Here is a 288,358-nt window from a genome sequence, read left to right as displayed (position 1 = left end):
AGAAACAAAACCACGTAGTACCGTAATACGTTCCCCGTCATTTTTAACGGGGGAATCTTGACATTGAAGGTCAGTTCCATCCAGTTCCGTTGATGGTCTGTGTGAATGTCAGCATTTGTAGAAGGTTTTGCTTATCAGTTTACTGACCCCCAACATGAATTTGCTGTTAGTCGGAATTGTGATAGAGACAAAATCGCGACTATCAAAATTGTTACTAGTATCTTGGATATTTCTACAAGTTAGATAGACCAATATATCCTATGTGTGGAACCGACCCAACGCCATCCAGTAATACTCTTACCGATTTTAAATTTGCTGACAAACGTTTTCTCTTTCCAAACTTCTATCTAGTGCCTCTTTTAGGATTTTATAGTTCGTTTCAAGTGTTTCTGGAATCTATTTACTATCTCATTTCCTTCAATTCGTTCAAGAGACTATTCAAAGCCGCGTTTTTTTGTTGTGAATGGTAAACAATCCTTTTGTGTTGCTGCCCCTGATCTTCATTTATTCAGTGCTGAAATAATCCGCTGAGTGCACCGAAGAGACGTCGGAACAATTGTCTGTAGCTTCTCTCTACAAAATGCATTTATTTAATCTTCCAGTGTCTTAGGAAGAACAATCGGGCAGCTCACTCCGTGACCTGGGAGGTAGCAGAGGTCTGATTAAGACGGTTATCGAAAGACACTGGGTTCTTACTTGTGGTATACTAAACATATTGAGTGCCTTTCAAGTTATAATGAATTACCAAAGTATACCCCCCCCCCCCTCCCCAATGAACCATCGACCTTGCCGTTGGTGAGGAGGCTTGTGTGCCTCAGCGATACGGAGGGGTATCTGTTGAGAGGCCAGAGAAACATGTGGTTCCTGAAGAGGGGCAGCAGCCTTTTCAGTAGTTGCAAGGGCAACAGTGTGGATGATTGACTGATCCGGCCTTGTAACAATAACCAAAATGGCCTTGCTGTGCTGGTACTGCGAACGGCTGAAAGGAAGGGGAAACTACGGCCGTAATTTTTCCCGAGGGCATGCAGCTTCACTGTATGATTAAATGATGATGGCGTCCTCTTGGGTAAAATACTCCGGAGGTAAAATAGTCCCCCATTCGTATCTCCGGGCGGGGACTACTCAAGAGGACGTCGTTATCAGGAGAAAGAAAACTGGCATTCTACGGATCGCAGTGTGGAATGTCAGATCCCTTAATCGGGCAGGTAGGTTAGAAAATTTAAAAAGGGAAATGGATAGGTTAAAGTTAGATAAAGTAGGAATTAGTGAAGTTCGGTGGCAGGAGGAACAAGACTTCTGGTCAGGTGACTACGGGGTTATAAATACAAAATCAAATAGGGCTAACGCAGGACTGGGTTTAATAATGAATGGGAAAATAGGAGTGCGGGTAAGCTACTACAAACAGCATAGTGAACGCACTGTTGTGGCCAAGATAGATACGAAGCCCACACCTGCTACAGTAGTACAAGTTTATATGCCAAATAGCTCTGCAGATGACGAAGAAATTGAAGAAATGTATGATGAAATAAAAGAAATTATTCAGATAGTGAAGGGAGACGAAAATCTAATAGTCATGGGTGACTGGAATTCGAGTGTAGGAATAGGGAGAGAAGGAAACGTAGTAGGTGAATATGGAGTGGGGGCAAGAAATGAAAGAGGGAGCCGCCTGGTAGAATATTGCACACAACAAAACCTAATCATATCTAACACTTGGTTCAAGAATCATACAAGAAGGTTGTATACATGGAAGAACCCTGGAGGTACTAAAAGGTATCAGATAGATTATATAATGGTGAGACAGAGATTTAGGAATCAGGTTTAAAACTGTAAGACATTTCCAGGGGCAGATGTGGCCCCTGACCACAATCTATTGTTCTGACCTGTAGATTAAAACTGAAGAAACTGCACAAAGGTGGGAATTAAAGGAGATGGGACCTGGATAAACTGACTAAACCAGAGGTTGTACAGAGTTTCAGGTAGAGCATAAGGGAGCAATTGACAGGAATGGGGGAAAGAAATACAGTAGAAGAAGAATGGGTAGTATTAAGGGATGAAGTAGTGAAGGCAGCAGAGGATCAAGTAGGTAAATAGAAACCCTTGGGTAACAGAAGAAATATTGAATTTAATTGATGAAAGGAGAAAGTATAAAAATGCAGTGAATGAAGCAGGCAAAAAGGAATAAAAAACGTGTTAAAATGATATCGACAGGAAGTACAAAATGGCTAAGCAGGGATGGCTAGAGGATAAATGTAAGGATGTAGAGGCTTATCTCACTAGGGGGTAAGATAGATACTGCCTACAGGAAAATTAAAGAGACCTTTGGAGATAAGAGAACCACTTGTATGAACATCAAGTGCTCAGATGGAAACCCAGTTCTAAGCAAAAATGAGAAAGCAGAAAGGTGAAAGGAGTATACAGAGGGCGATGTACTTGAGGACAATATTGTGGAAATTGAAGAGGATGTAGATGAAGGTGAGATGAGATGAGAGATACGATACTGCGTGAAGAGTTTGACAGAGCACTGAGAGACCCGAGTCGAAACAAAGCCCCCCGAGTAGACAACGTTCCATTGGAACTACTGACGGCCTTCGGAGAGCCAGTCCTGACGAAACTCTACCATCTGGTGAGCAAGATGTATGAAACAGGGGAAATACTCTCATACTTCAAGAAGAATATAATAATTCCAATCGCAAGCAAAGCAGGTGTTGACAGATGTGAAAATTACCGAACTATCAGTTTAATAAGACACAGCTGCAAAATACTAACACGAATTCTTTATAGAGGAGTAGAGAAAACTAGTAGAAGCCGACCTCGGGGAAGATCAGTTTGGATTCCGTAGAAGTACTGGAGCACGTGAGGCAATATTGACCTTACGACTTATCTTAGAAGAAAGATTGAGGAAAGGCAAACCTACGTTTCTAGCATTTGTAGGCTAAGAGAAAGCTTTGGACAATGTTGACTGGAATACTCTCTTTCAAATTCTGAAGGTGGCAGGGGTAAAACACAGGGAGCGTAAGGCTATTTACAATTTGTACAGAAACCAGATGGCAGTCATAAGAGTCGAGGGGCATGAAAGGGAAGCAGTGGTTGGGAAAGGATTGAGACAGGGCTGTAGCCTATCCCCGATGTTATTCAATCTGTATATTGAGCAAGCAGTAAAGGAAACAAAAGAAAAATTCGGAGTAGGTATTAAAATCCATGGAGAAGAAATAAAAACGTTGAGGTTCGCCGATGACATTGTAATTCTGTCAGAGACAGCAAAGGACGTGGAAGAGCAGTTGAATGGACTGGACAGTGTCTTGAAAGGAGGATATATGATGAAGATCAACAAAAGCAAAACGAGGATAATGGAATGTAGTCTAATTAATTCGGGTGATGCTGAGGGAATTATATTAGAAAATGAGCAACCCAACTCATGATCAATCTAGGCCTTTGTTTGGATGCTAATACAAATAGACTTGTCGTGCTATCATTTATATTTGGTAATTTCAACTTGACTGTGGTTTTACTGAAAGTAAAATCGTGAAATGGCAAAATTTCACAGGGTATGGAAATCTTGCATTTTTCAGTTCTTTGTAATAATGTAACGGTAAAGATTGGCCTCATGAAATTAAATAATGTGCGGAATACTGACGAAGCGACTTTCCTCTACCGAACTAAGTTAGGCGTGTTTTATAAACAGTCATATCTGCAGATAGAAAAAAAAATCAATTTTACACCTCTATTCTCAGAAACAGTAGCGCAAGCACGAACAGGACGAACAATTATTAACTGTGATTGTGATATTAATTGAATACGAATCCGTCATTCGCAAATCAGTTCACCTTCAGAAATCAGTCCACCACCTTAGCTGTGTGATCAGCGCATCTGACTGCCATGCAGTGTGCCTGGGTTCGATTCCCGCATCGTCAGAGACTGGGGGACTGGGTGCTATCCTCATCATCATTTCATTATCATAGACTGTAAGATGTCAGGCAAATCCAACACCTTCCATGAAAACCCTGACATGATAAGCAAATCCAGTAGTATGTCACATAGCTCCGAATAAATCGTGACATTAAATTAACCAAAGTAATATGAGTAACGAGTGAGCAAGTGGAATACCACAGACTAACACAAGAATGGCTAAATGCATGTCATACCTTCCCACCGTGAGGCAGGCGTAGTTCCGAGGGGAGAAACGAGAACAGAAGCAGAGAGCAGAACCGTGTTAAGCTAGAAGGCCCTACGATAAGGGACGGACTGGACACCCACGTCGCCAGCTAACCACTAGGACAACGGCAGCTGCAAGTTTTAGCGTGAGACTTTTTCGCGTCTCTGTTACGTTGCAAAATTTAAAAACATTGCCCCACCACGAAAGTATAACGTTTCTCATTGGATAGACAGAATTTTTGTAGGCGGAGCTTATGGTTAACATTGAGACCCTGATTGGTCAGATGAAAACACAGCCAGACAGATTTTTTTTTAAACCAACTTCGGTAAATGGTAGCAAGGAGAAGTTAGGAGAGATTAGTTAGTTCCGAGACGGCGAGCTGGATGGCTGCTGCGCCGGGCGCCGCCCCCTGACGAACACCAACATGGTAATGAACGCACGCGATGCCGCATTTTGAGCGCATAAGGCTTCACTCAGAACTGCAGAAGTCTCATATGTTACACCCCCTTTTGCGTAATACTAGTGTCGATCGTAAATTAAAGCTCATGGTGTTCACATTTGCCACTTGAAGTAAAACTCAGAAACCGGATGATTTCTCTGTTATATAGTTATTGAGAAACCACATCAGCCACTGTATTTTACGACAAGTTAGATAAGTTATTAAAGATAATTGAGGGTCACTGTAGACCATTTTGATAGTTTTCTATTTAGTGAAACTTAATTTAAACCTAGATTATAGGTGTGATATGGGATAGGTCATCCTTCGATCCATTGTAGAACTTGGAAACCCATTCATGGAATATTCGTTCACATTTTTGTTGAACGCAGTTGGTTTTTACCATCCTGTATTAAAAAACTTCCTTTTATTAATAGTGAAATTTATAAACAAAGTTTTGTGAGTAGAATAACATTTCCAATGGTAAATTTAACTGCTTTTTCGACGTTATTTTACCAGCTAACTTAAAAATAGGAAAGCCTTGAACCCCTTCCACTAAACTTAGTATTAAGATTCTTTTACAGGGAGTGCAGTGGAGCTGACGCTGAAATCATTAAGTATTTGGTTATATCATCACTAGTGTCACTGAACTCTTCTGAATTCTGCATGTCATGTGTGGTCTGGCGTCTCCTTACCAGCAACAGGTCCCAGGTTCAAACTAGTCAATTCCCTAAAAAACACGCTCAGAGCGTCGTTGCGCGAAAGTGGTAGGGAGACACGATATAAAACGAACAAACACCACCAAGAAAGTTAGAAGACACGCATGTCGCCCAATGTGATGTCAACTAAAAGACCTGCAGGTCGGCAGTCGAACTTCCGCAGGTGAGGACTCATGGGTATCAATGCCATCCGATCATTTCATTTCATTCGGAAATTAAGAATCTCTGACGACGAAAGGATCAGTAGAGGTAATAATTGAACACCATCGTTCGTCAGCTGGATAAAATACTTCAACATGCACTGTGGACTTACCTCACATTCCATGTCAGTACCATAGCTGCTTTGTAATGTCGAAAGAACTAAAGGCGGCGCACCTTTAATATACAGGGTGTTCATAAATGAATATCGGGGTTTTAACGCTTTATAACATTTATTACATTAAACTTACAGTTATAAATGATATGTCAAATGAGAGAGTAACAAACAGTTTTACCAAGAACCTTATGAATGTTCAATGTGAGCATCATTTGACACACGGCACACATCAAGTCTATAGCCGAGTTCTTTCCAAACGTTGATAAGTGTGTCTTCAGTGATTGTAGCAACAACTGCTTCCGTCCGGTTTCTTAATTCAGGGAGGTCTGCTGGTAGAAAACGCATGTACACACGATCCTTGATGAAGCCACAAAGGAAAAAGTCGCATGGCCTTAGGTCGAGTGTACGTGGAGGGCATGGAAAGGACGCCCTGTCATTGGGCCCCTTGCGGCCTATCCAGCGCTTGGGTAGAGTGAAATTCAACCAGTCGCGTACTTCGCTATCCCAGTGAGGTTCATAAGGCTCTTGGTAAAACTGTTTAAGTTGCTCTTTCAGTCTACAAATCACTTATAACTTTAAGTTTAATATAGTAAATATTATAAAGCATTAAAACCCCGATATTCATTTATAAACACCCTGTACTTTTACATTTTTCTTCAATGAAATGCAAATCGTCTGATACAGTATGTATTATCTTAAACGGGAGAGCTATTTTTCTTAATAGTCCGGTCGGCCGCGAATTAGAAACCACAGAGAAAATCAAAAAGGTTTTATTATCACCATTTAGCTGCTCCTTCCAGGTACTTCTCTACATTGTTGCCGCTCTGACATATACATTTGTCATAGTGTCGTACCTAATTTCCAACCCCTCCTCATAGAAGACATCCGCCCGTGTTTCCCGTCAATTCTCTACGCCGGACTGCAGCTCTTTGTCTTTGCCAGAATGCTGCCCTCCTAGCCAGCGGTTCATGTGAGCAAACAGATCAAAATCAGAGCCAAATCCGGGCTTTATAGTGTGTGATCAAACACTTCTTATCGGAAACGCTGTAGCAGCCTCTTTATTGCAACTGTTGTGAGTGGCAGAGCACTGTCATGAGGAAGTATGACGACACTCCTCTTCGCTAGTTTTGAATTGCCTCATTCACTCACTGAACAAGATCATTGGCTGATACTGACTTCCTCCCCTGACTGACTGCATCATGGATCTCTGTATGTCCAGCTTCAAAGTTCCTACACCATTGTCGCACTTTACTGTCACGCATGACAGTTGCGTCAGATGAGGAGCATGAAAACAGGCAGAACTCTGAACAAGAACAAATGGAATGACATCACGCATTTTACACCTGGCAGGAGACACTATTGTTGTTCTAGACATCTTTATACGCTCCCTTTGAGGTCAGAACAGAATTTTGTTATGTGTTTTTGACGTAATTGACAGTTATAATAGAGACATAACGTCACACATTTGTGCAAAACGTCATCAGATTTTCACTGTGGTTTTAATTTCGCGACCGAAGAAAAAAACGGCTCGTACTACTCGGACGAGATTTCATCTAATGCGATACTGCATCGTGCTTTGAAACAACACAGGCACTGCATTTATCAGTAGATACCGCGCAAGTGACTTCCACTTAAAACGTTTGCGCTGTACAGGAATACACATAATGGATCTACGAGTACAGTTTCTGGACACGTTGTTGACTACATATGAAAGTTTGTATCTCACTGTGAGTCATGCTCGGATAGCTCATTTGCAAGGCTAGCGCTTGAGATAAGCGGGAAATCCGAATTCGAGTCTGTCCGGCAAAAATTTCCATTGTTCCCATTCATTTACACAGCTACGAATACATTTCATGCACTTCATCTTGTTTCGGACGAATATGCAGAAAGTCAAAATTTCTTGAAAATTTTCGGCTTCTAACGACCAGCTTTGAAGGAGAACGAACGCCCTCCCTCAGTCGATCACTTTTACAATAGCTATTTCTTTTAAACTCTTTCTAGTTTTGTGACCATGCCAGCAATTATTCCAACGTTACGGTAATTATTCTAGGTGACCTTTGTCACTATAATACTGTATGTGATGCAGTGTTTTACACTGACGTAGTCGAACAACCTAAATAATTTGTGTTGAATCAGACCCTTGCTGCTGTTGCGAAAGCCTGTGTCAAAGAAAAGACTGTAACGGGACAGATTTTTCCAAAACGGTTCCATAACCTAAGTAATAAACTGCTAGTCATGTCAGACTGCCAAATCAATTCAAATTACTAACGACAACGTGAAAGACGGATAAAACTGCAACGATAACAAATATTCCTGAATCTAGTAAGTACTTCTTCTTTTAATTCCTGTGTGGTGAAAATATGTGTCACGTTATTCTGAGAGCTGGTTTCTCTTTCTGACTGTGGAAGAGTGAGAACTGAAGGGATACAATTGCAAGCTAGTCGTAGAACTCGTAGCCGGCCGCGGTGGTCTCGCGGTTCTAGGCGCGCAGTCCGGAACCGTGCAACTGCTTCGGTCGCAGGTTCGAATCCTGCCTCGCGCATGGATGTGTGTGCTGTCCCTAGGTTAGGTTAGGTTTAAGTAGTTCTAAGTTCTAACGGACTCATGACCACAGCTGTTAAGTCCCATAGTGCTCAGAGCCATTTGAACCGCAGAACTCGTCCTCGCTGTAAGGTACACACTGGACGGACGGGCGCAGTCAGAGACGGTGCTGAAAGTTAAGATGAGGGCTTTGTAGAGGGCAGGATGCGGCATTCGGCAGGCTGTAAGCACCCATTGCGAGAAGCAATGTAAAGGAATGGGGATGGGAAAACACGAGGCTCTAAGAGAAAGAAGAATCTGTCGGACAAAAGGATAGCAGCAATAACTGAGATTTACATTTTGTAAGGGAGCCCTAGATTGAATCATCAAAATTATTTTTGCAGTAGGGATGAAGACTCGCGGTGCACACATGCAGGCAGTGTCATTGGCCGAAAAGTGAAACCAACGTCGTAGTGCGAGGGAATTTCTGATTACTGCCCCACTCTAAGAGAGAACTGTGTATTACTGTTTAATCAAAGAAATTCATTAGGAGAAGCGAGAGTGCTATTTTCACTGTAAGTTTTTCATTGGTCAGAACTGAGAAGGCCTACAGTGACTAGCTAGCGATAATCTGGTATCGGCAGAACTAGCAAGTTTTTGAGAAGAAGAGCAGATACATACTTGGTCTTGCTTCACCACTGCCTTAAAACTCCAAAGAAGGAGGACTTCGTCCTAGGGCTGACCGTAGACGCCGGGGCTGAACATACAAGTGTCAGCTACCGCTGCAGCCATTCCCTGCACACGAGATTTTTGAACGATGGTAAGCTTGAGCAGCATTTGCGTGCATCGTGACGAGAAGACTTGCGAGATCGTTTGTTTCGGGTTAGAGATTTGCTTTTCTGAATTACCGAGCGAGGTGGCGCAGTGGTTAGCACACTGGACTCGCATTCGGGAGGACGAAGGTTCAATCCCGTCTCCGGCCATCCTGATTTAGGTTTCCGTGAATTCCCTAAATCGCTTCTGGCAAATGCCGGGAAGGATCCTTTGAAAGGGCACGGTCGATTTCCTTCCCAATCCTTCCCTAACCCGAGCTTGCGCTCCGTCTCTAATGACCTCGTTGTCGACGGGACGTTAAACACTAAACCTCCTCCTTTTCTGAATTAATTCACGCAGTCATTTAGTTGAACTTAACACGAGCTTAGCAAGGTGAACTGATCCTTATATTTACTTTCCAACGTTTTTCTTTCATCTTTTGACTAATTCAGCTGTCATTGGAGGTTTACGCGGACATAGCTAATTTTATTATTACATTTCCAATTCTCCCCACTTGCGCTAATTTAGTGTACTGCATGATTATCTGCATTGCCTATTCGTTGAGTAGAATCAGGATTATGTAGCTTTGTAATAAACTAGATTTTATGTGACTTTTATCGTTTTCTTCCATAGTTTGATGAAACGTTTTCTCGTTATATGTATGTGAACTATGGTATCCATGCATCAAGAATAATATGGCCACTCCTGTTGAAACTCAGGTGTTCTATAGTTTCCGTTGCCAGACATTGTCTTTATATTTCACATGATCTAATTGGGAGAGTTCTATTCACTGTGTACGTCACCAGCTTCAGATATTGTTAGCATTTGAGGATATGCTAAATGCTCAACTCTATTCCTACAACTGTTCCATTAATTTTCGGGAAGTTCATTACTGCTTTTGAATTCCTACCTGGTACAGGCATAGGTCTTATGTTCAAGGAAGTGCCTTTTGTCACTTCTCACTGATACTAAATACTCTGAAAATGGTTTTATAAATATGTATAGAAATAAATATGTAAGTAAATTAGTACATCACGATCAGATTAGTACTTGAGATGGTACGTTTAGGGACTGTTTCGTTCTTTAGATTTTATGTATATCAGTCACTGCCAAAAAATGCTCCGTTAATAGCCAATTGTTAACAGCCAACCCGCACGCTAATGTGCGCAACAACGACGTTTATGGGGACGCAGTGTTAGATTAGAGCAGGCGTGACACTTGTCGAACATAAACATAGTGTCCATCATGGTGATTTGTGTAGTGCAGCACGAACTATGTTATACACAATGTTGAGTTAGAAATGTTGGTTCACTGTCTGTGCTGGCTATACGACAATACCGAAATTACATTGTGAATAATAACATATAGAGATCGTTAGAGAAGTCGTTTGAATTTAATGTACCCCACAATGCACAATGAGAAATTCATACACACGACGGGGCACCTTCTTCCACAAAGCAAGTTTTCAGAGCCCCATGGAAAATGTAAATATTTAAGACTTTTCTTCAACCGCGTCTGTTGCTGAAACTCAGCAAGCATAGCTTTCTTACCGAGCATACATCTTATTTCCTTTAAAATACCCTTTCCCAAGTTGTTGTAAGGAACCGTTATTGATTTCATAGATCGAAAAAGAACAGCATGAAATGTCGAAACGAGAGTCACTACAAACAATTAAAATAACACGAGCAACTAACTTTAACAAAGTCTTAAAAGTGATGGCTAGCCAGAAAGAGCTAAGAGAGTGATTTAGAATGGCAAAATTCCTGGTATAGTATCGACACTGGAAGAAGAGTGCACTATTGTCATAGAAAACTCGGCAACATCCGAAAAGGAAACATCAAATTTCTTTCAAAGGGATGATTCGCAAACAAATAGGACACTGACGCATACACGATTTACAACAAATAATGTAATGGGGAAATCTAACACCTGAACACTCAGTGACAAAGCGCCTCGATTAAAATGCCGTAGACGATGACTACACATTCTGTTTAGAAGACCTGATTTTTTACGAAATTATGCATGTCGAGGAGGCATATACTGTCCAGGACAATTTAATATATATATATCTCATAGGTGTTTAAACACTCCGTGTGAAATAAATTCCGTCTCTACACAGAAGACACGAAAGAGCCTTTCAAAATCCGCCCATAATGAAGGTATCTGTGCCACGTCGATTCGAAATTGTTTTTCAAGTTCAAGGTGACTGCAGTGCGAAGTGTAGTAAGGTTTATACCTTAAAAAAATCCAACTGCAGTTCATCGTGAACTAAAAGACGTTCAGAGAGCAAGTGTAATGTAACGGAAACAGACAACGTTTTGATGCCACGAATTTGATTAAGCGGAAACGGACATGTGATATCAACGAAAGTCACGGGGCAAAGCAAGTCTGTGTTAGAGAACAGCATGTGGTGTCGAAGGGCAGATTCAAACCAATAGTTTCATTCCGGTGAATCAGAGTGCACACGAACTAATAATCGCTGTTGGCGGTGTAGTGCATATCATGCACAACTAATTGTGCTAACGGAAGGCCTGTTCTCGTTGGTTGCGGCGTTTACTTGTGACAGCACATAGTTACCGCTAATGAAATAAAATTTCTTCACTTACTTTCACTTATGGAACTATGTTTCTTATTCATTATGACTTAATATTGAATAATCTATTAAGGCTGTAAAATACATGCAAGTTAAATTATTGTTTGTAACTGCAATATTTTGTGATATAAGAGCACCATTTCGAAAAATCATGTTTTAGACAAATGGTAATGTCGAAGCCTTAGTTTTATATAAATCATGAACCAGTTTGAGTAATACCGTGAAATGAGCGGAAGTTGACCACTGGGGTGAAGTAGACCGCAAAGTTCCAAAAATATTTTGAACAAGGGTGAGCCAAATGAAAACCTTACAATTTTTTTTAAACATTATTTATTGTGCAGAAGTGGTACAAAGCTGTGTAACTTTTCAACATAATCTCTCCCACGCTTAATCCAAGTCCTCCAGCGATTACAAAGTGCATAAATTCCTTTAGAAAAATATTGTTTTGGTAGTCCGCGCAACCGCTCATGCATCATTCATCAGAATGGAACTTCTTTTCTCCCATTGCGTCTTTGAGTGGTCCAAACGTATGGAAATCGCATGGGTCAAGGTTTGGTGAGTATGGTGGATGAGGAAGACACTCAAAATGCAGGTCTGTGATTGTTGCAACAGTTGAACGGGCAGTGTGGGGCCTTGCACGGTCATGTTGAAAAACGACACCTGCTGACAGCAATTCATGTCGCTTTGATTTGATTGCAGGCCGCAGATGATTTTTTAGAAGATCTGTGTATGATGCACCGGTGACAGTGGTCCCTCTAGGCATGTAATGCTCCAAAATTACGCCTTTTTCGTCTCAAAAGAGAGTCAGCATAACCTTTCCAGCTGATGGTTGTGTTCGAAACTTCTTTGGTTTTGGTGATGAGGAATGGCGCCATTCCTTGCTCGCTCTCTCCGTTTCCGGTTGGTGGAAGTGAACCCAGGTTTCGTCCGCAGTAAAGATTCTTGCAAGCAAGCAATCACTTTTTTTTAAAAAGCGCCGAAGAAGTTCTTCACAAGCATCAACACGTCGTTCTCTCACTTCAATAGTCAGCTGCCGTGGCACACATCTTGTAGTCTCTTTGTGAAACTGGAACGTATCATACATAATGTGGTGTGCTGACTCATGACTAATCTGTAAACATGCTTCAATGTCATTCAGTGTCAATCGGTGGTTTTCCTTCACTATGGCTTCAACTACTGCAATGTTCTGTGGAGTCACAACTCGTTGAGCCTGACCTGGACGAGGAGCATCTTCCACTGAAGTCACACCATTTGCGAATTTCCTACTCCATTCGTAGACTTGCTGCTGTGACAAACATGCATCACCATACTGAAACTTCATTCGTCGATGAATTTCAATAGGTTTCACGCCTTCACTACGTAAAAGCCGAATAACAGAACGCTGTTCTTCCCTGGTGCAAGTAGCAAGTGTGGCGCCCATCTTTATACTGATACTGCGACGGTATGTGTGCATCTGCACTATGCTGCCATCTGCAGGACATTCTGCACGCTGTTTGTAGCACGCTTACCAACTTACAGGACAACGGCGCGAAATTTCGATTTGTTATTACAAATTTAAGGTTTTCATTTGACTCACCCTCATATTAAAAAACTACACATTGGAGATGAAAGTTCTTTTATTTTACTTATTGTTAGAAAGTCCTAAATTCGTGACAACGGCTAAATGTACATTATTCCGAAACTATCTGAATATTAATTTTTTTCAGAAGAACTGAATTTTTCAATGTGAATTCGTGTGAATGGCATAAAGGAACTCACATGTCTCGGTTTTATATCTGTCACGGATTGACACTTCATAATGACAACTACAGTTATAACACAATTTATTGTATTATATTTACCTATTTACAGACACATAAAAGTTGCAAAGTTTTGGTGGAATCTGATTGAAGTTCACCGTCTTTTCTCGAGCGGTTCCATTATGAACAAACATTATTGAAAACGGCAAGAATGTGACCTAATTAATGCAGCAACAACGGGAAACAGAAGATGCGGCAACGATTGTCTGTAACAATGTAATGGCGGTGTGAGAGAGTCATTGTTGCAACTATCTGTATGCTAACTTATGAATTTGGCAGGCAGGTCGCAGTTCTGTTTGTTGCATTATACAGTTGCGATCGTAACATCAGGCAGTGTGAAAACGCCGCATGTGTACAAAAGTAGGTTGCGTTAACTGAAGAAATATAGCCTGAATGTTTTAGAACTGTATCAGAAAGAAATTTTTAACAGCAAAATAAATAATAATCAGGCTATCTGGGTGTATAAAATTGCCAAAGGAACCCTGATAAACAAGATTCATAATTGTCAGGGTAAAACCCATGGTCATCAGAGAGCTTTTAGTGCTAAATAAGAAGAGTGTATGTTTCTTCGGAATTTCATACAGAAAATTTGTGATAACATTTTTTGTTCTTAGCCTTTCATTGTATGTTACTCTGAAATTAGTATTAAAAGTTTAATTACTAGGAATATTTATTTTTCAATTACTCTTAATGTTTCAAAACAATTTAAGTAATCCCAGCGTCATACATAACGCACAATTATCGCACGAGGTGAAGTTGACTGAATTTTTTTTTCCCTTACGCTCCCCGCTCTGAGTGAGAGGCGCTAAAGATCAAAGATATTGCTACGAAGCACGAAGCACTATACCAATGCTCTGAAGGAGAAACCTGTATATTGATTTTATTGGTTTCGTAAATATTTAAGTCTAAAGTCCAAAATCGGTCAAGTTCATCCCAGTTGACGGTAGCGCAAGCAGAAATATCATTGGAGTAGAAGTCGAATGGTTGCCGCCGAGGAAGATAGTTATAGGATTGCAAGAGAGAGAGAGAGAGAGAGATAGAGAGAGGGCGCAAAAGTTCGTAACTGCTGAGCGGCGGAGACGAGAGCAGCAAGTTCTTGCGGTTGAGAATTACCTGCGGGAGACGAGGGCCGCCATATATTGGCTGCTACTAAAGAGACGCAAGGATGTCTGGGAGCAAGAGTACTCGCGAGTAGCAGCCGCCACTTGGCCACTGGAAGTACAAGTAACCTTAGTACAGGCAAGCGAGCATCATATGGCAGAAGGATGGAATATCGTAGTCGAAGAGCTACTGCCTCAAGTTACTGCAATATAACTTGATCAAGAAATCACTAGCATTTAGCTACGTAAAAGGCTTGTCAATATTTTGATGACCTGTATCGAAAAATGTAATTTTTGTACGAAATGTAAATGTAGACATAGCGATCATTTTCCCACGTCATTATTACCTGGAAAACGACATATACAAACTGTCCTGGATTCTGAGTGTCAAGCTATGAATTACTGTTAAAATAATTGATGAAATTCATTTATGATGCCAGAAAATAAAACTAAATTCTTCGTCAGTTAGAAAGGATTTGCTCAAGAAACAAATTTGAATGACAGTGATAGTAACTGGCGTTTTAAATTAATGTTACAAGCACACCTGAAAAAAAAGTACAAGCAGTGAAATTCGAACAGTTTCTTTTTTTATTTAATGAAACTGATTAATTTTTGTGGTTATTGTAATTATACACTGATTGGCCTAAAAATTATAGCCACCTGGCTAAAAGCATTATGATCCACCTCTGGAACGCAATGTAGCAGCGATTCCGGATGGCATGGATTCGACAAGTCGTTCATAGGTTTTCAGAGGCATATGGCGGCTGATGTCTACACACAGGTAACGCATTCATCATACATTACTGGTCAGTGATTTATGGACACAGAACTGACACCCGACAGTATTCCAGATGTCAAAATCTTAAACATGGCTGCAATTCAGCAGCTGTATAAATTTGAAGAGGGTGTAAAACAAAAAACAAAAAACTAAAAACTAAAAACTAAAAATCTGCGAACCAGTAGCAACCATAGATTTAAATAGCCCGTGACCTAGGTTTCGATTTTTATAAGAATATCGTCTCATTCTTTCTGAAGAAGATTTTTTATAAATATCGAAACCTAGGTCAAGGGCTAAATAAACATCTGGTAGCAGGTGGTTGGCTGATTTTTTTGAACCTGTTCATCCGAGATGTGTTACACTGGGTTCAAACCAGGCGAATTTGGTGCTACGGCATCAACGTGAATACACTATAATGCACCTCAGAACATTTATCTTGTGACGCGGACAGTTATCTTGCTGGAAGATGATAGTGCTGTCAAGGAATAAATATTATAGGAACCATCCTCTCCTGTGTCTGAAACTACTACTAGAGGATGATACCTAAGAACCTATGGGGCTTCATTAGACGGTAATGAAACAGTATCACTTTTTCTCAATTAAGTGTTCAATACACATCTTGTAGCTATGGCCTAAGCGACGGCTGTAGTGGAATATACTGTGATCAGAGGCACCTTCAAGGCTGCCGGAGGTTCCTTTGTCCAGCCTGTATCAAAGGCAGGTGACTCATGATCTAGCCGGTTGCCTGCACACTGATCCGTGGGCGTTTCCCATGTGACAGCTCTACTATGAAGGAGGCATGACCGTGTTGCCAGTGTCACTGATTCACACGCCACCTTAAGAGTCATTTGGCCCTCTTTGGTCTCTGCCGGCATTGCCCATCAAATAGACGATGATATTGGGTGCTATGACGTCTGATGTCTTGACATCTGCTAATCCTGACTCACCAATTAGGTATGTACGATGTGGAAGTACCAGAGAAGCACAGGGTCTGATTTGGAACGATACTGGTGCATCCAAGGACTACCCATCATTTCATCATGGACTACGGCGTCACTATGGTTATTGAACTGCCATCATTACGCCAGCGTGACGATGCTGGAACAACCTTACACAAGATGTTACACTACAGTATAATAATCAGGGAACTGGAGTGCAAACGACATGGATGCCATCGATCCTAGAGATCGTCTGGCTCTAAGCTACGTGTTTGGGATATTTATATACTTATTCTGAACTAAGGGGAAGCTTTGCTGTGAGACGTCATTACTAATGAGTGAATCGGTCCACTTTATTATGAGTGGTCAGCAGTCTAGTCCTGCTACATTTGCTTAACATGTTTGTTTTAGTACCGTAGGCGAAGGCAGTTCAGTGTGTGCTTGTCTCACGCTTTTGCGCTGAGCTCGCTAGCACTCCCACACAGAAGTGTCGATGTCGCACTCTTCGTGTTCGACTATCATGTCGAAATATTTACGGCTTGCGGCCGGCTTGTGTAGACTCAGTTCTAAGCTGAAGTAATGCTGAGCTGTGGATACTTAGAATATGTTTTGCTCTCCTGTTCCCATACTATCTCGGTGAGTAATAGTTTGAAGCCATGTAGGTGGACCACAATACGGTTCATAATCTCCTCAGCTACGATGCTGCTTTCGATTATTACCAGAGATCCAGAGAAGCCCAGTTGAATATCCCTTACAGTGTACTACTGCCCTCACGAACGGCGTGATGCACGTTTCGATCAGCTACTCGTCTGTGTTACGGCGCACTTGAGCAGAATCAGCCTGTTGTAATAAGAAACGTGGTTCCTCCACTAATCGACACGTACCCTCTGATCTACAGTCCCGTGTGTACGAACCTGTGAGCAGTGTAATCGTACTGTCAACCTGGGAACTCTTAGGGATCGTCTGCTGCTGAAACCTACGTTCAGTTATATGCTCTAAACAGTGTGCTCCGAAGCAGTTGAGTCTACCCAATAACTTCACGCTGTTGTAGAATCTGCCACAGATCGCCGCCTTTCGTGCTTTACAAAGCGGGTCAATCTACTTGTTCTGTAATGAGGAGTGGGCTTTCAACACCTTGTAGCCTAGCCTTGGACTCACCGTCTTAACCACTTTCCACGCGCGCACACGAAAGAAACACGCCGACAGCGGACCAGTTTCACCATTTTCGGAACGGTCGTTCCTAGGTGCCGGGCCATAATAATCTGTCCTTTGCGGAAGTCTCCTTTATCCAAGGATTGCCCCATTTTCGGCCCATATCGTCGCTAGAACGGTTCCCCATCCACCTCTGCTGCGCTCTTAACGCGTCACGTACCCGCACTATCATCAGGCCGTATTCAATCACGCGATTGGCAGCAATGTTTCTGTACTAAGCTAAAATTTATAAATAAATAATAAATAAAATAATATTTTGCTGTCTAGTGCATGTATCGATGTCTTGATTGTCGTATTCCGGCACTGTAGCAGCATTTTATTGCTTTTTGAAGGTATTAATAATTAATGATTTTGAAGATAGTTGTCTATTATTATAAATGACAGCAATAGTCACAGTGAGATCGCGCAGTATTGCGATTATCGTGTCACTTTCAACCGTTGTTCATTTACATATTATACTTTCAATCATTATATTAAGCGATCCTAAATTTATGTTTCAGAAATCTAACTAAAATCGATTTCACTATCCTCTAAGTGCACGATTTGCATCCGCTCGAGTAGTAACTGACGTCATCGGCGTGAGTACAAATAATTATAGCGTGACTACGAGACGCTACGCTACGCTACGCTACGCTACGCTACGCTAATTGGTCCCAATTCAAAGTTTCGCTTGCGAACTTATCACCGTATTATTTTATAATTTTATCTATATTTCATTGGAATAGGAAATTAATCAACCATATTTCTAGCTAACCAATCTTTATTTAGCTTTAATACCGAATTTTTCAATTAATTTCTTGCTAAGACAACGTGATAAATTACGGTACAAGAGATCAGTTGTACCCTTTTCCCAAAAAATTTCGATTAAAGTGCTTTGAAACTGATGCGCAATCGTTATATTACGAACACGTAATCATTTTCAAATTAAGGATTACAAATTATTCTTAGAGTATGACTGACGGTACTCCATTCGTATCGTTACACGGACCTTCAGTACATCATATGAGACCTGAGACCAGGAATGTGTCAAGATCATGGAGTCGTGCATCGTGTTCCTCATCTCTCGTCTCTAGCCCCTCCCCCCCCCCCCCCCACCTCCCCTTTTCCCGCTAAGAAGATAAAAACCACAATATTTTCGAAGAATGCTATGCTTATAGCCATTTGAGCCAAGCAAGTGGTCGACTTTCCTACCCTTGACCGTGAATGCTGCCATTTATCGAGCAGATCTCGAACCGTGGCAAGAGGCGACCGGGATGAAACCACCGGGTTACCTTCCAAATGGTATATGTCTTCGGCTGTGCGCGATTTGGTCGAAGGTTTCTGATGTACCGTACTTAAACGCCCGCCATACAGTTGGGATCTCTCATTAATCAATTTTCATCTCTGGGCCGTTTGAGAGGCCAATGGTCGACTGAAGCAGAGGAGACCGTTGTTAAGTGGCTCCCGGAGCGGATCCTGATTTCGCTTATGCCTCTTCCGACGGTTTGGTTTACGCATCGAACAAATAGACAATCATCGTAACTACGTTTTTATAAGACGTTATCTATGTGAGTCGACTTTCACCCGTAATTGATACAACAAATGATTAGTGGATGGTGACTCAGAATACATAAACTGTTTAATTTTCAAGTCACTAACATTGGCAATCGTGTGTAGTGCACATGTAACTAAACAAAGTTTCTTCACTGAGCCCAGAGTAAGATTTATTTAGATAATGTTATGATCTATCTGTAGTCCAAAAACTGAACACTAACAGAAAAATGTACTAGGTTATTCGAACCGTGTATAGTTACAGGTTCTCTCGTTGTACGAGAAGTACTACATTTCATATAGCAAAACTTGTAAAACTTTAACGATAAATGATTTTCTTGTACCATCTGTCGATGTTTTGAAATACTATATTAGCTGCTGTTTAAGAAAGGACATGCCATTTTTATTCTTGGGTAACAATAGAAAAATCTTTAAAGTTGATATGGAAGATCGTTAATGTAGTTTAGAAATAACGGAGAGCACAAAATAGAGTATGCGTGAAAGACTAAGTTTCAAAGACCATGTCGATGGACACGGAACTGATACACATTTGCCGCGCGTGGTAGCAGCATTGTCTTAGGCGTCTTGCCAGGGTTCTTGCGGCTCCCTCGGGCGTGTGTGTGTGTGTGTGTGTGTGTGTGTGTGTGTGTGTGTGTGTGTGTGTGTGTGTTGTCCTTAGCGCAAGTTAGTTTAAGTTAGAGTAAGTAGTGTGTAAGGCTAGGAACCGATGACCTCAGCAGTTTGGTTCTGTAGAACTTACCACAAATTTCCAAATGATACACATTTCTTCCCATCACCCATTCAAGACGAAAATGATGTACTTGCTAACTATTACTTACCGTTTTTGTTGTTGACGACTTGAAAATAAAAAAATAGAACTCAGCGCGAATGCATTAAAATTTTTTGATATACTCCGGTTTCTTAAAAAATCGCAAATACTACTTTTTTTATTACAGGAGACCGATAAAAGAAAACGGTAGCAAAAGTGCGTCTTCTCTAAGCGGCTGCTGCGTTGGCAACGATTTCCGCAACCGTTCTGGGGAGACGTGCCACAGGACCATTGAGAAGAGAAAGGGAGCAGCCGTGCCCATTTACCTGAGTGTCTCGTTCCTTCCGGCTTTCGACAGAGTCGTCGACAATTCCGCGAAAGGAAGGATAATGGACTTCGCTCAACCATTCAACCAAAGATGAAACAGCCAGTGAGTGCATGAAAAATGTAATGACGTAAAGCAGCACCACATTTTGTGGACAAAAAGTTTTCGGGAAGCCTGAAAGAGAGTTTCGTGACGTCTGGCTGAACATTTCAAAGAAGCTAACAGCATTGACTGTGGGTCAACTTCAAACTCGTGCGTAAATTGTGACACCTTCAAGGCTGGAGTCAGTTTCACACTTTCATTTTCTTGGTTTCCTTGCCTATTGTTTCACAACATTATGAATGGGCGTTCCATTGTGCAAAATGAATTCAGAAACGTGTGTTTTGTTAGAATTGGTTAATAGAGGAGACTAATGACTGAGCTAACTCGTACGCGACTTGATTGAACAGACCACTATTTTCACACAGAACGCTACAGAGCTTTCACAGATGCTGCTTCGTCCTAGGTCAATTATTAGCAGAGATACTGTAAAGTAGAACCATCAGAGAAGCAATGAAACTGATCATCGCTTTAGTAGGCCTAAGAGATTAACTGGCAAAGAATCCTAAAGCATACTTTCTGACCTAATCTCCGGACACCATTGTTAGTTACGAGAAAAGAGGTTACTTTAAAACTTATGCACATGGTTTGAAAAAGGAGAGAGATGTCTACATTTACCCATTGTTGGTTTCCATGACAGTTCTCTTACAAGTTTATGAACGTTTATGAGCGTTTTTTGTTCTAAACTACGAATCAGTCGGCTCTCCTCTTGTGCGGTAACCCGTGTCCTGAGAATAAATGATGCGTCAGACACGCTGTGGCGGTCCCGTGCTTGTCGCCAGATAACGCGTGACAGATCACTTTGTTCACCGGACAGTTTTCCTTGTGTGCAGCACAATCCATTTTGCTACAGAGTGTCACAAATTCTCACGGGTATCTCTCGCAGCGTAGACCGAACATGAGGGACTCGACAATGAGAAACGAGCACCGTTCACTCTAAGAGAAGGTAAGGCGCTGTGTCTGACGGGGATGCTGTTTCAGTGGAATGTGTATGACTTTGTCTTGTTTCCGGTCCCTACCAACCGCAGGGCGAATACTATCGTCATCGAACATATTATCAACAACTGTAATTCAGATTCAATTACAAATATCATTTACGTGATTTGCAAATGCGTTTGCTACTTCAGCTTTTCTTTAATAGTACCTAGAGGCGACGAACACATTGTCGTCTGCTAACTATATGAACTTCTGGCCATTAAAATTGCTACACCACGAAGATGACGTGCTACAGACGCAAAATTTAACCGACAGGAAGAAGATGGTGTGATATGCAAATGCTTAGCTTTTCAGAGCATTCACACAGGGCTGGAGCCGGTGGCGACGCCTACAACGTGCTGACATGAGGAAAGTTTCCTACCGATTTCTCATACACACATACACAAACAGCAGTTGACCGTGTTGCCTGGTGAAACTTTGTATTGTATCGTGTAAGGAGGAGAAATGCGTACCATCAGGTTTCCGACTTTAATAAAGGTCGGATTGTAGCCTATTGCGATTGTGGATCTAACATTCTGGGTGATGTCTGTTCCATATCGTGTCTACCTACCACTTTCGCGCAACGACGCTCTGAGCGTGTTTTTTAGGGAATTGACTAGTTTGAACCTGGGACCTGTTGCTGGTGAGGAGACGCCAGACCACACATGACGCAGAATTCAGAAGAGTTCAGTGAGACTAGTGATGATATAACCAAATACTAAATGATCTCAGCGTCAGCTCCACTGCACTCCCTGTAAAAGAATCTTAATAATAACTAAGTTTAGTGGAAGAGGTTCAAGGCTTTCCTATTTTTAGTTAGCTGGTAAAATAACGTCGAAAAAGCAGTTAAGTTTACCATTGGAAATTTTACTCTGCTCACAAAACATTGTTTATAAATTTCACTATTGATAAAAGGAAATGTTTTAATACAGGATGGTAAAAACCAACTGCGTTCAACAAAAATGTGAACGAATATTCCCTGAATGGGTTTCCACGTTCTACAATGGATCGAAGGATGACCTATGCCATATCACATCTATAATCTAGGTTTAATTTAAGTTTCACTAAATAGAAAACTATCAAAATGGTCTACAGTGACCCTCAATTATCTTTAATAACTCATCTAACTTGTAAAATACCGTGGCTGATGTGGTTTCTCAATAACTATATAACAGAGAAATCATCCCGTTTCAGAGTTTTACTTCAAGTGGCAAATGTGAACATCATGAGCTTTAATTTACGATCGACACTAGTATTACGCAAAAAGGAGGTGTAACAGATGAGACTTCTGCAGTTCTGAGTGAAGCCTTATGCGCTCAAAAATGCGGCATCGCGAGCGTTCATTACCTTGTCGGTGTTTAGGCAGCGTCAGGGCGGCGTCGGGCAGCACAGCTCCGCTCACCTCGCCATCTCGGAAGCAACTCATTTCCTAATTTCTCCTTACTACCATTTACCGAAGTTGGTTTAAAAAAAAACTATCTGGCTGTGTTTTCATCTGACCAATCAGCGTCTCAATTTTAACCTTAAGCTCCGCCTGCAAAAATTCTATCTATCCAATAAAAAAAGTTATACTTTTCGTGGTGGGGCAATGTTTTTAAATTTTGCAACGTAACAGAGACGCGAAAAAGTCTCACGCTAAAAATTGCAGCTGGCGTTGTCCTAGTGGTTAGCTGGCGACGTGGGTGTCCAGTCCGTCCCTTATCGTAGGGCCATCTAGCTTAACACGGTTCTGCTCTCGAGTTCTGTTCTCGTTTCTCCCCTCGGAACTGTGCCTGCCACACTGTGGGAAGGTATGACATGCATTTAGGCATTCTTGTGTTAGTCTGTGGTATTCCATTTGCTCACTCGTTACTCATACTACTTTGGTTAATTTAATGTCACGATTTATTCGGAGCTATGTAACATACTACTGGATTTGCTTATCATGTCAGGGTTTTCATGGAAGGTGTTGGATTTGCCTGACACCTCACATGGTTTATCGTATCGCGACATTGCTGCTCGCATTGGTCGAGATCCAATGACTGTTTGCAGAATATGGAATCGGTGGGTTCAGGTGGGTAACACGGAACGCAGTGCTGGATCCCAACGGCCTCGTATCACTTTCAGTCGAGATGACAGGCATCTTATCAGTATGGCTGTAATGGATTGTGCAGCCACGTCTCGATCCCTGAGTCAACAGATGGGGACGTTTGCAAGATAACGTCCATCTGCACAGTTCGACGACGTTTGCAGCAGCATGGACTATCAGCTCGGAGACCATGGCTGCGGTTACCCTTGACGCTGCATCACAGAGAGGGGCGCCAGCGATGGTGTACTCAACGACGAACCTGTGTGCACGAATGGCAAAACGTCATTTTTGCGGATGAATCCAGGTTCTGTTTACAGCATCATGATGGTCGCATCCGTGTTTGGCGACATCGCAGTGACCGCACATTGGAAGCGTGTATTTGTCATCGCCATACTGGTGTATCACCCGGCGTGATGGTATGGGGTGCCATTGGTTACACGTCTCAGTCACCTCTTGTTCGCATTGACGGTACTTTGAACAGTGGACGTTACATTTCACATGTGTTACGACCCGTAGCTCTACCCTTCATTGGATCCCAGCGAAACCCTACATTTAAGCAGGATAATGCACTGCCGAATGTTGCAGGTTCTGTACGGGCCTTTCTGGACACAGAAAATGTTCGACCGCTGCCCTGGCCAGCACTTTCTCCAGATCTCTCACCAACTGAAAACGTCTGGTGAATGGTGACCGAGCTACTGGCTCGTGACAGTACGCCAGTCACTACTCTTGATGAATTGTGGTATCGTGTTGTAGCTGCATGGGTCGCTGTACATGTACACGCCATCCAAGCTCTGTTTGACTCAATGCCCAGGCGTATCAAGGCCGTTTTATGGCCAGAGGTGGCTGTTCTGGGTACTGATTTCTCAGGGTGTATGCACCTAAATTGCGGGAAAATGTAGTCACATGTCAGTTCTAGTATAATATATTTGTCCAATGAATACCCGTTTATCATCTGCATCTTTTCTTGGTGTCGCAATTTTTTTATGACTAGTAGTTGTGATGTCTGGAATTTAAAAAAAAAGGAGGGTGGTAATTTTTTGTTTTTTTGTTTTGTTGAAAGGAAAGAAAGAAAAAAGGGTGAATAAAGGTGAAGGGAAGTGGTTCTATTTTTACTGGAATGAACTTATTGATGGACATCACAAAAATTTATTTTACCTATATTTTTTTTGGCATCGAAGAAGACAACACAACACATATAAAAGAAATCATCACACTAATATTATCCACAGAATGATCGTTTCACAAGACACTTTCTAGCTCGACTGACTCTTAAGACTGAACTAGACTCGACTGACTCTACTCTCTCTCTGGACCACAGCCTCTTCACGTCCCTCTGGACCAGAGATTTCAACTGTGATTAGCACGCCGATTATTTAATTAATCGAACAGCCGCTGGGCGCGGTTAAACGCACACCGCGAGAGGCGTGGGCTAGCGGTGTCTTACAGGTATCGCCACACGGCCCCCTCTACTGGTGCGTAAGTTTTTCAAACTTCGCGGAAGTACCAGATTTGAGTTGACGAACAAGGTTGTGCAGTGTTTGCACCAGCATTATACAACATTTTTAAACGAATGACAAGTACATACATATATAAAGAATTATAGCCTAAAGTACAAAGTTTAAGTAAATATACATAAATTGTTGCACATTACAAAATAGCCACTTTGAAATTGATCAATGGATGATTCATTTTTTTTAGAGAGATGCCTGCGCCGTTGGCAGTCCTGTTATTAAAACAATAGCTGCTACCCTGTATTCACAGTTCTTATTGTGTCGACCAGTGAGCACTATGCTTTGCCTCAGTTCAGTGTGGTGCGTCGTGCGAAGCACAGTAAAAGTCACAGCACCACAACTTTGTTTACTTTACAGTTTGCACATCAGGACAATAGGTAATGAATCTGCTTACGACAAAAGAACACAAAAGGTCGTACAATTTGGTTTTAAGTTGTCGATGACAACAAAGTTCATGTCAGTATTGTTGGTGTTTAAGAGTGGCTGTGCGTGCACGAGTGCAGTAATTTTGATAAAGTGGTCCATCCACCACGCACCGCGGCACTGCGTACAGCCTCGCGCTCGGGTCCGCTGTTGAGGTATAATAGGCGGTGACACGTCTGGCGGCGCCACCCCTTACGACGGACGCGACAGTACTGGTAGCCGCATCCGAAGACCGTACAACGCAGACTTCCAAGCACTTTCCAAGGTAGGGATCACTGTGATACGCATCATTGCACTTTATCGTAGAATTTGAGATTAAACTTATCACTTTGTACGGAAAACACTTTTCTATCATATTTTTACTCTTGACTGGTTGATTTCTCTTTATCAACACTATTTGATTTTTTTTACACTGTTCAGAAGGGAGGTTCGACGTCCTGTTCCTTCTGAGAACACATTTTCACAGACACTTCACTTTTGAGCAAAATTACACTTTGCATCTTTTCTCCTTTTATATTAGGTGCACATAGTAAGACTGTTTTGTGTGTAGCCTTCACAAGAGGACATTTAAGTTTTGAATAGGCAAGTTCAAAATTACATAGAAAAAATGGACATGTACATATACATAAAATGATTACCTACTATAGACATGAAATTCAATATACATAATACAAATGAACTTCTTCGTAGCTAAGTTGCTACATAGCCATTGAAATACTTTGCTAGTCGTGACCTGTGAAACTCTCCCAAAATTCATATTTATATAGAGAATACTAGTTGTTTACATCTTCAAAAACTTACAGTTAGACATGTTTTGCTAGTCGTGTCCTATGAAACTTTACAAAATTCAGATTTATATTGAGATTGCTAGTTGTTTACATTTACAAAATTTTACAATTAGACATGACATGACATATTTATGTACACGAAATTCAGGTTGTGCCATCTATTTCTTGCTGTGCATGTGCACTAACGGAGTACTATCTCCTTCTTTACAGAATATTGAAATCTATGGCATCTGCCATCAAGAATTCTGCAAAACTCGACGAGAGACCCTAAGTGCTGCAAATTATGAATGGATAAAATATACAAAAGAATAGTGCAAAAACCTCACTACCCCACTATCCATCGTCCAGCAGTGGGCAAGGAGGTGGGAGTAGGATCAAGATAGAAGGATTGAGTTATATTCATATTTACAAAATCTTCATCAATACAGTAGTGTTTTCACACATGTGTGCGACGAATAGTGTATCTGTTTGCGTAACGTATGCATCATAAACTTTGCCATAGCGCAAGTGTCACTGACTTTAAGCCAATTCATGTTGTATTCAGTTTCATCCTTTAAAGTTGATCCGAATTGCTGTTTAAGCAAAAAGAAATTCAATGATCATTGTCCATCACTTCCTGTAAATCAGTCAAAGATTTTTGCAAGAATCAATGTGAGTACCGTATATGGTTTAATTCACTCGTTGAATCAGTCATGTTTAGGTAAATACGCGCTTAAAGACACGGTAGTTTATATTCCTGAAAAAAATTCGGTCAGTAAACGTACTAATAAATGACTATAGGATCCTTCCATAAGAGGTGTACTTCAGTGAGTATCACGTAGTAAAATAAATATATGAATTTCCTGTAGGTAAAGGAAAATGAATGCGCTTTAGTTTCCATAAAGACAAGAAAATCGCTGTGTCCACGAAGACAGCTGCGTCGTACTGCTTCACACACAAATCTTCAAAAACTTATCCACTTTGCTGAAAGAGAAAGAAAAATCTCATACACTAAAGTATGTTTTCTTGTAATCGTGAATTATACGTCGTACCGGTAGTCGTGTAGTTTTTGTTTCCTGGTCGAGAACATGAGCAGAGAGCGGGAGACTTCGTATCCTAGCAATTGTTTTATGAGAGTCGCATTTTCTTAACTCTGGTCCAGACAGAACGACATAAAATTGCATAACTTATATACTATCCCACTTACACAAATACATATGTCCATGTCCTCACAGTATCAAGTAATGAGTGCTAGATTTCACCTAAATTACTTCACAGGAACAAACATTTTTTTAAATAGTGTTAATGTTAGTGAGTTCATAAGTTCGTAACCATTAAACACGACCTTCGTAAATGTAGAATACGAATCTTACGAAGACAGCCTGCATGCATGGTACTACACAATTAGCCTGTGTAAAGAATGAGATTCTATAACGACAGCAATTTTTATTCGCTACGTAAGCAGATTATTTATTTCGCTGTGGCTGATAAACATTTTTCCTCCACAATGACCGATGTACAAAATTTACGTTTGTTACGATGGAGAGCACACAAACTCTTTATGCCAAGCGTGAGATAATGGTTTTTTAAATAGGGCACATACCAAATAAGTTTTTCTTTCTCCTTTTTTATTGCCTACACGGCGAATCATTTCTCATTAACATCTATCAGTATTCATACACACGTATCGTTTTCATTCATACAGCTTCATATAATTAATATTCACCTTTCTTCTCATAGAACAGCTTCAATATAAATCGCAAATCATCAAATAATACTACGTGGTGGCGTCATTGGCTCACACACAACGAAATCCTCATCATCATAAAAACTACCTTATAAACTAAAATTCACATTCATTCTTTCACACTCATTTCAGCACAATCATTCACTCATGCTGGCGTATAGTATAGCATTCTGGTGGCTCTCAAATTCATCACAGTTATTAACATAATAAAATCTTTTTTCTTGTACATAGTTTCCTGTTCTAGAAAATACCTGTTTAAGGAGTAAGTTTGGTCGCTAACTTCGTTGTCCTTGGCTAGTAGTCAAATTATTCGTAGCATAGTAAATATAACGTAGATTAAATAGTTCTTGGATTGCATGTAATGTTTAACGTAGATTTGCTATAGTTTAATGCGTTATGATTCTTTGCATTGACTAACAATTAACACTAACATTTTAGCTGAAACTAGCACATCCTTTCTCTTTCTCTTACTTTACATACTGCTTTAAGTGGTGGTGGGCGTAAAGTCCTTTAACTTTCTGTGTTGTAGGGTATGCTAATAAATAACATCCAGGGTGAGGAATATCGACGATCCGGTATGGACCTGAGTAAACTAATTGCCATTTCTTAAGCAAACGTTTTAGCCTCGTAGATTTGGGATGGGTTGTGAGCAATACCAAATCATCACTTTCGAACACACGTGTCGGTCTGACCCGTTTATCAAATTTTTTCTTCCGGAGCTCCGCAGTGTGTGCCAGGGTAATGGCAGCTTGCCTTACCTTTTCCTGCAAAGAAATATCGTTCGAAGACAACTTAGGCAGGGGACTTGACCATGAGTTTTTTTCTGGTTCGTCTGATAATAACTCGGCAGGTGAGAATCCGGTTGAACTATGTGGCAAATTGTTCACAATGTACTCGAACGGAGCGAGGTATTCTATCCATTTGGAATGTTTTGTAGAAGAATGGATGCGCATAAATTGATTAAATTCTTTAAAAATTCGCTCAACGGGGTTACCCTGTGGGTGAAATCGGGAAGTAAGAACATGTTTAATATCGGAATCTTGCAGAAATGATTTCCACTTTGCACTCGTAAAGTACGATGCATTGTCCGTTAGGACAGCGACAGGTTTTCCGACGCGGGCTAGGTAGTCGGCCGAAAAGCGTCGAATGATAGCCGCAACAGTGGCTGTGCGCAAGGCGTACAATTTCACATACTTAGTAAAAACGTCCAATATAGCCAAAATGTATTTAGCACCACCGCGGGATTGTGGATAGAGTCCGCCAATGTCTACGGAAATCAAATCAAGCGGTTGCTTTGGAAGAATGGGATGCAATTCAATTGATGCATGTTTGTTCAAATATTTTGCCTTCTGGCAAATGATACATTTGCGAATGACCTGCAGGACTCTACGTCGCATGTTAGGAAAATAGCAGAAGCGTAGGATCTCGGCGGCACATTTATTAATGCCATAATGTCCCCAGGTTTTGTGGGTGAACAAAATGAAGTCGTCAACATAAGCTTCCGGTAAACATACCAACCAACGCTCTGACACGAGATGGGAACGATGAAACAGTACACCATTGTTGATCTTGTAGTAATTTTGAAGATTAGAATTTGAATTCTGACATAATTTTGTTTTTACTGTAGACCACCTAGGATCGGCATCTTGTAACTGTGCAAAATCCCTGCAGATTCGGTGATAGTAGCGGTTGTAGGATTCGTCATACATTAACATGACCTGAAAGTCGGAAGTTTGCTCATGCAAATCTGAAAGATTTTTCGCATCGTGCGGAAGACGAGAAAGAGCGTCCGCAACAATATTGGTTTCGCCGGAGATGTAAATAATTTCGAAATCGTATTCTTGTAACGACAAACACCAACGAGTGAGCCGGGAATGAAGTAATTTACAAGACAGTAAAAATGATAGAGCTTGGTGGTCTGTATAGATGCGTGTATGTTTTCCCCAGAGAAAATATTGAAGTTTTCGCATAAACCAAAGAATTGCAAGGGTCTCGCGTTCCGTAACTGAATACGATCTCTCGCATTCAGTTAAGGTGCGACTGGCAAAACTGATAGGTTTTACTATTGTTCGATCATGTTCAACAGACAGTTGAAACAAAAAGGCCCCAAGTCCATAAGATGACGCATCGGTCGATAGGCAGAAGTCTTTTGACATGTCCGGATGACAGAGGAGTGGTGCGTGGATTAATGATTGTTTAATTTTTTCAAAATCGGCTTGACATTCTGTAGTCCATCGCCAAAGGGAATTTTTCTTTAGAAGATTTAGAAGATGTGGGCTGTTAAGAGCTTGCTGTGTCACGAACTTTCTGAAAAATGACGAAAGACCCAAAAATGCTTTAAGTTGTTTTTTGGTTCGGTGTGCAGGAAAGTTGCGAATTGCTTCAGTCTTTTTAGAGTCCGGCCTGATGCCTTCCGGCGTGATGATGTGGCCAAGGAACTTTATCTGTTGTCGGGCGAACCTTGATTTTTCCAAATTGATTGTCACGCCTGCATCGGCGAATTTAATCAAAATTTGTCTTAGAAGATCGACATGTTCTTCCCAGGTGGCAGTCGCCACAACTAAATCATCCACATAGGGAGTGATTTGTGAAAGTAAATCTGGCCCGAGGACGTCGTCAAGCGTCTCGATAAAGATTCCTGCACTTATTCGTAACCCGAATGGCAAAACACGGAATTGGTATGATCGTCCTTCGCACAAAAATGCGGTATATTTACGTGATTCAGGATGTAGAAGAACCTGGTAGTAGGACGATCGTAGGTCGATATTAGTCAGAAATTTGGCGTTGTGAAATTTCAGGAGTTGTTCGTCCGGATTTACAGGGCGAGTATTTACCAGTATAATAATTTTGTTGATTTCGCGTGCATCGAGAACAAGACGCACGCTTCCATCGGGTTTCGAAACTGACAACAAAGGGTTGCAATACGGCGAGTGCGAATTTTCTATGATTTTCCAACGTAGCATTCTGTTAATTTCCTGCATAACAGCTGGTTTTTTAGACCACGGTATATTGTAGTGTGTACGACAAAATGTTAGGTGGGGTTTGACATCCATCTTGTACACATACCCACGTATGATACCAAGTTTATCTTGAAAGACTACTGAAAATTGTTGAAGAAGGTGAAACAGATTCTGTTTTTGCAAATCAGTTAGATGGTAGGCTTCGGCACACTTTTCCCACAGAGTTTTACTATCAGCATTGTAAGAAGAATTGCAATTGTTTGTCATAGAAAAATTAGTGATGGGCACAGATTGTACTTTCAAGTGACGTACGTCCCGATAAGAATTGTTGTTATTAATTGTTTTAGATAAAGGTATCAAAATTCTTTGCTTTTCAACCGTCAATTGACAGATACCATTCCCTAAGTCAATCACTGCTCGATACTGATTTAAGAAATCGATGCCGAAAAGACATGGAACTGTTAAATTATCCACAACAAGGAAATGATAACGAACATGCACGTTGGAAACAACAAAAGTTAAAAGAGCTTGTAATTTGACATTTTTTGATTTGTTTCCAGTGGCACCGATGATTCGGCAGTTCTGCACTGGAAACGTCGGAAGTTTAGAATCTTTATCTAGATCCAAGTACAGGGAACTAGAAATCACGCTTGCTGACGCTCCAGTGTCGAATAACAGTTCTACAATGGATTTCTCTAACGATAAAACAGCAGTTGCCTGAACCGTTACCTTTACTTTGTCGTTATTACTAGACTTATTATTCTCGGCAAGAAGGTCATGTTCCATAGTGTGTCCGTCTTGGAATCTCAAAAAACAATTTGCAAGATTATTTGCGCCCGTGCTCACGTTCTCGACCGGGGGTTGGGCGCTTACGCCGGTCTGCTCATGTTTTCCGCCGCGTTATTAGGCGACGCATTTTGGTCATCACTTACCTCAATAATATTTATCCTTTGTTCATGGACATGTTTGGTATTCGGTGGAGTTTGATTACCGCAGTCCTGATTATTAGCATTGTTTGTTGGTACAAAGTGTCGTGCATTCGGAAACATATAATTGTAGTTGTGTGGTGTATAGTTCGGGTTTCCCCACTGCGGGGGTGGATAACTGACTCTAGAATTTTGACAATTTGAATTATTCTGCTGATATGGCGAATTTCTCTCAAAATAACCAGGGTTGTATCTTCCATCCTGACGTCTGTTTTGATTGTTGTTGTTTCGGTTACGGTTGTTGTTGCCTCTGGAGTACTGATTGTTGTTGAAACTACCATTGCGTCTGTTGCCATTACTATTACTTTTTCGGTAAAATTGACCATTACCAAAACTGTTGTAATTGTTGGAATTTTGGAATCGGGGATCGCAAGATTGCTGCGAATATTGTGTGAAGTTGGGCTGTTGTGATTTTTGCCCCTGATTTTGAGGAAGCGGGTTTGCATTCCACATGTTACCGCTGTTGTTATTTTGATTGAAATTATGGCAATTGTTTTGGCGAGAGTTGGAATTAGCATTATAAATATGTGGAGTGTTCCCTGAATCTCCTCTAAACACAAGGTCTACTTCATTCAAATAATCTAGAAATTTCTTGATGTTAGTTTCCGGAACACCAATTAATTGTGTGCGGTAATGCAGGGGTAAATGACTTTTTAAGGTGTTAATCACATCGGCAAGATCAGCCGGTTTTGACCAATAAAGTGTTTTGTCCAGGTATCTTTCAAAATATTGACGAAAGTTTCTTTACGAGGGTTGTATGGTTCGGGATTGTGAACTTCACGTCGAAGTTGTTTTTGCTCATGTTCTGACCAGAATTCCTGCAGAAAAGCCTCTTCAAATTGCTTGAAAGTTAAATTTTGCCTTTTTATTTCAGCTCCCCATCTGGATGCTCGCCCCCTCAACAGATTACTTACAAAAAAAATCTTTTCCGCATCTGACCAGTTGTGCGGAAACATTCCGTCAAAAGACCTAATAAAAACAATCGGGTGCACCGCTTGGGTATCATCGGAACTGAACGTTGGAAAATAGGCATGTTTAATCATGTTACCGTCAACAATACCGGCAGGCACTATAGGGCCTGAACTATTGTTCCCTGGTGAAACTTCATGGCACAAGGGTGGTTGAGAATTACTGTTTTGTGTGATCACTGAGAGCGGCTCTGTTTGATGTTTTTCGCTCGCAAGTGATTCGCTGTTAGACTGTGGAACAAACTGCACAGTGAAATTAGGCGGTGAACTCGTTGTGAGTGGGGTTGTAGGCGGAACAGTAACTACGTTAGAATCGGGAGTTAATAACTGAGAAATTTGGTTTTTTAAAGTGTTGGTCTCGGTTTGCACCTGCGACATGGCCTGGTGTAAAATCTCTTTTGTAGCGGTTTCTACCCTTTGCTCAATGAGCTTGTTGCAAATACCACATTCGTGCACTAATTTTTCTGCAATGTTTGCGTTACACTCTAAAGAAAGCGATTCTGTTTTTTCCTCCAAATGGGAAATTTTTTCTTTCATTTCTAATTGTTGTAAGCATACTACGCTAACTTGTTGAGTAATACCTTCGATATCCATCGAAATTTTATTTTGTGAGGTGGTTTGATTTTGCACGAAATTCTGAACTAAATCATTGACCTGAGCCTGAGCGTTCGTGACCTGATCCAACTTGGTTTTACATGACTGCATTTCGGAATTTGTCACTGTTTGATATTTAACAAAGGAATTTTCGTGAGTGTTTACACGACATGACAATTCGTTGAAACTTTCGGTCAATTGTGTCGTTTTTGAATTAAGTTCTGAGATTTGGTTAGCCTGTTTTTCCAGAGTAGATGTTACCTCAGAAGACAATTGATCGATTTTGCTGTTTAATTCTTTTGTACTGTGCTCCTGTTTATCAAATCTAGTGTCTAGTTTATCAAACCTTTCATTAAGGATGCTATCCATACTTCGCGTAAGAAGTTGTATTAAAATTCCGTACTGATTCGGATCAATGTTCCTTTCACTAGAGTTGTGCAAATTAGGATCGGAGTGGGAAATCCCTAGTTGGACACGTCTACTATCGTTTTCCATAGGGTCAGGATTATTGTGTGTGTCACCTGATGAATTACTTTCGTTACTTAGTATTATTTGATGTGATACACCTGCAATAAATTCCATAGATTCTGGGCTGGAAAAGCCTAGGAAAGGGGATGCTGATGATACAGTAGCATCACCGTTATCAGTTTGCTGTTGCTGTTGTTCCATTTTTGCCAATAATTAACAAACGTGAAATATACAAATAGTACACCCAGAATGGCGATGGCTTGCAAAGTACAAAAGATAAATAAAATTTAAATAGTTAGACGGTAATAACTATTACTTGATAGAATTTCCAAAAATGTCTGAATTATTATTGTGGTTGTAACCGTATTCGCGTAGCTAATCTGCAAGTGGTGACATGACGTAACAAACAGGATTGACTCATAACAATGACTTCTGCATATCTTACTGTTGAATTTCAATGTTACAATAATAGAAACTCCATTGACAAAGGGTATGATTCTTGTTTAGGGAAAGGCATGGGAAATGGGAATAAAAGTTAGCATAGGCGGGAGGCGCACGCTGGACAATGGCATAGCAGAACAAATGCTTTTGCACTACTCACCGCGCTGTGTTGATGCTTGCAGAAATCTTGTTAATCTTGAAACAAAGTTAGCTCTCGTTTTCATATTGGGCATGAAAGAGAAAATTACAGTTTTTTAGCCAATGTACAAGACAATAAATATTACTACACGTATGATTTTACTATAATTTGCCCTTGTTAAGTTCATTCCAGTAAAATCCGAAGATTGGCGTCCTGTAAACGGTCGCCAGTGTGATGTCCGGAATTAAAAAAAAGGGGAGGGTGGTGATTTTTGGTTTTCTTTTTGTTGAAAGGAAAGAAAGAAAAAAGGGTGAATAAAGGTGAAGGGAAGTGGTTCTATTTTTACTGGAATGAACTTATTGATGGACATCACAAAAATTTTATTTTACCTATATTTTTTTTTACTCATCGAAGAAGACAACACAACACATACAAAAGAAATCATCACACTAATATTATCCACAGAATGATCGTTTCACAAGACACTTTCTAGCTCGACTGACTCTTTAAGACTGAACTAGACTCGACTGACTCTACTCTCTCTCTGGACCACAGCCTCTTCACGTCCCTCTGGACCAGAGATTTCAACTGTGATTAGCACGCCGATTATTTAATTAATTGTACAGCCGCTGGTCGCGCGCTTGGCGCGTCATTTAAATGGGGTTAAACGCACACCGCGAGAGGCGTGGGCTAGCGGTGTCTTACAGGTATCGCCACAAGAATCCTGGCGCCCCCCAAATACCTATCAGCTTCGTCCTAAACTGTTCTAAGCTGTTGCTCAGTCAACTACTGTGGCGTGAGTCTTCCTAGAGTGAACAATTAGTTCAGAGAAGAGTATACAACATGGCTGCCATAAAGGAATGATTGTTGTTTTACATCTCAAGTGCATACGTCCCCGGAGGCTGATAAGAAAGCCTCCCCGGTGCGTCTGACAAACCGGTTTCAGGCACTGTCTCTGGCTGAGCCAGATGCAGCCGCCTGCCCTGTTTCAGAGGATCATTCTCAGCCTTCAAGGTCCGGGCAAGCGCAGAGGGTGGGCTTACTGGTAGTTGGGAGCTCCAATGTTAGGCGCGTAATGGGGCCCCTTAGGGATACGGCGGCTAAGGAGGGGAAGAAATCCAGTGTGCACTCCGTGTGCATTCCGGGAGGAGTCATTCCTGATGTGGAAAGGGTCCTTCCGGATGCCATGAAGAGCACAGGGTGCAACCAGCTGCAGGTGGTGGCACATGTCGGCACTAATGACGTGTGTCGCTTTGGATCTGAGGAAATTCTCTCTGGATTCCAGCGGCTATCTGATTTGGTGAAGGCTGCCGGTCTTGCTTACGAGACGAAGGCAGAGCTCACCATCTGCAGCATCGTTGACAGAACCGACTGCGGACCTTTGGTGCAGAGCCGGGTGGAGGGTCTGAATCAGAGGCTCAGACGGTTTTGCGACCGTATTGGCTGCAGATTCCTAGACTTGCGCCATAGGGTGGTGGGGTTTCGGGTTCCGATGAATAGGTCAGGAGTTCACTACACTCAGCTGGCGGCTACACGGGTAGCGGAGGCTGTGTGGCGTGGACTGGGCGGTTTTTTAGGTTAGAAGGCCTCGGGAAAGTGCGGGATGGGCTGCAATGTCAAAGGGTGCTTGGCGATTACAGGTCGTGCTTGGATCAAGGAACAGTCGGAATTTTAGTTGTAAATTGTTGTAGTTGCGCTGGAAAAGTCCCTGAGCTTCAAGCGCTAATAGAAAGCACAGAAGCTGATATCGTTATAGGTACAGAAAGCTGGCTAAAGCCTGAAATAAGTTCTGCAGAAATTTTTACGAAGTCTCAGACGGTGTTCAGGAAAGATAGATTAGGCAGAATTGGTGGTGGAGTGCTTGTGTCTGTCATTAGTGGTTTATGTTGTAGTGAAGTCGAAGTAGATACTCCGTGCGAATTGGTGTGGGTGGAGGTTATACTTAACAGCCGAATTAAGTTAATAATTGGCTCCTTCTACCGACCCCCAGACTCCGATGATACAGTTGCGGAACAGTTCAGAGAAAGTTTGAGTCTCGTAACAAATAAATACCCCACTCATAGGGTTATAGTTGGTGGGGACTTCAACCTACCCTCGGTATGTTGGCAAAAATACTTGTTCAAAACCGGTGGTAGGCAGAAAATATCTTCCGAGATTGTCCTAAATGCTTTCTCCGAAAATTATTTCGAGCAGTTAGTCCACGAACCCACGCGAATTGTAAATGGTTGCGAAAACACACTTGACCTCTTGGCCACAAACAATCCAGAGCTGATAGAGACCATCATGACTGATACAGGGATTAGTGATCACAAGGTCATTGTAGCTAGGCTCAATACCATTTCTTCCAAATCCATCAGAAACAAACGCAAAATAATTTTATTTAAAAAAGCGGATAAAGTGCCACTAGAAGCCTTCCTAAAAGACAATTTCCATTCCTTCCGAACTGACTATGCGAATGTAGACGAGATGTGGCTCAAATTCAAAGATATAGTAGCAACAGCAATTGAGATATTCATACCTCATAAATTGGTAAGAGATGGAACGGATCCCCCGTGGTACACAAAAAAGGTCCGAACGCTGTTGCAGAGGCAACGGAAAAAGCATGCGAAGTTCAGAAGAACGCGAAATCCCGAAGATGGGCTAAAATTTGCAGACGCGCGAAATTTGGCACGTACTTCGATGCGAGATGCCTTTAATAGGTTCCACAACGAAACATTGTCTCGAAATTTGGTAGAAAATCCGAAGAAATTCTGGTCGTATATAAAGTACACAAGCGGCAAGACGCAGTCAATACCTTCGCTGCGCAGTGCCGATGGTACTGTTATCGACGACTGTGCCGCTAAAGCGGAGTTATTGAACGCAGTTTTCCGAAATTCCTTCACCAGGGAAGACGAATGGAATATTCCAGAATTTGAAACACGAACATCTGCTAGCATGAGTTTCTTAGAAGTAGATACCTTAGGGGTTGCGAAGCAACTCAAATCACTTGATACGGGCAAGTCTTCAGGTCCAGATTGTATACCGACTAGGTTCCTTTCAGATTACGCTGATACTATAGCTCCCTACTTAGCACTCATATACAACCGCTCGCTCACCGATAGATCTGTACCTACAGATTGGAAAATTGCGCAGGTCGCACCAGTGTTCAAGAAGGGTAGTAGGAGTAATCCATTTAACTACAGACCTATATCATTGACGTCGGTTTTCAGTAGGGTTTTGGAGCATATACTGTATTCAAACATTATGAATCACCTCGAAGGGAACGATCTATTGACACGTAATCAGCATGGCTTCAGAAAACATCGCTCTTGTGCAACGCAGCTAGCTCTATATTCGCACGAAGTAATGGCCGCTATCGACAGGGGATCTCAAGTTGATTCCGTATTTCTAGATTTCCGGAAAGCTTTTGACACCGTTCCTCACAAGAGACTTCTAATCAAGCTGCGGAGCTATGGGGTATCGTCTCAGTTGTGCGACTGGATTCGTGATTTCCTGTCAGGAAGGTCGCAGTTCGTAGTAATAGACGGCAAATCATCGAGTAAAACTGAAGTGATATCAGGTGTTCCCCAGGGAAGCGTCCTGGGACCTCTACTGTTCCTGATCTATATAAATGACCTGGGTAACAATCTGAGCAGTTCCCTTAGACTGTTCGCAGATGATGCTGTAATTTACCGTCTAGTAAGGTCATCCGAAGACCAGTATCAGCTGCAAAGCGATTTAGAAAAGATTGCTGTATGGTGTGTCAGGTGGCAGTTGACGCTAAATAACGAAAAGTGTGAGATGATCCACATGAGTTCCAAAAGAAATCCGTTGGAATTCGATTACTCGATAAATAGTACAATTCTCAAGGCTGTCAATTCAACTAAGTACCTGGGTGTTAAAATTACAAACAACTTCAGTTGGAAGGACCACATAGATAATATTGTCGGGAAGGCGAGCCAAAGGTTGCGTTTCATTGGCAGGACACTTAGAAGATGCAACAAGTCCACTAAAGAGACAGCTTACACTACACTCGTTCGTCCTCTGTTAGAATATTGCTGCGCGGTGTGGGATCCTTACCAGGTGGGATTGACGGAGGACATCGAGAGGGTGCAAAGAAGGGCAGCTCGTTTTGTATTATCGCGTTATAGGGGAGAGAGTGTGGCAGATATGATACACGAGTTGGGATGGAAGTCATTACAGCATAGACGTTTTTCGTCGCGGCGAGACCTTTTTACGAAATTTCAGTCACCAACTTTCTCTTCCGAATGCGAAAATATTTTGTTGAGCCCAACCTACATAGGTAGGAATGATCATCAAAATAAAATAAGAGAAATCAGAGCTCGAACAGAAAGGTTTAGGTGTTCGTTTTTCCCGCTCGCTGTTCGGGAGTGGAATAGTAGAGAGATAGTATGATTGTGGTTCGATGAACCCTCTGCCAAGCACTTAAATGTGAATTGCAGAGTAGTCATGTAGATGTACGATACATCTGTGTGTTGACGCATGTACGTAGTTTTGAGTACAATGTAACTCATTGTGCATGACAGTGTTCCGAGTTCAGTTGATGATCAAATTGGAAACTTACAGTTTCCCTTTCTTTTTGTTATGCCATGTGTCCATTTAGCTATTCTGTGATGTATTAATTAATAATTCAATTTTTGTAAGATTTCTTTCATTGGGTGCGATGTTATTAATATTTCTTGTAGAGTCAAAGTCTGAGCATCGCCAAATACTGCAGTAAGTGATAGTTCCGATAATTTAAAGTGAACACTTCTTTTTTCGTTCAATATTACGAAGTTTCCTGCTGAAACATACACGATGGAGACGAAGTTAGATGATCGGAATTTCACTGTCAGTTACATGACGGCCGTTCATTCACGGAACTAAAGACGTGTGACCAAGGTTAACGAACCGCATGATATTCCTGACGCATCGTTCAGCTGTCGCTAAATTTGTCTCGTGAAGGTGTTGGTCCTGTGAACATGAAGTTCTAGCCTGATCTGAAACGAGGATGTTGGTCCTAGGAACATGAAGCTCTATCTCTATCTGCAACAACCGTGCCAGCCGTCATAAGGACTTATTACTGTAACATTTAGTACAACTTTTTGCTTCTTTAGAATTATCAGTCCTGCACATTGTAACATGATAATTACAAAGTGAATCTCAGTTTTGAGACCGGACGGTAAGAGTTACGGCATGTCCATAAACTCCTTCTGAGGTCCCTACAGGTGGACTGAATCACAATTTTTTAATACCTCTTCTTGTTCTTCACTTCATGTATTAGACAAATTGCCTGTTACGGTACCCATCTCTTCTGTAGTTTTCCCACATTTCTTCTTCCAGTGCATTCGTAATTTAGAGCCTTTGCTGACAATCTTTCTTCACCCATAGGATTTACATATTCCTTCCATTTACTCCTATTTCCCTATATTGTTGAGTTAAGGTCATATATTTCTGAAATCCTTCTTATATCTTCATTTCTTTTTAGATCTTGCCTTGTACATCCATCTGTTCTTGTTAGGGATCTCATTTCTTTAGCCTGCATTCTACTCTCTTGGTGTCTTGTTGTAGCCGAAGCTTCACTTCCATACGTAAGTTTTATAAGACTTCAGTTGAGTCTCTTCCCTGGCCTTATTTTGAAACTTTTGCGTTTGTTCCACGTATGGGAGTAAAGTTATTTAATTTTTGGTCCATGTCACTGTTATATTCGTAAGTGATGTCACATCCTAGATATTTTATAGATGTTCCTTAAGCTTATTCTTTAGAGTTGCTGTAAATTAAGCCAGTAACCATCAGCTCCCATGAAGAAACAGCTCGTTAATCTGTAGCCAGCCGCATAAAATAATCCTTGTGATACTGGGAACAAAACTGGGGTTCTTTCCACATCATGTTCAGTTTAATCATTCTCGTAGTGCTTGCAGTATTCCTGAACTTCTAGAGTGCAGCAATTCACTGACTGTTTTTCCATATCTTAATTTTCTAAATCAAAGAGTAGCTTGAATTTTTTGGAAATATGAGAATAATTAGAACAATAAACATCACACGATTGTCCGTACTTACTTACTACAAATAAAGGCTATCGTTTCCGCTAGTGAATCTGAGTACCAACGACAAGGGATTTTAGATTGATTGCGTGTATTTAGATTTTCAGAAACATTTTGACACCGGACTTCACAAGCAGTTTGTAATCAAATTGCGTGCTTATGGAATATTGCCAAAGTTATGCGACTGGATTCATGATTTCCTGTCAGACAGGTCACATTTCTTAGCAACTGATGGAAAAGTCATGCAGTAAAACAGAAATGATTTCGAAAGTTGCCCAAGATAGTGTTATAGACTCTCTGCTGTTTCTTATCTAAGTAAACGATTCATGAGAGAATCGGCTTAGCCAGCTCAGGTTGTCTGCAAGTGATAACGTCGTTTATCGTCTAGTTAAGTCACCAGAAGATCAAAACAAATTGGAAAACAGTTTAGATATATGTATGGTTCGAAAATTGTCAACTGCCTCTTCATAATGAAAGCTGTGAGGGCATCCACATTTACTAAAAGAAATCCGTTAAACTTCGGTTACACGATAAATCAATGAAATCTAAAGGCCGTAAATTCAACTAGGAATTGCTGTTACGAAAAACTTAAATTAGAAGGAACGCATGGAAAATGTTGTGGGGAATGAGAATCAAAGACTGCGCTTTTTAATGGCAGAATACCTAGTAGATGCAGCAGACCTGCTATAGAGACTGTCCACACTGTGCATGAGCGTCCTCTTTTGGCGCACTGCCGCACAGGGTGGGATCCTTCCAAGGTACGATTAAAGGAGTACATCGAGGAAGTTCAACGAAGGGTAGCACGTTTTGCATGTTTTGTATTATCGAGATGTAGGGATGGGCATCATTAAAAAAGGCATCTGTAGTTGCGACGATATCTTTTCATAAAATGCCCGCCGAGGTGGCCGAGCGGTTCTAGGCGCTACAGTCTGGAACCGCGCGATCGCTACGGTCGCAGGCTCGAATCCTGCCTCGGGCATTCATGTGTGTTATGTTCTTAGGTTACTTAGGTTTAAATAGTTCTTAGTTCTAGGGAACTGATGACCTCGGAGGTTAAGTCCCATAGTGCTCAGCGCTATTTGAACTATGTTCATGAAATTTAAATCTAGGTATCCTCCGAATCCGAAAATAATTCGTTTACGCCGACCTAAATAGAGAGCAACGAACAACATTCTAAAAAAGGGAAACCAGAGCTCGCACGGAAAGATATAGGTTTTCATTTTTTCCTCGCGCTCTTATAGACTCGAGTAATAGCGAATTATTCTGAAGGTGGTTCAATAAACTCTTTGCCAGGTGTTTGAATGTGATCTGGAGGTCCTTATTGGACAAAATGAATTGAACACATCTACTCATCGTGATCGACCAATTTGTCAAGAACTACACAGAAACGGAGTTGAACACAAGGACCTATGATGCACCATCGCAAATATTGAGTAGCGTCTTCCTACCCATTTATCTCCGAACAAAGCTTTTCGGCATATCGTTCAGATTGCAGCAGTTTAACTGATTGCATCAGAAGGAAGTTTCTTTGTGAATCCGAAATTAAATTTTCTTGAAATAATTTTTGGTCCTCACGAAGTATAATACGTCCGACTACAACATAAAACTACTTGAAATTATCCGTCGCTTTTCACATCGAACAGTTCAGTTATGTTTCATCATGTCACTAAAGTTTCCGCTTTGGGTTTTCGCTTTAAGAAATATTTCTAACATTACTAATCACCGAAAGACCCAATCTCTTATTCGCAGCGAGGTAACAGATTTTGTGACGGGAGCTTCCATGCTCTTATCTCACCAAGCCCACTACGAAACACTGCTCAGCTTATTGTTTGACACGCCCTCTAAAAATATATTCAAGCAATCAATGTACGAGGTCAAAATACAGAAAACTTGTTTTTGAAATGTTAGTAGTGCATGGAGCAACAAACGATCGGGGTAGGCCATAAAAGGTATAATTCTTTCAAAATTTTATTTGGTTCCCAGAACGATTAAAGAAAGAAATTTGACACTATTTAAAATGCGATCTTGAAAATGAACATAAAGATACAACAAAATCATTGAAACTTCCTGGCAGATTAAAACTATGTGCCCGACCGAGACTCGAACTCGAGACCTTTGCCTTTCGCGGGCAAATGCAGTACCTTTTTTTTAAAAAAAAATCTCATTTTGTTCGTTTAATCTGCTCGGGGCGGACGTCGTTAGACATCCGTTTAAGTTCGTTGTTTTTATTACAGAGGGCTGCTAACCCTCAGACCGCACACGCTGAGCTACCGTGCCGTCAACGCCCGGTACTCACAGCTTTACTTCTACCAGTATCTCGTCTCCTACCTTCCAAACTTTACAGAAGCTCTTCTGTGAACCTTGCAGAACTAGCCATGGCTCCGCAGTATCCTTTCTTTCAGGAGTGCTACTTCTGGAAGGTTCGCAGAAGAGCTTCTGTAAAGTTTGGAAGGTAGGAGAAGAGATACTGGCAGAAGTAACGCTGTGAGTACCGGGCCTGAGTCGTGCTTCGGTAGCTTTGATGGTAGAGCACTTGCCCGCGAAAGGCAAAGGCGCCGAGTTTGAGACTCTGTCGGGCACACAGTTTTAATCTGCCAGGAAGTTTCATAGGAGCTCACACTCCGCTGCAGAGTGAAAATCTCATTCTCGAAACAAAATCATTATTTTGCAGAATACGATGTTATAGTTTCTTTTAATTACCGAATACAAGAGATATTTCAATTATTACACTCAATTTCCTTCTCTGTAGTAGGAGTGTCGATCAAATAGCTTGATACATCATTTGCAGCTGACCGTATCGTTCACACCTGATCGTACGATAATTAATCCAGTTACGAAAAGCCACTATCTGTCCAATTTACTACAGTTTAAGAGAGCAGCGTTATAATAGGCAATATAACTCGTTACGTGAAGGGAATTAGCCATCCCTGATTAACACGCCTCCGCGGCTGCGGTCGCTAACCCATGTTTGTGCGGTGGCGTTCGATATGCGGGTAAGCCGGTTCGAATCCGAGGGATGGAAAAAATTTTCACTGTCAGCAATTGACCGGCAGAGGGAGGTGACAGGTGTGGTGTAATGTTCCTGATCATCAGACTTCGCGCCAATGTTATGATTTAAGTGCCAAACCTCTTCGCAGTGTCACTTGAACTGAGGGCATGTGACACTGTTGGTGATCCATCCGTCGGATGGGGCAGCGTTGATGCTATTCGCGAGGAGTAGATTATTTGTTGCAACCGGTTTCGCCCTCTCCCTTATATCATCATCATAGAACACAAACATTACTCCATACACACACACGTAGTAATACAAACGTTGTAATGGAGAATGCTGTAAACAAATAAACGTAAGTGATTAACAGAAAAAAAGTTTAAATGGTTACGTTAAGGGGGATATACAGAGTGTATCAAAAAGAATCATCCGATTAGAGAAAGTCATAACTATTATGTTATTTGAGATACGAGCGTGTTTTTTTGTTTTTTTGTTTTTTTTTTTTTAAATAATAATGTGACGACGGCTTCCGTCGGGTAGACCGCTCGCCTGGTGCACGTCTTACGATTTGACGCCACTTCGGCGACTAGCGCGTCGATGAAGATGAAATAATGGTGATTAGGACAACACAACACCCAGTCCCCGAGCGGAGAAAATCTCCCAGCCAGCCGGGAATCGAACACCGGCCCTTAGGATTGACAGTCTGTCGCTCTTTTTTTTCGCATTCTGTTCTTTATTCATCGTTGTGTTTGGTCGTTGCGGACGTCGCAAGAGATCCTGTTCAACTTTGGTGGTTGATCCTTCCACTGAGTTTTTTTATTACAGAGGCCAACCGGCTCTCTGATCAAACACGCTGAGCTACCGTGCCGGCAGCTCTGACCACTCAGCTACCGGGGGCGGACGGATTTGTGCGTGAAGCGTTTTCTGTTGTACGATTTCCTTAGTGCGGATCAGTAATAACCGTTAAGCGGGACTTCAGTACTGGTTGTGGTGTGGATCCTCCTACAGCCCAGAGCATTAGACGATGGTTTGAATAAGAAATGGTTCAAATGGCTGCTAGCACTATGGGACTTAACTGCTGTGGTCTTCAGTCCCCTATAACTTAGAACTACTTAACTACTTAACCTAACTAATCTAAGGACATCACACACATCCATGCCTGAGGCAGGATTCGAACCTGACACCGTAGCAGTCACGCGGTTCCGGACTGCGCGCCTAGAACCGCGAGACCACCGGGGCCGGCATGGTTTGAACAATTTCGCGGAACAGGTCCCCGAGTGTCTGACACAGACGTTGAACGCATCGGCCATAGTTTCACAAGGAGTCTGCAGAAATCCGTTTGCTGTGCAGTTCGACAATTCAACATGCCCATCGATGTCCGTCTGGCTCGTGTTCCATCAACGTTTGCACATGAAACCATACAAAATCCAGCTACTGGAAGCTCTTAGTGAAGGTGACAAACAACAGGGGGTGTGGAGTTCTATTATTTCGTTCTTGGCAAGATGGAGAATGACAGTTTTCTTCCATTCTTAGTATGAAGAGGCAGCATACTATTTAAATGGAAAGATGAACCATAATAAGAAGTTGTACAAGATGAGAGGGACTCTCCAGAATTTAATGTGTTATGTACAGTTTCACGGGAAAAGGTGTTTGGTCCATTTTTCTTTGGCGAGAAAACTGTTATAGGAAGCGAATATCTCGATATGCTTGAGAACTTACTTTTCCCACAGTTGGAGACCGATTCGAACGAATTCACTTACCAACAAGTTGGGGCACCGCCACAATGGCATCTGGAAGTGCGGGAACTTTTAAATCAAAGAATAACTGAACGATGGATCCGTCCCACTGGACCAAATGACTCACTCTTACATTACTGGGCTTCAAGGTCACACGACCTGACTCTGTGTGATTATTTCCTGTGGAGGTTTATAAAAGACTACATCTACATTTATACTCCGCAAGCCACCCAACGGTGTGTGGCGGAGGGCATTTTAATTCCCACTCTCATTACCTCCCTTTTACGTTCCAGTCGCGTATGGTTCGCGGGAAGAACGACTGCCGGAAAACCTCCGTACACGCTCGAATCTTTCTAATTTTACATTCGTGATCTCCTCGGGAGGTATAAGTAGGGGGAAGCAATATATTCGATACCTCATCTAGAAACACACCCTCTCGAAACCTGGACAGCAAGGTTGGTTGGTTTGGGGAAGGAGACCAGACAGCGTGGTCATCAATCTCATCGGATTAGGGAAGGATGGGGAAGGAAGTCGGCCGTGCCCTTTCAGAGGAACCATCCCGGCATTTGCCTGGAGTGATTTAGGGAAATCACGGAAAACCTAAATGAGGATGGCCGGACCCGGGATTGAACCGTCGTCCTCCCGAATGCGAGTCCAATGTGCTAGCCACTGCGCCACCTCGCACGGTCTGGACAGCAAGCTACACCGCGACGCAGAGCGCCTCTCTTGCAGAGTCTGCCACTTGAGTTTGCTAAACATCTCCGTAACGCTATCACGCTCACCAAATAACCCTGTGACGAAACGCGCAGCTCTTCTTTGGATCTTCTTTGTCGCCTCTGTCAACCTGAGCTGGTACGGATCCCACACTGATGAGCAATACTCAAGTATAGGTCGAACGAGTGTTTTGTAAGCCACCTCCTTTGTTGATGGACTACATTTTCTAAGGACTCTCCCAATGAATCTCAAGCTGGTACCCGCCTTACTCCGTTTATGAGCCTCCGATACCAACAAAGACATTGGATAACAGCAGCTGTGGAAGCTGCAACTCAAGACATATTAGCTGCACTGTGGAAAAAATTTGAATACCGCATCGACGTATGTCGTGCATCTCGAGAGGAGCATATTGAACACCTATGAAATGGTATGAAAATTTTTTTTTTGCGTTTCCTGTTCATCTAAAAACAAAATTCATTGTATATGTTTATTAGTTTCAGAAATATAGGCGTGCCAAATCGGATGATTCTTGTTGATACTTGCTGTTAGCAACGAAAATAAGAATTCATGACAAAAATAGTTAAAGCCTAAACAATATTCCACACACAAACAATTGACCAGGTACATCATAACGTCTATTAGAAGGTAAATATTTACAAAAGGATTCATGTCATAGCAAGACTTGGCCTGCAGCCTTTAAAAAACACTTATGAACTTCATCAGAAGAACACTTTAGAATGCTTTCCTAAAATAAGGTATTTCTCACCATATAAAAATATCTGTATAAAAATTTGTTGATGCCCTCTGTCACTATTACTTTTACGTTACTTCCCAATAGCTCGGCCGGGAGCATTACAACACTGTGTTCCACTATTCTCATGTCGTGGACCGTCTGCAATGCACCTAACGGTACACACCCTATTGGCATTTGTTCAGGTAAGTCAGGTGTTAACCGATAGTACCGTAGAAAGCCTGGTTTAATAACGCTACAAAGTACTCACGAGTCCTAGTCAAAATGAGTTAATGTAGCAGGAGTAAAATGTTCGTAATTGCAGCGACTGTGTGTATCTTCTGCCATACGGAATGTAGTGATTACTAATGCTTGGGATGTTTAAATCGTTTCTATAAGACACCAAACGTTAACTGTCAGAAAACCTGCCTTCTCCTTCAGGATGCGAAAAATTCCTTCAGGTCCCAACAAACAAGCTTTCAGTTATTGGGCTTCGTTTTAGTTACGGTTTGCAATCAGATTCAGTATTACAACATGTACATGGTCAAGGTAAAAGTTATTGACAATAGAAAAGCGCATTCTCTGTAGACAGCTGGCTCTCTCTGGTTCCCCTAAGCTGGCGTCATAAAAGCTGCACAAAATAATTTCTGCCCCTGGCAATAGGCTCGGCCGCAGCTGTCTACACTTTCACTCTATTGAGCCTCCCTATTTCTTCTTCATATTTGGCCATATCAGATGAAACTGACACGTCGCAGAGTAAAATTTGCAACATTCCGCAGTAAAGTGAGATCTGAACACAATGCTTTGGCCAATAATGCTGAAAGGCGACCTTCGACTTCTTGGCAGAAGTCAAATCTACATACAGGATGACCAGAAACAGTCTAAAAAGCTCGTAAATGAGTTGCAGGGAAGACTGCTGAGGAATAATTGTTAAGAAAAAAGTTCGATACGTTACTCCGTTTCCAAGCACTTACACGCGCTAAAATGAGGCACTTCAGACATCTGTGGTTCCGTGGTGTACTACTTGTTCAAATGCTTATTACCAGGTAAAATGTGCGTATTTCGGAAGTGATAGATTTAAGCAAGATGAGTAAAAGCTACGTTTGTTCGGTTTGAAGAAACGAAACGAAGAATACGTTTGACCACACTGTCTTTGGCAGTGTGTTCTGAAAAAAGTTCCAATATTTACAGAGGATGTACAACGCAACTAGGGAAGAAAAGTGTTCCTGTAAACATTAGTCGTAAACCTCGTCTCTTCGGAGTTATGAGCTAGTAGCGCTACTGTCATTGATCATCATGACTTTGCCCCAGTCTTCATGACAGGCTCGATGTAAACAGGGCAATAACTATCTTTGCAGATGGTGTACGGCGCCGTGGATACTTGGCAACATACAAGTTACTTGCCTGTATGCTGCTTCCATCTGCTTGCGCTTAGCAGAAGATCGTGTGTACAAACTTCCGTGTTGAATAGTAGGTCTCCATTCGGAGCTGTACGTCCAGTGGCGGACACGGAAAAAATTACACTAATGTGCTGCTGTTTTACAACAGACAATGCGCCTTATAAACACTACGTATACATAAGATGAAAGTAACATGCCCGACCAACATACTGCGTGCTGTAATACGCTGTGGAATACTTCTTGTGGGGTGCGTGCTTGATATCAATGGAGAGACATTGCACTGCACGTATAGTGTGTACGTTGTTTTTTATCTGTCTAGTGTCAAAGTGCTGGGTGTGCAACCCAAACAGAACAGGGTTTTATGTAATAACAATGGTTTTTGTTTGAATTTGTATCTCAGCTTTACTGTCAACGATAATCTTCTTGTGTGACCTAATTGACGCTTGCCCCACCATGTCTTTTTTGGCTGCGGCAGAGACTCGAAGGCCTTCAACAGTATTTCATTAAATAGGATAACTCTGGTGAAAAAAAAGTTTATACATATAGCAGAATCGTAACAAGTGGAGTATATGGCCTGCTCTCTCTATCTCTCTATCTCCTCGATTTCAGATTCATGAAGAACGACAGGTCCGTGAATAGCACAATAGCTGAATGTTATTGTCTTTGAAAAGCGATGCAATGGTTACCTTGTTGTGATTTTAAAGCTTTCCCAGTGTACTGATTGTTCCATAAAAACAGGGAAGAACTGCCGGATGTCAGTAACGTCCTGCCACGATATTTCGGCGCAGAGTCTTCTGGCCATCTTCAGGTGAGTACCACTCTAGCAGTAATGGCGACTACGCGCTGAGCTCCTCTATTTATAGCCTTCTGAGGTGACATTGCGCATGCGCTCCTCAGTGTGCGCGTTCATAACAGCTCCGTGCGCTGCGCCTAGTTTCTCTATTACAGGATTCCAAGCAGAGTTCAGCTGATAACCGCTATCTCCATTGATGAGAGTCTCATTGTAAGTCTCTTATTTGCAAAGATTCCTTGATAATCGAGCTCCAAAAGTTTGAGGTATGGGCCAAAATTTTTGTGTCGTTGTAATTCATGGAGTGTAAATCCAATGTTCGGCTATTGCGGACTTGGTGGGCTGGAGAAGGCGAGTATGCCGTTGGTGTTCCACACTGCGTTCCTGCACAGTTCGTATTGTTTGCCCTATATATGATTTGCCACATTCACACGGAATCTTGTAAACACCTGATTTACGCAGGCCCAGGTCGTCTTTAACGGATCCCACCAGTGATGAAATTTTGAAAGGAGGGCGCAAGATGACTCTCACTTACCTTACTTTCCTTTTCCATCATGAATCCTGTACTGGGCATTGCTGTATTTATATCACTGCAGCCTGCTGGATGTTCTTTTTTAACTGTGTCCCAATATACGGTACTTTTTGTCACTTACAACATATACGCCATTCAATCGAAGTGGCTACAGTGCCTAGAAAAACCAAATCGGTACGTCTGATATTACATCTTCTTCGTAAGGTGAGAGTATGCTGGAATTGTATGAGGATCCAGTTGCAGGAAAGATCAGCAACTGAATTTTTGCATTCTGCGCAGTAGGTTTGAGTTTTGTATTTACGCTTTGCATGGTCACTCATTTCACTCTGAACTCTTTACGTTTTATATCAGTCTCGGGCAACGTCCTCGATCATTTGTTGTTCGTATTCCAATCTCTGTCTTCTTCTGTAGTTTTCGCCCTTTACGGGTTCTAATAGTATCATGGAAGCTATTGTCTGATGTCTTAACACATGTCTCATTATCCTGTCTCCTCTTCTTATCAGCGTTTTTGAAAAAAATGTTCCTATCTTCGCCAATCTCCTCATTCCCTACCTTCATCAATCCGCAATCTTCTGTAGCACCAAATCCGAAACACTTCGATTCCCTCCTTCTCCAGTTTTACCATAGCTCACTATTCACTACCATACAATGCTGTGCCCAAACGTTCATTCCCAGAATTTTTTTTCCGATACTAAAGCTTATACTCGATATAAGTAATCTCCTTTCTCCAGGAACACCCCCTCTGCCTTTGCTAGTGTGCTTTTTATGTCCTCCTTACTTAGTCCGTCATGGGTTATTTTGCTTCCAAGATACCTTGCACAACTCCTTAAACACATCTACTACGTCGACGCCAATTTTGAGTTCATCTTCTCATTATTTTCATTTCTGCTACTTCACATTACTCTCCTCTTCCTCTGGTTTACTCTCAATCCACAGTCTGTACTCATTACATAATTCATTACGTAAAGCAGATCTTGTAGTTCTTCCTCGCCTTCAATGAGAAAAGGAATGTGATCAACCAATCGTATCATTTATATCCTTCCACCCTGAATTTTAATCACATTCTTGAATTTTTCTTTTATTTCCATCATTGTTTCTTCTACGTATAGCCTGAACAGCAGGAGTAGAGCACTGCATCCATCCCTGACGTCTTTTTAATTTCATCACTGCGTTTTTGATCTTCGTTCGTCTATTTTCTCTATCGTACCCGTCGTCCCCTATAGCTTACTCTTATTTTTCTCAGAATTTCGAACAATCGTAAGTGAAATGAAAATTAGAGATTCATCACAGGGAACTGACGAGCACTCGAGAACCGAACAGGTTCCAGCAAGATATGAAAGGACACATATTTGCACAATTAAAGGTAAACAAAACTAGAAGTACATTACAATTAAAATTTTATTTTCGAAAGAAATCAAGTTTACTCACCACCGTCATCTACGAAATATTGTCTAAAAGAAACTCAAGAAGTTTGCGTTTGCTACAACAGCAAATCAAGCTGCAGACCGAACGGCGTTGACGTGAATCCTCCGAGGACAAGTTAAAAGTATCATCTCATTGGCAGACGTAGTAGTGACATAGCTAGGCTCCACTTGGAATTTTGCACCCTCAGGCCCTATATTGGTCCGAACCCCTCCCACGCAATACATCAAAATTTTACTCATGAGCATGGTTCTTGTCTGAGTGATTGATGCCAGTGGTGATGAATGGTTAGAAGAAATTCTTGAACAAAAATAATTCATGAAGAGTCTGTGAGCTGAACTGGAAGTGTCAACTGTAACTCAATTCTCCTTATTCTGTCGAAATTGTCACCTGTCCCTCTTTAAAGACAGCCGCGGTAATAGATAAACAATCCATATACATTTATGACGTGAAATATATATAGGAAGAATATAATAACATGTCCCACGCACGCATACTGCATGTCACCTGTGAACTACGTCAATGGTACGAGGACTCTAGTACAACAGACGATGGTCGCAGTATCCCGTTGCCAGACAGACAAACACGAGTTATTTTTGGGAGACAAAAAAAGGAGATAAAGAAATAAATGTATAGTTAGTCCTACTGATTTACACCTGTCACTCTGCTTCAAGAACAAATTAATTTTGAGACATTGAAAACGCGTAAAAGTATGTGATAGTTCCCGTGGAAAACTCTGCATTTAATTTATGAAACAGAGAAATAGATAGGCAAACAGGTAGGCAAGCAGGGCAACAGTGATGACAAAATCTTCGTTCACTTTGTAGTTAAAAAAAATGTAAGTTTCAACAGAGTCAACTTATTGAAAGGTGAAGGGGTTGTCTCCTGAGAATATACTGTGCAGTGTTGCAGAACAACATTGCGTAAAGTTATTTCATTCGTTGTATAAAACACCGACCAGAATTTCTCCGCGAAACGCTTTATTAATGTATCTTATATGGCTTAAACAACGCACCATTGTATGGTTGTTGGAACTATGAAGCCGTACACAATGTTTCATTAGCCCCACCGTTGCTTTCATTCCAGTCTTTTATTAAGAACTTTAATACACAGACGCTGCATAAATAAAACAGGCAGACCAGTTTCATTTTACATGAAAACCCACTTCTCCGACTAAACAGCGTGCATTGTGCTCATGATATTAGCAGAAGTATCGCAGATTCGAATAACAATTTATTCGTGGTGCACTTAGCTAATTATCTGAATAATATCTCTGTGCAAATACGAATATGTTTATTTATTTCCGTTAAAAAATAGCTTCGTTCACAGTGTCGTCGTGTAGGACATGAGATTCCTTTGACAATTTCATTTGTTATAAATACTTTGTGCGTCAAGACAGAAATATTTTCAGAACTGTGGGGTTCAAGACACCGCGTTGATATTGTGCTTGCTGCCATACAATTAACTGTTACAGTAACATATAGCCAATCAGTGACTGATTACTCACTGCCTCTTCATATTATTTACGAAGAAGCGATATGTATTTTCAAGAGTAGAGCACTATCTTTCCATCTGCACCGAGTTTCCAAATTTCTTAGCAACAATTTGTTGTCCAGCTTATCTGTCGGACGAGGAGACATCAAAATATATTTGGACGTACATTCAACAACTAGCTCTTGCCTAGAGCATTAGAAAATGTTTAAATATATCTTTTCTTAAAACTTTCAAGTCCTGATTCTGCATGTCGGTAACTTCTCATACCTCTAGTTTGATTTTTCCTGTCTTCGTTTCCCTTAACGTCTGTTAATGTCCGTATATTACATACTTCCTATCGAATGATGAATGTTGACTGGTACTCATGAACGTATGAATTGCCTTCTGAACACCGTAAATTATCTGTAACTTATTACGTACTTCAGTTTCTTTTTCATACCCTTGAAAGCTTCTGTCAATAGCTCCGTCATTTTCAAGCGGTTATTGTGATCTACATTTTAAAGCAATCGATTCATATTCGGATACGAATATTCCTTTGGTGTGGATAGTTCATTTACCACGTACTATTAGTTTTATTATAGAATTTTTCGCCTCATTATGTTTGTTTCTCGGCAATCTAAAAGTCATGACAAAGTTCAGCGTTTGGAAGCACTCACTACAGTAATAATTATGTTGAAATGTTCCAGCGTTTCTCGTTTAGGTGATTACAGAAATCACAATGAAGATTCTAACTGACACTGCTCTTCACCACAGTTCATCGCTTTCGTAGTTCGTCATATTACATAAAGTCTTCTGGTCTGGTCTCTTCTTCTGCAGACAGCCTAAGAGGAAAGTAATTTCATTGTTCCCAGTTATGTATAATTGTCTTCCAGTAAAGTGATAAGGGAAGCGCCTTCGATAGTATCGGACACCACCCTCGCCTCATAGCGCTTAAACAGTATCCGATAACGTGCTTAGTCCACGATAGTATCGGTCGCACCGAAACACTTGCCGCCCTAAACCTGATTACCGCGATGGGTATCGACCTATGGGTTTCCGACACATCCTTGTCCGCCAGGGCGTCGGTAATATTCAGCACTGCTGACATCAGCCCGATCCGCACATATTACGGCCTTGTGCTGTGACAGTCATACATTAATATTAATATCCGTCCATAAGTTACTCAGTGAGGTATGCAGCATGGGATTTTTGAAGCACTGATAAGAAATGAGATCGGGAAACTTTAGATTAAAGCTGTAGCCATGAGAAGAGAATGAACAGAAGAGCTTCCGCTGACAATTTTTAGAGAAATAAAAACAAAGAGAAAAGGAGAATGAACAAATAAGCAGAAACAAACAGAGCAACCAGCTAATGTTAATTGATACACAGCGAGCAGGTCCTAATGAATATAGTACACGCCAAAACACCTGTCGGTAAAAGGAGAGATATTCCTTCCAAAAATCGTAAATGAAGTTGTCCTCAATAAAATGGAATGAAACAAAGACGATCGAATGCAATACACTGCAAGATGTACATAAGCTATTTGTAGAAATACGGATGACATGAAACTAACACAGGCTTGGAAAACCCACTGCTCTCAAAGAATGGTCTAGAATTAAGGAGATGTTTATTGAAATTGTGTACGGAGAAGATAACTGCAAACGAAATTTTTTTTAGTCATCAATATTCTGACTGGTTTGATGTCGCCAGCCATGAATTCCACCCACGAATTCCACTCCGGTGTCAACGTCTTCATCTCAGAGTAGCACTTGCAACCTACGTCCTCAATTACCTGATGTGTGTATTCCACTCTCTGTCTTCTCCTACAGTTTTTACCCACTGCTGTTCCCTCTGTTACCAAAGAAGTTATTCCCTGACGTCTTAATAAAGGAACTGTTCCTTCTCCTTGTTAGTGATTTCAATATATTCCTTTCCTTGCCGAATTTGCGGAGAGCCTCCTCATTGCTTATCTTATCAGTCCGTCTAATTTTCAACATTCCTCTGTAGCACCACATCTCAAATGCTTCAATTCTCTATTGTTCCGGTTTCGGCACTGTCCATGTTTCCCTACCACACAATACAGCCACGATTTCCACCCACGAATTCCACTCCGGTGTCAACGTCTTCATCTCAGAGTAGCACTTCAACAAACGTCCTCAATTACCTGATGTGTGTATTCCACTCTCTGTCTTCCCCTACAGTTTTTACTCGCTATTTGTTCATAGGTAGATTCTCAGAAATTTGTTCCTGAATTTAAGACCTGTGTTTGACACTAGTTGACTTCACTTGCCCAAGAATGCCTTTTCTTTGCCTATGCTAGTCGGATTTTTATGTCCTCCTTGCTCCATACGGCATGGTTTGTTTTTCTGCCTAGGTAACAGAATTCCTTAACATCTACTTAGTGATCACCAATTCTAATGTTAAGCTCTTCGCTGTTCTCGTTTTTGCTACTTCTCATAATTTCCGTCTTTCATCGATTTACTCTGGATCCATTTTCTGTATTCAATGGACATTCCCATTCAGCAGATCCTGTAATTCCTCCTCACTTTTACTTAGGATAGCAATGTCATCAACGAATCTTATCATTGATACTCTTTCACCTTGAATTTTTAATTCTGTCATTTATTCTTCGAAGCGTAGAATGAACGGCAGGGGCGAAAGTCTACATTCCTGTCTTACACCCTTTTTAATCCGAGCACTTCGTTCTGAGTCTTCCACTCTTATTGTTTCCTCTTGGTTCTTGTACATATTGAATATTACCCGTCTTTCCCTATAGTTTACCCCTGTTTTTCTCAGAATTTCGAACATCTTGCACCATCTGACGTCGTCGAACGCTTTTTCCAGGTCGACTCATCCTATGAACGTCTCTTGATTTTACTTTAGTCTTGCTTCCATTATCAGCCGGAACGTCAGAGTTGCATCTCTGGTGCCTTCACTGATCGTCATCTAACACATCCTCAGCTTTCTTTTCCATTCTTCTATGTATTATTCTTGACAGCAGCTTGGATCTGAGAGCTTTTATGAGATAAAATCGTAGTAAATCGAAAAAAATGATACGAAAATTCCGTATAGGAAGTAGAAACATATCGTGGGACGTATGCTAAGTCAAACACCACGACCTGGGTAATGGAAGAATCTACACAGCTGGCCTTTAAAATTACTACACCACAAAGATGACGTGGTACAGACGCGAAATTTAACCGACAGGAAGAAGATGTCGTGATATGCAATTGATTAGCTTTTCAGAGTATTCATACAAAGTTGGCGCCGGTGGCGACACCAACAACGTGCCGACATGAGGAAAGTTTCCAAACGGTTTCTCATACACAAACAGCAGTTGATCGGCGTTGCCTGGTGAAACGTTGTTGTGATGCGTCGTGTAAGGAGGAGAAATGCGTACCATCACGTTTCCGACTTTGATAAAGGTCGGATTGTAGCCTATCGCGATGGCGGTTTATCGTAACGCGACATTGCTGCTCGCGTTGGGCGAGATCCAATGACTGTTAGCAGAATATGGAATCGGTGGGTTCAGGAGGATAATACGGAACGCTGTGCTTTATCCCAATGGCCTCGTATCACTAGCAGTCGAGATGACAGGCATCTTATCCGCATGGCTAAAGCAGATCGTGCAACCACGTCTCGAACCCTGTGTCAACAGATGAGGACATTTGCAAGAGAGCAACCATCTGCACGAACAGTTCGACGACGTTTGCAGCAGCATGGACTATCAGCTCGGAGACCATGGCTGCGGTTACCCTTGATGCTGCATCACAGATAGGAGCGCCAACGATGGTGTACTCAACGACGAACCTAGGTGCACGAATGGCAAAACGTCATTTTTTCGGATTAATCCAGGTTCTGTTTACAGCGTCATGATGGTCGCATCCCTGTTTGGCGACATCGCGGTGAACGCACATTGGAGGCGTGTATTCGTCATCGCCATACTGGCGTATCACCCGGCGTGATGGTATGGGGTGCCATTGGTTACACGTCTCGGTCACCTCTTGTTCTCATTGACAGCACTTTGAACAGTGGACGCTACATTTCAGATGTATTCACTACTGGCCATTAAAATTGCTACGCCAAGAAGAAATGCAGATGATAAACGGGCATTCATTGAACAAATATATTATACTAGAACTGACATGTGATTACATTTTCACGCAATTTGGGTGCATAGATCTTGAGAAATCAGTTCCCAGAACAACCACCTCTGGCCTAAATAACGGCCTTGATACGCATGGGCATTGGATAGCTTGGATAGCGTGTACAGGTACAGCGACCCATGCAGCTTCAACACGATACCACAGTTTATCAAGAGTAGTGACTGGCGTACTGTGACGAGCCAGTAGCTCGGTCACCATTCACCAGACGTTTTCAATTGGTGAGAGATCTGGAGAATGGGCTGGCCAGGCCAGGAGTCGAACATTTTCTGTATCTAGAAAGGCCCGTAGAGGACCTGCAACATGCGGTTTTGGATTATCCTTCTGAAATGTAGGGTTTCGCAGGGATCGAATGAGGGGTAGAGCGACGGGTCGTAACACGTCTGAAATGTAGTGTGTGTGCAGAAGGTTGTTGTCTTGCAAACGTCCCCATCTGTTGACTCAGGGATCGAGGCGTGGCTGCACGAGCCGTTACAGCCATGCGAGTACGATGCCTGTTATCTCGACTGCTAGTGATACGAGGCCATTGGGATCCAGCACGGCGTTCCGTATTACCCTCGTGAACCCACCGACTCCATATTCTTGTAACAGTCATTGGATCTCGAACAACGCGAGCAGCAATGTCGCGATACGATAAACCGCAATCGCGACAGGCTGCAATCCTACCTTTATCAAAGTCGGAAACGTGATATTACGCATTTCTCCTCCTTACACGACGCATCACAACAACGTTTCATCTTCGTGGTGTAGCAATTTTAATGGCCAGAAGTGTAGTTCCACTAACACCTCACTGTTGAAGCAGCGCGCACTGTACAAGTCACAGTGTCACGGAACGACAGATCCGCCGCCCAGATGCCAATCATTCTGTCCCATTCTAATGCACTAACATGCCAATATTGCACTCTGTGATATCGACTAGGCATTAGTGGCAAATGTTTACACGTTTCCACTTCGTATGACGGCTCCGCACCGACTGAGCGTTGCGTAACACTGACTTGTCGAGTCACACAAATGAGGGTACTGTTGGGCCTATGTGTGCATCGCGTCTCTGCCATTTAAATCACTTATTATGATTCCGCTGTTCTTCACATCCTTATATATGTGGCGTGCTGCAAATCATTGGTTGCGAGTGATTCACATCTTACAAATACACTCCTGGAAATTGAAATAAGAACACCGTGAATTCATTGTCCCAGGAATGGGAAACTTTATTGACACATTCCTGGGGTCAGATACATCACATGATCACACTGACAGAACCACAGGCACATAGACACAGGCAACAGAGCATGCACAATGTCGGCACTAGTACAGTGTATATCCACCTTTCGCAGCAATGCAGGCTGCTATTCTCCCATGGAGACGATCGTACAGATGCTGGATGTAGTCCTGTGGAACGGCTTGCCATGCCATTTCCACCTGGCGCCTCAGTTGGACCAGCGTTCGTGCTGGACGTGCAGACCGCGTGAGACGACGCTTCATCCAGTCCGAAACATTCTCAATGGGTGACAGATCCGGAGATCTTGCTGGCCAGGGTAGTTGACTTACACCTTCTAGAGCACGTTGGCTGGCACGGGATACATGCGGACGTGCATTGTCCTGTTGGAACAGCAAGTTCCCTTGCCGGTCTAGGAATGGTAGAACGATGGGTTCGATGACGGTTTGGATGTACCGTGCACTATTCAGTGTCCCCTCGACGATCACCAAAGGTGTACGGCCAGTGTAGGAGATCGCTCCCCACACCACGATGCCGGCTGTTGGCCCTATGTGCCTCGGTCGTATGCAGTCCTGATTGTGGCGCTTACCTGCACGGCGCCAAACACGCAGCCGACCATCAATGGCACCAAGGCAGAACCGACTCTCATGGCTGAAGACGACACGTCTCCATTCGTCCCTCCATTCACGCCTGTCGCGACACCACTGGAGGCGGGCTGCACGATGTTGGGGCGTGAGCGGAAGACGGCCTAACGGTGTGCGGGACCGTAGCCCAGCTTCATGGAGACGGTTGCGAATGGTCCTCGCCGATACCCCAGGAGCAACAGTGTCTCTAATTTGCTGGGAAGTGGCGGTGCGGTCCCCTACGGCACTGCGTGGGATCCTACGGGCTTGGCGTGCATCCGTGCGTCGCTGGGGTCCGGTCCCAAGTCGACTGGCATGTGCATCTTCCGCCGACCACTGGCGACAACATCGATGTACTGTGGAGACCTCACGCCCCACGTGTTGAGCAATTCGGCGGTACGTCCACCCGGCCTCCCGCATGCCCATTATACGCCCTCACTCAAAGTCCGTCAACTGCACATACGGTTCACGTCCACGCTGTCGCGGCATGCTACCAGTGTTAAAGACTGCGATGGAGCTCCGTATGCCACGGCAAACTGGCTGACACTGATGGCGGCGGTGCACAAATGCTGCGCAGCTAGCGCCATTCGACGGCCAACACCGCGGTTCCTGGTGTGTCCGCTGTGCCGTGCGTGTGATCATTGCTTGTACAGCCCTCTCGCAGTGTCCGGAGCAAGTATGGTGGGTCTGACACACCGGTGTCAATGAGTTCTTTTTTCCATTTCCAGCAGTGTAATAATGTTTTGACTGTGTAATCTGTAAGAATTGTATGCTGAAATTACATAGAAGTTTCTAAACCTTCCGAAAAGCTGCTAACTGACGTCGCTGTAATCTCAATACGTACTGATTTTAAATGGTGCGCCGCAGACCTGAGCGATTAGTTCCACCGCTGAAACGGGAAAGGAGGTTGAAATAGTGTGTCACATTGAACAACGTGTTTTTATAGTACTGGAGGGGTTAGAATACAGTCCTATGGCAACATATCAGTCCTTCATACTCCCAGCTAGGTTGGATACGCCCACATAAGGCACGCGAGCTCCACACGATGGCCTTACTTCATCGATTTCTTAGCCACTGGTGCCCACGATACTTATCTTCTCACATTAAAGACTTATCATCATTCCACAATCGCAATACCAGATCGGATGCGTCTAGCATCTTGGCTGTACCTTTACATAACACAAAATCTTTCTCCATGTCATTCTCCATCTCAGCCACACGACTATGGAACGCGCTCCCCTGTGATCTGCGTCTTATCCAGAACTACTCAGCATTCAAGAGGGAACTCAAAACTTACATATTAGGGACGGTATAGCCACCATTGTTGTGCCCCTCTCATCTCTTTCTTTCTCCCTTCCATCACAGCTTCGAATTTTGCCATTCTATTTCTCTTCCTCTAAGCTATCCACCTCTTATATATCTCTTTTACCCCATTCTATCGTCTTATGTCTCTGCTCGATAAGAATAACTCACAAGCTGCAAGAACATAACATGAAAATTCTCAACTAACAATAGGACTGCCATTCACAAAAGAAAAGTATGTTTACTTTCATGTACATAGTCATTACTATTATTATTATTATTATCATTATTATTCTTGATTGTTATAATTATTTTTTATTGTTATAGTTATCATTGTACTACTGCTATAATCTCTATTTTTTTCTTCAACATCAATACTGCATAATACGTTATATGTCCTTAATGTTCTGTAGAAACTGTAACTTCTTCAATCTGAGTATGCCTGGTTAGGTGTAAGAGAGGGCCTGAAGGCCCTAACCTTGCCAGGTAAAATAAATGCATAAATAAATAAAATAAATAAACGGGATTTAGTATTCCAAAAGTACCAGACGCGAAAAATATTCGCGAGCTCATCCCCAAATTCCAAAGGACAGTCAGCATGGCCGCTGACCTAGCTAGGAATTTTGGCTCCAGGCAAACCGTAGTTACTCCTGAAAATGTCGCCACGGTAAATGCTTCTGAAGACTTGCAGCAAAGACTGTTTTGAAGCATTCCAGCACTCAGAGAATTCTGAGGCAGAGCCTGTTACGTACTTGCCGCAAGTTTTCTTTGTACTTGACCGTGTGTTTACCTAATGGATACAGGGTATCGAACATGAATTTCGTGACTAGGGCGACTAATAGAAAACTGAAAGATTTTAATTTAGAAATAGTGAAAGTAGTGAAAGTTTTCGAGAATGAAATAATAAACGGTCGCCAGCCTAATTAGGCATTATAATGTGGAATTATTAAGTTCAAAGAATTTAACTGTAATTTTGCAGCAGGGACTTTCATTCTTTCTCTCTTTGTGAAGTGCAATGAATACCCACAACCACCAGACGAACTGAACAGTGGCTAGCAGTAGTTATCATTCGCATAAATTAGTAGTCACAGAAGGATAAATGGTACTTTACTCCTGTTAACAGCAATCATCATCTCAATCATTATCCAATTCAGCACCAAAAAGTTATCGAAGACATCACGAGACTAAGTGAAGCATGACAAGAGTCCTGGTTTCCTGGTTTAACTAACACACAAACACCAAAAATGCAATAATAACTGTAGAAACACTTTTTAATATTCTGTCTTTTATGGAAAAACTCCAGTTTCCATTAGCAAAAATAACGTTAACTTTAACTTTCTCATTATAGAAAAGAATAAAGTGAGGCTCATAAACTGTCATTTACTCTACAGGCAAATTCTGCAATTATTTCAGAGACAAATTGCATTACACTAGTATTGATATCTAATCCACTAGAATTTGTTTATATTTCAGTACTATATAGCAGTTTATTTAACTGTTATTCTCAAATAAAACTTCAGAAAGTAGTTCATGGTAAATCAAATTTCCTGTAAGTCAAATTATGTGCCTTTTTCATTACCTGTGAAGCACGTGGTTTAAACTAGCAACATTTATACACTTCAGCACTGAAACTTTGGCATATTCAGAGTACAAACAATTCAATGATTATCAAGAAACAGGATACTAAGTCTTTTTCACATTTAGGATAGGATCCTAAAACGGTTTTACGATCAGGAAAATTTCAAAGTTCACACACATATTTTATCACTTGAATTAATATTGAAAAAGCAGACACACAAGCGTACTGGTCCATACTAAGATACATCTCTGATTTCCTGAAGTTGGCGGAGCAGTGGCGCAATAGTGGTGGCAAGCACGTGACGGCTATCTGGTCTCACCTCTTGCTATTTAATGCTCTTTTCAGATTTCTTCTTGGCGACATATTAATCATATTAGAGCCATTCCATAATACAAGATCCCCATATTAAAGCCAAAACCACATCCGAAGCAATTTCAACATAAATCAGCTTCCGAATGTCTCACTTGGCACCCACGGTATTGACTGTACATCTGCTGGCCACTGACTGCGTATTGTGCTCTCTCTCTTGTCGCCCAGATTGATCGCCAAATCCACCTTTTATCGCGCGCCAAGTGCCTTCCGTAGCGGAGGGGGTTCCCTACATCTTTTCCGTTATATAATCCAACTTCCCTTAGTATGGACCAGTATTCAAAGTACAATTTCTCTCTTACAAGCATACATATTTTATACAGTTTCATTATTTTAAAACATTATTAAATCTTTAGAATATATACCTCACAAAATTCCACTTCTCTCTGACAATTCAAAGATTTTAATTGGCAAAGAACAACCACTTCACAGTTACATACACAAAATTACACTGGAATTACTTAAATCGATAATGGTGTTACAAGGTTACACATGTTTCCATTCAAATTCCGAAACACCACCACAGCTATTAGAAAAGGGGCGGTATGTAATGTTAAAGAAGGAGATGTGTGGATCGTTTAACTATTATCTACAAAGTAAATTCTCCAAGTTCGTCACTGCAAGACATGGTGTCAAGGCGAAACTGCATTTATCCCCTACATGGGAACGACAGTGTAACATCCAGAGGAGTATTGGAAAAAACTTGTACACCATTTGATAAATGTCCGTCGACCCGTTTTCAGTGAAACATGCTAGAAAACTGCGCAAAGCTACGATGGAATGGTCTACAGAGGTCAAAATATGTGTGTTCATGTCTATAGCAACTTCACGCTGAATTCACGGTCCGCTGAGCCTGAAGTAAATCAGGTGAAGAGCGACAGAATGAAATACGCCGGCCTGCAATGGGAATGTAGGACCAAAGAATTTGAAGTACTCTCCTGGGAGTCAGAATACGGGAAAAATTGGTGTTTGAGCAGACGCTAACCTTGATGGGTGGCCTGGGAGGAGCTAAATAGCAGAAGTTGAAAGGAAGGGAAATTTTGTGTGAATTTGTTCACTTCCCAGAGCAGGCATTGGTCGGCGCTGGGAAGCGACGCATAATTAACACGACTTGCTCTGCAATTGGCGTAAGTGATTTTGCTGGAGGGGAAACCGAGGCGAAGAGCGGACAGTGAGAAATCTCCATAGGGGTCTTCCATTCCTAGCTGGCCTAGAGTTGCGGATGTGGCGTTCTTTACTCAGCTTGCCTGAGAAAGAGTGAGCATCTCTGCAGTTTAGGACTTAGCAAATGGAACGATTGAGCTTGGAGATAGGAAGTTTAGGTTCAGCTATGTACTGAGCAAGAGACCTTGGAGTGAATAGACGAGTGCAGCCTTGCAGCACCACAAGGTTGGCTGATGTCCACACAACGACGCCACTCCGCCATGCTGTATTCGGTGATATTGCGCCCTCTCTGGCCACTGATTAATATGTTGGATCATGTTGGGAAAGTTTCCACAAGGGTTTCATAGGCCGTGTATTGTAGAATTCTTCTCGCACTTCACATTACGCCTGGGTCAGTCGATAGGAATTACTTTTGCATTATCGCGCTTTACTCCACGCAAACGCAATTTATTACCACTGCCTGATAGGAGAGTCTTGTAATGTGATGATTGAAGGGAGTTAAAATAAATTTGTGTTAATTGATTGCATCTGTTTTCAATCAAGTAGTTGAAATCCCAAGTCACTTTCTTAATTAAATGTTCAACATTTGTATCTGGTGTTCAATAGCTGAATATCATACCAATGTGCACCCCTTTTTAATTAAAAGTGATCAATTCCAAATCAATTAATGTCAACACTGCCACCGCAGGTCAATCAGGAGTCACAGGGCCTTATTACTTTTTTTTTGCATTATCCGATATTGTGGCAGTTTTGCACTCTGTGTTGATCTGTTTGTCAATTAGCTAGGGCGAACACACGCCAAAACCAGATAATTGACATGTGGGGTGTTACAGAAGATCTACCGGGAATATTGCACCAGTTTAATGTAGACGACTGTTACCCTTTAGATTTGGACATAATTCATAATTTTGCTGGAATTTTTGACAATATGGAGATGTGAGGCTACCTAATATCAAACCACAACTTTTGCCAGGCAAACTCCAGTGTGATAGTGGACAACGATACGACACTTGGGCTTCAGTGTTTAACGTGGATGAGTTCCAGTTGTAGAACAAAGACATATAACAAATTTATACGTCAAATCACAAGTCCAGGAGTAAACAAAGTTATTGACAGCCACATTATAGACTTTATAAAGTGTCCAGACACGGACTACGAGACACTTTTACGTCTTCATTGGTTGCCCAGGGAGCATGGAGGCTACAATATACAACCACAGAATGGTTCATGTGTTCCACCCTGTGCAAGACTGTTTAAATGTATTAGACTCTAACAAATAGTATTTACAATGTGCTTCACTGTAATCTGCGCCCATCGCATTCATGTGGTGTCAGCTAACTAATAAGTTACTATGTGGTGTTTAACAATGTTCTACACTTTGTCTACTGGCGTAATAGGATTACCCGTAAACTTAGTGGTGTACAAGTACGTCTGCTAGACTCTCAAGACCGAGAAAAGCTTATAAGTCATGCTCTACCTGCATACAGTTTTAATGACTTACTTGTAAGTTATATGGAGATTCTTAACACTGACTCTAACAAACACGATATAAGTGTCATACAGAAGTCTTATATTAAAGCGGGAGAAACATATTTTTCACAGTCTAGGACATTGTTCTCCACAATGTTATCAAATATCGGTATTGCCGATTTGGGTCTGGTTCCCATAGACCATGTTATTCCACAAGTGTTACGGAAAAGAAACAATGTGCTGAACATTCTTAAACCATTCCCTGTTAAGGAAATCGCTCACGAAAGTGCAGTTAATGCATTACGTGCACGAAAAAGGAAACTGGAAATGGAGGACATTGAAGTCAAGAGACGAAAACTAGAGTATATGGTAGAGACAACCGCCATAAAGGAAGAATATAAACAAGAGGTAGCTATTGCAGATATGTAAGCAAGGTTTACATGTGGCTCTAACCACAGTGTATGGAGAAATGTGGACTGGGGAACACAAAATATCTGCATTTACACTAAACGGCACTGGAAATTAGTCACGTATTGGAGTGCTGGACAATTTAAATGGATTTGTGAATGTTAACTGCATTAAAGAATGTACAGGAAGAAAATGTTTATTAATCTCATTTCCCATTTCGGCATACTTAAAACAATGGCTATATTACGTCTAAATGTAGCGAACTGGATGTTGTGCACCTAGGAAAGGAACCCATTTTCGAAGTTCAAAACCGATGTAGTACCCACCTTTAATGGAAGCTCGTTTGCTAAAGTTGTAAGCTTTAAATTATAGCCGGCGCGGAGTGGCCGCGCAGTTAGAGGCGCCTTGTCACGGTTTGCGCGTCCCCTCCCACCGCAACCGCAGGTTCGAATCCTCCCTAGGGCATGGTTGTGTGTGTTGTTCTTAGTATAAGTTCGATTAAGTAGTGTGTAAGTCTAGGGACTGATGACCTTAGCAGTTTGGTACCTTAGGAATTCACACACATTTCTTTAAGTTCTATACAGAAATGCCGTAAGAATGGGTAGGAGAAGAGTTGATACTACACACAGAAAGATGTGAAGTGCTTTAACAATAGTGTCATGGAGGAAATAAGAGACACAATTAAAATCCCCGAATTTTGTCGTCTAGAGCTGCTAGTATAAACAAAGCTATTTGTAGAAGCCATGAAGTCTATAGTTTACGGGAACAAAAGAAGATACGTATTATAATTGAAGAACATACCTTCTTTGTACCTGCATATAGGGATAAACTTTGCCATCACTCTCAGAAGAAAATCGAAGTTAGTTAGTCAAAAAAAGCTATAGTGCGAACCATCATGATGCTGTCTGGGTCACTATGGTACAGAATCATAAAGTTAGTAGGGAATCTATTGCAATATGAATTAGTCATGTGGCCTACTTTTCGAATCTAACGAATTATTTATTACAAATGCTAGAGTATGGTACTGTACCCGCTGAGCCAAAGTGACCAACGTGTCTGTATGAACTACTGCAGTATATTTTCCTGTATACCCTCCAGTACATCCTGATAATGCAATGCTCCTTGGACAAACAATAAAGACTTAAAAATGTCTCGTAGTCACGTGTCTGGACACTTTATAAAGTCTATAAGGTGGCTGTCAGTAACTTTGTTTACTCCTGGACTTGTGATCTGGCATATAAATTTGTTGAACATACACACAAAACTGCTTTCACATCAACAGCTCAGGACAGAGCGAGCTTTTCCCACCTATTTCCAGGTGGGAGGGGGGAGCCATGACAGATGAGGAGTGGGATGGGATGGGGGTGGAAGTTGAGAAGGACTGGGATTTTCTCAGTTCTGGAGGCCAGTGACAAATTTGGCGGGAATCAATTGGCACACTTACACGTGGGGAAATCCAGGCTTACATTTGGTGGAAACCTACAGGAATGTTTCTACAGAGCAAGAACACACGTCTGCAGGCTCAGACACATTAGGCAGGTAATGTTCACATCCTCCAGCTCCGCTCACACACAGAAAGCAGTAGAGGAACAGGAAACATATTGTAAAGCAGCCGGTCTTTAACCCACCTTCTACAAATCGGATGTCCCACATCAAAACAAGCATTTCCCCTCAGCGTCCATGTGCTCAAGGACTGTTTTGGAACGACTTTGAAGCAACCACTATAGAAGAGGTATTTCCCCCTTCCCTACCCAGATCAGGCATTCAGTAACACTTAAGTTTACAGGTGTTCACCCATCCTTCTGAGAAAGACAGCTTGTACAAGTCTGAGGAATGTCTCTGAAGCACCTACTTGCATGTGTATGTATGTGTGTGTGTGTGTGTGTGTGTGTGTGTGTGTGTGTGCATGGGAACAGGGAACATACCATTCTTTTGTCAGTGTTTCAGAAGTTGGCAACTTGAAGTCCCAGCTGTTCACCAGTCCTTCCTGGAAGGATGAAATGCCTTTGTCCCACCTGCTATTGGTTTACCTACAAGCCAGAGGCTGCCCATTTGGTCCTGGGAAATCCACTTGCTGAACTTTGTGAGAAAGACTGGAAGCACGAGAATGGAAGCACTGTATTCTTTGTTAATGCTTCAAGTGGTCACCAGCCCTTATGTGTGCATGTGTCCCAGAGCTGCCAAACAACAACAACAAAGTAAGTTTCCCATAGCGTGAGTACACTGGGCATTACAAGCAGCCACCAGCAGTCAGCAAAGTCTGTGGAACAATAGAAAGCTGCAGGACACATGAACAAAGCACCAGTCCATCGCTAACCACCTGACTACATAAGGCCTTAGATGTCAATGCAGAGGAGCATGAATGTGTCCTCACTGCTGCTTCGTGTTTTACACTCCATATGCATTTCAGTTTCTCCAGTACATGATCATTTTACCTGATCTTTTTTTTAACGGTATATCTCTTCTCAGCTAAAAGGCTGGTTTGAACACCATTATTCTTTCTTGGTCATAGTTATTTTCATATGTGAAGAACTTGGTTCTAAACAGCTGTAAGGGACAAGTTGATTTTTTAAGAAGATGCTTGCTGAAGTTGTAAATAAGATTTTTCAAGTGCATCCCATTATGCTGTTTTTATTAAGGTAAGTCATAATTTCTAAATATTTCTAGAGTAACAGCATATTTTTAAAATCATAAATTCTACGGAAAATTTTATTCTTAAAAATATGTCACTGAATAATTAACATTTAATACTTGCAAACTGAGAGCACTTAACACGAGTTAACATTCACTTACAACTGTTTACTTGCTGGACGAATTAACGAGACATTACTGTGTAGCCTCTCAGAGATATAAACTTGAAATGTCCGAAATGTTTCACCTTATGATGCTAAGATTTGCATTATCTATTTTTGAAATAATTGTGAGGTGAGTACTCTTCTTATTCCCTTGAAATAATCTTGTGACACATTTCTAATTACTAGTTTTATGTTGGTGAATGGTCAGTTCATTCACTGGTACTATTTTCTATGTATCTAGGAACCTCTCCCCTAGGTAGGAGAAGTGGACAGTGAATGCTATATAGGTCTACCCAGTCATGCGATTCCATCAAAATACTGAATTTTGTGGAGGAAAACATCGGCCATATCTGAATATACAATCCCAAAGGGTATCACTTAGCTATGCAATGGATAACGCTAACAAGGAAAACAAATGAAGAAATGATAGTAATGCTCGGTGAGCCACTCAATAAACATAGCTTACAGGTCCACATCCCACTTATATATTCAAAAATCTTACATAGGCCAACTGGGAGACTGTCAGCAATGTCAGACTGGATAGACAAGATGGTGAGAAAGTAACAGGGGACAGACAGTATGAACGCCAATCTTATTTTCTTCTAAAGAACGGAGCGACTTATTCAGTTTGGAACCTGCTTCCATTCTGTGTAAAAAGAATGTGTAATATGCGTGTGTGCATGTGTGTGTGTGTATCGTAATAGCACAAGGAAATACTGGTCAGGACGTGTCCTCATTCTTCATTCTTAGATGACTGGGACTGTTGACTCTCTCTTACACCTTCACACATATTCTCACATACTCGTACTGAATCATTCACTAAAATTTCTTCTACCTCATAAGCGTTAATGAAACATAGTAACTCCTACTCTGTATATAACTAAAGAGCACACAAGCCATGAGTTGCCATAGAACAATTATTTCAAGTGATCAGTTTTAGAGATTCAACAAAAATTCTTTCCCCCAATTACACAAATACTTCCGCACAGTGAAGGGTGGCAGTCTATCGATCTATCGTCAAAACTCTTTAAAAATAGATTTGAATGATAGAAAAGAGGGATGATACTTCTCAGCACATATTATGCAGTCGCATGAGCGATGAGTACTACGAATTTGCAATGAAACGATATTAGAATTTCATGCAGAAAGAATTTAAAAATTTTGTTGACGATGAAGTAGCAAATATTTAGAATGACTGACACACCAGATTCACTGCTCTGTAGCTTAGGAAACGCTGTGTAGTACATTTGCAGGAATGCAGATGTTAAAAAATTGGTGGTCCTATTGACTCGCCTCTGGAATTGATAGGTGGCTAGTCCTATGGACTCGCCTCTCTTTCAACTGATTAATCTTATTCATGGACTGTAATCAGATTAGGGTATATTAGGCTCAGTGTTGGTTGTAATGTAGTCTTGTTTTGCTCTAGTAGGAGGTGAAGGGATTGTCATCATGATGTTGGATATGTGTCTTCCTAATGGCCATTTAAGGCTGCTATTGAGCACAACAGCCACAGCCTATGTAGACAGTAAAACAGTCAGAATGAGATGTTCACTCTTCAGCAGAGTGTGTACTGATAAGAAACTTCCTAGCAGATTAAAACTGTTTGCTGGACCGAGACTCGAACTCGGGACCTTTTCCTATCACGGGCAAGTGCTCTACACTCTGAGCGACCCAAGAATGACTCACGACCCGTCCTCACAGCTTCAATTGTGCCAGTATCTTGTCTCCTACCTTCCAGACTTCACAGGAGCTCTTCTGCAAACCTTGCAGCTTCAATTCTGCCAGTACCTTGTCTCCTACCTTCCAGACGTAACAGAAGCTCTTCTGGAAACCTTGCAGAGGAGCTCCTGTGAAGTTTGGATGGTAGGAGACGAGGTACTGGCAGAATTGAAGCTGTGAGGATCGGTCGTGAGTAGTGATCGAGTAGCTCAGATGGTAGAGCACTTGCCCTCGAGAGGCAAACGTCCCGAGATCGAGTCTCGGCCCAGCACACAGTTTTAATCTGCCAGTAAGTTTCGGTAAAACAGTCACTTTATGCCAGGCAGTTTCGAAAATTCGAAAGACTCAGCTGGAGTATGCTGGGTGACAGGTGAAAAGTCTGAGTCACTGCTTCCCCCTGCAGGTGGTTTGGGGGTGGAGGAGCCCTAGCAGCAGGGGGTAGACTGGTGTCCCACAGGGACATTCACTTAGGGGGACATGAGGCAGTTTTTGCAGAAGCCGGTGCCAGGGATTTTATGGCTCCTTCGTTGTATCACATTGACACAGGGCGCTAGTAATTGTGCAGAAGAGAGAGCATTCTTCAGCTTTCACAGGTAGGCCTGACACTGTTATTTTCAACGAGCTCTCCGTCGATTTGGTTCCAGCCTGTTGAAGAAAACTTTTTGCATTGGTCGCCATAATTGGTCAGCACGACTATACATCAACCGCACAACTTTTCCAAGAATTCTTGCGATTTTTTATGGATGGAGTGGTTCACACCGCAGTTGTATCACATTGACACAGGGCGCTAGTAATTGTGCAGAAGAGAGAGCATTCTTCAGCTTTCACAGGTAGGCCTGACACTGTTATTTTCAACGAGCTTTCCGTCGATTTGGTTCCAGCCTGTTGAAGAAAACTTTTTGCATTGGTCGCCATAATTGGTCAGCACGACTATACATCAACCGCGCAAGTTTTCCAAGAATTCTTGCGATTTTTTATGGATGGAGTGGTTCCCACCGCAGTGTTCCCGCATGAAAAGAGAAGCTATGTCTTGACTGGCAAGCTGACTGTGACCTCGAGGAATGTACCAGAGGGTGCATATAGGATCTCGTAATAGAGGAAGGCTTGGTCGGCAAGGATCTGCCTCTCTGGAGGAATAAGCCACTACCAGCCATTAAAATATATGCTACTGTCAAAAAATACCGTCCACAGCCCACCCTTGCTTTTTGACGCAGTTCCACACGGAGAATGTGGTTCCGGAAGGCTCTCAAGACTTTGGAGAATGGACTTGCGATTTGGATGTTGTGAGGAGAACACTTGGGTCGCTATTAGATTGCCAGAGAGAATTCGAGATCAGACTGCCGGAATTGCAACTGTCGTGTGGCAGCCGCAAGGACCACCGTACACTTGCAGTTAAGTGCAACGCAACTCTGATCGATTTTCGCTTTGTTGCCAAGGGCAAATCTGAGTGAATTTTCTGACCAACAGCCTTGATTCACAATGCATTACAATTTCATGTGTGGTTTGGAGACACAGTTCTGGATCCTGTATATAGCAATAGATGTGGTGGTATGTCAGTCGAGTCCCCACGGTGGCGTGCAGCTAACTGCAATGCAGACCCCCAATGGTGCATGGTAAGTATTACTGTCTTCCAGTCTCATAGGAGTATCAGAGGTGATTTGCTGACTGTGTGTGGCGTTGACCCCTGCTAACAGCAGCAGTCGTAGCTCGACATATACATAGTGCACTAGCACGTAATTTTCTGTTCACAGTATCTGTTAACCTGTTAGAATGAGTCATCCACATTCCAAGCAGGAACCATTGTGTAAGACTACAGCCATTCCGAACTTTTTCAATTGCACTGCACCATGTTCCATCGTCTTCCTAATTAAGAGTAACTATGTTGCCTCAGCATATTTCGCTCTTGTGTTTTTTTATAATAAATCTGTGTAATCAACTGCAACATCTTTAACTTCAGTGGAAGCCTGCAACCATTTTTAAAGTAACTTATGTGCGAGATAGTTGAAGTAGTGGAGAAGCTATTACATTATGTCCACTTCACTATCACCATGTGAGGCCAAAATATTAGTTAGTAGTGGAGAAGCTATTTATTATGTCCACTTCAATATCACTATTTGGGGCCAAAAAAATTAATTACATAAACCAGATCTGCATTGCGTCTAATTTTATGGTTGTGTCGTTGAAGGGTAACTCTGTCAGAGTACTGCCTGACAGATTGAAGTAAGGAGTGGTATCCCACATTATCAAAGCAAACTCACACCACAGACATTTCTGATGTCACACGCATTATTCCACTGTCAGTTACAAGAGTTTGATGGAACTTAACAGAGAGTATGGAGACTTTACTGAAAAGTTTGTTGTTTAAGTGAAGTGGCTTGCCTGGAGCGATTTTTCGATTTAAATCTTGCTATTCTTGAATTTCTGAAAGAAAAATAAATACAGGAACAAAAATTAGGTCATCTACAATGAATTACAGATCTCGGATTTTATGTGGACTTCACTGCACACAGTCCACAGTAAGACACTTCAAGATGAGAAACAACTTCTTTCTGGCTTGATGAGGGTGCATTTAAACAGAAAATTGTGTTGTAGAAGGCGCACATTCTGACAAACACAGTCTACTTCCCTAAGCTCACAACCATTGAAGAAAACGTGATATTTTAAGAATTAATTGTGGCCGTGAAAGAACTCAAACTATAGTATCCGAAGCATTTTGAGGTCAGTGCCAATCTTACTACAGTTTTCGAGCTGTTTTCGAGACCATTTGCCATCTATGTTGAAAGCACCCCTCTGCTTGAACAGATAAACCTGATTGAACTGCAAGATAATTCCCGTTTTAATCCTTTTATGTAAAAACTGGCCACGACGTCTACATTGCTTTCCTCAGGTAGAGCTTCAACATCTCCGTTATGAGCTTACAAAAGTGTTACGATATTTTGATCAACATATGTTTGTGGAAGACCTTATTTCGATTATGAAACTACATGACTCATGATTACGTGGGAACCTGAGTACAAAAATCTGTGAAAGTGTCTGAGTCCGTCCGTATAGCAACAGCTTGTACCAGATAATAATTATGTATGTGTCTTCAGCGCGCCAAAAGTAATTACACAACACCGAAATTTTTGTTTGTTTTTGATCTATGTTGTTGCGAAATGTGTAATATAAAATCAAATGCAATACCGTTTGGATGCGGCACGTTCGCAGTTCCCTCCTCTCCCCCCCCCCCCCCTCCCCTTGCACTCAAACAACATAGTATGGCGGTGGGGAACGAGAGCAACTGAGCTGAGCGCTATGGCTCCCATTCCAGGGCTTGGCTCACGAGCCAAGTTCCTGGCCCACCCTGCACTAGGGCTCCCGAAATGGGACTGCAAATAATGAGACCGACTCAAACAAGCAGCAGGGAGCATACTGTGTGCGCCATGAGGTCGGAGACTTTACCAGTGATGTACATCATTTTTTACATGACACTCACCGATTCATATTGTACATTCTTTTCAGTATTAAGCGTGAATATCGTAAAACGAAAACGAACAACAGCGGTCGTGAACCAACTACAGAATATACCGATATGCTACATGTTTATGGGGGAACCCCCTAGGAATGCAACAGAGGCTTGACGGATGTATGAAAAATGTTACCCCATAGGTGTAACCCAGTTCACACCACTTTTGCAAGACCTGTAGAGGAGTTTACGTGTAACACACAGCTGACATCTTAACGATCACAAAACTGGATTTCCACAGACACATCGACACATCGTACCCCAAGAGTTTGAGGAAGCTATACATCTGCTGTTAGCAGAGGAGCTTTCTACGAGCACCTGGGCTGTTACACACACCATGAGTGTGAACCACGTGGCAGCATGGCAGCGTGGCATGTTCTGTGTGATGAGCACCTTCATCCCCACAAACTCCAGAAGATTCATGCAGTGACTCAGGATCTCCATTTCCTATTATGTGTCCTGTGTTCAGGAGAGTGCACCTATACCTGGGACATGTTCAGCGCCAGGAACAGATTTGGATGGACCGACACAAACATCACATTGCTGTCATCGTGTGCGAGTTCTCATTGATAAGCACGTCGTAGATCTGTACGTCGTACCTGCGCATGTTGATGGTCCTAATTAACTTGTATTTCTGTGAGAAGTCTTACCATGTTGCTGGACAAGACGCCTATAGTTATCTCTCAAGGCATGTGGTTCCAGCAGGATGGCGCTCCAGCTCTCTTTGACAGTGTGACACGTGGCCCCTTCAATGGTATCTATGGCAACTGCTGGATTAGACATGGAGGCTCAATGGCCTATCCCTCTCACTCACCTGGCCATGGCACTATTGAATTTTCATTTTTGAAGGTACACGAAAACCCTGGTGTACGAGACACAAGTGGAATCAACACAATATATTGTGGCACAAATACATGTAGCAACTTTCAAAGGGTCTGGCAAGACATCCTAAGGCGTTAGACACAAAATGTATTGAAGTTAGTGGGCGCTCATGTTTAGCACCCTCTCTAAGTGAATTTAGCTGGTGTTTTACGACAGTGATGTACATCGCTACCACGCAACCGAAAAATTTTCGAACATAGGTCCATTAAGACAATGTGCTCACGTTGCATACATCGATCAGCCACCAAGAATTGCAACATACATTTTAATACATCCTGTGTAATTGCACGAAAGGCCTACGGGTTTGAGTTTTTGATAGCAAGACTCCATGTGTCAAATCTTGAAGAGTCGGTTACAACAAATTTTTCCTGTACTTACCACTTTTAACAACTATGGAAATTATTTTTAAGTGAGGATAGCTGTTCTCCGTCAAATGTTGCTGTGGTTCAGTCTGATTAAATGGAAAGGAAAAAAACACAAAACACAAAGCACACCTTCTAGCATATATGGGAACAGGGTATAGGTCCTACTCTCCTTCTCCCCTCCTGTCTCTGTACATTTCTTCCCCCACTTCTCCTTGTCCCTCTCTCTGTCCATCACTTCCTCGCTCCTCTCTATGCCCATCTTCTTCGCCCCCTCTCTTTCTCTCTCCTCCTGTCCCCTCTCTCTGTCCATCTCCTCTTTTCCGCTTTCTATCTCCATTTCCTCCCACACCTCTGTCTATCACCTCTTCCTCCCTTTCTCTGACCTTGACCGTTGTCCATTGTTATTCCATATTTAGATTCTGTGGTAGTATTCTAATGATAGGCTGACACACCGTAAATACAACTTCTCTATTTGCTAACATTGTTCCATTATTATATATTTTATTTATGTTTTTATCTATTACCTATTTAAAAATACAGGGTGGTTATAATTAAAGTTGAAATTCCAAAACGCTGTAGAAATAACACCACTAGTCAGAAAGACGTCAAATTTCAACGAAATAGTATCGGACACGGGGGAAAACGTGTGACAGAAGAAAAAAAGTTGTGTGATAATTGATCAATAGACGGTGCTGTATGTGTCAGAATACATAAAAGAAAAAAACATGTCATGCGCGTGAACCCATTGAAATTGGTATAAACACGCCAGGTACACGGCTTTTCCTCCTTTCCCGTCTGCGACGTTCGCCATGACTGTCCCAATGAAGAATCGGGCACTGCTTGTAAAGCTCTATTACAAGAATGATGACTGTGCACACGTCGCTCTGCATAAGCTCCGGACACTGAAGGGTTGGTCCGATGTGTGCCGTGGATCTGCAGAAAATGATTCGGAAATTAGAATAGACGGGTTCTTTTGGTTTGCAACCTGGTAGAAGGAGGGAACGAATTGTTTCGACGTCAGTGGAAGCAGCGGCCACAGCAGTACATGAGAAGACGAATGGTGGTGTGCACACGTGTAGTACACGGAGAATCGCTCCTACATTGGACATAACCGTGAACATGGTGCGTAAAATCCTACGAAACTTCCTTCATTGCTATTCATTCAAAATTACCCATGTGCACGAGTTACTTCCTTTGACCTGCCAGCGAGAGAGGCCTTTGCTTCAGAATTTCTTGCTCGCATGGAAGTGGACAATAACTGGCCATCTAACAGGATAATTCAATACACAGAATTGTCGAATGTGGGCAACGGAAAACCTACGCAAATCAGACAGTACCATTTCATCCTGAAAAGGTCCCTGTGTATCGCGGATTTACGGCATTGTTTATCAAAGGGACATATTGTTTCTAAGAGACCAGGTGCTTCCGCTCCTGTTACCTGTACCGTCACTGGTAAGTCCTACGTCTTTTGCGCATCCACGTCATTCCAGCTCTCCAGCAGCGTGTATGTGCGGATAGGATCATTTTTATGCAAGATGGCGCACCTCCGCACATTGAAAATCCAGTTAAGCAGCTGCTGAAGCGCCATTTCGGAAATAGTAGAATTCTCAGCCGCCATTTCCCTACACCCTGTCCTTCCCGATCACCTGATCTTAATCCGTATGACATCTGGCTGTGGGGCTACCTGAGAGATGTTGTGTTCAGTGTTCCGATATCGAACACTTCGATCAGTCGTGAAACATGCTGTTTCTCGCTTTCAACTTGTTGCAGAAAACGGTCGACACCATATATTGAACATGTTTTACATCAGTAGAACGGAAATTAATAATCCTATTTGATTTTGATTGATGCTTTTTATGCGGTTTTTGGCCTCGGGACAACTAAAAACCAATGTGATTGCTGCTTTTTATGTGGTTTTTGGCCTCAGGACAATTAAAAACTGAATCGAGTAATGCTTCGTATAAGGTTTTTGGCCTCAGGACAATTAAAATTCGATTTTTCCCATCAGATGTGATATGACCTGGCCCTGGTGGATGGACTTACGTCACTGACAGTGTCACACCTGCACGTCCATGCACACAGAGTAGTACAGTTTGTTTAATGTCAAACGTACACCTTATGCGTTGTCGTATGATTCATTTGTCATTTATAGTGGACTACTACACTCCTGGATATTGAAATAAGAACACCGTGAATTCATTGTTCCAGGAAGGGGAAACTTTATTGACACATTCCTGGCGTCAGATACATCACATGATCACACTGACAGAAACACAGGCACATAGACACAGACACAGGCAACAGAGCATGCACAATGTTGGCACTAGTACAGTGTATATCCACCTTTCGCAGCAATGCAGGCTGCTATTCTCCCATGGAGACGATCGTACAGATGCTGGATGTAGTCCTGTGGAACGGCTTGCCATGCCATTTCCACCTGGCGCCTCAGTTGGACCAGCGTTCGTGCTGGACGTGCAGACCGCGTGAGACGACGCTTCATCCAGTCCCAAACATGCTCAATGGGGGACAGATCCGGAGATCTTGCTGGCCAGGGTAGTTGACTTACACCTTCTAGAGCACGTTGGGTGGCACGGGATACATGCGGACGTGCATTGTCCTGTTGGAACAGCAAGTTCCCTTGCCGGTCTAGGAATGGTAGAACGATGGGTTCGATGACGGTTTGGATGTACCGTGCACTATTCAGTGTCCTCTCGACGATCACCAGAAGTGTACGGCCAGTGTAGGAGATCGCTCCCCACACCATGATGCCGGGTGCTGGCCCTGTGTGCCTCAGTTGTATGCAGTCGGCGCTCACCTGCACGGCGGCAAACACGCATACGACCATCATTGGCACCAAGGCAGAAGCGACTCTCATCGCTGAAGACGACACTTCTCTATTCGTCCCTCCATTCACACCTGTCGCGACACCACTGCAGGCGGGCTGCACGATGTTGGGGCGTGAGCGGAAGACGGCCTAACGGTGTGCGGGACCGTAGCCCAGCTTCATGGAGAAAGTTGCGAATGGTCCTCGCCGATACCCCAGGAGCAACAGTGTCCCTAATTTGCTGGGAAGTGGCGGTTCGGTCCCCTACGGCACTGCGTGGGATCCTACGGTTTTGGCGTGCATCCGTGCGTCGCTGCGGTCCGGTCCCAGGTCGACGGGCACGTGCACCTTCCGCCGACCACTGGCGACAACATCGATGTACTGTGGAGACCTCACGCCCCACGTGTTGAGCAATTCGGCGGTACGTCCACCCGGCCTCCCGCATGCCCACTATACGCCCTCGCTCAAAGTCCGTCAACTGCACATACGGTTCACGTCCACGCTGTCGCGGCATGCTACCAGTGTTAAAGACTGCGATGGAGCTCCGTATGCCACGGCAAACTGGCTGACACTGACGGCGGCGGTGCACAAATGCTGCGCAGCTAGCGCCATTCGACGGCCAACACCTCGGTTCCTGGTGTATCCGCTGTGTCGTGCGTGTGATCATTGCTTGTACAGCCCTCTCGCAGTGTCCGGAGCAAGTATGGTGGGTCTGACACACCGGTGTCAATGTGTTCTTTTTTCCATTTCCAGTAGTGTATTAAATTATGATGCATACAGCGCCATCTATTGCTACAATTTGTAACTATTTATTTTTCTTCTGCCATACGTTTTCGCCCTTCTCCGTTAATATTCCGTTGCAATTTGACGTCATTCTGACTAGTGGTGTTGTTTCTACAGCTGTTTGGAAGTTTAACTTCAGTTATGATCACCCTGTATATATCATATGTCCACTCGAACGTCCATTACAGTTTTGTGTAAAAATTTAAAATATCGATCAAGTATTATTCGTGATTTTTTGTGATAGTGCCGGCCGCGGCGGTCTCGCGGTTCTAGGCGCGCAGTCTGGAACAGCGCAACGGCTCCGGTCGCAGATTCGAATCCTCCCTCGGGCATGGATGTGTGTGATGTCCTTAGGTTAGTTAGGTTTAAGTAGTTCTAGGGGCCTAATGACCACAGCAGTTGAGTCCCATAGTGCTCAGAGCCATTTGAACCATTTTTTGTTGTGACAGTGTTCCCCCTTTATATACAACATATCTATTTATATCTAAGATGTATTTAAAATATGTATTTTAAGATTTGAACACAAGAACAGTTACATTTTTGTCTATGCAGACACTGATTTACTATTTTATACAAACGAAAATTTACATTTTTGTCTATGTAGACAAATAAGGAACTACACTGCATTCGAATGTGCACGTGTTTTTCGATGCCACATGTTAGATGAATAAGCGTATTATACAGTTTGTTCATTTTAACTGAAATCTCTATGAAAATACACATCGGATCAAAAAACGTATAATTCTATTTTTTTTTTTTTTTTTTGTCCCGGAGGGCGACATCCAACGATATCACATTCGACCTGTCACCCCACCCCGTGTGTGGGTGGCGGTGAGAGTGGGGGCACTTTGAAATCTTCAAAGAGAACGCCTGGTTTTTATTTCATATTACGACCGTACGGCAAAATCTACGTATGTAGAAGCATTTTCTTCGTTTCACCACAGATGGCGCTGTAATCAGAGCAACAGGAATGGGTTGTTGTTGTTGTCTTCAGTCCTGAGACTGGTCTGATGCAGCTCTCCATGCTACTCTATCCTGTGCAAGCTTCTTCATCTCCCAGTACTTACTGTAACCTACATCCTTCTGAATCTGCTTAGTGTATTCATCTCTTGGTCTCCCTCTACGATTTCTACCCTCCACACTGCCCTCCAATACTAAATTGGTGATCCCTTGATGCCTCAGAATATGTCCTACCAACCGGTCCCTTCTTCTTGTCAAGTTGTGCCACAAACTCCTCTTCTCCCCAATTCTATTCAATACCTCCTCATTAGTTACGTGATCTACCCATCTAATCTTCAGCATTCTTCTGTAGCACCACATTTTGAAAGCTCCTATTCTCTTCTTGTTCAAACTAGTTATCGTCCATATTTCACTTCCATACATGGCTACGCTCCATACAAATACTTTGAGAAGCGACTTCCTGACACTTAAATCAATACTCGATGTTAACAAATTTCTCTTCTTCAGAAACACTTTCCTTGCCATTGCCAGTCTACATTTTATATCCTCTCTACTTTGACCATCGTCAGTTATGTTACTCCCCAAATAGCAAAACTTCTTTACTGCTTTAAGTGTTTCATTTCCTAATCTAATTCCCTCAGCATCACCCGACTCAATTCGACTACATTCCATTATCCTCGTTTTACTTTTGTTGATGTTCATCTTATATCCTCCTTTCAAGACATTGTCCATTCCGTTCAACTGCTCTTCCAGGTCCTTTGCTGTTTCTGACAGAATTACAATGTCATTGGCGTACCTCAACGTTTTTATTTCTTCTCCATGGACTTTAATACCTACTCCCAATTTTTCTTTTGTTTCCTTTATTGCTTGCTCAATAACAGGAATGTGTACACAATTGTAATTTACGACATGCAATGCAATGATCCTTCACTATCCAATGAACCAACGAACAATCACATTTTTATTTATATATGTTTCTAATTACATACCATAGGTGTTAAAAATATGTAGCCTATGTCCTTCTGGATTGGAGGACGAGAAAGGAATTATCCTGTTATATTCCATAAGAAATTTAGGGAAACCACGGGAAACCTAAATCTGGATGACCAGACTGGGATTTGAATCACCGTCCTTCCGAATGTCAGTCACCATCCCGTAACCTCGTTCGCTATCCGTTATAAAAATAAGATACGTACGTGTGTTTCGTCTATTTGAGTGTGATTAGTGTGGAGTGTAGTGTTTATCTGATAATGGATGAAGTTAAGGTGATGACGAAACCAATAACCTCCACGAAGCCGATATTCTGGTCGAAGAGCACAAAGGGGACCGCAGAATTCTACGTCCCCATCAGACAGATGACGAATTACCATTAACAGTGACACTCTGTGAGTCACTATGGAAAGATCGTGGCCAATTATTGGCTATGAAAGTTGCTTCCACACTGCAGGTAGCGATACTTCGCGAGCGTGAGTCATTGACCCAGTCAACAGAGCTCGGTAATAAATAATGACAGGGAATAAAATAAGAAAAGTATCGACGAACGCAATTAAATATGTCCATATACGTCACCAGCTGAGAACGCCCCTGCCCTAGCACAAAAAGGCGAATTTGCTCCTCTACAAAAACACACGGACAAGTGCAGAAACAGCTGCGTCAATACTCATCCTATTTTTCTCGCCAAAAGTTTTGGCATTCGAACAGATCCGCACACTTTTAGCACGCAAAATTCGAAATCAGTTTAGGTAGTCTGTCTTTGTAGAACCTTTCATAATCAGATCCTCCCTCTCATTGCCTCTATCTATTTATGTCTCTCTCTTTTCCTCCCACTCACATTTTCTCCTTCCTTACTGTTCCACTGTTACTGTCTTCATTCCTTTCTCACGCTCTTCCTTACCACTATTTCCTTCTCTGCCACTTTCATTGTCTCTCTGTCCCACTGCTATTGTGCCTGTCTCATTCGTCTTCTCTCCTATTGCTGGTGTCTCTTTCCTTCTTGTTTACAGCTTCCTGTCATTCTTTTCAACCGCCACTGTCCCCAATCCACACATGTCCATGAGGATGGTTTGCAGGGAAATGTTGAGATATGGCTGTATGGAGTGGAGGGCTGCTTCTGTGTTGGCATCGCGCTGTAGCACTTTGGATTGGGTAGGCGCTTTCTATTTAAGAGACTGTCTGACTGGTTGGACTCGTTGTTGGAAGTTAGTCGCCAGCAGTGATGGAAGTACTGTTGGGCAGTTGGAGGTGAACAGCGAGCAGTGATGGATGTTAGATGTGAGAAGTTAGCATTGATGGAGGGTAGAGGTCTGAAGTGTTAGCGAAGGCTAAAGATCTGGAAGTATCTGACTTAGAGACTGAAAATTATTCATGATTATGTACCTTTATACTAGATGTCAATGACGGTTTATATTCGTGTCTAAACTGGATGTCACATTTTAAAGGCAAAAAAATACATTGTTTGGTTTGCAACAAAATCTTTCCTTTGCAAACCACATGCCTATTAGTAATTAGAATCTTTTATTTAGCTGGCAGTATTGATGCTCGCTGTATTTCAGTAGTACCTGTAATAAAGATTTTTGTGAGGTTAGTGCTTAATGAAACGTGTAGGTTATTGGTAGGATTTCTTTTTAGTCGTGGTCATTCTTTTGAATTAATTATTTGAAGTCAGGTTACCTTTTTTTGAGCAGACAGATTGCGTTGCGCTAGGATGCTGTAGGTCTCAGTCATTCAGTAATTTAAGTACAGACACACACATTTAAATAAAGAAGTTTCACACTGTCTCTTCCTTACTTTTGCTCCCAGTACTACCTCCTACTGCTACAGTACTGCTTACATCCATCTACCCTTCCTTTTCACTGTTACTTTCTGTCTCTAGTATCATGTCTCCTCTCTTTCTCTTGCACTGGCACTGTCTGCTCTGTTTCCAGTGTTACTGTTTATCTGTCACTTTTTTTCAGCACAAAAGAACGTGGATACATGCCAAAGTTTTAGGTGAGGACGGCGGAATGAGGGTTGATGCAGCAGGTTCCTCACTTTCCTGTCAGTCATTTACAGAGAAGCATGTCTGTCTTTTTCGTGCTCACAACAGCAGCACTTTTTAGCTGGTTCCATTCCCTACAGCAGAGTGTGCTGCATATATAAAACGATTTATGTAGCTATACGCTGATGAGCCAAGAAATTATGACTACCTGCTTAACAGCTTGTTTGTTTGTCTATTGAAGGAAATACGATTCAGCGTATCTGGCGTCCAACAGTTGTTGGTAGGTTTGTGCAAGTATGTGATATTAGATGTCTACGCACAGCCGCGCGGAGGGGTCGCGCGGTTTGAGGCGCCACAACGCGTTCTTCGCCGCCGCTTCCGCCGAAGGTTCGAGTCCTCCCTCGGGCATGGGTGTGTGTGTGTGTGTGTTGTTCTTAGATTAAGTTAGTTTTAGTAGTGTGTAAGTATAGGGACCGATGACCTTAGCTGATTGGCCCCTTAGGAATTCACACACATTTGAACATTCCTTCTACGCACAGGTCATGTAATTCGCGTAAATAATGGGCCGCTAATTTGCTTACGTGGGTTCCAAATGATTTACGTCAGGCAGACTTGGTGGCCGAGGCATTAACGTCAGTTCAGTACAATGCTCCTCAAATCACTGAAGTACGGTTCTGGCTCCGTGACATGGTCCATTATCCTGCTGAAAGATGACATCGCCAGAGCATGAAGGGACGCAGGTGGTTCGCAGTTGTCACAGCTGCCACAGATCGCATGCAAGCGCAAGAGAATGTCTCCCATAGCGTAATACTGCTCCCACCAGCCTACATCGCTTGTGCGCTGCACAGTTTGAGCTGCAGTTCACCTCGACTGCTGTTTGTGGAGACTACCATAACTGTCGATCTAGCGCAGCAAAAATGTGATTCAGCCAAAAAGCCGATACGTTTCCATTGACCAGCGGTCGAATCCCCATGGTCACGTCCCTACTGCAACCGTAACTGACGATGTCGTTGGGTCAACATTTAGGGAAGTCTGCTGCAGAGCTTCATGTTCAACAATGTACGACGAACGGCATGTTCCGAAACAACTGGGCGTGCACTAGCATTGTCATCTTTCGGTAGAGATGCCACAGATCACCATCTATCCAGCTTTACATAGCACACAAGCCTCCGAACCCCAGTCCTGTGAAGAGACGAGGACGTCCAACCATTTGGCGCGCAGTGGTGGTTTCGCTGTCCTACCTCCTACCGTAGATGCTCACGACGGTAGCACTTGAATATTCGACCCGTTTTGATGTTTACGGTATACTCGGTCACAGGCTTGCGTATTAATCATCTGCCTTTTGTCAAAATCGCTTATTTCAACGGAGTTCCCCATTTAAAGCCATATTTTCGCTAGAGTGATCCCCTATCAGTGTCTGCTCCGCTTACATACTTTTGTTAGATCGTCACGTGCCCGCAACGATGCCCGAGGCAGGATTCGAACCTGCGACAGGAGCAGCAGCGCGGTTCGGGACTGAAACGCCTAGAACCGCTCGGTCACAGCGGCCGGCTACTTGATTTGCAGCAACAAAGAATTTCGCATGGCAAAATAATTTTTTGTAGGGTGCTTAGGCCGCCAGGTGGAACCATCGAATAATTTCGAGGGCAAGACAGCCAGCATAAGTATGAAGTGCCCATTATACAGAGATATTATACGTTATAAAGTTTTTTGGTGAGAAAAATGGTGACTAAAACAATGTTTAGTGATCTCAGAACCCTTTCATGACAGCAGAACACTTTCCTTGTGTTCATTACGTCAGTCAAAGCTACATTTACGCCTCAAACTGGATATTACGTGCATATTTTACTCGCATAAGTACAGCACTTTAGAACCTCTGGAGTTCTGTAGAGGTTAATGATACCGAAAAAAGTTGCGAAGCCCGAGAACATCATCTTGAGAACATGTGGTAACATTTTCGATGATTTGTCAGGACTGTAAACTGTAGAAGTGACCCTCCACACAACTGGTACTTTTGGTACACAAGAATCAAAGTTTATAAGGTGCATCTAGATAACGGATAAAGATTCGAAAATGGGACAATTGTGTGCCGAGAATACCAAATTCCAGGCATTAGCTGTCGCCACGGACAACGCAGTGGCCGACGGCCATCACTTAATGAGAAAGAGCAGCGCCGTTTGCCTAGAGATGAGTTCCGATTTCAGTTCGTATAGTAAGAGGTGATGGTTGGGTTCGAATGTGCCACAGGCCCCACGAAGCCATGGACCCAAGTTGTTGGTCGGTTGTTGCGGACGTGGGAAGTTCTCTTAGTGGTGCAGTCGGCTGGGGGCGCTGTCAGTCCCTGCGTAGTGTCAGACCGTATGTGGAGCTGTCCGATCGCTACGAGCTTCGTGGTTCGCCGACTCTGGACGTCAAAGTTGAGTAGTGGTTTCAACTAAAGGTGAGAAGCACCGAGTGGTTCTACTGCTGGGATTTGGCCTCGTGCGGTGCAATTAACTATTTTGGTCGACTACGATTTGTGTGCCCCAGTGGAATTTTCTGTCTTGTGACCGTTAGTGTTCTAGTTACCTGCCCTGGGCACTGACGTAGATTCAGGCAGTGTTCTATTGAGTGAGTTAACTATTACCGTGTTTGAAATTGAAGTGTACCAGTGGAATTTTTCTGCCTAGTGGCCGTCAGTGTTCCGGTTACGTGCCCTGGGCACTAATGTAATTTCAGGCAGCGTCCTTTCCTCACCTGTTGTCGCTGTCTAATATGTTGTGTAATTTTGTCCGCTAATACGCACTCCATGATGGATTATCATGTTTGTAACATTGCCGGCTGGGGTTCTCATGTACTGATTGACGGGAAGCAATTTGTTGTGTCGGTCGGTCCGTGGCTGCCCCCCCCCCCCCCCCCCCCCACTCCCGTGGTTGGGTTCCGACGGATCAAGTATAGTTGGGCTCACCACCTGTCTCACCTAATTGAACAAGGGCAGACCGACATCCCTGGAGGCCTTCTGAGTGCCACCGGTGTCCAGTTATCTGTTGTCAGCTATTTTAAGTTTTAGGCTTATGGTTATTGTTTGTTTCTTACAATTTTGCAAATTAATTTTTAAATTTATCTTTCAAGCTTAAAAACTGCAGCCTTCTACCTTTAAAGATTATGTTGATATATTTTGAAATTTTGAAGTTTGATTGTAGCCCTCAGCCACTGGTATTATCCTTTCATATGTTGTTACTTTAAATTATTTTATTGTTATCTTAATTGGATTGTTATCTTGTTGATTTTTAAGATTTCTTGTTGTTAAACATGCTGGACTTCTGCCTATGGTAACATATTCTGAAGTTTTGAAAGTTAATTGTGACCCTCAGCCATTTTTGTTGCACCGTGCATATGTTGTCTTTTGAGTTTTAAATTATTATATTGCTGTCTTAATTGAATTTCTGATTTTTTTTTTAAGATTTCTTGTTGGACTTCTGCCTTTAAAGATCTATGGTTATATATTCTAAAATTTTGAGAATTAATTGCGGCCCTCAGCCATTTGTATTGCACTTTGCGTATGTTGTTTTCTGAATTATTTTGTTACTATCTTAACTGGATTTCTATTTTCTTAAGACTTCTTGTTGAAGGCCTTCAGCCGTGAAAGAGTTGCTAAATTGCAATAAATGACAATTAGAAGCAGAAACTGACCTCAACCCTTGGCCCTTTCCACAATCCTATTACCTGTTCTGCACAGCAGGCTTAGCGGGCTTTTCACTGGTGCATGCCGGTTGTGGCTCCGTAAAGGTGTCTGCCGTACTTACATGGAACAGACTGGGTCCTCTGGTCCAACTGAACTGGACTGGAAATGGTTTTGCTCTACTACTTGGGGACCATTTGTAGCTTTCCTTGACTTCATTTTATGGATGAAAATGCGCCATATCACTGGGCCAGTATTGTTCGCTATTGGTTTGAAGAACATTCTAGACAATTTGAGCGAATGGTTTGGCCACCCATATCGCCCGACATTAATCCCATGGAACATTTATGGTACGTAATCGAGAGGTCAGTTCGTGCACAATATCTTGTACCGGCAACACTTTCGCAATTATCGACGGCTATAGAAGCAGCATGGCTCAGTATTTCTGTATTCGACCTCCAACAATTTGTTGAGTCCATGTAACGTCACGTTGCTGCTCTAGGCCGGGCAAAAGGAGGCTGGACACGACATTAGAACGTATCTCATGACTTCTCACGTCAGTGTACAGTGGCGTTCAGCCTTACCAGTTTGTGGGAACGCTGAACTTGAATTAAACGGTAGGATGAAGGAGAGGAGGAGGGTAGGGTGGGATGAGGGAAAGGAGGGTCGAAACGACAGTCACTTCAGGGAACACGGCTTTCTCATACGTCACCCAGATACAAGGTTCAAATGCTTCAAATGGCTGTCAGCACTATGGGACTTAACTTCTGAGGTCATCAGTCCCCTAGAACTTAGAACTACATAAACCTTACTAACTAAAGGACATCGCACACATCTATGCCCGAGGCGGGATTTGAACCTGCGACCGTAGAGGGCGCGCGGTTCCAGATTGTGGTGCCTAGAACCGCTCGGCCACTCCGGCTGGCCCCAGATACAAGGAAATGATTTCTCTATAGCTAATGGTCTTTAGACGTTAAATTCTGGTCTTTCGTTTTGCTTTGTCCTTTCTGACGACGTTACTTCTATTTCCGATTCCCTTAGAGCAACTCTCTCGTAATATTGACTAAAGAAAGTGGAGAATATGTGATAGCTACGGTTACGCTATTTCTTTTCACCTCATTATTTTGGAATCAAAGGCATTTCGATACAGCACTGGCGGAAAGACATCAATGTTTAGACGAGAGTGAATACCACCGCCTGGTATTTGTGGACGCCATCCGTTCCCCATTAATGCAAACGACGCCCCTGCGTAACGCGCCGACTCGTGAGCTGGGTGGCTGGACCGCCCACTGCCCGCTCCCTCTGCCGCTCTGCGCTCTTGTCAAGTATTCATGAAACCCGAGGCGAAAACAGCGCTGGCCCGGGCATAAAAAAGAGATTTCATTCTCATTAAGGCTCGCGAAATGTACTTTTATGGCAAAAGACGCCACAATGGCAGAAGTTTCCTTGCTGCCCGTCAGTAAACAGCGGCTACGTTCCCTTAAAAATGAAGCAAAAAAAAAAATTAACGGCACACCCCTTTGTGGGCACACTGTAGTGCAAGTACATCGTTATGTATGCGAGGTTGCCACTGCACATCCCGACACTTCTCTCTAGAAGAAACCGTTTTCCAGAGATTTAATGAAGGATAAAGACAGCCAGCCGGTTGCAGTAATTTTATCGCATGAACTGGTTCCGACACCAACTCAGAGTATCTTCATCAGAATAAATTAAAGTTACCAATAAAAAAATTAATCATCGTAGGAAAATAACAACCGAATCAAAAATATTTAGTAGCACTAGAAGCATCAAAAACAGAGAAAGGATTGCTTCTAAAGATTTACATTGGATGGAGACATAATAAAAAGATTGCAGGTGAAGTGCTGAATTCCAGTAAATAATATTAATCTTGTAAGGACAAAATTAAAACCACTGACATCAGACTGAAAGGTTTGTCAACTAATTTCACCCCTACGCAGAAACAGAGTTGTGCTTGCCACGTATCTGGGGCGTATACCATAGAGTGATAGAAATTAATAAAACAATTACATTATTAATGAAAGTAGTTATAACAAGAGGCCAAGCCTAATAACGGAAGTATGAAGACAGATAATAAGCCAGCCGGAGTGGCCGAGCGGTTCTAGGCACTACTGTCTGGAACCGCGCGACCGCTACGGACGCAGGTTCGATTCCTGCCTCGGACATGGATGTGTGTGATGTCCTTAGGTTAGTTAGGTTTAAGAAGTTCTAAGTTCTAGGGGAATGATGACCTCAGAAGTTAAGTTCCATATTGCTCAGAGCCATTTGAACAGGTAATAAATAAAATGTAAAGGAAATGCTGTAATATGAAACTGCAAATTTAAGCGCCCTTTCTCCAGTGCAGATAGCATTAAATTACATAAAATGGGCTGAATTAGCGTAGCTGGAATAACAAGTATTCAATGGAAATGAGTGTTTGGCGTCATTGGCCTGGAGGCCCCTTGTGGGGCAAATCCGCCCGCCTTGGTGGAGGTCTTATTACATTCGACACCACATTGAGCGACCTGCGCTCCGGATGGGGATGAAAAAATGATGATGAAGACGGAGAAAATCCCCGATCTAGCCGGGAATCGCACCTGGGCCCGTAAGACGGAAATGCGTCACGATGACCACTCAGCTTCCGAGGCACAAGTATTAAATGAAATACAGCAATTAAAAACAGTAGGAAAAACGATATTTGAGAACTGTGTGTAAAGACCTTCAGCCGAAGACCGACAGCATGTCAAATACTTGCTAATAACGGTTTAAAGCCTTTAAAGAAATTTTTATTTAGCAATTATAGCTGTTCATTGAGAATGAGAGCACTATTAAGAGATATATGCTTAAAAATTTCCATTTCTTCAAGAATGTCAAGCCCGTAAACTTTCTTTTCTTTGTTGTGGATAGCAACTTCATCAACTCCCTTCGGTTAGGAGCCTGTAATAACAAATGATCCGCCAGGGACGAATTATCCACAGCAGTACCCATTTTTTCCTGATAAATGTTTTTTATATCTGATATCGACGTCTCTTCCGGTCTGTTCCAAGCAATAAACTGGACAAAGGTCACCATTGATACTATACTGTACTGAGCAATAGAGAACACTTACGGTACGTTAGTTCTCAAGACAAGAATTCACTTTTCTCGTAACATTCATTTAAACTATTATTAATTCAGATGTTATTAAAACACATTTTATTAACTATAATGATCGATTTCTGCCCATTTGGTCATCTTCGTATGTAATACTAAGACGTAGCACTGTTGCTGCCATCCATGACAACTCAATAATACTGTTTTTGTCATCAAACTACCAGATTAATTTTTCGTTATTAATTTTCTGACTCGTTTGATGCGGTCCACCATAACTTCACCTCCTTTCCCAAATTGCCGAGAGGAGTGGCCGCGCGGTTTGAGGCGCCATGTCAATGACTGCGCTGCCCCTCCCGCCGGAGGTTCGAGCCCTGCCGCGGGCATGGGTGTGTGTGTTGTCCTTAGCGTAAGTTAATTTAAGTTAGTGTAAGTAATGTGTAAGTCTAGGGATCGATAACCTCAGCAGTTTGGTCCCTTAAAAATTCACACAAATTTGACCACATTTGCCAAACTCCTTGTATCAGAGTAATTTGTTGGATATATTTCCATCTCTGTCGTCCTCTACAGATCTTAAAAGGCGATCGAAGTTATTCTGAGATGTTTTCACACATATTCTATCACCTTGTCCCTACATTTTGTCTGTGTTCTCCATACTGACGTTTCCTCGTCATTTCTGCGAAGAACCTCGTTTCTTATCAGTCCACCTAATTTTTCAAATATTCTATAGCACCACATCGGAACACTTCAATTCTCTTCTTTTCTGATTTTCCCACAGTTCGTAATTCACTAAACACTTGCATCACAACAAAATTTTCCAAGTAAATTTTTGTTTTCTTTGAGATAAAGTGGCTTTCGATTATTCAGTCGCCTTGCTGTCTCAATTAATTCTGCAAGACGCGTCCACTATGAGCACACATTCTGTAAATTAACGCAAGGAGAACAACTTGGATGAGTGAACGATACGAGCCAGACTGGACCTACATTGAGGTATATAAAGTGATTCATGTAGAAGACTAACGGGTAAAAAGTGTGTTGAATCAAAATAAGTTGACTAGAGAGATTTTTAATTTCGTCACACAGACCAAGCCCACGTCCGTGTATTAGATGTTTCTTTACGTACAGTCATTAGCAAACAAATTAGAGGTAGAAGTATTGGAGAGACGGTGCTCGTCTCATGGGACTCCGATATTTAGCCGACGCTAGACTATTCAAATGTCGCTGTGCCAATGATGTACCGTGCACATGTTGACGAAACGGTTCACCGACGACTACTGGGAATGTGACCGTGGTCCAACAGGCTATAGTCCACCAAGCTGCTCAGTGATTCAAAGCTGGACAACAATAACTGATGAGCAACAGTACCATCCAGGAGCACTTCCTCACTACGGCGATTTTAGCCTCCACCTCACACGCCGGTGATGCAAAAACAGTATGACCACTGGCCACCGCGATTGTTAAAGGTGTTTGGCGGCGTTGCGGGAACATGATGCAGGAAGGAAGGTGCACAAGTGACGAATAGACGAATGGGGACACTAGGGGGCGAAAATGAGAAAATGCATTGACATAAGTGACTCTTACAGATGTCAGATTGTTACGGTCCGTGTTCTGCGAACGAGCGTATGCGAAGCAGGTGGACAGCTCTCGTACTACTTTTATGGTATTATATGGAAACTGGTAGATGGACAGTGCAACTACGAGCAGGCTACAAGGTGTTGGACATCGATGGCTCGTCACGGAATGTGGACGTGGGAGTCTTGCCATCTCTTTAGATCATCATAGGGGGACATCTGTAGGAGAGTATAATGCAGGTGCAGGCTTCGGAACACATCGTTTACAGTATATTGTAGAACACTGGGCTACGCACTAGCCGACCCAACTGTATCGTCAATTACTATTGTTGTGACACGAGGTCGTCGATACTGGACCGTGCATCAGTGGAAATATGTCTACTGGATGAATCACGTTTCCTGTAACACGTCGATGGACGATGTCGTCATCCTAGCTAACTGCTGCTAGAAAGGTACATCGGGCGCGCTCCAGAAGGAGCATTCACATGAGCTTCCATGGTGCCTAATCATAAAGATTATTGGCGACTACCTACAACCCTTCATGCTTGATGTCTCAAGTCCAGAATCGTGCTACAGGGGTTTGAGGAACATTACAGTGAATTCGCATTGTTTCTTTGTACACAGAATCAACCTGGCCAGACTATGGAACACATTGGGATGCCATCCGCCACCAGTTCCGCGCTCAGGAAACACTGGCCTGTAATTTACGAGTTTTATGTGACCTGCGTGTAGGTATCTGGTGACTCATACTTCTAGACACCTCTGAAAGACATGTCTAATACCTTATATGCGTAATCTCTGCTGTATTCCTTCCTAGAAGTGGACCATAACACTATTAAGCAGAGCAGAGGGTCATAATGTTTTGACTCCGTGTACGCTAACCGAACGTCACTGGATTTGTAACACCTATTTTCGACCTATTTTATATCTGTATCGATATTACTATTACAATTTGTAGTGTGTTATATCTGTCATGGAAGAATTTAGACTATGTATACATATTTCAGTTATGTGAACTTTTTGGACAGTGTTGTTTAAACTATGCTTGTGGATTTAAATAACTACTGCAGTGATTGTTATATATTGTACTGTAAATAACTTGGTCCATAGTTATGGAACGTAGTGTTGAATGTAAAAGTTGTGGGAAAGCCCCGCAACTATGGAAGTAGCCTGGCGGAATGGGAAAGGTGTGGTTGGAGCGCAAGTGGCAACTCGTCCTTTGTGACGAGTAAGGAGTCTGTGCTGAGCAGAACTGTGGTTAACATCTCGCTAGCAGTAGCGAATCACTGTGGCTTGTATTGAGGCCAGAGGAGCTTAAGAGCAGTATTTAAGGGCCTCGGATGCTGCATTTTGTGATAATGTTATCATAACATTGGTTTTGGTCCTGTAAAAATATAATTCCGACGCCAAGAAGATCTGTAAGAGGGCAACGCCAGCAGTACTGCCATGACTGCATAGCCGCCATGTTAACAGCCACGCAAATTACGCCATCAATGCCATCAGCCTTCCACTAAATGCTTTATTTTTGGCACTCTGTAGATAGACCAGTTATTTTCTGAAATTTGGTTGATTTTAATAATAATCGTGGTGTTATTAAAAACTCTGTCTTACATCCGTGATTATCCCAAAACACACAATTGGACAGGAATCCTATCCTAGTGAAGTTACTTCAGAGTATTCTAATTTACTACGGACTTATACATCAACGGTAAAAATATTTGAGATTTCTTTCTAATGTGTGGTGTTTAAAGTTCAGTTTTACAGTTTGAGAAATATTCCAAACGAGTTCAGTTTTCCTACAAACACAGAATACCTCTCTAATTCACGACTAGGCCCTTAAGACGAATTACAGAGATTTAATGTTGTATATAAACGACATTCTAAGATTTCCTTAAGACAGGAATGATATTTTTATCTCTCCTCCTTTAATCATCCCGTTTACCCATTGTGACGGAGCTCTAAACTTTTTCTGCACTCGTCACACTCTCACCTGCTTTCACTGATTGTTCAGTCAAATCACACACATAAATTTGCGTTCATAGTAGGGCTTTTGCCTAATCATTTATGACTGTCCTATCAAAAAAAAAAAAAAGTACGAATATACCTGAGACTAACTCTTTAAGAGTAAGTTAACTTGGTAAACAGAAAACCCATTCCATCGTCTACCGAGAATTACTCTGAACTTTCTTTTCGTATGCCAATGTCGCCTTGATATCCGCTCCGTCCAGTTTCTGTTATATATTTGGAAGCCATGCGCTCTGTCTTTCTTAACACATCCTCTTACCCTGTGCTATTCGAATCCTTTATGTGTTCTTCAAATTACCCTCTCACTTCCGAAACGAGTATCTCTGCTTAACGTAAGCAATCCATAAATTTAGCTCCGGTAAGTACATACCCGGCTCCACAGTTACCAATATTGACATGCTATGGAATCAATGCAAAGACACTCCACTGATGGTACAGTGACCTCTCCATTGTAGAACTTGCATGTTTTAATTACTTCATTTCATTCCGTTCATTTTAGTACACTAGAATATCTGCTTAGAAGCATGAGTTCAGTGTTCATTAACGAGAGGTTAGTTAGTGGCAGGCAGCCAAGGGAAACTCAGATACTGCCGACTGACAAATAAATGTTGAACTACCGATTTAGGCGGCAAACTACCAATACTTACTTCTAGTTATTAACTGAAGCTAGTAACTATTAAATACATAACTCTAGCATTAACTCTGTGTACTGACTATTGCATAGTATTATACATATATTATTATTTGAGTATTAACAGAAGCAGATGCCACTTTTAATTTGAAATGACGGCTCCTGAAAAAGGCGAATAAGTGCGGGCTGTTTTCGAAGTGTGGAGTAGCTACACGATTAACTAAGCGAATAGTCGTCCCTCAGACGTAAGAACAAAGGCATTTAGACATGAAGTTAGGTGTTAGATTTGTCATTTTCCCTCCAAATAGTGTTGGTGTTAGTTGTCTGTACATGCTTCAAAACTATGTTTACAGTAATATTTTATGTTTCTGTGGTGTACTTCAGCTTGGTATTTATTCTATCCATTTCTTGCTAGAGTAACAAGACATTATGTAGCCTGTGATGTTGCATGTCTTTAGCTATAGGAATAAATCGTGGAGTTTCCAAATTAAGTGAGGTTATGTGGAAGACAAAAGATGTTTCACCTCGGAAAGTTTCGGCTGTAGTAGCACTTCCTGCTGACAATCGTTATACACGACAAGAATTGCTAACAAAATGAAAATATCAAAGAAAACTGTCAGCAGAATCAAACTTTCAGTACAGAAAGTTGGTGAATGCAAGACAAACAGGAAAGGAAAATGTGGACATAAAAGAAAACTCTGTCCTAGAACAATGAGAAGACTTACAAACATGGCAACAATGAACTGTTAACTTACTTCTAAAGACATGAGTCATCAGCTGAAACGTTTGTGAGTTGGAAGTTTCACCTGCGACAGTAAGGACGAGGCTGTTTGAATGCGGTTTAAAGACATGCTGACAGAGGAAAAGGCAGATAATGACACCTGACACAAAAACCAAACGACTGCAGTATACTAAACAACTTCAGTAGTGGACAACTGAGAACTGGGCTAAGGTATGTGCAATGATATGGTAAATTAAGTGGGCCTGATCTCTAATGTTGTAAGTTTTTGGTTGAAATTGTGATATTTTATTGATACTGAAGAAATGCACATTTGAATTCTGGGACTGTTGAGCTCTCCTATGCTACTATTTCCAACTTTTCTAATTTGCGATTTTGTACACGTGCTTCAGGTATGCTTCAGTGAAGAATCTGTTTTCACTGTGATGGAAGAAAGCAGCCGGTATGTTCGTCGCAGACCTAGAGTTCAACGTTGAGTGTGTGCAGCAACGTGTGAAGCATCCTACTTCCGTTATGGGCTGGAGTGTGACGTCCGCGAAAGGTCCTGGCAGATTATACAGTGTTGAAGGGACAATGAGGTAAAAACAATATAAATAAATACTTGAAAATGAACTTTTCCTTCAAATAAATGAGCGGTTTCCTAATAAATATGCCATTTTTATGCCACAAAGCCAAAATTGTTTCCAAGTACTTGGTAGAAAAGCAACTGAAAGTGTTGCCCTGGCCAGGGAATAACACTGCTGTGAACCCAATAGAAAACTTTTAGGCTATTGTAAAATAGAGACTAAGGAAATTTACAATAAACACCAAACAAGATGTCATGGAGAAACTAGAGGAAATCTGTTACCATGACAATTATATTAAAATGCTTTGTGAAAAGTTGATCAAAACTATGACAGACAGGATAAAAATCTTGATTAACAATGTATTGACTGTAAATATACAATTTGTATGTGGATGTAAATGTGTAATAAATGTAAGGTTTTGGAAACAATTTCTTTAGTCTAATAATTTGAACACGTCTGTATAATAAAGTGCAGTGATGTACTTAATTTTCACAGCAAAAAGTTTCTTCCGTGTTTGCCTTAAAAAAACAACAAAAGAATTTACCATCATCGACATAAAATAGTTTTTTAAATGGTTTTAAGAAAAACATGTAACAAAATTTTAAACATGGCTGAAGCAGCAACTGTTGAAAATCTTCACCGTAAATGATAACAGCCAAACAGTTGCAGGACAAAGATTTATTGAAATCCTTGACCACGGTTTCGGTATATCTAAATATACCTTCACGAGAAGCATAAATACACTAAAATCACACCGTGCAGTGGATGGTCGATGGTTTTCATGGCAGGGGTGATTATCTGCTTTTTCCTTGGCTAGCATGTCTTTAAACACATGCAAACAGTCTCCTCCTTACTGACACAGGTGAAACTTTCAAGACGCAGCTAATGGCTCATGGCGGTAGAAGTAAGTTTACAGTTCATTGGTGCTATGTTTGTAAGTCTTCTCATTGTTCTAGGACTGATTTTTCTTTTATGTCCACATTTTCCTTTCCTGTTTGGCTCGTATTCACCAACTTTCTGCACTGAAAGTTTGATTCTTCTGACAACTTTCTGTGATATTCTCATTCTGTTAGCAATTTCTTGTTGTGTATAACGATTTTCAGCAGGAAATGCTACCACAGCCGAAACTTTCCGAGATGAAACATCTTTTATCTTGCCCATTACCTCACTTTCTTTGGAGCTCCACATTTTATTCCTATAGTTAAAAACATGCAAGATCACAGGCTACAATCATGTCTTGTTAATGTAGCAAGAAATTCATTGAATAAATAACAAGCTGAAGTACACCACAGAAACATAAAACATTACTGTAAACATAGTTTCAAAGCATGTACACAGAAAACTAACACCAACGCGATTTGGTGGGTAAATGACAGATCTAACACGTAACATCCCATCTAAATGCCTTTGTTCTTACGTCCGCACGACGACTATTCGCTTTGTTAACCTTGTACCTACTCCACACTTCCAAAACAGCCCGCACATATTCGTGTAGTTCAGGAGCCTTCATTTCAAGTTAAAAGTGTCACCTGAATTTGTTAATACTCAAATAATAATATATGTATATTACTAAGCAATCGTGCCAAAGGGGCCTTTGGCAAGATTGTTTAATGTATCTCCACTGCATGATGTGATTTTAGTGTATTTTTGCTTCTGATGAAGGTACATTTAGATATACCGAAACCGTGGCCCAGGATTGCAATAAATCATTATCCTGCAACTGTTGGGCTGTTATCATTTACCGTGAAAAAGTATGAGTGTTTAAATATTTTAAATTGTCTTTGCATTTTAAATGACTTTTGGTTGAAGAGAGCACATTGACATATTATCCTCGCACGTCACGAATGAAACTCCGTTAAAGATAGAATTTTACTCAGCACATCCGCAGGAATTGTGGCGCTACATACCTAGAATATTCACTGAAGCATCGACCACTGCTGACTAGCGGCGCCACATTGGAAGTGGTGGAGGGTGGAGAAGACTTCGTCGCATCGCCAGGGACTGGACTGATGTGGCAGCTGATGTGTCCGTACGACGGACAGGGCTTGAAGGTGTTGGGAGTCAGTCGCTGCATGAAGACGAATAGAGCGGAGACAGAGGGCTCTGAGAAACTCGTGTGTTCTGGTACTGTCAGCCAGACGTCACCGTAGTCGCGCGGGGCGTGGCCAATGTGTGGGCAGAGTGGACACAGACAGCGATCACATTGGAGATGGAGAAGGTTCAAGAGGACCATTATCTGACTGCTTTTGGCAGCTGGTGATTTTAAACTACGCTGTGAGAGTAACAGCCGAGGATTCATCTTGTTACTTGCTCTATGTTAATAATCAATTGCGTGTGTTACCATATAAGAATTAATTAAGATATACGAGATATTGTTTGAGCATGGATCTGACGTCGTACTACTGTTAGGTAGGATATTTTTAATAATTGTATCTGGTTTTTCAGTATGTAAATGTTAATCTTTAATACTTTGCAATTTCTTGATTGTATGATGACTTAAGTTACAACTGTTGTTTTACTTCAGACGGTGTGGCCGTGCGGTTCTAGGCGCTACAGTCTGGAACAGCGCAACGGCTCCGGTCGCAGGTTCGAATCCTGCCTCGAGCATGAATGTGTGTGATGTCCTTAGGTTAGTTAGGTTTAAGTAGTTCTAAGTTCTAGGGGACTGATGATCACTGACGTTAAGTCCCATAGTCCTCATAGCCATTTGAACCATTTTTACTTCAGATTTCAGATACACATGATGATGGGACTATGATCCGGAAACTGTGGTAGTGTATGCACTTTGGTCAATAAAAGTATTTTACAACTGTGGTGGATTTGTTTACCGTGAACATGTTTCAGATTTTTGCTTGTGAGGCTGACCTAGTGTTAGTGAACGAGAGTCAACATCATTTTGGGGAGATGATGCTGTAGTATATCGAGAGGTTTTAACAATGGAAAAGTGTACTGAAACGCAAGAGGGTCTGTAACGAACTGACGCATGGTGCAGGCAATGGCAATTGAATCTCAGTGTAGACAAGTGTAATGTGCTGCGAATACGTAGAAAGAAAGATCCTGTATCATTTAGCTACAATATAGCAGGTCAGTAACTGGAAGCAGTTAATTCCATAAATTATCTGGGAGTAGGCATTAGGAATGAATTAAAATGGAATGACCATATAAAATTAATCGTCGGTGAAGCAGATGACAGACAGATTCATTCGAAGAATCCTAAGAAAATGCAGTCCGAAAACAAAGGAAGCAGGTTACAGTACACTTGTTCGTCCACTGCTTGAATACTGCTCAGCAGTGTGGGATCCGTACCAGATAGGTTTGATAGAAGAGATAGAGAAGATCCAACGGAGAGCAGCGCGCTTCGTTACAGGATCATTTAGTAATCGCGAAAGCGTTACGGAGATGATAGATAAACTCCAGTGGAAGACTCTGCAAGACAGACGCTCAGTAGCTCGGTACGGGCTTTTGTTGAAATTTCGAGAATATGGCTTCACCGAGGAGTCAAGCAGTATATTGCTCCCACCTACGTATATCTCGCGAAGAGACCATGAGGACAAAATCAGAGAGATTAGAGCCCACGCAGAGGCATACCGACGATCTTTCTTTCCACGAACAATAAGAGACTGGAATAGAAGGAAGAACCGATAGAGGTACTCAAGGTACACTCCGCCACACACTGTCAGCTGGCTGGCGGAGTATGGATGTAGATGTAGATAGCAGAAAGTAAAGCAGCACTACTCATCAATAAAAAACAGAACATATCCTAGTAGGCAGAATTATATATGCACAAGAGCACTTCACAGTTGACAGTGACATGTTCAAATCTGTTGTTTAGTCCAGATACCTGGAAAATTGTTACAATTTTTGTAATCAAATGCCCTTAGATTTAAACGAAAGAATTTCTGCTCGCTCTAAATGTCTGCAGGCCCTCAGAGATATGTGCAAGACTAAAGCCGTATCACCTTCTGCGAAACAGAAGTTCTACAAAGCCATTAAACGTCCTATTGTTCTCTGTGGCTGACAAAGCTGGACACTAACTAAAAGGGAGGTGGAAAAGCTTCTAACATCTGAAAGAAAGGGAATGACAGGAATCCGGGGCCAGGTGAGAGACGGAGATACTGAGTAACACTAAAATATAATGACATTTATTACATCACGAACCAGTCCAACGTTTCAACGTTTCACAATATCAGAATGGTAGGCAACTCCCATGGGCCGGCCACGTAATACATATGCCTACGACCCGACTTCCTAGGCACGCTTTCATTGCCCACATTACAACAGAAAAGATCACTGGGTGGGCCAAGAAACAGATGGAACACAAAGAAATAAGGATGCGAAAGCTTCGTATATTGTCGCTATGCAGGACAGCAACAGACAAATTTCAGTTGGGACTGATTGTTGATGCACAGCAAGGTCCACACCAGTGTTCGACTTGGCGAAATTTGGTGTTAATGAGCTATAGCAGCAGACGACCGACGCGAGAGCCTTTGCTAAAAGCACATCGCCTGCTGTGGCTCTCCTGGGCTCAGGACCATGTCAGTTGGATCCTAGACGACTGCAAAACTCTGGTTTCGTCAGATGAGTACTGATTTCAGTTGGTAAGAGCTGGTTTTAGGGTTCGAGTTTGCCGCATGTCCCACGAAGCCATGTACCGAAGTTGTCAACAAGGCACTGTGCAGGTTTTTGATGGCTCCACAATGGTTTAGGCTGTGTTTGCATGGAATGAATTGGGTCCTCTGGTCCATGTCAACCGAACATTGAATGGAAACGGTTATGTTCGGCTATTTGGAGACTATTTGCAGTCATTCGTGAAGTTCATGTTCGCAGACAATACAGAATTTTTATGAATGACAGCACGCCATATCTATGGGCCACAATTGGTCGCCATTGGTTCCAAGAATTTTCTGGACAATTAAAGCGAATGATTTTGCCCCATCTAACACTTGATGGAAATTATCGTGTACAAAGTACTGCACCGACAACACCTTCGCAATTATGGTCGGATATAAAGGCAGCATAGAGCAATATACACTCCTGGAAATTGAAATAAGAACACCGTGAATTCATTGTCCCAGGAAGCGGAAACCTTTATTGACACAGTCCTGAGGTCAGATACATCACATGATCACACTGACAGAACCACAGGCACATAGACACAGGCAACAGAGCATGCACAATGTCGGCACTAGTACAGTGTATATCCACCTTTCGCAGCAATGCAGGCTGCTATTCTCCCATGGAGACGATCGTAGAGATGCTGGATGTAGTCTTGTGGAACGGCTTGCCATGCCATTTCCACCTGGCGCCTCAGTTGGACCAGCGTTCGTGCTGGACGTGCAGATCGCGTGAGACGACGCTTCATCCAGTCCCAAACATGCTCAATGGGGGACAGATCCGGAGATCTTGCTGGCCAGGGTAGTTGACTTACACCTTCTAGAGCACGTTGGGTGACACGGGATACATGCGGACGTGCATTGTTCTGTTGGAACAGCAAGTTCCCTTGCCGGTCTAGGAATGGTAGAACGATGGGTTCGATGACGGTTTGGATGTACCGTGCACTATTCAGTGTCCCCTCGACGATCACCAGAGGTGTACGGCGAGTGTAGGAGATCGCTCCCCACACCACGATGCCGGGTGTTGGCCCTGTGTGCCTCGGTCGTATGCAGTCCTGATTGTGGCGCTCACCTGCACGGCGCCAAACACGCATACGACACTCATTGGCACCAAGGCAGAAGCGACTCTCATCGCTGAAGACGACACGTCTCCATTCGTCCCTCCATTCACGCCTGTCGCGACACCACTGGAGGCGGGCTGCCTGATGTTGGGGCGTGAGCGGAAGACAGCCTAACGGTGTGCGGGACCGTAGCCCAGCTTCATGGAGACGGTTGCGAATGGTCCTCGCCGATACCCCAGGAGCAACAGTGTCCCTAATTTGCTGGGAAGTGTCGGTGCGGTCCCCTACCGGACTGCGTAGGATCCTACGGTCTTGGCGTGCATCCGTGCGTCGCTGCGGTCCGGTCCCAGGTCGACGGGCACTTGCACCTTCCGCCGACCACTGGCGCCAACATCGATGTACTGTGGAGACCTCACGCCCCACGTGTTGAGCAATTCGGCGGTACGTCCACCCGGCCTCCCGTATGCCCACTATACGTCCTCGCTCAAAGTCCGTCAACTGCACATACGGTTCACGTCCTCGCTGTCGCGGCATGCTACCAGTGTTAAAGACTGCGATGGAGCTCCGTATGCCACGGCAAACTGGCTGACACTGACGGCGGTGGTGCACAAATGCTGCGCAGCTAGCGCCATTCGACGGCCAACACCGTGGTTCCTGGTGTGTCCGCTGTGCCGTGCGTGTGATCATTGCTTGTACAGCCCTCTCGCAGTGTCCAGAGCAAGTATGGTGGGTCTGACACACCGGTGTCAATGTGTTCTTTTTTCCATTTCCAGGAGTGTATCTGCAGGGGACATCAAGACTTGCTGAATCCATACCATGTCAGTTTTTGCACTACGCCGGGAAAGACGAGGTCCAGTACCATGGTAGGAGACGTCACATGACGTCTGTCATCTCAGTGTATTACGGTGCTAATTTTATGTCACTCTAGATATTTGTTATACTGTTGTAGTTTTAAAGAAATTAATTGTTAATTTCATTCTGTGTACTGGAAAACAAAGCCAGCGTTTTATTTGCCTTTGTTCGTACTTATTTGTTGATGTAATTCTCTGAAAAGAAAAGTGAAGCTTCTTGCATATGAGTAAAAAGTTTGTGTCTAGTTCCAGTAAAAGCATTTGAAAGATGTTCTTCCCATGAAATGGTATATGAAACATGTAAATAAACTGAGGCTATCTATTATTTTTTTTTTAAATGAACAAAGCACAAAAAATTTAAGAAAGGGTGAAGTATCTTCGTAATCGCTGGATCTACAGATCGTGTTTCACCCGCTTTCGGGAAACGAAAAGGTTCCGGGTTCGAGTCCCTGTCGGGCACATACTTTTAATTTGGCACGAAGTTTTACATCAATACTGCTGAGTTTGAATGAAAATAAAGTGAAAATATTGTCTGTGTGTCTTGGGCCTAAGTGATTATTGTACTAAATTTTAAAGAAAGAAATTTAAGTTGTGGAGAAGATGGGAGCATCAGAGTTAGCGCCGTCTGTGTAAGAACGTGACCGCCTGGGACGCCTGCACTCGGCTTGGCTGCGCCATGCGCCATGGTTTATGCATGGTGGCGCCCCTCCTGCCCGCAGCAGCCAGCGCTGGGTTGCCCCCCCCCCCCCTCTCCTCGACGGGTTGGGCGCCTGCCCACTTGTGTCAGCGAGTTGCCGCCTCACACGTGCCCAGCGAGATGAATGAGAGAGAGAGAGTCCGCAGAGAGCCTCTCAATCGAGCATTCGCCTCGCCGGTGTCTATTGACTAAAATCTCCACTCAAGACCATAAAGCTTAAGAGAATTTCAAAGACACTTCCCTTCGTTTACGAGCTGACTACGCTGATAGTTTCACGCTACTAGTTGCCACTCTAGTTGACATAACCTGACGTAAAATCACGAAACTCACTGAAGCACCAAACAATGGACGAATTTACTTTCTTGATATCACAAAGCACTTTAATAAATTACCATGTGCAAACCAAATGCACCAAAAGACGATAGTGTATCGACAGGAGCGAGGAGAACGTGCTAAGGTGCAGGGCACAAATTACATTACCCATTTTACCGAAAACAATTTATTAGACGGAGATTGGTTATTAACATTATAGCTCAAAACTCTGTTTTCCTTCATAATTAAACGCCACATCCCCTAATTTGTATTCCATTTTCTGATGACACCATGCTACAAAAATGGCAGCATAATACTTCGATGGCAACCCACATGAAGTCAAAAATTTTACACATTGACTGTATCTCAGGAAAAGGTGGTATCTGAACTGACATTACTTTCATACAGTTCAGATTACAACAGTATATGTTAAAGTCTGGGCCGCATCTCCGTGAATTTTGCCGTAATTCAATTTCACAAGAATGACCTTGCAATTCTCATATAAATTAGTAGAACTTATAAGAGCCGTTACAGCAAAGTTCAGTTCAGTGAACACATTTTCGAAAGAGCGACAATAATTGCATAACTTCATCTACTGTAAACTTTAAAATTTAAAAATTCACGTTAACACAAATACCAAAGAACGTAAATGTCTGGCGCAGGTTTTTCAAACACTATTTACACATATGAGTATATGCATGTCATTAGAAACCCTAGTAGTTCCAAGAATACAGTAACGAAAGCTTCCAATTAAATAGTGATTTCCGTAAGTAACACCAAGCAATAACTACCATTGACTAGTTTATGAGATGACGCATTTAAACACTGTCTAGCTTACAATAAATTAAGGCCCAGTTTAATATAGTAAGAGCCTCCAAGATAGAGCCTGGCTCCAAATAATAACATACAAGTACAAGCCCCACTGTCAAATGGTTGCTTCCTGGATTTTAAACATAACGCCAGTCATCAAGGTGGCATCTACACTCAAGTAACAATGAACAACATTTGGGTAGAAATGCCTGGAACATAGACATGTTGCCACAAGCAACCAGCCTAACTAAAACATAAAGATTGGCAGTTATACGATTGTCAGGTGCAATAACTATTGATTTGAATGTTAACAAAACACGACCATCTTGAGGTCATAGCATTGTTCAAACTAGAGAATAAAGATATCTCGGCTTTCAGATTTAACCAGGGAACGGGAACAGTGTGAGCAGTACAAAAATTCTCGCTGCTTTCAGGAAAACTCATTAGAAGAAACCGGCATATAGCTTAGCTCTCTAGACCAGCTAGGATTAACCCGGTGGCGACAGGATACCAGAGTAAGCATAACTGGTAAGTTTCTCACAATGTCACCATCCATTGCATACTCCACAAGAGTCCGCTTCACAGTATTCCAAAGTCTGCTCTTCGGGATGGTAACAGAATCCTTCGAGCCACAGATGCCTCTAGCAATGGCAAGCAGACCCACACTGCTACTCAAGTAAGCCATATTGGACTCACTGTAGCCGACTGCCCGGCCCCTGTTGTCGCTGTCGGTGTCACTCGCGGCATATCGCGGGTAGCCACCACAACTGAGGGCGCTATTCTCCAAAAGAACCCACTGCAGCGCGCAAGGGCCAAAACACCCTCGAACTCTCTGCACGACAAACCGTCTGACGGGAAAACTTCGAGAGAACAGTCGAATTATCCTTGAAGTTAGATAGCGCAGCTGAACCATCGCAAAAGAATTTGATAAAAGCAAGCCGAATGGCTCAGATAGCACAATATTAAGACAATGAACTAGTATGTTCAAGAAACGAGTTTCGTATTCTGTTTCTGGATCGACTTCTGTTTTCTGTTTATCTGAATCACTTGCAGTCGTTGCTCTGCTAGTTGTTTAAAACGGTAGTGGACGTTTCTTCCCGTTCTTGTCTAGTAAAATTTTGGTCTCCTTTTCTACTAGGGTCGCTACAAAATAAACGCAATTTTTATCAAAAATTCTCTCTGCTTGTATCGAAATTTATTTCTGGAGGGTATGTATGTGAACCTCTTCGTGAAATTTCATTTAAAGTAACCTCATCTCAGTATCATCCGCAGCTCTTGGTCTAGTGGCTAGCGTTGCTGTCTCTGGATCCCGGGATCCCGGGTTTGATTACCGGCCGGATTAGGGATTTCCTCCACCCGGGGACAAGGTGTTTGTGTTGTCCTCATCATCATCATCATTCGTGACAGTGGCTGGATTGGATTGTGTAAAGAATGGACTGTCTAAAAATTGGTACGGGCGCTGATGACCGAGCGGTTGAGCGCCCTGCAAACCAAACATCATCGTCTCAGTATCTCTGGCACATCAATTTATGGAGCAGTTAGTAAACTTGCCCCGGTACAAAAAGAATGAGCAGCTGAGTGTGTTCAGATCAGCCACAGTTGACATATTTTTCACGCAGATATAGAGTAAAAATTTTCGTATTTAAATGTTTCCGCATAATAACTTACTAAAGTATACCTTCCCAAGACATTGGTACACTGAAGATCCACCAAAAACGCATTGTTTCTTGGTATTATTTCTTATAATTAAGTGCCATTTAATAGCATATCGACAAATGAAGTGTTTAGGATATGTTAACATACAAGACATGGTCGCAATTTAGAGAAGTTCAGCGCAGTGTAGTGAAAAGAAACGTGGAGTTACGAAACGGTGTGTGTGGTGTTAGATACACTACTGGCCATTAAAACTGCCACACCACGAAGATTACATGCTACAGACGCGAAATTTAACCGACAGAAAGAAGATGCTGTGATATGCAAATGATTAGCTTTTCAGAGCGTTCACACAAGGTTGTCGCCGGTGGCGACACCTACAACGTGCTGACATGAAGAAAGTTTCAAACCGATTTCTCATACACAAACAGCAGTTGACCGCCGTTGCCTGGTGAAACGTTGTTCTAATGCCGCGTGTAAGGAGGAGAAATGCGTACCATCACGTTTCCGACTATGATAAAGGTCGGATTGTAGCCTATCGCTGTTGCGGTTTTTCGTATTGCGAAATTGCTGCTCGCGTTGGTCAAGATCCAATGACTGTTAGCAGAATATGGAATCGGTGGATTCAGAAGGGTAATACGGAACGCCGTACTGGATCCCAACGGCCTCGTATCACTAGCAGTCGAGATGACAGGCATCTTATCCGCATGGCCGTAATGCATCGTGCAGCCACTTCTCGATCCCTGAGTCAACAGATGGGGACATTTGCAAGACAACAACCATCTCCACGAACAGTTTGATGACATTTGCAGCAATATTGACTGTCAGCTCAGAGACCATGGCTGCATTACAGACAGGAGCGCGTGCGATGGTGTACTCAACGACGAACCTTGGTGCAAGAATGGCAAAACGTCATTTTCCGGATGAATCCAGGTTCTGTACACAGTATCATGATGGTCGCATCCGTGTTTGTCGACATCGCGATGAACGCACATTGGAAGCGTGTACTCGTCATCGCCATACTGGCGTATCACACCGCGTGATGGTATGGGGTGCCATTGGTTACATGTCTCCCATTGACGGCACTTTGAACAGTGGACGTTACATTTCAAATGTGTTACGACCCGTGGCTCTAACCTTGATTCGATCCCAGCGAAACCCTACATTTCTGCAGGATAATGCACGACCGAATGTTGCAGGTCCTGTACGGGCCTTTCTGGATACAGAAAATGTTCGACTGCTGCCCTGGCCAGCACCTTCTCCAGATCTCTCACCAATTGAAAACGTCTGGTCAATGGTGGCCGAGCAACTGGCTCGTCGCGATACGCCAGTCACTACTCTTAATGAACTGTGGTATCGTGTTGAAACTGCATGGGCAGCTGTACCTGTACACACCATCCAAGCTCTCTTTGACTCAATGCCCAGGCCTATCAAGGCCGTTATTCCGGCCAGAGGTGGCTGTTCTCGGTACTGATTTCTCAGGATCTATGCACTCAAATTGTGTGAAAATGTAATCACATCTCAGTTCTAGTATAATAGATTTGTCCAATGAATACCCGTTTATCATTTGCATTTCTTCTTGGTGTAGCAATTTTAATGGCCAGTAGTGTATTTTGTGTCCCACTAAATCGAGGCTTTTAATTCACCTTCGCGTTTTCTGAAAGGTTCTGGGACTTTGTTATTAACTGAACAGAAGCACGTTTTGTAATACTGGACGTTACGTAAACAGAAGTCCCAAGGGAGCTTGCACTACTTAAAGTACGATATTTTGCACTTTCTTGTTTCAAGTTTTGTATTTAACAAGTTATAAAGTTCCTGCTCCTGAATAGGAACAGTGATAAAGAAAGAATGATCTTGAGATTTTACCAAAAAGTGACAATTATGAAATAATTTTTTTCTTATGTGGAAAACTATTCTAAATTTGTATCAGACTTTTGTAATTAAATTCTGTAAGCTAATGTCCTTACTGACTGGACAAAGAAAGCCTTTTTTGCCTTGTAACATGTTCGTGTGTGTTGAAGTTTGTATTTATGTAAACTGCAGAGAGAACTACATGATATGTATAAAGGATAAAATTTGTGTTTAAATAGAGATAACGCAGGAGTGGCAACAGGAAGGGCATCTGACCAAACCGTACAGTAACCATGCCAAATTCGCCTGTAAATGTGGCGATCACGTGGCGCGTGGGACAAAGGCACAATTAAAACAAGATCCCTTCTGGAAGAAGTCGTATTTTGAGCTACAACAACAACAGGGCAAATATATGAGTAAAAAATGGCTCTGAGCACTATGGGACTTAACTTCTGAGGTCATCAGTCCCCTAGAACTTAGAACTACTTAAACCTAACTAACCTAAGGACACCACACACATCCATGCCAGAGGCAGGATTCGAACCTGCGACCGCAGCTATCGCGCGGTTCCAGACTTAAGCGCCTACAACCGCTCGGCCACTCCGGCCGGCAAATATATGAGTATGTAACCAGCTCTGACGACGAGGACACGAACTGTTGTAATTTAGAATCTCACCTTAGGACACTATGTCTTCTGAGTGTCCTCATTAGTAAGAGTCGACCAAGTCAATACGGAAGGATTTTTTCAAGTGGATAGAAATACTGTCATTTCATGAAGCAACCACATTCTTTTAAAACAGCCACATAACACACAAGATACTGGTTTATACTGAGTATTGAGACAATGGTTATGAAAAGAATTTAGTGGTTCTGGGATCAAAAACTGGTTTGATGGAGCTTGTAACCTACTTGATCTTCCCTCTAGCATTTTACGTGAATTTGACTGGTTACCTTCTTCACGTGATAGAAAATAAAACAAAACGTATTGATAGGCTTCGAGAGCAAATGACGACTGTCCAAACTCTTACTAACGACGTATAACACGTAAACTGACTGTACCAGCAAGCTGTACTCTGTCAGGGGTACGTGGATCTTGCGCTTAACAGACATACCTTTTCGGGTTCTCCATCTTTGAAGTCCAACCGCTCCATCCTGACGTGTCAAACTCACCTGACTTACCTGCAGGACAGCGGAAAGCACCTGTGTAAGAACTCTGAGAACGAGTGTGCCACGGACAAAATCCTTCGTGAAAGTTGGTACACTTGGTAAAAGCTTTATGTACTGTCGAGGCCCAGTTTCCATCATTTTCGTAGGTGTGCAATCGTTACTGCAGTTGCACAAAGTTCCAGCTGCTTCGATCAGAATTCACAGCATGACCGCGAACATAAGTTTTCCTCCCCACTCGACACAACCGGTAAGGAAGGTTATTAAGACCTGAAGGAAGAATAATGATCTCCCACCATTATACTCTGAAAATTGTACCTGTCACGTGGGTCTTGCTAACACCTACCAGTTCTTTCTTTCTTTCTTTCTTTTGCTACTGCCTTGATCCCGCATTGTGAGCACTGTCAGCAGGGTTAAGTTCTGAGGCGGCATGGTTAATTTTAAGGGCTGGCCGGATGCCTTTCCTACCGCCACCCCATACCCCCCGGAACGGAATTGGTGTACCACAGCTGTCTGCGTCTAGTGTAAATCGTGAAATAGTGTGAATGTGTTTCAAACGTCTGCGAGTCGTATAACTGAGGAGAGACGTGGGGACCAGCCCGGTATTCACCTAGAAGGATGTGGAAAACCGCCTAAAAATCACATCCACGCTGGCCGGCACACCAGCCGTCATCGTTAATCCGCCAAGCGGATTCGATACGGAGCCGGCGCGCCTACCCCAGTCCAGGATGCAGCGCGTTAGCGCTCTGGGCTATCCTGGCGGGTTGCTAACACCTACCAGTATGGTTTAGGAAATACTTACACTTTCGCAACACAAAATAACGGGATTCTCCTCCTGGCGCAACTAAATGGTTATCAGCGACGATAAATTCATAACACCGAGGCAGTACACATTGGAACAGTTAAAACGACAAACTTACTACATTCATTGTAGTAATGGCATTGCGTCTAGCATAAGCCTTGCGCGCTGTCTGACATCGTTTATGTCTGAGAATTGGTCAGCAATCAAACACATCTATAAGCACCAAACAAATGCACTTCCTGTACGACTTTCAAATACATTATTTATGTCGTCAAAAGCTCCAAGTGAGACCCTTGCCGAATGATACCTGCCAGAATTTTATCTCTGTCCTATTACACCGAGCAATGTGGCACAGTTGCTGCCACATTCGACACTCATTAGGGAGGGTGATGGTTCAAACCCGCTTCCGCCCATCCTGATTTAGGTTTCCGTGATTTCCCTAAATCGGTTCAGACGAATGCCGGGATGGTTCTTCTGATAGGACACGGCCGACTTCCTTCCCGATCCTTCTCTACTCAGATGAGATCGATGACCTCGCTGTTTCGTCCCCTCCCCCAAAAACAACCAACCAACCAATCCTAAATGTTACAATAGTTAACTTGATCAGGCCCTATTTTCTCAATGGCTTCTTATGTCACTCTGGACTCGTACATTCGTTTGGAAAGAAGGGATATCCGCTTCTGGAAACTATGCAATACTTTTGTTAATCACATAGACCGTATCTATCTGTCAGCCTTAAGCTCTCCAGTCGCCGTTGATTCGCCCACACCTCTCTGACTCATGCTGTCTCACCCAATACCATACCACTCTCTTCTGCTGCTGTTGTTGAACGTCAGTCAGGTGAATTAAAACTTGACTGTCTCATGAAACGCAACTCATAACATGCTGCGGTTCGCATCATAATTATTTTAATAAAATTCTCTGTAACCTAGATATACTTATTGTGGTTCTGTCCAGCTACAAAGGTGCCTTATCAAAGTCGGCAACGCGTACTGATAACACAGACATTAGTGAGGACTGGCTGCAATCTGCAACAACCAATGTCAGGCAATTCGTAAGACTACAGTTCCATCTCAGCATAGTAGCGCCCTCATGCTATGTACACTGCTGGCCATTAAAATTGCTACACCACGAAGATGACGTGCTACAGACGCGAAATTTAACCGACAGGAAGAAGATGCTGTGATACGCAAATGATTAGCTTTTCAGAGCATTCACACAAGGCTGGCGCCGGTGGCGACACCTACAACGCGCTGACATGAGGAAAATTTACAACATATTTCTCATACACAAACAATAGTTGACCGGCGTTGCCTACTGAAACGTTGTTGTGATGCCTCGTGTAAGGAGGAGAAATGCGTACCATCAAGTTTCCGACTTTGATAATGGTCGATTTGTAGCCTCTCACGATTTCGGTTTATCGTATGGCGACATTGTTGCTCGCGTTGGTCGATCCAATGAGTGTTAGCAAAATATGGAATCGGTGGGTTCAGGAAGGTAATATGGAACGCCTTGCTGGATCCCAACGGCCTCGTATCACTAGCAGTAGAGATAACAGGCATCTTATCCGCATGGCTGTAACGGATCGTGCAGCCACGTCTCGATCCCTGAGTCAACAGATGGAGACATTTGCAAGACAACAACCGCCTGCACGAACAGTTCGACGACGTTTGCAGCAGCATGAGCTATCAGCTCGGAGACCATGGCTGCGGTTACCCTTGACGCTGCATCATAGACCAGAGCGCCTGCGATGGTGTACTCAACGACTAACCTGGGTGCACGAATGGCAAAACATCATTTTTTCGGATGAATCCACGCTCTGTTTACCGAATCATGTTGGTCTCATCCGTGTTTGGCGATATCGAGGTGAACGCACATTGGAAGCGTGTATTCGTTATCGCCATACTGGCGTATCACCCGGCGTGATGGCATGGGGTGCCATTGGTTACTCGTCTCGATCACCTCTTGTTCGCATTGACGGCACTTTGAACAGTGGACGTTACATTCCAGATGTGTTAGACCCGTGGCTCTACCCTTCATTCGATCCCTGCGAAACCCTACATTTCAGCAGGTTAATGCACGACCGCATTCTGCAGGTCCTGTACAGGCCTTTCTGGATACAGAAAATGTTCGACTGCTGCCCTGGCCAGCACATTCTCCAGTCACTACTCTTGATGAACTGTGTATCGTGTTGAAGCTGCATGGAGCGCTGTAGCTGTACATTCCATCCAAGCTCTGTTTGACTCAATGCCCAGACGTATCAAGGCCGTTATCACGGCCAGAGGTAGTTGTTCTGGGTACTGATTTCTCAGGATCTATGCACCCAAATTGCGTGAAAAAGTAATCACATATCAGTTGTACTATAATATATTTGTCCAATGAATACCCGTTTATCATCTGCATTTCTTCTTGGTGTAGCAATTGTAATGGCCAGTAGTGTAGTATCAAGCATGCAAGGTCTTAGTCCGGGTAGTGACTCCACGTGCAGCATTCAACATCATCATGTGGGACACTGACTGTTGTTAAAGTTTCTGATGAAACGTACTTTCGTACCAATAGCGGAAGCACGCATAGTAGTTTTAGAAAAGGTAGATCGCGTTCTGATTGTCTTTTCACTTTGGTACAAATAACCGAGAAAAAAAGGAAATTTAAATTTCCAACTTACTTCGTTTTAATCGATCATGAAGAAGCGTTTGACAAAGTAAAGGAGAAAATGTCGTAGGAATCACTTAAGGAATTTGGAGTTCTAGCGCATCTGAATATGGCAATGCAGTCATTGTACGAAAATGATAAAATAAGGATCCCTATTGTGAGGAACGATACAGAATCAGCCGATATCAATCAAGGGGTCAGGTAAGGCTGCCCATTCTCACCCCCTCCCCCGACCCTTTTCATTATTTACGTCGACGGTATGATTCGTAAATGATTGACTTCATTAAGTGACATATTAAGAAGTGATAATTCCAGTTTTAAGAGGATACTATTCGGTGATGATCATATTGTAACAAGAGAATCTGAAGAAGATTAAATTTCTGTACAAAAACTGAGTCAAACTGTCACTAAATACGAAATGAGAATATCAAAAGATAAAACAAAAGTGATGGCATTTCAAGGACTGGAACCCGTAAGAGCCAAAATTGTTATAAATGGACAAGTAATTGAAGAGAGTTTAAATATTTATGGCGCAATTTTAAGTTTTACGAGTCAGATGCTGTAGAGCTAAAATTGGCCAGGTTCAGACATCTCTGTGGAAATATACAAAGTACATTACAGCATAACGTACGGAAATATACGTTTATAAAACTCTAAAAAGTAATAGCGTTACCTTTGCTGCTGTATGGTAGCGAATGTTCCGTCCTTAACATCTGATCCATTATGACGAATCGAATCCTCTTTGCAGTGAGAAATTCCTTGTTGGACCATAAAATAACTACCGATATTAGACAGGAATTAAATATTGAACCTCTTATAAATATAACTGAAAAATACCCACTGATCTGGAAAGACCGTGTCCAACGTATGCCTAATGATGGAATAACTGAAGGAGCAGTGCAGTACATCCCAACAGGCGGAAGAACATTGGGCGTATCTTAACGATATGGCGTGTACGATTCAGACTAATCTTTGAAGATAATGGTGAGGATAATGAAGTATTTTCGCAAGTGTTGCATTTTGTACTGCAAGAGAACAGTTGTTATCAAGTGCGTCAATTTATGCTTTGCTAGTCAGTGACAGTGTAAATTATAGAACAATTCTGTGACAAAGATACACACGGAGTGGCCGTGCGGTTTGAGGCCCCATGCATGAATTGTGCGACCTCTCCCGCTGGAGGTTCCAGTCCTCCCTCGGGCATGAGTCTATGTGTTGTTCTTAGCATAAGTTATTTTCAGTAGTGTTGAAGTATAGGGACCGATGACCTCTGCAGGTTGGCCCCTTAAGGAATTGACACACATTTGAACATTGTTTGTTGCAAAGAAATGGGTCAGTGTTAAGTAACTCTTTTATTCATTTATGTAATAAAGTGAATTAATATTTCATGTGTTCTAGTTTGATGAGCCTTCTCTCAGAGAAATCAAAGAATCCACACTCATTGCCAGACGAAAGTGGTTTCGTCTGGTCAATAGTTATGCGTGCTGATTTCTTTCTTTCATGATTTTAATTTATCCCATCATGTACGGGGAATACAATGCACTGGACAGTGGAGAGACATACCACTGCTACTTCTCAAGATCTCCACTTGATTCCATTGTGTTTTACTCTCTTCATTTGCGTATAACTACAGTAGTAGATGTCCGTTTGAACCTGTATACTATAGTCAAGTGCAGGACGCCCCCTTGAATTTTTACTCCCATACTTCCATTATGAAGATATTTACTTCTAAAGGCTTCAGAATGTTTCTATTGACCGATACTTTCTTTTAGTCGAGTTGTATGCCACAAATTTCTTTTTCCTCAATTTGGATGCCGTACCTGTTGATCAGTTATTCGATTTACTTATCTACTCTTCAGCATTCTTCTGTAGCGCCACATGTCAATACATTTCCTTCAATTTAGACGTTCTAGTATTTTAATTTATATACTATGTTAACAAATTTCTATTTTTCACAAATGTTTCTCTTGCTGTTGGCAGCCTGGATTCTACTCGTTTATACTCTCTACTTCGGTCATCATCAGTTATTTTGCTGCCCAAATAGCAAAGATCATCGACTACTTTAGCCTCTCATATCCTAATCTAATTCCCCCATAATCGTCTGATTTAATTCGTTTACAATCGGTTCCACTGATTTTGCTTTTCTTTCTATTCATCTCATAAGCGGTTTTCAAGACGCTGTTCATTCTATTAAACTGCTCCTCCATGTTTCTTGCCGTATCTGACAGTACTACAAATTCATCGACAAATCCAATTTTTATTTATTTCTTCTCCCTCTACCTTAATTTATTTTCCAAATTTCCATTTGTTTTCACTGACCAAGTAATGTTCCCTCCGCCTTTCAGGTTTCCCTTCTTTGCTTAGTGCGTGTTTGCCATCTGAACTGTCAATGTCCAAATACATGCTTCTGTTTCCTCCGATAGCCTCGTTTTATTTTGGTATGTTAATGATGTGAATTAATTATACTTTCACGTAATTATACTTTTCGTTTATATTAGCTTACGATACTTCAGGACAGGGTATAGGCGGACATTCTTCAGCAAAAATAAAAACGAGATAATGAGCTACATGCTGCTAATTAGCGTAATCGTGAGCCTGGCGCTCGAGAAGTTTTCGCTGAGATGCTTTGTTTAGTCTTCCCATCTCTAGTGCAGTTTTAAGCTCCGTCGCTTAACCTCGGGACGATTTATTATTGGCTCGGAAATCTGTTCTCTAAGATGCGTTTGATACTGAAGCCAATTTTCTGTGGTGGAATCCACACTGCATAGCGTTTACCAACCACTTAAATTTTTAATGAAAATTAAAAAATATTTGCTAATGAGGGGAAAATACGCCTCTGAAAGATATTTGCTCAGATCTGCCAATGCGACAGAAAAACAGAAATAAAAGAGAAAACTTAGTAGGAAAATTAGGCACTTGAACAGTATTATCACGGTCAACCGTAAATGACATCACACTAATAACTTTGCATTCCAGACTCGTGCATATGCATTCATGCAGAAGTATCGGGAAGACGTCTATGCTGGTGTGATGCGATCTCATGTTCTGAAGAATGTGGCAGTCATGGCGATAACTTCCATTAGAAACGTTTCGAGCCCTCTTGTGCTCCATCGATTTGGTGAAGAAGGCTGATGCTGCAAGGCGCAAACGGAACAAAACACGAAGGGGAACCACTCCGAGAGATTGGCGATCGCGGCTGAACCGCGCTTCTCAGACGACGCGACCATCCACTGTAGCCGCCTTTCGCCCCACTCGATTCTACTGTGGCTGTGTTCTGAGATGTGGCATATCACCTCTGGTATGCCCATTCTTTAAATGTCATTCAACGCGTCACAAATGCGTGTATGTTCCTCTTACTAAAATCTAAGAAAATAAATTTAACGGGCTCTCTGACTACTTTTCTCGTGGTGGTTATGCCTTGAATTTTAAACAGTTGTCACACATCTATAGTATATCGATTACTCTCCTTGCTTCAGTACCAGACATTAACAACCGGTGGAACGCCTGGTAGCAAATATGTACCAAAACTCAAGCAGAGATAATGAATATTTGGTCCATTAGGGACGGAATTATGAGGGCTGCGACTGTTGATCAATACACAAAAAAAAATAATAATAATTTCTGCGTCAGTCACTTGCTTATTTTGCCACGAGGCATTTAGATGGTTCACGCTATCATCTTCAGGTGACTTGTTTATTTAATAATGAATATTTTCTCCGCAAGCGTCGGCATTATGAGGGCTGCGACTTGTAAGGTGTCAGGTAAATCCAACACCTTCCATGAAAACCCTGACATGATAAGCAAATCCAGTAGTACGTCATATAGCTCCAAATAAATTGTGACGTTAAATTAACGAAAGTAATACGAGTAACGATTGAGCAAATGGAATACCACAGACTAACACAAGAATGCCTAAATGCATGTCGTACCTTCCCACCGTGAGACCGACGCAGTTTCGAGGGGAGAAACGAGAACAGAAGCCGAGAGCAGAACCGTGTTAAGCTAGAAGGCCTTACGATAAGGGACGGACTGGACACCCACATCGCCAGCTAACCACTAGGGACTCACCACTCGCACGTTTTAGCATGAGACTTTTTCGCGTCTCTGTTACATCAAGGACCACCCCCCAGCCCATATTAAAAGCTAGAGCCCTCCAGAAAAACAGTATAGATCTTACGATAACACAAAAAGGGCCACTACCACCCGCAAGTTTTAGCGTGAGCCTTTTCGCGTGTCTGTTACATTAGCACCACTTCTCATCCCATGTTAAAAGATAGAGCCCTCCACAAGAACAGTATAGATCTTACGATAACGCTAAAAGGACCACACCAGCTGCAGGTTTTAGCGTGAGACTTTTTAACGTCTCTGTTAAGTTGCAAACTTTAAAAACATTGCCCCACCACGAAAAGTACAACGTTTCTCATTGGATAGACAGGATTTTTGTAGGTGGAGCTTAAGGATAACATTGAGACCCTGATTGGTCAGATGAAAACACAGCCAGATAGTTTTTTTAAACCAACTTCGGTAAATTGTAGTAAGGAGAAGTTAGGAGAGAGATTCTTTCGAGATGGCGAGGTGAGCGGAGCTGTGCTGCCCGCTGTCGCCCTGACGCTGCCTAAACACCGACAAGGTAATGAACTCACGCGATGCCACATTTTTGAGCGCATAAGGCTTCACTCAGAACTGCAGAAGTCTCATCTGTTACACCTCCTTTTTTGCGTAATACTAGTGTCGATCGTTAATTAAAACTCATGGTGTTCACATTTGCCACTTGAAGAAAAATCTGAAACGCGATGATTCTTCAGTTATATAGTTATTGAGAAGCCACATCACCCACTGTAATTTACGACAAGTTACATAAGTTATTAAAGATAATTGAGGGTCACTGTAGTCCATTTTGATAGTTTTGTCTTTTGTGAAACTTAAATTAAACCTAGATTATAGATGTGATATGGCATAGGTCATCCTTCGATCGATTGTAGAACTTGGAAACCCATTCAGGGAATATTCGTTCACGTTTTTGTTGAACGCAGTTGGTTTTTACCATACTGTATTAAAACATTTCCTTTTATCAATAGTGCAATTTATAAACGATGTTTTGTGAGTAGAATAAAATTTCCAATGGTGAACTTAACAGCTTTTTCGACGTTATTTTACCAGCTAACTAAAAATAGGAAAGCCTTGAACCCTTTCCACTATATTTAGTTAGTATTAAGATTCTTTTACAGGGAGTGCAGTGGAGCTGACGCTGAGATCATTTAGTATTTGGTTATATCATCGCTAGTCTCACTGAACTCTTCTGAATTCTACATGTCATGTGTGGTCTGGCGTCTCTTTACCAGCAACAGGTCCCAGCTTCAAAGTAGTCAATTCCCTAAAAAACACGCTCAGAGCGTCGTTGCGCGAAAGTGGTAGGGAGACACGATATAGAACAAACAGACACCACCATGAATGATTAGAGACTGTTAATCAATACAAATAACACAATTTCTGCGTCAGTCACTTGTTTATTTTGCAATTACGCATTTCGATGATTCATACCATCATCTGGAGGTGAAGAAATTTTTAGTAACATATTAAGTTCTTGATCGGCTTACATCGCAAAGGTGAAGAAATATAAGCGTCATTTGACATAATTGTGTCAATAAACCTCGTGCAAGGAAGAGGCGGATGAGATGTAATATTTATGGAATGACAGTCTCGCTACCTATTTTCTATAAAAGCTGTGTTTCTTTGCTCTGCCACTACCACGATTGGCTCTAATATAAGCTCCACTGTGGCTAAGACTAAAATTTTTATCTACCTATTCTTTTGCCTGGAACCTCAGTAGTCTCTGTCTTACGCAGGTTTGAAACCAATACCGTCTTACGTTACTAACTGGAAAACCTTAACAAACAGGTGGAGATATCCTCAAAACAGTCATCAGAAGTTTCAAAGCACATCCGCATTATTCAATCTTAGAATGTCACAGGTTTGTCTTGCTCACTGTTCTTGCCTCCTGTTGTCATCATACTACTTTCGTAGTGTGAAAGTCTATTTCATAATTATGGTCATTCTGTCATCACAGTATTTTTTTGTTTAAGTCATCGGTGTTCTCACTGGTTTCATATGGTCAGCCAGGAATCCACCCCTGTACCAGGCACTTCATTTCAGCGTAGCACTTGCAACCTACGTCCTCAGTTATCTGCTAGACGTATTCAACCGCTGTTTTCCTCTACTGTTTTTACCCTCTACAGCACCCTCTAGTACCAGGGAAGTATGGCGTCTTAACAGATGTCCTATCATCCTGTCCCTCGTTCTTGTCAGTGTTTTCCACATATTCATTTCCTCTCCGATTCTGCACAGATCTTCCTCACTCCTTACCTTATCAATCCATTAATTTTCAACATTCATTGGGGGCACCACTTCTCAAATTTTTGTTCTGTTGCTGTTTTGTCACAATACATGTTTCAACTACACAGTGTCATCCTCCGCCAGTGCTAGTCTGCTTTTACATCCTCCTTGCCTCATCCGTCGTGAATTATTTTGCTGCCTAGGTAGCAGAATTCCTCTACTTCATCTACTTCGTGATCACCACCTGATGCTAAGATTCTCGTTTTTCAAATTTCTACTGCTTCTCATTATTTCCGTCTTTCTTCTATTTACTCCAAATCTGTACTCATTAAACTGCTCGTTCCATTCAGTATATCCTGCAGTACTTCTTCACTTTTACTGACGTTAGCGATGTCATCAGTATTCCTGTCATTGATATCCTTTCATCTTGAATTTTAATTCCACTATGGAACCTTTCTTTAGTTCCGTCATTGGTTCTCTGATGTATAGATTGAACAGTAGGAGCTACACCCTTCATCCCTTTCTCCCACCCATTTTAATCCAGGCACTTGGGTCTTGGTTTTCTACTCTTAATGTTCAGTCTCGGCCCTTGCACATATTGTATATCGCCCTTCTTTCCATATAGTTTTTCCCCATTTATATCAGAGTTTGGAACATCTTGCCCTGCTCTACACTGTCGTAGGGTTCCTCCAGGTCGTCAGATCCTATCAACGTGTCTTGATTTTTCTATAATTTTGCTTCCATTATCAACTAAGACGTCAGAATGCCATTCCTTTGCCTTTACCTTTCCTAAGGCCAAACTGGTCATCTAGCCGATCGTCAGTTTTCTTTCCCATTCTTCGGTATGTAATTCTTGTCAGTAAGTTGGATGGATGAGCTGTTAAGCTGATTGTGCGATAACTCACGTAGTTTTCAGCTCTTGCAACCATCAGAATAGTGTGAATGATGTTTTCCTAAGTCATATGGTATATCAATACATGGAAGAAGCCTGGAGATACTGACAGGTTTCAGATAGATTATATAATGGTAAGAAAGAGATTTAGGAATCAGGTTTTAGATTGTAAGACATTTCCAGGGGCAGATGTGGACTCTGACCACAATCTGTTGGTTATGAGCTGTAGATTAAAACTGAAGAAACTGCAAAAAGGTGAGAATTTAAGGAGATGTGACTTGGATAAACTGACTAAACCAGAGGTCGTACAGAATTTCAGGGAGAGCATAAGGGAGCAATTAACAGGAATGGGGGAAAGAAATAGAGTAGAAGAAGAATGGGTAGCTTTGAGGGATAAAGTAGTGAAGGCAGCAGGATCAAGTAGGTAAAAAGACGAGGGCTGGTAGAAATCCTTGGGTAACAGAAGAAATATTGAATTTAATTGATGAAAGGAGAAAATATAAAAATGCAGTAAATGAAGCAGGCAAAAAGGAATACAGACGTCTCAAAAATGAGATCGAAAGGAAGTGCAAAATGGCTAAGCAGGGATGGCTAGACGACAAATGTAAGGATGTAGAGGTTTATCTCACTAGGGGTAAGATAGATACTGCCTACAGGAAAATAAAAGAGACCTTTGGAGAAAGGAGAACCACTTGTATGAATATCAAGAGCTCAGATAGAAACCCAGTTCTAAGCAAAGAAGATAAAGCAGAAAGGTGGAAGGAGTATATAGAGGGTCTATACAAGGGCGATGTACTTGAGGACAATATTATGGAATTGGAAGAGGATGTAGATGAAGATGAAATGGGAGATGCGATACTCCTTGTAGAGTTTGACAGAGCACTGAAAGACCTGAGTCGAAACAAGGCCACCGGAGTAGACAACATTCCATTGGAAGTACTGACGGCCTTGGGAGAGCCAGTCCTGACAAAACTCTACCATCTGGTGAGCAAAATGTATGAGGCAGGTGAAATACCCTCAGACTTCAAGAAGAATATAATAATTCCAATCCCAAAGAAAGAAGGTGTTGACAGATGTGAAAATTACCGAACTATCAGATTAATAAGTCACAGCTGCAAAATACTAACCCGAATTCTTCACAGACGAATGGAAAAACTAGTAGAATCCGACCTCGGGGAAGATCAGTTTGGATTCCGTAGAAATGTTGGAACACGTGAGGCAATACTGACCCTACGACTTATCTTAGAAGCTAGATTAAGGAAGAGCAAACCTACGTTTCTAGCATTTGTAGGCTTAGAGAAAGCTTTTGACAAAGTTGACTGCAATACTCTCTTTCAAATTCAGAAGATGGCAGGGGTAAAATACAGGGAGCGAAAGACTATTTACAATTTGTACAGAAACCAGATGGCATTTATAAGAGTCGAGGGACATAAAAGGGAAGCAGTGGTTGGGAAGGGAGTGAGACAGGGTTGTAGCCTCTCCCCGATGTTATTCAATCTGTATATTGAGCAAGCAGTGAAGGAAACAAAAGAAAAGTTCGGAGTAGGTATTTAAATCCGTGTAGAAGAAATAAAAATTTGAGGTTCGCCGATGACATTGTAATTCTGTCAGAGACAGCAAAGGACTTGGAAGAGCAGTTGAACGGAATGGATAGTGTCTTGAAAGGAGAATATAAGATGAACATCAACAAAAGCAAAAAGAGGATAATGGAATGTAGTCGAATTAAGTCGGGTGATGTTGAGAGTATTAGATTAGGAAATGAGACACTTAAAGTGGTAAAGTAGTTTTGCTATTTGGGGAGCAAAATAACTGATGATGGTCGAAGTAGAGAGGATATAAAATGTAGACTGGTAATGGCAAGGAAAGCGTTTCTGAAGAAGAGAAATTTGTTAACATCGAGTATAGATTTAAGTGTCAGTAAGACATTTCTGAAACCATTTGTATGGAGTGTAGCTATGTATGGAAGTGAAACATGGACGATAACTAATTTGGACAAGAAGAGAATAGAAGCTTTCGAAATGTGGTACTACAGAAGAATGCTGAAGATTAGATGGGTAGGTCACATAACTAATGAGGAAGTATTGAATAGGACTGGGGAGAATAGAAGTTTGTGGCACAACTTGACCAGAAGAAGGGATCGGTTGGTAGGACATGTTCTGAGGCATAAAGGGATCACCAATTTAGTATTGGAGGGCAGCGTGGAGGGTAAAAATCGTAGATGGAGACCAAGAGATGACTACACTACGCAGATTCAGAAGGATGTAGGCTGCAGTAAGTACTGGGAGATGAAGAGGCTTGCACAGGATAGAGTAGCATGGAGAGCTGCATCAAACCAGTCTCAGGACTGAAGACCACAACAACAACAACATGGTATATCACCAGAATAGCACATTCTTCACATCAACGCAAATAATCGTTTTGTTTCTACTTTCCCCCACCAACAATTTTTGAAGTTCTGTGGAATGTGGTCTATCTATCCCTTCTGCCTTATTCAGTCTTAAGTCTTCTTCTATCGCGTCTATCAAGCGTTGCCCCTCGTAGAGGTCTTTAATGTACTCTTTGCATCTGTCCTTTCTCTCCCCTTCATTTAATCCAGCTGAGTTCCAATGTACTCTTCATATTACCACTCTTACTTTTAATTTCATCGAAGCCTGATTTGACTTATGTTTCGTCAATCCTTCCGACAGTCATTTCTTTTTCGATTTCTTCACATTTTTCATGCAGTCATTTCGCGTTTGCTGCCCTGCACTTCGTATCTATTTCATTCCTAAAGGACTTTTATTTCTATGTTCCTGAGATTCACTGAACATTTTTGTACTTCCTTCTTTCATGGATCAACTGAAGTACTGCTTCCGTTACCTACGGTTTCTTCGCAGTTACCTTCTTTAAACCTACGTTTTTCATTCCAACATCTGTGATTGATCTTTTCACACTTCTGATGGAACGTTACAGAGAAAATGAAAGTTATTCATATGTCTTGAGACTCGACCCCAATAATAATCGTCACCGCTGGCTAACCATAAAGAGAGATGATGCAACATATTTTAGGTAACGTCAGTTAGCAAATCTGAAGTTTGAGATATGTGACGAAAATTTCTGTGTTGGACAGGGGCAACTGTCCAGAAACCATGGCCCCTGTTAACTAACCACGAGAGACGTTAAGGATAGTTTCATTCCCGAGTAACAAACCTGAAATAACGTAATGTATGTGTTCGGTGGCAAATCGAAGGCAGCACATCATCATCTTGTTACGGAAGCACAGACGAAGGCCATATACCGAATTTTTTCAGCAGTCGCGACATGTTTGAAGTGAATAACATCTGCCTTTCCGGGATTCGAGCCCGGCACTTATCGCCGTTGTCTCCTAGCCACGAATGGACAATAAACATATCTCTCTTTCATCGTAGTTGAAATGTACGCATGTTTGAACTAGAAATGAACTGACGAAGAGTACAGTTATGACTGGCAATCGAACCCCGGGCATATCGTTGTTGACTACATAATAAGACACGTTTAACTATTGAATTCTTTCTCACCAGTAGCTAGGCGTAGCATCTTTGAATGTGAAATAATGTGACGGTAAAGATTTGTGTCTCTATGGGAGTGAAAACCGTCACATATCATTACAGACAATGAATGAAGAGAAGTTAAAAATCAAAATAAATTTCCATCAACAGATACTTGTGTTCATGCTACAGCGTATCATTATGAATTTTTTTGTGCCGAACCAGGATTCGAACCCTGACACGCGCCTTACTCGGGAAATCTGAGGAGTTTGGAACCTTGAACAAACGAAGAATTGATGGCGCTGTGTGAGCACGAAGGTTCAAATTAAATGTGTGTGAAATCTTATGGGACTTAACTGCTAAGGTCATCACTCCCTAAGCTTACACACTACTTAACCTAAATTATCCTAAGGACAAACACACACACACATGCCCGAGGGAAGACTCGAACCTCCGCCGGGACCAGCCGCACAATCCATGACTGCAGCGCCTGAGACCACTCGGCTAGTCCCGCGCGGTGACCACGAAGGGATCAAACGCCTTGAATCGAGAACCAATATATTCAACACCTCAGTTTGAAATAAGAGACTGAATAAGTGCCCTGTGACCTTACATGACGTTTGTTTCTTTAAATAAAACCAAATTGCTGGTGACAGTATTTCTCCACGCTGCCACCTACACCTTCGTCGTCGCCCAGCGCAACCTTTTGTCGGTAGCGAAGGGACATTACGTTTAATGCGAATCTGGAATCGTAGTGGAATCGTATGTTGATTTGGCATAATCACGGGTAAATAGGATCTACTAGTGCCCATAAAAAAAATTTGCGCCTGAGGTGGGAATAAAACTCTGACACCACGTACAGAAACCTAGTATATATCCCCCAGAACACGAAAATGCACGTTTGGCTGGGTGGTGATGTTGTCGTAACACTGGTACCCCAGACTGGATGAGAAATCTGGCTTCCTGACTCCCTGGAGTGAAACCCAGCTCGTGCTATACGTCCACGACACTCAGAGGGCCATAGACACGGGTTCCCAGGTAGACGCCGTGTTTCCTGACCTCCGCAAGGAGTTTGATACAGTTCCCCACAGTCGTTTAATGAACAAAGTAAGAGCATATGGACTATCAGACCAATTGTGTGATTGGATTGAAGAATTCCTAGATAACAGAACGCAGCAAGTCTTCCAAAGTAAGAGTGATTTCAGGTGTGCCGCAGGGGAGTGTCATAGGACCGTTGCTATTCACATAATATAGAAATGACCTAGTGGATAATATCGGAAGTTCACTGAGGCTTTGTGCGGATGATGCTGTAGTATATCGAGAGGTTGTAACAATGGAAAATTGTACTGAAATGCAGGGGGATCTGCAACGAATTGACGCATGGTGCAGGGAATGGCAATTTAATCTCAATGTAGACAAGTGTAATGTGCTGCGAATACATTTAAAGAAAGCTCCTTTATCATTTAGCTACAATATAGCAGGTCAGCAATTGGAAACAGTTAATTCCATAAATTATCTGGGAGTAGGCATTAGGAGTGATCTAAAACGGAATGACCATATAAAATTAATCGTCGGTAAAGCAGATGACAGACTGAGATTCATTGGAAGAATCCTCAGGAAATACAATCCGAAAACAAAGGAAGTAGGTTACAGTACACTTGTTCGTCCACTGCTTGAGTACTGCTCACCAATGTGGGATCCGTACCAGATAGGTTTGATAGAAGAGATAGAGGAGAGCAGCGCGCTTCGTTACAGGGTCATTTAGTAATCGCGAAAGCGTTACAGAGATGATATATAAACCCCAGTGTAAGACTTTGCAGGAGAGACACTCAGTAGCTCGGTACGGGCTTTTGTTGAAGTTTCGAGAACATACCTTCACCGAGGAGCCAAGCAGTATATTGCTCACTCCTACGTATATCTCGTGGGGATAAAATCAGAGAGATTAGAGCATACCGACATCCTTCTTTCAACGAACAACACAAGACTGGAATAGAAGGGAGAACCGATAGAGGTAATCAAAGTACCCTCCGCCACACACCGTCAGGTGGCTTGCGGAGTATGGATGCAGATGTAGATGTATATTTTGTAATCATTGACATAAGATCACATAACTGTCATCCATACACACTGCTAACACCTTAGGATGTTGAAGTTTCCATACGAAGAGCTGCTTCTACTTACGGTACTGTCTGTAGTAAACGGCGCACAGTGCAAAAGAAAAAATGACTTACGGAACTCGAATATTCCGTAATTTACTAAACTACAACTCGTCGGTCTGCTATCACTATCAATATGTTGGAAGCTCAGAAATAATTTACTACATTCTATAATCCACCAGTGACCGAAAAACCTTGGGAAAACGATTCCGAGAAGAACTCCTGACTGCCTGTCCTGATCAGAATAGTATTTCTGCTCCAGCAGCCTAGGGACGCCTGACGATAGCCGTCGTCAGCCCATGTTGTCGCGAGGATCGCGGCTTGAGCCTGTGATCTACATTGGACTTCCGTACACTCACATTGGCAAACATAGGATTATTTAATACAGTAGTTTGGCCTTCAGCGTGAATTATTTTCTGTAAACAGTGTCTACACCTTGCAGTAACAACTACATAATAACCCGTATTCTCGCAGAATATGACATGACATATACTAAGTATGTAATCAACCATTATGGGCAGGCTTTACAGGAAAAGAGCGGTTGGTGCGTAGGTTATGGCAATTTTGGATTTGGTAGAAGGTGAGGGAAAGGAAGCTCCAACGTCAGTGCCCTGTACGGGGTGACCGTTATCGAAGAACAACACTGTGAAAGTACCGATACGTCCTGGAGTGGCACAATAGTAACCTTCTAAATTCACTTGATATTTTTTCCGCATTTAAAAAAAATGGCTCTGAGCACTATGGGACTTAACATCTGAGGTCATCAGTTTCCTAGAACTTAGAACAACTTAAACATAACTAACCTAACGACATCACACACACATCCACGCCCGAGGCAGGATTCGAACCTGCGACCGTAGTGGTCGTGCGGTTCCAGACTGAAGCGGCTAGAACCACTCGGCCACAACGGCCGGCTCGAAGAAATAAGTCGGATAATAGCATACTCGTGCCACGCAGTAGGTTTTTAACGTGAATAATTTGTCACATTCAGTAAGCCGCACCGCTATTGCTCTGTCACATAAAGAGTTGAAATATTGGTTTCCTGTTAAATTAAAACCTAGAATCAACATGTCTTGGATTTCGCATAGCAACACAATTTCGAGTGACCTACCGACATGCACAGTGTTGACTCCTCTCTCTTAAGGCTACTGATAGCTAAGAGAGATAATTCACAATGAAGGCATAATTAGTTGTAGTTTCTGCGTGAAATGTCCTTCTTGGGCTAAAAACATACATGTGATATTTATGTGACACACCATAAGTGAAAATCGTTCACAATTTTGAATTGAAATAAGGAAAAAGTATCAATTGAATTTAGAAGGCTACTGTTGCGCCACTTCATCAAGTATCTGTACTTTCACGGTGTTGTCACACTTAAACTGCAGTGTTGGCAAGTCCTAATCATCCTCTCAGCAACAAGAAATACATTTCCAAAGCCGATGAGTTTCTTGAGGAGCCTAGTGAGCCAGCTGTGAAGCTTGCATTTTAAATACAAAGAGGAAGCATCTCTCAAATCGACAGATACATGAAATATGAATGGTGTAAGGAAACGTGTGTAACTCAACAAAAACAGCACACATTAAGAGTAGGGGAACTGAAATAAACCAAGGGGAAATGAAATGGATGGCCTTCCTCTTCATAGTTGTTATTTTTTCCAGTTTTGGTGTGTAGATTATCAGAATGTTCAAATGAGAATTGACTAGGAGTAATTGTTAGAATCGACTACTAAGTCAAGTTTACTTAGGAAAATAATTAGTGCCTGTTCTAATGATGGGCTCAATAATAGCAAGTCCTTAAATTAAAAAAAAATTAAATAAGTAGCATGGTGTTGCGTTTATAGTCAGAGTCCTACAGTAGTCTCTGCGGATCCGATGGAACGGCATAAATGGGCAGACGGTGTCAGAATGTGTACAGACTATCTAGGAGCCGTTGTTGTATTATCTTAGAATATCAGGATTCACTAACAGTATTCGTTGTCAAACGGATTATTACTCAGACTTCCTTAACAATGTTTGAACATCATCGGCACACCACTGTCCCATGCTGTAATAGTTAATAATGAGAACTTTCTTCACTGCTTCATTCGGTAGCCAATATTAACGGTCTACTGGCTGTTGTAAATTTGCTTTTTTACGCGTTTCGGAGACAACCCAACACCACAACATCGTTTAAAGGGATTTCGTGTACAGTTTTTGATTTCATGACGACAGTAATCGAAAAGAGATCATGATTAATGATATATACGAGGGACATTCAATAATTAAGGGAAAAATTATAGAAACGAAAAAGACTGTGGGAGAATTTTTTGTCATTCAGGACTTTCGATTTTCATGCTTTCATATCGTGGTGTAAGCTGTATGTACCGCGGAAATTATTGTGAGGTTTCAGAGTAGTTCACGAACGAACCTCAGTGACTGATGAGTTACGTCATGGCCGATCACTACCTTCGCTTTAAAACCGCACTGACGACATTATTCGTGAAGACTTAAGTGTTTCAGTCGAACAAATAGCAGAAACAGCTGTAATCTGTGTTGGGACAGTTCATAACGTCATCAGAAGTAAGCTCAAGTAGAGCAACAGAAGCGCAAATTGGGCCCCGAAAGAGTTAATGCAACAACGTAAGGAATCAAGACTCAAAGTATAAAGACTTAAATAACACCATGAAGGGAAATGTGACCCTTTTGTAAATGACTAATAATGTACACGATGGCCTAGGGTGGATATCAGGTGGCTTATAAAATCATCATTTGTTAATAGGCGGTTCCTGAGGAAACACCGAAAAATCACGATTTTTGGGAACGAAAAATACCAGTTGTGGGGATAGCCACTTTCTTTTCATGGTAAATCATCAAAAATTTAGCAATATGTTCTTAAGAAGACATTCTCCGGCAACTTCTAAACTTTTTTCGATATCATTATTCGTTACTATAATTCAGAGCTTCGAATTTGTCGAATTTATTCAGTAAAATATGCACGTAATTTTCGGCCTGACGCGTAAATGTAGTTTCAACAGACATTGAGGACACATGGAAAGGTTTCTTAAGTCATCGCAAAGACACTGACGTCACCAACCGATGTTTTTCGTCAGCATTTTTCACCAATAAAACTTCATGATGCACTGTCTCTGTATAATGGGCACTTCAAACCTATACAAATGTGCTCAAAGTGGTACCGTAGAAAAAAGGGCTAAAATTGTCTCATCATGCCGACAAAAAACTTAAAATGACTGTCAAAAATTATGTAAAAGTGTAAAGGCTGCAAATGCAGTAAAATGTTTTTAATAACTTTCTCACTCGTGTATTACACTGATTATAAACCGGGCGTTTTAGAAGTACTGTGATCGATGAGCAAACTTATTTGTTGTTTATAACAAATGTCATTGTCTGTAAATATGTCGAAGTACACTGAAGAGCCAAATAAACTGGTATACCTTCCTAACATCGTGTAAGGCCCCCGCGAATACGCAGAAGTGCCGCCACACGACGAGGCATGGACTAGACTAATGTATGAAGTAGTGCTGGAGGGAATGGACACCATGCATCCTGCAGGGCTGTCCTTAAATCCGTAAGAGTACGAGAGGGTGGAGATCTCTTCTGAACATCACGTTGCAATGCATCCCAGATATGCTCAGTAATGTTCATGTATGTAGAGTTTGGTGGCCAGCGGAAGTGTTTAAATTCAGAAGAGTGTTCCTGGAGCCACTCTGTAGCAATTACGTACGGGTTGGGAGTCGCATTGTCCTGCTGGAATTGCCCGTCGTATTGCACAATGGACACAAATGGATACGGATGATCAGACAGCATGCCTACGTACATGTCACCTGTCAGAGTCGTATCTAGACGTATCAGGTGTCCAACACTCCTACTGCACACGCCCCACACCATTACAGAGCCCACAGTAGCTTGGACAGTCCTCTGCTGACATGCGGGGTCCATGGATGCGTGAGGTTTTCTCCTTACCGGTGCTCGTCCATGCGCTACATACAATTTGAAACGAAGCTTGCCCGACCATGGAACATGTTCACAGTCATCAACAGTTCAATGTGTACTGACGGTCACAGGCGAGGAGTAAAGCTTTGCGTCGTGCAGTCATCAAGGACACACGAGTGGGTCTTTTGCCCCGAAAGCCTATACCGATGATGTTTCGTTGAATGGTTTGCACGCTGACACTTGTTGATGGCCTAGCAATGAAATCTACAGCGATTTGCGGTTGGGTTGCACTTGTGTCACGTTGAACGATTCTCTTCAGTCGTCTGATCCCGTTCTTGCAGGATCTTTTTCCGGCAGCAGCGATGTTGGAGATTTGATATTTTACCAGATATCTGATGTTCACGGTACACTCGTGAAATGGTCATACGGGAAAATCCCCACTTCATTCTTACCCCGGATATGTTGTGTCCCATCGCCCGTGCGCCGACTATAACACCACGTTCAAACTCAATTAAATCTAGATAACATGCCATTGTAGCAGCAGTAACAGATCTAAAAACTGCGCCAGACATTTGTTTTCTTTTATTGGAGTCGGCCAACCGCAGCACCGTATTCTGCCTGTTTATGCATCTCTGTATTTGAATACGCACGCCTCTACCAGTTTATTTGGCGCTTCAGTGTATATAAATAAACTGTCTAAACTTCACTGATCTATAGAATTCTTTTTATATAAGCTGAAAATGTGCTGTAGGCGAAGCAGCGGGAAAATGCTCCTCCTGGAGCACAAAAGGGCGAAATATTCCTCTTTTATCGAATCTGTAAAGAATCTGACAGATAAGTGGGGAACCAGTGGCCTCAATTCTCATTCCTCTTTCCTCACCAAATATTTCGGCATGCTAACATATTCGCGCTGAGAGAGAATACTAGAGATACAGTAACGGTGGAAGAGACAGCAGATAGTGCCAGTGGGAGAGAAAGAGAGAGGAGACATTGATGGTGGCAGAGATAGAAAGCGTCAGTGAAAGGCAAAGAGAGATGGATGAAGACAATAGCAGTGGGAACCAAACAGAGAGAAAACATTGATGGTAAGTCAAGAGAATTGCATGGAAGCAGATGGAGTGGGAGGAAAAGAGAGGGGAGACAGCAGAAATGAAAAATAGAAATGAGTGGACACCATACATAGGCTTTGGGAGTCCGGACCCTCCAAGACTGGCGAACTTTAACACGTGGGGATTGGGGATGTGCGTTTTGGGCAGAAATTTTAAGCATGTGGGTGTAGAGGAATAGGTAAGTGGCGCCCTCCCTCCATCCCCATAATTTTTGTGCTGCTAGGTGTGGTGTACACAGTGGCAGTGGCAAAGCAAGACAAAAAGAGACAGTCTAAGAAACAGAGGAGATAACAGCAGCCGCGAGGCAGAAAACTGATATGACTTATAACCTTAAAACTTCAGCTTCAGGTATTACTCCATAATTAATTACTGGAAAATGAGTGTACGCTCCATTTAATTTTATTTTTTATATGGGCTTAATTTACTTTCAATTCACTGTAAAACAAAAGGCCAAGTATTATACTGAAGTGTACATTTACGAGAAGTCTGGTGCCAGTAACACTGTGATACGGTGTTAATTCCCCACTCGTTCCATAGCGTGCCCAGACATTTCAGTGAATAGACATCAGAGCACTCACACATAAACCTCCATGAGTCGTGCAACAGGGGAGCATATTATAACCCAGTTCCCTATAACACTGTCAACGACTCTATGCGAACCTTTAGACCAGGAAATCTTTGAATCATGGCATTGAAGTCTAGTTGCCTTTCAATTTATATTCCGTTTCCTAGTTTCCCAAGTCTTTGAGGTATTGTTGATGTGTAGTTGATCTGGGACAACTTTCAACAGGACCCACAGTGCTGAAAGACCTTTCTGCTTGAGCTACAGTTACTGGAAGAGTGTAAAAAATGCGCACACATAAGCTAAAATTCGGTAACAAGGTTAAAATTTTAAGCTCGTGCATCTTATTCAAGAGTTGTAACGGTTCCAAAGTAATGTATTTGCAGGCTGAAGTATGAGTTGTTATCAAATATTTAATTTATTCTTCTAAATATCTTGTGACATCGTAATGGCGTTAATTGACAAATAACTTGCATCCCTCAGCGACATTATCATCACTTATCTTTAAATACTTCCGCTTCATATAAAACCTACACTGTTTCTAATTGAGTTTTGAAGTTAGATACCATATTGTCAATAATGACATAAAATACATTTATTGAATAAATCTTCTGAACTCACTTCTGCCACTTCAACTACATCTACATCTGCATGGATACTTTGCAAATCACATTCAAGTGCCTGGCAGAGGGTTCACCGAACCATCTTCACAATTCTCTATTATTCAAATCTGGTATAGCGCGCGGAAAGAATGAACATTCTTGGCTTCAAAATGAAATTATTTCCTCTTCATAGCGCCCACCTGTAGAAACTCAGGATGGATATTAACTGCACTGGCGACAACTATAGATAAGAAAGAATGGCATCCCAATTCTCGGGACGATATTTTAAGTTCAAAAATGTTCAAATGTGTGTGAAATCTTATGGGACTTAGCTGCTAAGGTCGTCAGTCCCTAAGCTTACACACTACTTAACCTAAATTTTCCTAAGGACAAACACACACAACCATGACAGACCACCAGCAGGATATTTTAAGTCCTCTAGTAAGCTCTCAGAATGACTTACCTCGACATCAATGGTAATATTTCGAGTTTACAGTAGTATGCTTCGGTAGACAATTGGTACCAACAACTTTAGCTAAATTGATGCCACGATTAAACACTTGAATGACATCACATAATCCAAAACACTCCGCACCACAGAGCATGATTCAGCTGACGAATCTAACTTACTGGGAGTTTCAGCAGCAACTGTGATCTTATCCACATGAGCTACAATTGGTATTGCAGCGACAGACTGAGCACTCCAACGGCTATCTGACATGGAAAACAAAGAACTTCCAAAACCTTTCAGAACAGACGAACTGCTTATGAAAGGGTTGTATGTAAGTTGAATCACACCAAAAAAATAATCTGCTTCATGACAACACTCGATTGCATGTACTCCACGTAAGGCTACAACAATCACAAAGAGAAAGCCGGCCGGAGTGGCCGTGCGGTTCTGGGCGCTACAGCCTGGAACCGAGCGACCGCTACTGTCGCAGGTTCAAATCCTGACTCGGGCATGGATGTGTGTGATGTCCTTAGGTTAGTTAGGTTTAATTAGTTCTAAGTTCTAGGCGACTGAAGACCTCAGAAGTTAAGTCGCATAGTGCTCAGAGCCATTTGAACCACAAAGAGAAAATTTTGCTAGAGAACTTCACTGAAGAAAATGTGGCGGAGCTCCTTTATAAGGCCGTCTAATATTACTTTGGTTAGCATAAACTTGTCAGCGGCATTCATTGATTGGAACTGCGTGTTTCATAAGTGTTGATCGAATTAAATGTACAACAGTTACTCTCGTTTTCTGATTACAATCTTCGAATTCCAAGACCCATTCATTTATTTCATATTTATCAATTTCTTTCTTGAAGCAGATAAAATTCAGGATGAATGTTGTTGTTCTTTCAATGTGATATAAGTCAGGATTTGCACCAACAGTAACTGAATAATACTTCTCATTTTCTCGCGGTTCCAAGATGGAACCCCTGACACGATAGGCACAACTAGAAATAAATTCTTAATATAGTTGACAGATACGGCACTTGTAAACGCTTTCCAGTTTCTTCTAGAAGAACTACACACAAATAGAAATGTTTTATGTTGTGTTTACTGCTGAACGCTATATATTTTCTGTGTCACCATGTGACGGAGTCGTAAGTGTTTTCTCTTTCAATTTTGTTGGCAAACCAAACAAATATAAAGACGTTTCACATCCGTTGTCGTATACATTTGTTGGGGAAATGATTTGGTAGGATTTCCAACAACATTTAAAGAAAGCTCATTTCCGAATCTATCACACGGCAGCGCATGATGCTTATAGAAAATATAGTTCATTCAAGATTAAACACAAAAGAGAACTGTATGCAGTTGGCCCGTATGACTCATAAAATCGAAGTGGAAACTGAAGAGCTCAGTTTGTTATTCTGGTGCTGGGGTAATATTCTTTTATTCATAATATTATATCATAATATGATATAATATGATATGTATGTATGATATATATTCATAATATGATATATATGATATCATCATAAATATGATGATATTATGATGTAGCCCTTGGAATGGAATATTTGTACTCTATCTATCTGCGTCTAGTGTTATCCCATGTGAAACTGTGTGGATGTTTTCGAAATGTTGGTGATTGCTGTTACGGAGGCGGAACGTGGGTCCTAGTCTGGTATTCACTTTGTCAGAACTACATCCAGGCTTGTTGGCGCAGCAGTTTTCGTCGATAATCCACCGGCCGGATTCGACATGGGGCTGGCGTGCCTCCCGGAAGACCAAAAAAGGTATGCTAACACGCCCGTCTATCCGTATGGGTCAGGACAGGTATACACAACGTTGCAAAAGACGACTGGCAGCATCAGCTGTCTAACGTCAGCACCAAAAGTAGTTATACTAACACAAAATCCACGGAACTGAGCATAGTTAGTGCACTGGCAGAGCTGTCATTTGTTCTCAGGCGACTCATGTGAAAAGGTTTCCGACGTGATCATGGTCGCACTACGGAAATTAACAGACTTGGAACGCTGATTGGTGGTTGGAGCTAGACGCATGGCACATTCTGTTTCGGATAACGTTAGGGAATTCAATATTCTGTGATCCATAGTGCCAAGTGTGTGCCGAGAATATCAATTCGAGGCATTACCTGTCACCATGACAAGACGGTGGCCGACGGCCTTCACATAACGAACAAGAGCAGCGCCGTTTGCGTAGAGTTGTCAGTGCTAACAGACAAGCAACTCTACGTTAAATAACTACAGAAATCAATGTGGAAGGTACGACGAACTTATATGCTAGGAGAGTGAGGCGAAAAAAAAAATTGGAAATTTGTGGTAAGGTTTTACGGGACTAAAATGATCAGGTCATGAGGGAGGACTCGAACCTCCGACGGGGGGAGCCGCACGGACCGTGACTAGGCACCCTAGACAGCGCGGCTACACCGCGCGGCACAGTGAGACGAAATTTGGCCTTACCAGGCTATGGCAGCAGATGGCCAGAGTGAGTGCCTTTGCTAACAACGCGACATCACCTGAAGCGCCTCCTCGGGGATCGTGACCAAATCGGTGGGACCCTAGACGACTGGGAAACCATGACCTGGTCAGATGAGTTCTGGTTTCAATTTGTAAGAGCTGATGAAATGATTCGACTGCGGCAAAGGTACTCTGCAAGCTGGTAGTGGCTCTGTTTTGATGGAGTGAACTAGGTAATCCGGTCCAGGTGGGCGGTTCACGACTGGGAATGGTTTCACGGTCAGCTGCTTGTAGACCATTTGTAGTCATTCAACGATTTCACGGTTTCAAACAACGGTGGAATTTTTATGGCTGAAAATGTGCCAGGTCATCGAACAACAATTGTTAGCAACTGGTTTACACAACATTCTGGAAAGTTCGAGCAAATGGTTTACCCACCCAGATCGAGCGACATTAATCCCACTGAACATTTATGGGATATAATCGACAGGTCAGTTCACGAACAAAATTCTGCACCGGAACAGTTTTCGCAATTACGGACAGCTATAGAGGCTGCGAGGCTCAATATTTCTGCAAGGGACTTCCAAGGATTCGATGAATCAACCCCACGTCGATCTGCTGCTCTACGCTAGAAAAAGTAGGTCCGACACTATATCAGGAGGCACCCCGTGACTTTTGTCACCTCAGTGTATATTCTCACTGCTACACTACTGGCCATTAAAATTGCTACACCACGAAGATGATACGCTGCAGACGCGAAATTTAACCGACGGAAATAAGATGCTCTGATACGCAAATGATCAGCTTTTCACATCATTCACACAAGTTTGGCGCCGGTGGCGACACCAACAACGTACTGACATGAGAAGAGTTTCCAGCCGATTTCTCATACACAAACAGCAGGTGACCGGCGTTGCCTGGGGAAACGTTGTTGTGATACCTCATGTAAGGAGGAGATATGCGTACCATCACGTTTCAGACTTTGATAATGGTCGGATTGTTGCCTATCGCTATTGCGGTTTATCGTGTCGCGACATTGCTGCTCGAATTGGTCGAGATCCAATGACTGTTAGCAGCATATGGAATCGGTGGGTCAAGAGGGTAATACGGAACGCCGTGCTGGATCCCAACGGCCTCGCATCACTAGCAGTCGAGATGACAGGCATCTTATCCGCATGGCTGTAACGGATCGTGCAGCCACGTCTCGATCCCTGAGTCAACAGATAGGGACGTTTGCAAGACAACAACCATCTGCACGAACAGTTCGACGTTTGCTGCAAAGTGGACTATCAGCTCGGAGACCATGGCTGCGGTTACCCTTCACGCTGCATAACACGCAGGAGCGCCTGGGATGGTGTACTCAACGACGAACCTGAGTGCACGAATGGCAAAACGTCATTTTTTCTGATTAATCAAGGTTCTGTTTCAGCATCATGATGGTCGCATCCGGGATTGGCGACATCGCGGTGAACGCACATTGAAAGCGTGTATTCGTCATCGCCACACTGGCGTATAAACCATCGTGATGGTATGGGCTGCCATTTGTTACATGTCTCGGTCTTGTTTGCATTGACGGCACTTTGAACAGCGGACGTTACATTTCAGATGTGTTACGACCCTTGGCTCTACCCTTCCTTACTTCGATCCCTGCGAAACCCTACATTTCAGCAGGATAATGCACGACCGCATGTTGTTGGATACAGAAAACGTTCGACTGCTGTGCTGGCCAGCACATTCTGCAGATCTCTCTGCAATTGAAAACGTCTGGTCAATGGTGACCGATTAACTGGCTCCTCACAATACACCAGTCGCTACTCTTGATGAACTGTGGTATTGTGTTGAAAATGCATGTGCAGCTGTCCCTGTATACGCCATCCAAGCTCTGTATTACGGACAGAGGTGGTAGTTCTGGGTACTGATATCTCAGGATCTATGCACCCAAATTGCGTGAAAATGTAATCACGTCAGTTGCGGTATAATATACACTCCTGGAAATGGAAAAAAGAACACATTGACACCGGTGTGTCAGACCCACCATACTTGCTCCGGACACTGCGAGAGGGCTGTACAAGCAATGATCACACGCACGGCACAGCGGACACACCAGGAACCGTGGTGTTGGCCGTCGAATGGCGCTAGCTGCGCAGCATTTGAGCACCGCCGGCGTCAGTGTCAGCCAGTTTGCCGTGGCATACGGAGCTCCATCGCAGTCTTTAACACTGGTAGCATGCCGCGACAGCGTGGACGTGAACCCTATGTGCAGTTGACGGACTTTGAGCGAGGGCGTATAGTGGGCATGCGGGAGGCCGGGTGGACGTACCGCCGAATTGCTCAACACGTGGGGCGTGAGGTCTCCACAGTACATCGATGTTGTCGCCAGTGGTCGGCGGAAGGTGCACGTGTCCGTCTACCTGGGACCGGACCGCAGCGACGCACGGATGCACGCCAAGACCGTAGGATCCTACGCAGTGCCGTAGGGGACCGCACCGCCACTTCCCAGCAATTGGTCGAGATCCAATGACTGTTAGCAGCATATGGAATCGGTGGGTCAAGAGGGTAATACGGAACGCCGTGCTGGATCCCAACGGCCTCGCATCACTAGCAGTCGAGATGACAGGCATCTTATCCGCATGGCTGTAACGGATCGTGCAGCCACGTCTCGATCCCTGAGTCAACAGATAGGGACGTTTGCAAGACAACAACCATCTGCACGAACAGTTCGACGTTTGCTGCAAAGTGGACTATCAGCTCGGAGACCATGGCTGCGGTTACCCTTCACGCTGCATAACACGCAGGAGCGCCTGGGATGGTGTACTCAACGACGAACCTGAGTGCACGAATGGCAAAACGTCATTTTTTCTGATTAATCAAGGTTCTGTTTCAGCATCATGATGGTCGCATCCGGGATTGGCGACATCGCGGTGAACGCACATTGAAAGCGTGTATTCGTCATCGCCACACTGGCGTATAAACCATCGTGATGGTATGGGCTGCCATTTGTTACATGTCTCGGTCTTGTTTGCATTGACGGCACTTTGAACAGCGGACGTTACATTTCAGATGTGTTACGACCCTTGGCTCTACCCTTCCTTACTTCGATCCCTGCGAAACCCTACATTTCAGCAGGATAATGCACGACCGCATGTTGTTGGATACAGAAAACGTTCGACTGCTGTGCTGGCCAGCACATTCTGCAGATCTCTCTGCAATTGAAAACGTCTGGTCAATGGTGACCGATTAACTGGCTCCTCACAATACACCAGTCGCTACTCTTGATGAACTGTGGTATTGTGTTGAAAATGCATGTGCAGCTGTCCCTGTATACGCCATCCAAGCTCTGTATTACGGACAGAGGTGGTAGTTCTGGGTACTGATATCTCAGGATCTATGCACCCAAATTGCGTGAAAATGTAATCACGTCAGTTGCGGTATAATATACACTCCTGGAAATGGAAAAAAGAACACATTGACACCGGTGTGTCAGACCCACCATACTTGCTCCGGACACTGCGAGAGGGCTGTACAAGCAATGATCACACGCACGGCACAGCGGACACACCAGGAACCGTGGTGTTGGCCGTCGAATGGCGCTAGCTGCGCAGCATTTGAGCACCGCCGGCGTCAGTGTCAGCCAGTTTGCCGTGGCATACGGAGCTCCATCGCAGTCTTTAACACTGGTAGCATGCCGCGACAGCGTGGACGTGAACCCTATGTGCAGTTGACGGACTTTGAGCGAGGGCGTATAGTGGGCATGCGGGAGGCCGGGTGGACGTACCGCCGAATTGCTCAACACGTGGGGCGTGAGGTCTCCACAGTACATCGATGTTGTCGCCAGTGGTCGGCGGAAGGTGCACGTGTCCGTCTACCTGGGACCGGACCGCAGCGACGCACGGATGCACGCCAAGACCGTAGGATCCTACGCAGTGCCGTAGGGGACCGCACCGCCACTTCCCAGCAAATTAGGGACACTGTTGCTCGTGGGGTATCGGCGAGGACCATTCGCAACCGTCTCCATGAAGCTGGGCTACGGTCCCACACACCGTTAGGCCGTCTTCCGCTCACTCACCAACATCGTGCAGCCCGCCTCCAGTGGTGTCGCGACAGGCATGAATGGAGGGACGAATGGAGACGTGTCGTCTTCAGCGATGAGAGTCGCTTCTGCCTTGGTGCCAATGAGTGTCGTATGCGTGTTTGGCGCCGTGCAGGTCAGCGCCACAATCAGGACTGCATACGACCGAGGCACACAGGGCCAACACCCGGCATCATGGTGTGGGGAGCGATCTCCTACACTGGCCGTACACCTCTGGTGATCGTCGAGGGGACACTGAATAGTGCACGGTACATCCAAACCGTCATCGAACCCATCGTTCTACCATTCCTAGACCGGCAAGGGAACTTGCTGTTCCAACAGGAAAATGCACGTCCGCATGTATCCCGTGCCACCCAACGTGCTCTAGAAGGTGTAAGTCAACTACCCTGGCCAGCAAGATCTCCGGATCTGTCCCCCATTGAGCATGTTTGGGACTGGATGAAGCGTCGCCTGACGCGGTCTGCACGTCCAGCACGAACGCTGGTCCAACTGAGGCGCCAGGTGGAAATGGCATGGCAAGCCGTTCCACAGGACTACATCCAGCATCTCTACGATCGTCTCCATGGGAGAATAGCAGCCTGCATTGCTGCGAAAGGTGGATATACACTGTACTATTGCCGACATTGTGCATGCTCTGTTGCCTGTGTCTATGTGCCTGTGGTTCTGTCAGTGTGATCATGTGATGTATCTGACCCCAGGAATGTGTCAATAAAGTTTCCCCTTCCTGGGACAATGAATTCACGGTGTTCTTATTTCAATTTCCAGGAGTGTATTTGACCAATGAATACCCGTTTATCATCTGCATTTCTTCTTGGTGTAGCAATTTTAATGATCAGTAGTGTAGATCTTCCATCGTCCGTTTTTGAATGGTTTTTGCACGTTGCCGTCGAATACAGACGGTTGCCACCTTAATGTGAATGGACTGTGCATATATACCCAACAACAAAATGTAATATACTTCTTGCTTACCGAATTCTGGGTGACTTCTCATCACTAACTCTTTTTGGTTTCTTTGAGTTGAGTACAGTATACATTGGTATTCAATGAAGCATTTCGTCAGAATTGTGCCACTGATGCACTCTGAACATCGAACAAGTACGAAGTGTCTCAAAAATGGTTTTAAAACAAAATGAAGAATATTAGTTGTATACTTAAGTGAAATATTGCTAGGCGTTTATATACTTATATATTGTTTTGTCTGTTTCTTGTCTGACAAGGAGACCAAACAGCAGTCGGATTTTCGTAGCCATTTTTTACATTTGTGGCACATAGAGTTCGTAGCTCGAATATCAGTCCATAAAAACTGTTCGATGCAAACTCTCGAAAATTTTTGAGAAAATAGACATTGAAGATTGCCGATGCTCTTCAATAAACTAAAGTAAGGGTTGTACATTGTACAGGCTTTATGGCTCTGCGGTAGAATACTCGCCTGTCATGTAAAGGTACTTGTTTCGATTACCGATCGGTGCAGTGTTATAAAGCTACATGTTCTACGTGAAGCGTAAAGTACGTGAAGATGGAAAAATATCAGTGTCTCTCGAGACTGCTAATAGCTGGACGGGCCCTGGTTCGAATCTCGTTTCGCAAAGTTTTTTTGTCTTTTTTTTCCATTCAGTTCGAATACCTATTTGCTTTAAACATAAAATTCATCAGATATGTGCTAATTAACACATAAGTAATTGTCATTTCCATGATAAATGCATGTTTTCTTATTTCTAAATTTATATGGCTTAAAAAACTCCAATTTTCATTACTTATATAAATCCTTAGTGTCTAGTATTTTATAAAAGAATGTTAATGAAGTTGGTTTAAATTTTAAAAATCATTTAATCTTTTCATACTGTAATTATTTTACATTTCACAGAAATTTTCATGGATAATGCAGCTTTGTTTAAAAATTCACTATAACCAGGAATCGAATCCATGCCTTCCACGTGGTAGATAAGTTTTCTACTACATAGCCACGTGGACAGCTGAAAGGACAACCTTGCCTTACCGTATTAAATCGACAGGCCTAAATGGCATCAACTAGAAGGAGTAGCAACTGGCAGCAGTGACCTCCCCCCCCCCCCCCCACATCTTATGAAAGAGAAATAAAACAGGTATTAAAAATGCTTGGATAACTTCAAAGTCGACTTTATAGAGAATATGAGAGTTTCATCTATATCCTTTGCGAGATCCATATTTGAGTTCTGAACTTCACGTACCACAAACACAAAAAAATGATAATCGTGTGGTATTTTTGTAAGGACACTGTCGAAACATTCGATGAACTTTAATTTCTTTCAGTAACCTCCTCAATAATGTTTTGTAGTGCCAATAGATTTATTTTCCTTCTAGCAAATCTCTTATTACCGTCGTCATTTAATTAGAGAAACACTATAAAATTATTCGTTGCTTCTCAATAAGTGCCATGTATCCCATTTGTATGCTATTTATATAACTAAGTACGCTTTCTGAATAGTTGATGGGGAAACAATAACATCTGTCATCTGTACTATGCTAATCATTCTTGGTCTACTATTTTGGAGTTCTGCAGGTGTTCTTTAATGGATATACCTCAAGAAAACCGTACAATAGGTAACGCTTTGTACTTCGTGGAATAAGACACCTTCGGAATAGTTGGAATGGCCTGCGAACAATTCGGTTAACGTTTAATTATTGCATGTCTCGTCTCCATGTAGCGCTCTTTCCATCCGTTGTTCACACTTACAGAAAGGAAAAAGTATTTTCAAAAACGGCGACGCTGAACTGATGAGAGTTTGATTTGTTTTTAAATATTTAGCTTTGATTGATACTAAAAGTAAATATGATTTTTAAAAAAATGTTCCTTGTAAATGTTCTGTATCAGCTGTATTTGACAAGTAAGAATGGGAAAAAGATCACAACTTTTTAATCGCGATTAATTTATAGAACCTACATAAATAAAAACGAATTGATACCTATGGAGCATAAGGAAATGAATAATAGAAAGCAGTGATGATTTCCGATTCATGTCTACCCTACTTTTTAAAAGTAATTTGCATTGGATAGAAAGAGGCAACATTTATTTCTGATTCATTCCATGTTACATCCAAATAAAAAAAAATATTTACATTCGACAAGTTATGATGATTTTATTTGTGATGAAAGTAATATATTAGCTATCATTACCAACAAGCCGAGGAAGGCTTCCATATGAGGAGGAACGAACATATAGCAATGTGTAACACATCAGAGAGTTATGATTCTGTTTCGATCCAATTACGTCTCACATGAGATATCACAAGGGTTTTCACTGCTCTTGTCAGGCGTGACGCAGAGCAGACAGCCGTGCAATGTATCCACACCACACCACGCAGTTACCATATCGGCAACTGATGCAATTTGAGAACCGTCAAAACACTCATAAATATTCACTGGTACTGATCAAAAGGAACTTCGAAACTCTGAAAGCTACATTTCGGCGTCTGTCCGTTGCTGCATCGAAAGGATTGCCAGTGCTTTGTACGATTACTGTTGTAGCTTCTGCACAGCTAAACGTATTTTGTCCGAGTGAAGAACTGTGTGAGTATAGAGAAGTAGCACATCGCAAAACACATAAACGTAAGTATCGATAGACATAAAATTTATCTGATTTCCTGACGCATCGGAGTGGTTAAATTGTGGGTATCACTGACGCCTAACACGAATTTTTCAGGTTGATTGGCATTACAGTGGAATTTGATCAGAGACGCGGTGTATTTCATCTTAAAAATAAACTAGATCTGCCTCACAAATTAACTTCTTATTTTATCGACTTTTCTCGTCTTTTCACGATAATGGCCTATACGTATTCTGTCAAACTAATATGAGAGCTATCGTCATGACGTGTTGGTACTACTATTGTTTTTCCCCTAAGGAGGCCAAAAACATCTGTTAATACTTCTATACACCACTAATTCTCTCGAGCAACTAGCCTTCATGGAGGTTTAAAAAAAACATAATACACTTTCCAGAGTATGTCTCCGTTATCTTCTTAGGTCGATTGGGGTGATATCCACTGACCTGGTGTCTTCCAGAAGTGATTAAGCCAGTTTTTTCCTCTCCGTCGATCGCAGTTCTTCATTCTTCAAGGTAGAAAACAGTGTGTAGCTACATAGTGGCGTATCGGTTTCATTAAACATGGAATCACAATTGGATGATTGGCCAGGTAGAAATAGCGAAGAATACAGGAAAAATTGGGTCTTAGGATAGGAAAAGAGACAATTCCGAGAGAATAATACGTTCACAAAGCATGAAAGAAAGTATTTAAACTGCCTTTGTGGTACGTCACGAGCAATGGGGCGCTACGAGTATAATAATAATGTGCCTTCATAGCTTCCAAACAGCACAAGAAAACGTAACTTGCTTAGTTGATGACAGATTCCGTAATTACATATACAAGACAATACTTTTCCGAGCACTGCAAACCATTGTTCCCTACCTCACGTTGTACCACATTTTAACAGTCAATACGAAACATTCTATTCATATCTGCGCGTTTCTGCAGTTTTCTGAATATATTTTTGTTTCCAACCACTCACACAGACATTGCTTACCACTACAAAGGCGGGAAAGAAACTGGGGTGCCATTCCAGATAACAAGCGCGCCCAAGGACACTGACACAATAGCAAACGAAAGTAAATAGTACAAAATTTTTGTTGATTTCTCCGCCACAGATGGTGCACTTTTTTCAAATGATTACAGGTTTCGTGAAATAATGCTTATCTTTGGATCTGAAAAGAAATTAGATTCCCAATACTAGACCGTGCCCGTTGCATTTAAAACACAAAACCAATGTTACCAAATGGCGAAACACAGATTAAAATGTCTGTTATTCTCGCTCGCGACATCCACATACAATCGTATTACATTTTCCAGTAAAAGGGGAGTACAACCAGGTTTCAAGACAAGAGTCCCATTTTCATGTGCGTAGAATATCCATATGATTCAATTCAATTACCGCCGTTTAGCGGAGCCTTACGGGCGTTATATGACCCTGAAGAGGGAATTGTTGTCCTGAAATCGGACTGTGCTCTCCTCTTATTGGAAAATAATATCTAATACAACTGCACACTGATGTTATCAATTGTGATTCATACAACAGTTGTAGACGACCCATCAAGAGAAACATAAGTACAATATCTGTGTAACAACGTCAGTTGTATTAAGGCGCTGGTCATCTACAGAAAAAAGCAAGACAAAGATTTCCTTCTGTCATACTAGCAGCTAAATAATCACAATAACAGGCTGCAGGTAGTTATCGGGGATGTATGTATAAGACAGTGCTATAAAATAAAATACGGAATACTGGAAGACAATATGTATAGCAATATGCGCGAGTGAAACAGCCGATAATTTATCAAATACAGTAGAATGGGAAGAGACTGATATGTTTCCACATGCTGAAGCTATGCAATAACTACAACTTTAGAGATGACAGCTAAAACGCAGATCTTCTAGTGTAGGTAACTGTGCACATTAATGGCTTCCGGTGGCAGTACAGTTTACTGGAGATGTAAGACGCTCACAAAAGTTTGCTGTAAACTCATGACCCACAAAGGTTGTTTTATTTTTATCGGAAACCTTATAACGTTCTTTTAACCACAAGAAATCACTATATACTACCACTTACGTAAGAGTAGCAAGAAGACTCCTATATTGCCAGTGCAACTCAGTGTACCACAGTGTTTCTCTCCTCTTGAAAGGGCCAATGCCACTTGTGTACATGTCTGTCACTCTTGAAGGATCATCTCCTATAGTGTGCCCATCATCACTTTACGGCAAGAAGGACTATCACTACGGGAAGCTTCCCGCATACTTGGGGACACCTCTGCGACGTCGTTAGAAAACAACTGAGACTCAGAATATTGAAGAGCTGTCACGTAGTGGACGCCCTTGGTCAACAGCTGCCGACAGAAACTCATAAATCATAGGTAGCAGATACTTCTAGGAGATAGCTTAACTCCACTCTCCTGTTTTGAAGACTGCCAGGACGGCAGCATCGAACCGTACAGTACACAACCATATCTAGAGGATCACTTTGGACTCTAGGTCGAATTAGGAACAGCAGTACAATCATCCAAACACAGCGGTGAGAGAAAGGGGAGGGAGGGGGTGCAAGGAAACATCCAGAGTCGAACCTAGATGTGTACTCTTCACCGATGAGCGCAGAGTTTATCTACGCTTGATAATCGTCGAAGGTGGGTGGTGGAGGTGACCAAGTACCAATGCATGTGTCAGGAACGCATGCCAAAGAGGAGGTGGATCAGTCATGTTTTGGAGCTTATGGGCGCTCAACGGTGAGGTTATCATGTTTTGCGGCGGTACGTCAGGATCTTCCCATAGCCTGGGAGAAAAGTCTGCTGTAACTATTACGTGAACCCGATTTAACATACATGGGATCAGATGAAAATCTGCAATACGTCGTCCCAAGAACCCTACACAGCCACCAGGTGTCTGCCAGCGCTGAGCGGCAGGATAGTCTTGAACAGCAGTGGCTCGTCCATCTCGTGGATAGCATGCCACGATGTACGTGGTGATGAATAACGAAATTAAATATTAGCTGGTAGCACATTTTGATTTCATGTACGTGGAAAGATATACACTTTCTAACAAATGATCTTTACTTTGATTATATATATATGGACACACCTTTCTTGGCATTTTTCTCCTTTGATTCTAATACCCTGACTCTCTCTCTATCCATCTGTTACCTCTCATGTATATCTCCTCCTTCCCCACATCCGTCCATGTACCCTTCCCCCTCTTCGTCCATCTCTTCCTCTCCCTTCTCTCTCCACATTATCCTCCATCCACTAATAGGAGGTTGTTGGTTCTTACCCTCAGAATAGTTCTTTCCACACAGTAAGTAACATGTGCACCGAGTTTTGTTAAAATCGACTAGGGTTTTAGAAGTAGTTTATGCCCACGGCTTTGCAGGCAAACAGGCACCTCACATATATTTTGTATATATTTAATATACCATTAAAATTGCTACACCACGAAGATGACGTGCTACAAACGCGAAAGGAGGAAGATGTCATGATATGCAAATGATTAGCTTTTCAGAGCATTCACACAAGGTTGGCGCCGGTGGCGACACCTACAACCTGCTGACATGAGGAAAGTTTCCAACCGATTTCTCATACACAAACTGCAGTTGCCCGGCGTTGCCTGGTGAAACGTTGTTGTGATGCCTCGTGTAAGGAGGAGAAATGCGTACCATCGCGTTTCCGACTTTGATAAAGGTCGGATTGTAGCCTGTCACGATTGGTTTATCGTATCGCGACATTGCTGCTCGCGTTGGTCGAGATCCAATGACTGTTAGCAGAACATGGAATCGGTGGGTTCAAGAGGGTAATACGGAACGCCGAGCTGGATCCCAACGGCCTCGTATCACTAGCAGTCGAGATGACAGGCATCTTATCCGCATGGTTGTAACGGATCGTGCAGCCACGTATCGATCACTGAGTCAATAGTTGGGAACGTTTGCAAGACAACAACCATCTACACGAACAGTTCGACGACGTTTGCAGCAGCATAGACTATCAGCTTGGAGATCATGGCTGCATTACAGACAGGACTGCCTGCGATAGTGTACTCAATGACGAACCTGGGTGCACGAATGGCAAAACGTCATTTTTCGGATGAATCCAGATTCTGTTTACAGTATCATGATGGTCTCATCCGTGTTTGGCGACACCGCGGTGAAGGCACACAGGGAGCGTGTATTCGTCATCGCCATACTGGCGTTATCAGGCGGCGTGATGGTATGGGGTGCCATTGGTTACACGTCTCGGTCATCTCATGTTCGCATTGACGGCACTTTGAACAGTGGACGTTACATTTCAAATGTGTTACGACCCGAGGCTCTACCCTTCATTTGATCCCTGCGAAAGCCTACACTTTATCAGGATAATGCACGACCGCACGTTGCAGGTCCTGTACGGGCCTTTCTGCATACAGAAAATGTTCGACTGCTGCCCTGGCCTGCACATTCTCTAGACCTCTCACCAACTGAAAACGTCTGGTCAATGGTGGCCCAGAAACTGGCTCGTCACAATACGCCAGCCACTACTCTTGATGAACTGTGGTATCGTGTTGAAGGTGCATGGGCATCCGAGCTCTGTTTGACTCAATGCCCACGCGTATCAAGGCCGTTATTACGGCCAGAGGTGGTTGTTCTAGGTACTGATTTCTCTGGATCTATGCACCCAAATTGCGTGAAAATGTAATCACATGTCAGTTCTAGTATATAATATTTGTCCAATGAATACTCGTTTCTCATCTGCTTTTCTTCTTGGTGTAGCAATTTTAATGGCCAGTAGTTTATTTCAAATAATTAGAACATTTATTTTGCATGTATTTCTAGCAAATTTTGGCTTGCAGTTTCGTTTTCACGCTTAGCAGTGTTTATCACACCATATCTCTCGAAGTTTGTGTCGTAATATGACATAATTTTGTAGGCAAATTCAGCGGTATATGTGAATAATGTCTGCGAAGTGCGTTTTGGATAGAGTTAGTAGCAAATAAGCAATAAGTTTAAAAGTCACTAAGGATGCGGCAGTTTTTCACGCATCTCAGAGGTTACAGCGTCACATCTTCTGAAACATGTTTGGTACCGTGACATTGTTTTGCAGGTACATTCAGCGGTATATGTGACTACTGTCAGAAAAATTATCCGTGAATACATTTAGCAGTAAAGAAGTAATGAACTGAAACGCCCTTTGATATGTAGGGTGTTCTTACTCTTACACCGATTCTTTCCAGACAGTTAAGTGATATGTGTCCGACGTTTTGTTAAAATCGGTCCAGTTGTTTAGGAAGAGATGTGGAACATACATACGTTCATCCATGTTTATAATATGTGAGAATGCTTAGGTACGGATCTTTTAGAAGCTAAAGATACCTCTTAGCCTATAATCACTTGGAAACGTCCTATGACAGGTAAAACCAAACAGAACTACTTTGAGAACATTTATTTCCTTTCTTCGCAACATGCATAATGTTTCTTCACTGGTGTTTGTTTAATCTTTTTCTAATGATTTCAGCTATTACGGGATGTGAAGGACTTTTGTTATTGAAGCGATATCCAGAGTCTTGTCTAATGAAAACATATCGCATAAATATCTGACTTTCCGCGAGAATAAATTAGCTGTTTCTACCGTCTGATGTTTACAAAGAGTGGTCCACTCAGAACAGGCTACGAGGATGTCACTAACACGTTTAGTAAGAGACAAAAACTTCAGACAAATCATTTTTAAATTTATTTAGCTTGCTCTATAAAGCCAGCTAATTGGTTTAGGTAACTCATTCCATTGTGGGGTATTTTGTACAGACATGGGCCGTATTGTTGTGGGATTTGGATGTCTGCAACGTTACAGTATAACTGCATTACACGCTATAACTTACTTTATGTGGCATTGCTACTAGAGTGTTCTCACACGTTTGCATAAAAAAACCAGCTCAAGTTCGAGCAAGAGGACTGCCATAAACTCATACTGTACGGGATATTCATAGATTAGATGGTCTGAATTCTCCTCTACAAGAATGGAAACGGGCATCCACGATTTGCAGCCTATGCAGAGATTTGCGACTGCATCACTGGTGAGCCTAGCTACTAAAGAATCACTTTTAAAGACTGCGTGTGATTGGGGTTTCATGGACTGAGGACTTTAATGGAGCTAAATCTTTGTCTAGCTCATAGCTCTAGTTTGCGATATAGATAGGTTTTCTACGAATTCTTAGTTCATAGTCTGAGATATTTATTTATTATCCTTTAAGCATTATATTATAATAATAATGACAATATCTGAAGCACTGACTCTGTGGAATTAAAGAATTTTCAGTCTTATTAACATTAAGCAATTTCCTCAATACATTCTTGTCGAATATAAATAGTGACAATTAAAACTAACGTGTCACGACAGTTCAAAAGGCATCAATATGGAGAAGAAATTGACTGGGCAGAGCAGGAGCGATAAATAATAGGAGGATAACGTATGAAATGGAGGAAAGAAAACAAACAGAAAGGAGTGAGAAAGACGTAGACAGTTTACCATATGACGGAGATACTGCTCCTCTATTGGGCAGAGGGAGTACAGTTGGGATATGCTGAAATGGAAGCTACGTTGATAACAGATAAAGCTTAAATCTTCTCGTGAATGCTGAATCTTTTCTTAGAACGGTGTGATATTCAAAATCTTGTCCAGCCAACGTCATTCAGATTCTCTGTAGTTTCCTTGAATCATTGCATGTTTCTTAAATTATGCCTTAGCAGAGTCCTTCCTTCGTACTTTCCCTGACTGTGTCCATAACACTCCAGTACTGAAAGGAGGATAACCTCTAGACTCCTTCTCTTTACGTGTTATTTCTAGGATAAACTCCGTATGTAAACGCTGCGCAGCAGAGGCTGTCTGAACAACGTGATCCCCTCGGCCGTCGATCAACGAGCAGCAGCTGCGCGTCATCTGTTCCTAATAGAAACCTCCTGGAGGGGTGCCATCACGATCGACAGCTGCACCAACAGCTGCTCCATTCCAGCTGTGCAACGTTTACTTAATGAGAAACATCCACGTGGTGATTCACGATGACTATTACAAACCCTGCCGCAAAAGAAAGGCACTAGAGCAAACTCTAAGCCTCACCCTCCACTCACACACTCCACTTTCATCATACGGTACGCAAGTAGACTGAATCCTCATGGCCTTCTTTCAGCTTTGATAATCTAGGCAAACCGTAACATTATCGATAAATGAAGACTTTTTCGTTGCAGTGAATATTTACAGTATTTTTATCCAACTTAAACATGGTCAGTCACTTCCAAAATGTTATCTTAAGTCTCAGAGCTTGTAATAAGTGAAGTCAGGACAGTCTAAAAAAACCATTAAAATGTGTGTTTTGTACCTGAATTACACATATTATTCGCCAAGATCATAATCACACATTACTACGACTGCACTGAGTGAAGGTAATGATTGAATGAAGGAAGAAAGGTTAGGGTTTAAAGTCATGTCGACAGCGTTGTCATTAAAGACGGAGCACAAGCTCGGGTTACAGAAGGAAGGGAATGGATATCAGCGGTGCCCTTTCCTAAGTAACCATTCCGACATTTGCCTTAAACTTATTAGGGAAATAACAAAAAGCCTGAATCTGGATGGCTGCAGGCGGATTTTCAGGAGGCACTCGACTCCCACCTTATGCGTCCTTGGCTCGTGTGACGGCGAGGGAGACAGTAACACGTACCAGGTGACTACAGATAGCCAATTGCTGTTGAACGGTTCTTTATTATTCCATGTGTTTGGGACAGTGGTATAAATGTGCCCCTGTATTTGGTGTGGCTTGGTGTTGTCTCATAATATTTTCACAATATTGGCTTGGCAGACGTCACACTAGTAGCGTGCAGTCAGTGTCATTCACCCGCTGTCGAGGATATAGCGCGCTGACTTGGCCTTAGCAGCGGCACCTTGCTACATTGTAGGTCGAGGTCCCCACCGGGACAATGGGCAGAACTGCCCAGGGAGATGAACCCTGGGCTACTGGCTTGCACAGAGCCCGGTGGTCTTCCGTTTGTGCTCTAGCCATGAGGCAACGGGCGAGCGGTCTCACACAGATGGTGGCGGATTGTAGGATGCCAGGGCCTGCCCGGCCAGTTAACAGTCAAGAGGTTTAGAGTCCAGTGGCGCTGGTGGCGACTGCATCATAAGCACAGGGTCGGATTCACTGCTGCGTCTCATACAAACTGTGCGCCACAACATAGCGAATGACTGGCTGATCCTGGGATTTAAATGCAGCTGTCAAGCACTGACCCTTAGAAGATATGTATCTGTGTCACTTGGAAGCATCTGGAACAGGGCCAGTGACTGAGCGTTGGCTGCTGGAACACGGTAGCCTAAAGCTTCCTGAAAGCTGATCTGTGTCCAGACCCAGCCGTGCGGAAACGTCTCGCTGCTGCTATAGTTATTGTGCAGGTAGGTCTTTGATCCTGGCAGCTGGCGGTGGTCGTGTCCTGTTTACGACACTTGACTGTGGCGGTATTCTACGCAGTTACATTTTCACCTGCTTAGTTAGTCCAGCGCAGAGCACTACTACTTGAGAGTCGAGCTGCAACAGACACACCAACGTATCTATCATAGTCTTTAAACTTGTCATCTGCCTTACGACATAATGGTAACTTTAACTCATCATCTTCACAATACAATACTCAATATCTGATTTAAAAAAATTTAATACAGCAAACACAATTTCCTCTCACTCGTAGAGAGAAATTCAGTGGCCCCACTTCGTGAAGTACTCCGAAACTACGGGCTTACTTCCTGGGTCGCAGCAGCTTTTTCAGCTCCTCTCCTGTGCCCAGAGTTCACATTTTATACTTCGTCATATTTCCCAATGCCTGACTCGTTCTCCCGAAATGTCAGATCTGTAGCCTGGACAGCTATCGTAGGCAATTTTTCTGTTATCATTTTTACCGTATTTCGGCAAATCTGGAGAGGTTTAATGAAGACGTTACAACTAGCGATCATCTCGCATCCGTGTGGTGCCTCAGTGCATTGCTGCTTAAAGTCAACATCGCATTATGGAAGGCTAAGAAATCACGAACATCTGAGACTGTTGCGACACTTACACGACGCTGTACTTTGTCAACGTTGTACTCCCACTGTTTACATCTATCTTAAACCAGGAAGCTAAACAGTATTCACTACCTATTGCCCTGGTCGTCGTCATACTACCAGTTTTTCCAGTTTTCTAGTACAAACTATACTAAATCTACATCTACATCTACATCTGCAGTTCACATTTAAGTGCTTGGCAGAGGGTTCATCGAATCACAATCATACTATCTCTCTACCATTCCACTCCCTAACAGCGCGCAGGAAAAACGAACACCTTAACCTTTCTGTTCGAGCTCTGATTTCTCTTATTTTATTTTAATGGTCATTCCTACCTATTAGATTGGGCTCAACAAAATATTTTCGCATTCTCAAGAGAAAGTTGGTGAGTGAAATTATGTAAATAGATCTCGCCGCGACGAAATACGTCTTTACTTTAATGACTACCATCACAATTCGCTTATCATATCTGCCACACTCTCTCCCCTATTACGTGATAATACAAAACGAGCTGCACCCGTTCGATGTCCTCCGTCAATCCCACATGGTAAGGATCCCACACAGCGCAGCAATATTCTAACAGAGGACGAACGAGTGTAGTGTAAGCTGTATCTTTAGTAGACTTGTTCCATCTTCTAAGTGTCCTGCCAATGAAACGCGACCTTTGGCTCGCCTTCCCCACAATATTATCAATGTGGTATTTCCAACTGAAGTAGTTCGTAATATTAACACCCAGGTACTTAGTTTAATTGACAGCCTTGAGAATTGTATTATTTATCGAGTAATCGAATTCCAAAGGATTTCTTTTGGAACTCATGTGGATCACCTCACACTTTTCGTTATTTAGCGTCAACTGCCACCTGCCACACCATACAGCAATCTTTTCTAAATCGCTTTGCAATTGATACTGGTCTTCGGATGACCTTACTAGACGGTAAATTACAGCATCATATGCGAACAACCTAAGAGAACTGCTCAGATTGTCATCCAGGTCATTTATATAGATCAGGAACAGCAGAGGTCCCAGGACGCTTCCCTGGGAAACACCTGATATCACCTCAGTTTTACTCGACGATTTTCCGTCTATTACTACGAACTCCGACCTTCCTGACAGGAAATCACAAATCCAGTCGCACAACTGAGACGATACCCCATAGCTCCGCAGCTTGATTAGAAGTCGCTTGTGAGGAACGGTGTCAAAAGCTTTCCGGAAATCTAGAAATACGGAATCAACTTGAGATCCCCTGTCGATAGCGGCCATTACTTCGTGCGAATAAAGAGCTAGCTGCGTTGCACAAGAGCGATGTTTTCTTAAACCATGCTGATTACGTATCAATAGATCGTTCCCTTCGAGGTGATTCATAATGTTTGAATACAGTATATCCTCCAAGCCCCTACTGCAAACCGACGTCAATAATATAGGTCTGTAGTTCGATGGGTTACTCCTACTACCCTTCTTAAATACTGGTGCGATCTGCGCAATTTTCCAATCTGTAGGTACAGATCTATCGGTGAGCGAGCGGTTGTATATGAGTGCTAAGTAGGGAGCTATTGTATCAGCGTAATCTGAAAGGAACCTAATCGGTATACAATCTGGACCTGAAGACTTGCCCGTATCAAGCGATTTGAGTTGCTTCGCAACCCCTAAGGTATCTACTTCTAAGAAACTCATGCTAGCAGCTGTTCCTGTTTCAAATTCTGGAATATTCCATTCGTCTTCCCTGGTGAAGGAATTTCGGAAAACTGCGTTCAATAACTCCTCTTTAGCGGCACAGTCGTCGGTAACAGTACCATCGGCACTGCGCAGCGAAGGGACTGACTGCGTCTTGGTGCTTGTGTACTTTACATACGACCAGAATTACTTCGGATTTTCTACCAAATTTCGAGACAATGTTTCGTTGTGGAACCTATTAAAGGCATCTCGCATTGAAGTCCTTGCCAAATTTCGCGCGTCTGTAAATTTTAGCCATCTTCGGGATTACGTGTTCTTCTGAACTTCGCATGCTTTTTCCGTTGCCTCTGCAACAGCGTTCGGACCTGTTTTATGTACCACTGGGTATCCGTTCCATCCCTTACCAATTTATGAGGTACGAATCTCTCAATAGCTGTTGCTACTATATCTTTGAATTTGAGCCACATCTCGTTTACATTTGCATAGTCAGTTCGGAAGGAATGGAGATTGTCTCTTAGGAAGGTTTCTAGTGACACTTTATCCGCTTTTTTAAATAAAATAATTTTGCATTTGTTTCTGGTGGTTTTGCAAGAAACGGTATTGAGCCTAGCTACAACGACCTTGTGATCACTAATCCCTGTATCAGTCATGATGCTCTCTATCAGCTCTGGATTGTTTCGCTCTACAAGACATCAGTGTTTCTCACTAAATTACCAAACGCTAAGTTTCAGCAGTTCACACTGAAACCGCCAATATTCCACGTGAAACAGTCTCGTCTGAAAGTTCTTTTAATTTATCATCCATTTACAGTACTCACTCTGCTTTACAAAATTCCTATTCACAAGGAAAATCTTATGGTTACACTGGTCTGTTCCTAAGCTTTCTTGGCACACACGGTTTCCCACGTCCGAGCTAGTCGCACTCGCAGCAAGGTAATGCCCTTTTCGTGGGCTTATCTGGCAAGTCACAACGCGACACTTGTTGCCCAGGTAAATTACATTGAGCGCATGTCACCGGAGTTAATTGTTCGGCCCTAAGGACCTTACCAAACGCAACGACAATGTCTAACACCGACAACGAGAAACAGGACATCAGGACGTTAGGAATTCAGGATACAACAATCTCACAAGCGAAAGTCTAAAATCCTACCTAAGTTGCGATTCTAAATGAAGTAAAACTGTAGTCTCCAACTGCTTCTGTTAGAGAATGACGCATACCTTCTTCTTTGTTTCGAAGTCGTCCCACTTCTGACTCCAGATAACAGTGGGTTGAGAGAGCAATGACTACTACTGGGTGACGAGAGCCGTCTTGCAGATTGTCCGGTGGTGCTGGATCCCACCTGGGTCATCATGGGTTCATGTGATGGCAAGGGAGACAGGAGTACGTAGCAGGTGGTGATAATAGTTCTTCATTATTCCATCTGATCTGGACAATTATGTGCTTGTACCCTTATCTTGGGCATAGCTTGGCGTTGTCTTGTAATATTTCCACTCACCGCAGTGAGACAAATAGACGCTGCCCGGGAGACAGCGTGCTAAGTCGGCGTTACTATCTAAAGTTGTTCACCCCTGGTAGCTGAATGGTCTGGGCCCGGGTTCTATTCCCGGCTGGGTCGGGGAATTTTCTTCGCCCAGGGACTGGGTGTTGCGCTGTCCTCATCACCATCCTATCATCCTCATCGACTGGAGGTCGCCGAAGTGGCGTCAAATTGAAAGCCGGTACCCGGCGAACGTCCTGCCGACGGGGGGCCCTAGATATACGACTTTAAAAATAAAAAAAAAAAAAGAAAAAGGAAAAAAAAGAAAAAACCCTACTAAAGTTGCTAGGTATCACGATTTAGACGGGATTGTTCCGAATTTCTCGGGACAGATATAAACACCGATAACACAAAAACGACAATTTTTGATATAATATTTTGGCCTCCACTTTAAATTGTCCGCTATGGATTTAAAACTGAGGCACAATCTTGAAAAAGTATTGCCTGTCGGCCGTACCGTTATAGCTTCCAAACACTGCTATGAGCCTTAATGCTGTTCTCTAAATTTAAGTGCAATTTCGGAATAATTCTGAGTCATTATGTGCGTTAGTTAAGTGAGCACACTTTGTTAATATTAGCGTTTCTGCAAGTCATTTTATTGGTTGAGTCATTCCAAGCCATTCTTATTTAATACTTATGTTAATCATTTGTGTATTTTTAATGAACGTGCAGCTTGTTATTATTCCTGTGTGCAGGTTTTGCGACCTTGGCTGGCCCTTTTGTATTTTTTGTATAAGCATGTTTCACTGTGGACCTTTATGTGGGCAGTTGAGTTTTATTAAGCTTTAAGATCTCTTTATTCTTTATGCAACTGTGGTATTACGTGGCTGTGTAACTTTGGCTGGATGTGTATAGTGTTATTAGTCTCTTGAGATATGGTTAAACAAGGACGATTGTTTGTGATTGCTATTCACCATTCCTACTATCACTGATTTTGATTGCGGTCGCAAAATAATATGATTCTTATTCATGTTTATGTAATTCAATCAAAGTGAAGATTTGTATGTAGCATCAGTGAGAGGGCATATGTCCGAACTGAAGTTGATAATAAAGTCTGTTTTGAGTCAAATTAAAATTGTAGAACAATCACAAGCATGTCCACCACCAGTGATCTCGGGCTTCCTATTTCCTTAAAATGACTGTAGTGAGATTGTAACTATGATTTTCTAAAGAACTGAGTAGTTCCACGGTTCTTGTATCTACAAAACTTGTCGTTTTAAGCAGTGATAGTGAAATGTCTGACTCAATCGCGGCAGGACTCAAAAGTGAGCTCACCGAAGTATCTTTACCGGTAAAAAATATCAACAGTTGTACTGATAAAAACGTCTCTGTCAATTTTGGAAAGAATAAAAGCGTATAAGTCGAGCTACGCAAAGTAAATTCAAACTTGACTGGAATGGCATGTAACTAACACAGCAAAGCACGAAGCAAATACACTTCGAATTGATGTAGAAACCGTTGTTATTAAGATATATAATGAATTCCATTATTCTACTAAATGAGTCAGTGGATTAAAGGATTTTCTTGCTTGGATGGACGCTGAATGGCAAGAGATTTTAAAACACGTACTAACACTTATGGACATGGAAGAGGATGTAGATGAAGATGAAATGAGAGATACGATACTGCGTGAAGAATTTGACAGAGCACTGAAAGACCTGAGTCGAAACAAGGCCCCGAAGTAGACAACATTCCATTGGAACTACTGACGGCCTTGGGAGAACCAGTCCTGACAAAAATCTACCATCTGGTGAGCAAGATGTATGAAACAGGCGAAATACCCTCAGACTTCAAGAAGAATCTAATAATTCCAATCCCAAAGAAAGCAGGTGTTGACAGATGTGAAAATTACCAAACAATCAGTTTAATAAGCCACAGCTGCAAAATACTAACTAGAATTCTGTACAGATGAATGGAAAAACTAGTAGAAGCCGACCTCGGGGAAGATCAGTTTGGATTCCGTAGAAATACTGGAACACGTGAGGCAATACTGACCTTACGACTTATCTTAGAAGAAAGATTAAGGAAGGGCAAACCTACGTTTCTAGCATTTGTAGACTTAGAGAAAGCTTTTGACAATGTTGACTGCAATACTCTCTTTCAAATTCTGAAGGTGGCAGGGGTAAAATACAGGGAGCTAAAGGCTATTTACAATTTGTACAGAAACCAGATGGCAGTTATAAGAGTCGAGGGGCACGAAAGGGAAGCAGTGGTTGGGAAGGGAGTGAGACAGGGTTGCAGCCTATCCCCGATGTTATTCAATCTGTATATTGAGCAAGCAGTAAAGGAAACAAAACAAAATTTCGGAGTAGGTATTAAAGTCCATGGAGAAGAAATAAAAACTCTGAGGTTCGCCGATGACATTGTAATTCTGTCAGAGACAGCAAAGGACTTGGAAGAGCAGTTGAATGGAATGCACAGTGTCTTGAAAAGAGGATTTAAGATGAACATCAACAAAAGCAAAACGAGGATAATAGAATTAGTCGAATTAAGTCAGGTGATGCTGAGGGAATAAGATTAGTAAATGAGAAACTTAAAGTAGTAAAGGAGTTTTGCTATTTGGGGAGAAAATTACTGATGATGGTCGAAGTGGAGACGATATAAAATGTAGACTGGCAATGGCAAGGAAAGCGTTTCTGAAGAAGAGAAATTTGTTAACATCGAGTATAGATTTAAGTAACAGGAAGTCATTTCTGAAAGTATTTGTATGGAGTGTTGCCATGTATGGAAGTGAGACATGGACGATAACTAGTTTGGACAAGAAGAGAATAGAAGCTTTTGAAATGTGGTGCTACAGAAGAATGCTGAAGATTAGATGGGTAGATCACATAACTAATGAGGAAGTATTGAATAGGATTGGGGAGAAGAGAAGTTTGTGGCACAACTTGACCAGAAGAAGGGATCGGTTGGTAGGACATGTTCTGAGGCATCAAGGGATCACCAATTTAGTATTGGAGGGCAGCGTGGAGGGTAAAAATCATAGAGGGAGACCAAGAGATGAATACACTAAGCAGATTCAGAAGGATGTAGGTAGCAGTAGGTACTGTGAGATGAAGAAGTTTGCACTAGATAGAGTAGCATGGAGAACTGCATCAAACTAGTCTCAGGACTGAAGACCACAACAACAACAACACTAACACACTGGCTATCTCTCACTCCAACCATAGACCAAATAGTGAAAACTTTAACCAATCAAAGCATACTCCTCTCGCAGCAGTCCACACCAAAGACATTCAGAGACTTCTTCGAAGATGAATTATCTTTGGCATATCTGCGCTTTATAATGACCACTTGTTGCTATTTTGCATCATTAAATGCAAAATTTCAATCGGATGATGCGCTTATACACTGAAACGCCATGGGCTTCCGGAGCCGAAGGCCCACTCATGTACCCCTATACTCTGAAGCTCCAAAGAAACTGGTTTAGGCATGCGTTTCAAATAGAGAGGTATGTAAACAAGCAGAATACGGCGATCAGTTCAGCAACTTCTATATAACACGAGTGCCTGGCGCAGTAGTTAGATCGGTTACTGTGGGAATTTCACAAGTTTATCAGGAATCCGGTAAAACATGAAATCTCCGACATTGCTGCGCCCGGAAAAAAGATGCTGCAAGAAGAGGACCGACGACGACAGAAGAGAATCGTTCAACGTGACAGAAGTGCAACCCTTGCGCAAATTGCTGCAGTTTTCACTGCTGGGCCATCAACAAGTGTCAGCGTGCGAACCATTCAACGAAACATCATCGATATGGGCTTCCGGAGCCGAAGGCCCACTCATGTTCACTTAATGACTGTACGGCACAAAGCTTTACGCTTCGCCCGGGCCCGTCAACACCGACATTGAACTATTGATGACTGGAAACATATTGCCTGGCAGAACGAGTCTGATTTCAAATTGTATCGAGCGGATGGACGTGTACGGGTATGGAGACATCTCATTAATCCATGGACCCTGCATGTCAGTAGAGTATTATTCAAGCTGTTGGATGCTCTGTAATGGTGTGGGGCGTGTACAGTTGGAATGATACGTGATCCCTCATATGTATAGATACGACGCTGACAGGTAACACGTAGTAAGCACGCTGTTTGATCACGCACATCTATTCATGTTCATTGAGCATTCCGACGGACTTGGGCAATTCCAGCTTGATAATGTGACACCCCACACGTCCAGAATTACTACAGAGTGGCTTCAGGAACACTCTTCTCAGTTAAAACTCTTCCGCTGGCCACCGATCTCCCCAGAAATGAACGTTATTGAGCATATCTGGGATGCCTTGCAATGTGCTGTTCAGAGGAGATCTTCACCCAGTCATACTATTACGGATTAATGGGCAGGCCTGCCGCATTCATGGTGTCAATTCCCTCCAGCACTACTTCAGACATTTATCGAGTCCATGCCAAGTCGTGTTGGGGCGCTTCTGGGTGCTCGCGGGGGTCCTTTGGTTATTCAGTGTAGTAACGATCTTATTTGCCCTTATGAACAACTTCAGAACTACTCTGAAACAAAGAACGGAAGGTCAGTTTCAGTTCCATAGCTCTGTTCCATCCTCAGTCGTTTGGAAGTTAGGAAATGATGTTCATGTAAAACACACAATAGAGAAGCGGCCGGTTACTTGAAGCGAGGTATCGACTATCTTGACAAGCGCTTTCACTTTGAAGATAGCGTGTACAAAGCGTTATAACCATTTTCATTAACAGAGAAACAGGGCTCAAATCATACAGAGAAGTCACTTTTATGAATTCTGAAACCACTGTTTCAGAATTCATAGAAGTGACTTCCCCATATGAACTTCTTTTAGATCAGTATTTCATGTTCGAAGAACTTTATAAAGCTTAAGTCTGATGATAGGAGGATGAAATATTTTCGTCGTTATGAAAATTGTGGAAACCTGTTCAGAGTTGCCTGTTTCGTGTTTCTCTATACCTCATTCCAACGTTGCTTCACAAAGAATTTTCAACCTCATAAGGAAAATATCGTGTGCTGAACGAAACCGTTTGTCAATGGCTACGTTAATAATGAAGATGAATTATTCATTCACATGGCTGCAGTTTTGTCGTTTTCTCTACGGGGAAGAAAGGAAGATCCTACTGACAAGGGGAACTCCCCATCGCAACCCCCCTCAGATTCAGTGGTAAGATGGCCCTGTCGACAGCCCGTCAAAAACTGAACACCGATGAAGCATGAAAAAAGGAAGAAGGTGTACTGAAATGTGAAACAAAAGCCGGCCGGGGTGGCCGTGCGGTTCTAGGCACTTCAGTCTGGAACCGCGTGACCGCTACGGTCGCAGATTCGAATCCTGCCTCGGTCATGGATGTGTGTGATGTCCTTAGGTTAGTTAGGTTTAAGTAGTTCTAAGTTCTAGGGGACTGATGACCTCAGATGTTAAGTCCCATAGTGCTCAGAGCCATTTTGTGAAACAAAAGGAAAATAAAAACAGTGAACGGCCCGAAAAAGGAAGTACGATGAAGAGCAATCTGTCGGAACAAGGGCGTCGCGGATGAGTGGTCATGGTGTTATACTGCAACGCATTCGACCCGTGTTCAAAACTTCGGCGTGCCATACACAATTTTTTTCCACAGCATTTTGAAATGAGTGTACTCTTTCTGTAGTTTTGGCATTTGTCATACTATACTTTAGCTCTAGAATATGAGACATATGGTTACCATCGCAAGTAAATATGATGAATAGTGAGAGCAGGTGAGATACCACATAGACGTCTCACAGAAATAGAAACTACAAATAAATGCGTATGTACTATGTTACAATAAAGGAATTCAAAAGTTAAAATTTCTAAAAGATAACGCAGATTCAAAAACGTTAGAATCATGTGTTATGACACAGCACAGAGAAACTGTGTGGTTGTGAAAATGTTGCATCCATTTGTTGCAACTTATGTTACAAATTATCATGTTTTCATCATTTGCTTGGGAATGATCATTTGCAAATTCATGCGAACACCTATATCGGACAAGGAGGAACATCTCACCCACTTAGCAGTCGTAAAAATGAGTTGCTTCGGTAAGAGATTCGAGTCGTGTGATACATGTTCTGCCACTAATGCCGTGTATTCCGTGTTTACCGGTGGAGGATTCAATTGATTTGTCGCCTTTCGTCAAACATTTGCGGTTTCCATTCGAAAGCCACTTTGAAATGGCTCTGAGCACTATGAGACTTAACTGCTAAGGTCATCAGTCCCCTAGAACTTAGAACTACTTAAACCTAACTAACCTAAGGACATCACACACATCCATGCCCGAGGCAGGATTCGAACCGGCGACCGTAGCGGTCACGCGGTTCCAGACTTTAGCCCTTAAAACCGCTCGGCCACCCCGACCGGCTCGAAAGCCACTTCCTTTCGGCTTCTAATAGAGCTGTTTGCAGAATGAACTGACATTATGCGTCCCTACCTTGCGCCTTTCTGTTTGCAAACGGACATTGCACCTCGACGCAGACACGAAGTTGAATAAAGCGAATAGAAAAGAAAGAAATAAAAATTAGCATGAGACAGCTTTGAACGCGACTCTCTCGGTTGGCAGTCCAACACCGCAACCACTTAATCGCGACGCTATTTACCTGGCCTTCTCCTACACATTGCACTTCTTGTACTTTGACCATTCGCTGTTCCTATTTTGATTTTTTTCGTAGTCCAGTACTCATTATTCCTGTTTTCATGCTTGATCTGTGTTCAGTTTCTGACGAGCTGTCCAGTGGGCCTTGGTACCACTGAGTCTGAGGCGGGTGCTATGAGGAGTTTCCCTTGTAAAGAGACTGAAAAGCGATCACGAAGATCAACAAGATAAAATTCAGAGCGTTGTTATACTGTGTTTTGAATTTTATACCTGTGTGCGTTTCTCAAGGTTTCGTAAAAAAATCCCGCTTTTGTTCAGAAAAAAAACCTGGCAACCCTGTTACTGACACTGAGCGCTGTGTCGACATGGCGGGCACGGTCCCCATACGGGAACAGGTGGTCTGCGGAAGGAGACGATGTCTTCTTACTTGTGGCTCGGGGTCCCAGTGGCGCGACACGAGGCAGAGACGCCTAGTGAACTGAATCCTGGACCACTGGCTGCAGCGCTGCATCAAGCAGCGGCAGACTGAAGTGACCCTGAGCTGGGTGGTCTACCGTTCATGCCTAAGCCATAGGCAGTGGCAGGGACATCGGCGAAAGGTCTCCAAGAGATGGCGGTGGAGTGAAGACCTGTGCTGGCAGGCATCGTTCAGATGTTGAGAGTCTGGTGGCGGTGATGGTGGCTGCATCATAAGTATGGTGTCAGCCTCGTAGCTGCGTCCAGCACAGACTGGGCGCCATGACATTACAATTGTCTGGAATGATGATTGACTGGCTCTAGGGGTTTAGATACAGCTATAGGGTGATGACAATATGGAAGATGCCACGTTTCTGTATCGCGCAAAAGCATCTCGAATAGGGTCAGCAACTGAGGTCCAGTGGCTGCCACACGGTAGTGACTGGTCAATGTCCAGGCCCGGCCGCTAACTCGCGTAAGTTTGGCATGGAAACTTCTCGCTGCTGCTGGGGTTGTTGTGCAGGCAGCTGGCTGACCACAGCTGCTGGTGTTGCCTGACCACTGGTTAAGATTCTGGACTGTGGCTCTGTTCTACGCCGTTACAATGTACGGAGAGCAGGAAGAGTGACAGTTTAAACGTATCTGTATGCGGTTTTACTAGGACTAGTAGTTTATTATCTGGTTAATTAACTCAGCTCAATTCATGGACCAGGTTTTGAAGTACCATTTCATTTTGAGTATCATTTCATATACAGGCTATTATTACGATGGGGTCGCCACTCCCAAAGGCATTTTAGAGCTGCTGCCAGCATATGTTTAGGCCGCTCCTAACATGGAGAACAGACGCCGTTTGTAGCCGCCCCTCTGGAGTACAGACGCTACAGAAAGTAAGATACGAAGACAGTTCTTCCGCTTTTCCACCGTTGGGAATTGTAAAATCCTCTTCCGCTTTCCAACCGTTGTGTCTTTATCTGTTAGCCTGACGAGGGGCCCTTACAGGGTACTACCATCCGGAGTCAGATGGACCCAGGTTTTTTTAACGAGGTTGTTACTCCTCCACCTCCTCCACCTCCTCCTTCCTCCTGCCCCGGGCTTAGGACCGGCACTGGCGGAAACCTGCTATGGAACCAAATTGTGGAAGAAGAATGGTGTAAAGACACAGTAAAGTGCCGAAGTACCATTGATACTCCAACCCGACCAGATGATGGATAGAGTGGAAACGAAGATGATGATGAATTCATGGACCTGGTACTGCATGTCAACAACTTGGTTCACCTCTGTTAATGACTGTGCTCTACGAACTAGTTTTGCCTACCATTCATATAATCAACTTATACTGACTCTCCTATCTCTACTAAAAGTCACTCTTACCTTGCAAGCTCTGCAATAACACACATTCGTTAGAGAAGAACCCTTTCTGTACCATTCCACCATACAGCCGCTTTCTTTAAGTCCTTTACTTCAGAATATCGTGCAACTGTTACATGACTGGCTTTAAAATACAGTTGATGACTTATCTCCTAAAAAAACAATAAAGTCTTCCCTTGACAATGAACCCACCCTTGATCTCCATTAAAAATGAACACTTCTTTCGTACCTGAGCTTTACGTATGATAGTTATTAGAATTGTCTCTGCTTTGGATATGTCAAAAACGGTTCAAACAATTTTTGCACAAATATTATTTACGACATTACTCTCATGATCACCAATTAATTAAGCAAACTTTAAGGGAAAAGGTATACCTCGATTTGCATTAAAAGATGACCTGACGTCTCTAAAGTGACCAGGCTAAACAAACATATGCATAAGTAGTATTTTAATGCTTAAAGCGATTGTTTTAGGTCTTTTTCTCAAGCGATTATCTCCAGTTCCTGACTCGCACCTATCGGATACTTGCACTGCTGACATAAACTTCTTTCAATGTTATTTATACTGAGAGCACAGTGACAGCTACTACGAAATGCCTATTGGACTTGTGCTGTAATAACGCTTTTTTCTTCGTATTACTATTATTCTTTGACACACAAAATGAAAACCTTAGATGAAGGCAGGAAAGCTACTTCGATTAGGGCTAAAACACGGATTCCTTAAAGTAGGTAAAATACAGATTAAACTTACAGTCTATAGTGGAGAGCACGCTGTTATGAAACCTCTTTAGAGATTTAAAGTTAGTACTAACTCTGCCCTAGGAACTGAAACATTGTATTGCAGTGAAAAGATCTACTAGCAGTTGGTAGAAAATTGCCTGCAGAAAACGAGGTTATATGTACTGTTGGTTAAATTATCATGGCACAAAGAACGATATAACGTATTTAACTTCAGGAGTTTTCTTCCCAGATATTTTCTTTCCAGGTACTTTCTGATCCTAGTAACAAAATGGTCCCCTGTTAAAATTTATTTCTGTAGTAGGAACAGCATTTTTAAAAACTGTATTTAGCGGAAAGGGGTTTCGAACACAGGTTGTTCTGTTAATCTTTTCTCAGTATTACCGATGTACACCTTTTGCTTGCATCTTTGTCGGGTACAAAATTCCACGCACGCTTGTATTCGAATCAAAGAAATCTCTAGCCATGCAGTTTTTTCTGTCTCCAGTCTAAAGTAATTTTTTAACATATCTCTCTGCCTCTTTCTTCCTCTCCGTCTGAATAGGCCTCGGAAAGCCCAACGGTACCGACCGACAGCCGTGTCAACCTCAGCCGATATGCGTAACCGAATGCAGTTATGGAAGAGCGTGTGGTCAGCATACCACTCCCCCGGCCGTTGTCAGTTTTCGTGACTTCTCAATCAAGTAGCTCCTCAATTGGCGTCACAAGGTTTGAGTGCACCCCACTTGCCAATAGTACTTGGCAGACCCAGACTGTCACCCATCCAAGTGCTAGCCAAGCCCGACAGCGCCTAGCTTCTGTGATCTCACAGGAAGCGATGTTATCCCTGCGGCCAGGCCGCTGGCTTTCATAACATTGATCGGTTTCAGTGCCTAATGTTCCATCATCAAATCTACAAAAAGAAACGTAGAATAGGAGTACGCCTGACAAGAAAATGAAAAACCCTTACCACAGTGTGAAACGCAAATCAATACCAAATTTTGCAGTTTGCTATTGGTAGCCAAACATTTTATGTAAGCAATACAGTGTTCACTCTTGCAAAGTAAGATGTTTAGTTGTGTTTCACACATTGATAAATATTATTCGTTTTTTCATTGCTTGTTCTTCCATTTTAGAACTGATGACAATACATAAGGCATTGAGGAAGAATACCAATGATAGTTTATAAAACAACGATCCTGTTACCATTTAGTCACTTCTTACTTTAGTCTGATCCAGGATTTTACTCTTCTTAGAAATGTGTCTTTCTGTTGTGAGCCCCTTAGCCAGAGACTGCTGCGTAGCGGGGATTTCTGCTGCCGACTTGAGTTACAATGAACTTGAGAAAACATAACATAAAGTGTTAGCTTTCTTTCGTCTACCGCCTTCCGGCTACTTTTTAAGACTGCCAGCGTCTTTCACGAGGGGCTAAACTTCTTGCAGTTTTCTTAAGAGAATTTACTCCCGGCTTCGCCGATGTAATAGGCTTAAAGTTCCGACCGCCGCTTTAGTCGTGCTCTCATAAATGCCTTTCTTACTGTTAGCCCCCAAATCAGTTCTTACTTTCCCTTCAGAAAATTTTGTTAGTGGCGTTTCCATCCTATAAACTGCATAGCTGACAATCGTCTACAGCAAAAATTTCCCACAGCCAATTCGTTATATAGACCCGATATTTCCAAACACTGAAGACATTAAAAGACAATTCTTCAACGAGTGAATAAAAAGTTCATGTTTCACCTGTGTAAGGGCTCGTAAACTTTTAATCATCATAGCAAATTTAGCTGGGAAGTGAGCGTCATTCAATCCCTGAATGGTTAATAGGGGAATATCAAGAAATGGATTGAACTCATTTCAACCTTACATGTATAAAACTGTTCCTGCCGGCCGCGGTGGTCTAGCGGTTCTAGGCGCTCAGTCAGGAATCGCGCGACTGCTACGGTCGTAGGTTCGAATCCTTCCTCGGGCATGGATGTGTGTGATGTCCTTAGGTTAATTAGGTTTAAGTAGTTCTAAGTTCTAGGGGACTGATGACCACAGATGTTAAGTCCCATAGTGCTCAGAGCCATTTGAACCAAAACTGTTTCTACGTATATATTTTTACTTTTGAAAGCTCCTTACAAAGTGTTATAGATAAAATTTTCAATTTATTCGTACCACTGTAGAGGACTTTTGAAAAATATTCATTGCTAATTACGTAGACATCAGATGGTATAGTAAATTTATATTTCAAAGCATTTTGTTTCTTAATTAAATATAAAACATAAAGATAACGGGAATACAGCAGAATTATTAATTGACCTTGGTATTAATTAACCCTTAATAGTAATAATAATAATAATAATAATAATAATAATATTAAAATAAAGAATCAAGAAAACTTTTAATATATACACGTACCTATCGTCTCGAAATGCGTCTCAAACTTTATGACAGCGCCATACACTTTCAAGGAACGGAAGTAAAACGATTTCAACTTACGACTGTGAACCTGAAACAAGCATTCGGGAAACATGTTGACTGGCTGTGCCTCCCTATTTCACAAGTCCGTCGGTCAAAAATAATAAACAAGTAAGGTGTCATTCGTCTGTTTACAACGTTAATGCATTTTCCGACTTATATGGCTGCACGTGTCCTATGTCAGTACCAGACTCATATGTTGTGAAGAGCATTAGACGTAATCCTTTAATTTTTTGTATATGAGTGGTAGAGTCACTTACATCTCTCAGAATCTCCTAATTTTAAGAGCAGGCCCTTTTTGCCTGATTCACATTGTCTTTGTTTTACTGTGTTACACCGAAATTGTGTACTCGTATTTAATTCTCCCTTGTCTCTTACGTTAATGCTGCTAATGAGTATCCTGTAACGTGGAAAGACGTTTAGGTTGTCGCTTCGTCCGACGTTGCAGTGCAGTGCTAGGCAAATTACTTGAAGTATTTGTATTGTTAAACCATTTAGTATGTAGAATGTGTGTTTGGAAAATTGGAGAGACCTATTGGCGGAATTAAAATGCCGAAGATGGGTCGTAAGTCGTATCTCATATTTCGTCCGAAAGATCATTGTCAAAGTCAGAGGCATGGATTCGAATTCCTTTTTGGGTACATGGTGTTCATTGACAAGAAGTTTCAATTAAAGTTGTGTTCGTTTTTTTGTCCGCCTTACATTACATTTGGCTGTTTTTAAAGTTAGCTCTCAAACTTTGCATCTAGTCTTGATAATACTCGTATTTAATTAGTTCCGGTAACGATTACAGTTTCTTCATTCAGCGGAAGCACGAAATTTATTTTGGTGTGCGATTCATGTACATCCGATTTCAGCATCGTATGACCTCACTATTAAGTGCACAATGTGCCTCAAAAATCTAGTGCCAGAAGTATCCCGAGCGTACGTCCAGAACGGGACATAAGGAAATGGACTATAGTGTCAAGTTCAGCAAGCCACATCTCTCACAGAACACCCAACTTGGAAAATGAATGCCTAACTTACCAAATACTCCGGCAGGGAGAAAGACAACGAACAAATTGTGGCCAGTATCAACGTACGCAAACCAATGAGCGAAAAATAAATACTATTGTTCATTGTTCAACAGACACAGAGTGGAGTGACGGACAAATTTCGAAACAGATGGTGGTCCATCGCATACAGGAAAATGTTACACAGGGTTTATCAACTATTAAAATACAAATGCAGCAGAAAGACATGAATTCCTTTCAAACACCTTCCCTGCAAAATATATTCGTCGGTATGAACACGCTCGAGCATAACGCAAGAGTCAAGTTTCAAAGGCAACAAACAAGGAAAACGTGTGACGTAAAATCAACATTTTCTGAAAGATCTTGTAACGCCATGATTGACAGGGGCGCAGATATCACACAAGGCCAGTCCGCTGTCCAGGCCAGTCCCTACCACAAAGAAAGAGAGAAAAATAAAATTAGTTACTTAATTTTTGTCACAAATTCGAAATCCTGATGAAATTCCGAGTTATCTGATACTAGAATCAGACTGCTCAGTTCATTAGTTAACAGGTCGCTGAACTTAATTAGTAGGCTTGAAACGGATACACGTCTATTATTCGGTATTGGGTCTGTTCATCTACTTTTATCCTATTCCGCCGAATACCGAATGTATGCTATTCGGCCGAATAGTAAGGTATTGGTAAAACGAAAATATTGGTTTATAGATTATGTACGGAAGTAAACTAAGTATCAAATAAAATAAATTCATGTATTCTGTTGGTACATTTTTTTAAAAAAGTCTTTGCACCTGAACTTCAGTAATTAAAATTTATAAGTGTAAGACTATGATGCAGGAAGGCAAATATTTCTTCGTTTTTAGGCAGTAGTTTACTCCTTTTCCTCTCATAGTCATTCCCAGCTTCAGAGAAAAGACACTCTAAACAGTACTTCCTGGCGGCGACAAATATTTTGCTGCAAAATTTGCTAAACACGGAAATTTATCTTATAGATTGTCATATAGTGATAAATAAAGATCTGTTTCAGCTGCACTGCATTTTTTTTTCTTTCGATGTCCCGGCAAGAGTTGTGCTTTTTCTCTGCAACCACTTCTTCGAAGTAATCCATAAAACATGTGTGGATAATCTGCCTTAAAATCTGCTCTTTGGTTCTCTTCCTCTTGGCCCGAATACGAGACGAATTAGTGCTATCGTCGCTGCTTGTTTCACAGTTCTTCTTTAGGCTATCGATCAAAATAAACTGCCTCAGTTTTTCTCTTTGGAGTTTATTGGTGAAAACATTCATTTTAAAGCGTGGGTCTAAAGCGGTAGCCACGAAATAATATTTACCTGTGATGTCTTTTAATTGTGTCAATCACCTCATTATATACTTCTGGAATTATTTTGTCTGAAAAGTAAGGCCAACTTGGTATTTTTAGTGCTATTAATCACTCTTCTAAAACAAGCACTTTCTGCTACATTTGCTGCCTCATTGTCAAGTGCTATCATTTCGACAGTTAAGAGATGGTAATTTTTAGCCTCGCTGCCATTAGTATCCCATGGTTTACATATTTCAGCACATTCGCCAAGACTCAGTTAATTTTTGCTGTCGAAGGTTGACTTAAATCTTTATCTTGAGCCTTAATTTCTTGCACCTTAGGAAATACTGGCTGCAGCTTTGTTTACTTTGCAAATGATTTATCATTTCTGATGTAGTCGCCTTCTTTCCAACGCCACCATGATAAATTTTTATTTCCCACATCTTACACACAATTTTCGGATTAATTTCGTCGTTCTCGAAGTATGCCCGTAGAGAGTACTACAAACTGTGCTTACGTATTGACGATGTGTATCTAAACTTATCAACAACTCACGCAGCGTGGTACCAATTTAGCGCTCGGGACGGTGCGGCTGGGAACGAGCGGGAAACAAATACGTCGATATAAGTTTGCCTGCCTTGCGCCAGTCTAATATTTTTGCCTATTATTCGGCTATTCGGGCACAAACCCCACAGAATGTTCGGTATTCGGCGTGTGGCCGATTATACTATTCTTTGCAAGCCCGTTAATCCCCTTTTTAGGGTTCTGTACTTCTGTCTAAAAAAGGAAAACTTACAGCATCACTTTGTTGTCCGTCTGTCTGTCACACTGTTCAAAACACGGGTAGACATATCAAGTTGAAATTTATGTCATATTGGCCTGTTAAGGTGTATGGTACCTTGGCGGTGCAAAGAAGTTGAGCTTCTAGGTAAATGCAGTCAAAAGATACGGCCGTTTGTGTCATATATCTGGATGTTCGCAAACTCAGAAATCAAAACGCACAAGGTTCCTTTGAAGTAGAATCATGAAATTAGACATGAAGCAAGATTTCACACTGTAACCAAACAAAAAAATCAAAAAATTGTTAACTTGCAATTACATTACACGAAAACAAATTTTTGCCATTTTTTATTAGACTTCCTGTTTATCCGTCCATCTGTTAAGCCCCTTTTCTCAGGAGTGAATAGCAGTATCATGGTGAAATTTATGTTACATGCTAAGGTCTACGGATCCTTGGCGACATAATAAACGTAAGCTTGTAAGTCAATGCAGTCAGAAATTGGCCATTTTTGTCATATTGTGATACACGTAAACTCACTCATTAAAACTCATCGGGTACTTCCTATGGACTTAGAATCATTAAATTTGGCAAGAAGAACGGTTGTGCAAACACGAATAAAGGAAAAACACCAGGAAAATTTTAACTTGTAAATGTATCACACGAAAAAGATACTTCTTTTGTGATTTGTTTTCCCACTTCAAACTTGAAATTAAAACATTTCCTGTAGTCTTGCAATCCCTGTGACAGACATCTTGCCAGCATCAATGTCGATAACAGAGAAAAATCTTAGAGATCCTCTATTCCAGGAATGGATGAACTGTGTATACAGGGTGTTAACAAAAAGGTACGGCCAAACTTTCAGGAAACATTCCTCACACACAAAGAAAGAAAATATGTTATGTGGACATGTGTCCGGAAACGCTTAATTTCCATGTTAGAGCTCATTTTAGTTTCGTCAGTATGTACTGAACTTCCTCGATTCGCCGACAGTTGGCCCAATTGAAGGAAGGTAATGTTGACTTCGGTGCGTGTGTTGACATGCGACTCATTGCTCTGCAGTACTAGCATCGAGCACATCAGTACGTAGCATCAACCGGTTAGTGTTCATCACGAACGTGGTTTTGCAGTCAGTGCAACGTTTACGAATTGGCAGATGCCCATTTGATCTATGGATTAGCACGGGGCAATAACCGAGGCGCGGTACGTTTCTATCGAGACAGATTTCCAGAGCGAAGGTGTCCCGATAGGAAGACCCAATCGATCGGCGTCTTAGGGAGTACGGAACATTCTGGCCTACGACTCGCGACTGGGGAAGACCTAGAACGACGAGGATACCTGCAACGGACGAGGCAATTCTTCGTGCAGTTGACGATAACCCTAATGTCAGCGTCAGAGAATTTGCTGCTGTACAAGGTAACGTCGACCACGTCACTGTATGGAGAGTGCTACGGGAGAACCAGTTGTTTCTGTACCGTGTACAGCGTGTGCAGGCACTATCAGCAGCTGATTGGCCTCCACGGGTACACTTCTGCGAATGGTTCATCCGACAATGTGTCAATCCTCATTTCAGTGCAAATGTTCTCTTTACGGATGAGGCTTCATTCGAACGTGAACAAATTGTACATTTTCACAATCAACATGTGTGGGCTGACGAGAATCCGCACGCAATTGTGAAATCACGTGATCAACACAGATTTTCTGTGAACGTTTGCGTAGGTTTTGTCGGGATGTCTCGATTGGGCCCACGTTCTTCCACCTACGCTCAATGGAGCACGTTATCATGATTTCATACGGGATACTCTACCTGTGCTGCTAGAACGTGTGCCTTTACAATTACGACACAACATGTGGTTCACGCACGGTGGAGCTCATGCACATTTCAGTCGAAGTGTTCGTACGCTTCTCAACAACAGATTCGGTGACCGACGGATTGGTAGAGGCGGACCAAATCCGTGGCCTCCACGCTCTCCTGACCTCAGCCCTCTTGACTTTCATTTATGGGGGCATTTCAAAGCTCTTGTCTACGCAACCCCGGTACCAAATGTAGAGACTCTTCGTGTTCGTATTGTGGACGGCTGTGATACAATACGCCATTCTCCAGGGCTGCATCAGCGCATCAGGGATTCCATGCGACGGAGGGTGGATGCACGTATCCTCGCTAACGGAGGACATTTTGAACATTTCCTGTAAGAAAGTGTTTGAAGTCACACTGGTACGTTCTGTTGCTGTGTGTTTCCATTCCACGATTAATGTGATTTGAAGAGAAGTGATAAAATGAGATCTAACATGGAAAGCAAGCGTTTCCGGACACATGTCCACATAACATATTTTCTTTCTTTGTGTGTGAGGAATGTTTCCTGAAAGTTTGGCCTTACCTTTTTGTAACACCCTGTATACAAGACTTGTCCAGAAAGTATGTTCCGATCAGTCGCAAAATGGAAACTATATTAAAATCAGGAATGTTTTGTTTGCGACAGTTGGCTCCACCTTCCTGCTACGTCTCTACATAGTCGCCGCGCCAACTAGGACATCTGTCACACCGTTCTACCAACTTGCCAGTATCCTTGTCATAGAAGTCAGCCGAATGTGATTCCCGCCAATTCTCTACGCTCATCTATAGCTCCTTCTCTGTGCGAAAATGTTGTTTTCATAGCCAGTACTTAATGTGAGCAGTGATGAAACACAGAGAAAGCCAATTGCCGACTGTAGTGCGGGTCATGAAACATTTACCATCGTAAACGCTGCAGGGGTATTATCATTGCCCCAGCAGATTGCGACCGAGAATTGGCATGAAGTAGGAACCGTATGACAGTTCTGTAATGTAGGCTGCATAACTTCAGGCGAAATCTCTTACTAGGACCTCATATTTGGCGGGAGACACTATTTTCTACGCATCTTTATGTGCTCACCATGCGCTCAGAACTGAAAAGAGCGAAGTGATGCAACCGATAGGGATACTAGAGACACTGTCGAACAGAGATGTGCACCAATTTGGTAGGTATGTAATATTAACTCCCTTCAGTAGACAATTGTGCTGTTTTAACATCTCACAGCCAGCTACTTGCTTTCATTATGCACTTTGGTGATTTTACTGGTGCTTCTACTTATTTTTCCGTGTTCTGTCTTTAGCCATCAACCACTTTTGCGCTCATAGGCCGTATCCACGTTTTATTCTCATAATAATGCTTTTATCGTGTTTACCCACATGCCTATATTTTACAGTTATAATCATTTGTCCCATTATTAAATGTTCATTCAGTTGTATCATTGAGCAGTTCACAGAAGAATCCTTCTTATAATAATATATCTATTTTCCTGAGTGGTGCCCATATTTTTATGCTTGATTGGGACCACTCTATCACTACCTTTAAACGTATTTATATTACCTTATGGGGTGCTTCTCTCCCCTGTAGGTCACCAAATATCGGACTATAGCATTTTATGGGTATGCTGAACTGTTCAACCGGTACCCCACGCAGAATTATCTTCGATTCAGACCTTCTGTTCCCGAAATGCTATGTGTACGTTAGACTGGCGCAAATCAAACCCATATGAAACACTATTGGCATGATAGAGATATGGAAAATGATGGAAGAGATAAACTCGGATGTTGTATGCATCAAAGACTCTTGTACCACAAGTAATGGTAGGTCTAAAACTAAGGTAGGGATGTAATGCCAGTTGAATAGCCAATGGCAGTCCAGTCACATGATCAGACATCACATCCTTTCCACGTACAATAAAATCCCACCAACCTGTCTCCAAATATCTATATATATTTAGCTCCTGTGTTAATATTTCTGTATGACGTAATGCGTCACAGTTTGTATATCCTCAGCCGGTCGCCGTGGTCTAGCAGTCCTAGGCGCTCAGTGCGGAACTGCGCGACTGCTACAGTCGCAGGTTCGAATCCTGCCTCGGGCATGGATGTGTGTGATGTTCTTAGGTTAGTTAGGTTTAAGGAGTTCTAAGTTCTAGGGGACTGATGACGATAGATGTTACTTCCCATAGTACTCAGAGCCATTTTGTATATGCTCAATAACTGTCAGAGACTGAATAAGTTTTATTTTGCTGCATTTACTGCTTTTTTTATTTACTACTGGCACTTTATGTTAAAATCATGTGTGTATGATTAAATTTAAAACTTTAATAAGATTTAATTGTAATATTATTTTGTGGGAGCGAGAGTTTAGATGTCTATTGATAGTGAGTAACCTTAAATATAACAATGATATGGCAGCAGTTATGGTTGATTTGTTGTCGACTGGTACACGGGCATGGGTAGCTAGCTTATAACCTCGGATATACAGCCTGTTTACTATAATATTGTAGTCTGTAAAAGTAGTGGACTTGGATTAATCTTTCATCTAGCACTATATGAAGCATGGGGAAATAGTTTCATGAGCGCCAACAATGGGCCCAGGGAGGGGGAGGGGGGGTGGACGGGCAGTGGGGGCAGCTGCCCCTAGTGAGAGTTGAATTATTTTACGAATATGAAAAAGTGCCCAGATTTTTATGATGTAAAACAACTGGAAAATTAACATTAAAATCACTTTCAAATATCTATGAAGATACATTGAGTTATAAAACGAAGCACAGGAAACGAAAAGTTAATAACAGCACATGAGAGCATGAATGTCTCTATAATACGCTGTCACAAAATTCAGCTGATTGGCATAGCACAAATGTTGTTGACAATGAAATTACAAAAAAAATAATAAATAAATAATTTAAAACCACTATGTTTACAACTCACATTCTGTATAAATGTACGAAAATTGTTGTGTAACCATTTTAGAGCTATTGCTGCGTATGACAGTCACCTTGCAGAGGTTCGCGAAAGTGAAGAAAAATATGTTTTCAAACAACACATGACTGTGGTTAGAAAATATTTCAACCTTTGCCAAACCAAATGGAGCATGTACTTCGATGTGAAGGATAAACATGAAAATGGGAGAAAGTCATATTTTCAAGGTAGTGAGATAAAACACTTCGAAAGTGACAACCCTTAATATTGTCTACTATAATGTATGTACATAAATTATGTACATGGTTTTATAGATCAAGATAAACTTAATCAAATAAAAACTTTTGCAGTAATGTAAAACTGTCCTCCAAAATGGTGCATCCAATTAATGATTTAACAATTGCAGATTTTAGGGAAAGAATTCAACAGTTAGATTAGGGTGAGGCCTACACGGGGAACCGGATGCCCATTTAAAATTTAACCTAGTCCGTGATACTTTTGTGTATATAGTTGAATCAATTTAACTAAGAGAACAGTGAAAGATAATGGTAATAAACCATCTAAATAGCGATGGCCTACTAAAGGCTAGAAGGAGTAATGATCCAGATACAGCCAAACATTATAAAAACTATAGCACTGCATTAAGAAAAGTTTTTAAAAAGTCTAGAAGTATATTTATTACTTCTAAGATTAGCAGCTCTGATAATAAAATTAAAACAATTTGGAATATTTTTAAAAGGGAAACTGGGCAACTGAGAGCACAGGAAGACTGTATTTCTATCAAACACAATGAAAAGTCAGAAGCAGAAAATATTTTCAATAATCACATTTTAAATGTTCTAGAGAAAATAGGATCCAGCTGTTCAGTAGAAAATGCTAGGCCATATATGGCACGTGCAATACCTATGCAGTTTCACAAAGTTAAAATTAGGAAAATAATAAATTCATTCAAAAGTAAAAGCTTGCATCGAATTGATGGCATTTCCAACAGAATACTAACAGCAGGTAAGTAGGATTCTCAGATACATATGTAGTAGCTCACTGAAACAGGGCATTTTTTCAAGTAGACTGAAATATGGTGTTGTTAAACCATTGCATAAAAAAGGGGATATGTCTGATGCTAACAATTACCACCCAATCTCACTTCTGACAGCCTTAGCCAAAATTATTGAAAAAGTAATATACTCAACAGTAGCTACACATAACTGTAAAATTGAAGTACTAACAAATTGTCTACGAACAAACTGTCAGTTTGATTTTCAGAAAGGCTTTTCAGCACAAAATGCCATGTATGCTTTCACTGTTCAAATATTAAATGCTCTGAATAACTAAACATCACCCATTGGGATACTTTGTGATGCCTCAAAGGCTTTTGACTCTGTGAATCATGAAATTCTTCTCAATAAGGTGAAGTACTATGGTATGAGTGGGACAGTGCACAAATGGTTTAATTCATATTCAACTGGAAGAATGCAAGAGGTTGAAATTAACAGTACAGATAGTCTCCAAAAATCAGCAGAGTCCTCCAACTGTGGATATATCAACAATTGTGTCTCACAGGGTTTCGTTTTGGGTCTCTTATTCTTCTTAATGTATATTACTAACTTGTCACTCTACAATCATGAATATGCAAAGCTAGTTCTTTTTCTCGATGATTCACGTATGGTAAGTGTACCCAACAAACAAAAATTAGTTGATGAAATTGGAAATAGCTTATTTCAGAAAATTATTAATGGACTCTCACTAAATTTGGAGAAAACACAGCATATACAATTCTGACAAGTAAATGGCATAACAACATTGATAAACATAGACTTTTAAAAGAAGTCAGTAGCTAAAACAGAATATTCAAAATTTCTGGGTGTGTGAATTAATAACAAATTGAACAGGAGGAAAAACATCGATGATCTGCTGAAATGATGATAAACATAAGAGTGAATTATCCTACTACGCCTAATTTCATGCACTGCCCGCATTGTTTGTTGTGGTCTTCAGTCCAGAGACTGGTTTGATGCAGATCCCCATGCTACTGTATCCTGTGCAAGATTCTTCATCTCCCAGTAGCTACTGCAACCTACATCCTTCTGAATCTGTTTATTGTGTTCATTTCTTGGTCTCCCTATACGATTTTTACCCTCCACGCTGCAGTCGAATACTAAGTTGGTGATCCCTTGAAGCCTCAGAATATGTCCTACCAACCAATCCCTTCTTCTAGTCAAGTTGTGCCACAACTTTCACTTCTCCCCGATTCTATACAATACCTCCTCATTAGTTATGCGATCTACCCATCTAATCTTCAGCATTCTTCTATAACACCACATTTCGAAAGCTCCTATTCTCTTCTTGTTTAAACTATTTATTGTCCACGTTTCACTTCCATACATGGCTACACTCCATACAAATACTTTCAGAAACGATTTCCTGATGCTTAAATCTATACTTGATGTTAACAAATTTCTCTTCTTCAGAAGCGCTTTCCATGCCATTGCCAGCGTACATTTTATTTCCTCTCTACTTCGACCACCATCAGTTATGTTGCTCCCCAAATAGCAGAACTCCTTTACTACTTTAAGTGTCTCATTTCCTAATCTAATTCCCTCAGCATCACCCGATTTAATTAGACTACATTCCATTATCCTCGTTCTACTTTTGTTGATGTTCATATCATATCCCTCATACAAGACACTGTCTAGTCCATGCAGCTGCTCTCGTATGTCCTTTGCTGTCTCCGCAGAATAACAATGTCATCTGGGAATCTCAAAGTTTTTACTTCTTCTACATAGATTTTAATTCCTACTCCGAATTTTTTCTTTTGTTTCCCTTACCGCTTGCTCAATATACAGATAGAATAACATCGGGGAGAGGCTACAACCCTGTCTCACTCCCTTCCCAATCACTGCTTCCCTTTCATACCCCTCAACACTTATAACTGCCATCTGGTTTCTGTACAAATTGTAACTAGCCTTTCGCTCCCTGTATTTTACCCCTGCCACCTTCAGAATATGAAATAGAGTATTCGAGTCAACATTGCCAAAAGCTTTCACTAAGTTTACAAATGCTAGAAACGTAGGTTTGTCTTTCCTTAATCTATTTTCTAAGATAAGTCGTAGGGTCAGTATTGCCTCACGTGGTCCAGTATTTTTACAGAATCCTAACTGATCTTCCCCGATTTCGGCTTCTAGCAGTCTTTCTATTCGTCTGTAAGGAATTCGTGTTAGTATTTTGCAGCTGTAGCTTATTTAACTGATACTTTGGTAATTTTCACATCTGTCAACACCTGCTTTCTTTGGGATTGGAATTATTTTATTCTTCTTGATGTCTGAGTGTATTTCGCCTGTCTCATACATCTTACTCACCAGATGGTACAGTTTTGCCAGGACTTGCTCTCCCAAGGCCGTCAGTAGTTCTAATGGAATGTTGTCTACTCCTTGGGGCCTTGTTTCGACTCAGGTCTTTCAGTGCTCTGTCAAACTCTTCACGCAATATCATATCTCCCATTTCATCGTCATCTACATCCTCTTCCACTTCCATAATATTGTCCTCAAGAACATCGCCCTTGTATAGACCCTCTATATACTCCTTCCACCTTTCTGCTTTCCCTTCTTTGCTTAGAACTGGGTTTCCATCTGAGCTCTTGACATTCATGCAAGTGGTTCTCTTTTCTCCAATGCTCTCTTTAATTTTTTGTAGGCATTATCTATCTGACCCCTAGAAATATACGCCTCTACATCCTTACATTGGTCCTCTAGCCATCCCTGCTTAGCCATTTTGCACTTCCTGTCGATCTCATTTTTGAGACGTTTTTACTCCTTTTTGCCTGCTTCATTTACAGCATTTTTGTATTTTCTCCTCTCATTAATTAAATTCAGTATCTCTTCTGTTACCCAAGGATTTCTATTAGCCCTGGTTTTTTTTATCTACTTGAGCCTCTGCTGCCTTCACTGTTTCATCTCTCAGAGCTACCCATTCTTCTTCTACTGTATTTCTTTCCCCCATTCTTGTCAATCGTTCCCTAATGCTCCCTCCGAAAGACTCTACAACTGCTTTCATATGACATCGTATTTTGGAATAATTCGTCATTAAGAGAAAAAGTATTCATTGCAAAAAAAGCAATTAATCCACATGATAGCTGGAGCGCACCCAAGATCATCTTGCAGACATTTATTTAAGGAACATGAGATATTCACAGTACCAGTAACTTCATAATACATACAGGGTGTCAATTATTGAACCATATAAAATAAAATATTCATAACTTCTGAACAGTTTGTGTTAGGTCGTTCAAGCTGCACTGTTGGCATTTGGGCATGATAGGAATTAGTATTTACATGCACACACACCTTATTGTTGTTAGCCTCTGCACTTGACATTGCCACAGTACAGTGTGTCTGAGCGTATAGCGCTTTTGAAGGCCCACTGTGGGTGAAATAAGAGCCCAGGTGCGGCTCAAAGGAAGTCTGCAATCGAGTTCGAGCTGAAGACAAGCGGTCCAAGTGTGCTGACAATCAAGAATCTGATTCGCAAGTTTGAAAGAACTGGCATTGTTTTGTGATGACAATGTTGGCAATGTCGATCTTTCAAAATAGGAGAAAACGCCTGAAAACATCGATAAGACCAGCGCTGAGTTACAAACCAGCAGTGGCGTAGCGTGAGGGGAGACTTTGTGACTTAGTCTCCACTGTATGTGATTTTAGCGCATATTTTCCTTGTGTCGCCAACATGGGTGAGCCAGCAACTATACACTTTATTGAATTTTTATTAAAAACTCCTATTTCTACATTAACGTACGAAAAATGTGCGAATTGAAGGACAAACGACCTACTCCTATTCTCAGTGTAGTTTTAAGTGAAGCCAAACAAAAACGCACTTTTCAGACAGCCTGGTAAGAAAAGTATGCTTGGCTGACTGCAAATGCACTTAATAACTAATCATATTGTTATATACAGGGTGTTTCAAAAATGACCGGTATATTTGAAACGGCAATACAAACTAAACGAGCAGCGAAAGAAATACACCGTTTGTTGCAATATGCTTGGGACAACAGTACATTTTCAGGCAGACAAACTTTCGATATTACAGTAGTTACAATTGTCAACAACAGATGGCGCTGCGGTCTGGGAAACTCTATAGTACGATATTTTCCACATATCCACCATGCGCAGCAATAATATGGCGTAGTCTCTGAATGAAATTACCCGAAACCTTTGACAACGTGTCTGGCGGAATGGCTTCACATGCAGATGAGTTGTACTGCTTCAGCTGTTCAATTATTTCTGGATTCTGGCGGTACACCTGGTCTTTCAAGTGTCCCCACAGAAAGAAGTCACATGGGTTCATGTCTGGCGAATAGGGAGGCCAATCCACGTCGCCTCCTGTATGTTTCGGATAGCCCAAAGCAATCACACGATCATCGAAATATTCATTCAGGAAATTAAAGACGTCGGCCGTGCGATGTGGCCGGGCACCATCTTGCATAAACCACGAGGTGTTCGCAGTGTCGTCTAAGGCAGTTTGTACCGCCACAAATTCACGAAGAATGTCCAGATAGCGTGATGCAGTAATCGTTTCCGATCTGAAAAATGGGCCAATGATTCCTTTGGAAGAAATGGCGGGCCAGACAGGTACTTTTTGAGGATGCAGGGACGATGGGACTGCAACATGGGGCTTTTCGGTTCCCCATATGCGCCAGTTCTGTTTATTAACGAAGCCGTCCAGGTAAAAATAAGCTTCGTCAGTAAACCAAATGCTGCCCACATGCATATCGCCGTCATCAATCCTGTGCACTATATCTTTAGCGAATGTCTCTTGTGCAGCAATGGTAGCGGCGCTGAGGGGTTGCCGCGTTTGAATTTTGTATGGATAGAGGTGTAAACTCTGGCGCATGAGACGATATGTGGACGTTGGCGTCATTTGGACCGCAGCTGCAACACGCCGTACGGAAACCCGAGGCCGCTGTTGGATCACCTGCTGCACTAGCTGCGCGTTGCCCTCTGTGGTTGCCGTACGCCATCGCCGTACCTTTCCAGCACGTTCATCCGTCACGTTGCCAGTCCGTTGAAATTTTTCAAACAGATCCTTTATTGTATCGCTTTTCGGTCCTTTGGTTACATTAAACCTCTGTTGAAAACTTCGTCTTGTTGCAACAACACTGTGTTCTAGGTGGTGGAATTCCAACACCAGAAAAATCCTCTGTTCTAAGGAATAAACCATGTTGTCCACATCACACTTGCACGTTGTGAACAGCACACGCTTACAGCAGAAAGACGATGTACAGAATGGCGCACCCACAGACTGCGTTGTCTTCTATATCTTTCACATCACTTGCAGCGCCATCTGTTGTTGAAAATTGTAACTACTGTAATTTCTAAAGTTTGTCCCCCTGAAAATGTACTGTTGTCCCAAGCATATTGCAACAAACGGTGTATTTCTATCGCTGCTCGTTTAGTTTTTATTGCCGTTTCAAATCTACCGGTCATTTTTGAAACACCCTGTATGTCTTCTGTTTGGTGGTGAAAAGGAATGATGCAATGGGGGCATTTGTACAATAAAGAACTTTTACAGGAAAGAAAAAAAACGTCAGACATCAAAGTGTCACCTGCAGAACAAAGAATCGTTTCAGTTACTGGGCAAAATTAGAATTGAGCACACCCTTTTTGAAGCCGTTGTTCTGACAGCAATGAAATACAACGCACAAGTTGCATACAGCAGGAGAGTATTGGCTCGTCTTATTCAGGCAATTGTATTTCCTTGTAAACAAGAAGTAGCCTTTCGCGGCCATCGAGAAGACGAACGCTCCAGCAACAAAGGTAACTATCAGGAATTGTTGGATTTACTAGCTCAAGGAGAGTAGTTAATCCGAGACCATCTGTCATCATCCTCAACCTTTAACGGAACGTCTCCAGATATACAGAATGATGTAATAGAAACCACAACTATGGCAGTTAATGAGAAAATAAAATCTGAAATTCAGCACTGCAATTTCATTTCGATTGAGGCTGATGAAACATTAGACGTATCATGTAAGAGTCAGATGAGTGTAATATTCATGTACTGTATTGCAGACAAAATTGAGGAAAGATTCGTTGGCTTTTACGATAAAACTGCTGAAGGTTTCTCAAACATTGTTCATGTAGTTTTGAAAGAATGGAATGTGGAAGGAAAAGTGGTTAGTCAACCATATGATGGCGCTTTAGTAATGGCGGGCAGAGGAGGAGGACTACAACAATTGGTGAAGCAGTTCTGTCCCTATGCGCTGTTTCTTCATTGTTACGCACACCAACTGAATGTGGTGCTGTTACATGCCTCCAAAATCATACGACAAGTACGCAACTTTGTAAGTGATCTTACTGCATTCCATTCGTTTTTCAGCAAACCTTCAAAACGAACTGAACTGCTAACTGAGACAGGATTTAAACTGCCACATGCAACACTCGCTGGAACTTTCATTCCAGGGCAGTTTCAACATCTATTCATTTCTCAGGACTATCTAGTTTTTTTAATTATATATTTGATGATACAGACTCTCAGTAGGACCCAGAATCTTTGAGCTGTGCTCTGGGAATGAAACGATAGATACATGATCCTACGTTTGTCTACTTGCTTTGATCCTACAGAAGGTGCTTTGTTTCTGTTTATCATCTCTTTAATGTTATTCAGTCAAAATTTGTCAGTATAACTGCTTGCCACGACGAAATAAGAACTGTTTTGAGAAACTTACGACAGTTAAGAATGGAAACATTCATTGATGAATGCATTAAATGCAGCTTGTGTTTAAATGGCAACTTATCATCCTGTGACAGTCAAAAGACATCTCTCAGATCACTAACTTACGAGATACTGGATTTGCAAATTGTTCAGATGGAAAGAAGGTTTCAAGACTTTCCCCAAATTCAGTTTATTGAACTTTTGAAAGAAAAGTGTTTCCTGAACTATCAAAAAGAATTCCCAAAGTTGAAACTGCTTCAATTATTAGAACAGTACCCTTTCTTTAAACAAGAACAAGTTGAAAATGAAATGTGTAACATATACGCTGATGAGAAAAAAATTATCTCCTAGAATCCTCTTAAAGTACATTGTCAACAATGTTTTAGGTTCTGTTTGTGAAGAAGCAACAAAGTCCCTGATTTTGGTTTTGACCCTACCCGCAACTACAGGAAGCAGTGAACGAAGCATGAATACTCTTAAATGAGTGAAGAATTATTTAAGAAATTCAATGTCGAACATCCGGCTGTCGTGTTTGAGCACGTTAGCAATAGAAAAGTCACTAATTGGAGAGCTATTCAGAGACCACATCTTTGTAGACCGAGTTATAGATTTATTCGTGGAAAGAAAAGACAGGCGCATTGCACTTGTCTACAAGAAAATGTAAGTGCTTCTTCTCTTGCTGCTGGAGTTCTACAAATCTGTCATTGTTTCTTGAACAAATCAGTTATAATAATAACCTTTCCAACCACGCTACGCCACTGCAAACCAGTCCCACGAAATCGATCAGACGAGATGTACAATAGCTGGGAATCAACTGGGAGACCCTGTGACAAAATGGTGTTGAAGACCTGCATCTCTTCCTTTACTAAATTCAAACGCATCAACCACCAAGCCCTAGGAGTATGGAACAATGGCTGTGTTTCGCCAGAACTATTGTCCACAGAATTGACGAACAAGACTTGGATGCGAATATGGTTTGGTTTAGCTACGAATCCCACTTCCATTTGGATGGGTTTGTCAATAAGCATAATTGGTGCTTATGGGAGACTGAGAATCCGCATTTCGAGATCGAGAAGTCTCTTCACCCTCAAAGAGTGACTATGTTGTGTGCAATGTCCAGTCACAGTATAATCGTTGCGATATTCCTTGACAGCATAATGACTACCAAATGGTACGCGAAGGTTTCGGAAGACGATTTCAACCCCATTATCCAAAGCGTCCCTGATATTGACAAGATGTGGTATACAAGATGGAGCTCGACCCCACGGGAAAGCAGGAGAGTGTTTCATGTCCTGGAGGAGCACTTTGGGGACTGCATTCTGGCTCTGTGGTATCCAGAGGCCACGAGCATGGTCGTTGATTGGCCGCCATATTCTCCAGATCTGAACACATGCGACTCGTTTTTCTGGGCCTATATTAAAGACAAGGTGTAGAGCAGTAACCCCAAAACCACTACTGCGCTGAAAACAGCCATTCAGGAGGTCACAGAGGGCATCGACGTTCCGACACTTTAGTGGGCCACGCAGAAGTTCGCTATCTGTATGCGCTACGTCATCGCCAATGATGGCAGGCATATCGAACATGCCACAACCTAAATCCGAATATCTACAGTGACGTTTGCATGTTGGATAAAGTTTTTGCATGCCTTAGTTTGCATTTAATTTACTTTTTTCCTTACAGTTCAGTAATTGTCACCCTGTGTATTCACTTATGAAATTTGTTCTTAATAACCTATCGCAGTTCAAAACTAATAGCCAAATGCATAGCTATATCTCTGGAAGAAAGGATTATCTTTACCATTCTACGTTAAATCTGACTGTGCCACAAAAATCTTTGGTTCTTTGCCAAATTGATTTAAAAGTCAGACAGACAGCCAAAAATAAATGAATTTCTGAGTGACAATTCCTTCTACTCAACAAATGAATTTTTATGTATATAGTAGTAACTAAAAGAATAAAAAAGTGAATAAATAAAAATGTGTAATGCTGTGTAATGAAAAGTTAAGTTAAACTGACACATTCCACATCACTGCAAAATGTCGTATTCTTGATTTTTAGAACAAGTATTCATGTAATTCCCCCCCCCATGAACCATGGACCTTGCCGTTGGTGGGGAGGCTTGCGTGCCTCAGCGATACAGATGGCCGTACCATAGGTGCAACCACAACGGAGGGGTATCTGTTGAGAGGCCAGACAAACGTGTGGTTCCTGAAGAGGGGCAGCAGCCTTTTCAGTAGTTGCAGGGGCAACAGTCTGGATGATTGACTGATCTGGCCTTGCAACATTAACCAAAACGGCCTTGCTGTGCTGGTACTGCGAACGGCTGAAAGCAAGGGGAAACTACAGCCGTAATTTTTCCCGAGGACATGCAGCTTTACTGTATGATTAAATGATGATGGCATCCTCTTGGGTAAAATATTCCGGAGGTAAAATAGTCCCCCATTCGGATCTCCGGGCGGGGACTACTCAGGAGGATGTCGTTATCAGGAGAAAGAAAACTGGCGTTCTACGGATCGGAGGGTGGAATGTCAGATCCATTAATCGGGCAGGTAGGTTAGAAAATTTAAAAAGGGAAATGGATAGGTTAAAGTTAGATATAGTGGGAATTAGTGAAGTTCGGTGGCAGGAGGAACAAGACTTCTGGTCAGGTGACTACAGGGTTATAAACACAAAATCAAATAGGGGTAATGCAGGAGTATATTTAATAATGAATAGGAAAATAGGAATGCGGGTAAGCTACTACAAACAGCATAGTGAACACATTATTGTGGCCAAGATAGATACGAAGCCCACACCTACTACAGTAGTACAAGTTTATGTGCCAACTAGCTCTGCAGATGTCGAAGAAATTGAAGAAATGTACGATGAAATAAAAGAAATTATTCAGATAGTGAAGGGAGACGAAAATTTAATAGTAATGGGTGACTGGAATTCGAGTGTAGGAAAAGGGAGAGAAGGAAACATAGTAGGTGAATATGGATTGGGGCTAAGAAATGAAAGAGGAAGCCGCCTAGTAGAATTTTGTACAGAGCACAACTTAATCATAGGTAACACTTGGTTTAAGAATCATGAAAGAAGGTTGTATACGTGGAAGAACCCTGGAGATACTAAAAGGTATCAGATAGATTATATAATGGTAAGACAGAGATTTAGGAACCAGGTTTTAAGTTGTAAGACATTTCCAGGGGCAGATGTGGACTCTGACCACAATCTATTGGTTATGACCTGTAGATTAAAACTGAAGAAACTGCAAAAATGTGGGAAATTAAGGAGATGGGACCTGGATAAACTGAAAGAACCAGAGGTTGTACACAGTTTCAGGGAGAGCATAAGGGAACAATTGACAGGAATAGGGGAAAGAAATACGGTAGAAGAAGAATGGGTAGCTCTGAAGGATGAAGTAGTGAAGGCAGCAGAGGATAAAGTAGGTAAAAAGACGAGGGCTGCTAGAAATCCTTGGGTAACAGAAGAAATATTGAATTTAATTGATGAAAGGAGAAAATATAAAAATGCAGTAAATGAAGCAGGCAAAAAGGAATAGAAACGTCTCAAAAATGAGATCGACAGGAAGTGCAAAATGGCTAAACAGGGATGGCTAGAGGACAAATGTAAGGATGTAGAAGCTTATCTCACTAGGGGTAAGATAGATACTGCCTACAGGAAAATTAAAGAGACCTTTGGAGAGAAGAGAACCACGTGTACGAATATCAAGAGCTCAGATGGCAACCCAGTTCTAAGCAAAGAAGGGAAGGCAGAAAGGTGGAAGGAGTATATAGAAGGTTTATACAAGGGTGATGTACTTGAGGACAATATTATGGAAATGGAAGAGGATGCAGATGAAGACGAAATGGGAGATACGATACTGCGTGAAGAGTTTGACAGAGCACTGAAAGACCTGAGTCGAAACAAGGCCCCCAGAGTAGACAACATTCCATTAGAACTACTGACGGCCTTGGGAGAGCCAGTCATGACAAAACTCTACCAGCTGGTGAGCAAGATGTATGAGACAGGCGAAATACCCTCAGACTTCAAGAAGAATATAATAATTCCAATCCCAAAGAAAGCAGGTGCTGACAGATGTGAAAATTACCCAACTATCAGCTTAATAAGTCACAGCTGCAAAATACTAACGCGAATTCTTTACAGACGAATGGAAAAACTGGAAGATGCGGACCTCGGGGAGGATCAGTTTGGATTCCTTCGAAATGTTGGAACACGTGAGGCAATACTGACCTTACGACTTATCTTAGAAGAAAGATTAAGAAAAGGCAAACCTACGTTTCTAGCATTTGTAGACTTAGAGAAAGCTTTTGACAATGTTGACTGGAATACTCTTTTTCAAATTCTAAAGGTGGCAGGGGTAAAATACAGGGAGCGAAAGCCTATTTACAATTTGTACAGAAACCAGATGGCAGTCATAAGAGTCGAGGGGCATGAAAGGGAAGCAGTGGTTGGGAAAGGAGTGAGACAGGGTTGTAGCCTCTCCCCGATGTTATTCAATCTGTATATTGAGCAAGCAGTAAAGGAAACAAAAGAAAAATTCGGAGTAGGTATTAAAATTCATGGAGACGAAGTAAAAACTTTGAGGTTCGCCGATGACATTGTAATTCTGTCAGAGACGGCAAAGGACTTGGAAGAGCAGTTGAAGAGAATGGACAGTGTCTTGAAAGGAGGATATAAGATGAACATCAACAAAAGCAAAACGAGGATAATGGAATGTAGTCCAATTAAATCGGGTGATGCTGAGGGAATTAGATTAGGAAATTAGACAGTTAAAGTAGTAAAGGAGTTTTGCTATTTAGGAAGTAAAATAACTGATGATGGTCGAAGTAGAGAGGATATAAAATGTAGACTGGCAATGGTAAGGAAAGCGTTTCTGAAGAAGAGAAATTTGTTAACATCGAATATAGATTTAAGTGTCAGGAAGTCATTTCTGAAAATATTTGTTTGGTGTGTATAGCCATGTAAGGAAGTGAAACATGGACGATAACTTGTTTGGACAAGAAGAGAATAGAAGCTTTCGAAATGTGGTGCTACAGAAGAATACTGAAGATAAGGTGGATAGATCACGTAACTAATGAGGAGGTATTGAATAGGATTGGGGAGAAGAGAAGTTTGTGGCACAACTTGACTAGAAGAAGGGATCAATTGGTAGGACATGTTTTGAGGCATCAAGGGATAACAAATTTAGCATTGGAGGGCAGTGTGGAGGGTAAAAATCGTAGAGGGAGACCGAGAGATGAGTACACTAAGCAGATTCAGAAGGATGTAGGTTGCAGTAGGTACTGGGAGATGAAGAAGCTTGCACAGGATAGAGTAGCATAGAGAGCTGCATCAAACCAGTCTCAGGACTGAAGACCACAACAACATTCATGTAATGTAATGTAAAAGGTGACATTCCCCTCATTCATGTTACATGGATTTTGCAACTTGTATTTCATTGATGTTTATATTTTGTTAGAAATTATCTGAAACTACTCTCCTGACCATAAGGTACATGTTAGTAGCGTTACTTCATTTTCCGTTTCAAACTGACATGCCCCCATTTACTCGTCTACCGGCCCTTCATATTTTCCTTTAGTTTCAGAAACTAACCTAAAAAAAAAATCGACACATGACTACCGATGTTTCACAAATGGACATGACATTTGATACACAGCAGCACATAATATCGGTATTTTTGCTTCAGTAGGCCTACCCATACCTGGTACATGTCAACAACAGTAAGTGATGCGACGACAATGAGTAGATGAGCGATCAGTTTATCTTCAACTTGTATGAAAACATTATTTAGAAATGATGTTGTAATTTCCCTAGGGGCACATGCATTGTTCGTTTTTACCAACATTAAAAGAATGAACTGGTGTGTGACAAATGGACTTTAAATACAACACTTACAGAATGAGTATAGTCTTAAAAAAGACATCCTCCTTTAAATACTACATGCAGTGCAGTACTTACATGTTAAATAGTGGAAAATTAAGTTTACATTTTTATAGCCAGAGTACTTGAGATTTTGTTTTCTGTGAACAATGTATAGCTCATATGGAACGAAAGATTACATGTCAACAAACTCCGGGCATAAATAACAATGAAATAAAAAAAAGTAAATGCACCTACAGATCGTCTGCACGACGAAACTATTAGACGTTTATACGGCCACATTAAGAAGGGCACACACGCTGTGAGGGTTCCGTCAAACAAATGTTGCCTCCCTGGGGAACAACAAATCACACCACCAGTTCCCACTTCACCTAGTGCACACATCTTCATAAATCTCAAATGACTATTCGTGTAACAAAACAGCTGCACAAAAAATACACTCTATAAAAACTTACTCCTTCGAAATTTAAATAATGGTTAAAAACTGTCAGCTGCAAATTTAAGTACAGTAGGAAATAGTGGTGTATTTATTTTCATTTTCTGAAGGGATATTCATTTGTGCTGTGTGGTACCTACTCGAAGGAAGAAAAACGATGTCACCGTCAGTGGAACTACCGCAAACCTATACGATTTAGCAATCGTCGCAGTTATTGAGTAACTGTTGTACAGTAACATTCATTTAATTAATTTCATAGTCACTAATGCAGATAAGGAACACAGTTGAGCATAAATGTCTGTAACGTGATGTCACAAGGAAAGCCAGCTGATCGGAACCGGTGCGGCGTAAGTGTTGTTGGCAGTGATTGCAGGCATTTTTCAATTTTTCTGTACTTAACAATGAGTTGTAAGTAAGGAGTGGTGCAACGTTTACATAGAATGTTGTGCATTAAGGTCTTTATGGAGTATAAAAGCAAAGTGAATAGAACGAAAAAATGACGGATATTAGTAAGGTTTGTGTACCGTACTCATAAACGAACGATAACCGGTAATGAAAATGAACGAATCGAAACGAAACCCTATACTACCTGCAGTTAAATACTGCGAGAAGAGGGCGAATAAGATTCAAATTCCACTGTTAGAAATCCCAGTAATCACGTTGCTGGCCGGCCGCGGTGGTCTCGCGGTTCTAGGCGCGCAGTCCGGAACCGTGCGACTGCTACGGTCGCAGGTTCGAATCCTGCCTCGGGCATGGATGTGTGTGATGTCCTTAGGTTAGTTAGGTTTAAGTAGTTCTAAGTTCTAGGGGACTGATGACCACAGCAGTTGAGTCCCATAGTGCTCAGAGCCATTTGAACCATTTGAACCACGTTGCTGGAAGTAACAATGGACCTAGCCAGTACCTCTGCTGGTTTCATTTTATTTGTTTATTTGTCCATGCTTTGATGAAGAGGACAACAGTCTGTTGGTATTTTCAATGTGTAAAATTACGTTGGGAAGAAAAGTAGACTGCCGATTCCCTAAAGTTCAAGATTTCATTGAATCTTTGCAACCTAACAAAATTATCGTTTCAAGAATGATGTGGATGACATAAAGAGAACACTTCTCTTCGGGTGGCTGTCATATATCCATGGTTGGTTTATTCTCAAACACTTAAGGATTTGTTTAATAAGTTGTATGCGCTTTTCTACCCACGTGTAATGCATGGCAGGCATCATGGCGCATTCACTTGCCAATTTCAAAAAGTTTCACGAATCTGGAAAAAAATGCATATGAGTTGTAAATGACATATAGATTCAGTTAAAAAGTCAAGCAATTTCGTTAATGTTGTGACAAAAACAACAAAGTATGTGGAAGAAGTCATCAATAGGAATGTTGTGAAATTATTGCGTATCGGTTCAAGTTAATCATGCTAAGCTCAAATTAATTTTTTCTTGCATATTTTGTTCATTATATCACGTTCCTTTGACAGGAAAAAATTCAAAAGCTGCCCTCGACTTTGTACCACAGTTTACAGTGTACTCAAGTGACGAAAAATTTTGAAATTGCGGCTAGGAGTACAGGCTTATTTATCATTGACCCCAAAATGATTAGATGTTGTGCTTGAGGGGAACACGATCTAATTTCCACACAAATCGATTAGACAATCTACGTTGAAGCTTGTGGTACTGTACTGGCAGAGGCTGAGAAGGGCAAATTGTGGAAAATGTTATCAATAGAAAATCTATAACGGCAGAAAAACAACTAGCTATTTGAGAGAATAGGGCTTACGAGGGCCAACAGAACATAACACGAATGGCGGGAAAATATGTAAGTTGGAAATGTAAAATAGGTCTTACAATAATTATAGTCTTTGTTTATATTTATATCATTGATGAGGTAGTGAAAGGGCACCATATAAACAAGTAGGAAAAAATTATGAGTAAACAACAAAGTTCTCAAGATTGCATCACTTACCGTATACAGGGAAAACTTATTGCCCCAACTTGACAAGAAAATCTGTGGGCACTCCTGATTACTACTGTTGCTACTACTACTATGGTTACTGTGATGATAATGATTATTATTATTACCATTCTTCTTCTTCTTGTTATTATTGTTCTTGTTATGACAGCATGTATCATTCCAGCCCATTCCCACTGTATTGAGTGACTCAGACTTCTATACCCCTTGTGATTTATTCGTTCTTCCTTTTCCCACTTACTTCTTCTTTTACTAAACACCTTTCCATTCCAATTTACCTATACCAAGTTAGATATATTACTTTCAGGTATGTCTTTAGCCTTATTTAATAATCCAACTGGTTAGTAGTTCTAATAGAGTCTGGGCTTGATCCATCTCTCATCCCCCCAAACATTCTTAAACCTTATCCGATAAATATATTATTAACAGTTCAGTTAGATGAAACTCATTTATGGGCTCAAATGGCACTCAACAATATAATTGTAATCTCGACTTTTCTTTGTGCATTGCCAGACTGCTGATTGGCCTTAACTGCTCTGCAGCAGGGATAGTCACCCATTCTACATACCAATCACTTTTTTATCTGTGTTAGGAATACAGTTTTGTAGCTACCCACTGGTTCCTCAGTAGGTACCGTAATGGTGATTTATAAAGTAGGGAAATTGCTTTGAATTTTATAGAGTAGACGTAAGTGAATTACAGTGTATAATAATAATTACTTACCAAATACTTAGCCAAAATTTTATGAACAGCCAATGAAAATGTTTTTAACACGCCTACAGCCTGCTGCTCATCATGAAAGGTTGAATGCTCAATAGTGGGCAGTAGGGACCTGGTTGGCTATCACTGCTACAGGAAAATCTCGGACAGTCATTGTGAAGTGTCTTCCTCCAAATGACTTGTAATAAGCAATACACTTTTAATGTTATCCCAGAAGAAAGGTAAAGCTCCTAGAAAATATTTAAGAAAATTTTGCTCACTACTTTTCATTCCTAATGTCAGTTTCTCTACAGAATCCCATCAGCTATTCTGTAGTCTATGGGTCCAGTCCTGACTAACATCATTGTTTGATGACTCACAGACCTCTGATGTATTCTCTCCACTACTGCCATGACGACAACTATTTTCCTTTATGCAAGAGGTTGAAGTTACATAACTTCCATTATTTAGCCTATTCCACATTCATTGCTAGATTCACTTCTCTTACCTAAAAAAACTAACTTCATGTAAATTGTGGTTGATGTTCTTCAACTTATTCTCTGTTTGAGAGCCCAAAATACTTCCTATACCATTAAATTGGACTTGAAACTTTTGATTATTTTCTGACACTTCATCGGTGACATCCTTGAACAGTAAGCCCTCCAATAAGGTGTTCCAAGTAAACCCTCACACTGTAATTCATTCCTGAGACTTGGGCCCACAATCAATATTATAATAATCAGTATTATAATAATTCTCCACCACAGTGGACTTCCTTTACTACAAACCCTCTTAAAACACATGTATTACTAATAGTAAATATCTGTTAAAATAATAATTATGACAAATTACTCTGGGACATAAAATCGTACACTGCCGGACAAGCACACATGAAAATACTTCTACTAAGAAAACTTATACTGTAAAAGATTCTGATACTTACATTTACTGGTAAGTGCCACTCCAGGCTATTCGCTGATGCAGGCTGCAGTACTGGATGCCACACTCCAGCTCAATGTATGCAACATCAGCTTATAAAGTGCTACACCATTACTCCCTTTTGTAAACCTGCAGACGCTTCATACTATACTTTAGTCTAAAGGTAATGATATATGCTGCTCAAAAATAGTTTATTCTCTACCCAGAATAGTACTTCTTCCTGATTTTAACCATACAAAGCATTTCAATTATCAAGTACTTGCTTACAGTACCAGTTAATAATATTACTTGAAGAGTGGCTACAGTAGCAAGAGGGTCACCCTCCCTCCTCCTCAGGGCAGTGCAAAATTAATGCTGGTACCCAACAGTCATGAAAGATATACTTGTGTTCAATGTACTCATTGTTAAATTTTGATTTCAGAATGAATTCATACATGAATACATCCAGGAATCTAAAGTTGCCACTTCCTGTAGGGTGAGAGAGGAATGGTTATCCAAACAGAGGTGAGGCCAGACAGTCTAAGAATCACATTGTCAATGATAAAATCCTCCTGTCAGTGGCCTGCACTTCCTGAAACCCATCGGGAAAGAGTGGTTAAATATTGTTGGTTTAAGCCCTGCAATTATTTCAAATAACTATCTGCACTTCTCTGTGCAGTACCACTTAACCATACATAACAGCAACCTATTTGATAAATTTATCTGACTTTGATTAATTATCAGAAGGTTACATGATCTTTACTTCCAATTACTGATTCATGTTATAAAGTCCTTAGTTTACTATTGCACAAGGATGGCAAAAATCTTTTATTACATACTCTATCAATCATCATTCTTAAAGTTGATACCACCAGCACCTTTTGCAGCATTATGCTGTGTTGTGTGTTATTTTGTTATGTTAATATTATATTTATTCAGTTTAGCAAGCAGCTTACATTCATGAAGTAGTGATCCACAGTTTATTTTATTTCAATAAATTAGTGCTACCTCTACAAATCTGAAAAAGGGAACCTGCTAGTTATGCAACTCTGTACAGCAATGAATGCAGTTAATACTTTGGAGAATGCTTGCTTCAATACCCTGTGGCGCCAATGAAATCGACACCAACATCGATGCATCCATCTTTGAACTAAGCTAAGATTATCTTCGGCCTGTTCCACCATGTTCAGTTCGTTGTGAGCCTAGCTTGTGTTTGGTTGAATAAATGAACTACTGCTAAATGGTTTTTTTTTTTTTTTGGTATAACTAAGACGAACTTCTCCCTCAACCCTATAAGAAAGCTTCACATTAAACTGGTTCCAGAATAAGTTACTACTTCAAAATCTGGATCCTATTTTATTTTGTACATAGTTTAAAATTTGTTTTATTTGTATAAATAACTAGAGAGCATACTGCATACATGTATGGCATCTGCATTTCATTTGACGTGATATGTGACTGCAGCAACTTTCAATAACAGTTTATAAACAATATGTTAATTTCAATCATTAATTTAAACGGATGAATGGTCCAAATTTACTTTACTGTCACACTCAAACTGAATGTTGCACATTTACCTACTATTTCGTTTTTATTACCTTCCAAGATTCATGGTCTACACATTACACCATCCTTTGTTCCAAATAAATTAAGTCTTAGGAACAAAGATCTAAATATCAAACTACCAACCATGTAGCATTAACTAAAAGGAAGTACTGCTTTTTTGTAATATTCTGTTAGTGAAATGAAGAAAATATTATCTTTTTTATCTTTCTTTTCACATAGCAGAGTAAAATATTTCAAAAGTACCACTGTTATTCTTGAGTTTAATTCTTCCATTCACTATCAGCTTCTAATTCTATTTCGCTATCAGTCTCAAAGAATATCTCTGGTTATGTTTTATTTTGAGGCCTATCTTTCTTTTAGTGAAATATCATAGTTTTCTCTTTCCTTTTCCTTGTCTCATCTTCAATTGACCTAGTATTTCTAAACACATTTTGAAGTTTGTAATTATTATCTTGAGGGTACAAGTAAATTAGTCTGGATTTTTCCCTTTTTTGAATTTCCGTGGTATACTTAGACTATTTACCATAAACAAATACATACTCTATGTCGCTGTACACTAGTGCCCATGCTCGCCCAAATACTACTGAGGAACTGACTTATCAAACAAAACAAAACAAAAACAAAAATTATCTCTTTTGTCACTTTGACCTTCAAGTTACATGATTGATAAAAACTAGGCCTCTTCAGGCATTGGCACCGCTCATCTATTCTTTCCCAGGTGTTACCATTAAATAGACTCTCACCACAGATATCTCTGAGGTGGGTACTATCACTATCAGTGCTCCATGCTAATGGTTCCTTAGGTTAACAATAAAATGATCAAGTTATAATTTGTGAAATAGCTGCCTGTGCTATACCACGAAGTCTGCAAGTTGAATTACAATTTATGTACAGCCAGTCTAGTAAATTTATCATGCAAGTCATCCCTTGATCTCAAGGCTACTACACACAACAACCCACAATGTTTCCCTGCAAGACTGTTCTGTATAGCCCACTAGTTTTGAAAAGTGGGACAAAGTTGGCATCGGTACCTTTGCTGGCTTCAAATATCAACTATTCAAACCCAAATCAAAGATGTAATATTTAACTTTTCTGGCTTCAAATACCAACCATTCAAACCCAAATCAAACATATAATAACACTGATTCATGTTTAAAATCCTGTTAGGATTTAAACCACTCTACAAGCAAAGCTCCAGAAGACTTGCAACTAAGTTCTCCACTCTTAATAACTATTTCTCTGATTATATCCTATGGAACCTCTTTGAAACCCTGTGGGATAATGTACATTCACTAACAGAATCACTAGTTCCAATGGTAATTCAGTTCTCAGTTGAATCGAACAGAGTAATACCGTTCCAAGACTACTATGTTCAGAGTGACATGTACTCACAGAAAACTGTCTGTACTAGGCTCTGATCAAACTTGAACTGCCATTACAATAATTTAAAACCATGTTGACACCATTAATCTGATGAAATAAATAGGGACAGGTCACTTCTAACAATAGTTTAGTGCTTGATTTCTGCTGGCACAGTGTGAAAAAGTGGCCAGATGCTCTCTATATGTCATCTTTGCCCCTTGGAACCATGTTTGGTGGGAATCACTGGGTCCATCAAAACTGGCAACTTCTTGCCTCATATGATCTCTCTCTCTCTTCAACAATGTACTTGCAACACAAATATAACATCATCATAAACCGTGCTATAGTACCCAAGCTTTAGCCACACATTTGGCTGTAAATATGCCTAAAATGAGTTGAGATGACAACTGATCGCTAACATACTGCACAATTTTTTTTTCTTTTTTTGGCATGTGGTAAGCACATCATCTCATACACTTCAGTTCTCTTCTGTTCCAGTTTATCTATGGTCCATGATTCATTGGCATACAGTAGTTTGGTCCAAATGCACATTCTCAGAAATTTCTTCCTCAGATGAAGGTCCATGAATGCCCTCTTAGTGCGTGCTAGCCTTATTTTTCTATGTCCTCTGTGCTTCTTCCATCATAGATTATTTTGTTTCCAACGTAGCAGAATTCCTTAACTTCATCTACTTTCTGATCACTGATTTTGATGTTAAAGTTTCTTCCTTCTCTCATTTTGACTACTTCCTATTGCTTTCAGCTTTCTTTGGTTTACCCTCAGTCCATATTTTGTACTTATTAGGTTCTTAATTCCATTCAACAGATCTTGTAATTCTGCTTCACATTCACTGAGGATAGCAATGTCATCAGCAGATCTTATCATTGACATCCTTTAACCCAGAAATTTAATCCTGTTCCTGAATATTTCTTTTATTTTCATCATTGCTTGTTCAATGTATAGATTGAACAGTAGGGGCAAAAGACTGTGACCTTGTCGTACCCCCTTGTAATAGGAGAACTACTTTGTTGGTCTTTCAGTCTTGTAGCTTCCTCTTTGTTCTTGTGGATGTAGTATATTGCCTGTGTTTCTCTATATCTTAATACTGTTTTTCTCATAATTTCAAACGTCTTGCACCGTTTTACATTGTTGATTGCCTTTTCCAGTTTGAAAAATCCTATGAACGTGTCTTGATTTTTCTCTGCTCCTACTTCCCTTATCTAGTCAGGACTATCTTTCTGCTGCCTTTATCAATCCTAAAGCCAAAATGATAATCTAACAGTTCCTCAGTTTTCATTATTATTGTGTGCACCTTGGATTTATGAGTTGTTAAGCTGATTGTGTGGTGGTTCTAATATTTACCTGCACTTGATATCTTCACAATTGAATCGGTGCTATTTTTCCAAAGGTCTGATGAGGTGTTGACAGACTTGTAGACTCTACACACCAACTTAAACAGTGAATGATGTGCGACTTCCCCCAATGATTTTAGAAATTTCTAGTTAAAAGTTATGTATCTGTTCTGGCTTATTTAATCCCAAGTCTTCCAAACATTTTAAATGTTGACTCTAAAACTGGATTCCCCATCTCATGAGTATTGATTCCAATTTCTTCTCCAATCATGTCATAAGACAATTCCTCCCTTTATACAGGTATTCAGTAAATTCTTTACAGCTATTTGCACTTTCATCTGCATTTAACAGTGGAATTCCCTTCACAAAATCTTGTTTTGACTTTTCTATATGCTGAATCAGTACTTCTTACAACAATTTCTCTTTTGGTTTCCCCGTAACAGTTACCTGTCCATTAAACATGTTTGTCTGTTTGACATCTGTACTTGCTCCTTCAGAGATATCCATTCCTCTTTAACTGAACTGTCCACTGTGTTATTCCAGATTCACAGTGTCCACATCTTAAGTGAACTACAAATGTGTCTTATCATTCCCCAGTACTTCAGTTTACCATTCTCTTTCATAATGATTGTTCTGTACAATTCCCTTGAACTTCCCTCATATATTTTCTCTATCTGTTCACCTTCTGCTTACAATGTCAACATATAGACCTGAACTGTTGTTGTCTGCTTTGGTTTTCTGGTGAATCTGATGGAAAAAAAACTGTCACTGACCTGTTCACTTTAACTCACTCTCTGCCCTACCTTCTCATTCATAATGAATCCTGCTCCCACTCTACCATTTTTTGCTGCTGTTGATCTTAGGCTATATTTGTCTGACAAGAAATCCTCATCTTCTTTCTGTTTCACATCACTGGGCCCCACTATATCTAGACTGTGCATTTTTCATTTTGCTTTTCAGATTTTATCTCTTCCCTACAGTAGTGGTACATGTTTCAGTAAATCATAGTCACATATCTCATTTTCATTTTACAAGACCAATTACAGATGTGCATGTAAAATACATGACTTTAACTAGTAGTATCATAAAGAGCATCTACCATGACTAGGTGTGTTAAAATTTATGCGCAGATATGAGAAAGAAAATTACGGGCACAGTGCAGGAACTGACAATTGATGTATGATTTGCACTGGCCAGTAAGAGGCCACTAGTGCTTTGCAGTGGTGCTTTGGTGGTACTGTGGACTTCAAAGAAGAAAGGGGTCCAATGACAACAGTCGAGCAGTGAAGGAAAATAAGACTTGTTATATAGACTCCATGCCATGCTATCTCGAGTTAAGTTCAAGCTTATGATCTTGATCAAGCACTGAAGCATTATGTATCAGCTTGTTGCATGAGAAGCTCAGATAATTATCAGTTGTTGTGAGTTGAGAACTTATATAAATATAGAAGGATTATGGAAACAGTGTTTTGTGATTTTGTGCTGAGCTGTTTAAATGTAGAAGCTCTCTTATAGCTCTCACTCCTTTGCAGTCAGAAAAGAAATCAGCAGTCAAATATGTAGCACTGCATAATAGGATCACACCATAAAGAGAAAACAATACTATGTCCAGGAAATTTGGAAAAGAGGGTAACTGTTATTACTGGGAACGAATGAAGATAACGGCATCAGCTGATAAATGACATGTGTAGTCTCACACGTGGCCCTGCCTTGAATTGTGTATGTTTTCCCAGTAGCAGGGCTGGAGTAGGTGGTTGTGGGGGGATGCAGGGGGAAGGCCTGTGAGACTACACATGTCATTTATCAGCTGACATGCCTGCACTGCACAGCCTTTTACATTGGTATGACAACAACTAAACTGGCTGAGCGCTTGAACGGACACAGACGAACTGTCCGCCTAGGAGATGTCCAATACCCAGTAGCGGAGCATGCCCTCCAGCATAATTCTAGGGATCTAGGAACCTGCTACACCGTATGTGCCATTTGGCTTCTCCCACCCAACACCAGTCCCTCTGAACTGCGGAGATGGGAACTTGCACTCCAGCACATCCTTTCATCCCGCCATCCCCCTGGACTGAACCTACGTTAAACAACCTCACTCCCATTTACTTTTCAGTCTTCTCCTCTTTCCCTTTCCTCTTTAGCCATTCATGCATCTTTTCATCCTACATCTTTACACTATACACCTCTTTACTTCTGTATGCATCCTCTTTGGTTTGAAGCTGGCACAGTACCTGCAGTGGAATATCTTTGGCTTCCCTCTGACAACTATGCCTCCATCCTTGCTACCTTCCCTGTTTTCCTTTCTCTGTTGCTTCATAACCTGGGTTGTGAGTAACTAAATCCACTTTCCCTTCTTCCCTTTCTTTCCCCTCTCTCCTCCCCGATGAAGGAACATTTATTCCGAAAGCTAGGAACTTAAATTTTCGGTTGTTTTTTGTGTTTCTATCAGCTGTACTGAGCTGAGGTAAGTACTGGCCAGCCCCTCTATCTCTTTGTTAGTAATTGTTCCATTCCTATTTTCTTATTCATTACTGCACCTACTCCTATTTTACCTGTGTTTGATATTGTATTTATAATGCTATACTTGCCTGGCCAGGTGTTTTTTTTTTTTTTCTTCCTGCCACTGCACTTCACTAAACCCCACTATATCTAACTTTACATTATTTACATGTCTCCTTAAATTTTGTAACCTACCTACTCAGTTAAGGGATCTAATAATCCACACTCCAACTTGCAGTTTTCTTTTTTCTGATGACATCCTACTGAGTGCTCCCCACCTGGAGATCCAAATGGCAAACCACTTTATCTCTGCAATATTTTACCCAAGAGGATACCATGATCATCAAACCATATAGTGGAGCTGCATGTTGTTGGGGAAAAATAACAGATGTAGTTTTCCTTTGCTTTTATCTGTTCATAGTACAAACATAGCAAGGAAATGTGGTCTAATGTTACAAGTCCAGGTAAGTCATTTGTCCAAACTGTTTCCCCTTCAAGTACTGCAAAGCCTGCTACCACCTTCATCAATCATATGTAATGAGTTTGTTGGGTTTCCACTTATTGTATGTGGTGATTTCAACATTGACTTTGCAAATGAGTCTTATCAAAAAACTGCTTTCCTGAACCTCATAGAAACTTCCAATTTAAAGGATACTATAGAAACGCCAACACACATCACAAACCCATAATATGGGCTTTGGGGACCACGCAGCCCAAGAAATTAGTATAAGATTAGGAAAACCATTTAGTTCAACTGCATGTCTAACTACTACATCTAGGAAGTATAATGACCAGGATATACAACATTTCTGTAACTATCTGTGTAAAGAAACTTGGGAAGACATCCATGAAAGTGAAAGTACAAATGATAAGTTCAACAAATTCGTAAATAGTTTTACCTATTATTTTGAACTTTGCTTTCCACTCCATAAAAATACAGTCACAAAACAGGATCTGGAAATAAAATGGATCACAACAGGGATACAAATATCTGTGAAGACAAAGAGACTACTTCATTAAATATCTAGACAGCACACCAAATCCCCAGAATTTAATTCTATTTTAAGAATTACAAAAAGATTTTAACTAAAGTCATAAAAGAAGCAAAAAAAATGGCAAATAGTTTCTTCATAGCAAATGCACAAAGCAAAATGAAAGCCATATGGGAGATTGTAAGGCATGAAACAGGAGTAAAACGGAGAGAATACCATAATATCAAACTGAATGAAAACACTTCTGTAATATCTGAGCCCCAGCGAATAGCAAATAATTTTAACTCATATTTCTCTGAGGCAGCTGAGATTCTGATGAAGCAAATAAGATTAAAACTATCCCTTGTAACAAGTCTCTCTTCCTACACCCAACAGATGAACAGGAAATGCTAAAAACAACAGGGGATCTAAAATCAAAATTTTCCTCTGTTACTGACAACATACCAGACCATATCATAAAAAAATGTGCACCCTTAGTAGTTAAGCCCATGGTAGATATATTCAATAGTTCACTTTCTCAGGGAATCTTTCCAAAAAGGCTAAAAATAGCTAAAGTGAAGCCATTGTTCAAAAAGGGTGAAAAAACAGATATAACAAATTATCGGCCAGTCTCTCTACTATCTGTTTTTTCTAAAATAATTGAAAAAATCTTTTATAAAAGACTTGTAGATTTCATTGACAAAAATAAACTTTTCTCATGCTACACAGCATGGTTTCCGAAAATGTAAATCCACTGAGGCAGCTATTATCGATTTCTGAAATGAAGCTTTAAATGCATTAGATAAAAAAAGAACACATTGCAGCAATATTCCTAGATCTTTCAAAGGCATTTGACATCATTAACCATGGCCTATTGCTTAGAAAGCATAAAAATGTTGGCGTCAGAGGCCCAGCCTATGAATGGGTAAAGTCATATCTATAAAACAGACACCAAATAGTTGAAGTCTTGTACAAAGAAGGAAAAATTTAACTTCCTATCAATCAGGAAAACAGTGTGTTAAGTACAGTGTGCTGCAGGGTTCCGTACTGGGATCAATCCTGTTCTTGCTGTTTGTAAATGACCTGTAACCATCCAGCCCTAACTATAAGTACATTAAATATGCTGATGATACAAATATACTAATCCAAGGAAAAACCCCAGAAGAGCTCCAAAATGAAATAAAAAAAGAGCACCACACATGTATCAAAATGGTGGGCAATGAACAACTTAATAATAAACACTATGCATCTACACACAGTGCAGAATAAACACCTTTTAACTGCAACCATAGAACTGTTAGGCAAAAGATGGCAGAAACACACACAACACCTATGTAGTAAATTAAATACCATTTGTTATAGTATAAAAATTCTTGCTGGTTGCACATCTATGCAATCCATAAAAAATGTGTACTATGCCCAAGCAGAATCACTACTAAGATATGGTTTAGTTTGCTGGGGAAATTCACCACCCAGCAAAAGCTGTTTTATGGCACAAAAAATAATTATAAGAGCCATGGAAGGCTTAGAACCTTGATCTTCATGCAAACCCTCATTTAAAAAGCTTCATATTCTTCCATTACCATGCCTATATATTCTAGGAACAATAATGTTTATAAGGAAAATCGTAGATGAAAATAGCAAGATTGCTCCAAAAAAACAAAATATCCATTCATACAATACAAGGAATAATCAAGATTTACATATGCAGTTTTCACATACATCACTAAAACAAAAAGTACCCTAAGAAGCAGGAAAAAAAACTGTATAACAAACTACCTAAAGAAATTAAGGCAATAACTGGCATGCATAAATTCAAAACTGCAGTGAGTGACTACTTGCTACAGAATTGCTACTATAGTGTTGATGAATTTTTATCTACAATGTAAATATGTGAAAAAATTAAATAGTTTATACAATTAAGGCCAAAATAAGAAATGTGTGCATGTAGATTTATCTGTGTATTATATGTGGTCTATTACATATATGTGTGTGTCTGTATAATCAAGGCCAAAAGTATGAAATGTGTGCGTGTAAAATTTATTTGTGAAACGTTATTCCCATATGTTAGAGTTATATTGCTATATACTGAAAACCATACAACAGTTTTTTCTGTTAAATGTTATTGCAAATTATTTGACTTGTCCTATATCATTATGTACCCTTGTACAGCGTATGATTTACAGAACCAATAAATGTACAATACAATACAACATCCGTATCCTTGACACACACGTACTTCTCTGCCATGGCAAAGTCAGTGTTTTGTGGGAGTACTAAACATTTATGAAAGTAAATATGTTCTCTGACATGTTAAGGATGAGAAAACCATGTCAACAGTCTAAGACTGAGCTTATCCATTGGGTAAACATTGAACAGCACAAATTCGAAGGTACAAGTGTGCAGGTCATTTGTCAGTGATACTTAAAATTAACACACTGAGTTGTCTTTGAAGGAATATAACAAAATATTACAATCCTTCTTCTATTAAAGTGGGATAATCAAGAAAAAATTCCAATATTAACTGATTTTTCTGTCAGTGGTTGGCAGAACATCATAAAAATATTGAAAAGGAAAAACACCTCCTCAAGTTCCTCAGAATTACGTTTACATGGTATGAACTGGCTTTTGGCTTCTCAGGCCATCTTCAGGTGATAACTGAATGTCAAAAACACAGATAAACATGAAGTGCGGCTTTACAGATATTATTTGAACAAAAGACACAAAAATGTATGTTTGCATAGAAAAACATTGAAACGTCTCAAAAACAAGATTGACAGGAAATGCAAAATGACTAAGCAGGGATGACTAGAGGACAAATGTAAGGATGTAGAGGGTTATCTCACTAGGGGTAAGATAGATACTTCCTGCAGGAAAATTAAAGAGACCTTTGGAGAACAGAGAACCACTTGTGTGAATATCAAGAGCTCAGATGGAAACCCAGTTCTAAGCAGATAAAGGAAAACAGAAAGGTGGAGGGAGTATATAGAGGGCCTATACAAGGGCAATGTACTTGAGGACAATATTATGGAAATGGAAGAGGATGTAGATGAAGATGAAATGGGATATACAATACTGCGTGAAGAGTTTGGCAGAGCACTGAAAGACCTGAGTCGAAACAAGGCCCAGGGAGTAGACAACATTCCATTAGAAGTACTGACGGCCTTGGGAGAGCCAGTCCTGACAAAATTCTACCATATGGTGAGCAAGATTTATGAGGCAGGCGAAATACCCTCAGACTTCAAGAAGAATATAATAATCCCGATACCAAAGAAACCGACTCGTGGCGATAATATATTAGACCTTCTGGTGACAAACAGACCCGAACTATTTGAATCAGTTAATGCAGAACAGGGAATCAGCGATCATAAAGCGGTTACTGCGTCGATGATTTCAGCCGTAAATAGAAATATTAAAAAAGGTAGGAAGATTTTTCTGTTTAGCAAAAGTGACAAAAAGCAGATTACAGAGTACCTGACGGCTCAACACAAAAGTTTTGTCTCAAGTGCAGATAGTGTTGAGGATCAGTGGACAAAGTTCAAAACCATGGTACAATATGCGTTAGATGAGTATGTGCCAAGCAAGATCGTAAGAGATGGAAAAGAGCCATCGTGGTACAACAACCGAGTTAGAAAACTGCTGCGGAAGCAAAGGGAACTTCACAGCAGACATAAACATAGCCAAAGCCTTGCAGACAAACAAAAATTACGCGAAGCGAAATGTAGTGTGAGGAGGGCTATGCGAGAGGCTTTCAATGAATTCGAAAGTAACGTTCTATGTACTGACTTGGCAGAAAATCCTAAGAAATTTTGGTCCTATGTCAAAGCGGTAGGTGGATCAAAACAAAATGTCCAGACACTCTGTGACCAAAATGGTACTGAAACAGAGGATGACAGACTAAAGGCCGAATTACTAAATGTCTTCTTCCAAAGCTGTTTCACAGAGGAAGACTGCACTGTGCTTCCTTCTCTAGATTGTCGCACAGTTGACAAAATGGTAGATATCGAAGTAGACGACAGAGGGATAGAGAAACAATTAAAATCGCTCAAAAGAGGAAAGGCCGCTGGTCCTGATGGGATACCAGTTCGATTTTACACAGAGTACGCGAAGGAACTTGCCCCCCTTCTTGCAGCGGTGTACCGTAGGTCTCTAGAAGAGCGAAGCGTTCCAAAGGATTGGAAAAGGGCACAGGTCATCCCCGTTCTCAAGAAGGGACGTCGAACAGATGTGCAGAACTATAGACCTATATCTCTAACGTCGATCAGTTGTAGAATTTTGGAACACGTATTATGTTCGAGTATAATGTCTTTTCTGGAGACTAGAAATCTACTCTGTAGGAATCAGCATGGGTTTCGAAAAAGACGATCGTGTGAAACCCAGCTCGCGCTATTCGTCCACGAGACTCAGAGGGCCTTAGACACGGGTTCACAGGTAGATGCCGTGTTTCTTGACTTCCGCAAGGCGTTTGACACAGTTCCCCATAGTCGTTTAATGAACAAAGTAAGAGCATACGGACTATCAGATCAATTGTGTGATTGGATTGAGGAGTTCCTAGATAACAGAACGCAGCACGTCATTCTCAATGGAGAGAAGTCTTCCGAAGTAAGAGTGATTTCAGGTGTGCCGCAGGGGAGTGTCATAGGACCGTTGCTATTCACAATATACATAAATGACCTGGTGGATGACATCGGAAGTTCACTGAAGCTTTTTGCAGATGATGCTGTGGTGTATCGAGAGGTTGCAACAATGGAAAATTGTACTGAAATGCAGGAGGATCTGCAGCGAATTGACGCATGGTGCACGGAATGGCAATTGAATCTCAATGTAGCGAAGTGTAATGTGATGCGAATACATAGAAAGATAGGTCCCTTATCATTTAGCTACAAAATAGCAGGTCAGCAACTGGAAGCAGTTAATTCCATAAATTATCTGGGAGTACGCATTAGGAGTGATTTAAAATGGAATGATCATATAAAGTTGATCGTCGGTAAAGCAGATGCCAGACTGAGATTCATTGGAAGAATCCTAAGGAAATGCAATCCGACAACAAAGGAAGTAGGTTACAGTACGCTTGTTCGCCCAATGCTTGAATACTGCTCAGCAGTGTGGGATCCGCACCAGGTAGGGTTGATAGAAGAGATAGAGAAGATCCAACGGAGAGCAGCGCGCTTCGTTACAGGATCATTTAGTAATTGCGAAAGCGTTACGGAGATGATAGATAAACTCCAGTGGAAGACTCTGCAGGAGAGACGCTCAGTAGCTCGGTACGGGCTTTTGTTGAAGTTTCGAGAACATACCTTCACCGAAGAGTCAAGCAGTATATTGCTCCCTCCTACGTATATCTCGCGAAGAGACCATGAGGATAAAATCAGAGAGATTAGAGCCCACACAGAAGCATACCGACAATCCTTCTTTCCACGTACAATACGAGACTGGAATAGAAGGGAGAACCGATAGAGGTACTCAGGGTACCCTCCGCCACACACCGTCAGGTGGCTTGCGGAGTACGGATGTAGATGTAGATGTAGATGTAGAGGTGTTGACAGAAGTGAAAATTACCGAACAATCAGTTTAATAAGTCACGGATGCAAAATACTAACGCGTATTCTCGACAGACGAATGGAAGAACTGGTAGAAACTGACCTGGGGGAAGATCAGTTTGGATTCTGTTGAAATGTTGGAACACGCGAGGCAATACTGACCCAACGACTTATCTTAGAAAATAGAAAATAGGTTAAGGAAAGGAAACCTACATTTCTAGCATTTGTAGACTTAGAGAAAGCTTTTGACAATGTTGACTGGAATACTCTCTTTCAAATTCTGAAGGTGGCAGGGGTAAAATACAGGGAGCGAAAGGCTATTTACAAGTTGTACAGAAACCAGATGGCAGTTATAAGAGTCGAGGGGCATGAAAGGGAAAAGAAAAATTCGGAGTAGGTATTAAAATCCATGGAGAAGAAATAAAAATGTTGAGGTTCGCCAATGACATTGTAATTCTGTCAGAGACAGCAAAGGACTTGGAAGAGCAGTTGAACGGAATGGACAGTATCATGAAAGGAGGTTATAAGATGAACATCAACAAAAGCAAAATGAGGATAATGGAATGTAGACGATTTAACTCAGGTGATGCTGAGGGAATTAGATTAGGAAATGAGACATTTAAAGTAGTAAAAGAGTTTTGATATTAGAGGAGTAAAATATCTGATGCTCAAAGTAGAGAGGATATAAAATGTTGACTGGCAATGGCAAGGAAAGTGTTTCTGAAGGAGAGAAATTTGTCAACATCGAGTATTGATTTAAGTGTCAGGAAGTCGTTTCTCAAAGTATTTGTATGGAGCATAGCCATGTATGGAAGTGAAACATGGACGATAACTAATTTGGACAAGAAGATAATAGAAGCTTTCGAAATGTGGTGCTATAGAAGAATGCTGAAGATTAGATGGGTAGATCATATAACTAATGAGGAGGCATTGAATAGGATAGGGGAGAAGAGAAGTTTGTGGCACAACTTAACTAGAAGAAGGGATAGGTTGGTAGGACATGTTTTGAGGCATCAAGGGATCACAAATTTAGTATTGGAGGGCAGTGTGGAGGGTAAAAATCATAGACGTAGACCAAGAGATAAATACACTAAGACTCAGAAGGATGTAGGCTGCAGTAGGTACTGGGAGATGAAGAAGCTTGCACAGGATACAGTAGCATGGACAGCTTTTACATGAAGATATATTTAACAAATGGTGAGAAATAAGAGGACTTTGCAGTCTGAATCTAATATTTGTCACAAAAACTTTATTTGACATAGGGGGAAAATGGAAATTGACTCCGATCATTTAATGCTAGGTTGTCATTCTGTGTTGCAAGTGTGTTGATTTCCTGTATATTCTGTACCAATTACAATAACATGTCAAAAAAATTTTCAGTGCTAAAGAAAATTTGCAATCTTTGGCACAGAGTGTAGTATATAAAAATCACTTGCAAGTGGTGTGAGAAAGTTTATATTGATCAGCCACGTAGGGCTGTGGCAGTTAGGCTACAAGAAATTTCCTTTAGCTGAAAACTATTCATCAGATATAGAATGTGAAGTTTTATTTTCTGTCATGAAAACCAGAGAGATGTCTGTTAAAAGTAGTGATCCCATAGTAGTTCAAATCCCTTGACCTACAAATAGTGAAACATTTACACATAATAGCCAATATTATTGTTGACATACAGTCTTTTTTGTTTGTGCTTCCACAGAAAGAAGAAGATTTGGCTCAAGGGAATGCAAGGAACAAAGCCCACAGACCTGGAGGGGTCATGAGGGTGTGTTTGCTTGTTTCTTGGCCAGTAATGGCAACCCACAGATGAATTTGCCTTGTACTGATTAGCAGCTGTGGTATAAATAAGGCTCAGAAGTGACAAGAACTCATGAAAGTGGGTTATAGAGACCTTCATAGTGAAGCACACTCGCTACATTAGTTACTTCTCAACTGACACACAAGCTTATACTGTGTGTTATGTAAGAGTTACTTCAGCATTACACACAGTGTAATGCCGACTACAGCCAACATTCTTGTACAGAAGTTCACAATTGGGTCTGAAGAGAAGTGGAGGTCACCTCAAATTTAGTCATATATTTTGCTAATGGGAGAAAGGACATTAAAAGATTAGTTTTTCATATTATCGAACATTCTGTGACTACATTTTGTTAATATGATGACAAGTGGTCAAACTAAGGCACAAGCTACTGTGAAAAGGGTTATGGCTGCAATAAGTGTCCAGAAGTTTGTTGACGTTTTCAAAAGTCCAACTAAATCAAGCAGCTTTTACTCTATTGCAACAAATGTCTGTAATCATAAAACAGAAGAATTTTTCCCTTTTGTTATAAGATATTTTTATCCTGAGAAGGTAATAAAAACAGGCTTATGGGCTTCATTGAACAGGCTGATGAGGCAGCTAATGGTATTCAGCCTGATAAAGTCTTCACTTTAATTTTATAATTTAAATGTAAAGGCCATGCCTGCATACTGTGCAGATAATGTTATTGTACATTACTGGAAGCATACTGGTAGTTCTGTGTTTAAACTGCTTCAAGAAGGTAACAAGCACTTGGTGAAACCAAATGTTCAAATCACTTACTGCATAATGCAACAAAACATCCACGTGATGCATTGGATGTAGTTACTGAAATGCTCATCTTGAAATTGTATGACATCTCCCTTTGATTAAATGTCAGTTGAACTTCCCTTAAAATCATGGTCAAAGTTTGGTTACTTAAAGTTGATCAAAAGTTGTTTGCCCTAGCCTGGGCTGTTAAAATCCAGTTCATGACAAAATAAATATAAATTTTTAATATTAAAAAACTTGAACTCTCAACTTTTTAAGCACAACATGCTACCTCTATCACTAGTGACCATTGAACTATTATTCTGATAATTTAATATAACTGCCCCTTGTTCCAAGCTTTGAAGGTTCTCAACATCTATGCTCACTATCACAACGAGTGTCTTCAACATCTGAAGATTTAATGGCTGACAGCAGTGTTTCTCTTTGCAGTGTCCTGTTCAATATAAGTCTTTTGTTGCTACTACTGTAGCTCAGTTGCTTTACATTCAGTCTCCTGTCATGGGCAGCTTCATTTCTGAAGTTAAGCTGATGGTCAATATATATTTTTCTCAACAATGATTGTAAAAAAATATAGTAGCATTTGACTAAAGAATTAATGAGCGAGAAACAGAGTTGATTGTACAATGAATATGAGTAATATGAGTTAATGGTTGCTAGGTATTTGGAGTAGAAACATCACATAACCTTGATGCTTTGATACATTAACATGTAGTTTGACAGCAACATAAAATAAAAATATTTTCTTGAGCTTACAACCATGTCAAGTGGTTAAACTACCATGAGCTTTTTGATGAAAGTGTCCTCAACTACGGTCAAGTCATGTCTGTCACCACTTGTCAAAAGGTAAGGGGTACTTGCCCAAAAGCTCATGGATATTTAACCACATGACATTGCTGGAAGCTCAAATTTAACCACATGACATTGCTGGAAGCTCATTTAACCACATGACATTGCTGGAAGCTCAAGAGAATTTTATTATCACATGAGCTTGGTTATTGGTAGAACAAATGGCAGGCTCAAATTTCTGGTTGACTACTGAGGAATGCTCGTTTCTTTTACATAGAAACTGTTTGTGAAATGTTGATAATAGCATGCTTCTCTAATGTATGGAATCCAGTTAGGACCAGCTAATATAGGACATCCAGTGTGTTCTAAAAACAGTCTTGTTTGTCTTGAGATGTTTAATGGAAATACTGCAAAATCTGAAGTGGTAGACACTTGAAGAACACACACTGAAGTTTGGTGAACATCTGAGCTTGTATGAATCTTTATCTACAACTACATGGATATTCTGTAAATCACATTTAAGTGCATTTCCCCAGGAAATACGGTAGCCCTTTGTTTCACTTCAGATCTTACCTGTAGTTTGATAAATATGAAATGACTAAATTTGTTTCTCACTAAAGTGCAACAATGAAATGGGAGGCTGTCAAAACAAGAGCATCATTCCTATTAAGGGTTGTTCCATGAAGATGGAAAAGCCCTCTGGTTTAATGGAGAAAGTTGAATGTAGCAAACAAAGATATCAGGCCTTACTCTGGAAATATCTTTGTAAAAAATTATAATCTTGCTGCCAAGGCCAGACCTTTGGCAGCCAGAGACTGTTGCCACCTGTGTGTGAGTTGCATTTGTAGGAGTATGTGTGTGTATGTTGTCTAATTATGATGAAGGCCTATTTGGCTGAAAGCTTTGTTTGACTATATTTTTGTTGTGCCTGTCTGTGACTCAGCCTTCCTGCTATATGATGAGGAGTAACTGTCCTTCTCATGATACTGTCATCATTCCATCCTATATTTTCCATTGTTAGATAATGAGTAGAGAAATATGAAAAAGTGACCAGTAGAAAGGTATCCAGGGTAACCAGCATATAGGTGGTCTTCTGCTAGTCTAACATTACAATGTAATAATGTACTTGGAAATCTACTGTACAGTGCATAATTCTTCTTCTCATAAGAAAAATAGTTTTCATCACAAATAAAAATATCTGAACACAGCTGTGGCAGAAACTGAAAAAATAAAACTTTGAAGACTGGTGATCATATGAGTGGCATATTTTGTGGATGCTGTGACAATCTGTATTATTAACAAAATAGGAAATTATAACTACATAGCTGTAATGGCAGTGCCAGTGAAGTAGTAATTTATCCTTTGTAATGCAATCACATTTATTAGGTATCCAGCATAATTAGCATGTTGTTGAGCTTCTACTTTTCTTGCCTTACTGTGTCATGATTTATTTAAACATTAATTAGAAATCTACTGCACTGTGCATGATTTTTTCTCTCACCAGAAAAAATAATTCTTGCAAATTGTAACAAGAATATTAAAAGTGTAGAAGTGTCAAAATAATTCTACCATTTCCCTTCATAATAACAATGACTTTTATAGGATTGGTTCATGTCGGAATCAAGGTGTACTGAAGGATCATTCATTCATTCAAACATTTACTCATTGACTCACGCAGCACATACTGTTAGCTCTTCTGTAAATCACACTACTCATAAATTATGACCAGTTCTAAGCTATCCTATTCACACTGATAATTATGTCAATTACTGCTGCACTTGCCCTGTTTTACACTAGCCAGCTGCTGTTTTTAGCTAGTACTTCAAACAAGGCAATTGTTTTACACAGATCACATGATGATCATATGAATAGCAAATCTTCTGGGGCTTTGACAAACTGTGTTATTAACAAAATAGAAACTAAATTGTAACTAGAAGTCTAAGAAACCAACCTTGCCTACGGTATTGGACAGGTCACAGCTGGCGGATAGTTAATATTCCATCAGATATGGTGGACAGCTGCGAATACAAAATAAGCAGTCTTGGACAAAGGCAAAATAAAACCAAATCCACTTTGCATCTGTCTTGTAGCAAGCAGCAAAGTGGTCAGTGTCTGTTCACCAGTGGTGCAGCTGAAATTTATATTCTGAAACTAACCCTTTCAGTCTTAATACTCGGGGTTCACTCAATGAGTCTACTCAACCCCACCTGATTCCAGGTACAGTCATCATGGAGCATTTTTATAATCACAATAGTACCCCAGGTGGTCAATCCAGCACAAGTATTACTGGTGCAACTGATCTTTCTGATTCTAGGGTGGCCAGTTTAAAATGCAATCTGATTCAACAGAGGAAGTCGGAGTCCCCTGACCAAACTTAAAACCAAAACAAAAACATTTTTTGCAACACTTATCACACAAACACTTTTGTAACCAAGTGAATTTCATAAATTGGGGGATACATTAAAAGAACAGAAGATTCAAATTTCAACACTACAAGAAACACGATTGACGGACAATTACACCATGGATTTTGACAATTATTTTCTTTTTAAAAATAAAACTGATAAAAGAATACTTAGTCATACACCACATCTGGGAGCTGCCTTTGCAGTCTCGAAAAATATTTTAAACTCAATAATGAAGGCAAAATGCATTAATAATAGATTAATGACAATTTCTCTTCAAGACACAAATAAAGCATGAAGTTTAAGTAATGCCCATATGCCAGTCAATGAGGATAACCATAAAAAACCTGAAGAAGTTAATGAAACTTGGGAAACATTACAAATCATCATCTCAAAAAATCCCTCAAACCATGTTAAAATTTTAAAGGAAGATTCTAATGCTTGATCAGGTAAAGAGAAAAAATATAAGAAAACAGTGGATGTATTTACTGTGCATAAATGAACAAACCAAAATCATAAAAGACTTGTTGACATTTGCAAAATTTGAACCTTAAAATCATGTCAACCCATTAAAAAAAAATCCTAAACAAAAAACTTGGCAGGCATTCAATACATTTATTGGGGAAATTCAAATCAATTATATAGCAGTTTCATACCCTAACTACAAAGAAATTTTAAATGTCCAAGTTAAGGAAGGGGCTAATATTGATTATGGCCGTTATTTAATGTGACTGAAAGCAAAACGTCAACTTCAAAAACTCTTCAAAACAAAAAACATTATCCTAAAGTTTGACACCACTAAAATAACCCCAACTCTAACAAGCAAACTTGACAATAAACAAGCCAACAATTCACAAAACTCAAAAGAGAAATTCATCAAAACACCACAAAATTTAATTCTGTTTTGAAAGAAACAAAAATACCCTTGGCGGAATGCAGATTGTAAAACAGCAATTAAGTTTAGGTGTGAAACATTAAAAAATTGGAATAGTAACAAAAATGAAAATATGTACAACGCCTTTTTAACTGTAAGAAAGGAAACATCAAAATTATTAGACAAACTAAAAGAAATTACATAAATTCCCAACATTTAGAAATATAAAAAAAAAATCCGAAAGAACAATACAAGTAACTTCTATAAAACATTTACCAGCAACAAAGTCTGTGCTTCAAAAGCGGAAATGGCTGGCTGGCTCCTCACAACCAGAAAAATTGTAAGGTACTTGCTAATTATTTTGAAAAACTATTAAACTGTCCAGACCCTGTGAATAAATTCCAATGACAGCAAACTAATAACACCAACCCTAACTCCTTTCCTGACATAATCAAAATAATTTAATTTAATATATGAGGACTGAAAACTGCCATAATTCATCCATTGCATGAGAAAGGGGACAGAACTGATGTTAATAATTACCGAGGATCTCTCTTCTCCCAGTAATATACAAAATTCTTTCACAGTGTTTATTCCATGAAGCCCATCAACAGTTAGTACCTAAAATTGGTGAATACCAAGTAGGCTTTAGACTAAACAGATCCTGTTCAGAACAAATTCTTAATTTAAGACTAATCCTTAGGCACCAAAAGATTTCTGATAACAACACTTTATGTACATTTGTGGATTTGAAAAAGGCCTGCAGTTCTGTTGGTCATGAGTCTCTTCCCAAATTTTAAAGGAATAAGAGCTAATTAATAACACTCTAACACTGACTAAGGAAACATTACTGTTTAACTGTGTTTTGGAAAAGATAATTACAGAATGGCAAGAGTAAAAGTCGAGGAAAATATAGATCAGTCAGTCAAATTGGGTTGAAGTGATATTATAGTAGATTGCCTTGCTGTTACACAGAAGCACAAAAAATTAAAAGGGTTTCTCAGTTTAAATATTTGGGGGAAATCTCACAAGAAAGTGGTCTGGAACAAGCAGCAAATGAAGATCACTGTCAAAAAATGGCCACTGCACTCAGATTAACACAAAATACTTGTAGTAAAAAAATCGCTTTCTAAATCCAGGAAAATTGGGCATTACAGCACTGTAATCAAACCTGACTGTCTTTATGGGGAAGAAACTAATTTCTGAAAGGATGAGACAATTTGGATACAAGGGAAGGCCAACCATCAAAAGCAACATTGATGTAGATTGTACTTCGTGTAGCCCTATTGGGCCCATACATTAATAATAATAATAATAATAATAATAATAATAATAATAAAATAGAACATTATAACAACATAAATGTAATGGCAATGTCAGGCAACTAGTAAATTACTTCCACATATTTATCCATTGTAACGCTGTCACTTTTTCAGGTGTGGAGCAAAAGGGGCACATTGTTGGGCATCTGCTATTCCAGTGTTCCTGTGTGATGATGTATTTGAACATTAATTAGGAAACTACTGCACCATGCATGATTTTTCTTCTCATCAAAAAATGATTCTTACAAATTCTAACATGAATATTACAAAGTGGAGAAATATCAAAATAATTCTGCCATTTTCTTTGATCACTACAGTAGCTTTTATGGGATTGATTCACGTAGGAATTGTAGTGTACTGAATATTCTAAATTTTTTCATTCAGTCTCACACCACATACAGTTCGCTGCTTAAGTAAATCATACTAATTATAAACCATGACCAGTGCCAATCTATTCCGTTCACACTCATAGTTATGAGGATTACCGCTGCGTGTTCTCTTAGGTTAGCGAGCCGCTGTTTTCAGCTAATACTTCAAACAAGGCAGTTACATTATACAGACCATTGTCAATTATGTATATACTGGTGTAGACAAGTTCTTTAAAGATGAACGCTAGAGTTACCTGGAATTTCCAGCTCTATATGTTCAGATATTCTGACAAATTGTTGGAGTTGATAATGAACGATTCTATTATTTTATTTAATAGCAGGAGAATTTCTGTTTCCTGTCTGATTTTCACCAGCAATTCCTTAGAGTCCTCTGCATCAAAACATGAAACATCATTCTGAACCATAGGCTGGAGGGGAAATATTTTTAGTTCTTGTACTGGAGTTGTGAATTCCAGAGTACATCCTAAATTCATTCATTTTATTATCCACAAGTACTCTGGGGGAGTACATTCACTGCAACATAAATGGAAGCATCTTAGGCCCATGAAGAGGCTTCTGCAAGATGATTGGTTACCAATTTTACATAATATTTTTATTGTGTGATTTTCTAAAGTTATTACTTTTTTATCTTAGCCCACTGCCTCAGCATTTTTATGTCATAAGACAGTACTGAATCGATGTATGCGTTGCGAGCTAGGAATATAATCTGCAGATCAACCTATAGAGAAAGATTTCTATGTGCAAAGCTGGGAGAATGGAGATTTTTCATTAACTTATCCACATGCTCTTGGTGTTTCATTTTGTTATCCATCTTGATGTTTAAGGTTTCACTCATGGAACCTTATTCAGTGTATGCATGTTCATCTCTTCTTTTGGTACTTTAAGTAAATTTCTTTTTTTCATTTTGAATTATATGAGTTTTCATAAGAATCTGCATCTACATCTTATTCTACATTTATACTGAGTGAGGCACATTATGGTGTATGGTGGAGGGTATTTCTGGTTCCAGTATATTTACCCCTCTTTTCTGCTCAACTCATGAGTGACGTTTGCGAAAAAGATGCCAGTAAAGTTCCACATGACATATAATTTCTCTAGTTTTCCCTTCTCAGTAGAGAAATATTTACAGAAGACAAACTGAGCTGTTAAAAAGTTTTCATCAGACACATGTTTCAGTATTTTATTCCGAGATACCTTCTCAAAAAGTTTTGAAAACACAAGAAGGAGGGAGGTGGATCCATAATTAGAGGTTAGTTGTGTATCACCACTTTTTATAAATGGTTGTTATGCCACATGCTTCATGTGTTTATTCAATGAGTGATTAGAAAGATAACTCAAGGAGGACACTACCAGCTCACCACAAGATTTTAGCACTTTGACTCAAATGTCATCACAACCAGAAGAGTTACTATTTTTTAGTGAGATAATGATGTTTTTGATCTTTCTGACAGATTATGGAGTGGATTATGCAATGTCTTTATAAATAAATCTAATATATCTATCTCTGGTGGCCTTTATGTCCCTGGTTTTCACCTATTGTTAGGATCAATTTGTTTTTTAGTATGTGTTGATTTGAATTTAATATTGTCTGGCTGACTGCTGCTGTCATTTGATAGCTGAATATCATGTGCATTGTTACATTTATTAATCTAATACCTAATAATCCTCTAAATTGCCCTTACGTTGTCCTTGGAATTTTTAATTATTTGTGCTTAGTACACAGTTTTTGTTTCATCCTGAAGGTACAGTGAAGAATTTTGCAGTACTGCTTGTAGTACATTTTCAAACGTTGATTAGACTTAGTTCTGTAGCACAATATACTTTGAACCCAGCGCTTATTTACCTATTCTCTTCATTTCCAGTGTAATTATCGCTTGCCTGTTTGAAAGAGAAAGTGAGTTGACAGTGTTGTTTGAATATTTATGTGGAAGAATAAAATTTCTCAAGTACTGTGTATCTTTGCCAAACCTCTTTCCATTATTAAGCCTGCAAATTCTTGCTGAACAGCATAACTGAGTTAGAAATTAGAATTGGCAAAATTTTATTTCTCTTAGTTAAGCCTGGCAGATATTGATGCTTAATCACTGTCATTTGACTCCAAGATAAGATTAGTTCATGAAAATCAGACGAATTTAAAAATAAATTACCAAACACAGTTGCACAATGTCATCCTATTCTTGTTGGAAATATATTGTGGGGATCAAACCAGTGTTATACATCAGCAACTATTAAGTGCTCCAATGTTTCCTGCATTTACTTTCAGATTTGATGTTCTTGTCTTCTCATGGTTTTGACTTTCTGCAGTTGCAATATACATCTTACAGAAATGGTGGTGCATATTGATCAGGTTTTGTAGATGATGCAGTTTTGAGTAATGCTGGAACTGAAATTTTTCAATGTGTACAGAAATTTTATAAATAAATACAAAAGCTTTATTCGGTAACATTCTCTGTATGTTGTTCCATTAAATACAGCATCTTATAGACAAGAATTTACGACATAGAGAATGTTTCCCAGGACTGTATATGACAGTTTGACAGATCATTAGATGAATTAATGTCATATAAGGTTATTCTGATTGTTGCAGGAATCTTCAACAGTATTGGTAGATGGCTGGCATCAGGTGCTTCATCTTATGGAGTTACTGTCATTAATCCCCACATCGTCACCACCATGAAGACATGCAGCACACTTTCGAACACTGATTACATGCAAAAATATAGAACGAAATCTCCAAACAGTTTCATGCTCATAACTATTAATCGATGTATCACTTAAAGTTCATGACCATCATTTGTCAGATAGGTAGAGTAGGTGTGCACATCACTCTGTTGTTGTTGTTGTTGTCTTCAGTCCTGAGACTGGTTTGATGCAGCTCTCCATGCTACTCTATCCCGTACAACCTTCTTCATCTCCCAGTACCTACTGCAACCTACATCCTTCTGAATCTGCTTAGTGTATTCATCTCTTGGTCTCCCTCTACGATTTTTACCCTCCACGCTGCCCTCCAATGCTAAATTTGTGATCCCATGATACCTCAGAACATGTCCTACTAACCGATCCCTTCTTCTAGTCAAGTTGTGCCACAAACTTCTCTTCTCCCCAATCCTATTCAATACCTCCTCATTAGTTACGTGATCTATCCACCTTATCTTCAGCATTCTTCTGTAGCACCACATTTCGAAAGCTTCTATTCTCTTCTTGTCCAATCTAGTTATCGTCCATGTTTCACTTCCATACAGGGCTACACTCCAAACAAATACTTTCAGAAACGACTTCCTGATACATAAATCTATATTCGATGTTAACAAATTTCTCTTCTTCAGAAACGCTTTCCTGGCCATTGCCAGTCTACATTTTATATCCTCTCTACTTTGACCATCATCAGTTATTTTACTTCCTAAATAGCAAAACTCATTTACTACTTTAAGTGTCTCATTTCCTAATATAAATCCCTCAGCATCACCCGATTTAATTTGACTACATTTCATTTTCCTTGTTTTGCTGTTGTTGATGTTCATCTTATATCCTCCTTTCAAGACACTGTCCATTCCGTTCAACTGCTCTTCCAAGTCCTTTGTCGTCTCTGACAGAATTACAATGTCATCGGCGAACCTCATAGTTTTTACTTCTTCTCCATGAATTTTAATACCTACTCCAAATTTTTCTTTTGTTTCCTTCACTGCTTGCTCAATATACAGATTGAATAACATCGGGGAGAGGCTACAACCCTGTCTCACTCCTTTCCCAACCACTGCCTTCCTTTCATGCCCCTTGACTCTAATAACTGCCATCTGGTTTCTGTAGAAATTGTAAATAGCCTTTCGCTCCCTGTATTTTACCCCTGCCACTTTCAGAATTTGAAAGAGATTATTCCAGTCAACATTGTCAAAAGCTTTCTCTAAGTCTACAAATGCTAGAAACGTAGGTTTGCCTTTTCTTAATCTTTCTTCTAAGATAAGTCGTAAGGTCAGTATTGCCTCACGTGCTCCAACATTTCGAAGGAATCCAAACTGATCCTCCCCGAGGTCTGTATCTACCAGTTTTTCCATTTGTCTGTAAAGAATTCGCATTAGTATTTTACAGCTGTGACTTATTAAACTGATAGTTCGGTAATTTTCACATCTGTCAGCACCTGCTTTCTTTGGGATTGGAATTATTATATTCTTCTTGAAGTCTGAGGGTATTTCGCCTGTCTCATACATCTTGCTTACCAGCTGGTAGAGTTTTGTCATGACTAGCTCTCCCAAGGCCATCAGTAGTTCTAATGGAATGTTGTCTACTCCGGGTGCCTTGTTTCGCCTCAGGTCTTTCAGTGCTCTGTCAAACTCTTCACACAGTATTTTATGTCCCATTTCGTCTTCATCTGCATGCTCTTCCATTTTCATAATATTTCCTCAAGTACATCGCCCTTGTATAAACCTTCTATATACTCCTTCCACCTTTCTGCCTTCCCTTCTTTGCTTAGAACTGGGTTTCCATCTGAGTTCTTGATATTCACACAAGTGGTTCTCTGTTCTCCAAAGGTCTCTTTAATTTTCCTGTAGGCAGTATCTATCTTACCCCTAGTGAGATAAGCTTCTACATCCTTACATTTGTCCTCTAGCCATCTCTGCTTAGCCGTTTTGCACTTCCTGTCGATCTCATTTTTAAGACGTTTGTATTCTTTCTTTGCCTGCTTCATTTACTGCATTTTTATATTTTCTCCTTTCATCAATTAAATTCAATATTTCTTCTGTTACCCAAGGATTTCTAGCAGCCCTCGTCTTTTTACCTACTTTATCCTCTGCTGCCTTCACTACTTCATCCCTCAGAGCTACCCATTCTTCTTCTACTGTGTTTCTTTCCCCCATTCCTGTCAATTGTTCCCTTAATTCCTCCTTGAAACTCTGTACAACCTCTGGTTCTTTCAGCTTATCCAGATCCCATGTACTTAAATTCCCACCTTTTTGCAGTTTCTTCAGTTTTAACCTACAGGTCATAACCAATAGATTGTGGTCAGAGTTCACATCTGCCCCTGGAAATGTCCTACAATTTAAAACCTGATTCCTAAATCCCTGTCTTACCATTATATAATCTATCTGATACCTTTTAGTATCTCCAGGATTCTTCCATGTATACAACCTTCTTTTATGATTCTTGAACCAAGTGTTAGCTATGATTAAGTTATGCTCTGTGCAAAATTCTACCAGATGGCTTCCTCTTTCATTTCTTAGCCCCAATCCATAATCACCTACTATGTTTCCTTCTCTCCCTTTTCCTACTGACAAATTCCAGTAACCCATGACTATTAAATTTTCGTCTCCCTTCACTACATGAATAATTTCTTTTATCTCATCATACATTTCATCAATTTCTTCATCATCTGCAGAGCTAGTTGGCATATAAACTTGTACTACTGTAGTAGGCATGTGTTTTGTGTCTATCTTGGCCACAATAATGTGTTCACTATGCTGTTTGTAGTAGCTTACCTGCACTCCTATTTTTTTAATCATTATTAAACCTACTCCTGCGTTACCCCTATTTTATTTTGTATTTATAACCCTGTATTCTCCTGACCAAAAGTCTTGTTCCTCCTGCCACCGAACTTCACTAATTCCCACTATATCTAACTTTAACCTATCCATTTCCCTTTTTAAATTTTCTAACCTACCTGCCCAATTAAGAGATCTGACATTCCACACTCCAATCCGTAGAACGCCAGTTTTCTTTCTCCTGATAACAACGTCCTCCTGAGTAGTCCCCGCCCGGAGATCCGAATGGGGGACTATTTTACCTCCGGAATATTTTACCCAAGAGGACGCCATCATATTTAATCATACAGGAAAGTCCTCGGGAAAAATTACAGATGTAGTTTCCCCTTGCTTTCAGCCGTTCGCAGTACCAGCACAGCAAGGCCGTTTTGGTTAATGTTGCAAGGCCAGATAAGTCAATCATCCAGACTGTTGCCCCTGCAACTACTGAAAAGGCTGCTGCCCCTCTTCAGGAACCACATGTTTGTCTGGCCTCTCAACAGATACCCCTCCGTTGTGGTTGCACCTATGGTACGGCCATCTCTATCGCTGAGGCACGCAAGCCTCCCCACCAACGTCAAGGTCCATGGTTCATGGGGGGCACATCACTCTACGAGAGTAATATATGACACCACAGCGCTTTCAATGAGAACTGTCTGAGATGAAAGCAGTATTGAAATATCCACATACAGTCTCTTCCCAGTTATTTCAATTAAGACCTATTAGTACCCTCTCAAACTGTTTAATGAAGTTTAAAACATTCCTATTGGGATGCTAAACAACTGCTATCTTGTATGTTTACAAATATATTACTGAAGTAGAGCACTTAAATAGGTATTCAATGCAGTACTTACTGAAGTTTTTGGACCGAGTCTTTATTCCACATTTGTATGTATAGCCACTCCTAATTTCATCATAACGTGCCTACAGCAATGTGATACTAACTTGTATCCATCTAGGTGCCTCTGTGCATCTACAAGGGCATACTCAGGAAAGGATTGAGGGAGGGAGGGAGGACAGCTGCATCATGTCAGTGCTCCAGGAGAGAGCTTATGTTCTGTGCACCTGTTCAATTTCTGTGGTTTCCAAATTGTGTTCTGTTTGGAATATCACTTCTGAAGAAATATCTTCACATTTTTCAATTTCTGCAGTGACATGAGAGCCCCAACTTTCGTTTTTACCAAGCTCCTATGTAATCTCCCATAGGAACCATTCAGATGTAGAGTATGCTGTGTAAGGAATGACAATTTGAGGAGCAAAGCATCAGTCACACCCAAGTATGGTTTACTCTTGAAGCTCAGCGTTTACATGGTTCTTTACATTTTCAGCAGGACATTTCATCCAGGACTTGTTATATTACTCAAGGAGTAAACAATCTTCACATTTGTGTAAGAGGCATTTAGAACAGTGTGCTTAGTGTCATTCTCATTTATTTGTTGAGCCATTGTGGTTATGGTAAACTGTTCCCTTCATCTCCAACATTCACTACATTATCATCTCTACCAAGATCTCTCCTCAGGAAGCCTAAATCACAGATGACATCAGTGAACCCTGCACTTGGCTTCTTGGCTTAAAAATAGTAGTTATTGGGTATTCATTAAACAGGGAGTTCTGTACTAGTTCAGACATTCCCCTCCCATGACTACTCTCTAGCAAAGGACCTTCTTGGTGTTCTTAATCCTTTCACTACTAGCAGCCTTAACTTTAAATCTTTTACCTGTCTTGTCAGAGAGGTCCTCAACTCCTCGGCTGTCTGTACATTTTTTTCCACAGAGCACTGAAGAGTTGGAGATAATCATCATCTATTAATGATCTCTATTTGCCAAGTGTGCGTGAAAGTGCTTTGCATCTTTGTCTGTTGAAGAACTTTTCTTGCCTCTAAACTTCGTGTCATCTCACTTTTCTTCCTACTACATGCTGTTTCATTTGACTGGTCCACCATTTTCTGGGTTAGCCTTTAGGTTGTATCTTCTCTTAAAGTTCCTATCCAAGTCAATTTCTCACTGTTCTAGTTTAATCCATCCTCTTCACATGTTTAAAGCATTTCAGCCTTGATATACTTACCTTTTTGCTCAGAAGTTACGTTGCTTGTGGTTTTGTTGGATACTTTCATGCTAGATCTCATCTTCTTCATTTTTTAAAAGAGCTTTCATCGCTGCAGCCTTAAGTCTGTGTCCCTGTTGCTGATTGTACAGGTTTCAATGGCATGTGCATATTTTGGGAAAAAGCCCGTCAAGAGGTATTCTTGAATTATTGGTTGGAGTGTCATAACTTGGTGGTAAAACTCAATTCTCTTTTGAATTCTTTAATTGATTTCCATGAAAGACTCATGTACCAGTACTGCCAAGGTCCTGAAATTGGTAGACATTTTCTATCTTCTCTCCACCCCAGCTGATTTTCACATGTAATCCTTGGGTGCTCACTGGCACTGCAACTATTTTTATGGGTCAAACTACTTTAGTTGTTGGTTCCGCATGTTGGAGATGTATTAATGGAAACCAGCAGACCTGATACTGCCAGAGCAGCTTTGAAGTTTAAAATCAGTTGCTCTTTCTCCATAATTGTAGATTGGTAAACACAACTATTATAACTCAAGATCCTGATTCAAATTACTTGCTTCACACAAACCAATATGAAAAAGTGTAGCCTTTTCTGCAGTTCTTTTCTGCAGTTAGGAAATGATGCTAAGGAGGCTTAGAAAAGTTCCTTAGAAGTAGTGATACCACAAATGGAAGTATACTAAATCTATCACACAGAAAATCAATTCTAGACATGAACAAATTTAAGGAAATTAACTTCAAGATTTAACAGTGCTGACAATACTTATTTTTGTAGTATTCATATCTACATTCACAGGCACACTGTGCAAACCATTGTGAAGTGCATGATGGAGGTTTTGTGCAACAAATTATTAAAATAATTTACAAAGGTAAAAATATTTCCTATTGTAGCACATTCTAGGGCTTCTTTATAATTAACATTTGGAGCATGGGAAGTCTGATTACCTAAATTATATAAAACTACAAATCCATTTGTGCCTTTCTTTAAGCAAAGTGTAATGCTACATATAGTGCACACAATGATGCTTTGCTTCAATCACATCAGAAAATGGAAGTTGGAGTTGGAGTTGGAGCTTATGTCAATTTATGGTGTATTTATTCTGTACTTTAGAGAAAGGTCTCTAATTTTGTCACTGAAGGCTGTCCAATAGTACAAAGAGTAGTTACTAGTTCAGTTCTGAACTTGACAGTTTCATTGATTCTTTGGTAGTGTGACAGCAGGAGTTAATAACAATTGTGTGAAGTAAATCGGAATTCAAGGAAATAGAATGAAGTTGCAATGAGATGTCAAGCAAATAATTGTATTAATGTATTATTTCAAAGTTTTCTTTGTCTTCACTTTCCATTTGAATCTTTCAGTGATTCCTTTCTCATTGAGATTCAGTGAATATGGACAGCACAGAGACATATTAATTATCTCTCCACAAAAAAATGTTGATGTAGGTATTTTCATATGTATTGTAGTACTCAACAGAAAACTCTCTTTTGTCTTTTTTCATTATATTATCGTGTGGAAGTTTGCACTGAGATGTTTTGTTTTTCCTAACAATGCCTAAGCTGTTGAGCCACATTTAAAACTAGAGACACATTTGTATAGCACTTATAAAAACCAACTTCTGAAAGATGCCCCTTGGATTCTCTTTACACAATATTAACTGAATCTCCAGTTGCTCCAAAGCCTGGTTCATGATCAGGTCAATTTTTTCAATTGATTTTCAGATCGTGAGCATATTTCAAAGTTGTAGGCAAAGCCAAACACCACAGAGGACAAATACTTATAACCCCATTTGTGACAATTCTATGGTATATACTGCTTTGGGCAATGTTTAGCCTTAATAACACATATCTTCTCATCAAATGGTGAAACTTACTTCTAACTTTATAAGCAGTGGATGTTATTATGTCAAGTGTTATGCCTTTTCTCATAGACTTGTTTTGTGCTATCAGTAAAATGCAGATTAGTTCTTTTTCTTCACACATTCAGCATCAAAGTATTCTTCATTATTTCCACACCAATTGGCTTGTCCCAATACAGTCTGATGTTACAGTAAATGTTCACTGGCGGAAAAATACAAATTAAAAGAAACTTGGGTAAATAATTTAACATTATATCCACTAAAAGGCCTGATTTTACTATTAGTATTGTCTGCAAGGTCATTAATATACCATGTGAACAGCAAGTGTCCCAACACACTTTCCTGGAGCACACCTGAAGTTTACCGAGCTAGATGGCGCAGTGGTTAGACTCTGGACTCACATTCGGGAGGACGACGGTTCAAGCTACATAAAAAATCATCAGAGGTATAATGGAAACAAACAATAGACAGTCATGCAAACTATTATTCAGAAGCCGGCCAGAGTGGCCGTGCAGTTCTAGTCGCTGCAGTCTGGAACCGAGCGACCGCTACGGTCGCAGGTTCGAATCCTGACTCAGGCATGGATGTGTGTGATGTCCTTCGGTTAGTTAGGTTTAATTAGTTCTAAGTTCTAGGCCACTGATGACCTCAGAAGTTAAGTCGCATAGTGCTCAGAGCCATTTGAACCATTTGTTATTCAAAAGCCTTCACTTACTGACAATCCCTTATACTCTCCTTTGTGAGAAGGAACTCCACAACTTTTCAAAGAAAGTTGTTGTACCTATGCTTATGAAACAAGGCATACATCACACTACATGTCGTCTTGTCAGAGACGTTGCATGTTTGAAAACACCTCATATTGCAATTAGCAATAAAATAAGGTCAAGCTTCAAGAATTGCAAGCTAGAAATACAGAAGCAAACACTGAAAAATACTTAAAAAGCATTTTATAAATTATTAAAACAAGCAGCAAAAATTGAAATGTTTTGCATTATGTGACAATAAAGGAAATCTATTCTACTCTCAGCCTATCAGCATGGTTCCCAAAAATACCACTCATGTAAAAGACCGAAATATCATGGCACGAAGTTACTGATATCTGGCAGTTCTCCCATGTTTTTATGGAACGATCAGTATGCCGGAAAAGCTTTAAACATCACATTAATTAATTCGTTTGGATGAGTCTCATGGATGCAGATTGTAGGAAGACGAGAATTTACTTCATTCTCAAGGTTATTTTGGCTACCTCCTTTACCTTACTGATTAATTCATTACCTGTAATATCTATTTAGTACTGTCTGAAAAGTGTTAAGGGGATCAGTAAATCTCATGATGTCACAATTCAGTATGACCCTTTTATTTTTTAAGAAATATAATATTTGCATCCTTCTTTACTGCTTTTCAGTTAGCTTTTCTTTTATTTGCCATCTGCCTCTACTTCTACATCTACATACTCTGCAAGCCACTATTTGTGCTGGGCAGAGGGTACCTTATAGCATTAGTAATAATTTCCTTTTCTGTTTCACTTGCGAATAGAATGAGGGAAAAATGAATGTCCATATGCCTTCACAAGAGCCCTAATTTCCCTTATCTTATCTTTATATCTGATACATGAAATGTATGTTGGCAGCTACATAATCATTCTGCAGTCTGCTTCTAATGCTGGTGCTCTAAATTTTCTCAATATAATTTTGGAAAAAGAACTTCGTTATCCCTCCACAGGTTCTTATTGGAGTTTATGGAGAATCTCTGTAATAACTGCATGATGACTGAACATTTACGTAAGAAATGTAGTGTGATGAAACTGAATTGCTTCAGTGTGTTCATTTAATCCATCCTAGTGATGGTCCCAAACACTGAAGCAGTGCTCAAGGCTGGGCTGCACTAGTGTACTACACACAGTGTCCTCTATAGGTGCACCACACTTCCCTAAAATTCTCCCAATAAACTAAAGTTGCCTGTTCACTTTCCCTACTATTCTCCTAATATACTTGTTCCATTTCATATCAGTATGCAACATTATTACATATTCAATAGATGTGACTGTGTCAAGCAACTGCTAGTGCTTTATTCGAACAATACAGGATTGTTTATCCTACTCATCCACATTAACTTATATTTTTCTACATTTAGAGCTATCTTTCATTCACTACATCAACTAGAAATTTTGTTGAAGTTATCATATATCCTCCTACAGCCACTAACAATGACACCTTCCTGTACACCATAGCATCATCAGCAAACAGCTGCAGAATGCTGCTCACCTTGTCTGTCAGTTGATTTAAGTATATAAGAACTATAGTGGTCCTGTCACACTTACCTGGGGCACTCCTGATGACACCCTTGAACCTGATGAAGACATGCCATTGAGGAAAATGTAATGGGTGTATTATTTAAGAAGCCTTTGAGTCACCCACATATTTGCCCATTCACTCATTACTCACGCCAACTAAGGTGATGATTCCTGTAAGAGTTCAGGCAAAGTGTGCACATTCACACAGAAGAAGGTCAATGGCCAGGTAGCCTTTAACTGTATGAAGATAGTAACTGTTCAGAATGAACAGATACCTTTAGGAACATCACGAATGTAGGTTGTGGACAGTTGGGAATGTGGGTCTCACAGGAAACATGCAAGGAATAAGTCCCTGCAGTCGCAGTATCCTCTGTGCCCTCAATGGCTCAGATGAATAGAGCATCTGCCATGTAAGCAGGAGATCCTGGGTTCGAGTCCCGGTCGGGGCACACATTTTCAGCTGTTCCCATTGAGGTATATCAACAACACCTGTTGGCAGCTGAGGGTTTCGATTAATTATCATTTCTAAATAGGGACCGTTAAATACATACTACTAAGTATAGGTGGAATGAGGTGGCCAGTAAAAACACAGAATGATAAAGTTTAGTTTGAGTAGCCTGGTTCCTTGTATCCAGATAACTCAATCAGACTCAGTTTCAACCTTGATAGATACAATAGTGTTTTCAATTGCAGTGAGTACTCTGCCTCCTGATTTCTGTCTTTTATTTTTGATACGTGTACCATGGGTTGCTAAATATTTCAGAGTTTTCTGCTTTGGGTTTCATCCAGCTCTCTGTTCCAAGAATTATTTGAGTGTGATAATTTTCCTGGAGGGCAGTAAATGGAGGAACTCTGCTATGAATACTTCAATAATTTGCTGTTAAAATTTTAACAGTCAAATGTTTTTACTACTGATCTTGATATCCGCATATCAGCTGGTGAGCATTCATCAGGAGAAAAAAAGAAAAAAACATGTGCAATCTGCAACTATCCTGCTGCCCACTTTCTTTGTGTAATGCACTCCTGACTTATCAAGGAGAGTCCTAAAAGCCTCCTCCTCATAATGCAGAGCCATAATTCTGCAACAAAGGCCATTACAGGATTTATGGAGGCTTTGACTGAGATGCTCCATTTGGCTCCAAACGAAAGCATTCTTGTCACTCTGAGTATGGTGCTGCAAATTGTAGGCTATGCTTCCATCTCATAAGCACGGCCAGCATTCATCACTGTTTCTGCCAGCCACCTATAGGAACTGAGATTGGCCTCAAAACACAAGTAACAGGCATCATTTGTGCTAACAAGCACACAACTTGTAGATGCTGCACCCTGTACCCCCAATAGTTGTGGGCAGGACCCCCTTCAAATCTTGGATGAGGCCCCACAGTAGACATAATGAACACACACTAGACTTCTTTGCAGCTCCCTAAGTGGCTCCATAATGTAGCTAATATTGCAGCTCTCAACAACTAGCAAGCCCCTTTCCCCATGATCCCAATTGGACTTGGTGGAAGGAGTGGCCACCTACCCACTCACATGGTGAATGGCTGAGGCAGAATGGCCAGGCTCCACACTGACTTTGTGTCTCGAGCAAACCTTGTTGTAAGGGTGGATCTACCACACTTGGTACATTGGCACATGAACAAAACACACAAACACACACACAGAATTACAAGCTTTCGCAACTGGCAGTTGCTTCGTCAGGAAGGAAGTAAGGAGAGGGAAAAATGAAAGGGTGTGGGTTTTAAGGGAGAGGGTAAGGAGTCATTCCAATCCCGGGAGCGGAAAGACTTCCCTTAGGGGAAAAAAAGGACAGGTGTACACTCGCGCGCACACACACACACATTTGTGTGTGTGTGTGCGCGCGAGTGTACACCTGTCCTTTTTTTCCCCTAAGGGAAGTCTTTCCGCTCCCGGGATTGGAATGACTCCTTACCCTCTCCCTTAAAACCCACACCCTTTCATTTTTCCCTCTCCTTACTTCCTTCCTGACGAAGCAACTGCCAGTTGCGAAAGCTTGTAATTCTGTGTGTGTGTTTGTGTGTTTTGTTCATGTGCCTGTCTGCCGGCGCTTTCCCGCTTGGTGGGTCTTGGAATCTTTGTTTTTGGTATGTTTTTCCCATGTGGAAGTTTCTTTCTGTTTTATTTACACTTGGTACATTGGAAGACACCTCAGCTGCAGAGCCTGTGGGTGAAACAAGCAGCACGTCAGATGTTCCATACAATTTGTCAATTTCTCCACAACCACTATACCTCATACTGCATCTGTGTGCAACATAACACATCTAATCTTTGCCAGCACAACTAGGTTAAGAAGCCCACAGGGAAACCTAAATGTGGGACTTGCCACCCTCCTGACATGTCACCAGTGGAGACTGATGCCATACTGAGCTGCATAACTGGCTATTCCAAAGAAGTTCAGTTATAAAACCGTGAGGATACACCACTCATAGAAAAATTCAGATGGAATTAAAGAATTAAACTATGAAGAAAACACATAAAAGCTGAATAAATAACTTGAGAGATTAAAAAGTGTGCTCCTTAAGTAGTGACAGAGGAGTGCATGTATAAAGATACTGAAATTTGCTAGCTTTTGGAGCTAATGGCTGCTTCTTATGGCTGAAATGTTGAATGAGAAGGAAGAGGGGTGATGGAAAAGGACTGATGGGGAAAAGTTGAATAACCTAAGATCAAGGGAGACTTAACAGATGGGATGAGAAGGAAAGTCTGATAGGAACTGCACTGTATGAAATCAGGAAACCAGAGAGCTTAAAGGTGGAAAATAGGGTAATACACAGGACAGAGATTACTGACAAAACATTGTGCAGAAGTTAATAAGAGGGAAAAGCTAAGTGTATATGGTAGAGGTGAGGGGTAGGGAAAAACTAGGCAGGTCAGAAAATAGAAGGTATAGAAAACTAAAATGCAGTAAAGAAAAATATAGTAACTGAGAAGAAACACTGAGATCAAAGATATTAACTTAAGTTTTGGCCAGGTGGGTGGCAAGAACCAAGGACTTCCTGTGATACCAATTCTCACCTGTGGAGTTCTCAGAAACTCGTGTCTGGGGGAAGGATTCAGATGGCACATGTGGTGAAACACCAAGGTCATGACTGTCATGTTGTAGAGCATAGAAACTCATGTCTGGGGGTAGGATTCAGACCGCACATGTGGTGGAACACCGAGGTCATGACTGTCATGTTGTAGAGCATATTCTGCATCAGAATATTGTGTGTTAGTAGTATATATACTCTGCCTACATCTTTCCTCTTTCCATCCTAACTAACAACTTGGTGGTAGTGATGCCAATGTAAAAGGCCAAATGGCATTTACATAACAGCTTGTAAATGACATTTTGCTTCACAGGTGTCTCTCTTTTGTATAGTATGTGCTTCGTCAGTCAGCGGTATATGGTGATGCATAGGGCAAGTCTTACAGTGGGGATGGTCAATGGGGTAGGAACCATAGGCTAGGAAATGGTTGCAGAAGGAGCTTAGGGTTTGGCAACGATTTTGTGGAGATTGGGAGGACAAAGAAAGGCTATTGTAGGTGTGGTATCCAAAATGTTGGACTGACCTGGAGTTCTAAATGTTGCATAGTTACAAGTTCAAAACTGTGACAGACTTAAAGCAGATGGCTTGTGATGTTATATTACATTAATGTGGAGAAACATACTTCAATTGAAAAATGTGGACAAGAACAAACATCACAACTGAAGGAAAACAACAGGTTGAAAAATTAACTGGTGAAGAGAACTGGGCAATATGTCATATACTCACGAAGATTATTTTGGAATCTGTCACAGTTTATGATGTGGTAAACAGTTTTTTCATCAGACCAGAAGTAAATGGTGAAGCATATGTTGAAAAATTAGCGTCTTGGACGAGAGTAAATTCCAAAGAAAAGAAATGTCCCACTTTGTCACTAGATATGAAACTGTTTCTCTAAGTTCCTGCATGAGAAACTGCCAAAGCTGTATAGGGAAGTTGCATCAGATCTATTATAGTCCATCCACAGAAAAGTTTGACTGTTGCAATGTAAGTTTTATGACATTGAGCGGAAGAGGTCAGGTGGTGTGCCAGGTCACTTAGCAAAATCTGATAAAGTTCAAACATTTCTATGCTAAACAAATCAACAAGACAAGATAGTTTGTGCACACATTTACTTTATACATTGCCAAAACAATTTGATCACATTTATGTGACTCATCAGCATCCACCACATGAAGACAAAATATGGCTTAAATTATAGAAAAAATGTCTGAATTAAAGAGTTGTGAATATAAAGAAAACATGAAACAAATGTAGCAACTGCAATATTTCCACACTCCAAGGGAGGAATATCAACACAGCAATGAGGTAAAAATAGAATGGTTATTATACAAAAAGGGAAAATTCAAGTAAACATGATATGAACAAGTGTTTTTCCTGTGGTAAAAGTGGACATATTCTGAAAGACTACATAACAGGATAATGTGCTTCAAATGCAGTGGTAAATGTCATCTATTCAAGAACTGTGCTAGCCATGATGATTCTACAATGTAGTTCAACCATTCTGATTCTGCAATGTTATCTACTATGAAAGTAATTCCAGAAAAATCTTTGTTTGAGATATCTGATAATTATATCACTGTGTGAGGGGTGCTGCATTGTTTTTGTGTTACCTTTCCTGTAACAAATTGGCAAGGTTAGTGCGATGATGATATTAATAAAAATAATGTTATTGTCATTAGGCCGTTACAGCAATAGAAAATGTCACACACATAATAACACAGTTGATAATTTAAAAGAAACAACAGCCTAGTAATTAACAGTTTTATGTTACAGTTGGTAAATTCCTTTATATCATAGAATTCATTGGCTACTAACTGGTCATGCAGTGTTTGTTTGAATGGTTTTACTGGAAAATCAGGTACAGTTCATGGAAGCTTATTGAATAATTTGTGCCCCTTAAGTTCATAGCTGTTAAGTGATTTGCTTTTTGTGCTGTAACGTTGTATATTTTCCCTGCATTGCATATCTGGTAATTTCTTCTTTGTATGAATTAAAATATAGTTTATGTATAACTTTACTACTGCCAAGGTTTTTTGTTCACAAAATGAAAGTTTACAAGGCATCTTATATGAAGAACCAGTAATTACCCTAATAGCTTTTCTTCTGCATTATTAAGATGTCATGCATGCAACTAGAGTTATCCCATAAGATAATACCATATGATATTATGCTTTGAAAAAATATGATGTTCTGACATATATTTCAGGTACACAATCCCTAAGCTGCCTTCACAAATGAATTGCTCTTGGCAACTTACCACTAATATACTGTACATGTTGAGCCCAAGATAATTTACCGTCTAAATATACCACCAAAAATGTAATATATGCTGGTTCATCTGATGGTAGCTTTTCTTCTAGAGTTCAATCAGCAGGAATCTATTTGTTTGAAATCAATAGGATGCTTGAACAATTGTCTTTGTAACCCAAGTTTTAAGACTACTAAAATAATTACTACTGTGAAGAAAAGTAGTACAGTATTTAATAAATGATAGCACGTCATGTCTCATTATAAGGAACTAGAAAAGACCTTGTCACAAAAAGTGACTTCAGCAAAGCCTTTGTCCTCAGACGCTCTAACAACGCATTTGACTAACCATATTGTGACAGACTCATTATCCTTAGATTTTCAAAATAATCATATAACTGTAGGTAAATAACATGTTCAAATACTTTACAGAAAGCTGGAACTATGGAAATTGGCTTGCAACTTGAAGGTGAGTCTATACCTCCCTTTTTGTATAGTGGAATTACCCTAAACACTTTCAGCTTATCAGGAAAATACTCCTTGGATCTACACTTGGTTATATAATATGTTATGGGGTACAAAATACGACTGAGTACTCCCTTTAGCATGGTACAAGATATGTCATATCCATCTACACTTTCTGATTATTTCAATTGTTGTACTACTCTTAGAATGAAACGAAGTGAGACCTTATAGAAGTTAAATATATTTGTATTTGTTGTTGACATACATAATCTTTTTAAAAGTAGCTCTGATGAGCTGGTATGATTTTTTTATTTTTTTTTATTTTTTTGTCTTGCACAAAAGCTTCTTTATGCTCGTTCCTACCTGCAATATGTGTTTTTTTTGTCTTCCACAAAGGCTTTTTTGAGTTCATTCCTAGACTATTAAATATATTGTACAACAACATAACATTGTGTTTCACACAGTCCTCCTGACATAAAAAAAAATGGATGATACTAAGAATAATGCCACATCAATGCATTTGGAAGAGGCCTTATTGATGCTGCAACTTTTAATGGATGGATGAGATGATAGTTTGAAGATGTGTGGTACTGTCTAGATGGTACAAAATGGTGGTAAAATGTGGTTATTTTACAATGTGGCAGCTGTTGTTTACTTATCCAGAAGCATGAATGAACTTTATATTTTGGCTTTGAAAGTGATTCAGCAAGGAAATACTTCTGTTGTAAGGAAAGCTACTGATACTCTTCATAGATCACATTAAAGATTTGATCACCAGAGTAAACAATGTGTACAATCATTATTGACAGCACATGGTATCAGTATAAAGGTTGATAGCAAACTTTGTGAAAGTTGTATATGATGTAAACATAATCTGCATTGATAAATGAACTGGCCTAGGAGAATTAGTCTTTGCCATTTGCTGTAGTCCAGAGGAAGAGAAGGAGTTAGCTGGCTACAATTTTTATGTTCTTAAGGATGATTTTTCTAGTTTCAGAGTGACAACATATCCTGAATGGTGAAAAAATGCTGTTAAACAGAAGTTGCTAATATTTATTGAGATGGTGGAAACACTAGCTCAATTGAATATTAAATAATTGTGAATTGATGGTTGTCAGGAGTTTGATAACTCTGATGTGAAAAGATATGCTGAATCAATTGAGTTGAAACATTCTATGACTGTGCCATACACGCTAAAGCAAAATGGAGTTGCAGCACATGAGAACATGATTATCTGTAAGATGGTACCTTTGTGGCTTCAATTAACAAGGCACATTTCCAAAAGCACTGTGGAATGAAGCTGTTTTCTCACTCTGAACCAAATTGGGCCCTCATGAGTTAAAGGAGAAACACCAATTGAATTATTTTTGAGAAGGAGAGTCAGTCTGGTCATCTGAAAGTATTTGAAACAGAACATTTGTCTGGGTTCCAGCACAGAAACAGAAGAAGTTTGATAAAAAAATCTTTGAAAGCTTACATTGTTGGCTACAAAGACTACAGATATCATGTATACTTACAGACTGATATTCAATTATTGTCAGCCAAGATGTAAAATTCAAGGATGAAACATTACAACCAGGACTGATAAGTGATAGTAATGAGCAGCTGATGTCTCAGTTGTGGATGATTTTAAAAATGCAATACCGTATAATTTGAAGAATGATGAAACCTTAAAACAAAATAGTATAGTACTGTATCATCATGATCCATATTGAAATGATTGAAGATGCACATGGTATCTCTTTAAATGAAGCTGGAAACACAGATGAACATTGAGTATTGAGGAATAGAGATATGATTAGAAAGGCAAGATGATGAACCTGAGCAAACAAAGGTGATGATGACGAGGGAGGTTCCAAAGGACTATGATGAAGCAGTGACATCTTTAGATGCAGAACACTGGAAAGCTGCAATGGATGAAGAAATTTACTCATATCAAAAGGTTTTTACCTCAAAGTTAGTTGATTTACCAGCTGGAAGTGTAGCAAACCATGCAGATTCCACACTCAAGATCCGGACGTGCAGTACTTGTAAGACATGCCGCAGACACTAGAGCACTCAGAGTCTGCCACACAACGTTGCTCATGCAGCCTCTTCTCTGTGCACTCTGCCAGGTGGCTGACAGCTTGTAGAGTCAGGCTCAGGCAGCCTCACCCTCAGTTACTTATTGACGTTCTGACTAGAATTGTTGGATTAGTAGTGTAGCCACTGTGTGGCAAGTGTCTTCTTGTTAACAAGGTATTTGTAAAAATAATGAAGTATAGTGTCCATCATTATTGGTGTGTTCTTGTGCTAAGAAAAGGAAGGAAATCTTTTGATAATCAGTAGGTGTTCACTAAAAAATTGAAATTTAATAACAGTGACACTGTCCACTGCGTCATCATCAGTTTTCTGCCAAAAGGGACGTTTTCACATGGTAGTCCTCCAGGCTGTTTGGTCTTCTGCCATCTTCTTCAGGTCTGCATAATTTCCTCTTCTCTTTATGTCATCTATCATTTTGTATCTCCTTCTTTCTCTCAGTCTTCTCCCACAAACCAATCCTTCCAAAGCATCTGCTAGCAAGCAGCCCCTTCTCAATGAATGTCCCAACCAGTTCTTTTTCCTTTCTCTTACACCCTTCAGCAGATGTCTTCTCTCACCAATCAGTTCCAATACTCTTGCATTACTCACTCTTTCCATCCAGCTTATTCTCTCCATTCTCCTCCACATACACATCTCATATGCTTCTAACCTTTTTTCATCCTCTTGTCTCAGCGTACATGTTTCTGCCCCATATAGTGTCACACTCTAGACAAAACATTTGCTAAGCCTTTTCCTTAGACCTTAATCTAACTTGCCACTTAAGAGTCTCCTCTTTCTGTTGAATGCCTTCTTTGCTATGGCAATTCGAGTTTTCACCTCCTGGTGACCAATCAAGTCTTCAGGTATTGTACTTTCAAGACATTTAAATGCACTTACTTGGCTAATGTTAGTTTGTCCTATTTTAGTATTGGACAGTATGCATCTTGAACTGATGACCATACTCTTTGTTTTTGCTGTGTTTATTTGCATCCCACATTCCACACAAGCTTCATTCAGATCTTTCAGTGTGTTATTCTCTGTCTGCTCACTTTCTGCCACTAATACCGTGTCATCAGCAAATCTTATACATTCTATTCGCCTTCTGCCAATACATATTCCTTTTTTCCCATCTAAGCCTTTCTCAATAATCTCCTCAAGGTATGCGTTAAGCAACAGTGGGGAAAGGCAACAACCTTGTCTAACACCTCATCCAATGCTGCTCCCTTCTGACATTTCATTTCCAATTCTCATCCATACTTCCTGTGTAAGTATAGATTTTGTATCAGTCATTTCTCTTTCCAATCTGCTCCTTTCCTCTTCAAAATATCCATCAGCTTGTACCACTAAACCCTGTCAAAAGCCTTTTCTAAATCTATAAAAACAGCAAAGATTTCCCTACCTTTTTCCATACATCTTTCCCCTATAGTTCTTAATGGGCCAATAGTATCTCTTGTTCCTTTTTCCTTTTCTAAATCCAAACTGCTCCTCTGCAATCTCTCTATCCAGCTTACCATATTCAATGCTCTCAGCAAAACTTTAGCTGCATGAAAAATTAGACTGATGGTCCAGCACTCTTCACATTTTTTAGTGTTTCTCTTTTTCTCTATTGGTATCATAAGTGTTGCAAGGAAGTACTCAGACCATTCCCCTTTGTCATATATCTCGTTACAGAGGTAGGCTATTTCTTTTCTTGCCTTATTTCCCAGACGCTTCAAACGTTCTGCTGGCAAATCATCAATTCCACATGCATTCCTATTCTTCATCTCCTTCATTGCCTTTTCTACTTCTGCTTCCAAGATGGTGAATCCCCTTCCATCTTCTGGCTCATATTGCTTCTCTTCAATCTTAATTTCGCTTTGCATTTTATCCCCCTTATACAGACATTCAATATACTCTTGCCATCTGTTCAAAACCTCCTGTGGTTCTTCTGCTATAGTACAATCCACTCTTTCTATTTCCATGTTATTCCTCTTTCCTTTATCTTCAAAAACTATCTCACTAGCCAGTCTATACATCATTTCATACTTCCCCTCTTTCTCCATTTTCTCTATTTAATCGCATTTCTGTTTCATCCATTTTTTGCTTGCTTCTTCAGTTTCTCTTCTTAATTCATTATTTAGTTTCCTGTACCTCTTTTTGCCTTCTTCAGTTTCTATACTTTTCCACTTTCTCCGCTCTTCCACCTTTTTCAACATGTTTTCTATTATCCATTCTTTACTGGTGCTTTGGGATACTCTAATTCCTAGTACTTCTTTGGCAGAGTCCATGAGTCCTTCCCTCATTTTTATCCATTTTTCATTAACACTTTCATCAACACTACCTCTTTGCCATTTTTCCAAAAATCTGTTCTCCAAATCTGATGCCTTTCCTACTTCTTTGAGTCTTTCTATGTTTAGTCTATCCTTTGCTTTACCTCCCCAGACTTTTTTCAACTTCACTTGTGTTTCTCCCGTTACTAGGTTATGGTCTGAATTTATATCTGCTCATGGATATCCTTCAGCATTCTTCAAACAGTTCCTAAACCTTTTTTGTATCAGGATGTAGTCCAACTGATATCTTTCCCTATTCAAATTTGATATCCATGTGTAACATCTCCTTTTGTGGTGTTCAAATAATCTGTTACCCACTGCTAATGAATTTTATTTACAGAAAATAATTAGTCGTTCACCTCTCTTATTTCTAATCCAAATTTTCGTATTGCATCTTCATCTCTTCTTTCACCCACCACTGCATTCCAGTCCCCTATGATGATAACGCAGGCATTTCTAGTTTCTTTGTCAATGATTTCTTGTATTTTATCATAATATTCTTCCAATTCCTCATCTCTATGCTGCCTGGTTGGCATATATACCTGTATTAACACCAAATACTTTGAACTACCCTTCAGTCGTATCATCATAAGTCTTCCATCCATCCATATTCATTACCTTATTTTTCAACTTTTGCCCTATCAATATTCCTACTCCATTTTCACCACTCTTGATTTCCCTTGAGTAAAAGAGCTTATAATCTCCACTACAAGGCAATATTAATTACAAAAGGCTTTAGTCAGAGCCTGAGAGTTGATTTTACTGAAACATTTAGCCCTGTTGTTATATTTCAAACAGTGAGAGCCCTTTTGTGTGAAGCTGTTCAATGAAATTGGAAGATTAAACAATATGATGCCAAAACAGCATTTCTGAATTGTACATTGGAGAAAGAAACCTACAAGCAACAACCAAAAGGTCATAATAACAGCACAAGTCATGTGTACAGATTGCTTCAGAACTTGTATGGATTGCATCAAGGATCAAAATGTTGGTATGAGTATTTGAAAGAATTCCTAAAGAAAATAAATTTATGGGAGACCGTTACTGATCCATGTATGTGTGGTAGATCTCCAGTTTGTCAACATAGTTGGGAGTTAACAATATTTTATTGTGAGAGAGAAATGTACGGCATGTCAACTTGATACAAAGCTCTGAACTGAACTGTCTTTGACTTAACATTCCCACAGATATCAAACGCCAGAGCTGCAGCTCTTTAGTCTCTAGTATAAATTGTGCTGCGATCACCACGTACATATTTAATGAGAATTTAATTCTTTTATTTCACATGGATGATGTACTGATAATGGGCTCTGATAAAATGGTTCATAGTTGAACAAACCTATTACAAGGAAAGTTTGACATTGTGGTAAATGAAGTGGACTACTATCTTGGCCTCCAAATCCAAAGACTGAAAATGGTTTGAATATTAATCTGACTGACTATGCAAATATATGGCCTACACATTAACACCAAGTCACTGTTGATGAGCATGATGTCCAATACCTCATGGATTCAAATGTGCCCAAACATGGAAATTGTGGATATTGAAACCACCTTCACGAAGAAACAAAGTCTCATCAGTCTACATAATCTCTGCTGGAAATAAGGGGTACAGGGCAGTCTGTCATAAAAACTATTACACTAACTGCATGCATTGGGGAAAATATTCAAGTGCTAGTGCTGCCATGCACTTAACATGGAAAGGATGAAGCTGCTGTTCATGTGACACATTCCACACAAGGCTACATCTGTTGCAAAAGGTGTGTTCCGCACTTTGTGTGCCTGTTGATTGAGTGTCTCCAACATGTCACAGAATCTTGTCTTCCATTTCAAGAGCTCACAGCATGCATGTTTCACATAGCAGGTGATGCAGATGTCTAAATGTTTGGTGTTGTGGAACTTGTCAGTTGGGAAGCACTATTGATACTCTCTCATTGCAACTCGTTGATTTCCAATCACAGACTTGTACACCACATGCATGACTGCCATTTCAGCCTACATAAACTATTATTGTCACAAGGTGGTGAGGCTTACAAATCAATCAGTTCATTTCCAAGCAGACCTCAGCCAGAGACACTGACATAACAGCTTCTGTCAGCATCACTAATCAAATGTTCCCTAACATTATAAGTTGACTTAAGAGACCAACTATCCCTTATCAATATATATTTGCTTTGATGTTGGCCACCACCTGTATTAATCTGAACAAATAGTTTTGGGACACCCTGTATGTAACGTATTGGTATTGCTATGTAAGTTCTTAGGATGACTTGCTGTTTCCTTGTTGTGTTGCCACTAGTAACATGTTGATATATATCACTGAAGGAGTCATTATTTATGCAGCATATTAGCTAGGTACTGGATACCTGACAAATGTAAAACTAAAAGCAAAAAATGTTGTATGCATGTTATACATCCCAATGTAGAAACAATTGTGTGAAATTTGTTGTACAAATCTGAAGGTGCCTAACAACCAAAATTGATAACTAAAAATAATTATTACCACCAGGATTGTGACTCAACTTGCTGCCATATTTATCCATTTCTTCTAATTATTTCTGATTTTTACAGTGTGTATTATGAGATTAGTGATATATTCCCACTTTTTGTTCACAGCCCAGTTGCAATTTCCTATTGTTTTTGTGTATATTTATGCAGTCAGAAATATATTTACAAATTTTTTCATTGTCTGGTTGCAAATCTGAGTAATATCTTAGAAATAATTTGTCATTGCTTTGTTTTATACTGTTCTAGCGCCATTGAAAAATATTTTATGTAGCATATTCCTACAGGCAATGTCATGAACATTCATTCTTGTTGTAGACTACTGTTTTAATCTGCCCATGTTTGATGTTGTGTGGTTATGACATGTAAGGTCACAGATAATAATTTATAATTAAGCTCTATTACATATGTCCTTCTCAGGTATGAAATTAGAAGGTTGCCAATCTTCTCCTGTTGAAAAATGTCATGACTGCTGTCTGGCAACTGGACTGACTTCAAGTTTCTGCCTTCAGCAAGCTACCCAAATATAGCTTCCTGAAATACCAGAAGTAACTTAGTTACTACCTACTATCATAGCCACTGCTCTTAAGGCAAAAAGAATAAGTAACAAGTACGTGACTACATGTGATATAAGTAACATACCTAAGTGCTCTGCACAGAAGTCATATCAAGCCTGTGATCATTAATTACTGCACTCACAATTCACTATCAAACAATGCTTTCTGAAACTGTCTGTGAACCTAAGTCTGTTCAGCACACTTCACCTACATAAAACCATCATCATTTTGCATCAAAGTAAAGTAGACAAGGGTTTATTATTCATCAACAGCTCTAATGTACTGTGAATGCTGCCACCCAATGTCAACCTAGTGGCAAGTAATGGGAAAAACCATAATATGTATGAACATATCTGACTGAACAATTCATTCAACAGCCAATGACCTCGTAACATCGGATATGCCAGTTCTTGCCCAGTCAAGTTAAGTAATGTCATGCCTGGTTAGTACTTGGATGGGTGAGAATTTGGGAACTCTGAGTGCTGTTGGCTCAGGGGCAGCAAGTCACAGAAATAATGTGCAATAGAAAGACCTGCACCAGGTCTCTGGGCTATAAGACATTACTATTTATTCTTTCAGCGTTCTGAAGAGGTAATTCCAGTGGCTGCTGAGGATACAGTGTGGAATGTGTTACAAGTTATAGTCTACATCATAACTCGCAACAAAAAAATGACTGTAACCAGTCTCTGAGGTAAATACTGATTAACAAGAATGATTTATGATTATCTGCTCATAACTGATTGATCAAGAATGGAAAGTGATCTCAAAACAAATCACAGCACATATATTGAAATGAAAGTTGAAGTGAGACAAAAGGATATGAGAAAAAAAGATGTACAGATTGGGGGAACCAGCAAAATTTAACACAATGAAACAAGAAAAAGAAGATAAAAGAGAGTGAATAATATTTCTGAGATATGCAGAAAACAGCTGCAAGGAAAGTTGTGCAGGGGAATAGAAAGACAGAAGGGAAAGGTATTTGAATAAATCTGAACATAATGATAGACAACAGTTAAGCATGTTTTGGACAGATGCAGTTTCTGTCTTTTGAGTTTGATGATTGATCTTGCAAGGCTACATGTACCTGCAGTTCTAAAATAAACATAGTGGATACAGCAGGAGCTGCTGCAGTTTCTGTTTGTACAAAGATTTATTATAGTTTTTGTTCTCATGTGCTTCTGTGAAGAAGTGAATTATATCAACGTATTTTACTGCTTGAATAGTTTTGATCTTTACTGGCCTGAAATTACACCTCTGAAGTTTCCTAAGATTTCTTCTGTGATTGTTCTACTAATAATGAACTTTATGCAAAATTGTTAAATTGCACAATTACACAATACTGCAACAAATGATTTTCTATCTCTTTGTGTTTCTTGACACACAGAGTTCCTTTTTTGGTAACTAGCTTTTTAACATGCAGGAGCCTCAATATTTGACACAGTTTGGTAAGGTTCACCAGTTACATAAATATAAAATTCACTTTGCTCTACATGACTGTGACATAATAATTGCATGTTTAACTCATGATTAACTCACATAAATTGCTTTACTCTCAATACCAAACCAGGAACTGTCAGTTACATGTGTTTATGTTTGGACTACATAGAGTGGACCGAAATGAAAGCTAGACACTGAAGAGCCACAGAAACTGGTACACCTGCCTAGTATTGTGTAGGTCTCCCACAAGCTTGCAGAAGTGCTGCAACACAATCTGGCATGGACTTGACTAATTTCTGAAGCAGTGCTGGAGGGGACTGATACCATGAATCCTAAAGGGCTGTCCGTAAATCCGTACGAGTATGAAAGAGTGGAGTTCTCTTCTGAACAGCACGTTGCAATGCATTCCAGATATGCTCAATAATGTTCATGTCTGGGGAGTTTGATGGCCAGCGGAAGTGTTTAAACTCAGAAGAGTGTTGCTGGAGCCACTCTGTAGCAATTCTGGGCATTTGGAGTGTCGCATTGCCCTGCTGGAATTGCCCAAGTCTGTCGGAATGCACAATGGACATGAATGGATGCAGATGATTAGACAGGATGCTTATGTACATGTCACATGTCAGAGTCATATCTAGATGTATCAGAGGTGCCATACGCCTTCAGCTGCACATGCCCCACACCATTACAGAGTCTTCACCAGCTTGAACAGTTCCCTGCTCACATGCAGGGTCCATGGATTTATGATGTCTCCATACCTGTCCGCATCCAACTGGTTGATGCAATTTGAAATGAGACTCGTCTGACCAGACAACATGTTTTTGTCATCAACAGTCCAATGTCAGTGTTGATGGGCTCAGACAAGGCGTAAAGCTTTGTATCATGCAATCATCAAGAGTACACGAGTGGGCCTTTGGCTCTGGAAGCCCATGTCAATGATATTTCATTGAATAGTTTACATTCTGAGACTTGTTGGTGTCCCAGCACTGAAATCTGCAGCAATTTTCAGAAGTGTTGAACATTTTTTCAGATTTAATGATTCTCTTCAATTGTTGTTGGACCCATTCTTGAAGGATCTTTTTCCACCTGCAATAGTGTCAGAGATTTGATGTTTTAAGATTCGTGATAGTCATGGTATACTTGTGAAATGATGATATGGGAAAATTACCACTTCATTGCGACCTTGGAGATGCTGTGTCCCATAGCTTGTGTGTTGACTATAACACCACATTTAAAGTCATTTATATCATGATAACCTGCAATTGTAGCAGCAGTAACTGACCTAACAATTGTGCTAGACATTTGTTGTCAGATATAGGCACCATTGACTGCTGCGCCATATTCTGCCTGTCTACATATCTCTGTGTTTGAGTATCCATGCCTACAACAGTTTCTTTGGACTTCAGTGTATAATGGGACATAGATTGTGTGCATAATGACTGTTACTATTCCAAAGGACTAAGACTCTGTGCACAACACCTATTTATAGGTGCACATAGTATGGAAAATTACAATTTAGTAAACTAAGGGAGTACTGTGTGTTAGATATTACAATGGAAACCAGGAAAATTGAAAGGGACAAAGACACAACAATGAAATTAAAGGATTTCAGACCATTATGGGCTTACAGGCGTTGTTAAATATCAGTGGGGACAGTTGAAAATGTGTGCCCTGACCAGCACTCGAACTCCGGATCTCCTACTTACATGGCAGATGCTCTATCTGAATGAACCATCGAGGACACAGAGGATAGTGTAACTGCAGGGACTTGTCTCTGGCATGCACTCCGTGAGACCCACAGTTCCAACTTACTGTCCACACGCTACATTTCTAGTGCTCCTTCGTACTTTACTCATTACTCAGAGCAGTCAATCTATCAATTCCCACAAGAGTTTGAGCAGTGTGAGTGCATCCACTCTAAAGAAGATCAGGCTGGTAAGCCTTATTTATATGAAGATGGTATCAGTTCTTTTGGACATGATCGAAAGAACAGATACCATTGCTGATCTTGCAGCTCTCGAAGAATGAAATTACAAGTAATTCAGACCATTAGCTGCTTAGAATCATCAGTAAATATCTTGAAAATGTGTGCCCCAACCAGGTCTCAAACCCAGGATCTCCTGCTTACATGGCAGACACTCTATCCGACTGAGCCATTGAGGACACAGAGGAAGTGCGACTGTAGAGACTTATCTCTGGCTCCCCGTGAGAGCCACTCTTCCAACTTACTGTTCACACACAACATTTGTAGTGCCCCAGCCCACTATAATCATTACTCATGGCAGTCAATCTACCAATTCCCATAAGAGTTTGAGTAATGTGAGTGCATCCACACTGAAGAAGATCATTGACTGGTATGTTCTTTCAATCAGGTCTGAAAGAACTGATACCATCTATATATAAATAAGGTTTACTGGCCAATGGTCTTCTTCAGTGTGGATGCACTCACAATGCTGTAACTCTTATGGAAATCAGTAGATTGACTGTCACGAGTAATGAGTATAGTGGGCAGAGATGCTACAAATGTAGTGTGTGGACAGTAAGTTGGAAGAATGGGTCTCACAGGGAATGTGCCAGAGATAAGTCCCTGCAGTTGCACTGTCCTTTGTGTCCTTGATGGTTCAGTCAAATAGAGCATCTACCATGTAAGCTGGAGTTCCCAGGTTTGAGTCCTGGTCAGGGCCCCACATTTTCAACTGTCCCCGTTGATATTTATCAACACCTGTAAGCAGCTAATTGTCTGAATTCCTTGTAATTTCATTCTTCAAGAGCAGCAAGGTCACCAATTGTATCTATTGTTTTGGACCTGTCTGAAAGAGCCGATGCCATCTTCTTACAAACAAAGCTTACCAGCCAATGATCTTCAGTGCAGATGCATTCAAAATGCCCAAACTCTTATGGGAATCAGTAGATTTACTGCCATGAGTAATGGGTACAGAGGGCAGGGGCATGAAGAATGTAGTGTGTGGACAGTAAGTTGTAAGTGTGGGTCTCATGGGGAGCATGCCAGATATAAGTTCCTGCATTCACACTATCCGCTGTGTCCTTTATGGCTCAGTCGGATAGAGTGTCTGCCAAGTAAGCAGGAGATCCTGGGTTTGAGCCCTGGTCGGGGCACACTTTTACAACTGTCCCCGTTGATACTGATGAACGCCTGTAAGCAGTGTAAGCAGCTAATGGTCTGAATTCCTTGTGGTTTCATTCTTCAATAGCTGCAAGATCACTAATGGTATCTGTTATTTCCGACGTGTCTGAAAGAACCAATACCATCTTCATATATTCATATAAAGAACAACAGGGTGTGATGCATTTCTTTAAACAATAGCTTTAAAATTAAAAATGGCACAGTTATCGGTACTGTTTTATCAGAGAGCTGTTCACTGTGAAAGGAAATTCCCAAAGTTCACTAGCATTTATCAAGAAATTGAAATTTTCCATTTGGAAATGGTAAATCAGCACTATAAAACCAAATCTTAGAAATAATTGTGTTTTAAGACTGGAACATTCTAGAAGAAATAAGTTTTGAATACAACTAACTTGAAGTATGATGTTTTTGGAGGAAGTTAAATGATTGCTGAAAAGAGGAGAAAGAGGGCTTTCAAATGAACTATACCAATTTATAATCAGAAAACTTAAAATTTACTGAAAATTTCATCATTGTGTGGTTTGTGTGTGTAGTAAATCTCAACTATTTCTTTAAATAAAATATTTCCAGGTAAACTAACTATAATAAAGAATTTTTAAATCTTCCTTAAATAAGTAAATGTTGTAAGAACAAGCAGAATTTTCTGTTCATTTTCTTTTACTGTTTGTGCTAACTAATTCTAGATCTCTTCATAGATTTAGTCTAAGTCTTTTCATAAACTTTGTGCCTATGCTTTGTGTGCTGTTGGCTGCAGCCAGCAGCCATCAGGCTGCTGCCTAGAGCTGCAGTGTCATTAGAGCATCTCAGATGAATATTTTGCTAAGTCATTCACCCTGCCCAGGCCAGAATTATCCGATGGCAAATGGTGAACAGTGGCAGGATAGCAAATCTCTGAGAAGAAGGAAAATGGAGTACTGGACACCCAGCTCTGTTGCTTACATCTATAAACGTGTTTGAGGTATTGCCTACTGTTGAAAATATGTTTATACCAGCACAAGATGCCTTGTCTGAAGGGACTGTGATTGATCTTCCTGAAAGGTCTGACAGAGGATGGGATTACTTACCGTTTGGAGCTCCAGCCTTAGGTAGGTGATGGTGCCCCATGGGAAAAATCAGGCAGGTCAGGAAGGAAATCCAGTGTCCACACTGGTTGCTTGCCAGAGAGGTCATGCCCAAAATGTGGAGGAGGCTCTGTTGCCAGCAACTGAACACTGTTGGGTTAACATGATTGTGAAACATGGCTCATAGCACGGATGAGGCCATATGGGTCAGAGGCTTTCCACAGTTCCTATGGGCAGCTGGCTGCTTGGATGAAGACACCTTGTCTCATTTGTGGGGTGGAAGATCAACTAACATTTTACAGCATCATTCCTAGAACTGATTGGAATCTTTTGTTTTGGAGCCAAGTGTAACTGTGAAACCAAAGGCTCAGAGAATTCTGTGATGAGCTTGGATGTAGATTTCTCAAGCTGCTATTTGGTGCAGAGTTGTATAACCCCTTTCTCACCCCTTAATAGGTTCTAGGGTAGTGGAGCATATATGTGGCTCTGAGGGTGGGAGAGGATGTGTGGTGTACACATGTTGATTTTTTAGGATACAGTAATCTCTTCACAAGCCCAGTAAGATACATTCCAAATTCACCCATAGAAGAATACTCACCCTATTCTGGTGTAGCTGCAAGCACCAGAACGAAGATAAAGAATGGAAAACCAGAGAAGGCGATGAGAAAACGTCAGCCAATAGCCCACTGACAAGGACCGAGCCTCGCCAGCAGCACCCCTTCTAAGAAGTGAATATAAGCACCATTCCTGCCAGCCTCTGTCGGTCAGATCAGCTCCGTACACAGACAGTAGTGGACAGGATTCACCGCGCAGTGTTAGTGATGTGTGAACTTCCAGCAACGTTACACATAGCCAAGGAGTCTAAATTATATTACAGGTTGCCCATCATTTGTCACTACTAAAGCGAGCGTCATTTATGACGGCGGCCAAGTTTAAGTTCGTTCTGCGCATCTAATGTCACAAAACACAGTCAGCCAATGAACAGAGAATGACGTCGCCAGAGCTTGACTGCAGTGCAGAGCACGGATGAGTGTCTTGAGTTTTAGAAACGTTCAGTCATACAATAAAGTAATTGAACAAAAGCAATGTCTTGATAGCAGACTTTCTTTTATAGACAGTTTGAAAAAAATTGGTTGCTATTGTATTAATTAATAAAACCAAACAAGCAGTAAGCCTCCTAATTCAGGCGATAGCAAGGAAAGGTGTTTGTATAATTTTCACTAACCTCTTTTTCGCAATAAACAACAGCCGTAATTGTTTATTTCCTATTGTACTCCGACGAAACGTGAGTAATTCATAGTCATATTAACAGTGTTTGGCAGTATTATGCGTGATATTTTAAAGTCCTCAGGGATGAATATTGAATGACAAGCTGTGTTAGCATAATGGTTGAGTGTATGGCTGCAAAGTGAAAGGTGCTGAGTTCAAACCTTGTTGGGTGGTTAATATTTTCTTTACTTAAAAACAATATCGAAGTGTCTTATTTCATGAATTTTATTCATTTGAATTTAATTTTTTGAAATTTCTAGTGGCAACTAAAATCGACCATACGGAAAATATATGCTATGGACTTATTATACCTCTGCAAACTCTTCAAAGTTTCCTGCAATGGTTTACTACATCTAATGCTGCACAATAACTGCATTGAACATCGAAAAAAAATTAAGTCATTTATGGGGAGAAGGTATCAGTCAAGAAGACGTGTAAAAACCAAATTTTTGGGCCTAGTAGTTTTTGTGAAATCGATGATAAAGTGTGTCAAAGCAGTTGAAACACCATGTGTCTGCACAGGCGAGCAGTGCAATGATGACAAAATCGCACACATCGCGGAATGCAGGGAGCATGTCTCTGTAGCAGCGAAAGGGTTAATGCAGCTGTGGTGGTTTTACTTCATAAACTGCACACTCCCCCAAACGTAACTTTGCGAACTATTCTATGGCGCTGCTTCTCTTGCTGCGTGCAACTGGCAATGCAGCAATCTCCCGCATCTGGGCGGGCATGTGTGAACGGCCAAGATAAAAGAATTGAACCTTGTAAATCTCAACGTTAAGTATTGTGAATCTGCTTATTTGAAATAAAACTACTAATGTTATTTGTTTGAATTGTAGTATAGCATTCCAAGAATGCAGCATCCTTTAGGCACCCTATAAGCAATGAGTAGGCAACATCCAACATTCTCCATTAATTTGGGTGGTGTCTTTGGAGAGCTTGTAGAACTAGTATTGCTTATAAACAGTTACAATGCCCAAATAGTAATGCAGATAGATAGCTGGCTGAAGCCAGATGTTAATATCAGCAAAATTCTGACTTCCCGTTGGAATGTATAGCAGAGAGATAGGTTAAACACCAGCAGTGAAAACTGTGTGATATAGACATATATAATACACTAATATCTAATGAGATGAACATAAGTGTTAAAGGTGGACCAGCCACGGTTATCAGATGCTTTTATAAACCCGCTACCTCAAGAGATGCGTGATGGAACATTTGAGGGAACACTTGGAGAAGATTATGTGTTAATTTCCTACTCATATTATATTATTAGGTGATTTCAACTTACCAGCTACAGACTGAGAGACTCAAGTGATTATGGTGGGTGGTAGGGACAGGGAGTTATGAAATTGTTTTGATTGTCTTATCTAAAAATTGTCTTGAGCAGCTAATGGTAAACCCACTTGTGGAAATAATGTACTAGATCTCCTGGTCTTCAGGAGACCTCAACGTTTTTGACTCAGCATAGAACAGGAAACCAGTTATCATACAGCTGTTACGGCATTGCTGAATATAGCTGCAAATAAGAATGTAAGGAAAGATAGGAAGATATTTCTGCTTAGCAGGAGTGACAAGAAACATAATTCACTTTACCTGGGTAACCAACACGAAAAATTCATCTCCAGCAGTGGAAAAGGTGGGCATCAATGGTCAGAGTTCTAGAGCACTGTACAGTATGCCTAAAAAAGGTATGCACTGAGCAAAATTGTGAGGTGTGGGAAAGATCTACCACTATTCAAAAGCCATTTCAGGAAGTTACTGTGATATAAGATAGAGTTTCAAGCAATTATAAAGTAGCCAAAACCTGAAAGAAAAACAAAAAATTGAATAAAACTAAAATTACTGTAAGAAAAGCAATGGGTTGCAGCGTTCAGTGAATTCAAAAGTAAAATTCTCTTGATTTCACAGAAAATCCAAAGGAATTTTTGATGGAAAAGGTGGGCATCAATGGTCAGAGTTCTAGAGCACTGTACAGTATGCCTAAAAAAGGTATGCACTGAGCAAAATTGTGAGGTGTGGGAAAGATCTACCACTATTCAAAAGCCATTTCAGGAAGTTACTGTGATATAAGATAGAGTTTCAAGCAATTATAAAGTAGCCAAAACCTGAAAGAAAAACAAAAAATTGAATAAAACTAAAATTACTGTAAGAAAAGCAATGGGTTGCAGCGTTCAGTGAATTCAAAAGTAAAATTCTCTTGATTTCACAGAAAATCCAAAGGAATTTTTGATGGAATGTTAACTCAGAACATGCTGAAAAGCCATCTATTCCAACACTCTGTGTCCATAATGGCATCAAAATGGAGAATGGCAGGTAGAAGACCAAAATACTGAATATCTTTTTCCAAAATTGTTTTCTGTGGTTCCTCCTTTAAATCATCATACAAATGTGAAAGTGATAAGTAGCCAATTAAGTGACCATAGAATAAAAAGGCAATTGAAATCGCTCAGCAGAGGAAAGGACACTGGACCTGATGTTGTATCAGTATGATTCAACATATGAAACATGGAAGGAACTGCTCCTCTTGTAGCAGCAGTGTTCCATAGGTTGCTGGAGGAGCAAAGCATTTCTGATAATTGGAAAAAGTGCCAGTCATTCCTATTTTCAAGAAGGGTCATCAGACAGTTGCACAAAAGAATAGGCCTATATCCATGATGTTAGTCTGTTGTATAGTTTTGGAACATGTTTTATGCTTGCATTTTATGACATTTCTTGAAACTCTGAATCTCCTCTGTGGCAATAAACAAGGCTTCCTAAAATAGTGGTATGTGAAACCAAGCTCAGACTGTTTGACCAGGAGACACAGAAATCAAATCGTTTCATTCCATCTTTAAACTTTTTACTGTATGACTATTGTTGTCATACAGAAATATGTTAAATACAATGCATAAAACAAGCACATAGAAAACACACAGTAATTTTGTACAAAGAATATCAAATGTAGAATATTGATTAAGATATTTACTAAGCAGAACTACAGATATGAGAGTCAGTAAATGAGGTAATCTTCACAGCATCAGTAAAATGCTTATAGCGCATAGAAAACTTTATTTTTAGCCACTTCTTTGTTACAATTTAGAATAAAGATAACAGAACATCATATGCCTGTGAAGGCAATGACTTCTCAGCACTCATAGCCATTAATTCTTGTCTGAAGCCTAGTTGCAGGCATGTATATATTTTCTTTCTGTCATGTGTCATTTAGGAGAATCAGTTTTCTTGAGGTGCATTTGTGTTGATTTTCTTGTATGTGTAGTAAACAATTGTATACAAATAAGGACGGTATGGCCAGTATTTTCAGCTTTTTAAAATGCACTCTGCAAGAAGCCCTACTATCAGAAATTCCTAAGATGCACCTGCTGGCCTTATTTTGCCGAATAAAGATTTTCTCTGCCCCAGGTGAGTCGCCCCATAGCAATATTCCATATGTTAAGTGTGTACAGATGAAGGAATGATATGAAGTAGGTAAAATATTATCACTAACAGAAGTTCTAAGTTAACTCAATAAATAAGTGACTCTTGCTAGCTTTGTGTAAACAGAATTAATTTGTGTATAATTTATTATCTGTTTCTATATTACATAGACTGAAGAGAAGATTTATTGTTTTGTCAGCGTACTTTCTTAACTCATTGATTTCAAATCAGTCATTAGCTGCTCTTATTTCTTCTTTGCTTTGGATTTTAATGTGTGTAAGTCCTTCCCTGCAATTATAAAAGTAGTATCATCTGCATAAAGAACTGATAAAGCAGTAGGTACCAATGCCCACATTGATGCCTTGTACTATGACTCCCAAAAGCCAGTCCAAGCAGTTCTGTGTTGCAGCCTAATGAACAAAATATGAGCATATATAATATCAGACTAGATACATGATTGAAGACTTTGTTAGCTGTTCCAGGCAGAAGCTGTGCTTTGTTGGTGTTGCACATACTTGCAATTTCAGGTGAGATCAACTGATGCTACAATGGTCATCCTTGACACACCAGTGTAGAAATTGTCACAAAATTATCTCTGTAAAAAATCCATGAAATTCCAATGTTTATTTGTATGTAAAAGCTGGCTTCAAAATTTACTTGTGTGTGAGATCATGTGTGCCAGGTTAGTGTGCTGATTTGAAATACTAGTGTCATTAGTATTTGCATTGCTTCCACTTAATCTTTTACTTATTGCACCTATACTCTTTTATATAGTGAAATTCTGGACATCTGTGAGTGCCATGATACAGCACTGTTATCATCAATTGTGAGCTTAAACTTACTTTTGCTCTTTCAAAAATCCTCATTCAGATCAATCGTTCTCTGATTTCAGTGTATAATTAAGCAAGAAATGGGTTATTTTTGAGAATTTTTGAATTTTTACAAAAGTGCAGATCTATTTTTGGAAATCTTTGTAAGTTATTTGTACAAGTATTGTGAGTCTCATAGCAAATCAACTTTTAAGACTCACTTTTACTGCCAAAGAATGAATGACTTGGCATTTCAGTGCAAATGAACAAACAGTTTCGAGAATTTGTGGAAGTTGCTATTATCCTGTGCTCTAATTCAGGGTTGGCCATAATTTTGGCTCACAGTCCCTGCCTGGTACGAGTGCCATAGCACTCAGCTCCACTGCTCACTTCCCCTCCACCAGGCCATGTTGTCAGAGCAGGAGCATGGGAGAGATTGAGAAGAATGTACTGCAATTAAATGATTATTTCACATTTCTCAACAACACAGATAGATTTCAGTATTCTTTTATTATTTGTGGCCCACTGAAGATAATTTTTATCTGGCACAAACTGTCAGTATGTGGACAGACACAGACAATTTCACCGGTTTTAACACTAAAGTTAACACATAATTGTGACTTATTTACTTTCATAATAACAAAAATTTTTCACACAGGTATGTTGATTGAAATATTGTAGCAGTTTTACAGCCTCATTATGGAGATATGTTAACTCTTCCTGAGGAAAGCTGTGTAGATTTGCTAGAAGGTTTTATCATAAAATGATTTGTCATTGAAGTGGGATTTCTCTTGCATGGTAGTCAGTTACATCCACATATGCAGAGGAGCACTTTGAACTAAAATGGCAAATGGACTTCAAAACAGTTCAAAAATAGATGTAAGATTGACAGTGTCCTCAAAACATTTAAGAAACTATCTTTGTGATTCTTTCAAGTCAACAATGAATTCTTCAAACCTCACTTTTCTTTAATGGCTGTGAGCTTAGGGAACTGGACGGTATTTGCCAAAATTCAGCCCTTGCATAACATGAAATCATACAGGAGCTGCTCTTCACCTTGCAATGTCTTACTGTGAGCAGTGTACAGTCAAGTCTGCTTTAATTGCAAGGTTTAAAATCCATTCCAGATTCATTTTTGGAGGCTTGTGATGATAGATTGCTATACCATATCTTTTTGTGCAAACATCCCCTGGATCCCTGAACGTCCTTCATATCATGAACATATAGCAAACGGTAAAAATTGCTGGTACCATAATTCTTGTGGACTGAGAGTTGTTCCAACTGAAATATACCACACTGCAGAGGTAAGTGAAATGTCACACTGTACATACTACTTCTGGGAAGAAATGAGCAAAGGCAATACAGTTAGAGCCTTGGCCATCCCTGACCTAAATACTCAGCCTGCATGAGTGTGGCATACTGGTGCCACCTCTGACCTAATTGGTAGTAAATTGGCATCTGTGATTTAGTTACTGTAGTAGATATTATAACTGGCATGTAGCATGTTACATGTTACATCTAGTTTTCCCTTCAAGAGGAGTATGTGTTATCTACATTTGTCTAAATTAACTCTACTTTCAAAGTCCTTAATGACTATAGTTAACCTCAAAAAGTTTTAAGAAAATAACAATTTTTACCACAGATTTTTCTGTTGCCTTAATAGAAATTATTTCTTAGCTCAACAGATTAAAAGATAGTCAACAGGCTTAGTTTACAGTTATTTGGCCACTGTCCTCTAATACTATGCACCAGCCACAATGCAGCCTCACTGTGAATTCTGTTCTCAAACACAGGATTTGTTTGATGTTTGTAAGCAGATGGAAATCACCCTGAAAACTTTCAAACCATTAGCAACTGCTGTGAATGAGTGTGTTGGAAGAATTCCGAGTCATGCACCAGTAGTACCAGTACCAAAGATACCTCATATACTATCCTCTCCTTTGGATTCTGTCTCCTCTGCAAGAAGTAGGATCTATCATTACTCATCCACCTGGCTATAAGTGACATGTCAATGGTGCATTTACGCATCCTGTTCAGGATAGACAGAGACCAGGGAGGACTCAGGTTGCTATACTTATCCCCGCAACCCACAAGTTTGAGGTGCTGTCTTTCACTAAAACAGAAACAGAGCTAGTGGGACTCGCTTCATCTGTTTTGGGGAAACATATATTGCCCCCTGCCAATGGCTCTGCCACAGTGGTAACATTGGTTTCCTTCAGATCAATGACGTGAAGTGCTGTCAGGCTTGACTAGCACTTGGATGGGTCACCACTGTCAGGCTTGGCTAGCACCGGGATGGGTCACCATCCAGATCGGCCAAGTGCTGTTGGGAAGTGGGTTGCACTCAGTCCTTACTAGAGGCTAATTGATTGAGAATTAGTGGCTTTGGTCATAAAAGCTGACAATGGCTGGTAGAGCTGTGTGCAGACTGCATGCCACTCCATGTTCACATTGAGTAATGCCCGTTCATTGAGGATGACTTGACAGATGGGTAGTATCATTGGACCTTCTGAGGCCTATTTGGACAGAGCTTCTTAGTATTTTATCCTGTGTCAAGAGGAGGCAAATGCAAGAGGACAGGGGTCCATTAATCATCTGCAGTTCAAATGTATGATGAACAATGGTACCCCATAGGAAAATGGTGACAAGGGATGGGAAAGAACATGAGGTGCACTCAGTGTTTATGGCTGTGGGCCACATTCAATGTGCTGAAGTGACTATTCCAGTAGCCATTGAGGAAATGGATGTACCCAACTGCAGATTGTGGCGCACACAGGAACAAATGATGCCTGACATCTGGGTTCTGAGGTCTTACTTGGGCCATTCCACTGATTGGCAAAGAAGGTTGAGAGGACAAGCCTTGCACACAAAGTTACATCAAAAATCACAATTCGCAGCATTGTTCCTAGGACTGAACTGAGTGAGGTGGCGCAGTGGTTAGCACACTGGACTCGCATTCGGGAGGACGACGGTTCAATCCCGTCTCCGGCCATCCTGATTTAGGTTTTCCGTGATTTCCCTAAATCATTTCAGGCAAATGCCGGGATGGTTCCTTTGAAAGGGCATGGCCGATTTCCTTCCCTAACCCGAGCTTGCGCTCCGTCTCTAATGACTTCGTTGTCGACGGGACGTTAAATACTAACCACCACCACCACCACCTAGGACTGATCATGGCCTCCTAGTTCTGATTTGAGTGGAAGGACTGAACCAGTGACCTCAAAGGCTCTGTGACATGCTAGGCTCCAACTTCCTTGACTTATGTCCTAGGATAGAGAACTGTAGGATTCATCTAAGTGGGTGAGGTGTGCAGTGCACACCAGAGGCTGCTACCCAGGTAGCTGACTGTATGTAGGATGCACACAAGGCTCTTTTTATTTAGGTGACTCCCGTCCAATCCAGATAACGACAGTTGGAGGAGATCCAGAAGTATGAGAATAAGATCCAACAGAATGCCCTCCACCCTACACATATGAGAGTATTAAATATTAGTAGTTGACTGCCGAAACATTCACAAGAAAGTGCCAGAGTTTGAAGTGCTCTTGAAAAGTAGTGAAGCTCATGTAATACTAGGTACAGAAAGCTGGTTGAAACTTGAAATTGATAGCAGTTAGATTTTGGGAGAAGATATGAGAATGTGTAGAAAGGATAGGCTAATGGATATGGAGGTGGTGTATTTGTTGCAATAGACAAGAAACTCAAATCTACCAAGACAGAAATTAAAGCTGCATGTGAGATTGTTTGAACAACACTCAGGTGTCAGGGGTGGACACAAAATGTAAACAGGATTCTTCTGTTGTCCACCACACTCATTCCTGATGTAACCAAAAACTTAAGAGGAAACCTCAGATTGCTTGCACATATGTTCTGCAATCATACTGTAATAATCAGTGCAGACTTTAAGGATACAACAATCAACTGGGAAAATTACAGTTTTCTTAGTGGTGGGCATAGTAAGATGTCCTGTATAAATATACTGAAGGCCTGCTCTGAAAACAACCTAGAACAGATAGTTTGGAACCCCACAAATGATGGAAACATATTGGATCTAATGAAAAGAAACAGACCTGGCCTCTTTGAGGATGCCCACTCATACAAAGGGTACTAGGAAAGTTTTGCAATATGACACAACTATAAGTCACACAAGGCTGATTATTGTTGTGTTCTGAGTATAACTCGTACTTGTGTTGTAGTCATTGTGCCGAGTCTGTGGGTGCAGTTTTTCACTAGCAGGGTTAGTATGAAGTGCTTCCTATGGCATCATGGCCATGAAGTAAGATTTGGGCAGTTTACAGCTTTATGTGTGGTTTAAACATAGATCAGTGCTTTGAAAAAATAATTCTTTCACTCAGTGATGTGTGTCCACATAGTATAACTACATTCAGGTAGTACAGGCAATCGCAAAGAGGAAATTTCACTCTGGAGGACGCTGAGAGGATGGGAAGGCCACAACCATCAGTTAGGGAGGTAAACATTGATGCTGTGAGGAAAATGCTAGACAAAGAAATGTGAGTAATCTATAAGCTGGTAAAGGATGCCTTAGGGCTAAATGCACCAGCAATTTGTTTGATTCTGAATGACCATTTGCAAGTAAAGAAACTTTGTTGTCTCTGGGTGCCGTAAAGACTGATTAAAGAGCAGATGACGACTTGTGACTTGGTGCTGAGAGATGGTAAAGAAGTTTTCTTAGGGACAGTCTCAGTATGTGAATAACATTGTGACAGGTGATGAGACTTGGCTGCACTATTATGATGTGCCAACTAAGACTCCAAACAAAGTTTGGGTCTTCGATGATGACAACACACCCATAGCTGTCAGAGAATTCTAATCAGCAAAGAAGAAAATGATAGCTGATTTATTTATTTATTTTTTAATAATCGAGTGGAATTGTGGAGTGTGTTGTTTTGGCCACAGAAAAGATGGTCACAGTTAGGTTTTACACTGAGCAGTGCCTGCCTGGAGTAATCCAGTCTTTGAAGAACCTGTGAGCAAAGTCAAGAATGGATACTAGGTTCGTCCATCACGACAATGCTCCAGCTCACCATGCCAAAGCATGCACCAAATATATTTGCAGGGTACAGGGCTGAAACTTCCTGAGCACTCTCCTTACAGTCCAGACCTTTCTCCTTGTGACTTTGCACTGTTCCCAAATTTGAGAATGAAGCTGAAACGACTGCAGTTTTCAAGTGATGAGGACCTCCTGATGGCTTGAGACAATGAGTGTGCCTTACTACCAAGAGAAACTTGGGAAAACTGGTTTAGCGACTGGTGTCAGGGTATAGAAAGGTGTATTCATTGTTACAGAAATTACTTCAAAAAAATTAAATAAATGAAACTAAAAAGCAAAACTTTCCTAATATGACTTGTATTGTTGACCATAACGTGGTTGTAGCATCACTGATTACCCAGATGCAAAGGACAACTAAAATAAATAGAAAAATATATATGTTCAGTAAACTATATAAAAAGCCAATTGTGTCACATCTCAATGAGGAACTTGAAACTTTCAGCACAGGCAGGAGTGTGTGGAAGAACTATGGCTCAAGTTTAAAAGAATAGTTGACCATATACTGGATAGATATGTGCCCAGTAGAACAGTTGATAATGGGAGGGACCCTCCATCTTTCAAAGAAAGAGTGACTACTCTGTAATCGATGAAAAACAAAGCATATGACTATAGACAGAGAGATACTGAATGAAAAGCATTTGGATGTCCAGATACCAATGGCTGAAGCCTTCAGTGACTACTGTAGAAAAAATATTGTTCAGTGATCCTTCAGCCAGCCATTTTGGCTGAGCGGTTATAGGCACTTCAGTCTGCTGCTACGGTCGCAGGTTTGAATCCTGCCTCAGGCATAGATGTGGGTGATGTAATTCGGTTTAAGTAGTTCTAAGTCTAGGGGACTGATTACCTCAGATGTCAAGTCCCACAGTGCTTAGAGCCATTTGATCCTTCATAAAGCCCAGAGAAATTTTGGTTGCACATAAAGGCTGTTAATGGATCCAAAGTTCCAGCCCTGCAGCCAGGCGACTGGTGCGAGTTTTGGTGTTCTAGTAAAGATAAGTCATTTTAGATTATAAAACATATAGATTAGTACTGATTACATGGTAAATAGGTGTATTAGTGTACCTTTTAAGCGTATCATTAAAAGTTTCATTTTTCTTTACGTAATAAAGCAGAAAACACGAAAAGACCATACAGTCGTATTTTCTGTTAATGTTCTGCTGCAGCAAATCTATAGGATGTCGTTTAGTTGTTCCTTGCTCCCTCCAACAATTTAAATTAGCGTACCTCTTCATTATTTAACTAGCATTTCCATAAAGTAGTATAAAGTTTAAGTTGTTGTTTCAGAAAATTTGCACTTTTGTTTTTGCTTACACACAGTTGCGTATAGACCAAATTTGTGTAACCAAATTTTCGTGTTTATCTGTAATTTAACTGACTTATGCTTAATAAACCATTATGTTTATGATGAGTGAAAAGTGCTTGACTTGCCATAGAATTGTTAGGTCGGGGCTTTGGTGTGATGGGTGCTGTAGTTTTTTCCATGTGGGTGACTGTAGTGGCGTGGGAATAGGGGAAGTAAATGAGACTCATCTGTGGTTTTGCAGGATTTGTAGTAGAGATAGGAAGATACTAGAAGAGGAGGGGAAAATTGCTGCCCTTCAGGCTGAGTTAGACGAGGCCAGGGTAGATCTTGACAGGTTAAGGAGGGAGAAGGGTAAAGAGAGGTGGGAAGTGGCAACAGGCAACAGGAGGAACAGTACCATTCAGGGGAAAATGTTCTTTCCGCATTTATATGCCTAGCAGACCAGCCAAATAAGGCATAAAAATTATGTTCCTGGCAGACTCTGGGAGTGCTTACTTCTTCAATGCCTAGATATATTCAGGGAAAGATAGTGATGGATGTGGCCTGTCAGAAGAAGAGAAAAAGCTTGCCAAACTGACTCAGGCTTTTTTACATATGTGCAAACCAATAGAAGGGAGTTACAGAAACATTGCCGCTGACAACTGGTTTAGATCTATAGAACTCATTTGTGAGCTAAGCAAGAGAGGACTAATGTATGTAGGAAAGATCAGAAAGAAAAATGCGAAATTCCCCAAGAGTTTTTGGGTGATAAATGTAGGCCAGTTTGGTCAGCATTATATGAATTCTCTGAGAATACAGCACTGTTTCATTTGTTCCTAAGAGAAACAAGGCAGTACTTCATGTGTCTTCAGTGCATCATTCCACTGAAAATGATACCATAAAAAATAAACCAGAAATTATTTGTTACTACAGTGCAAAAAAATCTGGAGTAGATTTGCTCGACATGAAATGTGCAAATTATTCGTCAAACAGACATACGAGATGATGGCCAATGGCAGTCTTTTACACACTTGTAAACATCAGTTGCATGAACAGTTTTGATCTGTATTTGTGCTACAGAGGAAACCCCATACTAACTCATCTCAAATTCACCAGAAGTCTGGCCATGGAGCTGATAGAGCCACATCTAAGAAGACGCCTGTAAACTCAAAATTTATCTAGAAATATCAAGGAAATGATCCACAAAGTTCTGGGAGACACCCAGCAATCAAACAAAGTCATATCAAGTGATAGAATGGACAGAAGGAAGACATGTATGAAGTGCCCTGTGTCCAAAAAGAGCAAAATGGTGTATGAGTGCTTCGAATGTAGTCACCCAGTTTGCCTGGAATGCAGTAGAAAGATGTGTGTCGACTGTGCAAAAGAGATGTAGTTTAATATTGCCGTTCAGTTCATTATTATCTTTTTTTTACATTGTCTGCAATATTTTTTATATATTTAGGAATATATTGTGTGGTATAACAGTGGTGAATATCATAAGAAATCTGACACTGAATGACTGCACATACTTGTGATATTTCACGTTTATTTTATATAATTTAAACAACAAAGTATTTATATGGGCTGAAAAGTATTAAATTTACTTATTACATGAATTAACAGACTATTTACTTGATTTCTGTCAACTTATGTGGAGTTCTGTGATATAAAATATTAGGTGGTCAGAGAGACTGCATGTTTCTAGTTACATACGTTTCAGAAGTGTTTCAGTTTAAGGGTTAAGAAAAATCAGCTTAGCATTATTGTTTTTCAGTGTTTTATATAATATGATTTATATTTTATCTAAAAATCTGTTATATTGTATTCACAAGTTTCAGCATAAAATACACAAGGTTTTATGGATAGTTACTCATAATAATGTTACACTTTTAATTGTTAATTTTATAAATTTGGACTGTAGTTTTGTTGTCTTCATTGTTAAAAACATATAAATAGAAGGTGCACAGGGCTCAGGAAAGTTCAGTCCCATGGTGGTTTTTGTGGCTGATGCTGTTGTATATAGAAAAGTTACAATGCTAGAAAATTATAGTGAAATGCAGGAAGACCAGCAGGGAATCAATGACTGACACATACATTGGCACATGATCCTCAGCATAAACAAATGCAACTAATAAGAACAAATATGCAAAAAGACTCATTATTATATGATTACGCAATTGCTGGACAGTCAATGTAAGCAGTGACATCCATAAAATATCTATGAGTGTACATAAATAGCATAGCAATTTAAAGTGGAATGACTAGTAGATAGTATTACTGTTAAAGAGAATGAGATCATCTTAGCCAACAGTACACAGGTAGCCAATGTATTTAACAATCACTTCTTGAGTGTAGGAGAAAAAATTGGTGAGAATAGTTCAAAAGAAAAAGCCAGGCAGTACATGGAAGAGTCAGTTTTAAAAAAATTTTAGTCAGATTAAGTTTCATCTAACAACCTTTTGTGAAATAAGGAAAAATATTAAATCTTTGAAAAATAAATGTTCTGTTGGAGTAGATGACATCTCTAACAAGTTATTAAAACAATGTGGAGGAATTACAGCTGATGTTTTGAGTCACATATGTAATGCATCACTGACTCAGGGTGTTTCCAGACAGGTTAAAATATGCCATTATCAGGCCTCTCTACAAAAAGGGGGAAACCACAGATGTCAATAATTACTGGCCAGTATCCTTGCTTACAACATTTTCAAAAATCTTTGAGAAAGAAATGTACTCAAGAGTGGTTAGTCATCTCAACAGTAATGGGATACTTAGTAAATCACAGTTTGGATTTCAGAAATGCTGTTCCATTGAGACAGCAATATACAATTTCTTGGTCCATGTAATAGAGTCTTTAAATAGTAAAATGTCACCAGTAGGAATAGTCTGTGACTTACCCAAAGCATTTGATTGTGTGAACCATGACATTATGATAGAGAAATTACAATTCTATGGTATAAATGGAACAGCATATGAGTGTTTTATGTCATATCTACAGAACAGGAAGCAAAAAGTCTCTTTATATGCTTCAAGTGATTGAAAGGAGTTTGACACTTCACCTAACTGGGGTGAAATGACATTAGGTGTTCCACAAGGGTCCTCTCCTGATCTTGATATACGTGAATGACTTCCCCTCTTACGTAAAACAAGATGTTGAACTGGCACTGTTTGCTGATGATACAAGCATAATTATTAATCCAGTAAAAGAAAGTCTGATAGAAAATGATACAAATGAAGTCTTTGGAAAAGTTATTAATTGGTTTTCTGCAAACGGACTTTCTCTGAACTTTGAAAACACAGTACATCCAATTTTCTGCTGCAAAAAGTATAATTCCTTCAATAAACATAACATGTCAAAAGAAGTCAGTAGCCAGGGTAGAGCATACTAAGCTTTTGGTTGTACATATAGATGAGAATCTAAATTGGAAAAGTCATATTTTGGTTCAGTAACTTTTGCAATCAGAATAATTTCCAATTTTGAGGATGCAGAAATTAGTAAGCTAACATACTTTGCATACTTCCACTCTCTGATGTCATATGGAATAATATTCTGGGGCAACTCAACACTTTGGCAAAAGGTATTCACTGCTCAAAAGAAAGTAGTTAGAATAAGGTGTGGGGTTCATAGTCACACACCTTTTAGGTATCTGTTTAAAAGATTAGGAATTCTTACAACTGCTTCACAGTACATTTACTCAATAATGAAATTTTTTCTGAACAACATGGACCAGTTTAAAATCAACAGCGACATTCATGATTACAATACCAGAAAAAAGAAAGACTTACACTATCCTTTAGTTAACCTATTTTTGACACAGAAAGGGGTAAAATATGGTGCTATAAAACTTTTTGGTACATTACCAGATGAAATAGAATGTCTGACAGAGAGCAGTAATAGTTTCAAAAACAAGTTGAAATCATACCTCCTTGACAACTCCTTCTATAGCATAGATGAATTCTTGAATATGAGTAAATAAATCTAGAGATGTAATATATGCATTTTGTGCCATTTAAGGGAATGGAATAGATAATAGAAATATTTAGGTATAACACTATAATGTTAACAAAAAAACTTGTTTCCTGTGCGTATTTCTTGTGCATTTGACATGTTCCACAACATAACAGTTTTTCCATGCTATTGACCAATGGAACACGTAACTAACTAACTAAAACTTGTCACGGTTAGAACAAATGCCAGAAAGATTTTTGGAAGAATCCTCAGGAAGTGTAATGAACCCGCAAATGAGGTAGTTCACAGAACTCATTCAACAAATGCCTGTATATTGCTCAGTCTGGGATCTGTACCAGATATGAGAGGAAACAGACAAGGTACTGCCTGTATCATTATGTGAAGTGAATTGTTGTTTCACATGTACTTGTGGATACATTAACTTCTTGTTAGTCATAGCTCTGCAATAGTTCACAACCGTTCTAGCCAGACACCTTGACAAAGATGTTAATCTATGCTACACTATGTGATCAAAAGTGTCTGGACACCTGGCTGAAAATGACTTACAAGTTCATGGTACCCTCCATCCGTAACACTGGAATTCAATATGGTGTTGGCCCATCCTTAGCCTTGATCACAGCTTCCACTCTTGCAGGCATACATTCAATCAGGTACTGGAAGTTTTCTTGGGGAATGGCAGCCCATGCTTCACGGAGTGCTGCACTGAGGAGAGGTGTCGATGTCAGTTGGTGAGGCCTGTCACAAAGTCAGCTTTCCAAAACATCCCAAAGGTGTTCTATAAGATTCAGGTTAGGACTCAGTGCAAGCCAGTCCATTGCAAAAATGTTATTGTCCTGTAACCACTCTGCCAGAGGCCATGCATTTTGAACAGGTGCTGAATCATATTGAAAATGCAATTGCCATCCCTGAATTGCTATTGCTCTTCAACAGTGGGAAGCAGAAAGGTGCTTAAAACATCGATGTAGGCCTTTGCTGTGATAGCACCATGTGAAACAACAATGGGTGGAACCCCCCTCCATGAAAAATGTACCACACACCACAGCCTCCGAATTTTACTGTCGGCACTTCACTCTGGCAGATGGTGTTCCCTGGGCATTCGCTATACCCACACCTTGCCATCAGATGGCCACATTATGTGCCATGATTCATCACTCCACACAACGTTTTTCCACTGTTCAATCATCCAGTGTTTACACTCCTTACACCAAGCGAGGTATCGTTTGGCATTTACCAGCATGATGCGTGGCTTATGAGCAGCCGCTCAACCATGACATTCAAGTTTCCTCACCTGCAACTTAACTGTCATAGTACTTGCAGTGGATCCTGATGCAGTTTGGAAATCCTATATGATGGTATGGATAGATATCTGCCTATTACATATCATGACCCTCTTCAACTGTTGGCTGTCACTGTCAGTGAATAGACAAGGTCGGCTGTACACTTTTGTGCTGTATGCATCACTTCATGTTTCCACTTCACTATCACATCAGAAACAGTGGACCTAGGTATGTTTAGGAGTGTGGAAATCTTGTGTATTGTATGACACAACTGACACACAACACCTGACTACATTCAAAGTCTGTGAGTTCTGCAGAGTTCCCCATTCTGCTCTTTCACAATGTCTAATGACTAGTGAGGTCACTGTTATGGAGTACCTTGCACCAGGTGGCAGCAAAAAGCACCTAATATGAAAAACATATGTTTTTGGGGGTGTTCGGATACTTTTGATCACATAGTGTACATTAAGTAGGTACAAAAGCATCATAGAGATTTTCAGCTAACTCCAGTGACAGACATTAACAGAGAGGTATTCTGCACCATAGTGTGGATTACTGTTAAATATCTTAGAGTGTACGTTCTTAGATGAGTCAAAAAGCATATAGCTTTCACAAGCATATATGTTGCAGTAACAGCATGATGGTAAAGTTAGGGAGCTACAAACTCATGCAGAGGCTTACCAACAATCATTCTTCACTTGAACCTTTCATGTTTGGAACAGGAAAGGGGGAAGTGACAGTGATAGTGGTACACAAAGTACCCTCTGCCACAAAATATCATGACTTACAAAGTACAGAAGTAGCTTTAGATGTGCAGTGTTTTTATATTCAATACCATACATCTAAACATAATACTCTGTGTTTTTGTGAAAACAGCTTTTATTGGGCAGTAAAGCCATGAAACTAGTTATAGGTTTCTATAATATGTCTTTTTGATCATAACACTGTAATTCCATCTTATAAATTCTATACTCACCAGTATCTGAGAAATTCATTTGGTAGTTGGACAATTTAAATTCATACCAAAGTGAAAAGATAACGAGGTAGTTGACACTCTGGTTAAAATGCTGTTAGATTATTTAGGTGATTTATATTTGAGGAAGTGAATTAGGCTTTTTAAGCCATAAGTTTTCAGTTAGTCCTCAATGGCAGTCAAAATGATGAAAATGGTTAATCTAGAAAATTGATACATGATGGACCCCAGTACTGAGGTTGGTTGGTTGATTCAGGAGGGGACCAAACATTGAGGTCATCAGTCCCATTGGATTAGGGAAGGATGGCAAAGGAAGTCAGCTGTACCCTTTCAAAGGAACCATCCCAGGGGTATTTGCTGAAGCAATTTAGATAAATTATGGAAAACCTAAATCAGGAAAGGTGGACATGGGTTTGAACCATCATTCTCCCAAATTTGAGTCCAGTGTGTTAATGACTGTGCCACATTGCTCATCCAGAACCAGGAGAACATTCTTTGAGCAGAGCACACCAAGGTTAAAACAGAGTAGAAGAAACCATGTTCTGAGATCATCTGCTTTACTATACATTTCCTACTATTTCTTGTTTGCTGCTTTCAGTGATCAGTGGGCTGATTTTCTCACTAAATCTGGAAGCAGAGGTTGAAGGTTCCATTTTGCTCACATTGTGCTACTAAGAAAAGAAATGGCATCTGCTTATTGTGCTTCAAGCTAAACATTTATAATTCATCAGCTAATCAACTTCTTGAATTTTTCATAGAATTGTAATTTTTTTGAAACTACTGTTAATTTTAAAAAAGTGAATATTATGTTCTAAATGTTGCTGTTGACAGTTTTGCAGCTGTGTAATTTAACCACGAAAGTGGTCATTAGCTTATTTAAAAATAACCTGTGTAATAAAGATGCCTGTCACTTCAAAATGAAACATATTGTGAGAAATAACAAATTAATGATGGTAACTAAGGCTACATTCCTTATAGGTACTATGGTCCATGAGACATTAGGCATGCAACTGCAGAAAGTCTATTTCTTCATCTGATTGTTTGAGTGTATACCATTTCACCATTTTCTGAGTATGCAGCCAAAATGTCAGGTGGAAAAAACAGTGTTCCTGTGGCTTCACACCTGAAATCTAATAGATCATTCTTTGTATAGTGAAAGCATGAAGATGCATGTTTTGGTTTTGGTCAAAGTAATAGCTAGCAGCAGACCACCTAACAAGAGAAATGTGTTACTTATGACTGTTTACAAGGTGCATGTATTGACACAGATTTCAGACAATTCAGAACATGGGTGTGGCCATGAGATGTGAATTCAATGTTCCAATTAGGTAACTTCTCTGACCAATATAACTGTGGCTGCATAACACTCAGTTTGGTTTCTCCTATAATAGAGGTTGACAGGTGGAAGATTGTCCCTGTTATTCCCAATTCAGTCACATTATTAATTGTTCCACTCCCCTGCAGTTTTAACCAGTTAGTTTCCATGAGCCTGCCCTGCTCGTAGCAGTTTGATGTTAAAATTTTAGTATTGCTTACAGACTAAACCCAGTGTGGACAAGCATGCTGAAAATAGGGTTGTGCTCCAGGATGTCACTTGAGCAATCCTGACCTTCTGTCTTACTGAAATACAACTGAAAGTTGCATGTGCTGATGCCTGTTTGACGCACCTGCATTAGGCAGACTGTAACCCTTCCCCTTGACAGTGATGGACTTTGGGTAGTGACACCACTGTGTGACTGCCGCTGCCCTTTGAGATCAGCTATATGTCTTTGTTTTAACCTGCACAAACTTCTCCAAGATTACCCATCTTAATGGGTATGAGTACATGGTGAAACACTTGTACCAATTGTTAACTGGAAACTGAACTAATACATACCATCCCATTAGATCCATTTTATTCTAACCTGTTGCTGTGTGGTAATAAATTGGTAGGTTTGATTCACCTGGTTTGGTGATAAGTTATAATTCTGGCTGCAGTTCCTTATGCACATTCTGCAGCCCTAACAGGAAATCTGGTTTTAACAGAGCTGGAGTCAGTTGCCCATGGTGTAGCATGTAAAACTGCTTCCATCTCCTTTGCCACTACTGCCTGAGCATCACTCAAGCTATCAGCTAAAGACTATATCAAGGCCTTATCTAAAGTACCCATACAGGCCTCTATAGCTTCCAGGTATTTTGTTTAAAGTGTTTACAATTGTCTTCATCAACTGTGTTACCTCCATTGCTAATGTATTATTCAACACCTCTAGTTCCAAACTGGTTTTATTGTGAAGTGTGCCATTCCATGTGGCTTTATTCCTCTTTGCCATAGCACTCTCTCTCTCTCTCTCTCTCTCTCTCTATTCACTGTACCATACAGTTTCTAGATGCCACCAGCACCTACATTCCCATAAACTGTTTTTAGTATTCTTTTCTCTGTGTCTAACCATCCTCTTTTATCCAGAATGAGATTTTCACTCTGCAGCAGAGTGTGCGCTGATATGAAACTTCCTGGCAGATTAAAACTGTGTGCCCGACCGAGACTCGAACTCGGGACCTTTGCCTTTCGCGGGCAAGTGCTCTACCATCTGAGCTACCGAAGCACGACTCATGCCCGGTACTCACAGCTTTACTTCTGCCAGTATCCGTCTCCTACCTTCCAAACTTTACAGAAGCAGGAGAGCTTCTGTAAAGTTTGGAAGGTAGGAGACGGATACTGGCAGAAGTAAAGCTGTGAGTACCGGGCGTGAGTCGTGCTTCGGTAGCTCAGATGGTAGAGCACTTGCCCACGAAAGGCAAAGGTCCCGAGTTCGAGTCTCGGTCGGGCACACAGTTTTAATCTGTCAGGAAGTTTCATCCTCTTTTATGTCGCTATACCAATACCTGACAATGGCTTGTGAGTACTACAGCATTCTGTCTCATGAAAAAGACCCCATTTTCAACTGGTAGTACCTGAGCATCCCCAGTCTACTCCTGATGAGAAGATGGAACACTGCTAAGATGAGGATTCCCCTCATTTCTACCTCATCCAGCAGCAATCTAGCAACAGAAAATTCCCATCTTTACCCTCGAGTCTGCCATCTCATAGAAATACAAAAGAAAACACAAGCCTAAAACACGTAACCCATGTACAAATTGTGACGTTTGTCTACTTTAGTTCTTCATTGATAGTCTTTGGTGTTGATGTACTGCGTTGTTATACTGGCTGAAGAAATGGAAGATGCAAGTTCAACACTGAGTACTGTAATCGATGTAGATGACAGTTGCACAGTTGCATTTCACAGTTCTTTACATTTTCTGTTTACAACCCCCAATATTATAAAGTTAATATGGTCAGTTAACTATTGCTAAATTTTGATAAGCCTCATTAATAGGTTGCAGGCAAACATCAGCATACTGCTGCAATAGTTTACTGTTGAATATCTATGAGCAGTAAAAACCTAACCACAAAGTTCACAGTTCTTTCAGAATAATACAGTATGTATTGAATAATTGTATTAACAAATGGCCTATTTGTGCTACACTTAATTCACAGTTAAGCTGATGGATTGTTGTTGACTTAACTAATATAGTTTCCTTGTCTGAAAATCAGCCATAGACTGACTGCCTCAGGACCAAAAATTGGGCCTTTATATATCATCACAATAATAGGCACTGAAATTATAAGTTGTTCGATGTTTAAGTTACCAAAATTACAATTAAAATATAAATCATTCAATTAACTGAATACATTTAAAAAATTCCATATTTTTAACAGTTTCTTTTACTACAAGGGTTAGGCCGAATTACTTGTTTAAATGATGAAATTAACAGATATAGTTATAGAAACAAAACTTTCAACAAAACTGGTAATTACTGTGGAATTATATAAGTGCTGTCTTTGCTAACATGTTTTCGAATTGCGCCAAATAAATACTTAAAGAATGCTAGCTGTTGTTCTTCCAAATATTTATAATTAGAACAAAATTTATATTTGTTTGTAAGTCAACAATAGAATATAACTCATGGAACAATTACTGACTTTGCCCTATAAGAAAAGATAACTAGGAATAGCCAAAAGAAATTAGAAAATCAATTACATACATAAAACTAAGCACAAAATTAGATCTGTTGTTATATTCTTTAAAACTGAGGGCCAACCTTTCTCTTTTATGAAAATGCAGATTATACTCATGTATGTTAATGGTAATTAGTTGAGAATGAAAAAATGTATTTAAGGAGGTAGATGGCAAAATAAGAGAGGAAGTAAGAAGACCCCAGCTTGCTTTATCACAAAATGAGCACATAAGTATAACACTGCATATAAAATGAGACACAAGTCATACCCCCTATTTCTGCTCTATTCGTTAATCAGTTATTCATCCATATTAATCCCTAAATAACACTCTATATAAACTTAAATTAACTTTTCAACAATATACATCCTAACCCAAATGTAAACCATTTTCTTCTACTTTTTTGGTCTTAATCCGTATGGAATTTCATGCTCAGGTTGTTCTAGGTTTTTGTGATTCCCCTTCTTCCTTCTACACACAGCTTTATCCTCATCTAAAGACAACACTTGCATCAACACATCTGGAGTACCATGAAGTGGCTTCAGCCACTCAACATGAAAAATCATTGAATGGCCAGTAACTGGAGTTTTATACTAACCAGTGATGTTGTTTCAGTCATCATCACTGCCCCTTGACATCTAGTTACAAACTTTTTGGACCCACCCTTTGGGATGTAAGAATTTGATAACATTACCCATCAGCTGTCTTTATATTTTAGTAATCTGCTCTCATTGTTTTATAACTGCTCTTGGCATTCCAGGGGGGTGTTTGCTCCCTGAATGTGCTTGTATTTCACTGACATCTGTATTTCCCTTGACATTTTAAGAACATTCTTGATAGACTCCGTGTCCTTACCATCCTTTGGTCTTATCTTGTGAAAAAAGGTGTTATGTGCCCCTGTACACTACCTCATATGACAACAATCCTGTTCTGGAATGGAGCTTTGAATTGTATGTGGTCACAACAAATGATAGATAAGTGCTCAACCATGAGTTCAGACATCGACTCAGCATCCTCCTAGTAATGTTATACACTCTGTGTGTATTAGCCTGAGGGAGCAGCTGTCTAGTTCTTAACTTTTAACTATTAGCAAATTACACAGCAGCTTTAACAAGTCTGACATTAAATATGTTCCCTCATCCATGATTATCACTTCTGGCATTCCAAATTTGAGCACCTACCTGTTGACCAGTGCTTGCTCTGTCACTAAGCCTGTTGACTAGGGTTTGGAATTATTTACTCATACCAAGAAAAATGATCAGCAACAGTCAACAAATATCAGTTTGCTGTTGTGCTCCAGTTAAATGACCCAAGGATGTTCAACATAATCATTGGAAAAGGTTGCATCACTTCTGATAACCTTTACAAATACACTCCTGGAAATGGAAAAGAAGAACACATTGACACCGGTGTGTCAGACCCACCATACTTGCTCCGGACACTGCGAGAGGGCTGTACAAGCAATGATCACATGCATGGCACAGCGGACACACCAGGAACCGCAGTGTTGGCCGTCGAATGGCGCTAGATGCAGAGCATTTGTGCACCGCCGCCGTCAGTGTCAGCCAGTTTGCCGTGGCATATGGAGCTCCATCGCAGTCTTTAACACTGGTAGCATGTCGCGACAGCATGGACGTGAACCGTATGTGCAGTTGACGGACTTTGAGCGAGGGCGTATAGTGGGCATGCGGGAGGCCGGGTGGACGTACCGCCGAATTACTCAACACGTGGGGCGTGAGGTCTCCACAGTACATCGATGTTGTCGCCAGTGGTCGGCGGAAGGTGCAAGTGCCCGTCGACCTGGGACCGAACCGCAGCGACGCAGAGATGCACGCCAAGACCGTAGGATCCTACGCAGTGCCGTAGGGGACCGCACCGCCACTTCCCAACAAATTAGGAACACTGTTGCTCCTGGGGTATCAGCGAGGACCATTCGCAACCGTCTCCATGAAGCTGGGCTACAGTCCCGCACACCGTTAGGCCGTCTTCCGCTCACGCCCCAACATCGTGCAACCCGCCTCCTGTGGTGTCGTGACAGGTGTGAATGGAGGGACGAATGGAGACGTGTCGTCTTCAGGGATGAGAGTCGCTTCTGCCTGGGTGCCAATGATGGTCGTATGCGTGTTTGGCACCATACAGGTGAGCGGCACAATCAGGACTGCATATGACCGATGCACACATTGCCAACACCCAGCATCATGGTGTGGGGAGTGATCTCCTACACTGGCTGTACACCTCTGGTAATCGCCGAGGGGACACTGAATAGTGCACGGTACATCCAAACCATCATCGAACCCATTGTTCTACCATTCCTAGACCGGCAAGGGAACTTGCTGTTCCAACAGGACAATGCACGTCCGCATGTATCCCGTGCCACCCAACGTGCTCTAGAAGGTGTAAGTCAACTACCCTGGCCAGCAAGATCTCCGGATCTGTCCCCCATTGAGCATGTTTGGGACTGGATGAAGCGTCGTCTCACGCGGTGTGCACGTCCAGCACGAACGCTGGTCCAACTGAGGCACCAGGTGGAAATGGCATGGCAAGCCATTCTACAGGACTACATCCAGCATCTCTACGATCGTCTCCATGGGAGAATAGCAGCCTGCATTGCTGCGAAAGGTGGATATACACTGTACTAGTGCCGACATTGTGCATGCTCTGTTGCCTATGTCTATGTGCCTGTGGTTCTGTCAGTGTGATCATGTGATGTATCTGACCCCAGGAATGTGTCAATAAAGTTTCCCCTTCCTGGGACAATGAATTCACAGTGTTCTTATTTCAATTTCCAGGAGTGTATATTCACTTATATCTCTATATGTCCACTGTGCACATTGGCTATAACCTCTCATGTACTACTAAACATCTGTTTTCCTAGACTTCCTCCAGTGGCATTTCACTACCCTTGTATTCATTATCCTACAACCCCAATGTCTTGATAGTACGAGATCATACACTACTTTCAGAACTTCTTCTTTTAGGTCCACAGGAGTTACTACCAGTGGCCCAAACCTTGTTGTCTAACACAAAAACCTATCATACAGATAGAATTTACATTCCACTTTAGCATGCTGCACTGCTTGCCATTGTGCGAGGACATGACCCAGTGTTTGTTTCACTGCTACCTTTCTGTCTAAAGCAACTTTATTTGTGTGTTTCTTCGAGGCTTTGTACAACTTCATACAAAAGCTTGTTCATTCCCACTGCTCTTCTGATTGGCGTACTAGCTAGAAGTTTCTTTAAGTCCAAACAACGACTTAAGAACTACCTAGGCAATTAAATGGATTATAAATGAGACTAAAGCTGTGGTTTTCTTGTTGATTCCACAAAATATTGTTCAATAAACTTTTAGTTTATGAGCTCCGACATGCAGCTGCACAAATAACAAATCATAAATTAGAAAGCCCCCTTTTCAGGGCCTCAAGATACATGGTTGAATTTTTAAATTTTGGCTATGCTACGGTCTAGGGGTCAAGCAATGAATCTGTCAAATTAGTCCTAAAATATCAGAGAGCTTCACATCAAGATGACTGCCAATGAATAAGCCCTCACCTTGATGTACCATATTTACTTGAATCGAAGCTGCACTCGAATCCAAGCCGCACCTGAAATATGAGACTCGAAATCAAGGAAAAAAATTTTCCCTAATCTAAGCCGCACCTGAAATTTGAGATTCGAAATTCAAGAGTAGAGACAAGTTATAGACCACACCTCCAAATCGAAACAAAGTTGGTCCGTTGTAACATGAGACACAATTTAGATCGATTAGATGAAGATACAGCTACAGTAGTTTGGTTCAGTCGTAAGCTTAACAGTTAATCTTTACCAAGTAGCCATTGCTATGTGTCAGGTGCTCCGTCCTTATTTGTACGGGTACCCTTCCTTTTTCACGTGCTGCATTTGGTTTGAATCGATTGCTTATTTTACCTTGATCTGATAAGTGTCGTTCTCTTTGTTATAGGTGTTTACGTCACTCTAAGCTGAAACTGCATTATTTTAATGTGTCGTGCATTGTTTGTCGCATTCTGATAATGAGTGCTTATGACCTGTCACCACTCGTGGTTTGTCTTGCTTATGTGCGCGCTACCTTGGCTTACAATGAAAAGAAGAGAGAGGAATTGTCTCACAAGCGAAACAATGGCAAGACTGCTATTTGTTGTTACTTACACCGCTGTTTCCTTTGATAATGATCAACAAAAACCAAATAATAGACTTCTTATGATAGAAGATGTTCTGAATGAGAGTAGCGAAAATTTTTCTCTGCTTGAAAATCTTTGCAGACGCCTCTTTAGTACATTACATTCTGCACATAAATTATTCATCTTAGATTTAAAAATCTAGTCAGTTGCCGTGCTTCATTTCTGTCTGTATCACTATTCAGCTTAAGAATAATATGAATATAAACATGACATGATATGTATCTTCTTGTAGCTGTTGTCTCACTCTAGTTTCGTAGTTAATTAGGCAGACAGGATTTAAATGAGATAGCAGCAAACACGAAAGAATACTTGGCATAATGTTTACATTTTTCTACCTTTCCCTTTAATTTATTTACTAACACAGAGGTTTTGGCGCCAGTATTTATCTTCATGCCTGCAAAGCATGCCTGTGTAGTGCTACATAATTTAGATGGCAGAAGTTAGTTGTGGCGGCACCTACCAACATTTTTCAGAACTTCCGCTTACTTTGCACTCAATTCTAAGCCGCAGGCGGGTTTTTGGATTACAAAAACCGGGAAAAAACTGTGGCTTAGATTCGAGTAAATATGGTACGTCAAGTGCACACACTTTTAACTTCGACAACCTATTTAAAAAATATAAATTTAATGTTATGTACATGTATCATGCATAATTTTACAAATAAATTTCCTCATTTTTCAAGTGTTGTTCATAGTTTTCCTCTAACTGAAATAATTTGTTCATAAATAATGATTCTGCCCAGGTAACCAATACTTTGCGTTTTTCTGATACTAATATAAATGATTGAAATAAAGTACATTCATACTTCCCTTCCTATGTCTACTTTGTAATGCTACCATTACTTTTAATGTTTCATTCATTTAAAATTTTTCCATGCATAATGCACATTCAACCAGTAATTTACAATAAGTAGTACTTATGGAAAATCTACTGTGATTGTCTGATAGTGTGTTCAGTGAGACCTATCTGCAGACATATTGTTTGTGAAAAGCACTTGAGGCATTACTGAGATGATTTCTGTTATAATTGAATAAAACGTTGTAAAACAATATAAAGGGAATCAGATGAATTTTTAGATGAGTAGTAAATCAAACTACTTGTGAGTGTGGCCTAACACATATAAAGTGTTGGGTAAGTGAGGCAAGATGTAAAGAATAAACTTATTTTATCAATCCAAGCAGGTATTTGTGGTATGTGCATCTAGGACTGTTTGTGGCAAATAACAGGTGAAACAGTAGTAGGTGGTGATGTGAAGCAACTGTGTCACCCAGTGAATAAACTATATGAAAATAAAAGTGTGTTTCATTTACCAGTCCCAGTATGATGTGGAGACAGACAGCAGCTCCAGCCACAAAAGTAGTTGTTGCTTCATCCAGAGAATTGTGCCAAATATAGTAAAATCATGTCACACAAAGAACATTCACTGAATTGATGTTGTATGTGAGCATTGCTCATTCTGGCAGCATGGAGAGATTCAAACTGTGGCATGCCTAGTGTGGGGTAGATTTAAAATCAATTGTTGGCAGAATGCTACCTCTGATGCGTGCATTATTAATGTTCTGTGGACCATAAGAAGTGTGTTTAAAGTGGACAAAATGATACAAATGATACTCAGAGACACTGTACACTGTGGCTGTGTTTAATTATTCTTAGACTGGTTTGTAACTAATAGAGACAATTTAAAAACTGTCGACAGTATTCTGTACATAAATAGTGCTATAGTAAAGACTGTCTTGGTCTTACTGTAATATTATGGCCTCAAGTTATACTGATGATAATTTCTTACAGATAAATCCTATGTAAGTAACAATAATTAATACCACACAAAGAGAAAGTAAATTAACTGTACCCTAATATAATTTTTTCTCATCATATACATGGGTATTTTGTAAGGGCAACTATCCTAATATGAGTGCATCTATTTGTTCATGTAATCCACCAGATGTGAACATCATCATAACCTCCACAGAACCCTGACCTGGATGACATTGGGGTATGTTGTCCTCTTATTCCAGGAACCTTCCTGTATGGTCCTGAATTGAATGACGAGTCCAGGGACATCACACCATTATTCAATTGAATTGAATTGAATTTTATTTGATCCTGTAAGATTACATTGTGTACAGTAAATGTACATGTAATATAGGACATGTCAAAGTGTTAACATTTCTTATCACTTATTTTTCTACACATTTAGCTTACATTTTTACATTATTGATAATGAGTAACAATATATACAAATTTAATGGAATAAGTATTCTGCAACACTGTAAAACTCTTTTTCAATGAGATAGTCTTTAAGTTTCTTTGGAAAGTCATTGTGAAGTACACTATCTTTCAGGGTTTTGGCCAGACTTCTTAGTAGTCTGATACCAAAGTACTGGGGTCCTTTTTCTAGCATTTCCAGTCGGTGGGGTATGCTCCGTACTTTATTCTTGTTTCTTGTATTGTGGGTGTGTACACATTTGTAATCCAGCCCTCACTACCTTTTGTGATGTACATTATTGTTTTGTATATATACAACGATGAAAAAGTTAAGATATTTAAATTCTTGAAACAGTTTCTGCATGTTTCAGAGGTCTTTCTTCTTAAAATGGTCCTAATTGCTTTTTTTTTTTTTTTTGTAATGTGAACACTCATTTTGTCTCTTGTTTGTTTGAGTTTCCCCACACAGTCACTCCATACTGTAAGTATGGTTCGAAAAGTCGATGATACAATGTACACAGAAGGTTCTTGTCTGAATACTGTGATAGCTGCATCATTAAGAATATGACAGAGCTCAGTTTCTTACAGACATTATTAATATGTTTTTTCCATTTCAGTTCATTATCCACAAGAATACCTAAGAATCTAGCAGATTCTACTTCTTCCAGCCTTGTTCCATCAACCTCTAAATCCATGTCTACAGCCTTTTCCTTGTTTTTAAACACTGCATACATAGTCTTTTTTAGATTTATAACCAGTTCATTTTCTAACAGCCATTGAGCTGTGACATTTGCAGATATGTATGCTCTTCTCTCAAGCTGTTCCATATTTTGGTCACTATTTAGTATTGTCATGTCATCAGCATACAATATTTTCTTTTCTTCCTCCTCAACACCTATATCATTAACAAATACATTAAATAACAATGGGCCCATTACCGAACCCTGCGGCACTCCTTATTTGATGGATTTGGTTTCTGATTGGTACGAGTTTCCTAATGATACATACTGCTTGTGGTTGCACAAGTATGATTTTATCCATTCACCTGGTTGCCCCCGAATGCCATAGTTGCTTAATTTTTGTATCAGCATTTCATGGTCAATGGTGTCAAATACCTTTGAAAGATCCTGAAACATTTCAGAGACAACTTTTTTCTCATCCAAGGACTGTAAAATGTATTCTGTTAGACTGACAATTGCTGATTCTGTAGATTTACCCTTTCTGAAACCATGTTGTGTGGGCATGAGAATGTTATGTTTGTCCAAATAGTTGGTTGGTTGGTTGGTTTGGGGAAGGAGACCAGACAGCGAAGTCATCGGTGTCATCGGATTGGGGAAGGATGGGGAAGGAAGATGGCCGTACCCTTTGAAAGGAACCATCCTGGCATTTGCCGGAGCGATTTAGGGAAATCACGGAAAACCTAAATCAGGATGGCCGGACGCGGGATTGAACCGTCGTCCTCCCGAATGCGAGTCCAGTGTTTAACCACTGCGCCACCTCGCTCGGTGTCCAAATAGTTAACTAATCTGGTATACATAAGCATTTCTAGGATTTTTGAGAAACCTGATATCAGTGAAACTGGTCTGTAGTTGTTGGGATCATCCCTACACCCTTTATTGTACACTGGCACTACCTTCATTATCTTCAGTTTTTCTGGAAAAATTGCATCTCTGAAAGAACAGTTTGCTATGTTCTTCAGTGGTGTTATTATCTCCTCACATACCAGCTTTATTACATGATTTGATATTTCATCATCACCAGCTGATTTCTTGGACTTCAGTTTCTGTAATTCATCTTCTGTGACTGGTCTTAAGAGCATAGTACTGCATGATCTTTTTGGTACCTTAATATCCTTCTGTTTTTGACTATTTCTTTCCAATTTTAGGTTTTCTTCTACACTGATATAGTTATTATTCAGTATGTTTGCTATTTCCATACCATCTGTGACCACTGTGTTGTCTATTTTAATTGACCTAATACCTTCTTCTTTGTTTGACCCATCTTTTTCCTTTCTTTCAGCATTGATTGCATTCCAAGTTGCTTTTGCCTTGTTTTTTGAGTTCGCTATAGTGGTGTCAATTGCTCTTGCTTTCGCTTCTCTTATTGTTTTTCTATACTTCTTTTTTAACATTTTATAGTGTCTGCAGCCCTACGCAACTGGTCCATTGACTACAATGCCCATGTCTCCAGTCCCTTCCAGTTCAAACATATAATTAATATTTTAATAAATAATATCACTCATCCAAGATTGCCCAAACCTTATGTCATACTAAAGAAAAAAAAGACTATAAACAGAATAAGAAGTGAGTATAGTGTGCAAGTAATCCTTGTGATGGTTACCTAGCTGTTGTAACTTTACGAAATTTAAGACGATTGAACATAAATAAAGACAATCCTGCCTTTTATCTGTATGTATCCAAACAACATATGATAATGAAAATAGTGAAAAAGTTTATCTCTGCCCATGAATAAGCAGTAAAGTGAACTTTAGGTTTATTTTAGGTACCAAATATTTATCATTCATGGACATATGTAATTAGTGAAAGACTTTAAATTTAATTTTGACGAGTAAATATCACTTCCTGTCCTCAGTCAAAGGGAGCACTGTAATGACATATCAGTATTTTTTCTTTTGTTTCTTGTGCTAGTAAAATTACTTTCACTAAATATAATGCGTTAATTCTCCACTGAGCCATTAATGACAAAGAAAGGAGTCTTATTTATAAAATATGAATCCATAATGTTTCAGAATCTGTAGGAATGGGTCTATATTATGATATCTCTTTGCTGTGACCTCTACCATTAGTCTGTCTTTCTTCTTCTGTCATTTGCTTCATTACCTTTCCTTCTCCTGGCTCCAGTCTGTTAAGGTGTATGTATCTTTGCAAACACAGGCCAGTGCAATTAATTATTTACTTTGTGCAAGTAATGGCTCTTGCTTTATTATGTCTTAAGAATGATCTCTTTATATATTAAAAACAAAGATTCCAAGACTTACCAAGCGGGAAAGCGCCGGTAGATAGGCGCAATAAATAAAACACACAAACACACACACAGAATTTCTAGCTTTCGCAACCGACGGTTGCTTCTTCAGGAAAGAGGGAAGGAGAGGGAAAGACGAAAGGATGTGGGTTTTAAGGGAGAGGGTAAGGAGTCATTCCAATCCCGGGAGCAGAAAGACTTCCCTTAGAGGGAAAAAAGGACAGGTGTACACTCGCACACACACACATATCGATCCGCACATACACAGACACAAGCAGACATTTTTTTCTCTGATCTCTTTAATATGTTGCTGACTGGTTCCCAAGTGAAAATGTGGCTGACTCTCATTCCATGAGGGTAAGTAACTGGGTTGGATGATATTTGTTTAGCTGCCATAGCGGCTATCTAACTGAGACAACTACAAATTATAATAGCTACTTAGAACCCACATATCATTTAATTTAAAAAAAGTGCAGTTGCCCAGTGTGAACGAAACTGGAGCCCTTGAGATACTCTAGTCTTCACAGCCATGAAAAGTATTCAGAGAGAATAATCTTTTGTGTGTTACAAATTTTAATGTGTAGAACTTTTGTCAGTTTAACTCACCTTGTGCTAATTAGTGGGAGCTAAAATTTACTGTGTGATTGTACAAATTTTACCAGTTATTTGCTGCTGTCATCTGGATATACAGTGATACGGTCTACAGTGGCAAAAGGGGCACTACTTCTGAGGTCATGATTTTATTTTAATCCTGGATATCTGTTGAAAATGGCTTAAAGAAGGAACATACATGTGGCTGAAACTCTTTTGGACTGTTGTTTTATACCTTGTTTTCACATTTCGTATAGTTTACAGAAAAACTTTTGATAATGTAGATTTGTTTCAGTAATTTTAATAAGTGTGTTCAAAGTTATCCTTTAATTTAAAAATTGGTCTATTAGCTGTTCATTCAGTGATACAATTGACTTCTTCATCTTTGCTGGAAATTCTTTGTGCCTGGTCCAATCCAAACATCCTTCACAGTTGTAGCTCCAGACACACAATGGCAATCTGAATTTTCCATTCCTTCAAGAACAAAATGTGGACTTTGAAGCAGAAAAGATTATTCCATGTGTTTAGAAGTATCATAATTTTAACTTGACTCCAGCTGCTGGCCCATTTTAAAGCGTTCTCTTGAAATTATAAGTTTGCAGTTCCTCTAGAGTTTGTGCTGCCATTGTCCTCAGCATTGATGAACTCCATCCATCCATCAAGTGTACTAATAAGAAATCAAAAACGATAAGATCATCAGAAGGGTGGGCTCAGCATGTACAAACATAAAAACAGCCCACTGTGGAGACAAAAATGATGACAATAACATAAAGAGTGCAATGGAATTTCCACTGTTAAATGCAGAGGAGGGAGACCAAACAGGTGGAAAGTATACATTGAACGCATCTACAAGGGGGAAAACTTGTAGAAGAAGAAACAGGAGTCAACAGGGAAAATGTTGGGGACATAATATTAGAATCAGAATTTAAAAGAGCTTTTGAGGTCTCAAGATCAAATAAGTGAAAATGGGTAGCTAGCATTCCATTGGAATTTCTAAAATCATTGTGAGAAATGGCTACAATATGACTGTTCACACTGGTGAATAGAATGTATGAAATGAGTAATATACCATCAGACTTTCAGAAAAACATCATCCACTCAATTCCAAAGATAGCAAGAGCTGGCAAGTACAAGAATCATTACACAATCAGCTAAACAGCACATGTATCCAAGTTGCTGACAAGAATGCTAAGCAGGAGAGTGGAAAAAAGTTAATGATGTGTTAGACCATGATCAGTTTGGCTTTAGGAAAGGCAAAGACACCAGAGATGCAGTTCTGAGATTGCGGTTGATAATGGAAGCAAGACTAAAGAAAACTCTGGACATGTTCATTGAATTTGTTGACATGGAAAAAGTGTTCAACAATGTAAAATGGTGCTAGATGTTCAAAATTCTGAGAAAAATAGTGATAATATGCAGTTAAATACAGTTAATAAACAATGTGTGTCAAAAGAAAGAGGGAACAATAATATGGAAGACCAAGAACAAAGTGCTTGAATTTAAAAGGGTGTAAGATACTGGTGTACTTTTTGGCCTCTACTGTTCAAAGTTTACGTTGAAGAAGCAATGGCTGAAATGAAAGAAAAGTTCAGGAATTGGGTTAACATTCAGGGTCAAAGGACATCAATGAAAAGATTTGCTGATGACATATCAATCCTCAGTAAAAGTGAAGAAGAATTACAGGATATACTGATTGGAATGAACAATCTAATAAGTGTAGAATATGGATCAAGAGTAAATTGAATAAATACAAAAGTAATGGAAAGGAGCAGAAATGAGGACAGTGAGAAACATAACACTAGGACTGGGTACCAGAAAGTAAGCAAAATCGAGGAATTCTGCTATCTAGGTAGCAAAATGCTAATGACCATGCCACATTGGTAACATCATTTCCCATCAGATAACTGGAATTAAGTGCTGTTGGGATTCGCTAGCACTTGGATGGGTGGCCATCCAATCTGCTGAGTGCTTTTGGCAAGCTGAGTGCACTCAGTCCTTGTGAGGCTAATTGAGGAGCTACTTGACTTAGAAGTAGCAGCTCCAGTCACGAAAACTGACACAAGCTAGGAGAGTTGTGTGCTGACCACACACCCTTCCATGTCTGCATCCAGTGATGTCTACAGGCTGAGAATGATATGGTGCTCGTTCAGTACAGTTAGGTCTTCCGAGACCTGTTTAGATGAAGTTCAGTTTGTTTTTAGGCAGCAAAAGAACACATGGCAGTTGGAGCAAGGGTGTCATAAAAAGAAGACTAACACTTGCACAAGGGGCATTCCTGACCAAGAGAAATCTGCTGGTAATGAACATAGGTCTTAATTTGAGGAAGAAATTTCTGAGAATGTAACGTTGGGGCACAACATTGTTTGGTAGTGAGACATGGACTACGAGAACCAGAACAGAAGAGAAGTGAATCCCTTAGATGTGGTGTTGCAGAAGAATGTTGAAAATTAGGTGGACTGAAAACATAAGGAATGAGGAGATTCTTCAGAGAATCGGCAAGAAAAGGAACATATGGAAAACATTTACAAGAAGAAAGAGCAGGATGGTAGGACATTTATTAAGACATCAAGGAATAACTTTCATGGTAGTAGGGGGAGCTGTGGAGGGTAAAAACTGCAGACGAAGACAGAGATCAGAAGACATCCAGCATATAACTGAGGATGTAGATTGCAATCACTACTCTGAGAAAAGTTGAAGAATTGTATTAACATTCAGGGTCAAAGGATATCAATGAAAAGATTTGGATTGAGAGTAAATCAAAGAAAGAAAAGGAACACATGGAAAACAATGACTAGAAGAAAGAGCAGAATGATAGGACATCTATGTAGTAAGACATCAAGGAATAACTTTCATGGTACTGGACGGTGCTGTGCAGGTTAAAAGCTGCAGACAAAGACTTGGCCCATAGGCTGGAACAATGAAGTAGTGTTTGGGGTAGAAACATAGACTTAATCAGATCATAATCACAAGTGGATTGTGGGATGAGGAGGCTCATTTTCTAAATGCAATAACACTTTCACATCTTCATGTTTCAGTTTTAACATTTCAATTTGGAATTTTGAGGCTTCTTGGATACATTTATTCTTCAACCAATCAGAGACTAACAGTGTGTTCTAAATCTTGCTTTTTTTGTTAGCTTCATAGATAACTGGGAGATGTTATATAATATTTATGATTGCCCTCGTCTTGACAGATTTCTCAGTTAGGGTGATTTTAAATAGTGAGAAGCATCAGCATCGTCACACACTTGACCAGTGATTCATTCCTTACTCACTTTGCATGCAAGTGTTGATTTGTCTTACCTGTTGGTCTGTGTGTTGTCACAACAAGCCAGACATGGCACAAGTGCAATGTGTGCACTTCAGCTTTCCCCACTTATTTTTCTGATCATGAAATCTGAACTGCTTCCAGTAGGTACTTTGCTTTAAATGTGTTCTTGGCCTAACTTATCTGAATATCTTTTTGCTGCAGCCTGAAATCCAGCTTCTCTTCCAGGAACTCCAAAAGAACTTTGTAATTTGTGTAAGGTGTACACATCATCATCAATGCAGGTCGTTTTTGGCCCATTTCACCTTTTTAGTTTTGCAGATAGTTTGTCTTGTTTTAGTAGTAAGTCTGAAGTTATGTTGTGATTCTTCTCAATGGCAGAAAAATAAACTGAACACTGTAAAACTCTGTCATAACACTCTGAGGAGAAGCAGTGGCATGGAGTTTATCAAGCACTCTCATATTATCTTCTTACCTTAATGATTTGCATGGTATTGCTTGGTTTTTCAGTTTTTCGTACAAACTAATGTCCTGACAGCAGTTATTGGAGGAAAATGTCTATGTTGCTGCCACTCAAGTCAATTGCACTTTAATGTCAAACTTTAAGGGAGTTTTTTTCAGGATGCCTGTTAATTGTAAGGCACATCATAAATTACAATAACACAGCAGACAACAACTGTTACCACACACAGTTCTGTCACTACAAGCAAGGCTTCAAAAGTCCTTGGAATGCTCATGCACTTGTATTCCATAGCATTCCATACTAGATACCATTGTTTTGTGCAGTTGTTATTCCAAATGACATTGGGAAAAACAGAGTAAGGGTGCAATACCAGCACTGATTCAGTGGGGGATGCACCAAGTGCTGAGGCTCTTAGCTGACAATAGTACTGCTAGCTGTCAGGAATCTTGTTACGCCATCTGGAGTAATGGACAAGCTCTGCTGTGTACAGATTTTGGCAAACTTATTTTACTTAACTTTTCAGCTAGAGTACTTCCTGTCACCAAAGTTGTCAGTTACTTGAGGGATGGAAGTCCTGTCTGTGAATTGTGTAAACTTATGTTCTGAGTGTGATCAAATTTTAAGTGTTTGTGAATCGTATTTTTGGAGGCAGAGGTGGGGAACAGCTCAGCGTTTGCCTAAAGTGTGGGACACTGCCTAAAAACCTGCACTTTGGCTGGCCACTGCATCAAATATGACGTGTGGATTCAATCTGCATTTGGCCCAGCTTCCTGTCTCACAAGCTAGCATGCTGAATGTTGTGCTATACAAGCAGGCACTGAAATTAATGGTTCAGATAATAAAGTTAAATATTTATCAACAATAGTTGAAAGAGAATCTAGAATGTCAATAAAGGAATGTGTGGGCAATGTAATTAAAAGAAAAGGACAGCTAAATACCAAATAACTGCAGCAAAGTAGCCAGTGTATTTAATAATCACTTCCTGATATTCGCTTAGAAGACTGGAATGGACTATTCAAATGATATATTAGTAGGATATATCTAGGAAGTAATGCCAATATATCATACATACAGCCAAATCACAATTACTACATGCTCTACTAAGGAAATTAAGAATATAATTAAATTCCTTAAAAACAACAACTCTCACAGAGTTGATAATGCCTTAAGTGAGTTAATAAAATTCTACTCTTCACGTTTATGTACTCTAACTTGTGACATATGCCATACATCAATCTCATGGGGTATGTTTTCAGACCCCTATTACACTCGGTACGGAGTCTCATTGACTGAATTGTGTTCTGGTCACCAGAAAAGACGTATCTGGAAATGCCCTGGCCAGCAGTGGGATACCAACAGACTGACATCCAAGAGTGATGATCTCGTGTGCCATTTTGTTTTATAGTAGTACACCTTTGGCTGTCATCTGTATGTTGACAATATTATATGCCCCATTTTGCTGCCCCTCATGGCAAGGCATTCTAGGCCTAACTTTAGCAAGATAATGCCCACCCACATATGCTGAAAGTTTATACTGCTTGTCCTCTTGCTTGCCAAACCCTACCTTGGCCAGCCGGGTCACCATACCTCTCCACAATTGAGAACTTTTGGAGCATTATGGACAGGGCCTTCCAACCAGATTCAAATTCTGATAATCTAATGTACTAGTGGAATGGAATTTACACAATATCCTTCAGGAGGACATCCAACAACTCTGTCTGTGCCATGGTGAATAACTGCTTCTGTAAGTGTCAAAGGAGGACCAATGCATGATCAACTTGCTCAATTTGTCAAGCTATTTCCCTTAAATAAATCATCCAATCCTTCTGAAATGATAATCATTTGTTTGTCTGTACATGTACATCACATCTGCTGATTTCCATCCCATTCTGATTATTCCCTCATGGCACATCATGTTCTCTCTCTCTCTCTCTTTTTTTGAGTATGTAATAAGCTTGTATTTCAACAAAATCTAATTTATGATATCACAAACATCTATAAATAGGCATGGCATGACATACAAATACTTGAAAAGTCTCAGTTTAGCTACCAAAACATAAATGTTATGTTACAAATGAGTCATTAGTTAACAGTACCTGTAGTTCTGTCAGTCAGTCAGAAGCAATTATTAATTTCGAGTTTGTGTTCAGTCATCATTAGGTTAATACCATTAGGAAGGTGGCAAAACATACCGTCCGTGCGTAAATTGTGTAAATTAGTGTGTCATTCTGCCACCAGAGAACTTCATGATATCATGCTTATTAGAGTAACTTGCTGACCTGGTTTGAATATTTTGACTCTTGCTCATTACAGATCTGTTTTTCAGACAGAGGACACCACATGTAAATAAATATGCAGAGACCAGAAATAAATTACTGCAATGCAGTGTACATTACTTAACAGACATTCATCAAATCCATTAACAATTGGAGGGCAATCAGCAATGGGGGGTCAATGGATGAATGAGGTTCAGTGCCAGTTAAAGTTACAGAGCCACCATCGATTCTGAAGACACTGCTCATGCAAATGCAACTACTGTCCTTTGCATGTAGTATTCTAATTGCCATGACCTGAGGTAACTAGGTGAATTCTGTATTTCTAGACCTTTGTTTGTATTATTGTTCAGTACAGAGCTTGCAGCATGGCAGACTGGGAAACATTATGAAACTATCAATGCCAGGGTTGATGCTCATTTTGATACAATGGGCACCAGGGCTGCTGGCATTTGATAGTCAGTGTGAGTTCTTAACCACACTTCACTACGGTTGAAAACTAAAACTGTTGAAAATCCAGTTTCATATATTTTTAAGGAGCACCATTTGATAGAAGTAAACAAACTATTGTTTATTTGGTTCTTTTTCCAACCTGTTTAATTAATACAAAAAGTTATCAACAGTCCATATAGCAATTCTTATCTTCTCAAATATTTGTGTAATTTCTACTTCTCACTCATCAAGAATGTGTTCCCACAAACAGTGGGCCAATTTGCCAGAGTGCCAAAATTCAAGTTTATCCTTCTTGTTTATGGACATGCAAGATAGTGTTGTCATTCAATTTCTGTTGCATCACTATGTTACACAGGTCAGTTTTTAATCTTATAATGGCTGAGCAAGAACAGTTTACTGTACTTTTAGTAACTGGTACAGCTAAAGTGATTTTTATCAAATTCATAATCCCTGGAATCCATTCACCGGTATGCATATTCAGGGATGTCCAAAAGAATAGACACCACATTTATATAACTAAGACAAAGATGACCAATGATCTCTTCACTGTGAATGCACACCAGGCTCAAATTCTTATGGGAATCAGGGAAAAGATGAGAGTAGTGTGTGGATGACTTGAGAATTAGGGTCTTATGGTAGGTATTCAAGGGTAAACCATGCAGTTGTGATGACCAATGTGTACAGGTGGCACAGAGGTCAGTGCTTCTACCTGGTAAGCAAGAGAACTAGGTTAGAATCCTGGCCCCACACAAATTTTCAGCTTCCCCAATTGATTAAAATCAATGCCCCCTTGCAGCCAGGGTCTATAATTCCTTTGTACCTTAACTATAACAATCCATCATAATGTGATGTTTCATCTGCGTGGCTCCAGATTGCTAACCTCTGCACCACAAGATAATCCAGTGAAAGTACCTTTCTCAACACAGCAACTCTTGCAGACTTAATTCCTCACTCTGTACATACAGCCATCAAACACTGCACATTCAAACCTTTATCATGACAAACACACCTTACTAAGTTTTGTTCCAAGAAGAAAGCCTGACATCAACAAATGCCTTTATCACATCTTCATCTTGTTTAATTTTCTTCGTGAAAGGCTCACTAGAGGACCACATTTCCTTATATACAGAACAAAACACTTTATCACACTTGTTGTCATATAACATCCAACATGACCAGATTTATTTGTTTCATTTGATACAGCAGCTAAATCAGAACCACATGAAGCAATATCTGCGTTTGTCATAGCCAAATCACTTTCCTTCATTGACAAACAGACAATGAATTTGTCCATTAAAAAATTGTAATTCTATTTGATACTGTATTACACAGTAAAAAAACATAAACTGAAAATTAAAGCTCCACAAGGAATGGTACTGAGTGAGTGAATATCTGTTGATGCAAAGCAAATGATTTAATCTTTGCTGGCCATTACTCATTGGATGGAATGCCCTAAAACATTTTTCATGTTGCCATGAGAGAGTAGCACTCAGCACTTACCAAACTTATCTCTTACTGTGAGTGGTTGCCTGAACTGCTGTTGCCATCTGGACATGGTCACTGGCCAACTTGACACTCCAACTTATCACACGTTGAAATGCAGCAGCCCTTCTGTGTTAAACTCACTACTCACAAATCCTGATTTCCATAGGAATTTTGCTGATATTGTACACATAGACTGAAACAAACATTGAAGAGCTCTTCCTCCCTTTTTCAGAAGTGTATATGTGTCTGAGTGGTGTCAGTTCTGATGACAAGTGTGGTCTATACATGTAAACACAAAAGGTTGGAACCAGAAGGAAGGGAAAAGGTTCTGGGAAATTGTTATGGCTAACCTATAAAGAGCACTGTAGTATTGTAGTGACCAAAGTTGAAGATTTGTGTCAGACAAGGACTCAAACCCAAATTTACCACTTCCCACGAGCAGTTGCCTGAACCTTTTTGGCCAGCTGGGCATAGTCCCTAACCAGTTCAAATTTCCAACTTATCACATACAGTATTGCAGCATCCCATGTCAATTAAACTGCCCGTCAGTCATGATAGCAGAACAGAGGTCACTCACAGTGATGTGGCTGGTACATACATTTAAACACAAGATGTAGGAAGGGTAAGGAAGCAAATAAGAAGCTCTGATGCGATGCCAGTATTCTGGGAAATGGCTGTTTATGTACAAAGGAAGTACCTTACAAAACTTTTTTACAGTCCCTACTCGTATGCTGCTCAAATGTGTATGATTCACATCTGGTCAATGTAACAGGAAACAAATAAGGAAGAATGGTAGTAGTGGCCAGAGGCTTGCTTGACTGTCAGTAGAGTGTATCACAGTTTTTGAAGATGTTTCCTGAAATAGAAATTTACATAGCCACACCATCAACTGCTGTCAAAAATGTATCAAATGTCTACTAATTTTGGTCCATTTATGACCATCTTCTGGCAATGACAAAATTCGTTATAGGATCATTATAGAACTTAGAACTAATTAAACCTAACTAACCTAAGGACATCACACACATCCATGCCCAAGGCAGGATATTCGAGCCTGCGACCGAAGCAGTCGCTCGGCTCCAGACTGTAGCGCCTAGAACCGCACGGCCACTCCGGCTGGCTTTACATATAGGTTCCTAGATATTAAGTTAAATAGGCAAGTGTATGTGTCATCAGTAAATGTTGCTAATGCACTTTTTATATTTGGGTACATTTGAACTTTCATGTCAAAAGGTGGCAAATACATTTCTTGTAAGACCTGCCCTAATTATTCTTAACAAGTTATTCTTCACTGTTTATGCAGAATATGTCAGTAGGATTACAAATAACTCACATAGTCTCTGTGAAAAAATGCCTGTGTATTATCCATTTAGATAACTGGAATATTACTTTGATCTTAAGCTACATTGAGCATTAACAAATATAACCCAAACACATATTGATACTATCTGCTCTGAAATTTATGTGTGAAGTAGAAAGAGCCGTTGAGCAGAAATAATTTTAATTTGTTTTTAAAACTTTCATATTCTGCCAGCACCTTTAATTCATAAAGAAGGTGTTTCTGCTTTATTTTATGCGAGAACAATCACTTTGCACAAACTCTGTTCATAGTTAAAAAGGACGAAACATTAATGTACAGACAATAAAAAGTACTCTCTGACATGTACATTCTTTTGATTCCTGGAGCATTGATATAGATGTAAACCTGATAAGTCTCGAATAACAGCAGGTGCGTTATGTTTATCTGTGTACAAGTGTACACTTGCACACAACATTTGAGTTGTCAAGTGACTTTTTTTTCCCCCTTCTTCATGTTGACTGACTAAGATCACGTAACAACTTCAATTCCTAATCTTTCTTTGTTGCTTCCTATTTTCCAGTACTCCTTCATCTTTGCCGTATGTTGTCTTTTCCTTTCATCTGTGAATATTGTTCTCAATTTCTTATTTCTTCTGCCTTGAAAGCCTTCTAAATTTAGTATTTTATTCCTTAAAAGGTCATTACTCCATCCTGGATTTTCTATTGTTTGAAATATTTCCCATTCTTTGATGTTGTTTCTTTGTAGTTCTTTTCTTACTTCTGTAATCTGTGTTATTGCTAATTACCTTTTAAATCTGCATTTTTTTCTCATTAGTCCAAGATGGGAAATCAGTCTAGATTTCAGTAAAACAGATATGAGAAAATCAACTATAAAACACACACAGATGTGTCACCTACCAGACTGATGATTACTGGATGGCATGCATTTTCAACCCAGGATTGGCTTACATTTCTGTGTCGCATGATAATGTTCTATACTTTTTGCTGGATGGACCATTCAATATATTTAATGAAAAAAAATGTACACCATGTGATCAAAAGCATCTGAACACCCCCAAAAACATACATTTTCATATTAGGTGGATTGTGCTGCCACCTACTGCCAGGTATTCCATATCAGCAACTCAAGTAGTCATTAGACACTGTGAGAGATCAGAATGGAGTGCTCCGTGGAACTCACAGACTTCAAATGTAGTCCGGTCATTGGGTGTCACTTGTGTCATATGTCTGTACACAAGATTTCCACACTCCTAAACATCCCTAGGTCCACTGTTGCCAATGTGATGGTGAAGTGGAAATGTGAAGGGACACGTACAGCACAAAAGCATACAGGCCAACCTCATCTGCTGACTGACAGAGACCACCGACAGTTGAAGAGAGTCGTAATGTGTAATAGGCAGACATCTATCCAGACCATCACAAAGAAATTCCAAACTGCATCAGGATCCACTGCAAGTACTGTGACAGTTAGGCGAGAGGTGAGAAAACTTGGATTTCATGGTCGAACAGCTGATCATAAGCCACACATCATGCTGGTAAATGTCAAACGACACCTCACTTGGAGCATAAACATTGAATGATTGAAAAGTGGAAAAAATTGTGTGGAGTGACAAATCACAGTACACAATGTGGCTATCTGATGGCAGGCTGTGGGTATGGTGAATGCCCACTGAATATCATCTACCAGTGTGTGTAGTGCCAACAGTAAAATTCGGAGGCAGTGGTGTTATGGTGTGGTCATGTTTTTCATGGAGGGGACTTGCACCCCTTTCTGTTTTGCATTGTACTATCACAGCACAGGTGTACATTGGTGTTTTAATCACTTTCTTGCTTCCCACTGTTGAAGAACAATTCAGGGATGGCGACTGCGTCTTTCAACGGCATCGAGCACCTGTTCATAATGATGCATGGTGTGTGGCAGAGTGGTTACATAACAATAACATCTCCCTAATGGACTGGCCTGCACAGAGTCCTGACCTGAATCATATACAACACCTTCAGGATGTTTTAGAATGCTGAATTCATGCCAGACCCCACCGACTGACACTGACACCTCTCCTCAGTGCAGCATTCCGTGAAGAATGGGCTCCCATTCTCCAGGAAACCTTCCAGCACCTGATTGAACATATGCCTGTGAGAGTGGAAGTTGTCATCAAGGCTAAGGGTGGGTCAACACTGTATTGAATTCCATCATTTCCAATGGAGGGGGCCATGAACATGTAAATCATTTTCACCCAGGTGTCCATATACTTTTGATCACATAGTCTGTTTGTTGCTACTACATGTATTAATTATTTCTACAGCTCAAGGAAGACTCAGTAGGTAAATTTAAGGTGAGGGGGAGTAGTGTTACCTGATTATTGAATCGTACAGGTTGACATCATTGTTACTGTTTAAGGTACAGATTTTTACATAACAGAAACAATATTATCTACACAGCAGATATTAGTTCTCTGAACTCATATATCACCCAGTAGCTTTGTAGAAACCAATTAAGGTTCAGTATGTAACAGTACTAATACAAATTCAGCATCTGTACTACTAGTGTTTCAAATAAAATACATTAATAAACTGACCAGATCACTTCATGTATGACTTCAAGAAAGTTGAAGTTTTCATAAAACTTACTATACACCCTGATAATTATGATCTTGTTCTTTCGAATTACAGTCTGTTGCGTAAGGTAAAGGGAAACAAGTTGAACAGGAAAGCTGCAGGCCACTCAAACAAATTAGAAATGTTATCAACTCAGAGTTGATCTTCACAAAGTGTGATTCTGCAGTATCTGAAGGAAACATGATTCTATGATGTTCTATCCAGATTGTATTAAACAATGCTCTTACAGAGGGAAGCTCTATAATATTTTGAATTTATAATGACAGTAGATGTTGTTCCATGGATTTGACAAGGAAAAGCTCCTTAACCAACTATGTTATGAAGCTTCTGACACTATGTTCCATAATGGATGATGTCCTCTACTTATCTTCTCACATTCAGATGCTGCATTGTTCAGATTCCTCACTTTAGGTTTCCTTTGATGCCATAGATGAACTAAGACAAATACTGTGAAGTTTCCTTCAGTTAGCTGAAAGTTATTTTCCCACATTCCTTCTTTCAAGAAGGTTAATTGCATCTCCCTTCCACGCTAAACTTAACTGAAACTTTGACGGTAGTGACCTACAATTTGAGTTTAATTCTAGCCTTTATTCTTTCTGTATCATCCTGGGTACTGAATTGCTTAACAGTCCTTTGAAAAATCTATTGTAAAATGAATATTAAGTTGTGTAGCTATCTCATCACCATCTTTGACAGTCTACTCTTCAAGCTAATGTGCTTTTCTTTGTGCTAGGTTCACCTGCTAACTTCTTTACAATCACTTTTGTTCATAATATTACACACACATGATAGCAAGATGGTGCTGAGCAAACTTGTATAATGTAATTATAAGCCATTTTCATTTAAGTGTAGTTATAATACGTATCAAAGTTTTAAGGAATATGTTGTGTATTGAATACAATATATAAAAGAAATAATGACCCCATTACAAATGTAAACCTGAAATTGTGTAAAAGAGACAATAATTCACTATAGCCACACATATTTCAGTTTTTATTTTTGCTGCTAGTTTCACTCTTCTTCGTAGCCAAGTGGTACTGATATTGAATTTATGGGCTCAATGTGCACCTTTGCTAAGAGTGATCATGGCACACATGCATCTATTTACTGTTCAGCTGATTATCAGAATGGTTCCTATGTGTCCATTTCTATATCCATTTTAAGTGTAACCTAAGCAGAGATTTTATTCAGAGGTGAAATGTACTGATACAACATGGACAGTCTTCTGCAAGCAATGGATAAATTTCTGCACACTACTTATCTATTTCTAGCCTTCAAGCAAAATGATACCACACAACTTTGTCTTTCTTGTTTTGTTTATTGAGACATTTCTTGTTGGTTGCTGATCTTCAGATACGAGGTATGAGGTGTTTGAGGTCTTGGCTGCAGAGTTATTATTCACAGATCTGAAACATTCTCATGAAAAGTTAGTCAGTTGTTGAACTGGACCCTTACTTTTTATTATTTGTTTACTTGTCTTTGTACTTAGATAGAGAACTCAACTCATGTAGAAGAATTTATGCAATCCCAGTGACCTAATGAATTTAATAACAATAATGATGATACTGATAACAATAATGATGATACTGAAAGGCAAAACCAATTGGGAATCACACAGGAATATTTTTAAATAATTTTAAATTGTAATTAAATGTGTTACCATTGAGTTTTCAGCTTTAAACAGGCTAGTTCACAGTTATGAAACTAGAAGTAGGAACAATTTTCTGAGAGAAATATATAGTAACAGCCTATTCAACACACTACTTTCAGAAATAAAACAAAACAAAAAAATGGATACAGAGTTCAGATATATGTTAAAATCTGATAGGTTATGTAGCCCTGAGTGGCACACAGATTATGCAGATCAAGAAGGAGGAACCAGTTTCATTAACAATGTCTTTTTCTTGCAGATTTTAATTTTGTGAATCCTAATAATAAGAAGCCATATCAACCACCATTTTTACAATTAACCATCAGTATTTAAAAAAGTACATTTTAGCAATTTTAATTATATGTTTTCAGAGTCAAACCTTCCCTCTCCACCCCACTGAGAACTACGTATGTTTCTTCTTAATACCCCACAAAAAAGATTGTTTGCAACATAGCTTACAGGCTAACACTCTCTAAATTTTCTCACTGCTGTGATAGGTGTTATATTGGACCAAGAAAACACTTTCTTTTCTTTCATTTACTCTAGAGAGTTTGGATATGGCATGGTAATATAAAATTTCCATGATCTCAAAATAATATTTCGTTCACAGGTAATAATAACATGCAGTTGAAATTTCAGTAGCAGTGATTCCACTGGTTAGCATACAAGTTTACTGTAAATACAGTGACAAAATTTGTGCCTCTCTTCTTTTTGCTCAAGAACCTCAAAGATAAGAACATGAGCCTTTTTCTACTTCAGTGCTTCATGTTGCACCTAATGAAACAATCTGTAAAAGTCTTAGCCAAAGGTAGAGAATATTTGAACTGTCTAAGTGAAAAACTTTCTCATATATCAGAAGCAAAACTGAAAGAAATAATTGAATCCAACAATAAAAAAAAACTGTCAAAATGAGAAAAAGGTTCAGTCATCGCTCAAGGGTGTTGCTAAGTTCTTATGTAGAAACAGGATGAAAAGTATACTTCTATATCAGCCAACATGATGGAAAAGTGCAGAAAACTTTCCTGTTTGCTGAAGGTCAAGCTCAAGATTTATTTTGTCAACAATTATCTTGATTCTTATGAAAATTTGGGTGGTATCAGAGAGGAGCAAGGTGAACACTTTCATCAAAATATCAAAGCAGTGGAAAGACACTATGACAGTTGCTGGTATGTCAGTGTGATAGGAGACTGTTCTTGCCTGTTGTACATCTAATCAAGAGTGTAGTTCATCAGAGAAAAAACTGCTGTATATTACCCATAAATGTTTTAAGTTGTATTGAGAAAAGAAATATAAGACAATGGATGCACAATTCCTATGTAATAGAGAAGCGCTTTCATGTTTACAGGTCAGTAATACTTTACATTCCACTATTTTACTAATTTTTCTAGTGTATAACAATATCACATAATGTCAAGATTACGTGTGACAAAAATTGGGTCAGGTAAGGATTCAGTACCCAAAATATCATAAGATTATGTTGTTAGCTAACAAAAAGTAATCTAAAGATCTTTTTTTGTTGGCCTGTGTTATTCACATTGACAAAGAAGCACACTACCACAGAAAGAATATTTTTACTGTTGCTTCAGTGTTTTGATTGTTTCTGTGATGTTGGTTACCCAACAAGTTGTCGAAGTGTGAACAGTAATGAGTGTATGAGTAATATTGAATGTGTGATGTGGTATATGTGAAGTAAATATTGTAATTATCAGATCTTTTATAGCTATTCAGGAACTTGTTCTTGAGACTGATGTCAGCCAGGTGGTGTATGGGGATTAGTGTGTGTGTGTGTATAACCTCTCCCTATGCTTGATGGAGAGAAGAGAAGACACTACTGGAAC

The sequence above is a fragment of the Schistocerca gregaria genome, chromosome 4 (genome assembly GCF_023897955.1).
Source record: "Schistocerca gregaria isolate iqSchGreg1 chromosome 4, iqSchGreg1.2, whole genome shotgun sequence".
NCBI classification, from domain to species: domain Eukaryota; kingdom Metazoa; phylum Arthropoda; class Insecta; order Orthoptera; family Acrididae; genus Schistocerca; species Schistocerca gregaria.
This window is presented reverse-complemented; position numbering follows the sequence as displayed.